This window comes from Dicentrarchus labrax, unplaced genomic scaffold (assembly GCF_905237075.1).
Source record: "Dicentrarchus labrax unplaced genomic scaffold, dlabrax2021, whole genome shotgun sequence".
NCBI lineage: Eukaryota > Metazoa > Chordata > Actinopteri > Moronidae > Dicentrarchus > Dicentrarchus labrax.
In genome coordinates, this window is record NW_026136707.1 from 5,057,749 (window position 1) to 5,301,339 (window position 243,591).

At 39.2% G+C, this 243,591-nt stretch overlaps 20 protein-coding genes and 2 long non-coding RNA genes across 33 annotated transcripts; 12 read left to right on the forward strand and 10 right to left on the reverse strand.

Moving 5' to 3' along the window:
• The first annotated feature begins 3,118 nt into the window (after positions 1-3,118).
• On the forward strand, positions 3,119-9,805 carry LOC127367333 (uncharacterized). Of its 2 annotated transcripts, XM_051407095.1 has the most exons (7): positions 3,119-3,136; positions 4,042-4,085; positions 6,027-6,150; positions 6,935-6,974; positions 7,114-7,146; positions 7,273-7,302; positions 8,847-9,805. In XM_051407095.1, the coding sequence occupies exons 2-7, from the start codon at positions 4,051-4,053 to the stop codon at positions 9,212-9,214; spliced, it is 630 nt and encodes a 209-aa protein (XP_051263055.1). In that variant the 5' UTR covers positions 3,119-3,136; positions 4,042-4,050; the 3' UTR covers positions 9,215-9,805. The 2 variants fall into 2 exon arrangements, with proteins under 2 accessions (XP_051263055.1, XP_051263054.1); XM_051407094.1 differs by lacking the exon at positions 3,119-3,136 and having other exon boundaries at positions 4,007-4,085.
• Positions 9,806-19,626: 9,821 nt separating this feature from the next.
• tnfb (tumor necrosis factor b (TNF superfamily, member 2)) lies at positions 19,627-21,519 on the forward strand. The gene is made up of 4 exons (XM_051407093.1): positions 19,627-19,981; positions 20,088-20,142; positions 20,263-20,322; positions 20,594-21,519. Exons 1-4 carry the CDS (start codon positions 19,793-19,795, stop codon positions 21,046-21,048), a joined length of 759 nt encoding a protein of 252 aa, XP_051263053.1. The 5' UTR covers positions 19,627-19,792; the 3' UTR covers positions 21,049-21,519.
• Positions 21,520-23,373: 1,854 nt separating this feature from the next.
• gabbr1a (gamma-aminobutyric acid (GABA) B receptor, 1a) lies at positions 23,374-90,974 on the reverse strand. Its single transcript, XM_051407084.1, has 24 exons — positions 90,393-90,974; positions 87,543-87,629; positions 87,199-87,263; positions 85,138-85,276; positions 81,055-81,240; positions 79,206-79,223; positions 70,494-70,654; positions 62,576-62,710; positions 56,113-56,283; positions 55,275-55,376; positions 54,919-54,984; positions 54,486-54,677; positions 50,586-50,831; positions 49,644-49,707; positions 48,659-48,736; positions 42,287-42,437; positions 38,874-39,006; positions 35,756-35,872; positions 34,248-34,358; positions 32,671-32,764; positions 30,402-30,529; positions 28,099-28,227; positions 27,142-27,285; positions 23,374-25,524 (listed from the first exon to the last, which is right to left on the reverse strand). Exons 2-24 carry the CDS (start codon positions 87,619-87,621, stop codon positions 25,240-25,242), a joined length of 2,994 nt encoding a protein of 997 aa, XP_051263044.1. The 5' UTR covers positions 87,622-87,629; positions 90,393-90,974; the 3' UTR covers positions 23,374-25,239.
• On the forward strand, positions 70,648-93,391 carry LOC127367336 (uncharacterized). Its single transcript, XR_007885461.1, has 5 exons — positions 70,648-70,777; positions 81,125-81,295; positions 86,217-86,305; positions 87,214-87,343; positions 93,305-93,391. It is a non-coding gene; the product is annotated as an uncharacterized LOC127367336 (long non-coding RNA).
• On the reverse strand, positions 91,415-98,699 carry sh3bp5la (SH3-binding domain protein 5-like, a). 2 transcript variants are annotated; one of them, XM_051407088.1, is made up of 7 exons: positions 98,578-98,699; positions 97,972-98,280; positions 97,166-97,228; positions 96,617-96,745; positions 95,244-95,408; positions 93,834-94,007; positions 91,415-93,568 (listed from the first exon to the last, which is right to left on the reverse strand). In XM_051407088.1, the coding sequence occupies exons 2-7, from the start codon at positions 98,206-98,208 to the stop codon at positions 93,026-93,028; spliced, it is 1,311 nt and encodes a 436-aa protein (XP_051263048.1). In that variant the 5' UTR covers positions 98,209-98,280; positions 98,578-98,699; the 3' UTR covers positions 91,415-93,025. The 2 variants fall into 2 exon arrangements, with proteins under 2 accessions (XP_051263048.1, XP_051263047.1); XM_051407087.1 differs by having other exon boundaries at positions 97,972-98,699.
• Positions 98,700-99,844: 1,145 nt separating this feature from the next.
• On the reverse strand, positions 99,845-102,927 carry mgat1a (alpha-1,3-mannosyl-glycoprotein 2-beta-N-acetylglucosaminyltransferase a). 2 transcript variants are annotated; one of them, XM_051406998.1, is made up of 3 exons: positions 102,718-102,927; positions 101,401-102,339; positions 99,845-101,181 (listed from the first exon to the last, which is right to left on the reverse strand). In XM_051406998.1, the coding sequence occupies exons 2-3, from the start codon at positions 102,034-102,036 to the stop codon at positions 100,483-100,485; spliced, it is 1,335 nt and encodes a 444-aa protein (XP_051262958.1). In that variant the 5' UTR covers positions 102,037-102,339; positions 102,718-102,927; the 3' UTR covers positions 99,845-100,482. The 2 variants fall into 2 exon arrangements, with proteins under 2 accessions (XP_051262958.1, XP_051262959.1); XM_051406999.1 differs by having other exon boundaries at positions 102,632-102,927.
• A 1,576-nt stretch (positions 102,928-104,503) lies between these two features.
• On the reverse strand, positions 104,504-105,357 carry LOC127367307 (RING finger protein 225-like). The gene is made up of 2 exons (XM_051407063.1): positions 105,312-105,357; positions 104,504-104,956 (listed from the first exon to the last, which is right to left on the reverse strand). Exons 1-2 carry the CDS (start codon positions 105,355-105,357, stop codon positions 104,544-104,546), a joined length of 459 nt encoding a protein of 152 aa, XP_051263023.1. The 3' UTR covers positions 104,504-104,543.
• A 207-nt stretch (positions 105,358-105,564) lies between these two features.
• Positions 105,565-106,932, reverse strand: LOC127366935 (uncharacterized). The gene is made up of 2 exons (XM_051406389.1): positions 105,965-106,932; positions 105,565-105,869 (listed from the first exon to the last, which is right to left on the reverse strand). The coding sequence occupies exons 1-2, from the start codon at positions 106,742-106,744 to the stop codon at positions 105,777-105,779; spliced, it is 873 nt and encodes a 290-aa protein (XP_051262349.1). The 5' UTR covers positions 106,745-106,932; the 3' UTR covers positions 105,565-105,776.
• A 930-nt stretch (positions 106,933-107,862) lies between these two features.
• On the reverse strand, positions 107,863-109,425 carry LOC127366934 (E3 ubiquitin-protein ligase RNF183). The gene has a single exon (XM_051406388.1). It carries the CDS (start codon positions 109,423-109,425, stop codon positions 108,451-108,453), a length of 975 nt encoding a protein of 324 aa, XP_051262348.1. The 3' UTR covers positions 107,863-108,450.
• Positions 109,426-111,654: 2,229 nt separating this feature from the next.
• Positions 111,655-126,061, reverse strand: dhx16 (DEAH (Asp-Glu-Ala-His) box polypeptide 16). 2 transcript variants are annotated; one of them, XM_051406386.1, is made up of 21 exons: positions 125,779-126,061; positions 125,090-125,292; positions 124,699-124,937; positions 124,036-124,216; positions 123,865-123,921; positions 123,488-123,742; positions 123,142-123,375; positions 122,820-123,011; positions 121,964-122,074; positions 121,645-121,760; positions 121,148-121,358; positions 120,680-120,778; positions 119,941-120,093; positions 119,324-119,464; positions 118,881-119,043; positions 118,642-118,760; positions 117,763-117,830; positions 116,408-116,570; positions 115,537-115,698; positions 112,753-112,926; positions 111,655-112,468 (listed from the first exon to the last, which is right to left on the reverse strand). In XM_051406386.1, exons 2-21 carry the CDS (start codon positions 125,285-125,287, stop codon positions 112,340-112,342), a joined length of 3,165 nt encoding a protein of 1,054 aa, XP_051262346.1. In that variant the 5' UTR covers positions 125,288-125,292; positions 125,779-126,061; the 3' UTR covers positions 111,655-112,339. The 2 variants fall into 2 exon arrangements, with proteins under 2 accessions (XP_051262346.1, XP_051262347.1); XM_051406387.1 differs by having other exon boundaries at positions 126,012-126,035.
• A 755-nt stretch (positions 126,062-126,816) lies between these two features.
• Positions 126,817-132,765, forward strand: LOC127367139 (lysosomal thioesterase PPT2). The gene is made up of 8 exons (XM_051406720.1): positions 126,817-127,196; positions 128,003-128,156; positions 129,355-129,450; positions 129,607-129,714; positions 130,354-130,437; positions 130,546-130,630; positions 131,486-131,540; positions 131,749-132,765. Exons 1-8 carry the CDS (start codon positions 126,882-126,884, stop codon positions 131,890-131,892), a joined length of 1,041 nt encoding a protein of 346 aa, XP_051262680.1. The 5' UTR covers positions 126,817-126,881; the 3' UTR covers positions 131,893-132,765.
• A 1,360-nt stretch (positions 132,766-134,125) lies between these two features.
• si:ch73-95l15.5 (uncharacterized) lies at positions 134,126-146,610 on the forward strand. Of its 2 annotated transcripts, none has more exons than XM_051406718.1 (11): positions 134,126-134,425; positions 135,813-136,040; positions 136,128-137,140; positions 137,580-137,726; positions 139,876-139,953; positions 141,125-141,229; positions 142,018-142,167; positions 142,327-142,494; positions 143,278-143,430; positions 143,720-143,911; positions 145,676-146,610. In XM_051406718.1, the coding sequence occupies exons 2-11, from the start codon at positions 135,869-135,871 to the stop codon at positions 145,778-145,780; spliced, it is 2,283 nt and encodes a 760-aa protein (XP_051262678.1). In that variant the 5' UTR covers positions 134,126-134,425; positions 135,813-135,868; the 3' UTR covers positions 145,781-146,610. The 2 variants fall into 2 exon arrangements, with proteins under 2 accessions (XP_051262678.1, XP_051262679.1); XM_051406719.1 differs by having other exon boundaries at positions 134,126-134,346.
• A 771-nt stretch (positions 146,611-147,381) lies between these two features.
• On the forward strand, positions 147,382-153,747 carry ccdc105 (coiled-coil domain containing 105). The gene is made up of 8 exons (XM_051406458.1): positions 147,382-147,842; positions 148,315-148,599; positions 149,330-149,434; positions 150,572-150,722; positions 151,323-151,489; positions 151,610-151,705; positions 151,798-151,911; positions 152,568-153,747. The coding sequence occupies exons 1-8, from the start codon at positions 147,549-147,551 to the stop codon at positions 152,793-152,795; spliced, it is 1,440 nt and encodes a 479-aa protein (XP_051262418.1). The 5' UTR covers positions 147,382-147,548; the 3' UTR covers positions 152,796-153,747.
• Positions 151,988-157,779, reverse strand: LOC127366976 (uncharacterized). 2 transcript variants are annotated; one of them, XR_007885417.1, is made up of 4 exons: positions 157,631-157,779; positions 155,444-155,506; positions 154,457-154,570; positions 151,988-152,797 (listed from the first exon to the last, which is right to left on the reverse strand). It is a non-coding gene; the product is annotated as an uncharacterized LOC127366976 (long non-coding RNA). The 2 variants fall into 2 exon arrangements; XR_007885418.1 differs by having other exon boundaries at positions 155,421-155,506.
• LOC127366975 (sperm acrosome membrane-associated protein 4) lies at positions 154,537-157,352 on the forward strand. The gene is made up of 3 exons (XM_051406459.1): positions 154,537-154,712; positions 155,402-155,521; positions 155,693-157,352. Exons 1-3 carry the CDS (start codon positions 154,661-154,663, stop codon positions 155,896-155,898), a joined length of 378 nt encoding a protein of 125 aa, XP_051262419.1. The 5' UTR covers positions 154,537-154,660; the 3' UTR covers positions 155,899-157,352.
• zp3d.2 (zona pellucida glycoprotein 3d tandem duplicate 2) lies at positions 157,453-162,914 on the forward strand. Its single transcript, XM_051406453.1, has 8 exons — positions 157,453-158,083; positions 158,858-158,973; positions 159,082-159,185; positions 160,400-160,574; positions 160,687-160,792; positions 160,959-161,047; positions 161,157-161,230; positions 161,686-162,914. Exons 1-8 carry the CDS (start codon positions 157,622-157,624, stop codon positions 162,270-162,272), a joined length of 1,713 nt encoding a protein of 570 aa, XP_051262413.1. The 5' UTR covers positions 157,453-157,621; the 3' UTR covers positions 162,273-162,914.
• On the reverse strand, positions 162,908-181,137 carry fli1rs (Fli-1 proto-oncogene, ETS transcription factor-related sequence). 3 transcript variants are annotated; one of them, XM_051406454.1, is made up of 10 exons: positions 180,970-181,137; positions 173,812-174,017; positions 172,945-173,111; positions 168,186-168,389; positions 167,017-167,094; positions 165,333-165,401; positions 165,108-165,170; positions 164,699-164,746; positions 164,380-164,466; positions 162,908-164,004 (listed from the first exon to the last, which is right to left on the reverse strand). In XM_051406454.1, the coding sequence occupies exons 1-10, from the start codon at positions 180,985-180,987 to the stop codon at positions 163,481-163,483; spliced, it is 1,464 nt and encodes a 487-aa protein (XP_051262414.1). In that variant the 5' UTR covers positions 180,988-181,137; the 3' UTR covers positions 162,908-163,480. The 3 variants fall into 3 exon arrangements, with proteins under 3 accessions (XP_051262414.1, XP_051262415.1, XP_051262417.1); XM_051406455.1 differs by lacking the exon at positions 180,970-181,137 and adding an exon at positions 180,405-180,767; XM_051406457.1 differs by lacking the exon at positions 164,380-164,466.
• A 4,446-nt stretch (positions 181,138-185,583) lies between these two features.
• On the forward strand, positions 185,584-190,639 carry etsrp (ETS1-related protein). 3 transcript variants are annotated; one of them, XM_051407448.1, is made up of 8 exons: positions 185,584-185,753; positions 186,170-186,251; positions 187,809-187,895; positions 188,007-188,081; positions 188,163-188,315; positions 188,403-188,663; positions 189,323-189,441; positions 189,772-190,639. In XM_051407448.1, the coding sequence occupies exons 1-8, from the start codon at positions 185,700-185,702 to the stop codon at positions 190,054-190,056; spliced, it is 1,116 nt and encodes a 371-aa protein (XP_051263408.1). In that variant the 5' UTR covers positions 185,584-185,699; the 3' UTR covers positions 190,057-190,639. The 3 variants fall into 3 exon arrangements, with proteins under 3 accessions (XP_051263408.1, XP_051263406.1, XP_051263407.1); XM_051407446.1 differs by having other exon boundaries at positions 185,585-185,753; positions 187,776-187,895; XM_051407447.1 differs by having other exon boundaries at positions 185,585-185,753; positions 187,776-187,895; positions 188,166-188,315.
• Positions 190,640-191,882: 1,243 nt separating this feature from the next.
• Positions 191,883-208,319, forward strand: pycard (PYD and CARD domain containing). 2 transcript variants are annotated; one of them, XM_051405772.1, is made up of 5 exons: positions 191,883-192,055; positions 192,151-192,413; positions 206,147-206,191; positions 206,972-207,019; positions 207,543-208,319. In XM_051405772.1, the coding sequence occupies exons 2-5, from the start codon at positions 192,161-192,163 to the stop codon at positions 207,800-207,802; spliced, it is 606 nt and encodes a 201-aa protein (XP_051261732.1). In that variant the 5' UTR covers positions 191,883-192,055; positions 192,151-192,160; the 3' UTR covers positions 207,803-208,319. The 2 variants fall into 2 exon arrangements, with proteins under 2 accessions (XP_051261732.1, XP_051261730.1); XM_051405770.1 differs by lacking the exons at positions 191,883-192,055; positions 192,151-192,413 and adding an exon at positions 205,097-205,480.
• LOC127366634 (uncharacterized) lies at positions 195,129-202,233 on the reverse strand. Its single transcript, XM_051405769.1, has 7 exons — positions 201,819-202,233; positions 200,541-200,566; positions 200,064-200,423; positions 199,521-199,687; positions 199,315-199,428; positions 196,449-196,508; positions 195,129-195,611 (listed from the first exon to the last, which is right to left on the reverse strand). The coding sequence occupies exons 1-7, from the start codon at positions 202,066-202,068 to the stop codon at positions 195,569-195,571; spliced, it is 1,020 nt and encodes a 339-aa protein (XP_051261729.1). The 5' UTR covers positions 202,069-202,233; the 3' UTR covers positions 195,129-195,568.
• Positions 208,320-213,534: 5,215 nt separating the features above from the next.
• LOC127366632 (uncharacterized) lies at positions 213,535-225,971 on the forward strand. The gene is made up of 22 exons (XM_051405762.1): positions 213,535-213,597; positions 213,707-213,735; positions 214,123-214,438; positions 214,631-214,674; positions 215,218-215,506; positions 216,068-216,115; positions 216,388-216,431; positions 216,601-216,877; positions 217,507-217,550; positions 218,281-218,557; positions 218,815-218,858; positions 219,678-219,972; positions 221,395-221,423; positions 221,914-222,199; positions 222,983-223,029; positions 223,136-223,209; positions 223,477-223,691; positions 223,771-224,021; positions 224,133-224,261; positions 224,879-225,014; positions 225,121-225,150; positions 225,366-225,971. Exons 1-22 carry the CDS (start codon positions 213,573-213,575, stop codon positions 225,629-225,631), a joined length of 3,195 nt encoding a protein of 1,064 aa, XP_051261722.1. The 5' UTR covers positions 213,535-213,572; the 3' UTR covers positions 225,632-225,971.
• A 1,714-nt stretch (positions 225,972-227,685) lies between these two features.
• LOC127366631 (NACHT, LRR and PYD domains-containing protein 1 homolog) lies at positions 227,686-243,387 on the forward strand. Its single transcript, XM_051405759.1, has 24 exons — positions 227,686-228,023; positions 229,126-229,399; positions 229,826-229,854; positions 230,128-230,413; positions 230,514-230,557; positions 231,425-231,713; positions 231,977-232,024; positions 232,969-233,012; positions 233,263-233,551; positions 233,685-233,728; positions 234,069-234,345; positions 234,615-234,658; positions 235,658-235,937; positions 236,296-236,324; positions 237,322-237,607; positions 238,127-238,173; positions 238,286-238,359; positions 238,623-238,837; positions 238,955-239,205; positions 239,325-239,453; positions 240,264-240,399; positions 240,527-240,556; positions 241,207-241,272; positions 242,116-243,387. The coding sequence occupies exons 2-24, from the start codon at positions 229,135-229,137 to the stop codon at positions 242,379-242,381; spliced, it is 3,468 nt and encodes a 1,155-aa protein (XP_051261719.1). The 5' UTR covers positions 227,686-228,023; positions 229,126-229,134; the 3' UTR covers positions 242,382-243,387.
• The last annotated feature ends 204 nt before the right edge of the window (positions 243,388-243,591 follow it).

Genomic DNA, 243,591 nt, shown 5'->3' on the forward strand with positions numbered 1-243,591 from the left:
ATGAAATATGAAAGTATATCATAAAAATAAACGTAGACAATAAACAGTTTAAAGATTTTTTGCTGTATGTATGTTTTACTTGTTGCATTGGCTTGCCTCCTGTTGCTGCCTCTTGGCCCGGTCATCATTGTAAATGAGAATTGGTTCGCAACTGACTTATCTGGTTAAATATAAAAAATTATAGGACTGTACACATACACAAAGCTTTTGCAGCTCTTTAAAGTCACATTAACAACAAGTTTAAGTCTGAATTGGAGTGTGCTCTTGGTCAGAGAGGAGGTAGGGAGGGATAAAAGGTAGGTACGATGTGGGTTAATGTTTATAAGTTCAATATATTTGTACATGTGAGTGTATGTCTATCCAGCAGTGTAAAAATTACAAGTAAAAGTACCAAAACCATATGTAGAAAACTAATTTAAAATCCTACTTAAGTAAAGGCATAGAAGTATTTTCAGCAAAATTTTGAAGTATCAAAAGTAAAAAATACTCCTTCTGCAGAACAAGAACAATACAAAACATCAGAAACAAGAAAACCCAAGACCATAAACAGACACCAGAACTAGGAAGTTTAGAAATTCTAATGGTGTATGTTTCAAAAGTGAAAGTCTTGATGTCATGTTTACCTCATTATGTCATTATATAATAAAATACAAAGCGGCTTCATGCAAAAATATTTGTATATTTTCAAAAAGTACTATCTTATAAGGCCTGTCAGGGAAGATTTGAAACTGGAGGGTAACTTCAGTTCCATCTGCATTCTTAGATGCATGAAACACACATGTACACAGAAGCTATGGGTTGGATTTGGTTATGTAACTAGGCAGATTTTCTGGATTTATATCCTCCAAGCTCTTCTTACTGGTTTGAGTGGACAGGGCTCAGTTGGAAAAACAACATCACGTACTTCCCTGCGCTAATCAGGATTAGCAACATTTGAACCTGATGACAGTTGTAGGGTTGTTTACGTTACCAGGCTACTGTCAATCTATTTTGATCAAACCACACCCACACAGTCCCGATGAAGCATATTAGAGATATGAGTCTTTGACTGTTAAACTCTGAATAAAATTATACCGTAAGATGTTTTTAAACTCTAGCTTTGATTGTTGCTTTTTTTTTTTTTTTTTTTTATATTAAATATTACTGAGAAATATTTAAACCTAAAGTTTGTATGGTCTTAGTATTCTTAGTATTAGCATTCTTAGTATTCTACTTTGGTTCTTCTAATAAACCACATGATTGTACCAGCAGTTTTCTTGAAAAGCAGAACTGTCAGCTCTTGTTCAAATAAACGAAGAACTATGGGACTAAACAAAGTAATAAAATGTTATCATTTGGCTACAGAGCCTTGTTTTCCCGCCATTCATATTTACTGACTACTTGAACCTTGTGGGAAATGATGTGAGTTTGGTAAGAACCCATGCAACCCTTCACTATAGGTAAGCTACACTGGAGACTGAATAGTGAACTGTTTGTCCCATTTGTTTGTTTTGAGTGGGGACAGCACCCAACCGCCCACATCCAGTCTGCCTGTCTTTCATGTGCATGTAGGTGTGTGTGTTAGTTTGTGCATGTGTGCTTGACAGAGCAAAAGTAGGAGAAAGTTGGTGACATTTACAGAATCCAGAAGAACATAGACCTGTTGGTTGGGGACGTCCCATGGAGCATGAAACCAAAGAAAGTAAGGTGAAATGGAAATTGACCCTCACATTCATCAAAACCCGAGTGCAACTTTCACTACTGTTTCATACCAAGATTTTTCATCTTCCTTTTCCCTCTTCCGATCAATCCATTCCACACTTGCAATAAAGTCTAAAAGGCAGCTTCTTCAGTGCAGCTTGGTCCACTTTTAAGGATAGGTTCACAAGTTTTCAAGCTTGTCTTAAAGTAGTTGTCAGGTGCCCTTACATACATTAAAACTGTTTTTACTTGCTGTAATCATTCATCTTGTCCATACTGACCAAACAAACCTGTCTTGGAGAAATAAGTACTACATTTCACAAAAGAGTCAGGGGTTTGCGTGCAGACCCGGATCTTTAGGTTCAAGCACTACACAAATGCACGTTGGTTAAGGTTAGAACAGGTTGTGGTTTTGGTTAAATGTTAAAGGACACCATGTGTCTCAAGTCACTTTGGGCTTTTTTGTTTATAGGCCAGACCACAATCTTTCCCTAACCTTAACCAAGTGTTGATAAAAAAGTTCAATGATGCTGTAGCCTTTACAAGTCGATATGTATTGCAAGTTTAGATATTTGTCAGACCAATCAGGGAATAAAGTCTTAGTACAAAATGTCCTTCTATGGAGGGATCTTTTATGTTATAATATGCAAAGTTGGACCCAAATGCAGATACTGACTCAGGTTTAAGGTAAACTAAAAGGATTTATTGCAATGGTAGCGGGGAATGGAGGTGGAAAAAGCGGGGAGGTAGCTGGTTGAAGTAGAGGGCTAGAGGATGAAGAGGAACGGCGTGGCTTACTGGGTGGAGACACAGCGGAGGGGGAAACGCAGGAGAACACAAGGAAAATGCTAGAGTACAGCTATGGCAGGAGGAATGATTATAGCAAGTGAAAAATGTTTGTATGGGCATTGAACCTATTCTTTAATAACTGCTACAACAGTTGGACACCAGAACTCTGACCCAACCTAAACAGTTACTGACACCTAATCAAAACCTTAACTTCAAAATAAGCACATTTTATAAACACATGTAAAATGACCATTTATTAAATTATGTCAATCTTCCCCATACAAATGAGCAAAATAAGGTAATCTACAAACTAAATCTAAATCATCTTACATTATCTTAGCTTAATATGTGCCTCACACAGATTACATTATGGCAAATATCCAATGACCAACAATAAAAAGCCACGACAAAACTAGAAAGCGAGAAGATCAAAACAAATGGAGATGAAATTAATGGGAGGGAATTTACACTCTGCGCTGACTTGGTACATGTGTGACATATCTTACTCACACTGTCCTCTTAGTAGTTTAAAATAACCTAAAAAAAATCCTGTGAGTTCACTTTTTCAATGTGTGAAGTTGTCCCATAATTAGTTCATCAAGCAATAAGAAGGAAGTGATTGAATTTAACTTCGGATTTTCGCAACGTATTTCAGCATCAAGGTGGGGTATGTACAAGCACTTCATGAAGCTGGAGATTACTCCGAGCTTTTCTTAACCATTTATTATTCAAATCCTGAACTGTTACTTTTTATACTGAGACTTACAGTCAGAAAATATGTGGTAGTTCTTACTCATACTCTCATCTTTGTAGTTTAAAGAAGGAACAGGAAGAAAGTGGATGAATTTAACCTTTGTGTGATTTTCAAAGAAACCCCCAAATGTATTTAAACATCTTAATTTGAAACTCTTCATGAAGGTGAAACTAACACTTTTGGAGCTTTCTCAAAACTTTAAGTGTAAAGTAAACTAGAAACTTACATAGAAGGCTATAATTATATAATATAAGAGACCAGCTTTGAATTTCCTCATTTCACATCAGGTTGCATCAAATGCATGGTGTGAAGAAAAAGCCCCCGTCATATTTGTTTGGGTGTTAAACTCAGTGACAGTGACCTATAAAACGTGGGAAATCACAAACCACCCACAACCAACATTAATGTGTTTCGTGAGGGACCGCACCACAGACTTACTCCTCTTTAAACAATTAAACACCACACGTCTTCACGTCTTATTCAGCATATTCAAACTTCATAAGAATGCGCTGTTAAGTATTTTACTCCAACTCTCATTTGAGGATGAATTGAGGGTGAACATTTCTCCCTCAAATTTGAACAATATGAAACTGCATTTAGGTTTCATGAATCCAAGTTCCACAGCAGCTCTCATGATGGAGTTTTGCCCCATAAGCAATACACTTTACCTTCCACAAGTGGAGCCACCTACACCACAGCCTCCTTCCTCCTCTGTAAAACCACAACTCTCTCTACAGAGAGAAAAAAAAAAAACTCATCTTCACTACAGGGCCATGTAAAAGGGAAAACCCTGTCACCCTGTCATGTCTCTCACACAGAAGCAGCAGATGAATTTGGACACTGAGAGTGCAGCACACACTGGGTGAGTCAAGATTTAGTGAGTGAATTCAGTTCCTCTCTTGAATTTGTGTCAAAATATTGTTTTATATTCCTGTGATATCTCTTAGAATATTTGACTTTCTTGTGTTTTAAGTCAGTGGTCTGTGGATTATTGCTGTTCAGAACAAACAGTTTAGATGCTTAAATTCTAAAACTATTTAAGAATGTGTGACAGGCAGGCAAAAAGTTTTTTTATGTTATGTGTTTTGGAACAATTGAACAAAACACATAATCAAATTTTGAATTCACAAAAACATACATTGTTGAGCATAAAATGTCCTCCGTTTCCATAGTCAGTGGTCCAAAGTCAAATGTACTATTCATATAAGTGCAGAAAAACAGATTTATTAAGACTTGTTGGGATATAGTTTATTAGGATTTTGAGTAATTAACCTATTAGCGCCTTTACGGAACACTGTACAATTGAGGGTGTGATGTAGAATCAGGTACTTGATGAATCCAATAAACACAGTTACATTGAAGATGTTGCAGTCCATTACTATTACAGATTTACATTACATACATTTCAAATGAGAACTGGTTTAGCAGTTGTCCCTCTGCAGACCCCAGAGACAGACATAGTTTTGCAGTTCAGAGAAGGGACCAAAAAACACTCAGTCATTTGAGCTTATTTTCTAGCTGGTCCCAACTATCCAACTCTGTACTTACTTGCTGTAACACGTGTAAATGCTTTGCAGAATACATTCATCATATACATTGGAATGTAAAGCAGAGACACCAGTATGCTTACATTTCACCTGGATATGATCGTTTCAGTCCTGTATATAGGTTTGGAGTTTGATTTACAACCACCTGACACAGAATTCAGAGTTAGTGTTTTTCTTGACTGACCACAGACTTTCAGTCTTTGTCATTACAAATAAACAACCAAACCACAAACTATATATTGACGTGACACTCTGTGCAGGACCCAGAAAAAAAAACTCCCACTGAGGTAAAATCCCAGAGAAGCATCTGCATGGTGAGGGTACATATACCCACAATGCAGTGTGTGTAATACAGCCAATCTGTGTGTTAAGGCTGATTTTAAAGTTAGTGGTTAAAGGACATTAATTTATTTTCCAACCCGAGTTTTATTTCATGAGTTTTGTTCTTATTCGTTCGTTAACATTTAAATCGAGATGATAGATATACAAATGTCACAGCAACTCTGGAATTAATTAGGAAGAGCAACATGAGCAGTCACAAGTACCAATTATCAAGTAGTACAATGCAAAAATACTCACTTACATTTTTATGTCCTGCATTCAAAATAAAAAGCATACAAAAAATACCAGAAACATATACTTAGAATATCAAAAAGTACTAGAGTTGATCAGACATTATTCGATTTATAATACTGACGTGTAAGTAGCATTTTATTGTTGTAGGTGATCAAGGGGGAGCCATTTTTAACTACTTTACATACAGTTAGGTAGTTGAGTCCAGTGGGTCCTAACCTAGGGGTCTGGCACCCTCCAAAGGGTCACACAGAAAAAGAAGAAAAACCAAGTTCTACTTTACAAATTGGTTCTAATCTTGCTGTGATAAACGTTGGATAATATTACATCTTTGGTCCTCATAAACAGTAATAAACAGTTATTTAAATTAAACCGTGTGACAAGTTTAGAGGGTAACAGCTACTCATTTGAAATGTGACAAGGGGCCCAAAGTACACACAGATTTATTTGTAAGGGCTACTGGTTTAAAATTTAATAGTGCATTGTAAGTATCTCATATGTAAAATCCCAATCTGAAAAGTAACTAGTATTTGTAGCTGTCAGATAAAGCCAAAGTACAATATTTCATTCTAAAAATGCAGTGGAGTAGGAGTATAAAGTATCATAAAATGAAAATACTTAAAATCAGTACAATCTCCTCAAATATGTGACAAAATGAATGTGTCTGTGTGTTTATTTGACAGAATGGAGTGCCAGTCAAGGTCCTCTCATAAGTACCTGCTGCTGCAGGTGTGGTGTGGTCTCCTCACCGTGACCATGGTGGTTATGGCCGTATTTCTCACTTCAATCAAGACAAAGTCAACTCAGGTCAGCACATCAGCCATAAGAAGAGAAAGAGTGAATGAGTAATGCAGGTGGAACAGTTTTGGACTAGTATGTTATGCTCCATATTTCATGCATGGCGCTTTTGTGTAGGCGATGAATGAACAGTATAATTTTGGAAATGCCAACACCTGAACTCTCATGTGTGTTTGTGAAATGATACTGCAATTCTCAGAATGGGACATCAAAAGAGTTTGATGTTACCACAAAGCAGTTCCAGTATATTCTCTCTTTACAAGTATAAAGTACAAGTAAAGTACAAGTAAGTTGGTTGCCATAGGTCAAGAGAGTGCCTCTAGGTGGCGGCAGTATCATGACATTGTGTTTACTCATACAATAACAGATCACTTATACAATAAACTGCAATTCAATACAGACTTCCCCACAAACTGCAACCTCAGAAAACACCACAGAGTCGAATCAAACACCTGATTATATTGTACATGTGTTCCTGTAACTGTGTCCATTTGCTGCATTGTATAAGATGAGTGGTTCCCCATTTTACACCTGACAGTAAATAATTTGTGTATTTCCATTTAAACCCCCCCAAAACCCAATGAATCATCTATAAAATGCTAATTTCCCACCAAATATAAAACAAACAAAACAAAAACAAGCTGCACTGGAAAGTTGATATTATGGAGACAAATGGTTCTCTGGACACGGACAACATTTACCCTGTAGCAGTGAGACGACAAAGTAGTGGAAGGGATGAAGGAGATGATGATACTGCAGCAGACAATGATGGTTTGTTTTCTATCTTTTTAAGGATGAAGTCTCTACACTGAAGCCAGATGTCAGTACAACAGGTGCATTGATTTGATGTAAAATCTCACTGTGTGCAGGAAACAATTCATTTTAAAATTAAGGGTTTATAAGTATTTTGATAAAAACATGCTACATTTAACATGAATGAAGTTGAATATCACTGCTATTTTTCTTTTACAGGCAACACTATTGCGGGTCCCTTAAAGTCAATAGGTAAGTTCGAAAAACATTTTAACCTAATAACCCAAACAAACTGAAAGATACACACAAAGATAAAGTAGAATGTATTGTGATTTCCAGTTATTGCAATAGCAACTAATAGTAAATGATGTTTTCCAGGATCTTCTTTCTCATACATCCAGCTAATCTGTAAGTACACTTCCTCTTCTGGCTTATATTCATATTCTTGAATAGATTTGTGTGTGGTAAACTGATGTTTTTGAGTATATAAAAGAAATTATATAGTATATTTTTAAATTGCTGTAGAGAGCATGCGTCTAAGTAACGACTTTACTGCAGTTTGTGGTTGTATTTTTTATGAGCTCAATCTAAAATATAAATAATGAGAGCTTTGGTGATATACGTTGCATTTTTAAATCCTCCATTTTACATTTCTCAGTCAGTTGTTTGTTTATTTCTATGAAAAATTGGTCAAGCATAAATTATGGAGATGTTAAGTTTAGATATTTACAATGACAGCAGAAACATTTTTAACTTTCTGAAACATCAGCAGTCAGTTTTTGTTGTTGGTAATTTCAAAGAGCGAGCAGGTCTTTCTAGAGCTGTGATTTCACACTGACTTTCAAAAGTCACATGGAGTAAAGTTCCTTATAAAAAGAGGCAGAGGTGCCGCTTTCTTTCCCAAAGAAATCAAAGTAGTATCAGCTGACCAAAATACAAGATGTGTTTTGAGTACAAAGTATGACTTTCACTTTTTTGATGATCTCTCTTGCTGTCATTATGTTTCTACTGCATTAAAGACAGCAGCCATGCTTGACACCTACAGACACTGGGTGCAACAAGTTCTGACACGCGCTCACAGAGCCACTGAAAGTCATTCTGAGAAACGTAGGAAGTCTCTAAGTAAAGAAAGGGTTTAAAGGAAGTGGCTGCCCCAGAGAGTCAACAACAACAATAAAGTAACTCCTGATAAGAAGTATTTAATGGATATTTTTAAATGAGAAGTTCAGATTCACTGGAACAAATATCAGTTGGTCTAATTGGATCCTGTCAAGCGTAATCAATTTGGGTAAAAAGCCCTAATAACATATTTTCTGAAATCAGCTTCCTGCTTCTTGTGAAGGGGTGAACATGAACACACAATTTTCTGCCAGAATTATAACAATTAGAATATATTTACAACCATATTTCTGGTCAGGTCAGGTCAGTGGGATGTCACTGGAAAAAATTTGTTATATAAAATATTATATCTAAGAGATTAACGTATACTACATTCACACATAATTCTTTTGTGTGCACAGACAGTCAAGCTAAACCGCTGACTGAGACAGACAGTATAGCATTGTCATGTTTCCAGTCTCATTGTGTTCCTCCCACCACATTGCCTTTTTCCTGTGTGAAGTGGGTTCCTAAAACCTCATCAAACCCAGAAGCAAAGCTCTAATGTGGGCTGCACTGACTTAAAGTATAATTACAGCCCACAGCAACAGACATCCGTTTGTCAGGGGATGCTTAGTCTGTCAAATGGAAGGAAATTAGCCATTAACTGAAAGATCAACTGTATTTAGCTGATGTCTTTATTCAACTTGAGATGCAAATTTAAGTGTGGATGTTTCAAAGGGGCTTGGTAGACTATGCAGTAGAACTATAATCTGAGCCAAAGTCCCATGGGTGAGGCAAAACATTTTTTTATAACTGAGCAACTAATGAAAGTTTTCCAAATCTACCCACAGCTCCGGACATGCACTCCTGGCAAAATGACATACAAACACCCAAATGTCAATCCTGCCACCTAGACCTGCGTGACAACTTCATCTTCTGCATGAAGGACAGCCTCTACTTTATCTACGCCCAGGTCACCTTCAGCAAGCACGCTAATAAAAGTCAGAGCAAATCAGTGATTTTGAAAAAAAATGCCTCGTTCGGTAGACGTGAAAGAATACTGGTTGAGGGAACCTTACCACACACAACAGAGGGCTCCGTGTGGGTGGCCAAGATTGTCAAACTTACAGAGGGAGACAGTGTCAGTATAAATATCACAGATTATTTTCGAACTTACAGCACATTCTGGGGTGCCTATGAGCTTCATTCAGGTGTCTAGAATTTGTTACTATACGAGAGAGAATAGTTTTGGGTAGAACTGGTATGTTATTAGTAATCTTATATACTAATATGTTTAAACAAAATTTATTTTGTTCCAATATTTTGTGATGGATATTTAAGAAAAAATACAAATAATACTCAAAAGAATTTAGTGATGCTCAACAATTATTGAATCTTATTTTTTGCAAGGTAGTAAAGTCTTTTAATAATCTTTGTGGCCAACTTGGAACACTAAAATGCTAAAAAGCTCCATCAGGCATGGTGAGGAAGGTTTTAATTACAGGTTTTAGTGACTGAAACCTTTTAATAGAAAGTCACATCTTCACACCTTGCTGACTTTGGACAAAAATATCTGGGCAAATTAACAGACAGCATCAACCCAACCTTAGCCAAGTGTCCACTTTTAAGTATGCCAGCTGGTTCTGACTCTTGTGGTGTTTGGTGGTCTTGCTAATTGAATTCTAAATGAATATAAACTGTGACTGTCTGGGGTATGTTTGTTTTCATTGCTATGTTCTTGTGTAATTTATGAAATGGAATATTATATTAGTGTGGTTTGAAATCAAGGGTGAAATGAAAATGCAATAAAAAAGATGTATTACTTAAAAGCCATTGAGTCAATTTACTGACTTTTTATTTGCACTGCGAGCTGTCAGCTGACCACACGGTGGTGCCACTTTCCTGAATGAATAGGAGGTGACACAAATGCAAATACTGTGTATCAAACACAGTACTATATTTCCATAGACAGCAGTACACAGTGAGAGAGAACACATTCTAATCATCTATGGAATAAAAAAAACCTCAAGTGAACTGTTAAAACCCCCGCCAACACAAAGCGTGGTGTTTCTCTTCTCACTATCCCTGCTGATACTGTAAACACATACAGTATGAAACACTGTACAACTTTAATGACACGTTGCCTTAAGCATGCAGGAGCAACAGGTGCAAAAACAGGAAGCCACATATTTGGTGCAATATCTGTCACACTGCTTCCCCTTTACAAAATCATCCACTGACACTTGAACTTAAAACGCCCTCAGATCAAACCCTTTGGAGGCAGTTTGGTTCCTTTCATGCACTGACTATAATGAATATTATTCTTAGACTGCCTATCTGGTAGTGATGATGTCAAATTATAATGATTGGTGTCTGAAATCTCAATTTTCTTTTGAGTAACTACTAAGTGTGTGTTTTCTATGGGGGGAATGAGTAAATGAGCAGTGATTTTTGACACGGCCATTGCTGATGTTTAGCAGGTAGAACGTTTAACATGTTCACCATCTTAGTTTATCGTGTTAGCATGCTAACATTTATTAATTTGCACTCAGAGTACATCTGGGGCTGATAGGAATGTCATTAGTTTTGTATTGCAGGTATTTGGTTATGAATCAAAGCGTTGGACAAATTCAAGTTTGGACCCGACTTTGAGCTGTATGAAAACTGTAAGGTCCAGTGTGTAAGCTTAAGGAGGCTCTATTGTCAGAAATTGAATATAATATTCATAGGTATGTTTTAATTAGTGTATTATCACCTGTAAATCCGAATTGTTTTTATCTACAGATGCCACAGGTCTCCATCTCCATCATGTTTCTGCCACCGTAGTTTCTCCCACACCCTTTACAGCCGGTTCCCATTCCAAGGTCATCAAATACATACAAGAGTGGGGTAAGGTTTGTATCAACTTCCCTGTAGTAGGATTCATTCTCTAGGAACAATGAATGTACAAAATGTCATAACAATCCAGATATTTCAGCAGTGTAATTGCAGTCAGTGCTCTGCCTGTAAACCACCAGAACGCTGTTACAAATATTGTCTAGAGATAAAGGTAAATTACAAAGCTACATTACAACTGACATACCTCCTGCTGACAATTATTCCTTTTTCAGTAGTCCAAAATCCTAAAATGAACATAGATAGATAGATAGATAGATAGATAGATAGATAGATAGATAGATAGATAGATAGATAGATAGATAGATAGATAGATAGATAGATAGATAGATAGATAGATGGCTCTCACCCGATTGGCCGCTCCCCTACAAGGGTTTGAGTATTCCTGTGCTACAATATATTCAGGTGATTATACACCAATGACCTTTAACATGCGTCGTGGATGATCCGATTACAAGTGGACAGCTCTAAGGTGTGAATGCACCAAAGACGAATAGAGGACGCATTGAGATTCGACAACGGATTCGGAGGTGGCCTGGGCCGTGTGTGACCTTATTCTTTTAGCAGTGACAGTGCAATGTGTTCTGGGCCACAATGAAGGACCGTCCACTCAACTGACATTGTGTAACAGCACACAAACCTGCTGTCTGTCTGTCTTTGGTTCAATGTAATGGAAAGTGTATGAACACACGCTCGTGTCTAACTTAATCTCTCAGAAAATGTTACACTATAATTGCTGTAAATTATTCATCCACTTTCTTACCAGCACTTTCTAAACAGGATTGTCTTTATGTGACGAGTCAAACATCCCCTTTGTGTGAGGCCCACTCTTCCCGTTCATCTTATCAGTGTTCACACAACTTGTGGACATATGGGCCCCTTTAAGATTAAGATTTAGAGAATGCAGGTAGCATGACATCACCTCTAGCAGGTATCATAGGCTGATGATTTCTCACACATTCTCTATAATACTTGTTCCTTTGTTCTCTCGTGCCTTTGTAGTTCTATGGGGATTGTTTCTCAGCCTTGTCATTTCTGTCGGCTTGTTCGTCCAGGCTATGATGACATTTTGGGTTTAACAGAGAAACAGATATGTTCTTTTCTACGTGTAGAGGTAAATTTGCCTGGGGCTTGAATCTGGTTCAGTTAAAAAACAAAACAAACAAAGATTAAAAAGACATAATCAAATACTTGAGGACATGAGAACAAGATAAGGAAACCATTTAAGGCAATTCTGGTAGAATAAGGGGAAGATAAGCATTAAGAATTCAATAAAATAATGGCATGTGGTGGCATTATGTTTTTCTTGCTGTCCTGAGCATTCAGGAGCTCTTTCTGATGGAGTGTTTTATTTTATTTAAGGGTTTGTAAACCATTATGCTTAATGAGCAGCATGCCTTTCGTGTGTATCAAATAATCACATTACCTCTATTAGTTTCCCATGTGTTGCTGTAATTTTTCCACTTTTTACAATTATTGCCAGTTTACTTTTATTCATGTTCCCAAAGTCTCCTTACCAAGCTGAAAAGCAACACTATTTTCAATTAAGCTTTTTTTTGCTGAAACTTTTTTTCTCACAGTAAAACAAAATATACTTTTTAGAAGTGTTGCATATAATGCAGGCATGGAAGACATACTGAGATCCGGTTCTTATATGAAAGTAGCAATATTTCAGTGTAAAAACAAATAAAGTTAACTAAATGTACTTAAAATGTACTATAAAAAGTAAAACTACTCATTCTGTCAGTTGCAGCTGATCAAGGTGGAGCAACTGACTGACTATATATATATATATATATATATATATATAGTGTCATTTCTTTACAACTGATAGTGTTTAATTAATCCCAAAGGGAAATCACAGTATTACAGCAGCCAAGTCACATTCAAATTATATACAAATAACTAAAACAGACAAAAAATTTTGAGAAAACAACTATGCAAGTCACCATTATGATTCAAATATAAAGCTTCCTTCTCTGCATCAAGCCATCTCATCTCATCACTTCATATGGAGGTAATGGTATTAGAAATAAATCAGCTTTCGTGTGAGAGTGTAAACATAGAAACATAATACTTCCTAATATGTGACTCACACTTCGCACGCCACCATTAGAGGTTATTAGCTGCTTTTAATATGTGTTATTATGTGTCTGTGTTACATCTAATTACACAAGAAAAGGGGGGAAAAACATCTATCTACACTTCCTCTGTCGTGCAGTGATGATATTCTCAAACGTCAATCACATGACTTTAAGTCATGTTGACTGAATTTACTTCCTGTATTCCCATCTTTTTTTTTTTTCTGTATATATATTTTGGTTTATTTCATTGTAACTTTAGTCACATGTGTATGTTTGTGTTGAACCAAATGTTTATCATGTGATAGTGTTAAGTGTGTAAGAGTGTAAGAGCAAATACTGACAGATGGCCCTGCGGGAAAAGTAAGGGGAAAAAAAGTTAAGTAAAAGTTTTTTTTATTGTTTGTTTTAGAATAATGTAGCATTTTTTGAGTTTCTAGTATGATGAAGAAGGAAGAAAATAAATTCACTGATTTCAGCCACTGGATCATTTACAGAATCAATAAACTCTGTCGTTGCTTTGCCACAACAAAGGTTAAACTGTGTGGCCACAAAAGTCAACAAGGAGAAATGTGTAGGAGGAATTGTCTGACCACTGTTACATTTTTGAAATAAATGAGTTGCTGCCCCAAAGATTAGGGAAGTGGACCTAGGACTGGAATGAAAAATTTGAATCCCCAGCAAGTGGGAAAATCTGAAAACAATGCTCTCCGCCTCCATCAGAAAATAACTGTAGCTATGCCCTTTAGCAAGACACTTACCTACCTCCAACTTCTGCTTAAAGGCCAACAGTAGATGTGAAACTGAGGAAGAGCGTGCATTGTCTGTGAGACCTCAAAGGTCAAAGGGAATAAAATCTACTTTAATAGAACTTTAGCCAGATTGCACATTTTGATAGCTTGAAGCTGCGATCAATATTTTTTTTACGAACAATAGATGAACAACATGGACGACATAATTCGTTTGTGCCTTTGAAAACAAATCATCCTGAAAAATAAATCCATTTTATAATCTGAATTCTGTGGTGAAGGTTCGGTTAGGTTTTGGCACAAAAACACCTTGGTAAGGTTTGGGGAAACATTGTGGCTTGGGTTAAAATTACTACTTCTGTAAAGTTAGGGGACCTTCATCATCATGGATACAAAAATAAACAGATGATTAAGCCTATGGAACAATAACCTTGGAGGGCTTTGTCACTTAAACATAAGCATATGTTGTTTTGAAGCATTTGCTGAAATGACTGATTCTGGTGCTCAACTTTACTGTTTTGATTGTTTTCACTGTTTTCCTCAGGCTTGTTTCCTGCTGCCTCAGGCAGCTGTTTTTAGCAACAAAGATGTGCTAAACCCCCTGTTCACTAACTGGCTAGTATTAAACAGTGAGAGACTCTCGACATACTGCTGTGGTCAAAATATGACATTATATTATATTATGATAGTTGATGAAAAACATAACTTCTGGTTAAGAAGACACTTAAAACCACATAAGGATCCCTTCAAAATAAGTTACTTTCTTTGTATTGCAGTTCTAGTAACACTGATTTTTCCCTCAAATTATTTGATGGATCACATGTGCTATGGTCACAAGGCAAAAAACTTCCACTAGCTCTGCTCACAATATCTGGAGTATACATCAGATACTTAGAATCAGAAGAATTTGCCTTGGTATTTTGGAGCCCCACAAATGTCACAAAAGTCAGACATGAATAATGAAAGGGGAACAGCTCAGTGCTAGTAAAAAGATAACAAACATAATTTGCAATAACAATTTCCTATTGAAATATGATTATGACACATTTTTGTCAAATAAATCTCATAAAATGATCATATAACACTAACACAGATAGTAGTGGTCACCTACTAGTAAACATATAGCAGGTAAGCTATAGCTTACCAACAATAGTGCTAGAACAACAACCCTGGTTCACAACAAGATGAGGCGGATTCAACTGTGCCTGTCACCGAGGTTAACTGAACCATTGGCCGTTCCGGATAATTGGTATCATGAAGCTGGTCATCGACTGGTTCTGTTAACTCTGGGTTTTCTTACCCGGCTTCATTCACATGAAATAGGCTGAGTTGTTGATCACATATCAAGCGACATCATCCGAACCATGAATGAAGTACTTAATATGGAATGAGATGAAACGTGATACCTGTGGGGGAATTCTAATATAGCTACAGCACAAAGTGATATTCAACAAAGTGAAATGTAACCAATATAATCACATAACTAAAATTATCATTCAATGTAGGGTTAATGTACTATATTCCTCCCCGTGTGTCATAACTTGTTTTCATGTTGATAACATTGTACTCACGAAAGCTGAGATCACACCGGTTACATCACCAAGTGCAATTGGACGATCAAGTTGTAAACAAGCCAACAGATAAATCAAATTATCTTCGCACAAACTGAAAGTAAGAGCACTAAAAATATTTGTGTTGCTGCCTCCATGCACAGGAAAACAATTTTTTGCTCGTCTACAACAAGCAATACATAATTACTGTACAATTATTGTACAATTTATCTTAATATTGTCTTCCAAATAAGTCTGACTAACTGTGTTGTTGTTGTCTTTTGGACCCACTGGAATTAAGAATGATGGCCAAACCCATAAAAATAGGACCCAAGTTGTTAAACACAGATTTGTCCTTTAAAAATACACTGAATATTTGTGTCTGGTTTTTACTGTATCACAAATACTGTTGTGTCCTTTTAATTTAAAATGTATTCATTCCCCTAAGTCAAATTCCTATATAGTTTTTGCATTTGAATTAGGGTACATTTTGATCATAAATTAGTAAATTCTGCCACTGAAACTTCAAAACACTACCAATGTGAAAGTTCAGCTTTTAAACAGCTAATTAGTCTCAAAGGACTGCAAGAACTGGCCTCATAAGGCTACATTTTTTGTGCTATTTGTTTTGGAAGCAAACACACTCATAACATTTAAAACATATTTTACATTTATGTATCTAACAACTTTCTAATTTTTTATAACTTTTATTATCACAAAGACATTTTCCTATTAAACCCAACACATTTAGTTCTAATCACTTAGTTAAATTCATTTTTTGATCCTATAAACATGCCCCCTGCAAGAGTTTGGAATTAGTCATGATTATGGCTAAACGATAGTGTAAAATCCCAGATTCGGATAGTCACATAACCTAATCTATTGGTAATTTAAATAATCTCCTGACAGATACTGGTAAGAGAACAAGGAGGTAAAACACCTAATAGGTACAGTGTAACTTCTTGGAGGCATGGCGGGGGTTTGTAGGCCACCAGACTATACAGTCTAGTGGCAGCGGAAGCCACCTTGCACTTGTGGTTATACCTCATTTTGGCCTGGTTTATTCCCTTACACATCAACAGCTCCCTCTGAGCCCACACACGGCAACACTGAAGAGGGAATGATGAGACAGAAACCAAAATCTTGTGATGTGGATTTTATGTTTCTTGAAAAGGTTGCACCTGTGATTGTGTCACCAGACAAATCTGAAAATGGAGCTCATGCATAAATTCAGCATCTTGTTTGCTTACAACAACTTCCTTCCTCCAGTTCCTCCCCCCTTGGCCTCCCACCTTCCTTTAGCTCTTTCCTTCCTGCCCTGAGGTAATCTCTGTCGGCGCTGTGATTAAGCTCCACTGCGTGATGACCGCACAATACTGGGATTTCATGATGCATTCCATGAGCAAAATCAGCAAAGAACAAAAGAAGGCTTCTGCAAAGTGCTCCAGATATCACAGGGGAAGTTACATGTGGGAGATATGTCACGATAGGTGAAGACTGATGATGATTCAGTCACACAGGGAAATGAAAAGGTCACCCAGATATGAAGGCTCAAACTGGGGAGGCTCAGTTTCCTGCTCCATGAAAAGAGGTACTTGTTTCTTGGAGGAATCCAGAGGGAGTTACATATTACAGATGACCTCTTACTGGGAAAACATGTTTTTTTGTCAAACCTTTGAAAAGTTCAACAGATTGCACAGAATGATAAAAAAAAAAAAAAAAAAAGTACATTATATGAGGTGGCGGGTTATGCACTTTTTTTGTAACAATTTTAGTATATGTTACAAAATAAAATGAGAGAAAACATCCACAGAGGATGAAAACCAAGTGGGGTACATTTCTTGATCCACTGAATTGTACTGAATGTATATTTTGTTTTATGAGTCATTCACAGCCAGACATGACCGACGTGTCCTCACTGTGAATCAGCAAATCTGATCAATTCTTACCCATTCACTTCCCATTCAATGTCAGTTTTTCCATTACACATCACACATATTCTTTACTGTACATCCGTTGATTAAAACTGAGAGGTTCCTTTTTTCTACCAGCAGACGCAGAAATAGATCACTTAACACAGTTACTCTCTCTTATCAATCCAAGGTTCATTATCTTACTCTCCATCGATATTTCATGACCTAAAAGGTTAAAGATATATTCTCTCAGGATGGTAATCTTTTCACATGACCAGTGAGGGAATGAATGAGCCATTTATGCGCCCACATAATCTCCTCACACTGCCCTTGGGTACTGAGTTGTTCATTTTTAATGTCAGGTATCATGAAAAAGGGGATAAAATTCTTCTGACCAAATTCCCTCCATTTCCTGGAGTTTGAAGATGTGTGATGTGTTACGCACATTGAATGCCAATCTTTCTGATATTTCATGTAGTTCTGACTCTTGTTTTGCTTTTAGAGAACTAATGTCTTTATGCATCTTTAAAATCATGGTTATTTTTAAAGCCGGGATAGTACCATGTATGTGAACTTCCTGTACAGTCACCGGATATCATAACTAACAGCTTCTTTTAGTGAATCGTCTTATGAATAAGACGAGAGGTTGTGGGTGAGTGAGCAGGAGGAACTGCAAAGAAGCAATATATGTATTTGTTTGTTTGTGTGTCATGTGGGTGCATATGATGATGGTGACGATGGTATCATCCTGTAACATCTTGCGGTCTCAAAGTATTTGCATGTTGGAATGAAACTGTCATGGCCAGATACTCACCGAAACACGCACACACATACATACACATACACACTTAAAACTACAGTGTAAATATTCAGTGTTGCAGCACTTGAGACCTGATCGGTTTCCAAGATACAGAAAGACACAATTCACTCACAAGTAGAGCAAATAGAAGGGAAAGTGAGTGATAGAGATTGTTGCTAAAAAAAGCTCTGACAAATGAAAACAGAAGGTACCGGACATTTCAGGCATGTGTGAAGAAAAGCCCACACGCTTTAAAGTTCTTTCTCAAAAGCAAAAAGTCAGTTGAGAAAGTGAAACAGGGAAACTGAGGCAGAGACAGTGAAATAAGGAGAAGTGTAAAAACCAGTTTGTCAAGGGGTTTGGACTGAGTTGCATCACCTCCCAGTTCTGAAACAGAAAGACGAGGGCAGCCAAGTTTTGGTTTAACATTTCTCCTTTGAGACTGAGGTATAGTTTTCAAAAAAATTGGTGTTTTTATGTAAGGATGTCACAAGGAAAAGGAAAAAGTCTCCTAAATAAACAATATGGTACTCCTGGGGCATTTTAATATAATAAATTCCAGTGTTTTAAAAGAGTTAGTTATTGATCTTTTACATCTTATAATGCTTTGCTTTTGTTTTAGCACATAATTTAAAGTACATCTTTTGTGTTTAGTTATACATGACATTAAAAAAGCTTTTATATAATTTTAGGTAATATGTTATATATCACCTGTGTAAAGCAGATGACTATCAGTGAGTAGGTATTTCGCAATGCTACTAAACCTCTGCTGATAGGGTAAATATAAATATTAGAATAGTCTAACCTGTCCCTGTTTAGCCTTTAACACACTACTGTGTAGTTATTAGCAGATATATGTCTTTATTAATGTGCTCATTAACAACTATAACTTCTCCTGGGGGCACCTGTGAATGGTGGGTGGTGTATAAGCAGATAATGAACGATAATATTATTAAACACAGTTGTAATAATATAAAATGTGTCTTCATAGGAGACATTATAGTTGTTGACAAATACTACACATTAATAAACACTTCGAAACGACCTTATATCTACTTACAACTACATTCTTGCATGTTTTAAACCATTTATTAATCTTTAATGTGGCATTTATAAATGTTAAACCACAAACGCTTACCAAAGCAACTGATGAACAGGTGGATTGTTTACACACTGACATTTTTGTGGTCTTTCAAAACATCTGGTCCGATGTGACCTCAAAATGTTGGTGAGCAGTGGATTTATGCGTAAACCTCAATGGAGCTTACATTCTGTGGGTGGCTCAAGTCAGTAATGAGCTCAATATGTTTTATGTGTTTATGACTTTGTGTCTGTCTCAGTATGTGAACAGTATTTGTGTTTGTGCATGAATGTCTGTTTGTGTGTTATAACACTGTGACTTTTCTAAAACCCAAAAGTAGCAACCAACCACTTTCCCATCTTGAAACCGCAACTCCTGTTGGGTTCCACACTCTGGTAAAACTCCACTAAAAATTCTGTGACTTCTCTTTCTTTCCCAGCCGCGGCTCATTTCTCTCCGTGGCCCAGGTTGCTCTACTGCTGCCTTCTGCACTGTCTCCGCTTACAGAGTGACATCACTGGAGTTTCCCTTCTGCAGAAGCAGCTGCCCCTGCATAAATACTACAAGCTCCCTGGCAGAAGTTCATTCTAACACAATAGCAACACAAAGAGAGAAGTATCACCACAGAGCACTGGAAGCACCTGAAGACACAGCATACAGCCAAGTGTTCAGCTGGCAGATATTTCTAAACAGCAAGCAGTAAAGACTGACATCCAAGTTGTGCACAGTATGGTGGCGTACACAACTGCACCAGGTGATGTGGAGATCGGTCTTGAGGAGAGGACAGTGGTTATGGTAGAAAAGAAGTCCTCAACACAGCGGATATGGACGGTGTCCGGGGCCATTCTCATTGTGGCCCTGTGTTTTGGAGGTGTCCTGCTGTTTGCTTGGCACTGGAGTGGAAAGCCAGAAATTATGGTAAGGAGTAGCTTCAATAAGAAATCTTTTAAAACCCAATTTTTCTTGTAAGAAATGACATTTCTGTGTTTATATGGCTAATCTGTTTTTTGCCCCCTCCACACAGACGCAATCAGGCCAAACCGAAGCACTAATCGAGAAGGACACTGCTGAGAAAACAGGTGATTATATGCGTGGGCGCTCATTTACAAAAAATACTGAGCGGTTTTGTGAGATATATTCTTTGATATAGTCTTTGTGGATTATTTGAGACAAGCTCACATTTGTCTTCCTCTTCTCAGATCCCCACTACACACTGAAGCGCATCAGCAGCAAAGCCAAAGCAGCCATCCATTTAGAAGGTGAGTCATAGCTTACCTTGATTTGGTCTCCAGCAAACAATGGGCTCATGATCTTGGCTTTCAAAGGAGCCTTTCAGACTCTTTCTTCTACCTGTGTGATGCTTTTTTTGTTTTAGAAGTATATTAGTCAGGAGCACTATAAGGAAGTTGTTTCATAGGTTATTCATTCAACTCTCTCCTTTTAACATAGCTGTTAATCATTTACCTCTGTGGAGAGAAGAATCAAGGTGTTTCAAGGCTTTAACAGCGCTTCTTCTTGCTCTTTTTCCAGGTAGCTACGACGACGAGAGTTTGACTGCCAAGCTGGAGTGGAAGGACGGTCAAGGCCAAGCGTTCGCTCAGGGCGGCTTCCGACTGGCGAACAACCAGATTGTCATCCCACAAACCGGCCTCTACTTCGTCTACAGCCAGGCGTCGTTCAGAGTCTCCTGCGACGATGGTGAAGAGGAAAGTGCGGGAAAACGCCTCACACCTCTCAGCCACAGGATCTGGAGCTACTCAGACTCCATAGGCAACAAAGCCTCTCTGATGAGCGCGGTGAGATCAGCGTGCCAAAACACCGCTCAGGAGGACAGCTACAGAAGCGGACAGGGCTGGTACAACGCCATTTATCTAGGCGCAGTGTTTCAGCTTAATAGAGGAGACAAACTGTGGACAGAAACTAACCAGCCATCACAGCTGGAGACCGACGAGGGCAAGACTTTCTTTGGTGTGTTTGCACTTTAAAATGACTCTTTGCTGTTAAACTAAAAGAGAAGATACACAGCTCTGCACAGTGCCATACGTTTTTTTGGTTTTTTCGGTTATTCATCTTTATGGTGATGTAGATATTTTTAAATCTCAATGGAGATAAAGCTTGTAGCTGAACAGGCAGTGCTGATTTTTAAAAATCCTATAAACTGTAACAGTTTGTAACATTATTTCTATTTTAGGCACTTTTTGTACATTATTTATGATGACCTGAGATTGTAGTAGGCTAGACTTTCTCTGCTGTATCAGATGACGACACAGCTCTTCACCGGAGAGTTTAGGTTCAAGGATTATGAGAATTATGTACAGAACTATTATCATGTACTATGACATCCTGTATGTATTTATTTGTATTTATTTATATTTAAATTGTTGGGATTAGGAGAAGATTATATTTATATTTACTTCATGTGCACATAAACTTAAAATAAAAAAAAATAAAAAACATGTTGTGTCACTACAGACGATGAACTCATTTCATTGCTGAGATACCAAATAGAAATTTGCAGCTGAGTTGGCAAACAGCTCCAGCCAGCCAGGGCAGTGGCTGTCGCTCTTACAACACACACACACACACACACACACACACACTGCAGTGGGCTTGGCCTATTATTTGGCAAATGTTGCTATGAAATTCCTCCAAAGCCAGCAAATACTTCCTTTGTTAGATCAGACAAGACGAGGGGAATTTCCTACTTTTTGTGTCTTGTTGAGTGCTGTGTCAGGTGGAGGCCCACAGAAGCCTCAGCCCAGAGCGGGTTTTCCCCAATGACACTCCCCCCCCCACACACACACACACACCCTCTCTCCCACACATACACACACCCTACAACCTCCCTCCTCCTCCACACCACGAACCCCTTCCCTCTATTACCACATACCTCCTCTTCAGTCAGCTGGAAAGTGACATTACAGGACATGGGAGGGAGCGTGTGTGTGTGTATGTGACTGCAGTCTGCATGTGCTTACATTCAGTCTGTATGTGTGTTTGTGTACCGAGGGATTGCAGCACAGCTGGTTTTGGCACATTGTCGTCATCTTAAAAACAAACATTATACAAATATCGGAAGTACTTGGCAGCAATTTGTCTCCTCTAGCTTCTTTTTTATCTACAGACATCCACTTATTGTCTCAGTAACATGGTTCCCACTGGCCTCTGCAGCTGGTCATTGTGCTGACAACCACTTCTCATTTTCATTTAATGATCTCTTCTTCTGGATTTATGTGCTCTGTGACTCCCGTAGGCCAACCTGGAGAACAATATCAAGCTTCACTGACAAATATAGAGTTAATTGCTCAAAAAGTCATTGTGAGTCAGAAAAGCAATAAATAACTGGTGACATCTAGTGGATGATGTAAACATCCTTGGTTGTGTAATCCTCACGGTATTGAGACTCAACATAAAGATAAAATGCTAAAAAACAAATCATGGAATTGTGGTTTTATTGTAACCTGAGATGAAAAATTCACCAATACATTTTAGACTTAATTTTAGACAGAATTAGAGTTTCAGTTTGGTTTAAATATGCATTGCTTTAGAAATCAACCCTGTAATTCTCTATTGCACTGGTTAACATTAACCTTTTCAGCAATTTGAGCTACAGTAGCTCGTCTGTAGGATCGGACCACACAGGCCAGCCTTTGCCCCCCCACGTACATCAATGAGCCTGGGTCACCCATGACCCTGTCGCCAATTCAGCGCTATTCCTTTCTTGGACCCCTTTTGATGGTACTGACCACTGCAGACCGGGAACACCCCACAAGAGCTGCAGTTTTGGAGATGCTGTGACCCAGTCGTCTAGCCATCTCAATTTTGCCCTTGTCAAAGTCCCTCAAATCCTCACGCTGCCCATTTTTTCTGCTTCTAACACATCAACTCTGAGGACAAAATGTTCACTTGCTGCCTAATATATCCCACCCACTGACAGGTGCCATGATAACAGATAATCAGTGTTATTTACTTCACCTGTCTCACCCTCTTGTGGTAAGTTCAACATCAGCCTGCTACGTATTCACATAAATGAAAGTAGCATGCATCTATGATTAGTTACGAGCTAAAGTGTGATGGTAAGATAGTAAGCAGAGGAGTACCCCCTTTTCCACCAAATTAGTTAATATTATTAGTTAAATTAATTGATAATCTTCTTATTAGGAATAAAGTTGCCTCCTGCGTGAACTGTCTGTAGCTGAACAGGGTTGTAGGTCATAATGGTCTATTATTTCTGAGGTGTAAAAAGATGTAGAAAGAAACACTGCCTCATTGTATATTAATGAGAAAGGTATGACTGAAACACAAAAATACTCAATGAAAAACAATTATTTTATTCATGATACCCATATATTTGCATACACATACTCTGAAATATATTAACATTTAAGATCTTAGATATAGTGAATACAAATATCCCCAAACCCATGTATATTGTCATATATATGCAAGATAATAGAGCATTTCCTAAATTATTTCTGCATTCATATGTTAAATGTCTGACCCAGGTACTGTACAGTTAATAAATATGGCCTATTTCATTCATTTATGTCCTTCTCCATACCCTGAGCTAAAATGTATTAGATTATAGCAACATAAAGTGGAATAACCATAGTTTGTTCAGTTTAAAGTGCACACTGAAATATATATATATTTAAAAATATTTGACAAAGTATTGTTTTACCTGCTGATAAAGCTGTTCAGGTATCATTGCTTTATAAAATCTGGAAATAGCTCATGAATGAAATAGTACATCCAGATTAACTGCTGAATAAATACAGTATGTCACATTACTTTACACGTATCCCTCTTTGATTCATTTACAACTTATCCAAAGGCAAAATGGGAAAGAAAAATAAAAAAAGAGCATCCATCCAGATTGTCTGTTATGGAAAAACATTTAAAAAAAACCCCATCTTCTTAAAATTAAAAGGCTTACAAGAATGAGGTGTAACACATTCTCATGTATAAAATCTTGAGGAAAAAACGGTGCTTTCTCTGAATATCCACAGAAATAGCCATCTTGGAAACCCCAAATCGCACCGGACTGCTGCTGTAGAAATAGAAATTGGCTTTCATTCTCAGGAGGCAGAAAGTACGAAGTATTATGGAAGTTAGAGTTTTCCAAGTTTGGATTCTAAAGTCTTTGTTACTACCTGCAAAATGTGAGAATCAGCTGCAGTGAGTGTGGCGGTATCTGCAACATAGATTAGATACAGGATGAGGGATTCGTTTGATGGCTATTACTGTACTATACTGCTAAATAGATACAACACAAATCTCAAAAAATACCTTGTAAAATGTTATTTCAAATGGCAAAACTATCAAAATCGTCCTTACACACGTGCAGGCTTGGATCATCTTCTCCTTTAAAATGGGTCTAATATTCGTACATCAGCGAAGGACTGGATTTTTAAGATCTGTTGTACTTTAATACACAGTCCTGACAACAGACATCCATACATGCCAAACTCCTGGGTCCTTCTTTATTATGGCTATTTAATAATGCACATTATCACTTTTTAGTGAAACCAGTATTCCACACAACTGAGCTCAGCTGCTCTTCAGAAGAAACATTTGAGGGAAAAAAAAACTGTACATTGCTTTGTCCCTTTGTAAATTTCAGTTTTCACAACTTTCCTGAAAAGTAAACAAATAATTTAACAACAACTCCATGACAAAACAGATCAGATATTACATAACAATATAAATCACTACTGTATGTGCTTGCCTAGTCAACAAACTCGAGACAAAGGGTGGAGACGATATAGCAAAGACACAAACACAAACGTTTCCTTTTGAGATCATTGACGCGGTGTCTCCACAACAGAACGAGATAACGAATGAGGGAGAGGAATGATTAAGAGATCTATGACCTTTGAAAAGACCACAAGTGCTGCTAGTCTGAGATGTGCTTGTCGCCACGTCGTTGCTGGGTTGAACACAGTGAGATCAAAACTGTGAGGACGGGTGTTACCTGCGTGACTCTCCCCGAAGCTGCCAAGTGTAAAGCACTCCTGTGTACTCATTTGAGCTTCCACGCCGTATTTTAAAACAGTGTCACTACACTGCTGTGCTCTTCGCCGATACAAGTGAAAGTCACAGTGTCTCGTTGTGTTTTGTGTCCCCTGTGTGCATTGTGCGACTGCTTCCCCTCCCCCCCCTCCTCTGTGCCTTGCCTACTTATACAGTAGTGGGATCTGGCTGTTGTGACAGTGGTTGCGGCTCATCTTGCTGTCAGCCGGGTAGAGGTTGGAGGAGTTGGAGAAGGAAGGCGGGAGGGAGTGATTGTCCGTCGTGGGGTTGGGGTAGCCGGGCGGGGGAAGCAGAGACTTGGGATCTGGCTGGGATGAGGGTAGCGGGGCGTTGTGGTTCTGATTCTGGCCTGTGGAGGGTCGGCGGCGGTTGCGTAGAGCCTGTCGCTCAGCCAGCTGGTTGCGGAGCGCCGATACCCTCTCTTCTTTCTGCAGAGACAACAAGAGGAGAGTTAGATATAGCATTTATACGCTTTTATGCGCATCTATAATTGACAACTGTCTAACAGTCATTCGAAAGAAGATTAATTGGCAACTATTTTGATATAATTGGTTCAGTCACTGAAGCACAAATGCCAATTTGCTGGTTCCAGCTTCTCAAATGAGGATCTGCTTGCCAACTATGACAGTAAATGAAATATATTTTGGAATGTTGGTTGGACAAAGCAAGACATTTGAAAACGTCACTTAAGGCTCTGGGAAATGTATTTGGCATTTTATAGATTAAACAATTAGTTGATTTATCATGAAAATAATTGGCAGGTTAATCGATTACAAAAATAACCTCTGATTGCATATATATATAATGTAGTATGTAGTATGTAGTAGTAAGTAGTAAGCAGATATAAGTGTTTATCAATGTATCTGTCAGCAACTATATCTCTATCTATAACCAGATAATGAAGGATAATATAGTAAAGTTGTAACAACACAAAATATGTCCTCACCGGAGAAGTTATAGGAGATACATATATATATATATATATATAAGATATGAATATCCGTGTGCCATTTTCACAGAGTGTCAAAACAGTCCAGACAATCACGACAAATATCTCTGTTTTCACACTGGATTCACTTGTTTGAGTCTGAAGTTTTCTTGCCTCCCTGACCCCTAATCCTGCTCTGCTTTCACACCGTTGTTACAATGTATGTGTGAACACACGAACACAACTGAGGCACAACTATCTTTACAAAAAACAACGAAGTAAAAAACAAGCACCCTGCTTCTACTACCCTTGTAGGAAGAAAATACTGCATTGTATTCTTTTCATATGCGGCAACTCTGGTAGCCAGTCTGTAAATTATGGTCCATACACAGAACCTCCTGCCAAGCATAACCGCCATATGAAGCCATTCACAGTTTTACAGCAGAAGGATCACCTCGAGCAAACAGGTGAAGGCAATAGGCGACCTCCAGATCAACAATATCTAATACATTTATGAATCAATGGCCAGATTTTCAGGACTTGAGTACAATTCTGTGCATCTCCAGCAAGGAGGATCCAAAAAACTCATTATATAAGCTTTAAGTTGCTGAATGCAACTTAAGTAGATGAATGCTTCTTGGCTCTTTCCTATATCTGTCAGTGTGAAAGCAACCGTAGAAAAAAGGTTACATTATCAAAGAAAACTTACAAAGAATGGCAAAGCAATAATTGGAACTGAAACATGATAACATAAACCCACGTCTCTTTTCATATCTCACAATGTTGTGTATTATTATTATTATTATTATTCTGTATTTTATCATATTTTGCAGCATTCTCTGTTGCCAAATATTTACATTCAAACCACACATATACACACATAAAAACATATAGAAGACTATACATGTTATCTATATAATGAATGCAAATAAATACATAAATATGTATTACCTATATATCCATAAATATATGCATTATAAAACGTCGGCCTCCAGGATGAACTAAAATGTTAACTGATATGGAAATGTATATTATGTGACTGGCATTTGGATGTTTGGTGTTACATATTAATATATGTGTGTGTGTCTGTTTAATGTAAAGTATCTAGTGTCTTCACCTCCTGGATGATCTTTTGCAGTTCCCTGTTCTCTCTCTCCAGCTGCCTGGATTTCTCCTCGTCGTTGTTGTTGGTGGACGAACCGGTCTTCAGAGTGTCCTGCTGCTCCGACTGCCACTCGCCGCGGGTGATGAGACGCCGCATCTGGACCGCCACAGGAACAGGAAGTCAATAAAGAATACAATCAGGCCTGACAGTGCAGCCAGTGTTTCATTACTGAATGAATAATGCATCTACTGAGAACACCTGATGAGAACACATTTTTAATATTTGCAGCTTTTAGCCACATCTCAAATACTTTGATTTTCTTTTCATCTTGGTGCTCGCTGCTGGGCAGTTTCTGCACTGCGCTTCTAGAAATAGCCAGACAATCAAACAGTGGTGACGATACTGTGATGGGTTTCTTTTTTTTTCAGTTAATAAGTTTGAATTTCTGTAGGTGGCACTCTTTCCTCTGCACAGTCTGCAGCAGCGCTCATGTGCTCTACCCAGCTCTTCTATTTATTCCAAACAAATTATTATAGCTGCTGCCAGACATGTGAAATGTCTCACTTTTATTGTGCCAGAGGATTCTTTCCGTAACACCAAATGTTTACAGCAGCTACCCATCTAGAGGCCTGTTATATTACAGTAACTATTTATATTGAAACTTTACAGACTATTAATGTAATGGTGCATTCACAAATGGATTAAAGATTTGATCAGTTTAGTTAACTTCCTATTTGATGTCACAGTCAGTCCAAACACCAAAGCCTGTTTTGATGATTTTTAAATGCAAAGCTATCAGACTGAACAATATGAAGTTTCTGAAGTTTGTTATTTTCATGCACAAAGCAGTACAGTCTGTACTTTTCTTCCTAAAACCACTGAGACCTACATGTTGGACCTTTGGTTATACGATTGTACATTTCAATGTGTGCAGTAGTTCGTAAGGATGTCAGTAACGAGTCAGAGCACCTTGGGTACAAAAAGCACCACCAGAGTAATGTAGGCAGAGAAGACGATTGCTAGAGAGGCAAAGGCAAAGGAGGCATCCTGCTGCGAAGACAGGATCATAGTCACTGGAGCCGTGATCAGGCACAACACCTGCAGGAAGACACAGACAGAAGTGAAAAGAAAGAGAGGTTGGAACAAAGGAAGAGGAAGAGTGAGGTTTAAAATAAAGAGAAAGAAGGAGGCGGCAAGGGGGGTTAGGAGGAGGTGGGGAATAGAGTGTGAGAGCGAGAGTGAGAGTATGAGAGGGGAGGAAAATCACATCCATAAAAGCATTAGGCATCTGTTTATCATTCCGGGGAGGGCTCCCATGTGAAAACAGCATTAAAAAGTCATGACTGAAGTGGCAACAGCACGCTGACAATCACCACATTGTCATCTCATCAGGGCCTGGAGCTCACAGCTTAGCAAAGAAGAAGGAGGTCCCTTTACAGACACCATTAACTATTGACATCATCATAAAATTGAGATGTGTATATCATAACATAAAATAATAACATTAGACTCACATTATGGAGCCATGTGATGAAATGAGCACGCAAGCTGCATTTAATGCTCTTATAAATAACCATGAACGATGATCAATGATAAATCCTCTTCATGACGGAGGAGGCGAGATCAATCCATTTACTAATTACATATCCACAAAGTATAAGCTGATGAATGTTTGGGTGCTCATTAAAAATGCTTCCTCTTTTATTCATTAATGGGAATCCAGGCAGGCACAGGAAATTCTGGCAAAATGGCTGTTAAAAGACTTGCAGAAAGAAAAAAAAAGAAGTTGGCTGCTTTTGATCAAAACAGAAATCGTGATGTGACAGAAACCACTTTTTCCAGACATTTTACATCAATTACAAAGTTACCCTGTGTCAAGAGTGTCAGGAAATGCCATTGACTATTTGTCTAAAGTGGCTAAAGTGAACATAATGGCAGCTATTTCAGTATAAAGTGCATCCGAGGTGCCTCGGTTTGAGATGATTCACTTGCTATTAACAGCCAGTGAAAAATGTTTATAGCGGACAGAAGCGTTTACCACTGTACTTTAGTGCCTAAATGGGTACATTTTTAAACCTATTCCTGCCATAGGGCAAGGTAACAGCTCCATACAAAGCACTGCTATGTACTGCTATCTCTGTGCACAGATTTCTTCCCATATATATATATGTATGCTACACTAAAGCTAAAGTACAGAGCACTCAGCTACAAAATGAAGGTATGCTTCAGTTGCATGAGATTGCGGTACAATAAAAGTTTGTGATGCACCCTTTCATATTTTATAGATTTTATTTAACATTTATTTCACCAGGAAGTCCCATTGAGAACAATTTCATTTTATAAAGGAGACCTGAGATATAACTGTTGGTATCATAGCACCACAGGCACCATAAGCATCAAAATGTATGATTCATACAAGACAGCAGCTTGTGCTGGCAGTGTACTGATTTGGACAGAAATACATCTAGGGATCTGCATATTAGAGAATGAACTCTCAAGATATACTTGTGGAGAGATTTGAATATTTTATATACAAGTCAGTTTTGGTGTCTCGTGATGCTCCAACAAGTCATTATATCAACATGCAGTTTTCAGTATTTTATACAAAATCATCAATTTGTGATGTTTAGCACATCCCAAGGGTTGTTTTGAGAGGAAAAGTTGTCATTTATATTCAGTTGTGCCCACAATGGACTTTTTCCTGTATGATTTTTGAAGATCAATGCAAAATGGTGAACCTACAAACCTTGGAACAATATAATTTATACACTCTATTGGAGCCGCACAGGAAGTATTCAAATGTGATGTTCTGCCAAATATCTCCTCAAATAAGGAAAATACACCACAGAGGCATTAAGGGAGAATCAAGTTATCTATGAACTCCATTAACTTTTATAAACTGCAAAGAGTAACCCCTTGAGGATGCAGCTTTTAAGCCCTTGCAGCTGAAATGTCTTGACACGCTGGTCAGTTGCTTGGTTTGCACTTAAATCAGCAGAAAAGTGGCTTCTGGAAACCAGAAATCTGAGAATCGGACAAAGTAATCATGGAGGCACTGACACTGATTAACCCCACCAACAGATATACTGCGCCCATTTTGTGCTATGGGGCAATAAAAATCGTACTTATTACCACTTGAATGTTATTCAGCGTGCTACAGAATGGTCTTTGCAGAGAACGCAAAGCAGAGAAAGCAAAACAGCAGAAAGCAGACAGTGGCACCCAGAAACAGGAGTTCAGGCATGACCGTGTTGTTTCTTTTTTGGACTCACAGCAACGTTGTAAATAGCCATCCCTACAGCCCGATGGTCATTGATCTTTTCTGTTGAGACAGACTTGGTCTCGTAAGCCAGAAATATGCCCAGCAGCAGCAGCAGACCCTTGTAGCCATAAACCACACCTACAGACAGAGAGAAACAGTGAGAGAATGAGTGAGCAGCAGCCATGAACATGAAAATTATATGATGTGCATAATGCAAATAATTCAAGTAGAGCTGAGCTTATGTATACAGTGTTATATCAAAACAAATGGAGGCCAAATGTTTTGTCATTTTATAAGACAAAATCATAGCTTAAAAGCTACAATTTGAAACTGAAAGCATAAACCGGATCCCTGATTTTTAAAATATAATATAAATAAGTCTATGTTTGGTTATGTTTTTATTCTAGATTTCAGTATTCGGTTTTAGATTTTTCATTAACAATTTTGTCTTTTAAATTGACTAAATATTTAGCCCATGGGTCTCCATATTGGTAAACTAGATAGTGTGACTGTATTAAAACAGTTACAGTAAGATCTTAATTGAGGTAGGCAAATAGTTAAACAGCAGAGCTACTTCAATCTTCCCAAACACCTGTTACGTTTTCTTAATAATATTTTGGACCAAGATATTACCCAGCAGAGGTACTTGAAGCAACACAAAGAGTGGCTCTCTCACTTGCACACACCCATTTACTATGACCTCCTTGATGAATTTCAGGGTCACGCCATTGATTTTAAATGTCAAATTCAATTTACAAGTAACAGGGAGAACTACACATCCTGTGAAAACAGATTCTGCAGAGGCTTTGGAGGGAGCTTTTTAAAGGCTCAGAAAATGAGACTGTGACCCCATCTGGATTGGACTTAGAGACTACAAATTCATAACAGAAAGCCTGCACTTCAAACTGGGAGCGTTAAATTTGAAAGATGTGGGCGTTTATCAGACAGGGTCAGTTGCATTATAGGAATAGTAGGCTCTAGACTCATTCTAGGGACTAAAAGTCAGAATAGATTGGCCTCTGCTGCATACATTTTTACCATCCATTTTTTTAAAGGAAGGCAATGTCAGTCCACCACTTTGGTCTAGACTGAAATATCTGAACAACTACAGGATGGATAGCCAGGAAAATGTCCATCTCAAGATGAACTGTAATAACTTTGGTGACTTTTCATCTAGTGCCCTCATAAGGTCAAACTTTCAATATGATTTATGACTAAATACCTGCAAAACATGTGATAATCCCATCAGAATCAGTTGTACTTTGTGTTTAATGCTAATTTGCAATTATTAGTATGCTAACATGCTAGTTGCAATCTGCAACTTCACTGCTAGGTGAAAGGAGTAAATCCTACACACTGGTCCTTTAACAAAGCACCACTGTGTACCTAAGTACAGTGACACAGAGCTGCTAGCATCGCTGTAGACTCTTTGTCTTGTTATCAACGAAACATCCCTCTTTCAAGTGCCACAAGTATGCAACTTTAATTTATTTCTTTAGCTTCAAGACCTATAAAACATACTCATTATGGGAATTTGCCAATTTATGGGATCATGTAAATGGCTATTGCTTGCTTCTAGTGTACGAGATAGTAACACTGTGAACATTTCAATGTGGCCACTGAGGGAGTAAATGAGTATGGCCAAGTTGTGCAGAAGGAAAAAACCAAAAATGTAGATACAATAGATGGTTGAATATGTTGAATGCCAGTCAGAGTCAGGCTGACTGACAGAGAAAAGAGAATAGAACCGTGAAAGAGAGAGAGAGAGAGAGGCAGGGAAGAAAGAAAGAAAGGAGAATCTGTGGCTGAGTAAGTCCGACACTTCTTCAGAGTGTCCATTGTTTCTTTATACCGCCTGATATTAAAGCACCATCTTTTCTTCTGTGAGAAAGGAAATGCTATGGGGCAATGGCCCAGTTTGTGACCCACATTATTTGAATTTCAGCACCATTATACTTTCATAAGAGCTGCCACACTAAGAAAGACAGCAGAGAGACAGACAGGGAGAGAGAGGGACTGCGTGGGCCGACAAAGAGAGACGCAAAGAGGGAAAAAAGCGAAAGAGAAAAAAGGAATCAAACGTAAGGGGTGGCGGGGGCTGAGGGAGGAGGCTGTGATATGAGACCTGTTTAATTCAGAGTGAATGGCAGAGATGTGAGTGTGTGTGTGTGTGTGTGTGTGTGTGTGTATGCATATGTCCATGTGTGACAAAGATAGTCAAAACTAGTGCAGGGCAAAGGGTGATGAAGAGACAGATTGAGATGTGAGAGGACCAATACCGAGCCACGTGTTCATCTTCTCTGAGTTGCAGTGCTCCAACAAGGGCTGAATCAGGACATCCAAATCTTCTTTAGGGGCCTCCTTAGTGAACTTCTACTCACACGGCAGACGAGAGAAAAGGGGAGAGGAATGGAAGGATAAAGAGATAGAGGAAAAGAGAGAGAGAAGGGGGAGATAATAAGAAACGATGAGACAGCAGCACACTGGAGAAGGAGGCAAAAATGCACAGTAAGCAGAAGCCCTAGAGACTTGCATGGTTGATCCCCTCGGGTAAAATGTGTCTTTCCTGTAAGTCAGATATAGATGAGCGATTTTAAAGAGTATCAGATATTCAATAAATATAAAATATAGCTATTAAAATATTCCATCTAAGGTAGTTAAAGTCAGTGCTGTGCAGATTAGAGCTCTTGATCCTACAGAGGTTTAATGCACTTAATGAGGACAGAGTACAGCTTAATGAGTGCAGGCTACATGTACATCAGTATCTCGGTTTTGTGTCTTAACCAGGTTTTGATCATACTTGTGAATAAATAATATAACAGTATCAATGCTTGCGCACATGGAAACTAGAGATGTTCCAATACCATTTATTCCTTACGATACCGATTCCAATACCTGAACTTTGCGTATCTGATATGAGTACCAATCCAATACATGTGCAAACAGATACATTATTTTTGTGTATACTACTAGGCCTGAATGATTTCTATCTTTGTTGTATGGCCTGGCTCAGGTTAAACCCTTTGTCAAAGAAGGTAGAGCCAGTTATAATTTTGCTATCTTTGGAAAAAAGTGGCAAAGTAGCAGTCCCCGAAACGCGTACTCGCTAATACCCAGTACTGCATTTTAGGCAGATTTGGAAGAATTTCTGATACTGGTGTCGGAATTGGAACAACTCTCAATTTTACACATATTAAAGGTACCCTTGGGAGTTTTTGCCCACTAGTGACAGTGAGCACAAACGGAAAATGCAATTTTCAGATCATTAAAGCAGCTATATATGATTTTTTTTTCATGTTAACAAAAGACTTCATGTGTCACTTGTAGTGTTAAACCCACAGAGAATTATCACCTGTGCAGTTCTCATGAGCTCCCAGTGTTTTTTTCTTTGTTTTTTTTAACGACTGAATATGAATATGAATAAGAGCAGCTCCCACTGAACCAGACTCTATCTGTTGTCTCTATCTTTTCTGTGTGTGCCAACAGTGAGCATGTGAGTCCCTTGATTCAGTGCTAATATTGAAAATATGGATATGTTAATGGCAGTAAATGCCACAGGGTACCTTTAACTGTGCTTATAGTGCTTACACTATCAAACACAAATAAATATAATTATTTAAGTCATAAATGTCATTGTTACAGTACTGTTTTTCTGCTGTGCTTTGTGAAATGATAAGATATTTATCCTTGTTTTAAATTGCACTTTACGAGGGTAAGATGAATCAAACTGAAAGAACATTTCTACAAACGAGGCCCGGTGTCTCATTACTGCGTTATTGACTGATGACAGCGGCTGCACGGTCTCTGCAAATGGGCGATGACACACAAATTATCTCATCTGTCTTTCGTACTCTACCTCAACCGTAATGTGCAGAGGATCCACAATCTGCCAGATCATGAGTGACAGGAAGTCGATAGCCAGCAGCACTCCAACTGTTGCGTAGAGTTTCCATGGCTCCAAGTGTTGCTGTGTGAGTTTGAGCAAAGACACACACACACAAACAAACACACAAACACATACACAACAGTCATCACTATCCAAGGGCATCACGAGCCAGTCCACAAACAAAGACAAACAACCAGGACAAATAATACGACAGGCGTCCTTGTGATTTCTGGATGACTGGGCGCGAATTGTCTTTCTGAATGTGTGTGAGTGTGTGTACAAATGTGTGTGTCCAAGTATATTTTAGGAGCAGTGGGAGTTTGAGTGTGTGTGTGTGTGTGTGTGTGTGTCTGCAGGCGACTCACAGAGAGCTGCAGTAACTATATTTGTGCTGCCACCTGAAATCATCATTTATACACACTGAGACACTGCTTCTGTGTGGACAGTTTTTGAAGCAGCTGATATCTACTTTATTATTCTTAACTTAAGCTATAATGGAAACAATACAGCCGTAACCAAAAACAAGCAACCAAAATGAGCTCTCCTACTGTGCTCCCCCTCTCTCTTTCCACACTTTTTTTTTTTATTCGACCATGCTGGCTTACTCCCAGCACCTCCAACATAGTAACAGCTATTCAAGCGTGCAATATCTAAAACTGAAAAATAAAATAAAGAAGAAAACACATTACACAGTCTTGAGAGCCTCTTCACTTGAGTTGCATGAAAAATGACTTGAAAAGCACTCATTCTCTCCTCGATTTGGGAAAGTTTCTTTAAATACTCACGCAGAGCTCTCTGGCAAAATGCCCTTCTGTGGACATGAAGAGAGTTGAAAGTCAACCTGATTCGTTGTGCTTTGGCTCAAATAATAAACCCCCCGAAGGTTGGATTTCTGCATAGAACTTTAATACTCATCCATATTCATAAATATTCCATAAATGGCTTAATCTCTTATTCTTCTGATTAGGTCTTAGAAATTCCCACAACACATCGCAGACTGGCAGTATCTAGCTGGCTCCAGGATACACTATCTTCAAGGGGAGGCACACACACACATAAAAACACACACCCCCGCTCTTCAACACACCAGCATGCAAATAAAGCTGATGACGAAGCAATCAGGGTCCTGCTTATGTGTGTTTGTGTCCCCAAAATCTGCCTGTTTCTATGCATAAATGTTGCATGTGGGTGTACTGGTGCATGTGCTTTGTGTGTGCATGTGTAAAGTACAGTATCTATGTCAGTGTGTGTCCAACACCCTTATCCCTGCACCCTCGCCACGTCCCCGCCACAGCGAATGATGCCGAGTTGGCCTCTTAGAAGCTTATGTTACTAGGAAGCCTGCAAAGTTTTTAACGGAACTTTTTTATCAGCCAGCACCACACATGCTGCGTGGCCTGGCCTCTCTCTCCCATCCTTTCTGTACTCCCCTGAGACCGCTGAGAGGCTTATCCCTCCCTCCCATTCTGCCTCCCTACCTTCTTCTTCTCCTTCTTTTCCTCCTTCTTCGTGAAGAGGGTGTGCACCCACCAGATCTTGGTGAACATGCTGCCGTATGCCAAGCTGAAGCCGAGGCCGAGGAGCCACAGGCGGAACTGGAGGGGGGGGGGTTTGAGAGAGAGAGAGAGACAGAGAGAGAGAGCAAAAAGGTGAGATGAGAAAGAAGAGAGACGAGGATCATTTTAATTAGCAATACCTTTATTCAAGAGTATAGGCTTGGTTTCAGAAGTGGGGGATAAATAAAAAATATAATCTATCAACCCTACTTTCTCAGTAAATAAAAATATAATTTAACCTGTATTTTTAGTTACAGTTACACTTGCAGTAAATCCATCTAGCACAAATTATGATGACAATGGTTGTTCGGTTTTCCATAATATTAGTAGTATATAAAAATATATGTGTCTCTGTTGTACTATTGCAGTAACCATATTGTTTTAAGTTTCCTTGACAGAAATAACAATGTTGTATTTGCCTTTTTTTTTTCGGCCTTGAATAGCGTCTGCAGGTATTCCCTTTAGGTTATGTACATCTCAACAACCTCTACTAGCAAGGTAGGGCAGTGTGTAAGTAGCCTGACAAGCAAAACCTGAGGTTCACAAACCATTTGCTGCAACACCCACTGCAGCTTCTTAAGCTTATTGCTCTGAGTGCACAGTAATAACTGGAGGTGACTGAGATGTAAATGTCAACATTTTTTTTATCTCCTCTCTTTCTTTATTTGCACTATGTTGGCTGGACAGAACAAGCTGAAAGTAGCTCTTGTAAGAAAATCAACATGAAACTGTAACTGTGGAAATTCACCCCATGTATTAAACTACAACAAACACAGAAAAAAGACTAAAAGAATATCTATTTGTAGGTACTCCAAGATAGATAGATAGATAGATAGATAGATAGATAGATAGATAGATAGATAGACAGACAAACAGACAGACAGACAGACAGATAGATAGATAGATAGATAGATAGATAGATAGATAGATAGATAGATAGATAGATAGATAGATAGATAGATAGATAGATAGATAGATAGATAGATAGATAGATAGATAGATAGATAGATAGATAGATAGATAGATAGATAGATAGAAGTTTGAGGAGATGGAAAAGAACAGAAAAAACTATCCAGAGTAGTAGAAGGTCAGAGGCGGAGCGCAAGAGAGAGGCAGAACAAAGTACGAGAGAGAATAACTGGACAGCGACAAAGAGCAGAAAAGCGACAGAAATGGAAATCTCCCTCTCGCCTCCACAACAAAAAGACTCAACATGGGTGACAGAGAAGTACTCCCACTCCTCATTAGTGCTAGGATCCCATCGTCTGTGCTATTCTGGCACCCAGCGAATCATAGCTGTGGCACCAAATACCAAAATACATTCAAATACTTAATGAATTATGTCAGCATTTAAACTTTCATCATCTTTCATCCATTAAGAGTGCGTGATCAAAATCCTGAAATGACTGATTGGTTTTCAGGTGTCTGCTTGCCACAGGCAGGAACATCAAGACTGTCAGGGCTTCACAACACCTAAAAGTAGGTTTGCTTAAAGTAGGTACACAATTTCACACTTGGTTAGAGCTTTACTCAAACTGGCAGCTGTAACTGCAAAGTGCAATATGTGTGGCAAACAATAACCGCAAAGTCCAGTAACACCATATAAATCAAATACAATGGATCTGTGTTAATCAAAGCAAACTTCCATGGACTGTGGACATAAATATTAAACTTTTGGAAACTACATCGTAACCCTCTGTGACCTGCAGGTAGACCAGTCCTCACAAATTCATGCTGTGCTGCCAAACATTGTTTAAACCACAGAACTTCATTTTAAAGATGCCAAATATGTCGGCCTGAATTTTGGGGAAATGTATAAAAAAGATTAAATTAAATTGCATGTTTTATTTCTGCTACTACTTTTGGTTTCATGATTGCAACCCCAAGTTCTCCATCTATGTTCAGTAGATGGAGGACCACTTTGTATCAAATCACTATCACAAATATCATCATAGGCAGAGCAGACGGTCACATTGAGCTAGACAGCAGCCTGCTACACAACACGAGACTTTGAACAACAACCCACATTAGCTTTGCTGCACTAAAATCTCCTTATCTAGCTAACCTACACAAAAGAACACACGTCTTGTCCTGCACCTTGAACAAGCAACCACACAAACAATCACCGGGGAAAAGTTGCAGATAAGGTCCGTTTTCTGGCTAGTTAGCTAATTAGCTGGTCAGCTGCAGCACATTAAACGGTTCATAAACTGACCTGCAAATGGAAGGATGCAGCGATTGTGAAATTCTGGGCCGATACCGATGTTTAAAATAACAACTTGGCCGATAGCTGGTGCAGATGTTTTTTTGTTGTCATTTATTTGCTTTTGTGCCAGGAAACAAAGAAATCTGCAAAGATAAGTATCTATCTATCTGATTCTCCAGTCAGTGCCCTTGACCAAGGTACTGGCTCAGATTTAGAGTTGGTCCCTGGGCGCCGCACGGTGGCTTCCCACTGCTCCTAGTACGTATGCAGAGAATTAATTTCCTTACGGGGATCAATAAATATAACTTAACTTGTTTCTCCAATATCCGAAATAATCAACAGCGCATCCAGTGCATCCGTAGGCAAATGTCAGCTCGGTTGTTTAGATGCTTGCGTCATCCTCACTGTCTCCAACAACACACTGTCCGCCCATGCCTTGTTAGCTACACATTAAGTTTTTTTTACTTTGTCTCTAGTTCTCCTGCCTGTCAGTTGGTGTCAATCAATCAAAACTCCCTTTCAACAATAAAATACTATTAACAATACTTTTTTTTTTCTTCAAACCAATTTGAAATATATTTACTACTTTATACTTTCTCTACAACTTGCAGGAACAAATGCATGAAATGATCAAAAATCTGATTTTAATTTCTCATGAAATAAGCTTCTTTTCAACTCATATTGTAAAAAAATACTGTTCTGGCACCATTATCAAATCAGTGAAACCAAATATTAGCAGACAATACCCCGACCCACTCTTAATCCTGCCCTTCGGCTCTTTTCTGCTTTTTCTTTTCTGTCTCTCTCCCTGTGTCTGTCTCTTTCTCTTGTTACCTGGCAGACGACGGGAAACTGTGATCTGTGGACGTGGTGACCATCAATCCCCAGCGGGAACACCGCAGCCAGGGCCATCATGCAGCCCACCGCCGTCATGTTGTTCAGGTAGGGCTGAGAGTTCTGGATGTAGCTGAAACAGAGACAGATTCACACAGGGACAAACATAAAGACAATGAACAAACACATTTAGAAAAACACTGGTAATTATTTATTTAAGCTTAAAGGTACAACTTGTAGGTAAATAAGCATTAACTCTGTTGTGGGTTTGCTATTACCTCTTAGAAATGTCATCAACTGTTATTGCTCTCCTGTTGTTTTTTTAATTTAAATTTTATCAACTTTATTTTCTGCTTCACACAGTCTGGCAGTGTTTTAATTAGTGTGAAGCGCTTAACAAGGACTATTAAAAGTGAATCGTAAAGTTTTTACCATGAAAATCCCAAGTGATTAAAAAAAACAACAACATTGCGGCAGGACTGAATACAAAACAAACTTAGCTGCAATACATCTGGCATAGAAGCAGTTTTCTTCTACGCTGAAATGTTGACATTGACACTGAGGTCTGTTTATTATTGAAAGGAACGAGATGCTGTGTGGAAAGACAAGTTGCTGTTAAAATATGCACGAGTCCTTTCTCCTCTGTAAGAGAGTGGTGGGTGAGATCTCAAAAATGGATAATATAAAAACCTGGACAGACAAAACTTAAAACTACCTGCATGGCTAGATTACAATGAAGAGGTATTCAATGTCAATGTGCTTCAAGTGACTGTAAAAGCTCCAGCGGACTCTTTGTGTTTCCAGCGTGGACACTGCTCATTAGCTCTGACTAACAGCTCACTGTTTCTGCTACACTGCTGTGGTCAGTTTGTTAATCGCTCGGCGTCGGTCAGTATTTTTCTCCATAAAATATGATCTAGAGTCCTGGTCGTAGCCACTGTAAATCACCACGGTACAACAATGGTGTAAAAATGAATGACCCTGTAGTGGCGCCAAATTTCACAAAATTCCACTCTTACATGACACATACTGTATCATTTTTCCGTGGCAGAAACTGGTAATTGTGGGTGTCTTAAGCTCCGTATCCACGTTTCTCTGCCATCAAATGTAAGTTTTGAAATCTCGTCACTGCACTAAAGCGTGGGTGTGTACAACACCGTATTGTATGCGTAAGTAAAGACAGCAGCTTAAAGGATAATAAAGAAAAAAGTAATTACCATAACAAGAAAAACTAAGCACAGTGATTTCTATCCAGTTGACACAATGTGCTTATATAAAATCTACATTAGAGACAATCTGAGTATTAAAATATTCTCAGAAACTCCAGATTTAAGACTCGTGTGTTTAACATAATCAGCACTGTACCATGAAACCCACCCACCCTGCGCAGCTGCTTTCCACTGCTCTCGAGCTGCAGATATAGGTGTGTCTTTTATTCTTTCATTCTGTTGACCTGCCCTTGTGTTTCCCTAAAGCCACACTGCTTATTTACTGTACAGCCACACACTTGCAGCCTGCATACAAACACACATTAACACACTTGCAGATGCACACTGGCCCCAATCCAACCTTTGAAAAACCTTTAATGCTATTACATACCATGAATATATGATGTTCAATGTGCCGCAGGAGTTATTTTCTGATGTGAAGAGCTGCTTTCTTCCCATATTATGTGCTATGTCTTGAGGTTGCTTTGATTTATGGTCAATTGAGGGTTCTATTAGAAGAAAAACTGGCATCTTTTTCTCTTGTATGTGGATTTCTCCCTGAATTATTGTTGAATATATTTGGATAAAATAAGTTATGTGATCTGATTTTCAAAGTTTTTTTAAAATAATTTTTTAGATCACTCGAAGATACTCTGTGATCAAACGTTACTGTAGCGTCACTGGAGACATCAATTGATCACATCACTGGCCAGACATAACAATAGCTGATACTTAAACCTTAACCGTGATTTTGAGAATGTTATGAGAACAGCGAGAGTGAAGTAAAACAGTAAAGTTGTGAGTTGAAACTCGCTATAAAGCTTCATACAGCTGCAGATTCTATGATAAATTAATTACTACATTGTTTCCACATTGTTATTATACAAACACTGATTATAACTGCTTCAGACAGTGTCATAGTGTTTCCAAACTATTGCTCCTTTAAGACTGTAATTGCGTTTGACTTTTTCTTGTTTTTAAAGTGGACTGTTTATGTATTTTTGTCTTCTAACAAGGCAGTTGGTGGCAAACTTGTTTTGTAAAAACAGCTTACTGAATAAATTTGATTTGATTTGATCTGACTCATAGTGTTTTGGCTGCTGAGAGCAGCCCTCGGTGAAACTGTGTTTGAAATATAATCAAAGCTAGAAGAAGGTCTGACACTGGAGCCAGCCAGAGGTCCCCAAAGGAACAAACCTCTCTAGCTTTCCGAAAAACTCCTGATAAGCTCATGGATTTATGGGACTTTAAATCACTTTGACCCAGGTCAAACACAAAAATACTATGTTAAAAAGACATCAGAGATATGCTGCGCCAGGTTCACAGACATGTATTAAGCTTCAAAATCCAAGATCAAAAGGCATTTTTTAGAGGAAGTCTATTTGCATTTGGTCCAGGGCTATGCTTAAACTGTGACAATGAAACCAGCTGCTAGATTGAGAGAAGCCACACCCAAATCACTAACTTTGTAGTCCCTAAGCTCGAGAAGCAGCATTCACATTAACCTCGAAAGAGGGAAGGATCTCTGCTGAACAAATGAATTATTTTTTCCAAACATTTTCACACTTGGAGTGCAACCACAGCTGGAGGTTGTTAAGGGAGGTTATTTCCATTCACTACTCAGAGCAGCTCCTCAAACAGGTGACCTTCATGTAAAAGAAACATGTCTTTAACCTCCAAAGCCCCATTTAATTCATCTATCAATTCTCATTATTTTCAGCTTTTTAAAAAATCCTTTTAACACTGACCTTCCTCTTTGGAGGACGACTTTATTTTCACAATTATCCAAGATATCACTTGTTCACTCAATGCCTCTTTGAAGGACAACATGAAGAGTAAAAGCAGGAAAACTACAATCAAGCAACCAATGTGTTGAGAATATACACTAAAAAGTAAAATACAATAAATAACGATTATTTTCATTTTCACTTAATCTGCTAATTATTTTCTGGATTAATTATGGTGAATTAAGAAGAAAACAGTGAAAAATACTAATAAAAAACAATAATCACAGATTCATAGAGCCCGAGATTGTGTCATTAAATAATAATGTAAAAACCGAAAAATGGACTTAAATGATTGTACTTGACAAAATAATTGTCGATTAATTTTCTGCCAATCGACTAATTGATTGATGGCCTAACTGTTGCCACTCTAATGACTTAAATGTTAGCGCGTGCGTTCATTCAGTGTTAGCAAACTCACCGGACGTTGCCATTGTAGATGTTGAAGGTCAGACACACAATGCCGAGCAGAATGCCGAGGCCGGCGAAAACGGACACAGCTGCAAAAAGCTTTTGAGATAAGAACCTGTACTCTTCGATCACCACTGTCCGATCAGCAGGAGGTCCAGCGCCTGAACAGAGTGAATAATAGAAAGAAATGTGAAGAGAGAAAATGCTTCTGGTGCCATTTTGCATAAATTATGATACCGAGGACACATCTCACTAAATTAATGAGATGCTACAAAAATTACCTTTACTAAGAGGTCATATATGGATGGATACAATGGTATGTTAATCTACTTAGTAAAAAAAAATCTCAATTTCGTAAAACAGCGTTTTTAGCGAACATTACTTAAACAGGAGTGAATGGTGCTTTCGTGGGGGCAGACAGTGTGTGTGGGAAACAGTATGTGTGTTTGTGGTAAGGAAGGAACAGGAGCAACAGTGTGGCTCATGGATTGTTTTTGGAGAACAATGGAGCTCTGTGGCACAGAGGAATAAGATATACCAGTCTTTGGCAACACAGACAATACTTGTTAATGGGGTCTGGGTTTTCTAGGGTGAGGGTTAGTTTCATAAATCAAAATTAAATTAGACTGGAACAGGAGGTGCACTGTCTTTTTGAGCTGCAATAATTAGTTGATTAATAGATTGAAAGAAAATTAATAGGCTATTCTGATGTTGCTGTTTTTTTTATGTATGAGAGCAAATGATATATCTTGGCTGAACAAAATAATACAATATGGCTCTGGATTTTCATTGTATAGACTAAATGATTATTCAGTAAATAGAAAAAAATAATCTAATCTCTATTTATAATGGAAATAACTGTAATAAACTGTCTTCCCTTCATCAATTCCCCAAACAAGAATGCTACAAAGCCAATCAATACTAGCCAAGAGCAGTGTTGGGCAGTAACTCATTACTAGTAAAAATATAATGTTTAATTGTCGTAAGTCTGGTCTTTTTGGAGTAATTAGTCCAACACTGGCCAAAAGTACCTGTATGTTTTGCAGGCAGCTGAAAAATTTTATTCAACCAGGGACGTATCGCTGAGAGGTAGGCTCTCTTTTTCCTTGCAGGTACACAAATTCACTCCACTGGCCACTGAGCAGCTTCAATTGAGCAGTTAGGGGTTAAGGGCCTTGCTCAAGGGCAACCCAGTGGTGGTAATGAAGAAGGGGTTGTTTTCACTTTCCCCATCAAAATGTATGCTTCCAGTCTGGGGATTGAGCCAACAATTAACTTCTCTAAAATGACTGAAAGAATCACTCTGCATGACTGCACAGTCTGAACAGGAGTAAGTAAGGAAGGAATAAGCATCTAACTATAAATATCAGAATACCAATTACGGTAATTAAGTAGAAGCCTCAGACCTCCTCATAACCTTTCATAATGATTGATTTATTGAGTCTTCTGAATGCAATATCTACATTCAATATCTGTTAATCACTGTTCGCAGAGACTCAAGCCTGCCACTGTAATATAATATACATCCGTTTTTAACCACAGAATTACATTAGATACTCTATCAAATAAAGTTAAGCATCAATTTTCTCGGTGCACTTGTGTTCTCTTTTTCTTTTGCTACTCTTTTTTTAAAAGTCTGGGAGTCGGTTAAACGGTGTTTAAACATCAATATCATTAAATGAAATTAAAGTCAAGAAATGCCTGTTCACCAAAGCTGAGTGTCTGACAGGCATTCAACCAGGGTCAAACGGAGGGTTATGAAGCCAAGATGACCCATTAAAGTCACAAGTTAAATGGCCTGAAAGTGATTCAGGTTACAAACAAATATCCTTGAATGAACCTGTGAAAACTGCTCCGTACATGTTTTACAAGTTTTTTAAATACCTGCTGGAAATCAAAAAACATTTAGGCTGCCAGCATGCTTCTATGATTGAATAGCCTCAGGACGCCAGACCTTTGTGTCTGACCATTTCTGTAATTTTCCGAAACTATCTCGCATTCACACTCACTTCAATTTCTTTCAAGCTATTGATTTTCATTTTTGACCCAAACTTTTTCTGTAACTTTTTATGTGAATAACCTATTGCAGTAGTACGAATATGCAATGTTATTATTATATTTAAAAAATGTCACGCACACTCCACTGTATCTATGATGGATGGCTTTACACCACGCCTTCCAGTGTGGCCATTTGGAACAATTATAAACACATTTGATTTCAGACGTCACTTGAACTATTCACAATGAATTCAAATTGCAGTCCCCAGCAGTCAACAGCTCTACATGCTGCGTTTTATGAATAACTAAATCATGGAAAAATGATGGCACAGGGGTCCAGAGTTGTTTCTCATATTGAGTACATATAGTAGTTCATTTGAACAGGTTTTCATCAGTGTATGAGCTCCACGACCTCCATTAAATATTAATAATGCTGAGGTGCAGAGAATTACAACCATGAACTGTTACAGATAATCCATATATAAATGTCAATTTCAGTAGTTATTATATTTTTATGTAACGCAGACAACTTTGGTGTTAATTAAGAGTTGAAGCTTTAGGGTTTTACAAAGTGTGTGTGTTTATACTAACTACCCAATTATTCATGCTTGTGTAGCTTTAAACTAGAAGAATTCCTCAGTGAGGAGGGTTCAAAGAGGGGCAGATGGACAGGGAGCCTCATTTTACCCTCAACAGCCTCTGACTATCTGTCTGCCTAAATAGGGGTCTGCTTGCAGATTTGTGCGTCCGTGTGTGCACTCCCGAGTATGCATATGCCAGTGTGGACTGTATATATACTGCATGATAAGCATGTAGACCTACATACACCTATCACTATCAGCCCCATACGCAACAAACTGCGATGCACTGTGTGTTCTGACATCTTTCTATCAGAAACATGCATCAATGAGCCTTGGCCACCCATGACCCTGTCTCCGGTTCACTGCTTTTCCTTCCGTGGACCCCTTTTGATAGGTACTGACCACTGCAGACCAGGAACACCCCACAAGAGCTGCAGTTTTGGAGATGCTCTGACCCAGTCGTCTAGCCATCACAATTTGTCCCTTGTAAAAGTTGTTCAAACCCCCCTCTGCCCATTTTTCCTGATTCTAACACATCAACTCTGAAGACAAAATGTTCACTTGCTGCCTAATATATCCCACCCACTGACAGTTGCCATCATAACGAGATAATCAGTGTTATTTACTTCACCAGTCAGTGCTCATAATGTTATGGCTGATCGGTGTAGCAAGAGTGAATGTGCTCAAGAGGGTGTATATGAGTGCAGGAGAGCATTAATGCGTGCATACAGTTTGTGTTCAGTGCGTGTGTGCGTTTGTGAGATAGAGGGAGACAGAGTGTGTGTGTGCATGTCAGAGGGGAAGCAGAGCTGAAGTGTCAGCGCCGCGTGAAGCTGATGTGTCAGATGTCAGAGGAAGGTGTCAGAGTTGTCGCGCCCTCGAGGGTCACAGGGTGTCGAGATGCCCATCATGCTCTGTTTAGATGCTTGTCACCACTGTCACACAACCGATGTGTATTTGGTGTCATCTGACTGAGGAATTACGATATAAGACGGATTCTCCAAGTTAAAGTTAGGATTTTTTAATACCACATGGAGTGCAATTCATCACAACGGGCAAAGTATGAATCAGAAACCAGGAGGGATGGTATGGCCTAGAATTATTTCTTACTATATTAAAAACCTGTGCTGCATGGCAGTATATAACAGTAATTCCTATTGATATAATTTGTTAAATTAATGCAACCTGGACCCAGATAAGCAGCTTCCCACTATAGCTGCAGCAGTGACAGTTTTACAGGTCTGACGGCGCTGACTGAAACCCCACAAAAGAAGCTTCCTGCAGCACAATCCACAGTCGCAACAATCCCATTTTTAGTTCATAGGTGTATAACTCCCAACAGCCCGCAATTGGATACATAATCATGTTATAACTAACATCACTGTCTATGGCAGGCAAGGCTTTTTAACACCTACTGCCTTTTCAATAAAACTGAATACAATGCTTTTTTAGACTTACAGATACCCTAAATACGTTTAAGCTATCCACATTATTCATCTGTTATAAAAGAAAATGGTTGTTTATGAGAGTGTTTGTCCATCTGTTTAATTTACAGCATATCTACTATATGAAATGAGTCTTGGCAGCGAGCACAACACATGTTGATGTGTTGAATAGTAGCACAAATGTGTTTAAAAGTTTTAAAAGAAACAAGTAAAAGGGAGTGCATAGAGAGCTGAAGTGAAATTGGAACTAGAGAAAACCTTATTAGAACCCCATTGGCAGAACCTTCGTCAACAGTATGCTGCGTGGCTTTCTTTATATGTTTAGAAAAGGACGGTAGTTCTTAAAAGCAATCTTGTTGCATTATGGGTAATATAGCCACCATGTTTTGACAAGGAAGAAGAATGAATGGAATTAAAAACACAAAGCACTGCTCAGTGAAGTACTCTTTTAAGAAACATCTTACATTTTCAATCTTGCCTTTACAAAGTCAGCATCCTTGCTTTCACTGAATATGACTTAAAGTTTTATTATTATTTAATTTCTTCTTATTTAAAATTATTCTGTTTTACTGTATTTCAGGGCTTTATTTATAACCTTTTGATTTAATTGTTTATATGTACGTTATATACAGTTTGACCTGAAGCCTGTATGAAATGTGCGATAAAAATTAAGTTTATTACAATTGCTATTATATAATACATAAAAGAAAAATACTAGATACTGTTTATTTGTATAATAGTAGTACCTAATGCTTAATGTGTGTGCGCGTGTGTCAACTGTCCATTCAGTCAGCTTGTTCGAACCATTTAAACACTCCTCCGTCCTTGATCAAGGAATCAGGACAGGGTGTTGCCATGGAGACCCAGCTCTATAACAGTTGCCACAGCGATTAGAAGAAGAGCTGAGCTGAAGAGGTTGTTAGGGCGACTGTGAAGAGAGTGAGAAAGTGAGGCAGGGAGGCGCCTGGTAAACACACAGGAAAACAAGCGGAGAGGTTAAGTTGAGAACCCCCGCGTGTGCTCCACCCTGTCAGCACGGAGAAAATCAAACGTGCCCACCCCCCTTGTCAAAAAAAACTTCCCCGAACTGAGTCAGCTCCAGAGAGCAGGAAATTACTCATTTCCTCACAACAAGTAGATGTCAGATAGATGCGTCTTTATTTGGTAAACAGTTAAAAAAAAACTAAATCGAGCCTCAAAAGAGGAAACAAGGCAAAAAACGGAGTAAACAAAACTCACCTCTGACAAGTTGGAAAGCAAGTCAGTCTCAACCCAGCAGGTTTTAACTGGGCTAACACAGAGGCTGTCACGTTGCAACAAGCCAAACTAAAGAGCTGGCAGCTGGCCCTCTTGAAGGACATGTTGCCTACATGCATACAGGTCACCCGTCCCTCGCCACTGCTGCTGACCTGGAATCACTACCTCTTCTGGGTTCAGTTAAGCCTTGGCAACTGATCATTTCCTTAAAAGCCTAAAAAAAGGCAGCTCTCTACGGGCCACCGAGGCGTGCAGGATTGATTAGTGGCACACTCTGTCCAGGCACAAGTATGTCACCTCTCCAGGGAGGGATGGGCCAGTAAACAACCACAGAATTGGTCTTGGTGTCTGAAGCAAATCAGCAGTAATAGGTTTTCACAGCAAACTAGAATATGGGCAGCAGGACTGGGAGAGTTGGTTCTGGTTTGTGTAACGTGAGCTCGTGCTTCTTCATGTAGCAGAATGATGTAAAACAAACTCATAGATTGGTTGGTTGAGTTAGCCCGGAGGTTTTCGAGGTGCAGAGGGAGAAACGTGAGCAAGTTGAAGGAGACAGCTGCAAAACAACCGGAAGTTGTTGTATTTGGCGCATTGATTCTGCCCTTGTACCAACACGGTCAGCGGTTGGAGCTGCAGCAGTGGCTGGGACACATGGAGGGTACTTTCACATCCTTATTTGCTTCAATAACCACTGACTTAGGTTTGAAAAAACACTCCTTATATTGCAGAATGTTCCTGAGAATCATTGCGTTCACAATCACTCGCACACTGAAAACTCCTAGGTTAGCTGCCGCCCCATTTGACTACTGTGCATCTGCTGCGCCAACATTTTAACACATGTTAGACGGTGAGTGTGCAGGCAGTTAATTTTGGGGCAAGCGTCAGCAACAAAATAACTAGCTTCACCCAAACTAGTGGTTAGAGAAAATCCAGCATGATTATATATAATTTCGACAGCAACAAAGTCTAAATTAAGCCACGCTGAAGAGGTCTAATGTCACAGCACCAAGATGTGACCCCGTTGACTCACAGCATGACAGACAGGACACAAATACAGACACAGGAAGCTGAGTGAAGAGAGTGTCATGAACTCCATCTTACCTATCCAAACATCATTGCCAAACCAGGAGAGGTTCTTCTGAGAGCTGTCATAGTAACCGATCTTCTTGTAACTGCCTCCTTTATGGTTGAGAAAGAGAAGCAGAAATAGAGTGAGAGAGTGAAATAAAAGCATAAAAGTCAGAAAGATAAAGCTTAATTAGTATTGCCTGTGAAATTCATTTCCTCCGCTGTTGTGTTGTGGGGGGGATCAGGTTTTCAAACAACACAACAAAACTCAACAGAACTGATAAATATTTATATTCATGCAAACCCTGTAAAGATATTTTTCTATCATTCCTGTGATTTCATATTAATGGAATGCGTGAGTACAGAAATATACGCACAATGAACAGATAAAAGAAATGAGGAATGAAAAGGTGCATAAAGAAGGACAAACAAAGAAGTACCAAGGGGAAGAGAAGGAGAAAAGGAAGAAGAAAAAAAAGGAGCTTATGTGGCGGTCTTGACCAGGAATACTGATGAGGTCGCACAGTGATTCAGGGATGCAAGTCAGGTCGTCTCATTGTGGATGTCAAATTACCTCGACACCACAACAGGAAATATGAGACAGAGCGTGAGGGGAAAGAGGCAGGATTATAAATTTCTCATCTTTTAGGACGCCAAAGAGAACAGAGGTAGAAAATAATCCTCAACCTTATCCTGTGCAGGGAAACTCATTAAGTCACTGGTGACAAATAGGATGCCATTTCCAGAAACGGCTCAAAACGAAGGCTTGTGCCCAATTAGAGCAGAGCCTAGAGTCAACACATTCCTGCATCAAGCCCATTCGCTTGTTCAATTGTAAGACACTGAGACCAATCGCAGTGAGGGCCACCACAATCCCCCACCCCCCCAATGAGCTGAAAGCAACAATCGACACATGATGAATACAGTTAGCGTAGGCTGTTTTTGATGAATAAGTGAAATTTAGTGTTCAGACGAGATTCTGCAATATCTGCGGAAGGACAGTGTGGGAGTGTTTTACCTTGCAGTTGCTCGATAAGAGTCATTGCCATCCTGGAACCCTGGGCGTCAAACACCACTTGGCCCTGAGACACAGACAGGAGGAGAAGTGTTTTAACCGTAAATGATTAACTCCTTTCTTAAAGGAAAAGTTTGACATTTTGATAAATACATTTATTTGCTTTGCTTGCCAAGGGCTTGATAAGAAGATACTACTCTCATGCCTGTAAGCTCATTATAAAGGTAAGTCCAGCTAGGACAGACAGTTAAGCTTAGCACACAGACAGGAAACAGGGGAAACAGTTAGCCTGGCTCTGCCAAAAGTATAGTAAGATTGTACTGAGCACGGTAACTGCTGAGATCGGGGAACGTGGCGGGTGACTCTAATGTAGTCTAGATACTAGTAAGTTTCATGTACAGAAGTAAAGTCAGGGGCTGGACCATAGCAGTAGCAGGTTGTGGCTATCTAGAGCCAGTGTTTAGTTTGTCCGTTCTGGGCTACTGAAGAAACATGGCAACTGGTTCAACATAGAAAATGATTCTTAATTTCAGATTATTATACACTAATAAAAACATACTTATCAATATTATATTCCATTTCTGCCATATACAAGAGATCTCCCTAAATCTAACACACTGGACCTTTAAAAGAAAAAATTAAGTGAAGTGCTACATCACTGACGGTGATATCAAACACATTTTGTTATTTGTTCATTCTCTTTACACAGACAATTCACATGTCAGGGACCTGAAATGAGGGTGTCTCAGTATGATCATGATGAAAAGCAACAACAGGAATTATATGGATCAAAAAAACAGCAGTCAAAACACCTGTTAAAAAAACACTGCATATTCATATATGATAAATAACTATAAAATACCAAAATTAGAGCATAAACAGCTGTTTTTATTATCTAGTCTTCTTTCCCATCTTTTTTCTCATCCTCATCTCTCATCCACTTACCGAAACTCCTTCAAAAGAGCTTGTGTTGAGGGCCCTGTAGATCTCAGAGGTAATATCATGGTTGTTATAGTTGAAATCCTCCAGTCGTCGGCCCTTGGCTTTCAGTGGTGCCACGGTCTTATTGAGGGCAAGGGCCAGAGCCCACACTGCATCGTAGGCTAAAGGGGCCTCCTGAAACCCACCAGTCTCCTCTGGGTTCATCCCACCCAGACGAGACATCAAGGCAGCGATAAACTCCTGCGATGTCTGATAGAAACAGGACAGAGAGGATATCAAAGAGGAGCCCTTCTGAAGATAATGTTAAGGAGATTTTATATTTATATTTCTAGACATAATATATCTATTTCACAATGGCTGTAAAAGACTGTAAAAGCAATGCAGTGGTGAATTGTCTCAAACACTTACAGTCCTACATGAACACACAATGCACCGCGACAGTTTGGAGTCATTTCTTTAAACTTAAAGTTAAAATCTGAAACCACATTTTCAAGGTATGAAAGGAAACGCTGTTGGTAAGATGTGTGACAATTTTTTTAACCCCCATGATGAAATCGAGCTGATGGACTAGAGCGACCCCAGTCTGTCCACCTATCATGAACAGTATTTTATATGCCAAAATATATACAAATCTATACAAAGCAAAATATGTCACCATTTCTAAATGCAGAGTTAGGGTTAGGTTTTGCCTTATGATAACACCAGATTAGCATTTTGTACTAGCCAGGGCTACAGGAGCTGGGCTGACTAGAGGGCACTTAATCCTTAATAGCCCCTATTGAGGGGTAGTGGAGCTGACCAGTGGCCACCACTTGGACCTCTTAAGTGCCCGACATGTGGGCAGAATGCGCTATTATTTACAAAATGAAACAGAAGAGGCGTCTTGGCATTCAGAGCAATGCCGCAGCTGCAGCTTGACATTTGTAAAGGAATATTTTGACATTTTGTAAAATACGCTCTTGCTTTCTTTGTGAGAGCTCATACAACTCACATGCCTGTACACTAAATGTGAATTAACTCAGCCAGCGTTAACAAAATCCACCCAGCAAACAACAAGTTGCGGTTTTACAAGGTTTATGGTGCTGGGTATCATGACCTGGAGCAGTGGCTTCCTGAAATAATCCAGTTAATAACTCCCCGAAAAACCAAAACTCTGCATGTGTACATTTTGTTTTTATCTGGATTAAACAGACAAAATATTTGTTAATTAATTATTGAGCTTTAGGTTTGAGGGTAGGCCTATTTTTACCAGGCCAGAGAGCAAGACTAGCTGTTTCCCCTTGCTGCCAGCCTTTATGTTAAGCGAAGCTAATCAATACCTGGCTGTAGTTTCATATTTAGTGTACATCAATCTTATCATCTAACTCTTGGCAAGAAAGCAAATAAGCATCTACCCAAAAATGTTGAACTTCTTCTAATTAAAATATGCTGCATTGACCTAAGGAGGGAGCTAAAATATTTAGGTTTGTTACATACAGAGGCAGTTTTCTTCTAATATTACGTCTCTGAATTAGATTATTTTTTACTTGCTTTTAACTTGACATTTAATACCAATATAATACACCCACATCTGGGTGCAGCCGGGAATTATCATCCGGGTCAATAATGGGAAATTTCTGTTATTAATACAATTATTTTAATATAATTATTATATTAGCCAACTAATTATTGGTCTATAATAATAATAATAATAAAAATAATAATAATAATAATAAACCGAACAATTTTTTGTTATTCTTGTATGAACAACAGTGTTTTCAGTTAGACTGGTCAGAACTGATAGGATATATGCTATGAAATGCTAAATCATCCATCTTTGCTCACTAAATCTTAGCCTTTCTTGCCATCAGGCGTGTAAAACCTACAGGTCATCAACTTCTTTTTAAAACACAAAATTGTGAAACTATCTAATAACGGCCATGAGAAGCAGGTAATTATCATTTAATGTGTCTGCTGAAAAGAAAATCCATACTTTACATCCCTAATTCAATTATTAAAAATGAAGGATTTTTACACATTGCAAATATTACTGATTCTGTGAACTTAAAATGTTTATACAAACTTTATAACAAGGTATTCCTTTTTCTTGCGAGTGCACAATTAAACTGTTTAGACGTGTTTCTGTAATTAAACACCAATAAAAATGTTCTCCCTCTGAAATCGGGGATACATGTGTGGAAATTATTGCTACCAATCATCATGGTGTCCCTGTGGATTGTCTGAGGCCAATTAGGCCTACACACCCCCAATTCACTTATGTCAAATTCATCTCATTGAAATTCCACCTTGGCATTTGGCATTTAAATCTGCCACTACCTACTGAAAACTAGCTGACAATGTGCTATTGCAGACCCTGCGGTATCTGCACACTAGCTTCATCTGAGTGCTCCATCTAGAAGAAATATGCCAATTTCAAACTTGGAAATTGAATTTGAATAGATTGACTATGAGCAGGAGTTCTGGCTGTAATTCTTATCACCCGTCGAGCAGCACGTCAACAGCTAAATCAGCAGGTAGTGGCAGGTGCTGTATGAATATAAACAACAGCTGCTGATGAAGTGCAAGAGAGGGAAGGGGGGATAGAGGAGGGGGGAGGGGGAGGGGGAGAGAGAGAAGGGGGATGGTGGGAAAGGTGGGGATGAGGAAATGAAAAGGAGAAGGGAAAAGAGAGGTGGGTAAACAAGCAGAATAAAAGGATGATCCACCATAGACCGGCAGAGTCAGAGAAGGTCAAACAATAGGAGAGATGGAGAGAGGAAGAGACAGTTTAAGAGGATTAGAGAAGGTGAACAGAAGAGAGCGACGGGCGAAAGAGAAGCAGAGAACGACAGTTACCTGGGAAGCTAAACGAGGGTAAAAACTATAAAGGAAGATCTTCAGAAAGAGTGTGACAGCAGTAAACATCTGTGTTTCTACCCTCTGTCTGTGGATTAGGAAATATAATAGTGATTCAGGTCATACGCAGTTCATTGAAGCTATGACATTATCAGTCTTTCCTGGAAAAAAAAAACTGTGTCTCTGTGGGAATTGACCCGTTTTACATAGATGGCAGAAGACATTTGTTAGGGATAAGGATAAGAAGAGCTCAGTGGTTAGAAAGAGCAGTGTTAGCCACGCTGGATGTACAAACAAAGAGCTCAAACTACATTAACAAACTTCTAAGGAGGAAGACATGGAAGGCAGGAGGAAAGTCAGAAAGAAATGAAAAACTAACTAAAACAAAAATCACAATTTTACTGTATTTTGGGGCTTTTTTTGCAGCCATATGCAAGTGCAAACACTGTAGTTTATTTTTATTTTGTTTAATTAGTGAGACTGGTACATAATCAGCATCACATTTGCACTTAATCCCCATTTTTCTTTTCACCTTTAGAGTGCAAAATACAGGTGATAATTGGTGTAAACCAGTCTGTTCTTTTTCTAAGCATCTAAATTGAATCAATGTTTGAAGGTTGCATGTACTTCATGATGGATGTTCCTGCAGCATTTTCTTCCCTTTCATTACTTCTCATATATCATTATTCTGATTTAGCGATTGCTTTTTGTATTGATTCTTCTCACGTTTTTTGTGATATGATGTATTTGTGGCAGGTTCCCATTTATTTGGACATTGGGAAATTCAACTGGGAACTCCATCTCCCAGGTGTACTGTCTGACAAAGCACAGGGGTGCTCTGTTTGATGTCAATATAAGCTCATTAAACACTTGTATTGGACCTAAGTGCTTTAAATATTTTGCATTGAGAAGTATAGCTCTCACTTCACTCTATAACACAAACGGGACAATTTCAAGCTGTTGATGTCACAATTCCATGTCACTAATTTAACATCAAATGTGACTTAATATCCATTTAATATAATCATTACAGTAGTGGGAGAGAAAAATTTTTTTGTGTGTTCTCACCATGTTGGAGACGCCGCGGACAGTCTCAGGATTCAACATGACGATCTCGGTGGTCACGTGTCCCTCCACGGCTTCCGTCATGTTCTCCACTGTGCAGTTGATAGCTGGGTCTTTGATCTTAAACCAGTTGTCTGCGTACCAGCCTATCAGGAACCACACATACTTCTTCCCATAGAGCTTCTCCTTGAACACCTGCAGCAGCCAGGGAAGGCAGGAGGGAGAGAGGCAGATATGGAGGGTGGAGGAAGGGAGGGAGAGAATGATAAATAAGCATGAGGAGAATTGTTCCCAGAGATGTGTTGAGGATGTTGTATCACTGCCAAACAAGAAAATACATTCAGACATTCAAACAGCTCATTACAGAGCTCAATTTCTGCTAATAGCCAGTCAGGTTCAGTCTACTGGGATCAGTCGAGTGGGAAAAGGTACTAACCTCACAAAACACCTTCCTGGCTTCAGTCTCATAAAAGAGCCCCACGATGATCCTTGCATCCTGGCGCTGCATCAAAACATGGAACAAACAAAACATTGCTTAGTTACATCAGCAGCAGCAATAAAACTTCACTATAGCACAGCTTGATGTGGCAGCGCTGTGTGCCAAAGTTCCTGCTGCTTCGCAGGACGGCACGTACTGCTGTTCAGGAGTTGCTAATTAGCATGGCGCATTAATTTCCTCTATCAAATCTCCTCTATGCTAATGGTATCGTGTGCAGCTGTGAACCAGAGAAGGAAGGAGAAGGGGAGATAGAGAGACAACCAGCAGCTGAGGTGAATTTTTAATCAAAGCACCTTGAGGTTCTTGACAGCGACAGCCGGGTCGGTGAGGAAACTCTGGCGAACGCTGATCTCGATGCCTGCCTCCTTCGTCCTCTGCTCCAGATCATCCAAAGTCTGCAAGATGAAAGGGAGGGACAGAGGGGGGCAGACAAGGAGAGGTTGGGGGGGAGAGGGGGAGAAAGATGAGGTTAGAAAGACAGCTGAACAGAAAGGGACAGAGAGAGGTGGCGTGTTGAGATTGGATAGACAAAAGAAAAGCAAGTCCAAAGAGACAAAAAAAAATAAATAGAAAAAAGAAATTCTGAAGTGTATATGAGAAATGTCAAGAAAGGGATAGATAGTGTGGGGATATATGGCAATCAAGAGAGGCAGCATGGGAGAGAATAGATTTTTAGACAAAGAACAAAAGTGGAAAGAAGAAAAGAAGAATGTGAAAAGAGAGAGGAAAGAATGTGAGAGAGGAATCATTAACCTCCATTACAGGAACCAACCCAAGTGTCATGGCATCGACCGCCGAGCCTGGGAGAGATGTATTGCCTGATCAATATTTCTCACAACCAATACTCCAACAACAAATTACTTCAAAAATCCTCCATCAATCGCCAGGAGAGATTGCTTGAAGGAGCATCGCATAGCCTGAGAACACAACGGCTCTCATAAACAAACATACAGAGGCAGGCGGGCGATCAGGCAACCAACACTTTACCAAAAATGATGTGGCTGAAGTGAGGACATGGAGAAAGTGATGAAAAGCATTGCAGGAGATAAAGGAAAAGGAGAGCCAAGAGTTAGAGATAAAACAAAAGGTGTAAAAACTGAAGGTGAGATGAAGTAGATTAAAGTCACTGACCGAGGTGAAGACTTCGGTGGTCTGCTGGATGGTGGCGATGCGCGTCCACTTCCACTTCTGGAAGAGCTGCACCCTGGTGGGGTTGTGAAGGGTGGCCGACGGGTGCGTGCGGAAGAAGGTGGGGAAGCGCTGGCGGTTGGAAAGAGCCGGAGAGCTGGAGCCGTAAGACAGCTGAGAAACACAGGACATGACAAATGAGAGAAAAATAAGAGGAAACACAGTCACTAAGGCAGGAAGGAGTAAAGCATACAGCGGTTTAGTGGGAAAGGAAACAGAAACAGAAAAATATACTTCTGAAGGTCCTTCAAGGCATCAGTAGTAAACAGACTTCAATCAAAATGTATTCAAATCAGGCCTCTCTTGTTCTCCCCCTGTACACAGTGTTCTTTGATGATGACTGGTTCAAACAGAGAACAACAGAGAGGAAAGCCAGCGAAAACACAGAGAACCACAGAAACAATCCCCGCTCCCATTTTCTCATTTTCATCCACACAACCTCCCTCCCGCCCTCCTTTTAGCTTCCCTCCGGCTTATCAGGTGTGCTGATAAACTCTGTAATTTCAATAAAAAAAATAACACACTTCACGCAGGATTTCCCATGCATACATTGCCATGAAATTAGGATGACACATTCTACTATTACAAACAAAGCAAATACAAAAAATTATCTAATTATTGTTGTGGCAAACAGTAGCCCCAGTGATCATCTGTTTCTTTCATTTGGACCCATATAATTTGAATTCGCAGGCACAATTCCCACAAGAGGCAGACTGCTAAGATATGCGTCCAAATCAGGGGGGAAGATGGATGGTGGGTAATGCCAACCGAAACAGCGAGAAGACTGTTCCTCGAACAATTAGTTTCACAGTGGCAACTCAAGATAAAATCCTTGACAGGTCTCCTTTAAAATGAGGAACCTGGCGTTTAGGGAACCATTACAGACACAGACAGCCTATCCTGCTCCCCAGCTCTCATCTGCGCCCCATTACCGATACAGCTCTGGGATTTTCACCACTGGGAGTGAAAGGTTGGCTTGATGACAGATGTGAAATGTCATGTACAATGTGGACACTGCACAATAACAAATCCCAGTGGGCACAGACAGGTTGACGGAGGCATCAAAACAAAAGAAGGGAAACTATACAGGAAGTGGCAGCTGATCTGGGTGTGGCAGTGAAAGATCTAGAGAAACCAGCAGCAGATTTGCTCAATAATAAACATGAAAGGTGATACACGTCAGCACATGTTGGTGACGGGATCAAATTACAGAAAAACATATTTGGCTGGCTATATTCTATACTTTATTTCTTGTTAACAAACCACATGAAACTACCAAACACAACAATAGACGTAACTGACTAACAAGTGCTGCTTGTATGAACCAAAAAGAACTTCAATAGCTTATTTCTGCTGCTGTGCTCCAGCACTCCTGTAATGGTTCTACACACACAGAGATGTGGACTCACAAGCAGGATTTAATCAATCAATCGTTTACTTAGTAAGAGTTCAATGCAGAGTTTGGCAACAGATAATGTGTCAGCGAGGGCAAACTAAGCAGGCAACGCTTAGCCTGGGTGGTACGGTGCATTAGATAACTGGGGAAAAAGGGCTGGTATACAGGGCAGATAATGAGGGAATCGGGAACATGTGTGCTGGTGGCTGAGGGGATCAGGTGAATGGGATTGGTGTAAATACACTGAGGGCAACTATAGGGCAGGTGGGGGCAGGTATCTGTGACAGCTCCAATGGGGTGACGTGTTCCTTCATTACAGCCATTGCAGTTCATCTTAAGTTTATCCACAGCCATGCTTTGTGGCTTTGTGAGGCTGTATGTACACACAGCATGCTAACATCCTCACAATAACAATGCTGTTGTTGAGCAGATTCCCTTTCTTAGTTTACCTGTTGTCATGCTAACACTTGCTAGCAATAAACAAAAAGTACAGCTGTGGCTGATGGGAATGTCATTAGTTTTGTAGGCAGGCCTATTTAATCATAAATCAACAAATTAAATTTTGACCTGATGATGGCACTAGATGAATCAGGGTATAAGCTAGGACCATGGATGTCTGTGCTATTTTTAAATACTTAAAACTGAATGGGTCAGATTTGACCTGGTGGTGGTGCTAAAGGAAAAGTCAGGATCATCAGAGTGTGGATAAAAAATACAGTTATACTATTTATCTAATGTAATAATATTTACTTATTCTAGCGTAATTAATCTGGATAATCCACAGAACACTACAGAGTTACTGTTCTTTATTCTATTTGAGTGTCAGTATTCAGAGTGAGAAATGTTTGGTCTAAAATACCTCCAAAAATGTCCATTACATTAGTAAAGGGTCTATCTAACATAAAAAGTATTGAATATATATTTTATAATTTTGGACACAGACATCCTTTGACATGTTGCTGTTAGTAATTATAAATGTCAATTTTCAGTGCTGTGAGCACCACAAGTTAAATTCGAATAAACTCAATTGTAGGAGGAGGCTGAATCATTCTCAGGGGCCAATATCTTAAAGCCTAGACAAATAATAAAACAGCAACAAGCTACCATGGCTAAATACGACTAGAGGTAAGTGACAAAGCATTATTTATTTTTGTAATTTGAGTTAATAGACCCTTTAAAGTCACCTACTCGCCAACAAAACTGAGGTGCTTTCAGCTTGGCCTTGACACATTTTATAGTTTTTAAAATCTAGTTCTTGCAATAGTTTCATTAGCTACATGCCTGGTAGAGTGTAATAATTTAACTGAAGTCAAAAATTTAAAATCAAACTAAGAGCTGCAAGCTTCGGTAACACTCAAATAAACCCTCACCAGACACGAAAGCAGTGACAAAACTGAAATGGAGCAAAAAGCTGTGCTGTGGCAGAAATAGACAGATGTAGCAGCACTCTGCAACAGACAGGCGAAGTTCCACATCGAAGCTTCCCAAAAACCACAAACAATATCTCTTGATTCTCAGTTCCTCAGATGTCCCGTAGCCTTGTAGTAGATCAATGCCCGTCTATGGCTTACAGTGCTTTTAGAAAAGGAGATGGTAGATCAAATTAGCACTGTGCCAAGAAGAACCGATCGAGTGCCCCTCCTTGATCAGCGTCCAGAAATGGAGGTTGCTTTTGCCTCCCCGGCGCTCTGATGAGGCTGTTTGACATGCGAGGAGGTTCTTGCAGGCAGGCAGCGTACAGAAATAATTGAGTGTGGCGGTTAGGAGGTTGTGCCAGTGGTGGCGTGTAGTAAAGAGAGACAGATCCCTTTGTGTGTGGGGAGAATCGACTGCTCGAGTTGAGGGAGCAAGGCGGAAATGAAGAGTGGGAGAGAAAGACGGTAGAGATGGAAAGGAGGAAGGAAGGAAGGAATGAAAAAGAGGCTGAAATAGAGCAGACCAGCTCCAGGCAGCGACAGCAGACAGAGAAAAGAGGAAGGCAAAGAGTCAAAAAGTGGAAAATAGTTTTTAATGATGAGGAAAGACAGGGTGACAAAGAGAGAAAGACCAGAAATGAGAAAGAGGGGTAGATGCCAACCACTAGAACTGATTGTTCTCGATGACTAATCTCTGGATGAAACTTCAATTATGGGACAAAGCTAATAAGCAGAGCACTGTGAGTGACAGAGAGGCAGATCAAGAGAAGACGGATAATGAGATAAACAAAATAACTGATGAAAGCATAAAAGGCTGAAATATTTCCAAAAAATAACAGCAGCAGAGCTCTTGCTGATTTAGAGATCTGGGATGTGTTTGTACTTACGGTATTATCATGCAGCATGTGAGGTGAAGCAATATGTTTGGTCTTGTACTTAGTGTTGCTGTCAATGCAGTATTGTTAAAATGTCTTGTAAAATGCCATCACTGATTAAAAGCGTGCTGTGTGAAGTATTCTATAATCAATAAACAACTACAGCATTGATTTTGGGAACTTAGTATAATTACCGCAAGTCCAAAAGATCATCCTTTTGTCCAACAGCGTCTGCAGTACATTTTACATTGTTTACAATCTTACAGCACAAACTGAGCTAAAGTTTTTGCAGTCAGTGTCAAGGTTTCTTATCAGCTCATATCTCTCTCTCACTCTCTATCTCTATGCTATATGGAACAAAGGTCCACAAGAGACAGAGATATGGGACAAGTAGCAACATTGCTTTCTTCCCTGTTTGTCTGGAATCTAGCTCTTGTTCCCTACAGAGGATCAGTGCAGATATATATAAGTCACTCTGGACAACAGGGTCTCCAAAATGAATGTAACGTCTTTGTGAGAGAAAGAAACAGGTTTTATAGCTAATGTGGTCCTGATTTTAAAGACAGACTTTCTAAATTGTTTCAACTATGGTCCCCTTAGGGTCAGGTTATGGGGAAGAAATACCAAATAACCACCTCTGAAGATAAAAGTGTAGTAGTTCCAAAAGGCCAGAATGTGGGAGGGTGAAAAGCCGGCCATAATGAAAACATGCTACAATCATTTAAATATGGGGGTAGCTGTAAACATGTGTAGTAGACAGTAGAAATGTAAAGATATATCGTGATACAAATATGCGAAGATTAAAATCAGTGAGATGAAAAATTAAAATATGGACTATTTTGCAGTTTATACCCTACCCAAATAAAAACTGATTCTATAATATGATAAAGAAAACAATAGAAAACATATTTTGCAGATTTATTTTTTATTGTGAAATAATTTGTCTTGAATCTCGTTCTGTTAAAAGAAATCGACTACAAGGGATGTAAATCCCTAGTAGTCTTAATTGGTAGCGATGCAATTTGTTGTGCACACAAAAAATGACATTTGTGGAATGAAAAAAAGGGCGGTTTAGAGAGAAATTCAGACCTTGTTTACTATCTCACCTCCCCACACCTGGGCAATCGCTGTATGGAGCAAAAATGTACCCAACAATTATTGAGGTGTTTTTAAAGTTTGTAATTTTGCAATTGCAGCCACAAAAGACAATTACCATTATCTTAAACTATGGCAAAGATTCAAGTCAGCAAAGGACTTGTGTCTTTCTTCAATTGTTCCCAATGAGGAGGGAGCGTATGTGGCAGCATGCGTCTGTCTAGAGAAGAGGCGTTGCACCAGCGCTCCGCCTTTTTTGTGCGGCCTTAGCGCTTCTAGTTGAAAATCTGTTAACTTTTCAAAGAGGCACTTGTGTCATCACTGTCACTCTTTTTCAGGCAACCAATCATTAGATAGGGGACTTGTCACCCGGGTAGGCAAGAAAATGGAGGAGCAGCTTGTTCTGACCGTGTCTTTCTATCCTGAGCTTTATGCTATGTCAGACAGATATATCATAACAGAGAAAGAAAAGAAACAAATTAAAAGAGAAAAAACTATGTTGAGAGTTTTCTACCACATTTGGCTGTCATTTATGGTCACGTTAGCTGTCTGTCTTTCTCCTCTGCTTGTTTGGCGGAGGGCGGGGGACTCAGCTCCTACACACACATACACAGAGCGGACAGATCCCCGCAGTGGAGACCGGGAGTGGGTGACCCGGGTGAAGTGAACGATAACTTGAGTAAAACATAAAAAATCCGAGTATAGAGAATTAAGCTTGCATTGTATTGTTTATGGCTTTAATTTTTCATTTGTAGAAGTTATATAGTGTTTCTTTAAGACTGTAAAATATGTCACATTACCAAGTCAAACTAGTTTGTTCACTCTGTTATATCTGTGTCCTTCGCTACTTTAATGAATCTTATTTGACTTAACAGTTTACCCAAATTACTGTATACACATTTTCTCACTAATCCCTGGTGATGTCCAGCCGTGGAGATTTGTAGTAAGGTTTTATGTGCAGTAAGAGTAAGAGTAAGAGATTTCTGCCCCCTCCTAATCCACCTGGAGGTGAGTCCACATATCTCTCTGTGAACTATTGTCATTGTCAATTTTCTACCAAATAAATAGTCCCTATAAAAACTGTTGACAGTGTGCTCTGCGAATTTTCACTGGAAAGGGATGTTGCTGTTGAATTTCATTTTTCATACCGTGAATCAAACAAACTTCATTAATTTCCATTGTCTTGGGAGTGAGCAGAAATCTCAGGGACAAATATCTCAGAACCAGAACCCATAAAATTATCTGCATAACTGGATATTACTAGAAGTAAGTGAGAAAAAAGTTGTCTTTCTTTTGCAATCAAGGTTAACTGACCCTTTAAGCTAATGCATTATTAGGCAATAAGTTAGATAGCTGGCTGTAGGCTACAACTTTAACTGCCTGATATTTCTAAGCCTCAATTTGTATATGTGTTGCCAAATTGGCATTCATGTTTACAATTTATCCATGTATGTACAGAGCAATCATTGGATTACTTCTATATTGCAGAAAACATACAAACATGATCATTCTTAGGCAAGTTCTGGAGTTTTAAGGAGCCTCTTTTTAGTATGGTTTGGGTTCAAATGGAATCAAAACATGGGTTTAAAGTGTGTACTTCGATACAAACAATAAAAGAAACCCACCACTATGAGGTTCCACATGCGAGCCGCTTCGGCCACCAATGTGGAGACGCCACTGCACCCAGGCATCAGGACGATCTTGATGGGCTCGGTGTACAGAAGGTCATACAGCAACTTGGTGGCTTCTCCTGGGTCACACTGGAAGGACAAAATGACAAATTGTTAAATGGATGGACAGATGAATAGATGGATGAGTGGATCAATAATAAGGAAGACAAATGAATGGAATTGATCGAAAGAGAGAGAAAAGGGGAAGAGACGGACATGGAGGAGTCAGAGGGAGGAAAATAGGAATGATAAGGGTGAGGGAGGCAGATGGAATGAAAACAGACTGGGTGAGGAAAAGGAAGAAATAAATAAGCAATAAAGTATGGGAGATGGAGGCGACTGTAGACAGAAACTGAAGATAAAGAAAAGGGAAATGACAGAAGTAGCAAGGAGTGACAAAAGGACCAATGCAAATGTGAAGAGAAAAGACAAGTAGGAGAAAGAAAAGGACAAGTAAGGGAAATGGAAAGAACAAAACAGACAAGGTCAAGATAAAGTAAAGGAAGATGGCACAAAAGTAGCAGGAAGCAGCAGAAAAGTAGATGCAAATATAGAGAGAAAAGACGAGCTGGAGGAAGAAAAGAAAAAAAATTATCCGCACAGGGTTTATGTCCAAACACAGCCAGTGCATATCATGCATCATCATCACCACGGCGTCCACAGATCAAGACATAAAAACAGAAAGACAGGCCGAAAACCAAACAAAAGTGAGTCCGATGACCAAAACAACAGCCATCACAAGTCATTACAACCCTCCAATAAAGTCATTTGCAGCATGTCTAGGTTGGCGAGAGGGTGGCTGGAACGATCCATCACCGCTCTGTCAGCCAGATTACCGACAGGCCATCACCACTGCAGTGTTCATCAGAGTCACAGATAAACTGGCCTGACACATCTAATGATTCAGCATGGAAGAGCAGATATGGCTCGCAAACACAAATACACACATGCACATTTTAAAAAATACACTCCAGATGAGTGTCACAAACAATCACACCGCAGCCGGTGACGGCGACAGCCGATGTGGCTCCTAATTGGGGTGTTTGTCTCAACGGCTGAATTGTCTCTTTGAGGCAGCCCTGTGAGTTTTCTGAAGAGGTAATCACCACTCAAGATCAAGGAATATGTGGAATAGCCAGGCTTCTTATTGAGTGACGTGTTTTCCATTAACTCTAGATTCAGTGGAATTATAGAGGTGTCATGTCATTGCAGAAAAAGTCAGGCTGTTTACATGCACTAGATAATTCAATCTGAACCTTATTAAAGTAGAGCTCTGACTGCTGACTTCTTCACATTAAGGTCTCTATATGGTTTGCTTTATTGGTCCTAATCAAGCTTTGATTTATTGAGTATGGAGCCCCTAAAGGGAGATGGAAAAAAAAAAAATGAAATGTTTCTAGTGCACACTAGATACTATCTTGTGCTCACTAGATAGGATCTAGTGGCGAATCAACACATGGCCCATTTGAATATTAAAATTAGCCATGTGTTGATAGGTCACCAAACGAAAATGTGACCAATGAAATTACTTATTTTGACACACATTTTAAGCCAATAAGTATTAAACTAACAAGGTAATGTGTCAAAAGGCGGACAGTTTTTGTTATTTTCTCAAAAGGAGGACAAATGAGTGTCCGGCTGCAGGAGAGGGCATTTAAATGCGGCCTGTAACAAAAAAGGATTTATTACAGATTAATTTACATTTATTTTTAGTTACAGACAAATTAGTTTAATACTCATGTGAATATTAAAATTAGCCATGTGTTGATTCGCCACAACAAGGGATCCATATCTAGTGCGCACTAGATAGTACTAGATAGTATCTAGTGCGCACAAGATAGTATCTACTGCGCACTAGAAACGTTTCATTTTTTTTTTCCCCATGTCCTTTTAGGGGCTCCGTAATTGAGCCACACTAAACTTTATTATTATTTAAACTCAAGGTGATCGTTGTAGACTGCAGAAAATAAGAGTATCTGTAATGTCTCTGGCATAGGCGCCGATTCAGTGGGTGCTCAGGAGCTTGGGCACCCACAGGGAATTTATACTGTGAGTGACCATATCGTTAGAAAGGGCATAGCAGAGAATAGGCACAACAAAGTTTCAACTCGGTGCAAAACCAGTGTCCATTCCTATATTTGTCATTGTTTGCACTTTGCATCAACTTGTGAACCTCTGCTGTCTGACCTTATTAGCTCTAACAATAATATTCTAACCCAAGGCCGTTAACACAGACTGTCCACTGGCTTCCCACTGAAACCCTTGTTTGTGCCAAAAGATGGCATTGATTTATGTCCAAATTTGGGCTGTAGTGTGAAGTTCGGGTGGAGTTAAGGTGAGGCAAGAAACTGTCAATCAGACCTTCATATCTTCTTAAAGTTGGGACTGGGATTGGAGTCTTGATTGGGAGTCTGATTATTGTTCGTATCCATCGACATGAACGACATGACAGCTCTCCAAAAGTGATGCCAAGATATCGCAATCACCCTCTGGTGGCTGACTGCAGTATAGGTCATAAAGCCTGCTGCCTTTAGCAGATGGGACATGGGCCAAACTAAAATATCAACGTACACTTCAAATAAAATTTTCCCAAAGATGGTTTTCTGTCATTTTATCTAGATCTTATCACTGCCAGCTGGGCAGCAGGACGTATGGGAGGGACTTCAATACAACCCCAATCTGGGATATGATTAGTGGAACCGCCTCCAATGTGCTAGAGCCTTCACAGGGTATGGCGGCTTTGGTGTTCATGTTGGTGAGCTGCTTACTAGAAAAACTCACAGAGATTCCATTCACTTAAAAGAGTACTTCACCGATTTAGCATTGCACTCCTAATATCACTGCTGGACTCATATATCGCCATAGCTGTGCATAGCGCAAACAACAGCTTTAACTCATCTGTTTCTTACTTGTGCAGCAGAACACATGACAAATATCTCTTTGAATATTTAAATACTTTGAGAATTGTATAGTGTTTATACAACTATTTTTTAATCTTAAAGTTCTGTTTTTACTACGTTGCAGTTTGAAAAATAAAAATTGTTCACATTCGGAATTCTTCATATATTGTATCATGTTGTGGGGCCAAGAACATTAAAACAATTCTATGTACTTTCTCTACTAGTACTACTTTCTACTCTCAATATAAAGAATATAAACCTATATAAAGACAAAAAAACAACAACAAAACAATGGTCGTACCATCCAGCACTAATTATTAGTATGTAACAGTATACATATCAATAGATTAAAGTCTCGCCTTGTGATAATTTTCAAAAAGTCTCTTCAAAAAAATTCTCCAGGTACACTTACAGCAGATTATACAACTGAAACCATAGAAATATGTTATCTCTCTACCTTCAAAGCTGTCTGGCAGTCCAACAATGTAATAAGTCCTTGAAAACTGTGTCCAAATTCAACGCAAGGGTCCAGAGATCAAAGATAGGTAATTTGTTTTAATTTAATACACCACCACAAAGAGCAGGGTGGCTTGATCACCAAAACCTGCAGCATAGAAAGTACAAGAATAGCTGGCTTTTATGGATTTGAACTCACTGACCAACTACAAAACAAATCTGGACAGGAATCCCATTACTTGTTGACATTAAAATACTGTCCTAAGCTGACTACTTAAAATAATTAAGTGCATGCCTGTAAAATTACTCAATGAGCACTCCATGCACTGCTGACCAATTTCAATTCACTGGGTTAATATCATTAATATTGACCGAGAAAGCAGCTTCACAATATTGATGTCGTATAGGCAACCTTGTGCAATGCAGGGCCGAGAGGCTGCAGGTTTTTCTTCCAATCATTCTCTGCACCAGCTGATTTCACAGATCACTTCCTCCTCTCTGGTGTTCCTGGTGTAAAATCAGCTGCTGCAGTTGGGCTGGATTCAAACCTGCAGCCTGTTGTGCATCCAAAGCACACGGTTGCTTAGTCCTCATACAACAAACTGCTGTGTTATCGCCGTTTGATGGAGATGCAGATTGACACACAGACCTTTCTAAATACTCTCTTTCCCGAAGGTTGTTTGTGTTCTCTGTCACTGTGGCTGTGGGCTGGTGGCATGCTGAGAAGAAGCTTGTTAGCTTTCTGGTGTTAACAGTGTTTTAACTATACTCTGATGAGCAGTAATTCAGTGCCTACGCTGATTAATTAATTATTTAATCAATGTATGATTACCATCAAACATCACAGCTTATAATGATAGGTTGTTTCCATACATCTTACATATTGCGTGTGTGGGAATTAGAATTAAATCAGAAAGTACAGATTCTGACCTTGTAGAGGTTATTTAAGTATTGACATCTTCACTTTAAAAAAAGAAGAATTATAACTGAATGTTTTCTGGTAAAATATAATAAAATGCATTAGTGAGTTATACAGCTTGAATTGGGTGGGAAATCAATGGCAATCTCCAGTGAGACACTTAAAAAGCTTTTAAACCCCACACTCAACACATATAAAATAAGTCTCCCCTATATCTTTGAATGTAAGACGTCAACATTTCCCTCAGTTTACAAGATTATATGTAATCTCAAATAAAGACTTAAATTTAGCAAATAGAGGAGCAGAAGCAACAGCTTGAACTCAGCTTGAATACATTCATTTGTTTTACCTCTTACAGTTACTTCAGGTGTATAATGAAGGGGGTCTATTGAATGCAGGTGCAAAACAGCATCAGCCTCCATAGTTGAAACTTACTTTCATTCAAGTGTTTCTGTGAGCGTAAGAAATGAAACCCATGGTAACAAAATGCGAACACGGCGCATTAAGAGGTGAAAAAAGCACACAGTGTCCCTTATGAAAAAAAAATAGTGAGAGAAAACAGGGGTGTTGGCAGGTATGCAATAAAGGCTGAGGAATCTTTGCTATTCTTGGAGGTCTGTCTTCTACAACCCTCTGGGGTCATCACCATTTCCACTTTCATTTCTAGCCCTCCTTGGCTCATGAGAGAGCCTGGGTTGACGGCCCCCAATGCCATTCACATATACACACATTTACCAACAGACACACTCACAGATTGTGTGTTTACGCAGCCATAAAAACGCACTCGTACAGCCACACATATATGACACAGTATAACACCTCTGTCGCTGTCCTCTGTGCTGAAATTCCCTGAGCCAATATCAGTGTCGCCGTTAACATGCCCATGTTGCCTTTCCAATCAGTCAAATTCAGCTTGCGAGAACCTATGAAAGAAAATGGAGGTTCTCGGGGCTGGGAAGACTGGAAGAAGATACTGGCTCGTCATAATACACTCTCTAATTACACTCCAGATTGAATAATATAAAAACAGAGCGAAGAGGGGATAAGATAAGGGCCTGGGGACAGCCTATATATCGAATCTCAAAGCACGCTCAGCTACATCTCCTAATTTCCTCATAATTACGTCTGGCACCCCACTCCGGGCTTGTATGCCAGTGGACATGCATGAGGACCAGTGATGAATACTGGTTATGCCACAGTGGATGAGAAATTGTGTCATGGCTGCCAATTAAAATAAAGGGCGGAAGTGAGGGAAGCACCTTGTTTCACCATTTCTCTGTATCTCCACTGTCTCACTCCATCACTGTTAATAATTGATCAAAGTTTGCAGTCTCGGCTTTGATATATCCATGGCAACGGCCTGCGCGGAGAGTGTGTGTCTGCACGTAGCGTGTGTGTTTCTGTGTGTACGCGTCTGTCCATGTGTGTGTAGATCTCAGAAGGCTGTAAATAGTCTGATGCTGTCGCCAGAATAGCCAGAGAAACAAGCCGTTCTGCTACCACAGGGTATCTGCATCCATTAAAAGGACAGGCTGGGATTAAGTGTTGAGCTTCATGAATATTGTATGATGTTGAACAAGCTGAGGACATCGCTTGATACTCCAAACCTTAATGGTCACAGACTGGTGTATGTGTGTGTGCGTGTGTGTGTGTTTAGGCACCTGTTTGCCAACTTTAATGCACGTCTTGTTTTCAGTACCGCTGTTAGACTTTAAAGACGCAATAAAAGTTCCTCATCACGATAAATTCAGGTGAAGAGAGTCTGATGCATAATTATGCTTCTCCAGCCTTGATCTTGAGATCCAAGCAAACAAAGGGCCAGTTACACCCCTTGTCTTAATCTCTCAGTTAAACAAAGAGTTCACAAGCTGGAGATTTGTTCTCTGACCAAACGAGAATGAGGATGTAATAAATGGATGTAAATATGATAGCTAATTAATCCCTTTCTTATAATTGCTTTTTCTGCCTTTCTGAGGGTAAGATCCTCATTACTATTCCAGCCAGGTAAAAAATGTTTGCAATCAGAAGGTTAAAAAAAAAAAACTAATTCCAAACACACTGTACCCAGAGCAGGAGCAATAAAATCCCCCCTTGACTTAATTCAAGGAATTAACCAGCATCACTCAGACAATGTTATACCAGCCTCTTTGAGCTGTTCTATTCAAAGGATCTGCATCTATTTCTTGAGCCCGAGGCACCAGCGACTCCTGAAGCACGAGGAGTGATGTTTTCCAATCCCTATGAAATCTGTTCATGCAATTGCTTTATCTTTATGTTTATGGCAGCTACATCTGCAGCTGCCTGCTTCACTACACTTGTAATCAGAGGATACACACACACACACACACACACACACACAATGGATCTGTTTAGCATTGGATTGCAAAGAACAAGGTGTATGCATAACAGAATGCGAATAAGCATGCACTGTACTATCAGCTCTGCATACATCCAGCAGCATATGAATTTGCACACATATTTTCACAGAGCTGAAACCTTATTTGTTTCTGTGGTTTGCTTCAAGAGTAACTGTGTTGCCATGCCAACTCTCCCTCTCTCGCTCTATCTCTCTCTCTCACACACACACAAACACACACACACACACACACACACACACACACACACACACACGCTCTCTCTCTCCCTGCTATTCTGTTTAACAGGATTCCAATGCAGAGCCGTGTACACCAATCAGAATAAAGCTCGTAGCAAATTTCTAACCAGTCCCAGTACAGTTAACTGTTTGGTGCCACCGCCACTCTCCAGGCATCTGTCCTGCAGCATGATTGATAATAACCCTCGGGAGGGGAGACAGAGGGGATATCAGTAATTGTTTTCATTTGTCTCCACTCATCCCATTGTTGAGTTAAATAAAAGGTTCCTTTTGGGGAAAAACTTTCAGAATAGCAATTAGGGCATGTAGCAACAAGGCCCAAATAGAACAGTTTTTACAAAAATAAATAATGTGCTCTTTGATTAAAGTCTGTCAGGGTAGTGGGTGGTAAACTGGGGCAGCGAGGGGAAATGAAAGCGGTCGGGGGGCGGATATTGGATTTATAGTGGTTGATAATGCTGACATTTTAAAATACCACCATGATTAATGATTGATGAGCAACAAGCAGGAGGTGTGTTTGTTCATTTTACGACAAACCAGCTCTGTACAGGGCATGGCAGCACCCTTTGTTAGGCAGAGTGAGGACTTGAGAATTGGTTATCAGCAGGGTGACCTTTGGTGAAAGCTTGAGATCTGTGACTTGGGGAAAAGGCAGGGTGTTCTTAAAAAGGCAGCCTGTACTGTTGTTATGGCGAAGTAAAATGTATAATAATGTCACATATACCTGCCATGACTCTTGAGAAAACCAGAGTGGAAAATAAAATAAGCTCCATAAAGTCAGAAAACATTGGTTGATTGCAAGAGGAAACATACAAATGTAACACAGCAGTGATGACATAGGCTGTTCAGCACACTTAAAACGACACAACGGGGTCAGTTACTCCTCGTGATAATTTGAGAGGCAGATCAGTAGATCCCTCACTGACTGACACCACACATCACTTAAGTGCGCACCTCCTCTGACTCTCCTCCACATGCACTCACCATGCTGTCGTAGTGGATGAGCTCCAGTTCGTAGTCAGGCAGGATGTCGCTCCTGTTGTTCACCAGGTCCAGGGCCATCTGAGCGGAGGGCATACACGCCTGTCCGCCCGGCCAGCCTCCGCTCATGGGGAACAACGCTCCGATGTACAGCTTCTTCTTGCCTGCGGACGGCCGTGGCCAGAGGAGGAGAAGGACGATGAGAGTTGAACGGAGGAACATCGCATGCCCGCGGGCTGCGCGAGTTGCCCGCGGAGGACTTCTGCAAATGACCAGCATGGTTCAAGGTGAGCTGAACCGAAGCAAGGTGGCCTCGGTGCTGCAGTGGAATCGAGCCGGGCAAAGGTTGTTATTTTTACGTGTGAATTCTGCAACTAAATATTTAAGTGAAGTCAACACGTGTCCTTTTGAGCGGGTTTTGGATTTTATGTTGAGCTTTTACAGGTATCCTGTCACCAAACTGTTTTACTTTTTAATTGCAAGTGTTTAGCGAAAGGAGTAAATAATTTAGACAGCGTATAATTTAGCATAATGCATGGTTAATTATAGATGGCATGCTGGATATTTTCGGGACAAAGTCAAGCACAGTTCAGCCTTTTACTTCGCAGAGCTCGCAGCGATCATGTGAGGACACGGTGCCGCTCGCCTCGAGATGCTCATCAGTCAAGTTTCAAACGAACCTCCATCCTGCAGTCCAACTCGTTTCTATGCAATTCCACACCAGCTAAACTAACGCGTCGCTATTTTTTTGCTCGCAATCAATCATAAACATTGGACCGCGCGTCTCTTACTCACGACTTTTACGCACAGGAAAAAAAAGGACGCGCGAATCAGATCAGACGCCGGAGTCCGCGGAGAACACGTCAAACGGGTCAAATGATTGTGGATTGGGAGCTGCGGGTAAAAAAAAAAAAACGAGTGGAGTGTGAACTAAGAGCTGAAGCAGCGGAAATAAGCAGGCTACATCTCTCCCACCAACCCCCCCACCTATAACGCAGCCGTATTCCAGCAGATGAAACGATTTGCCGCGGAAAAGCAGGCGCGCCAGAGCTCTGCGTCTGATCCACTGCAGCACCGACTGGCTGAGTGTGAGTGAGAGAGGGAGAGAGAGGAGAGAGTGAGCCAATCTGAAATGTATGCTGATAGAGAGAGAGAGAGAGAGAGAGAGAGAGAGAGAGAGGGATGAATGGTTGGGAGGGGGCTCTGGGCAAAATTCTCCTCAAAGATTTTCTAATGAGTTACACGCTTAGCTTAACTTAAACAGTACATCCATCCCACAACAGTCCCACACAACCTAATTTTGTCACATTTTTCTTTGCATTTTGGCTCCTTACTCCCACCACTTGCTGCAGCTGCTGGGTGACACTGTGGGCTAGAGCATCCATAATCAATTTCTGATCAATGAATCAGCACAAGTGGGTAAATATTGACAGTAGCTGGGTTAAAGGCCAACTTAAAAAAAAAAGAATATGCAGGGAGTCAGCTTTGTTTTCTCCAAGTAAATATTTGGGCTGTGCGAAACGGTTAAAATCGATATCACAACATCAGTGATGAAGAATTTTCTGATATTGATTAATATTAGGATAACTATGACAGTCAACTTCACACAAGAAAAGCAAAAAAATATTTGATTAGTTTTCAATTAATATCCAACAATGTGATCATATATTGTCACAATTTGATTCCACTAAAAGTTGCTTAACAATAATATTTAAGTATGGCTACACAGGTTGCATTTCACTGGCTACATTTTCGATTGGCAGCTGGTTAACATTTTCATAATTAAATCCTCTGCTCATTCCTTTTTCTATCAGCTTAATTGTTTAGTCTATTAAATGTCAGGAAATAACGAAAAAAGCTGCTATCACAATATCCTAAATTGCTGGACCAACAGTTTTTAAATATTCTGTTTACATATAAGACAAAGAAAAGCTACAAGTACTCAAAGTTTAGAAGCTCAAATATGATAATGTTGGTTAATTATTTTGCTTGTAAATGAACTCAAACAATGAATCGACTCAAATCAGTCATCAAGAAAAACTTCCAAAGGAAAAGAAAAAGAGACTGGAGTACACTGATTGATTTGCAGCCTTTAATAGTGCAAACAAACCACCATTTCTACTGTGGTCACATATCAACTCACTCCTCCATATTGGATTGGAGCCCTTTGGCCTTAATGAAGAACTAAATTTGTCATATTTCCTCTAATTGATTACACTTGATGAATGTAGTACTTCTTGTACTCCATTGTAACTCTAACATACATCTGTGTTTTTTTGTTTCTGATTTGATTATACTGCATGGAGGGGGGTGGCACTTGCCGTGCATTGATTACTCAATAGATTTTAAATTCTCTTCAACCAATTATCCAATTATACGCTATTGTATGTGGTTTTTCTGTGAACACACAGTAGCGTTGAGGTGTTTGTACTATTAAAGTCTGCAGATCAATCAGTGTGTTCCAGTTCCTTTTTTCCCTTTGGAAGTTTGCTGTCCTCGAGCTGAGGAGCACCTGATTCAGCTGCATATTACTGGAAGATGTGTGGAGAAACCTTTTAAAGTTGCTGATAAATTAAATGAATATCTAAATATTGACAAATTGATTCATTGACTTGTTTGTAGTGGTAGTAGATCCGATTGAACGAATGCATCGTAGCCATTGAGCACAGAACAACACAATGCTGTTTAGCATGTAATTAGATCAGTGCAAGCAAGTGCATATAGATATATATTTTATATAAAGATGAATCAATGTGTCCAATGAACCAGTGGGGTAGTAGTAAGTAGGGATATATAACTGTGATATGAATGCAGCAATGAGGTTAAACATCAAACTACATTAAGCCATGATGTAATATGTAATGAATAAAACAAAACCTTTATGTAGAGTTGGATATGGTCAGAGTTAAATGCAGGTCATAGGAAGAACAAATGCAGAAGGCATCGGGCGCTATGTAGCAGCAGCGGCGGTAGTGCAGAAAAAGTAGAGCAACATTAAGAGTCTACAGCCATGCTAGCAGTTCTGTGAGGATGCACTCAGGAACAGCGGTGCTTTGAAAATAAATGCTAATGTCAGCCATGCTAATACGCTCACAGTGACAATGTTAATGCTGACATTCACTATCTTAGTTTAGCACTTCAGCATGCTAATGCTAATTATCACTAAACCCAAGGTACAGCTGAAGCTGATGGGAATGTCTTTAGATCTTGTCACTCCATCCTACACACTGGTCCTTTAAATCAATGCTTACTGGGCTAGCACTATGATTTGAATAAAGAAGTGGACATAGCTTCCAGGCAGTCTGTGTTAAATACTTCTAATGGCTGGCAAAGGGGGGGACCTAATATATTTCTATGAGAAAATTAGCCTTCATCTCACTTGATTTATTAACTCAGTAAACCTTTTCCAAATGAGTTTATGGTGGTCTCAATCAAAGTGGTTTTATGTCTTCTCAAATACAGCGTGATGTTCATTTTGTAAGTTATGGTCCCATTTAGAGTAAAATAGACAATAAAGCAGTGTGTGCTTTAGGGGCGTCGTTACTTTGTGATTTGCCAAGTCGCTACCGCTGCTTGTCCTTGGGTTCTCAGTCAGATCCATCCCTCGCTCCTCCCCCAGCTCCACCCTCTCATCCAAATACAGTCACTACTGGCTACCAAAAAAGCAACATGGCGATCCCCATAACGCCAAACTCAAAGCTTCAGAGCGGTTGTCCGCAAACCAACCAGTGACGTCACAGTGGCTACTCACGCTTCCAGTGTGTAACTCTGCTCTGTAACCACTTCTGCTAATCCATAGACCATTTCATTTCTACCTCGCCTCCACGGCCAAGTCTATAAAATGCTACAGAAGCTGCTTTGAGAAATCAGCAAAAAAATGGGGTAGGCGGTATCAATCATAGCTGATTTTATTTGCTTTCATTTCAAGAGTGGGAGCAGTGATGTAGTTAGCGTAGATAAGAGAGTGACTGGACTCCCTGCGCACCTTTTTGAACCCTCTGTTCACATCCGACACAGTCCCTACAGTATCTCTGACACACAATGACATGCGACCATGCACACAAACACATACACACACTCTGACACATCGACATGTACACACATCCATTCACACACAATGGCCTTTAAGCCTCTATAGTTAAAACTGAATGATCATTCAGCTGGTTTTCACTTGTGTCCTTCTCTAAAATGAACCTTTAATGTGTTTGGAGATACATCTGCCAACATCATTTGATACTGATGAATCCTTTGAGGAATGTTATAACTAAAGGTTAACAGCTTGTTATCTAAGAAGAAAAAAATAAAAAAGTCATTGTGGTGCCAACAATACTTTCTTCCATTTTCAGTGCAGCCTATTTAGATGATTGACAACGCTTTTATTCCTTTTTATGCTCATGTTTTTCCAGTTCGTGTGTAAGCGCTCTAATTGCAATGTAATGTTAGTGTTAAAGTTCCCTTTGAAAATTACTTATTGCAGCAATTGAGAAGAAGACCATTATTTCTCCAGTCTAAATTAAAAACCCTCTGTAGTTAGGCAATGGAATATGACTATTATATAACCCTGGTTCATTACCCAAATCTCATTATCTGGATATCTCCATGTAGCAGAGAGCTATTCAGATCCAGCTGCTAACAAGCCCTCACAGGCTGAGGTGAGTGTAGTGATCATCTGCTGGCATTTGCCTTCCACTTCCACCTCCTCATCCTCGCTGCCACCCCATGACCCATCCAACGCACTATCAATTATTCAGCCGTGAACTTTATGTGCAGTTTCACTCCATAAGCCTGCAGCCAACACAAGCAAGACGCACCAGCATCGGGTAGTACAGTGTTAACAACCCCCATGGTGGCAAATGCCACATTCAGAAGAGACATTAGCTGTGGCACAGCCTGGAAAATATGCAATAGAGACATGAGCGCTGTAACATGTTGCTGAGCCGCTTTAATGAGGGCCTTGTACTGTACATTTGTGTGTCTGCGGTTTGCGCACTGGGCATCCTTCAGGATAATGGCCTGTTTCTCTTTTGGCAGATGTGTTAGTGGGAAAATACTTCTTACAATGTTGCCTTTTTAACACAATCGGCAGACTACATTGTCCTCCACCTGCAGAGCAGATTTTATTCAGAATGCAAACCAAATCATTGTGAAAATGCTCTGACAAAATATATTGTGTAAAATCAATCAGAGTGTTTCAATGCCCAAGATGCTGATATTTTGTAGACGCAGGGTTTTTTCCACAATGCTGACGGTACAAGTCATATTCTTAGTGCAGAGATCAAACTTTGGTCAAGGAGTATTTCAAAGTCCATTCTTTATGTCTGCTTAGTACCAGATGGGCAAAATCAAGCAGCATTTATACGTTACAGGAACAGTATTTTTGGAGTTACAACCCTTTATAGGAGTATAACGTGTTGAAAAATATAATTCATCATGCAGTAAAAAGCTAGCTTCGATACAGTATCATCATTACATAATTTGTCCAGCAGCAGCACAATGTACACTACCTTGTTTCCAATACTCTGCAGCGCTGCAGTTATTAGAGTAATATATCATGCCTGAGTATCAGGGTGGAGGGACATTAAGAAAAATAAGTTCATTGTTCAACTGAGTATATCCTGTCTCTAGGGCCTAACTTTGTTGCAAAATTTGGTAACCATTAGTGTATTATTATGAATATAGCTGTGAAAAAATGAATAGGCTACCTTCTGCTTTATCAGAAACAATGTTTTTTTTAAATAATTTTTTGACAGGTAAAATATTAGTAGGCAGCAGATTTTAAAATCAATTGCTGCCACGTGCAAGGCTCAAATTAATACACAACTTAACCTCTTGGGGCAATCTTGACTGGTTGCATAATTTGACATCATATGATACTGTACAGATAACTAATTTATAATCTTATTTTCAACAAATCCCAAGGAAAGACTAAAACCAACAAAGAACTGGCCCAATTATACTTCTACACTTAATGTCTGTGTTGCCAAAGTCTTGTTCCCCTGTGCCATAGAACTCAATTAGTGTCAAAAACAACTGAAAACACATGAATGAGCCTTCGTGCGCCTTGATGAGTCAATCCCACATAGACTGTCCTGCAGCTCTAAATACTCCCTAGTGCACCAAATGTGTATTAATCCACCACCAGAATTAGTCTCCACCAAATGCAATTTTTATTCCTGTTTGAGTAAAAATTTGCCAATAACTACCTGTTTTTTATTACATTGTTCTCTTAGCAATTAAACTTTGGAGGCACTGCATTTTCCAAAAAAGGTGCTGGGTAACAATAACCTGCACAAACAGGCGGAAACATAATTTTATCTCATTGAATTCTTTTTTTCATTTTACATGGACATAATAGTTTTTGGGGGCTTTTATTGCCTTTATGATAGAAACAGCTGAGGATAAGCAGGAAGGGGGGACAGAGAGGGGATGACATGCAGCAAAGGGCCACAGGTCGGATTTGAGCCCTGGGCCGCTGCAGCAAGGACTCAGCCTTGGTACATGAGTCGCCAGCTCTACCCACTGAGCTAACCGGACGCCCCATGGACATAATATTTTGACTAATGTATTGTTGGGTTTTGACAGAAAGATAAGAACAATTTAGAATAGTGGCACCTGTTTGATTTAATGCCTGTTCTACCTTCTAATTTACAATAAGATTAAAAGATTATAAATATAATACAGAGTGCATACAGATGTTATGTTATATGTACATCTATACAGAGTTTGGGTAGAAAGTTTGTTAGCTTGTTATGTCCCGGCTTTGTTTGTGTTCACTCTATACCTGTGGTTTTGTTATACTGTACTTGGAGAAAACAGAAATTAGAGATGCAAACCTACTGCATATGTGTGCGCACACACACACACACACACACACACGCACACACACACACACTCACAGGGTAGAGCAGACACAGACAGGAGCAGGGTATTAACCTTTCTCCCGCTGAGGAGGCAGTAAGTGGGTGGTGATGGCACATGGAGTGGAGAGAGAGAGAGCAGAGCCAGAAGGAGGTCAGTATTGTGACAGTAGATGGAAATTTCTATTTGAGGAAACAGTGTTCTCTGCCGCTTTGTTAATTATGTGTTTGTCAAGTCTGTCCGTGACATTTGGAAAGTTTTTATCTGCAACCGATGGGATTACTTGCATAAAACTATATATCCAGTTTAGTGCAGTGTCTATGTGCGTATGAACAGTGGCTTATGAAAGGCTATAACAGGTCTATGCCTAATTCAATACAGTAACGGTGCAGTGTTGTGAGCCTTCTAAGGGTTGTAGCAAGCGTATGATTCAATATCTGGCCAATTCCTAATGTGGTGACATAACTGTGCAAGAGGGTGAGCCATCCTGCAACAGTAACAAATGTATTCATCATCCTTGCCAGGGATCAGATAAAATGGTTGTACTAGTAGATGTTTTGACCCTTTATTTTTCCAGGGAAGGCTGTCTAAGCACATTAACTCATTTTCAGAAATGACCTGCTGCAAACTCGTACAGTTTTAACCTCACAGAGATAAGACCCACAGTTGTAATAGCTCTATATGTAAGGCTGGGGTAGCAGAATATTCCACTCTTCATTGTATTTTTACCTGCATGATGACAAACCCACAGCTACACTTCTTATTGCCATTAACCCTCTCCTTTTTCAAAATCCCTTGTAGTCTTAGTGGAGAGCAAAAAACGATTAGCAAAAAACTATTTCCGTAAAAACTTTGTAATTAAAATTAGCTAAAGACTGAAGGGGGTTAGTTGAATGAGCTGAGCTGAAAATGCTACCTCACTAATAATGCTTACGAGCAAATTAAATAGTCTTAATCTTCTCTCTCAGTGCTTTGATTCATAAAAGAAGGATTTGCTCAATACTCAGGGACAGAATAATAATGTTTTTCATGTTATGGACTGGTGAAGAACTGTGGGAAATGCTGTCAGCCCTGTAATATGTATGTGTTCAAACATTAGATATGAAAACTAATTTATTTAACCCAGTTTACAACTTTAAATACAATTAAAACTATAATCTTGTTTGTCACAGCAGAAAAAATATTTAATTGGACAAGTTAAAAAGTTCTTATCCCCAAGAAGGTTTTCCCAGCTAGTGTGTGGGTTTCAACGTCCAGTTACAGACAGTTGTGTCTCTGCTTCAAGCTACTGCTGCCCTCTTGTGGCAACAGTGCACATTGCCTCTGCAGCACAGTATTGCAAAGCATTATATATGAAGCAGGATTTAATTAAAAGATCAAATATCTCTGTGTGCACAGTTACACAGAGACAGACAGGTTTAATGATCCCCCTAAAAATAAAAGAGTGTTTGTTATGTGATCTAGATAAGATTGATCTAGATGAGACATTTGCTGTTTTATTATTATGATTTTATGATTTATTATGATGATTTAAGAGCTACACATCTCAGTTAAATTACCTTCATTTCTGATTTTGTTTTATCTGGAGGGATAATTTTAAAAAACTTAAAAAGAAGGGTACCTGTTTTGTGGCAGATTTTATTTGTTGAGCTTGGGACAGAAGATAAAGTTCTTTGTTTTGGAATATGATGCTATAAAGATGTCTGATAAATGTTTCACCACACACTTTAACTGTCAGATAAGTCCATATAAGCAGGCACTTTTATGTCCATGACACAATAATTAATATGACTAAATATAGCAGTGTAATAGGATTTGGTTAGCGTGGACGGGATAATAACAATGAAATATTCCTACCTGTGTAGTTTCTGTCATCTTTGGCCGGGAAACACAAGAAGAAGGAAAAAGAACATTTGATTAAAAACTACCATTCAGGTGAAAACAGAACAGTTTACAGTTAGTGCATCATTCTTCTGCTGCATAAAAAAAAGCTTTGATGAAAACTCCTGATGTTTTTCAAGTAAATTACTCACCTTTGAAATGTATAATTTGTACAGATTTGGTGCAGTGAAGATCAAAATTCTAATTATTTCCCTCCACTAGATGGCAGTAACACAACATTGTAGTTGTAGTCAGTTCCTGACAAATGCACCGTTGGTTGGATGCTGAGCAGTAACTGTGATTATGTAATCCTATGATATGTTACAGACGTGCCAGAAAAATAGATAGAAAAAACAATTAAATCTCTTATAGTTATATAGTGTAGGCATCACAGAAAATCTTGTAGTAACAACACAGGAGTTTTAAGCCATATCAGAGTATATTATAAATAATTATCTACAAATAATGAGTCAACCATAAAGCATTTACACATCAAGATCAAGATTTTTTATTATACAATAAATAACCTACTTTTAGTTGCCCAGTCCAACTGTGCTGATAATTTCCTCTTTCATCCATTTTAATACCATCATTCCCATAGCAACTTTATTGGTTGCCATGCCAACCCCTCTGATAACCAGTTGGCAATCTGACTTCCTTCAGCTCTTTGTTTCATCTATGTGTTTTTTTCCCTTAAATCCTCATTTACTTGCTCTTATTTGGACAAATCTTTCCAGGCAGTAAACATGCCAACTGCGAGCCGAGAACACTCCTGTGACATCACGAACATCCACCAACGCATTATAATTATTTATCCTGTGTTTAGTCTAATGCACGGGACATCAGGTTTTCACTCGTGTTCAACATTTGTTTTACCTGCCTGTGCCAGCGGTACAGGCTGCCCTCTGTGGATTACACTCTGATTGGTTGGATCATTTATTGCCTAGCAACCGTGCTTCACCGTTGGGAGAGCAGGTGTTTGTAATTATCTGTCATCTTTAAGGCCTTATGTCCCCATTTTTGTGAGGTAGGCTGCAAAAGCTAAGTAAGTCACATGTATGTGATCAAAAGGCCCAGGAGGTGTTGTACATGTACATTTCCTTAATTTTTAATGCGGCTGCAAATAACAGTGCTTTTCTTTATAGATTAATCCAGATTATTTTCTTGATTTATCAGTTTTGACTATGTTTACCAGAGGCTAATGTTATGCCTTTAACTTGTTTTGTTTAGCTCATCCAGTCCAGCCCAGTTTAGTATCATATATAAAAGCATCTTATCCTCACATTTGAGAAGCTGGACCCATTTTTCCAAGACAAATTGACACAATAGTTGAAACAATTAATCAATTATCAAAATAGTTTATATATATTATTATTGTTAGTATTAATTGTCTGCCTATTAATGCTTTAATTGACTAATCATTTCACCTTTAAAGTAAACAGTAAATGTGGAAACAGTAAACTAAAAAGTGAGTAAATTATCCTCCAGTCAGTCACAATGAATCACCAATATCAGTTTCAAAAACATCTTTGCTACTTGTTGTGATGGATATTATGAACTTTTATCAGAAACATTTATGCCGAGATGGTTAAATGTTCGCTGTCACTGACTATGCACCACATTTTCTTTGCTAGCGTATCTTCTTCTAGTCTGGCTGCAATGATGATGTAAATGTCATCAATTACTGTGTCTGTGTTGTCAGTGAGCCTGCTTAGCCTACCAGATCTCCCCTGAGTAAATGGAATCCCACCATACAGTATTTCCTTACTTCTACTGTAATTGAAAGCTTAATATAAACTTCAGACACACTGGCATAGATACTCACAGAGGCAGGTGGGTTTAGGCGCGTCCCACTTTCCCAGTTTAGTGCAATGGCTGATGTTTCTGCCCTCCAGGATGAAGCCGGCATGGCAGCTGTAATGGAGCACTGTCCCTTCCACTGGTGGCCCGGGTGGCTTCACCGTCACTCGGCCGTTCTCCAGGGAAGTCCACACCCGCGGGCACAGCAGCACTGGAAACCAGAAGGACCGCGAAACAGAAGGAGACAGAGACACAGTTATAGAAAGGTAAATGCAAAAAAAAAAAAAAAAGGGGGATGGCACAAACATTTTCTCAGAGGCAAATCTCTTGGGGACCGCAGAACGGGCTATAAACACTGACATAATCACCTCATAAAGCTGTTATGGTAAACATGATCACAAGCAGATCCCAATTTAAGTTATAGCACACATCCAGCAGAGCAGGCAACATTAGCATTGATTTGGAGTCCTGTTTTATGTATGATATTCACTCCCCTTGAGCTATGTCTTTTGTCTCCACCAACTCCTAAGGGAAAAATGGCTCCTTTGTTGTTAAATGCTCCAGTTTTCACCAGGTGAAACCGGCTGCTGTGGCTGGAAACAAGGGTGATGAGAGCGGTTAGACTGAATCAAAAAGCTGTGAACTGTAAAACCAAAGCAATGAGCTAAACAACTTTGCAGTAGAGCTGTCACAACAAGTGACATCTTTCAAATAATCATATCAAATTGACATTAGAATTGGGGGGAAACTAGCTTTACTGAAGGATAACGAGACTAAAAGAGTCTGCAGCCGTGCTAGCAGCTCTATGAGGCTGTATGAGGCACAGTAGTGCTTTGAGCCTAATGCAGCATGATAATGTGCTCGCAGTGACAATGCTTGCATGCTGATGGTACGTTATGTTTACCTGTTAGCGTCTTAAAATCTGCTAATTGGCTGATGGTAATGTTATTAGTTTTTCTTCATTGTCGAGCATCGGTGATATCAGTGGAGTGAGGAGCCTGTGCAGAGCCTAAAGGATACTGAAAGACAACCACAGCAACACCCTGCTGCCCTCTGCCCTCTGCCCTCTGGCAAGCAGTGCAGAAGTATCCGCTGCCATACCACCTGAATTCAGAGCAGCTTCTGCCCTCAGGCTGTGAGACTCCTTAATTCATCCTTAGCACTCCGCCGCCATGGAAAATAGTTTTATTTCTATTATTAATTTATCTATTGTACATATTTTTTGTATGTTTGTATTTCTGAGTAGCATTAATGGAACTACAACCTAATCTTGTTATACAACCCTGTGTTGTAAAATCATAAATAAATGAACCTTGAAACATGAACTTTGACTATAGTTTGAATAAGCGCTGTTAGCAAAGCAATCACAAACTCAAGCCTCAGGGACAAAGGCAACATTGGCTAACTGAAAAATACAGAGCTTTTCTACAGCGTACAAATGAATGGACTGTGTTGGCTTAACATGTATCTAACACATGAACAAGCATGAGGTAAAAAAAAAACAGGATACAAATGAGCAACAGGGTAAAGATGTTGATTTTGGAAACGTCAGAGGCTTAGGAGATTATTTATGCCTCCTGAGCAGCTTTTCCTCTGAGATATGTTAACGTACTATTTTCAGGTACAATCTTACATGTCCATTTAACACAAATACTATGAGGATTGATGTTCATCTCTGTAATGTAACCTTAACTGCCCTGGGAGCCCTTTTGATCCAAATAAAGAATAGGTTTTGTCTTAGTTACCAGCAAGAAATGTATTAGCTTGCTGTGCCACAGCCTCCATATGATTTACCGTTCATCCTCTTGGTATGATTTCCTGACAAAATGGCCAAGCTCTTGAATATAATTTGTTGAGCTGCCGAGTTTGTTGAATCTTCTTTCCAGCATGTGAGCACATAATAAAACTCCAATCTGCACATTGCAGCTTGCGCTCTTACATAAGCCAGAGAAAACAAAAAAGAGAATGTACTCTTGGGAAAAATAAATTCCACTGATGTTTAAATGTGAATTGAAAGAACAAAAACAGAGATATAACTGGGATTTGATTGGATCGCAGGCCTTATTCTCAGTATTTGCAGAGGCACTGTAGATGTGATCTGAGTAGAAATTACATTCAGGCCAAACTGTCCAGTAAAAAAAATATGTAGCAAGAATGCAGTTCAAGCATGTAGAAGCAGTAAAATAACCTAAATACTATACAAATATATATAGATAGATACACACAGATACTAGATTACTACTTGTGGATGCTAAACAAACTAGATCATGAATTATTTAACCATAATCTAGATATAACCAAGCATCAGCCCAAGCTACTCTCTATGGGGGTATCACAGATGAGTTCACATTTACATTTATTTATTTATTCACATAGTCCTACATCGTTTACACATATCTGTATGCAGACCAAAAGAAAAAGGTAATAAGCAAGCCTCCTCAGGCTCAGCAACATAACAAACCTATTCATAATCATCAAAATTCAACTAAAGCAAGTATGTTTACAAGCTCTGGTTGGGGACACATTACATGTACGGTAAGAGAGGAATGTCACTGATTATTTGTGGTGAAAAATAATTCCAGCTCAAAGGTATAATGTCTAGCTTTATCAAAGCTTCAAACTGCATTAAATAGTCTTCATCAAGAAATGGCTCGGGTGGAAACAAGTAGTCATATATAAAAGGAAAATCGTAACACTGCTTCCTGGTTCCTGGCTTTGACACCCTCCCAGTCAATGTTGGGACTAGTTTTGATGTTAATTCTGTTTATTTCAGGGACCATTAGCTCCAAATAAGCTAGCTAGGGAATCTTTGAGTTTAGATTATTCTGTCACCATATTTAACTGTTCAGATTCGACAATGGGCGCTGGAAGTAGGGGTACTGAGGGGGTTGCATCTGGCAGTATTAAAACCATTCATTAAAATGTTCAAACTGATAATGACTTGCAGGAAAGAGGTTTTGCCTTGTTTTTTATCTGTTTTATCCATAAAAAAGTCAAAAATAATTGTAAAATGTTGTTAATACACTATATTATCCTGGCCAGTCACGCTGATGCAAAACCCATTAATGTCATGCATTCAGCATTTAGTAAGACAGCATTATATAGACAGAATTTCTCTCAGCACCCCCAACTCTGATTGTCTTCCAGCATCCCTGAATTCAACCAATAGATTTCGGTAACATCTTCTAAATTGTAACCGTTTTTTGATTGATCAGATAGATTGATAAAGACAGGAGCTTCCCTCTACCTTGCGTACCTTTGAAATTAGTTTCAGCTTATTGTTTAGCTGCCTGACTCTCAACTTTACTGTCTTGGTTCACTCTCACCACTCTCACTGAGCAGTTTTTGGCAACAGCAGGCAGCAGTTTTCAACAAAAAAGCTCTAAAAACCCACTGTACACTACCTGTTCAGCACCAAATGACACAGACACAGTTAACGACTATCTGGTAAACATAGTGTAGCATTTAGAGCCTGATATCTTCTTCAGGACACAAACAACAGACTTTAAGCAGAGTGAATATTGGATTTACATTTGCAATATGACCAGAAACATGACTTCAAATGAATGATAATGTTGTTCAGTAACTGCTTGATGAATAAATATGCAACTGTTTGCTAACAATTTTACCAAATTAACTTAAAAAGTGTGTTCCCAAAGGGCAGAAATCAAATAATAAGTTATTGCAGGTTTAAAAATGATGGGAGGTAATGTAGGAAACTACAACAATAAAAAGCTATGGTTTAATTTCATGTAAGTTTAATTTAAGATTGCATCACGTTTCTTTGCTGTGGATATTTATATTAGTCATATTAGATGATAAAAATGACTTCAGTGCTTAAAAGAGTGAGAGTGAAGGTTGTAGAATATTTCACACTTTCCTCTGTGTGTAGTGTAAACAGTAAAGGCAGTAATGTGCTGTCAAAACAACTGAGATGTCATTATATTGTAACTGTGGCTTTATTTCGATGTTGATTGACCAGACAGAACACATAACAACTAATTATTATACACAAGAATTATCTGGAAAAGGGAAATGTGTGATAAGATAAGGGAAATGTGGAGGACAGGATAAAGAGAGGATGAGGATTTGACCAAAAATTACTTACAACATCTGCTGTGCTGCGCAATGTCCGTCCATGTGCCGTTGGGTAAGCACTTCCTGACCTTGGGTCCCACAATCACCCGGTTTCCTCTGCAGATGTACTCTATCTCATAATCCACAGGCAGGATCTGCACACTGCGGATCTGTAAGAGAAACACGGATGGAGAGACTGTCATTTAAGTGTGATTGATGCTCTCTTGTACCAGTTTTCCTCTTTCACTTTGAGACCCTCTTCATGCTGTCTCTGTGCAGTAGACTCTGGTGCCATATGGCTGTGACAATTAAGCTCTAATAGGAAGAACATTTTATGGCAATTCTGTCTGATTTGATGGGTTCTCACACTCTAAATTACACCATCTCTCTGGTTGGGAGAGAAATCTGTTGTGTGTATACTGTATGTGTGTTTGAGTCGTGTGTGCATACATCCAGAGCGGTGCAATCAGATTTCATTTTTAATGGCTCACTTTTAGAGGTTTTGGTCCTTTTTACACTTTGAAATTGCACCAATCTCTCTTCTAATTTGAGTTTTGCTGCAGTATAAAATTAAATACAACCCCTATGAGCTGTAGAGTCCCCCTCCACTCAAAAATGTATTCTGCTTATTGATACTGCGCCTGGATGTTTCATGATGTATGTGCAGAGTTTGACACTAGAAGACTGCAGTGATGCAGCAGTATATAAATGATTTTAGACAAGGTGGAATGAGATGATTTTTCCACCCTTCCACCCTTTTTCTGGCACTGCACCTCATTGTCTTCACCAGTGGAATGAAGCTCATATCTGTTGATGAAGACTGTGACTGTGCAGTTAAAATGTCAGGGAAAATCTAATAATTAAACCTAAAGGTTAAGAACTTTTTGTCAAACTGTTATTTCTGAGGTCAAGAATTACCCTTCATTATCAATGTATGCAAGCAGATTTATATATGTATATATATATCAAACTACAAAACACCTGAATCTCGTATTTCCCATTATGCAACTAGATAGTGTCTCTTCATTAGTCTATCTATGCCTGGGAAACACCCATTTCTTTCAAACCCTGTTTTAAGATTTTGTTTGACCTATCTGCTTTACTGAACAGTTCACTGCTGAATGAGACATGGAAGGATCAGAGCTGGATGTCATGTGACAAAGGTCAAAGGTTGCAGCTGATCCTGTGACGTGGCTTTGGTAAGCACATGAGCCATCAGAGAGAGGCGATTTCTCTGCAGCAACTGATTGTGTATAACATTCAAAATGTAATAAAATGGGTTAATTAACACAATAGGTCAATATTTTGGAAGATTGATACCACTCTCTGTCTGTCTGGTAAATATAAGGCTACAGCCAGCAGCCTGTTAGCTTAGCTTAGCATAAACACTGTAAACAACAGTAAACATTAGCCTGGCTCTGCCCAAGGGTAACGAAATCTCCCTACCACCACCTCTAAAGCACTTGACACATTACATCTCCTTTTTTTAATCCATACAAAACTCAAGTGTAAAAAAGATAATTTGTGGTTTTACAGGGGTTTATGGGGTGGACTACTTGTTTACTGCCCATAAAACCACAAGTAATGTGGTAATTAGTGAGCTTTAGAGGTGCTGATTTTCTCCCCTTTGGACAGAGACAGGCTGGCAGCTCCCATTTCCAGCCTTCATCTTAAACTAAAATAACCGGCTTAGCTGTAGCTTCATATTTAATGCTGTAGACACGAGAGGGTTATCAATTCTGTCGTCTCAGCAAGAAAGCAAATATGCGTACTTGCCAAAATGTCAAACTTTACTATTAAGGTTTAAATGCACAAAAAGTTACTTTAGACTGGTGGTGTAATAATAAAGCCAGTAGTCAGCTACAATATACCTCATCATATAATAAATCAGTTAATTTTAATGTAATGTCACCTCTCAATTCACTTAGGAAGAAATTACATTGCAGTTAGCAAATACAATGTTAGGTGCTTAATACTTAATTCTGTGTGTTTTTTATTTGGAAAATCTTAAAGCAAACTGCGTATTTTGTGCTTGATCTGACAGCCGAGGTTCTGTAATTTAGATCCAGCAAAGTAACTGCATTCTCTGTACCTGCTCTTGTGTCAGGCCTCTGTAGCGGATCCCCCCATCCCTGGGAGGCCGGATGATGGCACAGCCTGAGAAAAAGAGAAGAGGAAGAAGAATGAAGGAAGAAACACGACAAGAGCAGAGAGGGAAAGCTCTGTCTCCAGATAATGTAGATATATTACAGCAACATGATATATTGTCAGTTTAACTGATGCCTTCCTCACTGCACAAATGACAGTGCTTCATTTAAGTCACTTAGCAGACTCTGCAGGATTACTTCTGTCCATTAATGCATATTATAAACACACGAGAAGCAAACACACAAACAGATTCCCGCACGTATTCAATCACAAACACACACAAATTACCTCCAGTTGATGAATTATGTATGGGCACAACAGGAGATGGAAGAGCATAGAGAATAATCAGAAACAATAGCCGTGCCATCTCTCGATCTGAAAGAGAAGGAAGACGGAGGTTTTAAGGAAGTGTGACGGAGAAATTGAGGGTTTTGACAGACAGAAGAGGAAACAAGAGACAAAAAGAAAATGGTTACTGAGGAAATATTCTTACAGTATTAATGCTACAGGCTCTGTCATCAGATACAGTCATTTTCAGTCCACTGCTGCCTGTCCTTCTAAAAGGGTTTTTGGCAAATACCTCCCTTTTCAGCCTGCCTGACTGTGCACATAGAGGATGGGCTGCAAGATGAGTCCACTTTTCTCTCTGTGCTTCTATTTGTATTTACAGTGCAGACAGCCCATGCTCAGTTGAGAGCCAGATTGGCTTAATTTCAAAGGGCTTGTATACACGGCTTCAGCTGAGGTTCTGATGGCTGATACTGGTATTTTTGTAAAGTGGCTGCCCATGGAAACATTTCACACCAAGGTACAGCTCAAAAGACTTGTGGGGTAGAAAAGCATTTGGAACAGCTTGTGGTTACAAAAGCTCTCCATTGCACAGCATAAAGGTGTTTTTAGGTGTGTTACAAGGACCAACCCCATTTATTCACTGACAAGGAAACTCAGGCATACATTAAAATAGTAATCCACTAAGCATTAAGCATTGCACTCCTATAACCGATGCAGCAGAACCAGAGCTATCGTCTTTTTAATGCAATGCATGCTTTTACATTCACCTACAGTGGACAGTTGGGTTGGAGATTTTGGTGTGTTATGATAGTAGCTGTTAATGTAGCCTCAAGCCACTAGCCTCAAGCAAAGATGAGAAGCAGGCTACAGAGGTCTGGTAAACTCACTTCTTTTTTATTCCACACCCACAGATTTTCTTCATGTTCAAACTTGTAGTCTTCAACAGCAACCGAGGTCAAGTGACGTCACTTAATTTGTCAGACTTCACACAGACAGAAAAAGCTTTATACAACTTCTTTTCGCAACAGCGCTCCATCTGTAAACAGACTTTGATGTGTAAAACCTGAAGATTTACCCTCTGAATAATATCAAGTCATATAGCAACACAAATAGAGAAAATAATTACATTAACTAAACCCAGCAAGACTTTCTTCAGCATTACAAGGATGGTGAAACAACAGGCCGATTAACCGCCACACTGACTGCCTAATGTGCCGAATTCATGAGCACAGAATGAGTGTGCTATGGTAACCAGCAAAAAAGTCAAAAGACCCTTGAGTCCCGTGAGCCACAGCGCCTCGAGTGCTGGCAGGAAGGGAAACACAAACACATACACAACTGACTGTACCAATGATAAACACACTATATATAGCTGCTCATTTGCAGTTTTGAATAATAATTCTTGCTTTATGAGGTTGTCACACATGCACAAACATAAACACATCCATACACTCTCACACTTAACAAGACAGTAAAAGAGGGTGGCGTGTGTGTGTGTATGTGTGTTTTGAAGTGGGTGGGTAGGTGGGTTGGTGGGGAGGAGGGCAGGTGGGGCATAACAAAGCTAAGCACCACAGTGAGGGAGACAGATGGCACCAAGGCTTGCTTGTGGAAGACAGACAAACTCTGCTGGATACTTCATTAGCATTATCCAGTGTATTTTTAGAGTTCACTGACAAGAAGTATGCAGGAGGTAGACACCACCGGAGAGTGTGTGTGTGTGTATGTGTGTGTGTGTGTTGGCAGCGTACAGTGTGTGCTTTTGTCCTGTGTGGGAAGGAGGGAGGGGAGGCAGTGTAGAGAGAGAGAAAAGGGGGAGAAAGAAGGACAGCCCAGCAGGAGTCATTAATATCAGCGATCGCACACTGAGTCGGATGAAAGCAAACTATGTGAGTGAGTGTAGCACAGATGAGGCAGTCTAACCAGCACAAAGCCAGCTAACTCCATCAGCGCTGTGGCTGCAGTAGCACTGAGCAGACATGGGGGAGAAGGAGGAGGGGGGGGCGTCAACTGGCCTCAAGCTTTAAATGCAATTAAGGCTTCAGCACCACGGACAGCGCCTTCACTGCTCCAAAAAACGTTGCAGCCTTGTGAAACACCTACAGCCCCATCCACATTTCACTCCCACCTCCAGTGTCACTGATGCACAGACACTGCCGACTTCCTTGTGTGTTAATAATGCCGGAAGCTGCAATGGAAAGGGATGATCCGGTCCATTCCTGCACCAAAGGACAGCTCACGCTCAACGTTCAAAAAGCATGTAGTGGCTATTTTAAAAAGCTCCGGGCAGGTCCACACGGGGCACAAGCACATAGGCTCAGAGGCTGTATTTTGTGCATGGCCGAGCATGAACTATGGAGACGTGAGGGTCACAGTAAGGGTGCCACCAACCGTATGCTGCCGGTAGTTACTTGTCGGCTGTTGACAAGGGAATCCGTGATGGCCTGTAGAGGAAGGCCGACCATATTAACAAGCCCGTATAGTCCTCTCATGGATGGGACTCTAGAATAAGATGTCATCTGTCTAGACCGGCTGCATGTTGTTTTTAAAGAGGTGTAAAATATCATCCTGTTATCCTCTCTTTTACAAACGCATCAATATGTAAATGCAGACAGGATGGTGGTGGTTTTTCTTGGAAGAGGGAACTCACAACATATCTGGCCTGTTACCATCGAAAATGTATGGCCTTTGCATACAAAATGAGGAACGAATTTAGCATTTGTCTAGATTATCTACATGGGAGAGGAAATGGAGCATTTTCTGAATAAATGTAGTCTTAATATTGCGACCCACAGTAATAGTAGCATCTAGCCCCCCTGAAGCAAAAGCTGTAGCATGTGTACTTACTATTAGTTTCGATGCGCTCAGTCAAGATAACAGTGCGTCCTCCGGATGGGACCCGCCAGAGAAAGCCCAGTGTCGGATTATTTGGTAGAAATATGCATCTTTGCAAACGATTCTTTATGGCTGTATTGATATGGCTATAAATGTGCAAGCTGCTCCGTTCGTACACAGAATGTTACAAAAACAAAACGTTATCTTATTCGGGTTTTCTCCACGTATTGCAGTTACGCATGGCAAAGGTAAGAAATGACAAAAACCCATACAAAAAAAAAATATACATGCACTATATACAAACGCAACCCCATAAACGACGAAACACCGATTCACCACACTCCCCTCCTTTTTTTTCCTCCCTCTCCCTCTACGATCTTGAGCTAATTCACGACGTCATGATGGAGACGCACCGTGCGTAACAGTCCCTCTCTCTCACGCATTTATCTGATCCCCCTTTCCTCCTCCTCCTACTCCTCTCTAAGATGAAACACGTTAAGGTCTAGGCCCACAAAAGCAAAAAATATATCATAATGAATCTAACGAGGAGGATTTGGGTTTATGATAAGCTTGCGGATTTATCCCACCGTGTATAATTATATCGGCGGGAGGACTAGACACGGATGGAGGTGCAGATATGGCGCTGTGGTATTAACAGTGACTACTTTGTTAAGCCCTTTTTCTAAAGCCCTTTGGAGTTAAGTCAACGGAGCAGCAGTCAGTCATTTCTACAACACTGGTCACCTATTAAATCAAAGCCCATCGCATCTCCCTCTTCTCTGTATTTCCCTCCATTCTCTGCTCCTCTTCTGCCATCTATTCTGAGATCAGCATCCTGCTTCATATTTATACATCTGCTGAATAATTGAAGGAAGGCTGGGGAAGACATAACCTCTCCCTGTATCTCTCACCATCCCCTCTTACTGTATCTGTAGAACAGGAATTCACATCCTATCCTGCCTCTTGCCATACAATTATTCATTAAGTCCATCAAGACATCAAGTAACTATGAAAATATGGGAATCACGAGCCCAAGAGGTATGATCTGGTTTATTGATTATACATATGACAATGCATAAATTGGAAACAGTGAGTTGACATTTTGACTAATTCACAAATGCCGTTAAAAGGGTGAAGACTATTTGATAAGACGGGGGTGAAGGTTAGGTGTTTCAGATAAACGGCAACGATAAGGATTTAAATACATACCTGTAAGTATCCAGAACATCTGTACAACAAACTTGTCAAATATTCAAATCAGCAACACATGTAACTGTACATGTCAATATTTCCCAGCTTTGTAATAATTACATACATTTACAAGTCATTTCTTGACTTCATTGTTTTGCATCATACACTTTGACAATCAAAGTACAACATCATAAAAGAAAATACAGAAAACCAAAATAAAAATCGAAACTCTTCAAGTCTCATCGGAAACTGTGCCTGCATGATGATTAAAATGTTTTTAAAACTCATACAAGGGCACACACTTTTAATGGTTCTTAACAGAACTACAGATGAGTTTACGACAAGTACTACTCATGCTAAATGTGTTAATTGTTCTGTGTCAAGGCACACTTCAAATTACAACAAGGGCTTTTTTTTTTTTTTCAAAAAGGCAAACAAAAAAAGGAAATGCATTTGCTGCCAAATAAATCCACTTATAAAAATGTAAACAATATTAAAACAAAAGTTTGGGAAAGGCCTTTGAATCATAAGACTACAGCATAACAAAAAAAAAAGAAAAGAAAACATGGCTGAGCTTCATCATCTTAGCTTTAATGGTGTCAGTGTTTGTTTCAGCATATAGCCCTGAATACATGTCATAAATGTCAGTTTAAATAGCCAACGAGGAGTGCATGCTGTCGGAGTGGAAAGAGTTAAACTCATTCATTCTGTTCATCATTTCAGGAATTTTCAAAAAACGCATTCTCTCGTGCCAAAAATAGCAAAGCACTACTTGCAGCATGTTACTGGAAATAAATATGAAATGTGAATTCAAACATGCTTTCACTCTGTGCTGACAGAGAACCGTTTTTGTCATTTTTCCCCTACAAACTAACTCGATGAGGGCAGATATGATTGTGGATCTCAGTGTGTAATGGAGAGACCCTGCCACCCTCTTACCTTGAAGCAATCGCTGATAAGACTCGCCACGACTGGAGGGGGAAACAATGGAGAGATTTGTTTCCACCAGTCTCTCCGAATTAGATCAACGATTAGCCTGGGAAAGTTAGAAATGATGCCTTTCTAAATATGTCTGTTTGAACGGGGCTTTTGATCTTTCTTCGCTGTATCTTCATGCTCAAGGAAAAAATTCTACCCAGAAGCCCCCACAGTGAGTGAACATACAGTCTACTTGTTCTGGAGGGTTGAAAAGCTCTTTAGATTTCAATAGTGTTCTATCTAGGCTGCAATGTTAACTATTGATCAGTGTCAGCTTTAGAATAATGTCAGTCATGTGCTTATTTACACCCGAGTATCATACACCTACAACTGCACCGCTGCAGTCTCACATTTGCAGCTAATTCACTGTCATATGCTTTGGTTGGTACCTATGTTTTAGGGATGTTTACCCTAATTTGTACTTTTTTTTTTTTATAACTCACATTTTACTTGCAGCGTTCACACCTATGACAGCCTCACAAACTGAAGCTTCGGTGGTGCTGCTTGTAGAACTGCTGCTGACGCTCTTTGGCAGATGTTTCCGTCAGCTTGTCTCTTCTATCGATCACTCCGCCTCTCTCTTTCTCCACCTCATCCCCAGTCACGCTCCCAACATCGCTGAGGTCCCCGAGGTGCTCAATGGAGTCATATTTCTCCAAGTCGGAAGCGATGGTCTGCAGGCTGAACACAGAAAGGGAATCTGACCCCGCCCGCTCCCTCTCCTTTTCATTCTCCTTCTCCTTGTATTTCTCCAGGTCTATGGCTGCATCCACCCGATCTGTCCCCATCGTGCCACCGCTGCAGGCTCCGCCTTCTTTCTTAACTCTGATGTCAGACTCCGCTCCAACGGGGGGACTCCGCCCACCGCAGACAGTGGGGCATCCGCCCTCGGCCTGGTCCCTCCCCCTCTGAGCGTGGATCTGCTCGCTGATTTGCTCCAAGTTCCGCAGGGCGATGGAATAGCGAGTCTTGACTTTAGCTACTTGCTGTTCCAGCTGCAGCACTTTGGCCTTGTTCTCCTGGAGTCATAAAGAGGGCACAGCAACTTTCATCATTAATTTCAACATTGATTTTATGTCACAACCTACCAGTGACCTCCAGTAAATCCATAAGATACAGAACATATTACAGCAATTTGTTTTGCAAACTCAGCAGCATATTTACAACTCAGCAAACAGAACTAAATCAGAAACTAGGAGGATAATGTACACTGCACAGAGTATCTTGAATGTGCTTCAGGTTTCACAAACAGAGGTATTACTTGGCTCTGTATGTGTGGATTACCTCCAGTATGTGGTTGAACTGGGCCTTGAGCTCAAAGTAAGGTTTGGATTTCACAATAACTCTTTTGAGGGACTTTTGCAGCATCTGAACACGAGCCTCAGCCTCCTGACAGGCGTGTGTGACACGCATGTGCTCCCTCTCACTGCGGAGTCGCTCCTCCTCGGCTTCATTCACCTGTGGGAGACACAGCGGGGCAGGGTGATTACAAAGGCCACTGCGTTAATAAGTACAAGGCATGGTAATCTCTCTTCATACAATTATTGACTCAGCTGAACTACTGAAGGGGAACTCAATTTGTACACATCAAAAAAAGTCTGTTTACAGGTCTTGGGGAGTACCACTGCATATGTGAACAAGACTAGGTCAAAACACAGAATTTGACAGTGTATGATCAGTGGTAGTGTCTGTGTCAACGTCAATTCCTAGATATTGAATGTTCACCTGTCATTTTCTGTAGTAGTCCCAGTAATATTTGCTATTAAGGCGTACTGAAGCAGATTACGTGACATAGTAAGCCAACTTTGAGACTAAATGCAGTTGGAAACTTCCCAATCTATCTTAAGACGTTCTGAAAGAGAACTTATTCTAATTATAACGATTCTAATTATATTTTAACTCCCCCTGCTCGTTCATTTGTTTCTATCTTTTTCTATGACTCACTCTGTATGGAGTGTTTTCTCAGTGTGGTTGTCATTTAGGGCACTTTAACTGTGCTTTAACTGTGCACTCTCTCTCGTGCCCCTTGGCGCACGAGGAGCTGTTTGGAGGCGGAAGTGCCGCGAAGCACTGCCTGCTTTATGTTAATCATTTGGACGCTTCTATATGAATAGCCTGGCTCGGTCACACCTATTCATTTTTAAAGAGCAACAGCCAAACAGGAAATTCAAACACTCGAACGGACCAATGGTTTAACTCATGTAAGTCATAGACTATCGCGTTAGTAGGGCGTGGCCTGCTTGCTGCGATCCAGCCAAAAAAGGCTAAAGTAGGAAATCACACCCAAATCTCCAACGGAACTGACAGCCAGTTGCATTGTGGGTAATGTAGACTGAAGGTTTTGACAAGGAAGAAGATTGTGTGGAAGACAGCATCTATGCTTCGATGTCATTTATTTTTATCCTTTCTAAACTGTCCATTGTGAGTCTGACAGTGTTATAGGAGTGCAATGTTAAATCAAGGAAGTACTCCTTTAACGAGACTGTTGCTCGTTCATCTAGTACATGTAAAAATGATTGAATAAACAACAAGTATTGGACCAGCACTGATTAAGATTCTTGTTTTATTCCTGTGTCACTATCCACCATATATATATATATATATATATATATATATATATATATATATATATAAAAATAATACTAATCCACTCAAGCCAGGCCTGGTATCATTTAACACTATTTGTTTTGTTACCTTGGAGGTAGCATGGTTGAGCATCTCCTGCCAAGTTGGATCCAGGGTGTTCTTCCCATCAGCCATCAGGCCCTGCTCTGCCACATAGACCATCTCCCTGGCAGCTGTGTGCATAGAAACTGCTCTTTCATAGCTCAAAGCTGCCTTCTGGGTCTCCTGCTGGGCCTAAAAAGAGCAAACAAAACTTTAACAGCCTACATAAGTGGAAGGACATGACACCCTGTCCTCTTAAGTCCAATTAAAAGATCTCTGCATTGGAAGTCATAGGCCGATTTAAAATGGTTGGGGTTTATTGAAATGAAGTCCACCAGGCCAGTAAATGGAGGAAAAGGTAAGGTAAATAGAGGGAAAAAAATCAATTGTCTTTCAACTACCTCTTTAAATGTTTATATTTAACTGTTAACAATTCCCCATCAGGCAAATCAAACACAGGTAGTGCTCCTGTAGGAATAAAACAAGTATCCCGTGTCCAGACTGTGTGTAGGGCTACATCCAGTTAAAATGGATCACACTTCACAGGCATACTGAATGAGTTCTCTTCCCTGCTCTCGTGTGTAGGGGATCTGTAAGCCTATATGCACATTGGCAAGGAGTGTAAACACTCCTTCACTGCAGCCAGGAATCATATTTGTAGTAACACAACACTACATATGTAGACAAATGCATCCCTGACCAACTCCGAATGCTGTCCAAACAATCACAGCTCACATTTTTCAACACCGTATTTGGGAGCTTTCCTCCTACTAAAGAGAAACAGGACTAAAGGGTGAGGTTTCTTTTACAGGCTGATTCATGCTGATTCACATTGGCCAATTATAAAAAAAAAAACAGGTAAAACTGTTTTTCTCTCTCTTTCTCTCGCACTCCTGGATCTGCTAGGGACAAAGTGTCTAAGGACGCTAAAGAAGGCCTTGCTTACATTGATGCTCGGTGTGTCTAAGCACTAGAAAGAAAGTCTTTTTATTGTCATATTCACAGTATATATACACACACACCATTTACAGCACTTTTACAAACATGAAATGAAACTTGGCCTCTGCATTTGACCCATCCTACATAGATTATCATATACACAGGAGCAGTGGGCAGCCTAGGCGTCGGGGGGCAGTTAGGGGTTAGGTGCCTTGCTCAAGGGCAACTCGGCAGAGCACAGGAGGTGAAACTGGCAACTCTCCAGCTACCAGTCCACACTCCATACTGTGGTCTGTGGGGCTTGAGCCGGCGACCCTCAGGTCAACACTGAGCAACTGCCGCCCCATATTTATGTTGTAAATTCTTGCATCTTAACTGTAGATTTGTGCAAAGATGTAGATACTACAGGTTCCCTTATAAACACGTTAACGTTTTTAAACACACATATCGCTCGAGTGTACCTCTTTCGCAAGGCGACGAGCTTCATAGTAGGGTCTCGCTTTCTCTATACAGCCACCGAGCTGAGAGCTCTGAGCATTCAGCTTCCTGGCAGACTCTGTGAGGATCTTCCGGTACCCTGATCTGGCGTCCTGGATGGTTAATGCATGAAAATGACAAGATTAGATTTGCTTGTAATGGAACGACTGATTGGATTTCCGCAGGAGTGTGCCTGCAAGTGAGCAATCGGTTCACAGAGTATCAAGCTATCAGCACCGATACATTTTCCATTTTAGTTCCAGCTTTTCCACACTTTATGCTTAGAGATACTGAAAACAAAACTGTCATATTGATTAGCACATTCTGGGTAGACTACTAAAATATTTAACAACAGAGACAGACTCTCAAGCGATTCCCTGGGTGGTCGTAAATGTTCTTTTTTACATTTCTCATGAGTTTTGTTTTGTCAAAATCAAAGCGTTTTTCTTCAGTGTTTTATATACTTTAAGTCACGTGTAGGAATACAGAACAAAAGCCCCTAATTGGGTGAAAACTGTTTTTTTTTTACTTACATCCAACTGCAGTTCTAGTCTGTTGATTTCTGCACTGGCTTCATTGAGATGCTCCAACTCTTCCTGTGGGGAAAGAAAAATAATGTACTTCTTTAGGCCCTTAACACTGAATTATTCTAACGCATACGGTGAAGTTGCAATTGTGCGTCAACTGACAAGATAATCACTTTTGATCTGACAAACAGATATGCAAAGATTATAGACACAAAGCTACCTTTCAACCAAAAGTAATTCAGTGTTACCCAACCAAATATATAGTAATAATTACAGCCTGGCTGATTCTATTCAATTTAAATTACTGAGTGTTACTGGCATGAATAGACAATACGTAAAAAAAAACTTATATTAAGAGTTATAAAAGAAATTACATCAATAATAACAATAATAAATGTATGAATGTGTACATATTTGTACAACCACAAACCCTATTAAACAGGGCATTATAACACAAATATGTATATATATAACAACAACAGTCAATTTCAACACAAAAAACAAGAAGCAGTATTGCTTGTGGTTGTGGCAATTGCTCAAATATTCAGCTGCCAATATACAGCCAATGTATTGATCTCCTCACAGATGTTTGAGTTTGTCCTTTTCTGACTGTGATACAATGTATGTAGATTAATAAATAAGAATAAAGCTCTAACTTCTGCATATTTGTCGCAGTGTGCATGTGTCTCCACTGCCTGTCCTCCCCGGGCAGCCAGGTCTGTGTCCACTGAGTCTGCACCTCGATCAATATGTCCACCTGGCTTTATTGAGGTTAGACGACAACAACACAGAGCAAACATCCACTCTCATACCTGGATTCTGGGGTCCAGTTCCTCCTCGTAGGGGCTGTGCAATTGCTCTCCCACGCATTTTTGTTTGTCACTGTCGCTCTCCTCGCAGGCGTCCCTGAGCGCCGACTCTAGGGAGTTTCCATTAGTTTCTGCGGCTTTGACCTCCTCATCATCCCCACCGGGAATAACCTCCCTCCAATCCCCCCCATCTGACTCCCCGGACCCGGCGGGGCTCTCTCTCAAGCCGCCTGGCTCCATTCCAGGCCAGGCGGTTCCGCTAGCTGCAGCGTTAGCTCAGACGCGGTGGCTACTTAACCCAGAAGCCCGGTGCTATTATTAACAAACAAACAAACAAACAAACAAACAAACAAACGAGTATGACACAGCAGGTGTTAACTTATAAATTAACCCCAGTGGTTAGCGACTGTTGTTGGGTTGTGCCACATCAAGTCACACCGAAACACGAACCCACTGAAGCCCGCCTAGCACGCTATCAGGCTAACAGGCTAACGGCTGCTTTTCCGGCAAACAGGTGAGAACAAACATCTAAACAAGAGGCGAAGCGTAAAAGGACGCCATTGTCTGTGTTCTCCCCCCATCACAGGCGTTTCCCCCTCCATGTCTTACCGGTTCCTCGTTACTTTAGCTAGGCTAGCTAGCTAGCGGTTTCGGTCTCACATCATCGTTACAAATGAGGTAAACAGACGAGGATGGTTTGTAAGCTGGCGTTTGGGCCAGGGCGGCTACCGTAGAAGACACAGCCGACGTGCAGTAAAAAAAAAAAAAGTTCATGTCATGGCCGAGTGGTGCAAAACGTGTACAGGTTTGTTTGCAACAGAGAAAATATTGTGATAACCTGGTTTTAAATATCGTTTTTTAATGCAAAATAAAGATGTTTAATTTGTATGTAATAATAATATTCTCTATTATTTTTATAAATGACTTGAAGATTTGCTTTAAGTGCCTTCAGTCCCTCTAAACTGTACTATAAATACATTTTAAGTTAACTTAACTTACATAAGTTATATTTTAGATGTTTGTTTGTTTTGGTTCATTTTGTAATGGTAACATATGCTGCTTATTGTTAGGTATGCTTCCACTTGTAATGCCTGTTTGTTACTTCAAGAAGCTTTTAAAAAGAATAATTGTAAAACCTGTCTGTTATCACTATCACTATCTTTCTAGAAATTTAATCTTTCAATAGTACTGTTGTTTTCCCCATTTTGTTTCCCCTTACGTGGCATTCAGATAGTGTGATTCCACACTGTCCGACAGTATCATATTTATTCTGTATCTGCTATTTCCAACCCTTTACTGAACTCATATCATGAACACACACACAGAAATGTTCTAGATGTTTCAGTCTCACAGATTTGGTATGATTGGAAACACTGGGAGCTCTACTAGAATTTAAAGCTCCCCTATATACATGTATTAAGACATATAAACATACAATACTCTGCTTGGAACAATAGAGTTTCCAAGATATTATACTTTTTATTTCCACATTAAAATCCTTAAAAAGGCATCTACTCCTTCTACTTTATTAAAAATACCACAATGTATTAATATGCATTTTTTGTTCTTTTCTAAAGTTTTCCTGCTTGACACAAGTTGTATGTAATGTAAAGTCCCTTCTCAGTGTGTGTGTGTGTGTGTGTGTGTGTGTGTGTTGGCTTCAAGTTTCTACAGCACAGAGAAACTTTCCACTCTAAACAGATGAATGTGAAACATCCATCCAGTGTCAAACTCTGCACATAAATCATTCTGTACAGTGATATTATCCCCTGGTAATACTGTAACGTATCTATCTATCTATCTATCTTGTGAACAGAGAGCACGGTGTTCTCTCTTTAACAACTGAACTGAATTAAGCAACTCACTAAAAAGCAAACAAGTGTATTGTTTTTTTATTCCAAAAAAATACAAACACACAAATGCTGTAGTTTGCAAGGTTACAAACCTGCAAGGAGTACATGTGGAAAATCATTAAACAAAATTATTTGACATTAAAATGTAAGCAGGAAGAACTGATTTTTATAGAGGACAAACACTGATAATCAAATGACAGATTATACTGCAGTTATGACCAGTCACCACAAGCAACCATACCACAGATTATGTTTTCATATTTATACCAGACAAACATTTCACATAGGATACCAGAAATTGCAAATAATTTAAACAAAAGTGGCAAACTAACGTTAGGTAATTGCATTAAATGCATTAATGAATGTCATGTGCACAATTAGCATTTTATAAAAAATAGATCTCTGGTGAATAACAGCAGTTTTGTCTAACGAACTGTTTAGGCTGTATCCTACACTGTAAGAAACATTTTGGAATAATGAAAAAGACCTGAGTGGCATTGGCAATAAACCCTACACCAGAAGAGAGACAATCCATTCTGCATTATCAAGGACAACAAACTAGTTCATTCAAAGACAAACTTTAAAGGACATCAGTCTTTGGTCTGGAATGCTTTGCTTTCCACAGCTGACTTTAACAAAAAAGACTCGATTATCTGGATCATCAGCTCCAGGTGGGATCATACTTGGTCCATCCTGGAGGAGGGGCTAAGTAGATTCTATGTCCTCTTGAAATGAAACTGACAACCCCTCTGTATCCTGCCCTTGGGACTCCAGACTTCAAGTCTTCCATGATTCCCAGGTTCTTGGCCATCACTTTGAAACTGTCCTTACTTGAGTATTGAAGGCGGAAGGGCCCAGGTCCTTTTAGCTTCCCCTGCTTAACATCTTCATATGTAACCACGGGGGCACTGTAAACTTCCTTCTCAAAAACATTTCTGTACGTCTCCTCCTTCAAGTAACTCAGGTCTAACTTGGTGAAAGGCACAAATTCGGTATTCAGTTTAATGTAACGCAGATACTTGTCATAAAACTGACCCAGACTCACACCTTGCCGGCCAAAGGTCAAAGTTCGTGAGATCTCTGGGCGTATACAGGCACGGTTGCGGCGCTGGTCCGGGTGGCGCATCCAGTCGTCCCAGAATGAAGCGGGCCACTTGGGCTCCAGCTCCTCCCACACCTCCTTGAGGAGCATCCACCCCAGACCAGGGAAGAAGTCTGTCCGGTAGAGCAGGTTCGCTTTACCTGGATCCACGTAGCCATCCCTGCCATTGTCATTCCAGGCTGACACACACCACAGACTGGGGTCAGATTTCAGGAGTGGCAGCGAGGCTCGGAAGTACTCGAAGAAGTCTGGCGCCACCTAGAGTAGGAGATAAATACATAAATTTCAGTTTACATGCCCCCTGTCAACAAGTTAAATCAACAGTTTTAAGGCTACAATAACTTAAAAGCTGTAACATGTGGATCCAGTACAAAATAATGAACATTTACATTTATCCATGGGCTTTTTAATTGTATGTAATACTTATAAAAGCATTAACTGGAGCAATTTAATGGCACTAATTGATGATGTGATTACCTCCAGGTCATCCTCTACAATCACAACAGAGGAATGAGACAGGGTCTTGAACACCTGGTTGAGAGCCCAGCGGTAATGCCTGGAGATTTTGTAGTAACCCTGAAACTTCTTGTGCTGCGGTTGCACGGCGATATCCGACAAGTCCGGCTGTTTCAGATGAGTTACTTTACTTCCATAAGAACGAATAACCTCAGCAGTCTCAGCGTGTCCACAGTCCTGACTCACTATGATTGGGTGAAGCTCTGCTGAAGGACGATGCTGCAGGAGTTTGTCCAAGCAGCGTCTCACTGTGACTCTGTTACAGGCGATTACCAGGATAGGAATGACAGGTTGACGGGGGGGGACAACAACCTTCGGCTCGTCTTTGTTTGGCGTCTCCCACAGTGACTGATGATTCTGGATCTGCAGCAGGATTTGTTTCTGCCTTTCAAGTTCTGCTTCGAATGTGTCTGCCATTCGGAGCACATCCCCCACCACATCATTAGTAGGCCTTTCACCCACTTCTCCCTGCCCTCGGCCAGGCTCGCCCGGCTGGCCAGGTGGGGGTCTTCCCCACAGCAGTAGCACCAGTATGGCGTTCCAGGTGATAAACAGGAACGTACCACAAAGAATGAGAGAGCCTCTCTTGCGGATCATGGCACAGAAAATCCAAGGGAGGGAGGTGGGTTCGAGAGGACAGGGTCTGAATAGAAAGACGTGTCCTTGTCACAGACAATAGGAATGGGATATGGGAAGGGCAGCCTGTCTATCATCACAAGTGCATGACCGGAGATCTGGGAGTCACACCTAGTTGGCTCACTGCGCAGTAACTAAAGTTATAAACACACAACGCAGTGTCGGCGAAGGCGAAGATGGACAAAATATGACGAAGGACAGGACACATCTTGGAAGTGAAGTGGTGATTCTGAGAGAGCCTCAACTTCCAATATCATCTTCCATCTGAAATCAGAAGAACATAATGTACAGTAAGCACACATAAAGGGTTGCAATAAACGTGAAAGTCAAAGAGGAAATGACACATGAGAAACACACAACAACAACAAAAACCAGGAAATAAGGCAAATTCATGTAAATCTAAAGAGGAAGTTGCCTCATATGAACCGGAGTGACGATTCACGCAAATGTCTGATCGATTTCCTCTGATCACCTGTGGCTGTCACGCCAAATAGGCCAAGCGGTGTGTTATTGACACTAAAAAAAATAAATAAACATAAAAACACGGACTTCTGACCTCGCTGTCCACAGACAGACAGCCTCCACTCGTCACACTGTAAATACTGTAGCTTGAGGAGGAGCGTGTTGAAATTAGCCCATTACCCTGACAGCGCGTCCACTTCTTCCTCTTCGGGCCATTTTCTCCGCCGCTTCTTCGATGACAACCGGCAAAAGTTAAACGACTGCAGCCGAGAGGCCGTGTGGAGCCGACGTAAAACTGCTCTCTCGCTAGTTTCCCGGCTGTAAAAGCAACTTAACGCCCCTTAGTTTGCCTCGGTTCTCGCAAGACTGGAAGAGGAGGAGGAGGAGGAGGAGGAGAAAAAGTAACACGACGACTTCCTGGGTAAGCGGGCAGTCACGGGAAGTCCCGCCCTAACTGTCACCTTGAGAAATTACACAATACTTTGCCGTCTGAGCTGCTCTCTGCGGAGCTAATTAAGAGGCATTTTGATGTCTTTGTAAAGATGTGTGTGTCTTTTTTTTCACATACAGAGGCTTCTGTATATTAAAAGACGATTTTTCAGCTCAGTTTTCACTGGATTTTAATGTTCTTAAGTATCTTACCTAATGTGTTTTCTGCATGAGCTGCAGAGAAGTGCATGTAATGTGCAATTAAATAATAAAATGGATATTCCTTCCCTTCTGTCTACCTGATTACAAACATACTCAGTTATGCAGTTTTTACGACCCCCCCCCCTGTAATATCTATTGGGTGTTTGAGTAGCAGTGGTTGACTGTAATTAGCTATTAACTCAAGAACTGTACTTAAAGTGTCCAGTGTGGAGGATTTAGTGCCATCTACTGGTGTAGTTGCAGATTGCAACCATTTGAAGATCACTGAGTCTTTACAAAGGTGTAGGATAAACTACAAAACCATGACACACTCTTATCTAGTGCCAGTGGTTGGTTTGTCTTATCTGGGCTACTGTAGAAATATGGTGATGGTGATAATAGATCCCTCTAAAGGTTACATACTGGACCTTATACGCTTATATATGTATATATATATATGCCTATTTTTAGATAGCTCCGCTCCAAACATAACAAAACATGCCTTACACTCAACAATTAACATCTAATGTATCTCGTTTGTTTAAATCATAAAAGTGTAAAAAGCACAATTAGCCGTTTTATGGTGGTTTATGTGCTCATCTATTTCTGTTTGTGTTTTTTACAACGAGATAAAAAGGGGTTAATTAGTGATGTTTAGAACTGCAGGCAGGTGGATTTTATATGACAGAGCCAGATTGGCTAGCTGTTTCCCTCTGTTTCCAGTCTTTATGCTAAGCTATTCTAACTTGCTGGTTGCAGTTATGTCACACAGTAATTACCATACAGATATGGTAGCAGTTCAAAGATAAACAGGTGCTCTTCAGTGTTGACCAGCCAGTTAACACAAAAGATGGTATTTGTCCTGCATTTTCCATCACACGTGAAGACAGTATGGACACTTTAAAAACAGCAGCTGGGAATTCACTTGTTACTGATACAAATATTAGGCCTATAGGTAAGAATTTAGTGTAATTCAATATTTACAGCTTCTAATCATTATGGACAGTTTATTCACACATATATTGTGTGAATAAAATAAAATAAATAGTGTTTGTGGCCTTTCACAGTAATCACAAACATGTTCAGAAAAGAACGCAAAACAAGTTTGTCCTGTTTCCCTTAATGCAGCTTTGAGTCTGTGTGTTTTCACAAATGTTGCTTTCCTTGTTTTCCTTCATTTCTTCACTTCACTGCATGCAAACCAGCTTGAATGTGTACCCGTGCTTAGTTTTATCTTCACCATTACTCAACAAGAGGAGAGATCACTCTTCCTCCACTTTAGTATCAAATCTAAAGCCCATCCACTCCTACCCCCTTCAGGAGTTTGTTCCCTTGATGAACAAGCCTACAGTGAATGATCACATTTGGTACAACCTTCAACCTCGGACCCTGCTTGGAGGCCTGCCTACATCCACCACCGTGGTGGGGACTATTCCCTGCTCCATTGCACTCAAGTGGAGGTCACCGCCCGCTGTCACCTGGCCTTCTGGACTCAGGATGAGGATATTAGGCTTGATCGGGCTGCTAGGAGGAGGGTTCTTCAGGACCAGTTTGCCTTTATTGTGCTTGAAGCGGATGGACAGGGCCCTCTGCATGTCTGGTGGGAGTTTCCCTATGATGTCCGGATTGCTGCCCAGGCGGGGCAGGTCCTGTCCGTGGGGGCAGGACAGGGTCTTGAGCTCAGGAGAGGTCACTTTGATGCGAGCAAGGCACTCCAGCAGCTTTGGGGTCTTGAATACGTTATCGTATGTACAGAAACACACAGCGCACTCAGTGTCCTCCACATCATCTTGAGGGGGCTTCACCTTCCTCCGGTCGCTCTCTCCGTCCTTCCTGTCTCCTCACTCCTCCCTGCTGCCTCTTTTCACCCTCTCTGAGTCAGTGCTCCTCGATCTCTTCACTTTTGCAGGTTTCCTCTTCCACTGGTCCTACTTGCTGTTCCTTTCTTTTGGGGTTTGGGTTTGACATTAGGGGGCCTGTCTGGCTCGAAGGCTCTGACTTCAGCTCTCTTCAGGTCTGTTTCCAGTCTTTGTACTAAACTAAACTGGTTGCAGTTGTGTCATACAGTAATTTCCATACAGATATGAAAGTGGTAGAGTCTCATCTAACTCTGTAAAGAAAGAAATAACTGTATTTCCACAAACTTGTACTGTAGTAGTTGTAGATGTGAGTAGGCGGTTTCCATTTCATGCTACATTTTTAAACTTTTCTATAATTCAGAAGGCGATATTGCATTTTTCACTCTACATTTATTTTAATTGCATTCAAAATACAAAATAAGCTTTTGTGAAAAACACACAGGGTAAGGTTAAAAATGTCCTGCCATATGATATTTCTTATTTTAACTATCCACCAGGAGAGCTAAAATAAAATGTAGGACTCCAAAGAAGGCATGTGTTTGTTTTACAGTTATTTATTGTTACAGTATTGCTTAGTACTTGAGTACCAAAGCAAAAGAAAGTGCTCTAAAACAACCAGTTGTTTTCTTATATCACTGGGTTGAAGTCCAGATGTGATTTGTGTTTTGTGAAAGCCAAGTAGAAGTCAATAAATAAGGTTAGATCACAGTGTGTATTTTTGGTGCTGAGGCCTTGGATCTGGACTCTCTCTCAGGCAGGTCTGTGCTTTGTGATCCTTTGTCTAGAGCCGGAGTTGTCCTGGGTGGAGATGGGGCCAATAGAACTGTCGATTTGTCCATTTTCCTGAAAGAGGGTGTATAAAATTATTTCATACAGTAACTACAGCAACACAAACGATGTGGTCTCGTTGGTATCAAATTAAGTCTTGTGACACTCACCTGCAGGGCATTGTCTTTTATGTTTTCCTCATCCTGTTGGCTCAGCAGGTGCTGTGGCGCATCTTTAGGGCTGCTGCTGGACCTACACAACAGCCCCAGCTTCAAAAACATCAGTTCTGACACCAGAGCAGTCAAAGATAAACAGGTGCTCTTCAGTGTTGACCAGCCAGTTAACACGAAAGACGGTATTTGTCCTGCATCTTCCATCACGCAAGGGGACGGTATGGACACTTTTAAAACGCCAGCTGGGGATTCACTTATTTCCTGAACAAATACCAAACCTATCTTACAGATCTGCATATGTGTGTGCATATATGTGGCATATGTTTTATATTTAATCATTTGAATTATTTTAGAGCATTCATCAACTCCAGGCAGGTTAAACGTTAATCCGCGTGCCAGTTGACGCACCAGCGCGTTTTGGACACCAGGCACAGCTGAGTGCGCGTCCCCCGGGGATTGCGAAAGTTTTGGATGACATAATTTATTACTTTCCCTGGATTTTTTTTGCCTGCGCACTTTACCATCCACGCAGGGTGACTTAAACGCCAGAGTCAGTTTTCTCCACACCACAACACGCTCTCCCTGGAGAAAAGCCTCCCACGCTGACGCCTGATCTGGCAGGGTGCGCTCAGCCGGCGAGTCGCGCACCACGCCGCCGGCTAGTCCGAGGCTGTAAACCGAGGTGGCAGGCCGCTTGGTCGGCGGATTCCTGGTCCAGAGATTCCCCCGACACCGGAGAACAGCAGACAAGGCAGAGGCGGAGGGAGTGGAAGCCATAGTGGTCGATAGTATCCACAACAGTCCGTCTCTGTTTCAGGATTCTGGCGTTTAACCTCTATCCAAGCGGGCACATAACGTATAAAGGTTAATTTGCGTAAGAAGTGGAATAGAGGAGGGGGGTCTTTTCTGCTCTGGACCATGCGACCATATTTGCCTCGATAGCCGAGGGGAGGGGTGGGGGTTTGGGGGTCAGGTAGGTGTGTCTTTAGGCAGTGGTGGAAAAAGCAGAGTCCTGTATTCGAGTACAGAAGTATGAAAGTATTATCAGCAAAATGTACTCAAGTATCAAGAGTAAAAGTAGTTATCACACAGAATCCCCCTCTTCAAAGGAGCATACAATGGAAATACTCAAGTAAAGTGCAAGTACCAGAGGATTAATCTTGAGTAAATATACTTAGTTACTTTTCTCCACTGTCGTTAGAGAGAGCATGCAAGTGTAATAAGTGTAAAAGTCTATATTTATCTGTTTTACAAACTAAAGTTACAAGTTAAGAGTACATTACTCTCATAATACACAGGGCAATCCTGTTATTTCTAACTTGTCTATACGTTTAAAGACAGCCACTGAACACTGTATGTATGTATCATAAAGCCCGAGTTCAATTTCTCTTATGTCATTCCTGCAGTTGTTTCATCATGATTCACATGTCACATGTTTTGTGCACACCAAGCCGGAGTCGGATGGCATGTTACAAGCGATCGCATATCTTGTCTCATTGTCAAAACAGACAGCTGAACTCCTGAGTAAGCCAGAAGAAATGTTTTGAAGGTAATAGGTGACACTCATGCTGTCCAACGGGTTTGTCAGTCACAAGAAGCCAGAGGCACAGCTGAGGAGAAGTTCAGTATCCAAAGACTGTTAAGTGGTCTGTGTACACCACTAGAGGGCATCATGTGTCTAAAGAAGCCCTGCAGGTTTCTAAAAAGGCAATAGGCAATAAATCTGTTTTGACTCAGTAGAGGGCAGGGGTCAGGGAAATAAACAGGGAGTCCCCCACCACACCATTAAAAGCAAGCTGATCATTATTTAATTTCAAAATAATATGAAAAAAGATCCAGAATAGTTTAGAGAAATAAAATTGTCTTTATGTGTTTTTGAAATACTGAGCAATACGTTTTCAATGCCTCAAGAATGCTTTATTTGAATACGATGGGAAATAAAGTCCATTAATATCAGTGAAAAGAAAAAATACTTACAAATATATATCATCTATGGTTATGTACAATGTGTTGGTCTATAAACAAAATTTGTAAGATCTAGAAATCCTGAACTGTTGGAAAATCAGCCTGATGAAATCAAAACATACATAAGTCTTTCCACCACAGAATTTAGTGCATTTCAATATTTTACAGCTTCTTAATCATTATGGACAGTTTATTTACACATACAGTGTTTCTGGCTTTTCACAGTAATCACAAACATGTTCAGAAAAGAACATATAGATCGTTTAAGAAACATGCACACGTTTGTCCTCTTTCCTTCATGTACAACTTTGAGTCTGCGTGTCGTTTGTTTACAAAAATGTTGCTGTCCTCGTTTCCCTTCATTTCTTCGCTTCACTGCATGCCAATCAGCTTGAATGTGTCCCAGTGTTTTGTTTTATTTTCACCATTACTCACCAAGAGAAGACATCACTGAGAATACAACAAGTTTAGTGTCATATACTCTCCCTCAACCCACAGCCTGTCCACCCCTGCCCCCTTCAGGGAGGGGATCCACTTCCTGGGGGACCGAATGATGTTTGGTTGCCTTGATGAACAGGCCTACGGTGAATAACCACATTCGGTATAATCACAAAGGCCAGAATCCCCACCAGCATGAGCGTCACCGTGATGGTGATGATGGACGCCACCACTGCATAGTAGCACTGGTCCGAGCGGAACAACCTGCGCAGGCGACCTCTGACCCTGCTTGGAGGCCTGCCTACATCCACCACTGTGGTTGGGACTATTCCCTGCTCCATTGTACTCAAGTGGAGGTCACCGCCCGCTGTCACCTGGCCTTCTGGACTCTTTTTAGGCAGGGTGAGGATATTAGGCTTGATCGGGCTGCTAGGAGGAGGGTTCTTCAGGACCAGTTTGCCTTTATTGCGCTTGAAGCGGATGGACAGGGCCCTCTGCATGTCTGGTGGGAGTTTCCCTATGATGTCCTGATTGTTGCCCAGGCGGGGAAGGTCCTGTCCGTGGGGGAGGTCAGTCAGCTCACGACATACAGGGCAGGACAGGGTCTTGAGCTCAGGAGAGGTCACGTTTATGCGAGCAAGGCACTCCAGGCAGAAGGTGTGTCCACACACCAGCAGCTTCGGGGTCTTGAATACGTTATCGTATGTGCAGAAACACACAGCGCACTCAGTGTCCTCCACATCATCCTGAGGGGGCTTCACCTTCCTCCGGTCGCTCTCTCCTTCCCTTCTGTCTCGTCTCCGGGCCTCCTCACTCCTCCCCCGCTGCCTCCTCTCTTCCTGGTGCCTATCTCGTTCTCTCCTCCTGCCTCTCTCCACCCTCTCCGAGTCGGTGCTCCTCGATCTCCTCACTTTTGCAGGCTTCTTCTTCAACTGGTCCTCCCTGCTGTTCCTTTCTCTCTGGCTGAGCTTGGGTTTGACGTTGGGGGCCTGTCTGGCTCCATGGCTCTGGCTCCTGCTCCCTTCGGATCTGTGTCTCTCCTCATCATCGCTCATGTTGGAAGAATGTTGTTGGAGGTAGTGTGCTGGCTGGAATCTGATCCACAGTTTTCCAACAGGAGCTGTGGAAAATGAGAGCTTGGGTGAGTCAACTAACTTACAGAAACAGGTAGAGCAGGAAACAAACTGTTGGAATTTACCTGCACAGTCACCATTGCTGTCATGATGATAAAGCAATAATGTCTAATCTCTTCCTATCTAACATATCTATCGCATTCAAATGCTATCTGTTTATTTTTCACATTTATTGCACATGCGGTGCTTTTGCCTTGATAATGAGTTGCTGTATTTATTTAATAGGCTTTCCAGCCCAGAAATCATCAGCAAACACATATGCAGTAAGAGCTGCAGAAAAAGGGCTTCAAATAGGTTTTAGGTAATGGGTATTCTTATAATCCTGCTGTCTTAGTGGGTTGAAACCTAATAAGTAAAACTAAACCAAAGGTGACATTGCTGTGTGACAGGGCTTCATTGTTTTGGATCGTCATAGAAAACATTCCATCAGACACATCCATCGTACATAGTCAGTCATTAACTCAAAGTTTTTAACCAGCAGGAGCAACAGAATTCATATTCTAGCAGCTGATTTCCTTCAACTGTAGACATGTTTACATTTGGAACAAGTTTAAGTTAAGTTTCTCTTCATTAAGAATTTAGGGGCTTTAAAACAAGAGGAGTTTGCCAGCTAAAAGCAGCAGAGGAAACCTTTTTATGACAAAGAACAAGACAGTTTGCACACACTCTCTCTCTCTCACACACACACACACACACACACAAACACTGACCTGCTGAGGTAGATGAATGTTGGAATCACGTCGTCATCAAACTTCATTACAAAAAACAAACAAACAGAAAATGAACTCTAGAAGTCTTTTGGTGCTTCTGTAATCCCAGTTCTCCTCTTCTGTTTGTATCTTTCCTCTCATATCTGGGCTTTAATTGTAACACGGCACTGCCTCCTCTAAGCCCTCCTCCTGGCTGTCTCACGCCTTCCTTTTCTTTTCTAGTCAGACCAGTTGGACCAGCTGTCGTGAGGAGTGCTTTTAACTGTGTTGAAATATGTAGATAACCAGGTCATTTACTTAGATAACTCTAACGTCTCCTTACAGAGCAGAACCTACATCATGCTTGTATCATGGTATTGCATAAAGGCAGCTGTGCCAGTGATCCTAGCTCAATTTTCAGTCAATTATCATTATCAGTCAATTAAGAATCAAACAAATATTGCCTTCAGCTTTCGTTGTTGAATCGAGCATTCAATGTCAGATATATGGTGTCAGTGACATGAAGGGTCACATGCTTGAGAAGCACATGAATTTATTTTTGCTCTATGCGACTGTATGTGTGATATGAATCAAGAAAAACAAGTGACTGTTGGGAAAATTCCACTGTGGCTGCATAAAAAAAGACAAGGGTACTGTACTGTCAACACCGCATGTATCAGCACCTCATACCTGTCATACCTCCACCGCTCTTGTCACTTTGTGAGTTTACCACCCAAACAAGAACAGCTACCTATCAAAACCTCTTCTCACTGCACAGTCCTGGTTACTCCCTTTTCATCTGAGCTTCCTGAATATCTGAGGATACACCCTGAATGAGATGACAACTCATGAAATGGCCAAAACTGGGTTCAATATTTTACATTAAACAGAAGTTTCGTTTGCTTTGTCAAAGAGCTCTTCCTTAAACAAAGTGATGCGTCACTCTCTATGTAACAAAAACATGCAGCTATGAGGGCCTCTGAAGGGACTTAAAAGTTAGTATTCTTATGAGGGATGCATAATGGTGTAACATATTTTGTATTCAGTTACAAGTTAAATATTAACACACAAGTGCTATTCCAAATTAAATACATGTTTATTGTATTGTATTATTTCTCTCTGATGTTCCCTTTTATTTATATAGCACCAAGTTTTTCTTTCTCAGGACACTTCATACAGAGCACGCCTAGATGGTACTACTAATATTTTCATGCACCTACAGTGATTTTGTACAATATTCTAAAGCAAACTTAATTCCAAACTCACATAGTCCCTTTGTAGTAACAAGCCTGACAAGAAGATATTTAAATACAGCGTCTAAATATAACTTTATGAACAAAAGTAAACTTTACTGGTGCAACTGAAACAAGAAAAAAGCCTGAGTCAATCTTGACAGGTAGTAAATACTAAAGTAATAATGACTAATCACTGAGCTGCAAATCAACTGAAAAAAAAAACCAAGTGGTTGTAAAACTTTATTGTCGTAGAAAAATGAAAATAAACAAGATAAGGAGCTTCACACAAGAATGAAACTCATTATTTTGAAATAAGTCTTTCCAGTCAAAAATCAATTTGCACACTTTAACAGTGTGCTGTGTCCACAAATGCACACTTCGACAAAGCCCCTTTATTTAGGGGGAGAAGTAGGACAACAGTCTCGCGTTCATTAATGAGCTGAAAAAGCCACCCAGTGAGTCTGTACTGCTGCTGTTGATGCAGGAAACTCAGATCCAAGTGCATTAATGTTTCCTCGTTGTTGCCCAGATGACACGGCTGGTTTATGATTAAACCGGTCAGTAAGTTTGTGACCCACTTCTCACTGGACCCATCTCTCTGCTCCACGCATCTGTGTTCAGACTACTTTGTGCAGCCAGATTTAATATGTTGAATGCTGATACTGTTTGAGCACAATTAAAAATGGCGTATCAATCTACAGCAGAAAACAATTTCACATGTGAAGACAGGCGAGAACCATGTAGCTGTTTATGTACTGAACTAGTACCAAACAACTACATTTTCCACAGATTTCCTCTTTATTTTTATGCAATTTCTATACTTCCAAAGTCATATTTCTATTTTTACCCTGCCCTGAGAGAGGAAGAGAGTGTTTCCTTTTGCCATCTGTCCCCTGAGCCTTGGTCTCCTCTTCAGCCCAGCTCCTCTTTTGTTTTACCCTGCTTGCGGGGCATCTTCTTGCTGCTGCTGTCCTCCAGCTCTTTGCTCTTGTAGTAGTGAGGAGCCACTTCAAGCAGCCAGCCGCTCTCTATCTCAATCACCTGTGTGCATGGGGAGAGAGATTAATCAGTGTGTTTCTACAGGCAGGGCAGCAGTTAAATATTGTACAGGAACGAACGTCACACTTCCTCATTAGTGTGCTGTCTCATTCCCACCAGCAGTTACTCTGTGGAAGCTTTCATACTGGACTCAATGAAAGGTGTGATCGGGCCTTTTACTGTAATTAATGATTGTCTTCCACATTAGCATACAAGACAGACTACAGCTACTATGACTGCAAATATTTGCGATAGATTTAGATGTGTCACATCCCGAGCAGGCAGACCTGTCTCATGAACTCCTTGGTGGTGAAGACTAGCTCGTGGTAGATGAGCCAGCGGGGCTGCTCCTCGAACAGAGAGCTGTTGGGGTGGACGTAGACCGTCTGCTGGTGTTTCACCGTCTTGTAGCCGCCTTTGCTCAGGCGTGCTGTGTGATAGAAGTATCCTGCGGTTACCGCCTGTGAGAGGGACAAGAGAGAGGGGAGAGGGGTTAATGAACAGCTGATTAATTGTCATGCAGAATAGGAATTAAGATGACTACAGTTGAATAAAGACCAAATTATACCAGTAATTGGGTACTTTATTAGTCCCCATACATGGCTCAGTCAAGTTGCATTCATGGTAACAATGAGGCTTTCGATATGGACCTTTGAACCTGAATAAAAGTGGTGTTATTCATGAGATTAATACGATTATAAATCAGAAAATAGAATACTATAATCAGCCACTCAAAGCTGTGTATAAAGTAGACACCGTGAAAGTCCGGTTTGATCACATAATTCATATGTAATGCAGCACAGGTTAGTGCAGGATGAGTTGGATGAGATGTTTTTGTCTGTTAACAATCAAAGAGGAACTGAACAAAGGCCAACATGCTGCCACTGTCATGCAAGAACAATGCATCTCCAATGTCACCTTTTCATGTGAAGTGTTTTCAACTTTGTGACAACTGATTTTTCATTCTCAGTGATGCATTTATACACACAATCATAAGACTGTCCGAGTGTAGCGGTGGTAGGAAGTGTATTATTGAAGGGAACTACAGCACGGCATCAGAAAGCAAGAAAAGCAGATGATTCACACCGTGAGTTTTGTACTGAAGGTGGGTTTCGTGTGGGATTTGCAAAACAGATACCATCCAAATGCAACTTTCAGACCTTCTCTAATCTTGTTTTGACAGATGCACACAAACTGTTCACACCTGCTGTAATCTGGGTGGTGTTGGGTGTGTTCATGAAATTAATGCTCAAAGAAACAGCATGATACTGAAATACAGCAGAGAGACATCTGTCACATAACGACACTAGTCATGCGGCGGGAGAAGTGCATCTGCATTTGTCATTTGGCCTTAAACTAGGACAAACATTTTCAAATTCACTTCCCTTATGTTTGCATGTAAGTGTGGATATGTCAGTGCCCCCTGGTTTAAAACAAGGAATACACAGAATGCTACTAAAGCCACTTTATAGATTTTTTTTTTTTTTTTAATTCTTTATTTATTTTCCAATTACTATAACAGTACACAGGAAAACTGGTCACTTGTTGGGGGATTGTTTGCAATTTACTAATTTCTATATCCGATTAATTTTTTGAGATGGGTCGGTCAATTCATCGTTTAGTACTGTTCCCATGGAGGGAAGCTCTAACAATAACAAGTATTGTTTAATATTTTCTTTATTAACAATCGAGTGAGTATAAGGTTTCATAATAAATTAAGATTCTATGATTTTCTTCTGCTTCATAGGTTATTTTATTTTACATTTATAATGTAGTGTGCCCTGAGCCGTCTTGTTGCTGCTTCTGGGCCTGATTTATAAAAGGTTTGTTCTGTGAATCTCAGTTTTATTTTCCTATGCGTCATTCAAGATATTCTCCATTTGTTTTTTTTGTTATTTGATTTGATTTGTCCTCATCTTTCTTTGTTGTTTGGTTGTCTTCTAAAGCTAGTTTCCCTTACATCAGCTCTAAATAGTATCTGTTTTATTTTTAACTTTTAATTCATAATAACAAAACAAGTTGTGGGATTGCTTTTTGCCTATTTGGCTGCAGGATGTTTGACACAGGCAAAGGCAGCATATGATGAAAGAAGGTGTAACCCAACTAATAAAACAAACGCCCTTGCTTATCTCAAGTGGTTTAGGTGTGCGTTCACAACACACACAGACCCTGATATGAAAGGGCTATTCACAAAGCTTCTGTCCAGTAAGGATTTACATGTTTCCTTTTTGCATTTCCAATGTGCAAAACTATATAATTTTTCTAGAGACTAGTATTTTCATAAATCTCTCATGACAGAAAGCATTGACTCGCCTAAAGTGTTCCTGAGCAGAAACCCGTGGCTATATCAGAGTGTAACCTTTCACCTCCCTTTGGAGACACGCCGGCTAAAGGATGAAACTCAAAAATCTAATTAAACTGAAACCAGCTCTCCTTTATATGCGAGGACGCGCTTTTCTGAGAATGTGTGTGCATGTTTGTAGAGGGATTCTCAAACAGCATTATTTACTCATCTGGGAGGTGCACGTCAGGCTGCAGCGTAGGCTACGGGAGTACAAGGCTACACCGTACCTACCCACAACGTAACACCCACTAACATCTGGCTTTTGTCTTCCTAGGTCAAATGACTCTGCTGTAGTCGAGGGTATTTATTGGCTCGAGCTCCTGATGGAAATGGGCTAATTTTTGCTCTTTCTCCGGCTATGACCCGTGTTGAAGTTCCAGAAAAATAGCCAGGAACATTTTTTATTGTTTTTTTGTCTATTGGAACAAAAACAGCGATTTTGTCCCTTGTATGGTGCAAGATGTAACACTGGCAAGACAGTGAAGTGAGAGAGATTCTCGTGGTTCGTCAGTGTTGAGTTTGAAAGAGAGACTGAAGTAAAAGATAAAAGGAAAAGTAACCACCAGAAAATGTCCCTGACCTTCATGCTGCTTTCTATTCAAACATATACATGCTAATTTTGGTATAAACAGGGTATTTGACAGTTACAGCCCAACAGTAATATCTAGGCAACATACCAAAAACATAGACTAGTAAATTATAATTCATCAGGAGCAGTATCACTGACCTTGCGAATGGGCAAGCTGTCTCCCTGGGAGCTGACCACCTCCACCTCAATACGATCCATCAGACCCTCCAGCTGGTCCCTGACGTCCCGGGCTCTTCTCATGGAGCGGAACTGGATGAAGTTCTCATAGCACCACTGTGTGGAGTAGCCGCTCTCCAACCACTGAAAGAGAAAGACATCATGACTGCAGTTAACACAACACCTAAGTAGGCATATCTCAAGGCCAATGAGTTTTTACAGGCCATACTATGGCTTTCAACCTGTGGGTTGAGACTCCACAAGGGGTTGCGCGATAAATCTGAGGTTTCATGAGATGTGTAACGGGGAAAAAATATTTAATATGTTCATATAAGAAGGAGCAGTGCAGTAAAGTACATTTTCTTTTCAAGTAATTATTCATCAAATGAATATGAATTTCCATCCTGTCCTTTTATTGGTATTTTGTTAAAGGTTACAAACTGTTTAAATGTTGTAGCCGATCCCTGTTGAGCAGGTCTAAACTAGTTTTAAAAAAAACAGAGGTTAAGAACACAGTTGTAAAAATGTATTCACCAAATATTTGCATACCTGGTCACAGAAAACCTGAATATTTTGCTGTATTTGCTGTATTTAGACTGTTTTGGAGGGGTTGATTCGACTGTAATATTCTGTCCACCTTATGTCCAGGTACAACACATCAGAAAACACCTTTTAATAAAATGCAGTATAACACCAACACTAACTATGGCCTCAAAGATTTAAATAAATCTCAAAGAAAACCTCTCCGACACATTTAAACATCACAATCTTCATAAACCGGTTTTCTTTCAGGTGTACTGGATTGAACTGCATTAGCCTTAACAGTTGTGCCAACATATTGCTGTGTTTATACCTGTGTGTAGACGTTAAGCAGCACAAGGTGGTCTCCCCCTGGCACCACAAAGTTCATCCTGGCGTTGTCGGCGTGCACCACCTTGTCTTTAGGCCGGTAAAAAATAGAGTTGTTTACCGACAGCATGGCCGCTATTGTCAACACTTCTTCCGAACACTTGTACCTGGAAGGAGGCAAAAAAAAACAACATAGAAAAGAAATTTAGAAAAATGCAGAGAGAAGAGAAAGCAAAAAATATATAAATCATCCACCTCTTATTTAAACAAGGTTTTCTTCCTGAACTCTCACACGTTCACTAAATAATCGTTCTCACCTGTATCCTTTCTATCATTAAACAAAGGATTTAAGTTTACAATACAAAGAGAAGTAAAAACAAAAAGACAAAATGGTATTCATTTTCTACTTCAACCAGCAGATTCAACTTTCTTCTTCCAAAACACTGCACTGACCCATGTCAATATAAATACACCGTATTTCTTCGTTGGTTAACTCCAAATCTCCTTTACCCAGTTCCGTTTAACTTCATAAATCACTTTTTCTGTCTTCTCCGGTTTGAAGAATTGATGTTCAAACCCATTTTACAACACATAACATACAAGTTCCTTATCCAGGACCCATTGTGTTGTTTATATAATCTTGTTGCACCCCATATACCAAGTCCTTGCTGCAGTGGCTGTGGGTTTCGACTTCGACCTCTGGCCCTTTGACACGCATGTCATCCCCTCTCTCTTTCTTCCCCGCTTTTCCCTTCACTATCGATTAAAGGCAATAAAATAAATATTAAAGAATATGTATAATATTTTCTATAACCTGGCAATAAAAATCTTCCACCAAACCTTGCAGCTCTTCCACGCAGCTTTTCCTGTTACTGGCGGAGGCGGAGCTTATTGGACAGCATGAATATAAATAGCTTAATTCCTGGAGTAATTTATATGACCCCAGAACACCAGTTACATAAACACAAGCCTGGAAAAGTTTGGTACTTAAGAAATACAATGTCACACTGATTCAATACATCTTATGCTTCTTACAGTATTTAGGCAGGTAATGTGTCAATTCAAGTAAAATCAGGATAGGCTCTGATGAAAGATGGTCCTCACTTTCTAACTGTAATTAATTAAATGTTGCTAATGTTGTTGTAAAAGTAGCTTTAAACATCTCCAAACTGCGGTCGTTGCTTCTCCTCCCCCCCATCTGCTCAACTAACAAGAGGTCAAGCAACGTTGTAAAGCAGTATCAGGTGCAGTATCGGAGCCGATACCCAATACTTGTATCAGTATAGGCACATTCCTAAATGGGTCCCGTCAAATATACATATAGTGAAAGCTTATGCTAATATCAGACTGAAGACTTACTGCTCGGAGGCCAGGATCATCTTGCTCAGCATGGGGTCCACTGGTAGCTCAGCCATCCTGCGACCCAGCTGAACGACGACAAACAAGAACAAAGAGTTCAAGGCATTTAAACAATGAAAGACTTCATTCATTCATTTAATAAACAATAACCTGCACTACAGTAGTTACCAATAATGTAGTCAGCCAAACCCGCCTGAAAAATATTTATATTATATCAAAAGTTTTCAATTGTTAACACAATGAGTTATCTCTAGCATAAATCAGCAAGTTTGATCAAGGAAGCCATGACAGAGCATCACAAGCATCAGGTATGTACAGTGTGTCATGCAAATATGCAGCTGATCAGAGTGAAGATAATACATGTAAAGCAAAAGGTTAAGCATCTGTTTTCTGTGAGAAAGTTGTTTTAAACAAGGACTGTGGAGACTCCGGAGTTATTCTAAAAGCTCAAACCTTAATCTATTGGGTAAAATGTAACGGTGTTACCTTAACATTTATAACTTACTGTATGTCAGCTATTAAATTTCATTTACATTTGAATAATACAAATAATTGTTTTAGTCACTTTTAAGCAAAATTCCAAACAATAGAAACTGAACAATGAATATCTTTTGGACTGTTTGGACAAAACAGGAGATTTGAAGACTTTTGGCCTGTGAAAAAATATAACATTTTACCATTTTCTGATATTTTATAGATTAACTGATAAAATAATCCAGATTCAGGTGATAATTCTCACTTGTTCATCACAACAACATCTTTCACGTTGTTTTTACAATTCGAGATTTAAAACACTGTCACTATAAAAATACTGATTATAGCCTCTATACTACAAGCGTAATTTCGGGTTGAATAAAACCAAGATAAAGACGTTTGTACCTTAGTGAGCTCTCCCATGTGGTTGAGTGCTCCCAGGGCGTACAGCTGCTCCAGCGCTAAGACCAGAGTCTCATGAGGAGGTGGGTCCATAAAGTCAAAGTGAATGAGATCATTGATGCCTGCGGGCAAAAAGTATTAGCTTATTGCACGGTCACCAAATGGAGATCTAATCTGCTCCAACTTAATGACATCCGTTTAACAGTCATTTTATCCCACACGAGAGTGCTTCCTTCACTCACCTAAACTCTTCAGCAGCAGGACTACATTTCCCAAGTTGGTCCTCTGAATCTCAGGCACAGTTGTTTCCTCCATCTCATGTTTAAATGCCCAGGCTGTGTAAAGCCTGAAACACTTCCCAGCAGCCACTCTGCCTGCACGGCCTGCTCTCTGGTTGGCCGAAGCCTAAGAGTGAAACAGACACAAAGCAAGAGTTGGCAAAATGTTAAGAAACTAAAAAAAATAATAATAACAATGCACACACATAGTTTAATACTAACAGCAACACATCGAATGGACAAATAAAACACAGCACTTGGACCTTTATACAATATCATAGCTTATCACAATTTATCGCACCTGAGCAGGTGGATTTTGGGGTTTTCAAAACATGAGCATTCACTACACTCCTGGATAAAATTTACCTTCACTTCACTTAAACATTAAAAAAAAAGTGAACAGTTACCCGTGAGCAGGGCGTTACAATGAGTGACTCCATGCCAGTGCGGGCATTGTAACTCTTCTGTTTGCAGAAGCCTGGGTCAATGACGTAGATGATGCCATCTATGGTCAGTGAGGTTTCTGCTATATTGGTAGCCACCACCACCTAGGATTGATAGGGGAGAACACACAGTACCAAGATTGCTCAAGCAATGCGGAATGAGGATTTAATACAGCTGTTAAACAAAGACGTGATAAAAACATCAAAGCAAGGATTTCATCTGTCTAAATGTGTGTGTGTTTTTTTTTTAAAGAAACTAGGATGGTAAGTCTCTTCAGCAATCATTATCATTGTGCTACAGCAACCTCTATTGGTGAACAATAGCATGGACATTTAATCTGGGTCAATAGGAAAAGGCTCTTGCTTAATACAAGTGATACAGTAAACAGATAGCAGAGAGCTTTTGTCTTCATTTATAAGGCTCAAAGAAATAAACTTGTTGTCATAGTCTGCCGATCATTTTGAGTATGCCAAGTTGAAATACTAATCCTACAGTGACCTACTGCATCCAGGGCAATTGTATTAGGACACAATGACAGTTTTCCCCAAGTATGCTGCGCGGAAATAAGACATCGTCTCACCTTACGGGCTCCAGGTGGCGTGGGATTGAAGATCTTTGCCTGCATGTCTGATGGCAGGTTGGCGTAGATGGGAAGGACCAGCAGCTCTGCTATCTTAGATCCAAGGCGCCTGCATCTCTCCTGGAGCATCTCACAACAGGCTTCAATCTCCTCCTGCAAGATACACACAGGTAAATAGGTTAGAGAGTCAACCAACACACAAGGACAAATGATAAAAATGTGACCTTAGTGACCGTAATATCCCTCAGTGAATACTGGTGACGTAAATAAGGGAACTTAGGTCGCTGTCACACTTGTAGTTTGGTTCATTTGGTCCAGACCAAGGAAAAAACATTTAGAAACAATAAGATCTGTATATAAACACTGTATCTTGTTGTTCATTGTTGCTTGTATATGTTTATGTTGCTTTTTATGTTAGGTTTGCCTATGTTTTGCCCAGCTTTGTTGTCCTTGTGTTTTTTATTTCCATCTTCCTGATGAAAATGTCCTTGGAACTGTATATTTTAGTACATTGAGAACTAGAAACGTAGTTGGCCAATAAAGCTGATTCTGAAAATTAAACTGAACAGGCAAAGCACATCGGAGTTGTTTTTGAAAGCACTCTTAGACAACGTCGTGGTTAAAACCACTTCTTTAAGGGGATAAAGACGCACATATTACACACAATACATAAACCTGTTATAACTGTATCAAAAATATTGAACTATATTGAAAACTCCATGCTTGATATAAACAGTACCTGTCCAGTGAGGAAAACCAGAACGTCTCCAGGAGCCTGGGTGACATGGATCTGTAGTACTGACACCACACAAGCTTCCAGGTAGTCTGCCTCTGGAGCCTTGACAACACAACATATAGATAAATACATTAACAGTTAGATTTTTACTGGTGGGTTTTTCTAGTCTTATTTGACTCAGGGAACCTTTACAATCCTTTACAACATTTCTTTCTCTTCAAAATACAATGGGGGTTTGGTGACCCACACAGAGGCCTAACCCATATGTAGTTCATGGATAAACAACAACTCGTTTTATTTATTGTTCATTCATTCTTGTAAATATCCAAAAATGAGTGACAAAACAGATGAAGTAGTTCGGGAGTAATGTTCTTCTTGGTTACTGTATTGCTGTTCTTTTTCCATCAATCCATAAACCGAAGAATTCTCATTATTTAAAAAAATGTAATGTGTACTGTATTGTGTTCCTACTTTAGTGTAGAAGATATCGACGGGGAACCTCCTGCCTGGAATCCTGAAGACAGGTGCCTCGTCAAAGAAGCAGGAGAAGCGCTCGGTGTCCAGAGTGGCGCTGGCCACCAGCACCTTCAGGTCTGACCTAAACCTGGCGATGTCCTTAATCAGACCAAACAGGATGTCTGTGTGGAGCGTTCTCTCGTGGGCCTCATCTATGATGATCACACTGGGGGGAGAGAGAGGGACACAGAGTGTGGGGAGAGGGGATCATGGAGCACATACATAAACAGAATTACATACAGCTACATGGAAATGTTCATTTGAAATATGAAACTGCAGAAAGGAACTGTGGAAAGTTTATGGGCGACAAATGACATGTTGACATAAGGAATTGGGATGAACAAACAAAATATTACACCTGTGTATTTACTGCATAGTAACTTCATTTTCTGAACAGGTTAAAGTGCAACTCCCTGTGAGGACCAGTTGGTGATTTTCCTTCTTTGCATTACCTGTAGCTGGCCAGGTCGGGCTCTGTGAGAAACTCTCGGAGCAGCATGCCGTCTGTCATGTACTTGAGCACTGTTCTCTCTGACGTGCAGTCCTCAAAACGAATACTGTAACCCACCTGAATGAAGTAATAAAGTTAATATGAAACGAATTTTGAACCCCTTTAAAGTGTTTTAAAAATCATGATAAAATATAATACAGAATTCACTGATGTACAGATCTTAATGCATTTTCAACATTAATAAAATTGTGTCAAAATTGTGTCTGTAATGAAATTAAAGTTAAATGGGTTCAGCATTTTATATAATGTGCCATGCTCACCTCATTCCCAAGCTTGACGCCCATTTCCTGTGCCACTCTGGCTGCCACCGACATAGCTGCCACTCTGCGAGGCTGTGTACATCCGATCTTCATGCCTCCATTAGTGTAGCCCTAAGAGATGAACAATAGGTTGAAGAGTAGATTAATTTTTTTACTACTAGTGTCATCTTGTCGTGCAGATTATTTTAGTTTAGTCAGAGGTTTTGAGAGCGCTGTTGCCACCCTCACAGAGTGGTAACAAATGGAGTTTATTTTTAATGTTGAAAAGTTAGATTTCAAAGATTCAACAGGTAAAAGTCTTTCCAGAGGCTCCATGTCCTGGTCACTCAGTCCTTTATGTAATCCCGCCACTGTTTAAGAAACTACTTTGCATTTAGAAGTCCCCGGACGATTAGTAGGCGAGACTGACCTGGGTACAGTTTCACATTCAGAGTCGTATCAGTTTTCTCATCTGACCCGCCGCAAGAAAGCAAATAAGCATATTTCACAAAATGGAAAAACTATTCCTATCGCATCGTATTACCTTTGTGTCTGTAAGTATTGAATATGAATGAATATGAATCAGTTTCACGTGCAGACTTAAAAAATTGTCAACCAGTGATCAAAATTAACAACGGTTAAGTAAAGATGATGAGAAAAGAAGTGTTGATGGGGGCAGAAATGATCCAGGAACCTGTAATGCTGTTGACTTAAGATTATTTTTTAGCCTTTACTTTTCCTCATTAATATGCAGTCGTGCTCTCCTGCAGGAAATTCTGTTGTCTTTCAGTGGACTCTTGATATGTATACTCGTCATGGCTCTATAAGCGAGCATTATATGTTTAATATCTATATATCTATTACATTCTGCACTTACATCTTCCAAGAGGTACTGTGGGATCTGGGTGGTCTTTCCTGAGCCCGTCTCCCCCTCAATGACCAGGATCTGGTGCTCATTGATGGCAGCTAATAGGTCCTCCCTGTAGGGGAAGATGGGCAGGCTGCGCCGGACCTCCTGCATGGACTGTTTGTTCAGCTCTGCCTGGGACAGAGCCGGGGCGTCCTGATCCTGAACACAACCGAAGAAACACAAACTTCAGCTCACTGGCATTATTTTTTTCACTAGATTACACAAAGGTGAAATGCAAAGTGAGACACAAATAGTCATGAAGTAGTAGAAAGTAGAAAACGAATCCCACCTTTTCCGCCCGAGTTCCCTTCATGGTCATAGCAGTGCTGACAAACTCGATCATCTCATCTTCCTCCAGGAGCAGCTGGTACTTCTCCTGCTCGTACCTCATCCCTTGCTCTCGCTCCCTCTTGGCCCCGAAGCTGAGGGATGCTGTCTTCAGCCTCTCCTCCTCCCAGCGACCCTGCTCTCCACCCAGTTCCATAGGAGTTTCCTCCAGCTCCAGGTCCCTCTGGGGCAGCTCCTGGTCAGCGTGGAGAGAGAGGGAGGGAAAGAGTTGAACAATTGAATCTATGCGCACCATTACGTGACTGTCTCTGTACACTGTGTCAGTACGTGACATCCCTCGTTCCTACCTTGCTTCTCTTCTCTTCTGGCATATAGTATCTGTTCTTCCTCTCCTCCTGTTCCCTAGCACCAGCCTTTTTGTAATCTTTAGCTAGGTCCCGAAGGGTGCGTTTGTATTCCAACTCCTTTTTCTCCCTCTGAGTCAGCTCGTCTGTGGCGAAAAGATACTCGTCGTCATTGATCTCTGCCTCCAGGTCCTCCAGCTTCTCCGACTCTCTCTTCTTTAGATAGTCCCAGCGAGAGCGCTTCCTCAACTCTGGCAACTAAAGGGAGAAAGAGGAAGACCAGGGGTCTGGTTCTTAAGAAGTCTTATAGTGACAAGATATTCTGCTCATGAACATAATACACTTTATTTCAGCACAAACAAAAAACATGGAGCCCCCACCATGTTCTTCTGATCGTCTTCTGCCAGCTTCAGCCTCTTCTGAGCTTCCTCATAAGCCTGAAGAAACAAAACAAACCAACAAAAGGTGAAGGTGTTTAGCTGCATGTCATAGTGTGTGGGTCATCTTTGAAAGAATGCATGAGCTGTGTTGTGATTCCCCTCGTCTCCCACCTTTTTGTCCGTCCGCTCTGTTATGTTGCGCGTTTTGTCTTTGTCTTTCTGCTTCACTCGCTCTGCAAACGCATCTCTCTCTTCAATGTCTTGCTGTCGCTCTCTCTCTTCCTTCTCCCAGTCTTCCTCTTCCTCCTCCTCTTCCTTGGCAGACTTTTGGTCCTTGTTGCCTGAATTTCCACTGATGTTAGAATAAAAATGCATCAAACCGCAGCTTCTGTACAACATTCAAGCACACATTCAAACTTTTTATCACTAATTCAGTGTTTCCTCTATGTTGATTTTGGAGCGGCGGCCTGCCGCTGTTAAATTTCTGCCGCCACGGTATCAGAAATGGGGCAGACGCACAATGTAGTCCCGGTTGCCTTTTAAATGATCCTGCCGACATAATGCACCCCCGTTGGCTGCCGCACACATTGCAATTTAACAACAAGTAGAACTATTCAGAGGTTATTGGGGCTGTCCAGGGACGGGACGGAAAGAGGGGGTTGTTCGGACAGGGCTGCCCCCGCTGCTAAAAAAAATCCTAGAGGAAACACTGCTAATTAAAAGGTTTCGAATGGTTCAGCTCTTCCATACTTGAATACTATCATTCATTGGAACTAGCAAACCAAAGAAAAATGTACTCTACAGCACACAGTCCAAAATATCCTTTTAGATTACCTTTTAGCTGCTTCATCCTCACTCGACGACTCGCTCTCTTTCTTCTGTCTGATGTGCTTCCTCTTGTTTCCTCTGTCTTTGTCTTTGCTTTTCTTTTTCCCTTTCTGCTTCTCCCTCACAGACTCTCCATCACTCTCGCTGTCGTCCAGCAACGTGTACGTCCGATTCCTCCGGTCCATTTCAATGGCTTCCCGCTCCATCGCCCGGGCCGGTTTCTCAACAACCTGCTTACGAGGAATCTATAACACACAGCAGTAAAATGTTGTTAGAGGTTTCATTCAAACTTCCCATACTGAAAATGCGACGGTACTATTTGAGGCATTTAAGGTTCATGTAAATATGTTATTAAGTGTCCACAATAGATAAAAAAAAAGGAATTTGACAAACATACCTTGTCAAAGAGCTCTTGCGCAAAGGCAATCACACTCTGGTCGATGTCGATTGTGCCCGTCTGCTCAAGACGAGCCACAAAGTCTTGACAACTTGACGCTTTCCGTGCAGTGCCGATCATGAACTGGGACACATATCTGTCACTCAACCCGAGGATGTCATGGAGACGGTCATTCACCCACTGCTCTAGATTGGCCATGGTGCCTGTGGAGGGAGCAGTCACAACACAAGATCATGGTTGTTTCTAATCTAGGTGTAGATGTAAGACGTGTAGATACAGAAACTGCTGGCTGCAACCAAACATGCACCACAACACTGTGCAGACATCATAGCAACAGTCTAAGCTGTCTATAAGTAGCTATGTGCCTTTACTTATTTTGTTTTATATAGTTGTTTTGCTGCCTGTCTGTATCGGTATCATCCTGTAAATGTGTCCTCCTACATATTAAAACCTAAAAACTGTAAAAAAAAAACTGTAGTAAACACAACATTAGGCCAATAAATTAATGTAAACATATTATTTGGCGGTAAACTTTGTAGTCTGCTATCCGTTAACACACAGTTTAATTCATGTATCGCCTTTAAGTACGTTGTTAAATCTTCAATTTCAACACTACACTAGTTAACTCTTCTACTAAGATGTTGCCCTCTGAGTCTTACTTTACTTTAACCCTCGTAAACTTCACTTACCGCTTATTAAAACAACGTTGTTGTTGTTAATGTTGTTATGATGGTAGCTCGCTAACTTCAGCTACAAATGAGATGTTAGTCTGAGTTGTAGCTCACAGGTTTCCAGTAAGGACGCTTAATGGATACGTCCATCCCTCCGTAGTCCTGTCAAAATATTTATCTGTGGCTTTCTTTTCCACACACACACACACCATATAACGTTAAATAAAATAATCAAAACATGTTTTGCTCACTTAGCTTAACGCACGCTGAAGTCAAAGCGGAAACACGTCCGAAGAAGAGATCAGAGGCAGCGCTGCAGCGCTCACTCCCGCCTGCGGCCACAAGAGGAACAACAACAATCAGTTCACACAGCACACGTTGCAAATATATTATAATATATTGATGATTTTAAGGGTTCTGTGCCACTAAATATGAACTTTTCCACCTAAGTATTGATGATTCATTTGATTTGATTTTTATTTATTTATTTATTTATTTTTTAAAAAAAGAATAGCCCACAAACACACATGCCAATATATCATTGCTGCTTTATATCTAGCCTATATATACACCTTTTTGCATATGGGCTTATGTTTTTCTGTTTTTTTAACTGTCTTTGTTCAGCTTTGTTGTCCCCGTTTTTAGATATACGTATATTTCTATCTTTCTGTGAATTGTTCTTGAAACTATGTGAAGAGCAACTTAAAACCAGAGTTAAAACCGAAATCCTTCTGTGTGTGTAGGGCCTAACACATAACTTGGATGATAAAAGCTTATTCAGATGAACTGATAATAATAATAATAATAATAATAATAATAATAATAATAATAATAATAATAATAATAATAAACAGACCTAGTCATTTTTAATATTATTCATAGTGTTGTTATTATAAGTGGAATTATTAGCGTTATAATAAAATGTTAAATTACCCAATGAGTAATACACATTTTAAATGTCTGCTATAATAAAGATTCATGTAGTGGGTGGGTAAGCTGGGTGACTCAGTGCTACACCATACATAACTGAATGTTGAAAGCGGATGTGATCTTAAACAAGAAGAAAACCCCACAAACGACTCACTATCTGCAGGAGCAGTGATCAGGCAGGAAGCGGCCACATGTGCTTCAGTTCAAAACAAAAGTTGAAAGAGATCGATAATCACTCATCAGCACTGTTTAAGATCTCACACCCCTTGAGGCAAAGTCTCTCTGTGGTCACTTCTCTCGATCCTGCGTTCTGCTCTTCCAGAGGTCTCACCTGTGACCGGGTAGAGATGAAGACCCCGCAGATCAACCGAGGAGCGCCGGTATCGATGCTGCTGCTGCTGCTGCTGACAGGTGTTTGCATTAACGGATACAAGCCCGTCATCATCGTGCATGGCATTTTTGACGGACCGAAGCAGTTCGAAACACTGTCTTCGTTTATAACCAAGGTAGGACTTCTCTGAAGAAAACGTGCGTTTGGGAGAGACTTCTGAAGTTCATCGTTCCTTGTAGTCAGCCAGTATTAACATCAGTAGTGGAAGAAGTACTCAGATATTTTACTTAAGTAAAAGTTATGATACCACAGTGTAAAAAGTCCTGGTTTCAAAATGCTACTTTAGTAAAAGTACAAAAGTATTATCATCATGTGCATGTGTAAAGTACCAAATCTGGGGCTAATTTCAGCTGATAACTGGGTACCTTACAATAATCTATAATAAACCTACATCATAATTTATTAGTTAATTATATTGTGTATAAGTAATCAAATAAAGTAACTGGTGTCCTAAGTTATTAAATTAATGTGGTGGAGTAAAAATATAAAGTAAAATGGGCATACTCAAGTAAAGTGGAAGTTCCTTAAAATTGTACTTAAGTACAGTACTTGAGTAAATATACTTAGTTATATTCCACCACTGATAATAATACAATTTGGCAATGAATGATGTAAGTTTGGTCCACCTGTTTTTGCTGAACCTTAAAGCATTTTATTCAAAGAAACTCATGAAGTAAAAATCAGCCAGTGGTTTCAAGGTGAGGATTTCTGTTCCCCCGTCATTTTCTATTCCTCAAGATCAGTTTTGTTTTGGAGGAACTTCTCTGTATGAGTGATAACATGTTAAGGTGAGAAACTGATGATAACATCAGTCATCTAGCTGATAGTTCGCTGGCTGTTGATTGAATCAGTACGTCTGTGGTTCTGATAGTCTGTTCCTCCTCTGTTACTCAATTCCCTTTTCTTTTCTTCCCTTCCCAGGTGCATCCAGGCACTGAGGTGTCGGTGATTGACTTGTATGACAACATGGCCAGTCTGAAGCCATTGTGGAGGCAGGTCAGAGACTTCAGGAAAGCCGTCGACTCCATCATGCAGAAGGCTCCTGATGGCGTCCATCTTCTGTGTTTTTCACAAGGTCCTCTCTGTCGTTCACATAAACACTGTATGCACACACTTGCATACACTTTTAAACGTACATATACAAGCCTTAAAATATAATGAAACTGTTTCTGGACTCTTGAATTAGACTGCACATTAGTTGTATCCTGGTGTACCTGATAAACAGGCAACTGAGTGTATATTTTGAGAAATTATCTCTGAACAGTCATTTCTGAAGGCGTCAGTCAGTCTGCCAGAGACCAAGCTAAATTCTCATTGTGAGATAATTTACACAAACGTGGATGTTGTATAATTTGTACATGCTGCCTACGAGGACAACAGGAGATCACACGGAGCAAAAAGGGACAGAGTGTCTGTTTTCTGAAGGTCAATTTAACAAAATAACCACCATGAGTGTAGGAATATAGTAAACAGTGCAAATAAACAGTGCGGTTGAGGACATGATGTCTTATTTGCACATGGTCCCAATCTACATATACACACACACGTGTATTTACAAATGTATACATTCATTCATAAAGACATGAAACACAAATACATACCTGCACAATACAATGCAAATATAGACATGTAAAAGAATAGACACACACCCTCTCTCTCTCTCTCTCTCACACACACACACACACACACACACACAATCACATATATTAAAGTTGAGGGACAAACCACAGGCCTTCAACTTCCACTTCCACATTTCTATCGAGATAAGTACCTTTTTTTTTTTAACCCAGTGGCTCACAGTTCAGCTTCTGTTATGCACTTTCTTTTCTCAAACATTTAGAAGCAGAGAACACATTTACAAAACCCTATTGGGAAAAGATACTTTAAACAAGGAAAAGAACAAAGGTATTGAAAACATTTTGTACATTAACAAGGAAACTGTATTCAAGTCCAATTTTTAGCTTAAAATCCCAAATTTCCAGGACAGACATACAACTGTCACATTATTGTTCCCCTTGTCAGAAATATTACCAGCGACAGATCAACATTAAAGTTCCAGTGTGTGAGATTTATGAGGATCTATTGGCAGAAATTAATATTATATCCATAGGTTTGTTTTCATTAGTGTATGATCCCCTGAAATTAGCTGTTTTTATCTACAGAGGGAGCAGGTCCTCTACATCCACGCATCTAATTTGATGCAACATATGCATACAAGACAGGTTTGTCTGAGAAATGTTGTGACCCCTTAGTCCTCTCCTTTTTTTTCTAAGGTGGTCTAATTTGTCGAGCACTTCTTGCCACGCTTCCAGACCACAACGTCCACTCTTTCATTTCGTTGTCTTCACCACAGGCTGGACAGTATGGAGGTCAGTGAGCTTCATTTTATGTTGTAAGCGTGTCTGTATAACCCTTGACCTCCAGGGAATGACTGATGACTTTTTTTTAAATTCTGGTGAATTATGAGAATAGTTCTTTAGTATAAAAGTTGCAAGATGCTGTTTTTTCATGGTCTTACTCCACAGACACAGACTACCTGAAGTGGGTATTTCCAGACTGCATGAAGAAGACAGTGTTTCGTATTTGCTACAACAGATTTGGACAGAAAGTGTCAATTTGCGACTACTGGAATGGTGAGAATGACTCAACTCAACTTTATTTATATAGCACTTTACACACAACCAGTGTTGGACTCAAATAATTTAATTCATTACTCAATAATCATTTCTCTTTTCAAAACTAATATTATTTTACTAATTACTCCCTACCAACATTATTATACCCTACTAGTTATATTACTTTTCTGCTACACCCCCGCAGCATTGGTAATAACATCCTTTTTCCCCAAAATTCACACCTTTCATGTGCACCTGTGTAGCGTTTTTTGGTCTACAGCCTATGATTCCAGGGTTAGTTTGTAGATGATGCTTGATTTTACTACATGATTTTTTTTACATGTGAGTTAACAGATGAGATTTATTCTCATTGAACTGGAGAAAGTTTGCAGCCACCGTTGAATGATGGAGGAGGTCTTCCATGATTGGATTGAAGTGCAGAAAATATTAAAGGACCAGTATGTAGGATTTAGGGACCTCTAATGGTGTAGTTGTAAATTGCAACTCCATTGCTTCAGCCTCCCCTTTAAATCATGAAGTGGAAACTACAGTGGCTGTGAAATGTGTGTGAATGAAAACACACATATAAACATGGTTCCTTAAATTCTCCCCTTGAAGAGTTACAACAGCAGATATATGTTAATATTTTCTCCACAGACCCTCACCAAAGGTCCCGCTTCCTGCAGAGCAACAGCTTTCTGGTGATGCTTAATGGAGAAAGACCTCACAGTGACATGAAAGGTAATGGAATAAATTACTGGCATACTCTATACAGCACTGTACAGTACAAATGGGTTTGTTGTAAAAGAAAAGAAACTAAACATGCATTTCTCCAATTCACCTCCGCAGTATGGAGGGAAAACTTCCTGCGCATCAAGAAGCTTGTGCTGATTGGAGGACCAGATGATGGCGTCATCACACCATGGCAGTCCAGGTCATTACAGTTTTACAATTCATATACACACTGTTCAAGATGAAATAAGAGATAAGATAGACTTTATTGATCCCACACTGGGGAAATTCATTTGTTACAGCAGCTCCAGATATAACATAGCAGATAAGAAAAAAGAAATACACATTAAACACCAAAGTAAAATAGAAAAATACAAGATATCAAGAAAAAAATAGAATTAGGGTTGTATGTACACTATATACAATATACATATATGGGGAGGGGGCTATGAATATACAGTACAGGTCTAAGTGCATGTTTGAAATTATATTTATATATAAATAAGAACTCAACAGTACCAGTTTTTACATTTTTAATGTGTCTATGAGAAATGTATTGTTTAAAGAATAAGCATCATGTAAAGAAAAAGGATGTCATTCACATTGGCTTAGATCAAGGTTTGGTTTCAGAAAAAAACAATATCTGTGTTTATATATTTATATCAATCTAGCAAATAACATATTCTAATGGAATTGATTATCTGGCTTTACAGTAGACCCAATACTAATGAAAAACAGATTTTAGATACATATTTTATTTGCTTCTCTCCTTACCTTATCTTTAATTGATGTTAAATTGTGTTTTGTAGCCTGAAACATAACACTATTATCAATATCTCTCTTCTCCTCTCTGGATTGTGGGACAGCGGGACAAAAATAGGATTTTGAATGTCCCCCATCACCCCCAGTGTAAATAATGCCATCAGTCTCAGAAAGAGACCATGAAGCAGTTACAGGAGCTTTCAAAATGTACCTTGAGGGAACTGTTTGGTTAAAATAGCAGCAGACGTTTCAGAACCTTTTTACTTGGATTGACTGTTTCCTCTTTTCTACACAGCCACTTTGGATTCTATAACAACACCGAAAGCATTGTAGAAATGAGGAACCAGGATGTAAGTTGCAAACTAACAGTAGTATATATTTCCATTGAAACTCTGTCGAACCCTACACCTGTGGTAAATTGGATCACCTCTATGTTTACTGGAAACTCTTATCTTAACTTTTATTTTTACTTTAGGCCCTCCGTCAAATACACAATATCTACCTCTCTACTCCTATTTTTTAATAACCCGTCCATATCTGCTTCCCTCCCACTGAAAGTTTTACAGGAACGATATATTTGGGCTGAAGACGCTGGACGCTCGTGGGGACATGTCGGTGTGCGTTCACTCTGGAGTGAAGCACGTTCAGTGGCACTCGAACTTCACAGTGTTCAGGAGCTGCATAGAGAAGTGGCTCACATAAAAAAAATAACTCACCTACCGAATGTAAGAGAGATGTTGAGCAGGTTATACAGGGTGCTATTCAAGTGAAATAGACAATAGAAACTGTTCATGTTTGTACAGAGATGTGCAGATGATATTTTAGAAATATTTGACCCTCCCACAAACACACACACACACACACACAAAATCCTGTTGTTGCAATACATGTTTTATCACAAATTCTATTACATTAGCAGTATCTATAGTTTTGTTGATGATGAAATCAGATATATCATGTTTCCATATTGCAGGGTTTCTTTATAGATTATAGTGGATTTCTTGCTATGTGAAGCATCCCAGTGAGTTCAGTTATGTTTTTTTATCTTTCACACCAGTATCATATTCCTTTTTTTTGCTATAACCATGACAAATCAAATACATTTTGCCTCACACTTTACTAATAAGACTTTATGCTTTCTTCTGAACAAAAGGCTTTAATGTGCAATCAAAAATCTGTGGTCTTGTATTTTCTAGTGCTTTGAAATTCCCTTTATAGAAACATCCTTTAATGGCCCTATAATATTAGGGTTAATAGCCTAAAGAGACACAGTGAGTCATGCATAATGGCAATACAAGAGCAAAGACCGATCAATGACTGCCCTCTGGTGGACATTTGTGGTACTATAGAGTCTCGTAAAGGGGGAATTCGCGCTGCAGCACAGAACAATAAAGACTGCTTTATCTTCCACTCTTTGGGGTGAAACCTGTTGGCATCTTCTGCAACAAATACGCCATGATGGAGAGTTTAAACTAATTATATGTGACTGTTGTATCTGTTTCAGCCTTATGTAAGAATTTCAGAATATCTGAAATGTTGTAGGTTTTATATCTGTATTAAAGTGATTTGTAGAAACATCAGTCTCTAATTTTTCACGTTTTGATTGTGATTCAAGCATTATTTGACACTTTTGCCCCAACTATATAACTTATACTCTATTTTTCACCTGTTCCTTTCCAAAAATAATTCATATTGTTCCCAAAGGTATTTTGTATTTTTGTGGGACACTAACCTCTGAAATATGATATTAACTACAATACTGTGAAATGGTATTAGGATGTAACAGCTACATGTTACCCCTTTTAACATATTGTAATACAGTACATCATTTCTTTATCAATCATTGTTCTTGATATTGTCAGAAGTATTGATTCTACTTTTTTCTTGACAATGTAGCTTGTGTTGTTTTTGTATTGGACAGTCTGTTATGTAACTGCTCCTCAATTTAAGTACAGTAACATAAAATTAGAGGCACATTTAAATATAATGCAGACTAACACAAAAGTACCACAGAGTACATCCTCAAAACTGACCACAGAATTAAATTAATGTCATTAAAAACGTTTTAAATGATATAAAGTCATCTTAAGCGACTGTCTGTGTTTTATCTAATGTTTAAATGTCTTTTAACACTTTCAAATTCACTTATATATCTCACATTTCTTTTGTTGAGATGTTTATATAGCGTGTCCTGATAACTTGTATACATAATGTTAGCCACGACACGAGATGTCTCTTTTGCCCTTTACACATGATTAGATCACAGCAGCATAGGGGTAGTGGTCAATCAATTAAACTAATTGATTTTCCTTAATGAACTGATTCATAGGGGTTGTGATTTATATATTTCCCAATCAGTTCCAGTTATTCCGCTAGATAATTAGACTAGATGATTCTGAGGAAATATGTCATAATTATGAGATACTATCCTATAAGAAAAACTAAGTATTTCATAATTATTAAAAAAGACCAATGTTCTTGTTATTTTGAGATATTAAGTCATAAGATTAGATCCTTTCTGATTTCATTCTGGAGGACAAACTCAAAACAAAGAGCCAAAAGAGAGAGAAAAGACGCTTCAGAACTTGCCTGAAAATCATCACATTTCTACGTTTTCTTACGTATAAAAGTAATCTGGTGATAGTTGTGTGTACATCCATTGGTGCATTGCAGATAGGAACTGCTAATAGTGAATTCGGCACACCTGTAAGGGTGGCAATAAGCCAAAATGTACATAAATATAGGCTAAAACAATACAGTGAGGAGTGCCAACAGGACCCGGTCTCCCCTCCCTCCCCTCTGTACTGTGGATGAGCTGCGTGTCCACGGTCTCATCCGGTGTTGTGTGCAGACCAGCTCCCTGTCCTTTCCTCGCGCTCCACCAAACAGGTATGGCCGATGACGTCAGCAAGGTGACACCCACCTTCTCTTCTTCTGCTGCTGCTGCTGCTGCTGCTCCGGTGTGTTGCAACTCGACTCCAGCTCAGTTCCCGGTGGAGATTTTTCTGTCAGACAACTTGTTCCCGTCGGCTTACTTTTGTTCTGTGAGTCTGTGTTTCTGTGTTTCATTTAATATGAGACGAGGAATGAAGGTCTCTTCCTCTCCCGACGGGCTTTAACTTTTTTTTTTGTTTGCCACGTTCAGTGCGTAAAAACGTAAGTTGCGCTTTTTGAAACTCTCTGTATGAAAGCTCGCTGTGCGTTTGTGAATCCAGACGGAGCTGAACGGAGAGAGGTGAGTGTTCACAGTGATATTCCTGCATGTTGAAACACCGAAGCTCCTCTTTCACAGGCTGGCCTTACTCTCACATTGAATCGCTGCACCTCAGTGGCTTAAAATAGCATCATAGACGATAGTTGAACTATTTTCCACTGGATGTTGAAGAGATTCCCTTTGGAAACACGTCGCATGCTGTTTGTGTTTCCCGGAAAATGAGTACTGCCTTAAATTGTTGTATTCAAACAGACAGAGGTCGTGGATTATAACCACTTTTATGGTTCTAATTCACAGTTTGCGTGCACAGAAAGCATATTTTCATGTTAAATTAATGCACCACAATGTCTAACCGTGTCTTAAATGGGTTAAAATGATCCAAAGCTGTCTCATATTTGATTTAAACACATATGCGGACGGCCTGCGAGGGGCGAAAGGTTCACGGAGAGACTGAGTGTTGAAGAGAGAGTTTCATTCATCGACAGTCTGACTGAATTCACTGTCAGCGTGGCTCAAGGTCGACGTGTCCCGCCCTGTGGGAAGCTACTGTAAACATACAGCAGCTGTGAGCCGCAATAAACCGGCCAAAAACATCCATACAACACAATCATGAGTTAAAGCACCGGGGAGACACTTAATATGTCAAACTGATTGGATTAGATGGCTCAGTTAAACTTCCCCTGACCTGTTTTTTATGTGAAAATGAAGACTTGTATAACATAAACTCCAATAGGCTTTTTTAAAATCAAACTGCCAGCTGTTAGGTTACAAGCCATCTTGATTTTACTATAACGAATACTGTGACATAGGCTGCACACACAACTCTCAACCCACCAAAAGGGGGGTCACAAGATAAATGTGACTTTTCTAACTTCTCTGTAGTAATTCACCCCTTTCTTTTTGAACAAAGCAAATGATAAATCACTCTTGTTGAACTGCTTACAACTCGTAGACATATTAAACCTCTGCTGAGAGGTTAAAGTCACTTTGTTTTCACTTTGTCCTCGATGCCCTCCTATAAACCGTATGCCACTGTGGCCTTGGTGACCCGCTCTCTGCCTGTTTTGTAATTGTTTGTCCCCGTCCTGCCTTTGTGCCCTTTGTAACAGTAATATTAAAGATGGACGACAGGACAGCTCTCTGAAAGTGAAGCCAAAACATCTCGATCACTCTCTGGTGGCTGACTGCAGTGTTAGGTCATAAAGCCCTCTGCTAAAACAAAAAAAAGTCAGAATACACGTCAAATAATCCTTTTCCTGAAGGTAGTTTCTGTCATTTTTGGTAGTTCTTATCACGCTGATAAGATAGACTTTATTGATCCCACACTGGGGAAATTCACTTATTCCCAGGTTGGAAGCAGCTTCTGTAAATGCATCCACGCATGTTTCCTTTCTGTTTTAATCCACAGGGAATTTCCAAAATCCATCAGACACCAAGGTGGATAGTATCGGCCCTCAGTCCACGATGTCCTCCAGAGGTAAAAACGACTTGTGCAGAATATGTGGCGGAGCTCTCCTGGGAAACCAAAGGCGGTGGCTGTTTGGGGGCCAAAATAAGAAGACTGGTCAGCCTCAGACCCCGACAGAGTCCCTGAGAGGAGGAAGCCTATCCCGGTCCTCACAGAGCAGCCCCTGGGGTGAGTCTGGAGCATAAGGAAAAGAGAAAAGTATTTGAGCTGCCTGTTGAAAAGTCTGAAGTAAACTTTATTTTTTACTCTTAACAGGCAGTACATTATCTCTGGGTTCCTCGGGGTCTCTCTCCAAGTCTCAGTTATCCCTGAACTCCCCGTCCAAAGGAATGGATCTGCTCTCGGTGTTGACTCATATACTGGGGCAGTCTGTACAGCGGGGCAGCGGGCAGGGGGAGTTTGTGTGTGGCAAATGCATGTGCGTCCTCGAGCGGGTATTCAAGTTCGACACGGTGATAGCCAGGGTGCGGGTGCTTTCGTCCGAGAGGCTGCAGAAGCTGATGCAGGAGAGGGACAAGATCAGACAGTGGGTACGCCAAAACTACCACCAGAGAAACCCGCGGGAGTTCCAGAGCCGGGGCAGCACCAGCGAGGAGGATGGCGAGGCGGAGAAGGAGGGCTACAGGGAGATGCTCAAAGAGAATATGGCACTCTCGGAGTACGAGTGCTGGTCCGAGAAGTGGGACACGTGTCCGTATTTTATAAGAACGGGTAAAAGATGTAAAAAAGGCAAAGGGTGTGAAGGCTGTGATTCCTTAAGGGTGTCCGACTCGGATTATGAGTCCGTTTGTGGGGTCCCTCGCAACTTGCCTTTTCAACCCTTCTCCCCATTGGCATTATCACGGGACAAATCCCAGAGCATGCCCCTCCACTGGCAGAGGGTGCCATCCATCAGCTCCAGTCGGTCGTCACTGGCGGGGTCCTGTCTTTCCTTACAAGAGTCTTCCCGCACTGCGTCCATTCAGTCTCTGGACTCTCTTGACGGCAACGACCCGTTCGACTCACCAGGTGTTCAGTCAGTCAACTTTGTGCTGAAGGAGCTGAGAAGCATTGAAGGAAAGCCGGTCAGTTCGCCATCGGGGAGCAGGATCCCAGTTCTGGGCAGGAAGGAAGGGAGGTGCTCGGGAAAAGTTGGAGAGATGGCGTCGCCCTCGGTGAACAGGGTGCTGAATTTTGGGAATGTGGAGAACGGAGGGGATGAAATGGATGAAGAAGATGGGGATGTGCTAACAGAGCTGAGGGACGAGTTCATGCCTCTTCATCGAGAGGTGAGCATGACCAGTAGTTCTCCACCCCTAAACTTAGACAAATTAGACCACGGATCAGGCTGATAAGCTTTTGTCCCAGGGTCCTCCATCTGATAGGATTTTTGTTTTTAGACCAATATAGTGATACATTGTGTGATTATCGTGAAAGTAAATGATTTGCCCTTTTTGCTAGAAACCCACTCAAGGACCCCAGTTTGAGAACCACTTCCATAGACTATAAAAATGTACTGCATGTATATATGAATGAATGGGAGAACTCTGACCAGGTGCTGTGTGCGCTAGTGGCTGTAAATATTGACACAGTGGGCTGCAATACCTAATCTGGGAACAACTGAGGCCAATCCTGCGGTGCAACAAGATCAGAACTTTGCAAAACCACCTGTTTTTACTAAATAATACCAACATTTCATGTTAACTATGAACTCATTCCTCATTTCAGAGCTCAACTGGCAGGGTTCAACACGCCGTCAGGCACCTACGAGGCCAGCTGGACCAAGCTGTGTCCCGCATCAGGACCCTGGAAGCCGAGCTGAAACATGGGAGGAGCCAACCAACGGAAGTAAACGGATCAGAAGACTGGGCCCCTGTAAGTATTCAGTTTGTTCTCTCCCACACTCCATTTGACAAAGGGAATGGGTTTATTTGCTTTTCTTGCCAGCCAGTTAGCTTAGCTTAGCATAAAGACTGGAAACAGCTTGCCTGGCACAAGTTGCTCTTGTGTACATTGAAACAGGTTTTTCTTGCTGTAATCAGCAATTTAAGTGTCAGTGATGGAGGACAATATCCACAGTCCTAGTTCTGTGGATAAATACATTCCCAACTTCAGCTTTAAGCTTTAGGTTTTCCAGTTACAGCTACAGTTACTGTTCCTCCACCGCATCTTAACACAGAAACATTGTGTTTACTACTAAAATACACTTTAGGATGCATTTCAGAATCAGGACTGTGGAGTTCGTCCCCAAACACTTACATTGGAACCATGATGGGAAGGGATCTAAATTAATGGCCACTATGAACACGACAGGCGACATATATACGACAGACCTGAGGAAATGTACCTGAACCCGTACTTCAACACGTTAGAACTTGTTTAATCCTGTACATGAAATAGTCTGACGCATGACCCCTCATTAAAAAAAACATAAATTACACAATTAGATGTAATGTGTTCATAAGTGAGCTTTAGAGGGGCTGATTTTCTCCCTGTTTCCAGTTCTTATGCTAAGCTAGATGTAAGTCGGCAAGAAAGAAAATAAGTGTGTTTCAAAATGTCGAACTTCTCCATAACATGGTTTAACATTGTCAGTGGTATAAAAAATAAATAAAATGGATAATAATGCAAACATTAAGTATTTAAATAGATGAAAGATAAAAATTTAATATTGATTTTTAAAAAAAAGCTAATCATACATGTATAAACTTAATAATAATAAACTGAAATTAAATAAATAAAGTGGAGATTGAATTGGTTTTGGTGTGTACCCACAGTTAATATTTTTTTACCAGCTGTCATAAGAGATGATTGCCTCTAACCATTTTTTACACAACAAAAACAGGTTTATAGCACAGCAGCTTCCCAGTCGCACGTTCAAACAGCTCATTAAACCACTCTGTTAATGTTGACTGAGAACAAATATATAACATTGTGAAAGGAATGGAGGGTGGGTGTACTGTGTTGTATGCCTGTGGAAGGGTGTGTCCGTGTTTCCTCATTTACAGGTGCAGATAAAGACACACACACACACACACACACACACACAGAGAGCCTCTCTCTGGAATCTTCCCCGACCAGTGGAGTTTGCCCCAGGCTCAGTAGTCTTATGATAGAGGATATCATTAAAAGGTCTCTCAGCTGCTTTATAGAGACTGTGTCCACATAATCTAAAGGCGCTGTGTTCACAAGTTGAATATTAGTAAGAATTCATGTGAAATATGTGGGAGTAGCAGCAGGTTGTAACATTAGAGGCATTTAGTACGTGCACAAACAAATCTTTATCAACAAATTGTCAAAGTGAACCGACTATTCTGAATCACCATTGTTATTGACTCTATTGAATCAGTAGCTCAGTGATTCACATTACGTTACTTCTGATATCCGAATCTGATAACTGTAAATAAAAGGCTGATGAGATATTAACCTCATGTGGCAGTGCTTATATAGGCTAGTTTTTTGTTTTTTTTACTAAATGTAACTGACAGTGAATGCACTACTGAACTGGATACAGTCAGAATCGGTGCTGAACATCACAGCATATAAATGGTGATGCCTTCACTTACTGATTTTATATGCCAAAAGTACCTTGATCAGCGAAGCACTGACCTAAAAGATCTTGATTAGGGCTGAAAGCCATTGATTATTTTCATTATTTAAGGTCCGTATGTAACATGTAGGTGAACCTATTGTCAGAAGTAGAATATAATATTTATTGGTATGTTTTCATTAGTTTATAATCCCCTGGAAAAAATACCCTTTGTGTTTAATATTTTGGGGGATTGGACTTTTTATTGGACAAAACAAAACACTGATGTTGGCACCTTGTGAATTTGTACTGTTTTTATGGACTGAATGATCAATAGAGAACATTATCGTTAGATGCAGCCCTAAAACCCAACCCTGTCGGATCTGGAGTATATTTCACTCAGCCTTACCCAAGAGTCATGAAATGATTATCACAGTTTGATCTACTGCTCTGACTTTTAAAAGAAACTGTCCTTTGTTTTCCTCTTTCCTCCAGTTGGTCCAGGAAGAGGGTGGCAGTTCCCTGCTGCAGGGCCTCGGACACTCCCTCCACAGCCGGGAGCGTCTGATCCAGGTGGGTGAGGTGATGAGGGGAGACAGGACTCAGTCATGCACACAGCAGTTGGATCTTCTGCTCCTGCTGGGGCTCTGGCTCAAAGCTCACTGGAATGTTGTTTGTCTTTCAAGTTACTGTACGCCCTTAAAGTGGCAGTGCCAAAACTGCGTTCACTGGTGTCTATTTACCACATTGTACCAGTGAAGTATGTTTTCTTAAGCTTTGATCGTGACTTCCCTTATTTTAAGCTGCTTGTTACGTTGATGATTTACAGCAGGAATTGTATTGGATTGTTGTACATTACTCTGGATGAACGTGATAGTTAGGTGGCTGAAGCAAATAGGGCTGTCCTGTTGAAAAGATGATTTAAAAAAAAAAAAAAATTCCAGCCTGTTAAAGATTAACAATGAGTGATTGTATAACAAAGTCCCTGCTGTAGGAAAATGTTTTGGAGTAGTGGCTTTATTCACTAATAACCTTATAATACATAAAATAAGATTGTATTTATAAAGTATATGTTTTCATGATGAGACTTTAGAAGATTGATACCATACTATTTGTCTGTTAAATGTGAAGCTTAGCTTAGCTTAACTTAGCATGAAGACTGGAAGCAGCTTGCTTAAACTACTGACATGCAGCTGGCTATATATATATATATATATATATATCATACAGAAATGAGAATGGTGTTCATCTTCTCATCTAACTTTTGCCAAGGAAAGCCAATAAGTGTGTCAAACTACTCCTTTAACATATGAAAACCAATATTCTTAAATCCTTTTAATGACAACTCTGCCTATTTCCGAACTTGTGTAGTGAGTCTTATGGTTTTAAACAGATTTCAGAAGGTTTTAACAGATTTTAGTTTCAGGGTGAGTAGATAAGTAATGACTGTGGCTGCTTGTTTGGAGCTGTAGATTTATGACGACACTATCTGATGTTTGCAGTGGTTTTCATTTGCATACATATCGGCTCGGCTCTGGCCTCTACAGTATATGAAGACTTGGCTAAGAGTTATTATGGCCCTGTGTATTGATTCATCATGAAAATGGCTTCATAAACTTTAAATCTTACCAAAATCTGCCCTGTGATTAGCCTTTAATCTTTGAACTCAAGTAAAGTTAAAATGTTTTACCCTAACTGCACTGTTAGATGAGTGTGTTTCTAACAGATATTTCCTCTCTTCCAGGAGTGTATGGGTCTGATCAGAAGACTGTGTGTGGAGGAGGGAGCGGGGACTGAGCTGACCAACAAGCTGACCGAGAATCTGAAGCAAACTCTGTCTGACAACAAGGTTAGAGCTGACGCTGTCCTGATCATTGACGTTGAGTGCTAAATACCGGGTCTGCTTATGATGACACAAATTAACCACTCACTGAAGCGTAGACGTTATCAGCATGAGCAGGCAGACTTTTGCTGATAGTCATCAGACTCGATCCTCCTGCCCTTGGAGGCTTTTGTATGAGCCGTGCAGGTCTTGTGATGACTATTTTTTTCTACCTCAGGCCTGCAGGAAGTTTAACCAGTTTTGTTTTTTTACCTCATTTGATTCACATAGATATGTTTGATGAATTAATGCCCACAGACAGACTGTGTGCCTGCCTCTTTAATGCACCTGAAAGGACAACGTAGGACTGCAACATACAATTATTTGCATCATTGATTCATCTGCTGATTATTTTCATGATTTATCGTCAAGAATTTGGTTAATTTCCTTTAGCTCAAGGTGATGTCTATAAATGTCTTCTTTTGTCTAACCAACAGTCCAAAACCCAAAGATATTCAGTTTTAACTCATGTTTGAAAACAAAGAGCATCAAATCTTTGAGAAGCTAGAACCAGAGAATGTTTGGCATTTTGCTTAAAAAATGACAAAAACATTTAGAGCTGCAATAATTAATTGATTTATCACCAACTGTTTTGGTAATTGACTAATTGGTTTGAGTCATGTTATAAGGAAAAAAATGGGAAATAATTGGTATTTTTGCTTGAAAAATAACTTACATGGTCATTCAATTATAAAACAAAAAGTTGCCCATTGGATGTCTCAAATGCAGAGGTACCATGTTTTTGTGATCTGTAGGCTGCTCTGGAGACTTTGAGGTCTGATGTGACTGAGAGAGAGAAGGGCCTAGAGAAAGAGATTGATGCCCTGAGGAAGGCTGGAAGAGACAGAGAGAGAGACCTCGACACACTCAACACCGTGCTGCAGTGCAACCAGGATATTATCAATGTGAGAACACACACACACACACATTATAAACCAGGATTGAAATTGCATGCATTGTGGTTCAAAACATACACACACCCACATTCTTTGTTCCATACACAGTTCACTCTGTATGTACTTGAAATATTATTTAGTTGGGACTGCATGTTGTCGTTGATCCAGGACCTGCGAGTGGCTCTGGGGGAGAAGGAGCGACTGCTGAAGGAGGTGGAGAAAGAGAGGGAGGTGTGGAGACAGAGGGACCGGGCCCTCACTACGGTCCTGCAGGAGAAGGAGGCTCTGATCCACCGCCTCAAAGAGGAGCTGGAGAGCTGTCAGAAAGATGGACAGGTAATATACGAACACACCGTTGCAATTTCCACTTGGGGGACAGTTTGATCTTCCTCTTACTGTCCTGAAGAGAAGTTAAAAATGTTAGTAAGCTCATCTGAGTCGCAATTACCAACAGCACTCACAGCAGTAAACTTAACGAGCAATGCAGCGAGTGCTTTTCAGCCTTTTTTTTTTTTTTTGTGAGAGGAAGACTGCAGGCACTGCTTGGGGCTAAAAAAGGACTTCTACCTTTCTGTGCATACTTTCAGCCATGCTAGTATCATGGCAATGAATATCTCAACAACTACTTGATGCATTACCATGACTTTTTGTAGGAGTAGGAATCCTTTGGTGATCCCCATCTGCTTCAGCTTTTGTGTTCAGTGCTAATTAGCAAAGGTTAGCGTGCAAACACGCTAAACTAATATAAACATTATACCTCCTTGACATCAGCATGTTAGGATTGTCATTGTGAGCATGTTAATGTAGTAACTGTGGCAAGAATATTGTTGCAGATTTCTGGTGTTTGCTGTGATATAATGTTTAAATACTAGCTGCTTTCACTGTGCTGTGGTTCTGTATTTGATCCACAGACTTAACACTAAATATGAGCTTGGGAGAAGAGTTCCACATGGCTGCAATTAAAGTTAAAAAAGTTGCACAGCTTTCGTTCTCTCTGTATTATTGAATGAGGAGCCGGTTCTGCAGTCCTACTCCAGGCTTCCGATGAGCTTTGTCAGTAAATATTGACTTCAGTGACCACAGGGAAACTCTTGCTCACAACATGTCATTTTCCTCCAGGCTGTCTGTGACTCTGTGATTGGTAAGGGGTTGGCTGGGGGTGGGGATCAGCTGGCAGCCTTGTTGGAGGACAGAGAGGGAAACAACGCCACCTTGTGCAAGGAGGTCACCAAACTCACCACAGCCCTGCAGGAATACCAGGATATGGTGAAGGTGAGATTTCAGCACGAGGGGAGGAGGAGCTGTTATTTTAAGATAGAAAAGTTACATAATGGGGCTTTTAACTTGTCTTTATTTGGATAGTAGGCACACTATCCAAATAAAGTGTTACCAAATATCAAAGTCAGCAGCTGAGACTGGCAGGGAAACCATACTGCCAATTAAGTAATGATAAATAAACTATACATAAAATCAAAACATTAGCAGGAAGTGGCAGGTCTTACAACCACACATAACACAGCAACAACAAATGACAGCCTTTCACCTTTTGTTTTTTCACCAGAATCAGCAGGAGAGCCACAGTCAGACGTTGTCTTCTCTGACAGCCCAACTCAGAGACACTCGGCAGGAGCTGAGGGAGAAAGAGAAGGAGAAGAAGGAGGCCAATAGAGCCTGGCAGAACAACAGAGAGGACAGAGAGAGAGAGGAGAGGAAACTGAGGGACAGCCTGGAGAAGAGAGACAAACTCATAGAGGTAACGTGCAGGAATCTGCTGCTTATTGTTTGTTTTTTTTTTTTTATTGAAAATATTAAATAGTACTGTTTTCAGAAATGTGTGTATTATATCTCCCACCCTGTTCCCTTCTCCTGCTTCCAAATCCCCCCAAGTTGAGTACCAAGTAGCTTACATTTCATGAAATGTGTAAACACACAAAATACATTTAAATAAAACATAGACATAGAACTTTTTTTTTTAATTAAAGTATCAACATGGAATATCTTTAACATATCTGCAACAACTACGACAGTTGATCTGCAACTACTCTGTCCGTCATTTGAGTTGTCTTCCAAGCAAAAATGCCAAATAGTTAATGGTTAAAGCAACTATTACGATCATCAAATAATAATTTAAGCAATAAATCCCATTTAAAAAAAACACCAAACATTCCCTAATTTCACCTTTTTCCAATGTGAGGATTTTCTGCTTTTCTCAGTTTTTTTTAATCACTGTAAACTCAATATCTTGCGGTTTTAGACTGTAAATGTTGCCAAAGTGAAATAATTATCAAAAAAGGCAGAATTTTGTGATTAAACATGACTTATTTGGAGGCCAAACATTCCACATTCATGAATTAACAACAGTAAAACTGCACTGATGTTAACTTGCTTGATGGTTTTGTTGTAAAGGCAGAGGATATCTCAGTCCGGCATCTGTCACCGGTCCTAACCTGCAGTACAAATGTTGTCATGCCAGTTTGGTTTGGTCCATCTTTAATGATCCTGAAAGGAGCTGAGTACATCTTGAGATGATTCATCAAGTTACTATTGTTGTGCACAGTGTGACATTTCTCTCTTCCACATACCACACACTGACCGGCCCTGTTCGTGTTTACTGTAGGAAGACAACAAAAGGAGACAAAAGAGCAAGGAGTAGAAATACACCCTGAAAGACTTGAATACTTAAACTTGTTTCTGGTGATGTAGTTTCTATTTTTTACTTCAATAAGAACCTTGAACAACTCCAAACATCAGTGCCAGATTTTACTGTCAGATCCTCAGAGTCAACATTTGATGGCTTTTTATAGCCTCACAGTCATGCCAAGAAAAATATTTTGTAGAAACAGAGATTTTAATAAGCCTCCGTAGAACACAATGCAATGCAGCCACAGGATGTATTTTGATTTAAGTGAGAAGGCAAGTACATGAAATTAAATGCACAATATGTAATTTTTGCCACTAGGGGTCTCTCACATCAAAACAATAACAAAATGAGAGGTTTGATTATGTTTTGAAATAGTGTGGGATCTTGAGAGTTGTTGTTTTCACAGCCATTGCCATCGCAGTCCGATTCTCCCGGTTAGGATATTTTTTACCATTTTTTTTTAGTTAAAAAACGACCAAGATCTAAAAAGTTAAACGTAAAAATGTGGATTAAAACTGGATAATGTCAGTTCATGCTTCTGGACAGACAACCATCATGCTTGTGCAAAGGATAGGACTCCGTTGACCGGTGATCGGTGAAACGCGTAACCGTAGCCTGAATAAAATTACGTATTTTTCTCTGAGTTTGAACATTGTTGGAAACATTTAGGGTAATGTAAGTACAAAACTCAACAAAATTATAACATAGTTCTGTTTTAATGCGGAAATGTTGCATATTAAATCTTTTTAAAGGAAAAAAATCTACTTCTAAACGATAAAGAACAAGAGAAAGGTGGATTTAAAGAAGTGAAAATCTGAGCTTTCGTTATGAATACTTGTAATAGTGACTGAGATATTTTATTTTTCCTCAACGTAGCAAATCCTGTTGGATGCAGAGGAGCGGGACCATCTGTTTAGAGAGCTGCAGCAGAACCTGCAGAACAAACGTGAGCCTCTGACTGCCATCAAACACACACTGTGATAGAGGACAACTGAGCTGACAAGATGCAATCTAACTGCACAGAGACGAGATTACTTTTGCACTTTCTGCACCGACCTCTTCAGCATATTTATTATGGTGTACATTAAGTCTATTTATTTATTTCTACATTTTTTGGGGGGTTTGCGTTTGCACACCTGCCTTTTGTCCTGGCGTGGGCTGAAGGAAAGTTAATTTTTTTTCCGCAATTACTACTAAACTCTCTGGAGTGAATCAGTAATTTCAGACTTTAGAGAGTCAGACACAGCCTGATTGGTTTCAGTACATACAGATGTCGGGTCTAGCTTCTTATAGCTGGATGTTTAATACTTGATTTAAAAATCACCTGATTATTGTATTTTTGAATGTTATGGGTCTAATGGTTAGGCAGTGATTAGATTTCATTTCATGCTGCAGGATTTGTTGCTGATACAAACATTTCTGAATGGTATTGTTAGTGGATGATTTAATCAAACCTGTGTGAGTGAGTGAGTGAGTGATTTGGGTACAATATTAATTTAAATCTGAATTTGTCTGTTAACTCTTTGCCATGGTGTCTTTATTGTGTTTGACTTTCTCAGTACAGAACTGTCACTTTTGTTTACAGTGCTAGTTTAGCACTCGTGGAGGGGAATACTTTGGACCAAAATAATATTTTTAACTTAATTTTTCTGCTTTTATTTGTCTGTCTTTTTTTTATTTTTTTTCTCTCAATCTCAATGATCTTCAATGTGTTTACATGTCTTGTAGCCTGTTGTTAATCTGGGACTTATAACTGGAGACATTTTTTTTTTCTTTTAGCTCAAGAGAATTAAACACTCTGATCCAAATTACTAATGTCTACAGATGCCATTATTTATTTTTTGTTTTACCCATTCTGTATTTCTATGTCATTTTCATCAATATAAGTTAACATAGAAACACAAGACTTTCTCGGATAATGCAACTATCATATAGGTTTATGTTATGACCGCCAATACGAATTATTTCATCTTAATTTCTGGAAAATTCAGTTTTGTGTAGCACGGCGGATATGTCCAAATACTACAATACCCATGAGCCTCTGCTGCCGTTGCTATGGAATAGAAGCTAGAGGCGCGAGTCAGAGTGTAGTTTTAAATTCGGGAACAAAACACGGCGCCATAGTGTCAAAAAAAATAACAGAATAATAAAGAGATGTAAAGGACAGATACTATTGTCAGTTTTCTCACAAGGTCGCACCGCTAACTTTAGCTTTAACCCGCCGTTAACGGCACACATTACAGAATTTTAAGCGCTGTGGCGGAGCTTTCCTTGCCGAAATGCACTATGGGAGTCGTAGTTAACTTTTTCTTTCAAGTGTTTATGTACACAGGGTTATCTTTGGCCTTTTCATTAAAGAACCAGATATTTTCTATCACAGTTGTTAATATATTGTACTGTGAGAGTTTCGTACTAACCCAGCCTGTAGAGTCATGTAACTATGTAGAACCAGGGAGAAAATGAATGGTTATTCCTGAAACCTGAAATTAAATATAGCCCACTGTAATGCCTGTGTGTTGAATGACAGTGCCCCCTGTCTTCTCCTCACTTACCTATCACCAAACAGCTTTGAGTTTCTAGTTACTTCAGGAACGGTTGCTATGGAGCTGGTACCTCAACACCTCACACAAAGTTCACTCTGAATGCCTCACAGTGGACTAATAATACAGAGTAGAGGGGGGTTTGTCATATTCAGAGAGGTAACAGGTGATGTTAAACATTTTATTAGGAGGAGGGTGCATGTGAAGGAATGCAGGTCCAGTCGGTGCCCCTCGGCTCTGTCACCATCGGACCGCAGTCTTGGCGCGATGGGACGGTCCGCTCCATCCGCCGGGCGGAGCGCCTGGTGCGGCAGACTCGGGCCGGGCGGTCGGGGACTTTCAGCCGGGCCCGGAGCTGCAGCGCCGCAGCCGGTTTCACCCCAAAGCTCACAGACGGCACAACGGAAACAACCGAAGATAAGATCACAGGGGAGGAATGTGGAGAGAGTCGTGACTCCATCTGCAAGAATAAGATGTCGAGGCCCCAAACTACAGGAGCAATGGTGAGACACAACAACACAGACCTGCAGACAGATCAGCTAAATAGCCTACACAAAAATATCAAAAGTAAAAGTATTAATTATACACAATGTCTTCTCAGAGTGTTAAAGTATTACATTAAGTATATTACATTATTGGCTTATTATTACAGATGCAAAAATATAGCAACACTTCACTGTTGTTGTTAGAGGTGGTTCATTTGAACTACTTTATATACTGTTGGGCAGTTTTGTCTATAAATATTCATATTTTAGAGGCTGATCATGTGTTTTTTAATACATTCTTAATCTGTAAACTATTAAGCAAAGTTTACTAAAAATGCAATATTTCCCTCTGAAATAGTGGAGTAGAAGTGTAAAGTTGTGTAATACAAATACAAGTATCTCAGGTACAAGTATCTCAAACTTCAAATCACAGTATTTCAGTAAATGTATTTTCCACCACTGGAAACTGCAATCTAACTTTCTTCTAAAGTTCCCCAGTGGCTCCCAGAGGACGTCCGTGGCCCCGTTCCCGCCTACCAGCTTGCGTGAGCAGTGTGCTGGGGCCAGCGTTGCCGCGGCCGGGGAGTACATGCGAAGGGTGCGGGAGGTGGAGGGCCAGCTGCGCAGGCAGGCCGGCAGGGTGACCCAGGAGGGTATCAGGTTGGAGAGAGAGAAGGGTCACCTGGAGAGGATGCTGCGCAGCCTGAGGACTAATCTGACTATCAACAGGAGGAGCTCGGAGGGGAGGACCAGGAGGCCGTCTACTGCTGAGACGGTAAGTTTTCACCACTCCACCCCGCTAGAGGGTCCTGTATCTACTTCTGTGATCAAGTGAATGTACAAACATGTATGCATTTAATTCATTCTCACAATTCAACCCTGAATGTGACCCTGCTTGCTCCTGTCAGGATTGTCGTCTCCTACACTGTGCTTTGTCTGCTCTTTGGGCCGTAGTGTGATAAAAACAGTCACATAACGAAACCATCCATCAGCAAAACACTGAATCATTTATTGGCTCAGGGCTACCCTTTTGTTGCATTCTGACCTTTGACCTTCCCCTGGAGACAAAACACCATAAAGAGAATTTCTCCACAGGGATCAGCAGTGGTGTTATGCTTGATTCGAGCCTCAAACTGTCTGACATCTGCACTTCTCTAGACTTTAACCACTTAAAGATGTTAACTTTAAGACAGATAATTTAGCTAATTTGCTGTTTATTGTCTGCACGGCACCACAGTTAATCTTTTTAACTTAACCTGCAGAAAACCTGCATCTAATTGTTCTCAAACCTCACACACACCTCCTGCAGTATCCAGACAAAGTACAGCAAATATCAAATCACTTTTAAATCCTTTCAGTACTGACAAATAATAAATATGTTATCCAACACCAGACGTGGTGTAAGTGATACAACAGGCTACGGATTAATTCATTAAGTTCTGTATCTTGAACTCCATTTGTCAAGGAGTGGAGATGCGTTCACTGACAGCTCTGCTCTGCTGCAGGAGAGAGATGGTGCTGATTACTTGTTATTGTGTGAGAGAAGAGAGCTGGCCCAGCTGAAACAGGATCTGGAGGGAGCACTGCGAAACACCCTGACCCAGCTACAGGTGATTTACAACGTTACTGTTCTGTCTTCATCAGTTGACTCATTTTCCTTTAAAGCCCCCCCCCCCCACTCTGTCTCTGTTTTTTTCTCTCTTTTTCACTTACCCTGGCAGGAGTGATGGAAGAAAAAAAACACTACCAAAGCTTTCACGCACCAATAACCTCCACCCTTCTTTCTCATTGCCACTTAATGTCTCTTGTTTTTTGGCAAGTGTTGATGTATATAAAATAAGCAGCAACAAGAGTGCCTCTACAGCAGGAACCACTGCTGGTATTGTCATCTCACAAGGGGGGTGCTACATGAAGTACTACAAGAAAGAGTAATATATCATCATACTTAACAAAAACAATGCAAACAGCAGTTCCTACACATTTTTTTTATCATTTTATATAACTCCTCAAACAACTCCATAACCTGCTCTCTTCTTATCAACCGTTTGCATGCATTTGCGGGCACCTTTGATCTTATTTTGTGCCAAACAAACACCTTTTAAAATATAATTGTGTTTTTATTTTAATTGCATATGAAGTGGTAGTTTAAATTTATATGAAAAAAACCCCCAGAAATAAACAAATAAAATAATAATTTTGTGATGGGGGTCCCTGAATAGGGCCGAGGGCCAGCAGTTTGACATCTCTGGTCTACACTCATGCTATCGGGTCTGTGAGGCTGTACTTTGATGTAAATGCTAATGTCAGCATGCTCACATGCTCGTAATGACAATGTTAATGCTGATGTTAAGAAGATACAATGTTCACATCTTAGTTTAGACATTTGTCAATTAGCACTAAACACAAAGTACAGCTAAAACTGATGGGAATGCCATTAGTCATAAACCTGCCAAGACCCCGTATTATAAGGGTATTAACTCTTACTTACAGTGAATCTTATATAATTGTATTCGCTGAAACGATTTGTCAATTACTATACAGTATATATTAGTAATTAGTATTTATTGTCATTAATCGTTGATGTGGTTCCAGCTTTCCGGAATCTGCTGCTTTTCTTTGTTTGCATTATACTAAATTTAACCCGTTTGACATTTGAGAATGTCACTTTGGGCTTTAAGGAAATTGTAGTGAACATTTTATAAGTTTTATAGTTGTGGCCCCAATGTGTCCCCCTCTGTCTCTTCCAGGCCCTTGGTCAGAGCAGCAAACAGCTGCTGGACTGTGCCAGTGAGAGGGCTCGTGTCCTGGAGCTGCTGCCTCACAGCGGTTCTGCTGGAGGACACCGCAGCGCTGCTCAGACCTTCACCAAAACAGACCCCGTCAGCCCCTTTACACCAGGTACAGTCACGACACAAAGTGAAACTGTATCAATCCCTGCAGACAATCCTGCTGCAGCAGCAGGAAAAGCAGCTCAGAAAGACAAATCCCGCAAAGACAACACAAAAGAAAGAGCTTCATTTTACACACATCCAAACTAAATGTTGGGACATAAACAACAGACTCACAGCCTGTTTGGCAGTACTGTTTGAAAAGACAAACAACACATCATAACATTTGATAATTTGCACTAAACACAAAGTAAATCTGAGGCTAGTTTATTTTGTAATTTTGTTATTGGACAAATACATTTTTATCTGACCTTGTGCAGAGTGCAAAGATGTGTGCATTATTAGGACAGTATCTCTGTCAGGTTTAAAATGATCCACTGTGCACCAAGCAAATTTCACCAGACTGTCGAATAAATAAAGTCTAATCTTATCTTAAAACGGTTACATTATTGTAAATAGAGATGTAAGATTTCTTTTAACAATATGAGACTGTACAATGAGACTGACAATTTTTTATTATTTCTATGGTAGGGTTTAATCAGTATATTTCCTTATGAACTGAATGTAAATGCCATGGATCTTTCTTTATCGCTGATTTGTCTTCATGAAGAATGTAAACAGGTTTTAGAGTCGTCCACTTTGACAGTGAACCAGTCACAGCAACTGAGGGAAAACATCAGACAGATGCTAACCAGTGCCATCACCAGGCAGAAAGCTACTCACCGCACCGTCAATGACGGCCTGGTGAAGAAAATGGCAGAGACAATCAGTCTGCAGGTAGATTCAAATGCAACATGTTGAAAGTCTTTGTATGCAAATGAGAAATACTTATTGATCAGACATCATTGTGACAGCATAATAATAAAACATATTTCCCTTTCATTCTTTCATTTGTAGCAAAATCTGACTCTGATGTCTGCAGCCACCAGGCAGGCAATGTTTCGCAAGCAGAGGGAAATTAACTGTATTCGTCACAGCCATGACCGAGTACAGGTTGGTGTGTGTGTGGAACAGGATCTGTGGATTTGTTTGAGATTCACTGACAATGTGTACAATGTGTTTTCTCCGTGTTATTCTGTGTACAGGGTCCAGAGTACAGCGGTGACATATTGTCCAGAGAGAAACTCAACAGGCCTCTGGTGCAGGTTTATCAGAGACACCCAGGGACACAATTACCTGAGGCTGCTCATCTCATACAGGTGTTTACTGCTTCTAAAATACCTATTCATACACGTTCAAATACACTCATAAAGAATGATGGTGATTATACACAAATTAAAAGATTGTTATGCACATTTTATTCCATATATGCAGATAAGGCCCACCTAAACGCTACACACTGGATCATAAAAGTATGTCTCATTAGAAAGTGATACCAAATGTTGAAAACAATGCTAAATATATGCATGGTTAAAAAACAAACCTTTCTGAGGAATAAGGAAATATTATGTTAGCTTACACTTGCACATCTCAGACCACAGTCTGCATGACAAATGTAAAAACCAAACCAAAACTGTGCAGCAGAGGGAAGAGGAGACACAAAAACATACGATGACTTAAATATAGGGAATAACGGCAAACAAACAAGGTGGAGAATAGAGTTTAAAGATACAGGCGTAAGTGTTTCTTTTAAACTTAGAAAGGTAGATCTACAAAAAGATGCTTTATAATAATATATAAGATGCATAGAAGATCTGCTCATATGTGAAAACAACGACAACCCAGGAGATAGCAGATGTTCACACCACATATTAAAAAAGCATTCAGTGGTTTAACACTAACCTCCCCTCTCGTCACCTGCTGAGTGTCTCAACCCAACCAAATCAGCAAAGTGGGTTTCCTGTGTGTCTTTCAGGGCAGCGCAGTGCTGAGGCAATGTCTAATGTCCTCTGAAGGTGAGCTGGCGAGGCTGCAGCGTGCCTGTCTGCAGCTGCTGGATGACCAGCACGGCAAGAGAGCAGCAGCTCAGGTGGACGCAGCTGTCATCCGCATGAGGCGGCAGCAGGTCGACAAGAGAGCCATGCCTTCTTTTCTCCAGCAGGGGGCGTGCAGAAGCCAACTCCCCTTATCTTGTGTTCAGTAGAGCTGCAGCAGCAAGCATGCGAGTTGAGAGAGAGCATAGTGTTAAGTGTGTTGTGAGAGATAGGGATCAGTCATGTGTGAAATGGTTCAAGATGAATAAAATGGGATAAAGACTACACTATGTGACCAAAAGTATATGGATGCCTCTGTTTAAACACTTGTATACTTTTGGTTTTGGTTAGTCCCTTTAGTTCCAATTAAAGATTAAGGGGGAAAGTGTGCTTCCAGCTTTGTGGCAGCAGTTTAGGGAGGGCATTTTCCTGTTTTGATTACCTCTGTGCAGGAGGTTCATGAGGAAATGGTTTTCCCAGTTTAGTGTTGAAGAAGTTGACTGGTCTGTACAGATCCCCAACCCATCAAACAACTTAGGGATGAACTGAAATAATAACTGTGATCCAGGCCTTATCACCCAAGATCAGTGTTGGATCTGACACTCTTGTGGCTGATTGGGTGCAAATCCTGCAGCCAAGTTCCAAAATCTTGTGGAAAGCCTTCCTAGAAGAGTGGAGGCTGTTGCAGTGGCAGATTAATGCTCATAGTTTCAGAATTAAATCTTTAAACACCACATTGGGGTGTAATGTTCAGATGTCCACATACTTTTGGCCACATAGTGTATGTTTCTGCAATAAGCTGCACACATAGAATTGATCATTTTCTCTTTTTTTCTCTTTGTGCAATAACATTTTAAACACTGAAACTTAATAAAGGTTCAAACAAAGAGTTGCGATGTGCAAGACTCTACACTTCCTGGTCAGAAAGAAAGCACAGCCATGTTCTGAGGATTTGTGTTGGGTAATTTATGAAAGCTCAGACAAATCCAGTAAGTTTTGGAAAGTATTGGAAAATCCCTTTTAATGGCCTGTATGTATACGTGACTGACATAATCTTAATTTCCGTGATGCAGCAAACACCAGCCAACTGTTATTTCAGTGATAAAGAAATACCAAGATTAACTTATCGTAACCATTTCATTGTGGTCGAATTCTGTTATCTTTACTGCATTAAAAGATGGTTGTGATAGGAACAATGGCCTTCTATATGGCTGAAAAATAGATAGACTGAGTGGATAGAGATTAGTAGTGTCTACTATGTTTATCTATTATCTAACAAGATGATCCGATTTCTCACTGAAAATAATTTATTAACTCGATAAAGTCTCACAGTTTATTTTGAGATATAAACTGACAAGCTGCATTCTGAACTAAAACAACTTTAAAGACATGAATTTAACATATTTTCCATGAAGTTTAAAAGACTGTTCTTACGTCCTACTCAGATTTCTAGTCATGGGATTGCAGGTCACTTGACATTCCTCCCACCAAACTTAACGTCTTTCATTAGGAGATAAGACATGATTTAATAAACCCTGTTTTACCTAGTACACGCCACATGTCTTGTCATTCTGTCAAAAAAAAAAACAAGACATAAGTGGACATAAAATGACCCATTTCATATAAATTTGAACCTAAATTAGATTGTAGTTTCCTTTTTCGCAAAGCCCTATCGATTCTCTTAAATCTGAATGGGACTATTCTCTGCGGGACAGTGAGCCTGAGCAGTGCTGTAAAATCAAGGCTGTCACCGGGAAGCTAACAGCCTAATTGAATCATAAGTACTGGGGAGTGGAGATTCCTGAAGGTAATAAACAGAATATCAACAGACCTTCAGATCTCTGCAGCTGGGACTGGCTGAGGAAGCCGAGAAAGCCTAGATAAAGCTGAAACTGACCGACTTTAACAGGTTTCTTGCCTTCAAGATGAAGAAAGATGAGTGGTTCTAGAAAATAACAAGAAAGAGACGACGTTAAGAGCTGAAGAATCGAGCAGCAAGATTTTTTTTTTTCCTTGTTGACATAAATAGGCAGTAATGTCGAAGCTGGTTTGCCATCTGCTTCTCCTTTGTTTACTTCCAGCTGTGGGTAAGTGAACAAAACAGAAGTGCATGTGTGGGTGTGTTTGCTTGTGTGTATGAATGTACAAAACATGCAAACAGAAATACTGTTACTGGAAATTGCATGTGCAGCAATAACTAATAGTAGGACAGCAAATAATGTTTTTTGAAATTATATATATATATATATTTCCAATCAATTGATGAACCGCTTAGTGTATAAAACATTAGAATATAGTAAAAAAAATAAGTCAGTTTTGTCGTACTAAGAGTCAAAACGCCAAAGATATTCAATTTACTATAATGTAATACATAAACTCTCACATTTGGAAAGCTGGAACCAGCAAATGTTAGGCATTTTGGCTTAAACAATTATCAATAAAGTTGCCAATTAATCTAACTAAACTTATTCTTTCAGCTTTTTAGTCAACAATGAAGATTTATGTTATTAATTCATTGATTTACATCCATAATAACAATTATCCAATTTGCAATAGCAATTACTGCTAATAATAATCAATCAATTTGTAATCAGTTACAAAATGTTAACACTTGAGGCTGTCATTGTCTACTTTTAAAATGCAGAACAAAGGATGGTACAGTTTTTGTCAGTTTCATCATGTTTCAGATCATAATCCTGATGTCACTACAGCTTCTCTGAAAATGTAAAACCTTTAAAGAAATGTTGTGGTTTTAACCGACATGTCTGTGCTTCAGTTCCCCTCTTCTGTTATACCTGTGTGTTCCCGGCCATCTCACCTCTGGACTGTATCAGATACCCTATGAAGTGTCCACCCGGGCAGGTCTGTCTGTCCAGCAGAGCTGTGGGCGAGAAAGGTGAGGGTGCCTCAAATCACTGAACAAAATTTAAATGAATCAAAACTGAGAAAAAGAACTGAGAAAGACGGTTCCAAGCACTGAGCGAGAGATGCGTCAGTGTGGTTTCTTTTCTTTTTCCTCTGTAAGTCTCTCCCATACTGATGTTTCTAATGAACTCATGGTTTCCAGGAGACTTCCGTGTGGTGTTGTATGAGAAGAGCTGCATCCTGCCCTCCCTGTGTGGAGTCACGGGTGAAAAATACACCATGGGACTCAACTTCACCTTCACCAATGAATGCTGCAACACACACCTGTGCAATGGAGCTGCAAAACCTGCTACCCCCTACTGGACTGGCACACTACTCACACTACTTATTTCGTACTCTGTTTGGTGAAACATATTAAAGCAATTTGGAAGAGAAATAATTTGACCCATATGAAGCGGAGTTGCCTTTTCTGTCCTCTAGTGGACTGACATTTTATTCAACTTCCTTTTAGTAACTGCACTAATCTGTGCTTTGTTTTACCTCGAGTGTGAGATGGAAAAATTATATTTTTCTCTAATTATTGCTAACTTGCAGAGCTTGCTTTTTGGAGGAGGCATTGGGGATGATTGTTTAGTTTATGTTTCCATGATTTATACAAAGTTTGATCAAATAAACTACCTCCATTAATTTATCAGTGAAATTTGTCTGAGGGCTTTAGAGAGAAGAAACAAACTCTAGCAGCAGTTTCTAATGACATCAAAGCCTATTTTTAGCTGTATACATGCAATCAAAGTTGAAACAGTATCACGTAAGACTGTGTGGAGGATAATGTGTTCTTGAGACCCTCCTCGTGGCTGGAGTGAGGACCTCCAAGCCCAACCTGATATAACCTCTATATTACATGCAGAGCTTCAAGGTGGGGGAGCAGGTACAAGAAATATGTGAACTAAATCCTGAATTAAGGAGGGCTACTTTGTGTACTTGACAAACATCCATGTTTAATTGATATTTTTAATATAATAGCAAAGTGGTGGGTACTTTTACTACTTCATTTTCTTATATAGGGTTTAATCAATTAGATTTAATTGATAGACCTAAACACACAACTCGGCAAAGTCGGCAAAGGCTTAGACTACCATCTGGGACACAATGAACACAAAATGCAGAAGGGCACCATGGGGAAGCAGGGTTTCAACTCATCACAATATAGTTTCAATATATTTTATCATTATATACTTTAATTAAGAAAAAACAAGATCAGTAATGTATTTAAATGTTCTGACACAATTTGTACACTTCCTTGCAAGTCTAACGAACAGAAAATGTAACATTAAGATTGAGATTAAAGAACATGCTCTGTGGACTACTTGCAGGCTACCAGGTACCCTTGGAGACCCCTGCAAAGACCTTATATTAAATATCACTTATCACATAGGCTACATACAGAACCAGGGAGATGGAATTGTACACCACTTTAACAATGCTTGTTCTCCCTGGCCTACAGAATAAAAGACACATACTGTTGTGTCCTCAAACTCGTGATCTGTGTAAAATTTGAGCATAACTCAAATGAAGTTCATCATTTAGTTAGTTCATTATGTACAGGCACAGACAAGAGTCTTATTATGATGCATACTTGCCTGAAAATGTTGCAACATTACCATGCTGTTTATTAGTAATGTTATTAATGTGTTTACAGAATTGTAGAAGAAATATTGTTTGGTCTAAAGTTTTTATTTGAGCATGTAAACATTTTTTTGTGTGTGTTTCATTGTAATGTTTATGTCAAAAGTGAACTAACTAACTAACTAAAGCCAGGAACTGTTTTTAAATAATCAAATAAACCACAATAAATAACTGAATATGTGCAGTATACAATCTACACACAAGGTGAGGCACAGTAAACCCACTTCACATGAAACAAGTCAACTTGTTTTTCAAGAAACAGCCAGTGAGAGGCGCCATTTGTTTCTTTCTGCTTCCTTTACACCACCAGGTGTTGTTAATTTGGCTGAGGAGAATCAGTGACAATACACTTTAAGTTAAGCTTGAATTTATTTTAAGCGTAAACCTTAAAATAAATAAATAAACTAATAATTAAACTTGTTATTTTTGACCAAGACTTCAGGGCATGGTTTACCTTCCACTGTTTCTCATGCTGCCGTTGTGGTCCTCCACTAATGGTGGAGCAGTAAACCGAACAACCCAGGTGATGAGAAAGGTTTACCGGAGAGAAACACCGACTCTTCCGCCACCGTACCTGCACCTCCCCGTGTTCGTGGACTCCAGGCTGCCGCTGGTGGAGAAGGAGCACTTCTCTCCCGCCAGAGGAACCGGACTGGAGCCGCTACCTGCGCCCGTCCGGGAGCTCCTACTCCCGGTTCGGCCGAAGACCAGTCCGCCTGGCGCTTCGGGTGTTTCCGTGAAGACTTCGTGTCAGCTGCAAAAGATGCAGGTGCAGGTGCCGAGGAGCATCTTGGGCACAGGTGAACCACACTCCCAGGTCAAACTGGGCACCTGCCAGGCCAGTAAATCTACAACAGATCACCTGTATTTTGAATATGACCTCGGCATGTGTGGAACCAAACGCACGGTGAGCTTTAACAATAACTTTAGATTTCAACCCACCATTCTACCAGTTTTTAGCAATGCCAGCAGCGTGGCTCCAGGAGTGGTCCACCCCTTTGGTCCAAATAAAATATCTCAACATCTATTTGATGGATTGGTATTAAATTTGGCACAGACATTCCTGGTGCCCAGAGGATGAATCCCACTCACTTTTACATTTGTGTTTTTTTGTTTTGTTTTGTATTTATGTCTTAACTGGAGCTGCAGCAATTAGTTGATTGGTTTTTGTTGGAAAATGAATCAGCCGCTGTCATTTAAATCTTGAAGTCAATTTCTCAGATGTGAGATTTCTTGCACTTTTTGCTCTTATATTGTAGTCACTTGAATATCAGTGGGTTTTTGATTATTGGTTGGACAAAACTCTTGGAGTCAGGATGTTGTGATTTTGACCTTTTTTTTAAAATAATGTTTTATTGAGTGATTTAATTGAGAAAATAACTGGAGAAATAATGGTTAAAAAATATTAATTAGTTGCAGCCCTAGTCTCAATAGCTGTTGGATTGGCATGAAATTTGGCACACATTCATCATGGCATTCACAGCATTAGATGAAACATTATTGCAATTCATCCTCCTGACCATTTGTCTAATATCTAAGATAATGAACTACTAAACATCTGTATGTCAGCATTCCTATGTTATCAGCTGTGCCTATAGTAAGTACTGCCTCACAGAGCTGCTAGAATGGGTGTAGTCTTGTTAAAAGAAGATGTATAATTTAGCTAATTGTTGTTTTGCAGATAAATAATAACCAGGTGGCCTATTCAAACACACTACAGTATGACCCGCCAAGACTCCAAGGACCAATCAGGCGAGCTGTGCCCTTCACCCTGCCTGTCGCATGTTATTATAACAGGTAAGACTGGTATTGAGTCCACACCAGAAAGCATTCTGCACCATTCTTAATAACAGAAAAATCCGATATTAACAGTGTTCACAGTGGACTATGTGTTTAACTGTTTAGGTACCAATACTCCTACAAAATTGGCTACACAGCAAAGACACGGATGCGCAAGATCTTCAAACCAATGAAGAACAGAGTAAAATTCATTCTGACTCCACGAAATGGTAAAACCTGCAAAGAGGTTTATCTTATCTGTCTCCAACTCCTTTCTGTGGCTCTGAAAAGTCTAGAAAAGCATTAGTTTGAGACTTGACTTAAGAAACAATGCTTTCAGTATTGTTTAAAAATGGACTGATGAGCAAATGGTTGTCCATTTACCTTTTTACCATTTACCTATGTCCTTTTTACGGTGCACTTTCAACTGTGTATATTTGTCTTCAGTAAGTAAAACAGTTTTTTTCATTATTCTTCTCTTTTACGTATAACACTAAATAAAATGTTTCACATACAATAAACATGTAGCATTTAATGAACACAGCTGGTGTCTTGTATTTTAAGGTCGGGGAATGACAATGGGCTGTGAAGTGTGTAAGAGAATCTATGAAACTCACAAAAGGCCCTATCTAGGGCCAGTATTTGGTTTGTCCATTCTTGGCTACTGTAGAAACATGGTGGGTCATCATAGCGGCCGTCATGGAAGGCAACCTTCGGCATCTGTAGATATAAAAGGCTCATTCTAATGTTACCAAAACATAATGATTCCTATATTCAGGTGATTTATACACTAATGAACACATACCTATGAATATTATATTCCATTTTGACAATAGAGCCTCCTAAATGTTAAACACTGGACATTTTTTAACGTGATAAAATATAAGTTACATAATATACAGTGCAATATTGAGAGATGTTCCTTTTCTTGCAGTTCTTTACGAACCGTTGCTGACTTGTGCTCAGACACAAGAAAAGTAAATATCTTGTATACAGTTCAGTGTGCACACACTTTGTGCAGAAATTGCACCACCCTGGTGATCAAAGTGAAATCGTTAATGTCCACATTGTGCTTGAATTGAGTTTAGTTGAACCAGTATTACCGATATTAGTAGCATCATCTAAAGACACTGTATTGTCTTTAAAATGTTGAAGACCTCATACATATATTAATATGGTTTCATATAGGAGATTAATCTAATTATTATAATAATCAAATCTAGTGTGTGTGTGTGTGTGTGTGTGTGTGTGTGTGTGTGTGTGTGTGTGTGTGTGTGTGTGTGTGTGTGTGTGTGTGTGTGTGTGTGTGTGTGTGTGTGTGTGTGTGTGTGTGTGTGTGTGTGTGTGTGTGTGTGTGTGTGTAAAAATCCTTGTATCTGAGTTTTGGAAACTTGGATTTATCTGAATCGAACCGTTTGTCTAACTGCTTCCTTCTGTCTTTCAGCTCAGTGGGAACGGCTTTCTCCATTAGATCAGTATGTTTTAGGGAACCCCATGTACTTTGAGGCAGAGGCCCCCTCCATGTCCCAAGACAAAAGACTGTACGTCCACTTGTGTTACGCGACACCCAATATGTCCCATACCTCCACGCCTCAGTTTCCAGTCATAAACAACTTTGGGTAATGAACACCTCACTCACACAAACTGGAGATCTTGAGATGCACTGTTTATGCAATATGTATGAAAAGAATAGCACATGTTATGCTCAGGTTTTCTCTCCCTCTGGTACAGGTGTATGGTTGAAAGCAAGGACAGTCGCTCCAGATTCATCCCATACAGAACCACTTCTGTGAGATTCTCTGTGGATGCCTTCTTGTTTAAAGGAATGACAGGCCAGGTGAGTTTTTAAGTTATTACCCAAGAAGAATTGTTAACTTTTTCACTGTGTTTTCAATATATTGTTTCTCTGGAGGCTCTGCTAATTTCTTTGCTACAAATCTGCTTTCTATTTGAATACCGTGCTCAAAGACTGATGGGAAATCTTGTGATTTGCTCTCCTGTAGCAGCTCTACATGCACTGCAGCTTGTCTGTGGGCGGTTCTGCCCCAACAACTACAGCGAAGTCCTGTAACTACGACACAAAAGCAAGAAGGCTAGTTGTTGGGTTTTTTTCTTAAAGAAATTGAAGAATGAGAAGTTAAAAAGTGCTGCATAATTCTTGACACAAAAGGGAACACGTCTTCATCAATGTTTTTTCTCAGATGGGTTGAGCTGTATGGATCAGACTCGGTGTGCACCTGCTGTGACTCCAACTGCAGCTCTTCTGTGTCCACAGGTGGGTCTTTGCTTCCCTAATTTTCCACAATAAAACACATCCTATTACCATTAAAGGATAAAGCTGTACAAATTCTATATTGTCAACAAAACCAAAAATGACTTAATTCTACCAACAAGTTTTGTCTGTGTTGTTACAGGCTGATGTATCTTATTTTTCCACATGTTGTCCAAATATGATTACAGACACATAAATGAGTAACATGTCCCTTCATTTCATGGCCATTGTGACTCAATCCCACATACGCCATACCGTTGCTGTAAATACCCACTAGTGCACCAAAGGCAGTATCAATTCGTAACCATAAATAGTCCCCAATGAATGCAGCATTCACTCCTTGTGCAGTAATGTTTAGGGAGTTATTAGGAATTTATATATAGTTTGATTTTTTTTGTTGTTGTTATATTATATATTATTATTATATATTCTAAAATCAGAAATGTATCATTTTCTAGTGACCAAAATAATCAGCAGCAGGTCGTGGACAATAGAGCCTAAAGTGAAACCTACCACAACCCCAAAGAGGAAGATGGTTTCCACCACCAGAACAACAACAATAGCAGCAGCAGCAGCACCACAACCAGAGACTACCAGAGAGGTGACCAAAAGGAGGAGGACTTTTGACGTGAAGAAGGCGAGCCCGGTGAAGGAGTTGGAGTGGCCGTTTGGAGCTGGAGGACTGACATGGGTTGAAGTGGTAGGTGATGAGAAGCAGGGGAAGGGCTCTGCTGTTGTGGGGGAGGAGGAGGAAAAGGTCACAACAACAATAACAACAACAATAGCAGCAGCACAACAGCCAAAGACTACCAGAAAGGTGACCGAAAGGAGGACGACTTTACAACTTGGAGAGACAGCAGTGACTCCAGTGGGTAAGACGGCGAGCCCGGTGAAGGAGCTGGAGTGGCTGTTTGGAGCTGGAGGACTGACATGGGTTGAGGAGGAAGGTGAGGAGAGGCAGGTGAAGGGCTCTGCTGTTGTGGAGGAGGAGAAGGTCACAGAACCTCGAACAATATTTGAAGATATCTTTGAATTTGACAAATAAAGCTAAATTTGTCCAGTAATAAGTTCTATCCGGGTGGATCATTACAGGACTCCTTACAAGCAATAATCAAGAGAATCATTGTGAATATTTTTCTGCAGATGTTTTCTGTTATTACACACTGCATAGCTGAATTGATTTTTATCTCTTGAAACACGAAGTCTATATCGAAACATCCCTTTTAAAGGAACAATCTTTAAGAATCTTTTTTTTTTTTATATATATATATATAAAGTAAGCTCATTTACTTTATTGAGAGTTAGATGAGAAAATTCCCTCTCAGAGTTGCCTGTTAAATATTAGGCTACAGCTTAACTTAGCATAAATTAATATCCTATGTGAATTAAACAAGATATGTTTTAATTAGTGAGCTTTAGAGGTGCTGGTAGGTAGATTTGATAAAACTTTGTACAATCAGGATAGCTGTTTCCCCTGGTTTTAGCCTTTAGCTACAGCCAACAACTGGTTAGCTTAGCATACATATTGAGAGTGGTATCAGACTTCTTCGCCTTAATCAAACTATTCCTTTAACAGAGTTAAGTAATGCGTCCATTGACAAGAAGACACAAAAACCTCATAAAGCCAAGTTTCTATACAGAATCTGTTAAAAAAAAAAAAAAAAAACTTACAGGAGTCCATTTTCAGATACAAGCATCATTTATTAGCTTTACACCTTGAGTAAATGTTATATTGCTACATGACAGTCATTCTGTACAATTTCTGTTTTACAAATGTCAGGTCATTGAATGTGATAACTGCAGTTTTGACCTATGAAGTAAAATGAACAGTTACAAAACTGTTAACCTACTCAAAACAGTAAATGCTATGGTGAGCCTGGTCTTGAGTATGGTCTTTACAAAAGGTACTATCAAACAAAGTACTTACAAAATAAACTTGGTTTCATAACATCTGAATAACCGTTAATACATTTTGTCATCAGTATTCTTATGAAAATCTTGGGAAGAGTATAATACCAATCCTTTCCATTCATCACAGAGTTAATTTCCCCTCACACATTGTCCATTTTTTTTGAAGGAATGTGACAACAGACAACATCATAATGCCCTTATGAAAACAGACCGTAGCGTCATATCACCTTCATTTCAGACAGGGTTCAGCTCAGGTGCATCCTGGATGGAGTGTGCATGTGTTTTCTAGCACATTTGGGTTCCTCTCCCGTGTTATCCATTCAGGTGTGAAATGCATCGTCCTCAGTAGTACGAGCTCAGGTGGGAGTGAGTGCCGGGATGTCTCGTCATGGCTGACCCAGGATAGATGGGGCTGTTGGGGGAGTTCCAGTACGTGGATGGAGGGCTGAAATAGTTGCCTGGGGACACGGGCATGGGTGCAGGATGACCACCCATGAAGTTCATTTTGGGCTGGTGGCTGTGGTAGGCCTGGCCGTAAGACATCTCAGTCTGGTACTTAACAATCCCCCCTTCCGCTGAGTGATTCTGGTGTGCCTGTGAGATGCCTTGGAAGTCAAATTTGTAGGCGTAGCGCTTGCCGTGCACCTTTGTCATGATGTTCTTGTCATAGTAGTAGCGCAGAGCGCGGCTCAACTTGTCGTAGTTCATGTTGGGCTTGCTCTTGCGCTCACCCCAGCGCTTGGCCACCTCGTCCGGGTCGGTCATCTTGAACTCGCCGTTGGTGCCCTCCCAGGTGATAATGTTGGCATTGTTGCTGTCAGACAACAGCTCAAGCAGGAACTGCCACAGCTGGATCTGCCCCGAACCTGGGAGGAGAAAGGAAGAGGAGGAGTTAAGGAACTGAGCAATAACTTGGTTGGTCACACAAACAAAAACAGAAAATGCACAGAATTATCAGCAGTAGCTGTGTGAAACATTTGTGTCTAAGCATCTTTATTCTTTCACTTTTGGGGGGGGATGTAATGATCTGTTTGTAAATGTCAAGCCATGAGTACCACGTAGCCTTTAAAATTAGCATCAGTATTACATTTTAGTACTTAGGAGTTTTGTTGTGGACATGATTTTCCTTGTAGTATTATGACACACATCTAACATCTCATTCAGCTTATTTTTTTCCACCAAATGTGACCTTTTCACTGTGTGGCTTGGAGGAAGTGATAGACATCGGGGCAGAAACCTACCCACAGGCCTGTGAGCGCTGGGGTCAGGCAGCTTGTATGGACTTTGTTTGCCTGTTCGGTTCTTGGATGAGCTGAGGGCTTGGCCTTCTGTGAGGAAACAGCAGGGCAAACAGTCATTTTGGTGATAGGGAAGCCAGATTTCGTCTCAGTGTAAGCGTGATGCAATTCTGCTGACACAACAGGTGTTGCTTGATGATTACTCCATTTTGGAAAGTAAGTGCATGCCCTTGCTTGCTTTTCCATCATGTTACCAAAGCAGACAGTGTAAAGGCCTCATTTGTGTCTTTGTTGGTTTTCTTGGGGTGGTTTGGATGCTTACCTGGGTTGGCTAGTCGACTGCTTATGGGCCCTAATGTCTGATATGGGTCTGTAAAGAAGAAAAAGCATATTTACATATTTTATTTGCAGATGTTATGTCTTTTGAGCCTTAATTTTGTGAGTTGTGCTCATTGACAGCCATATCAGCCAGATGAAGAAACAGTCGACCTGTCAGAAATATTCAAAGATCTATTGTGCATTTTTTTTAGCCATGCTATTGGCAAGACTTTAAGGATGGCGAGTCAGCCAGTCGGGCCACCACTTTGGTTCAAACTGAAATATCTGTAACAACTATTGGATGGATTGCCTTGAAGTTTTGTAGAGAAATTAATGTGTAATTTCAAAGAAAGTTCCTAAGCTTTGAGCAATCCATTCCTTAAAGCTCTGTGTGTTATAAAAAATATTCATACCTTGAACAATTCTTGGAGCAGGCTCGGTAACTCTTGTGTTGTGTTGGTGCTCCATGGAGGGACCTTCAAATCAAAAAGAAAATTATTGTTTGATACTCATATGTGGTCTGGTTTTTTTTTTTTATTTCCAAAGAGTCAATTTCTGTCCAAAACTAGTAGTTGTTCATAGATGAAAAATTCATCATGATCACTGGTTTCATATCATCCTCAGTTTGGTTGTCATACCTTTTGGCACTGGAGCCATGGTGTTTGTCGGCCAGCTGTTCCTGCGGCTGATCTCATCAAAATTGCTCTCTGCACACGAAAAAAAAACAAGGATGAGACTAGACGTTGACAGGCACGTGGCATAAAAAGCCTTTGAAGTGGACAGTTCAGCCATAGTAAGAAGGAAGTCAGTAAATTGAGACAAAGACAATAAGAGTTTGGAGGTCTGAAGATGACCCACAGTTTCTTGGGCGAGCGTTCTTTTGTCCAGGCCACCCCTGTCGCCACAAGATTGTGAATTGTCTCCCAGGAGCAGGACCCATACCCCCCATTTCCTGCACCGGTGCAGCTGCTTCCTGTCTGAAACTGGCTGTTGACTTTTGGACTCGTCAAAGTTTTGTCAACTGAGGCCAGTGTTGTGCCAAGGAACCTTTTTAGACTTTTGAAACTATGTAACACAGTTCTGAAACTCAACGCATTATTTTTAAATCCCTAAACCATTCAAGTAGTTTAGTCTTTTCTGATGGGGTTGAAAATGTGATCCTGAATTCTGAGCTTTGATTTACACCTATAAACACTCTGGACATCTGGACAATATGACAAATGGGAAATGGTGGCAGTTAATCATGAAATACTGAAAGAAAAGTGTGTCTTTCAGAAAAATAAATTTATAGAAAATATATTGTATTATTGAGTACTTAATGCATCAAAAGTAAAAGTATTTGTGCTCCAGAAAACAGCAGTTGTATCAGCAATAGACACATCAATAGCAATAAGAATGTTCAGTAGAATATCCATGGTTTCACTTCGATACATTAAATGTAAACTGTCATGAAAGCACACAACAAATACGCCATGGCTCATAAATAGCCTATCATATCAATTGATGATAAAGCGTGCCATTAGTCAATCACCATAGCCACTTCCACCCTTTTGAAGTACGCAGCATGTCATCAGTCACAGCCTTCATCTGTTACATCTCAAGGAACGATACAGGCACTCCACAGTGCAGAGGTACATAGATACTGTTCTAACTTATCCAATACACTAAAGAATATCTGCTCACAGTCCACTAGCTTTCTGCTCTGTGTTTGGTTGTACCCAGCGCTGGCTCTTTAAATGGGAAACAAACAAAGTGGATTGGACCAAACGCACTAACTTATTCTAGCCAGAATTTGTGTGCCAGGTAATGTTAAATGACCTGCCCTACGGACATTCAGCTTACTTTCTAGTTATCCAAGATGATGTTGTGATGTTGGCTATAGTAGCAGGAGAGTTGTGAAGTCTGGAGGAGATGTGCTAGCTCTAGTAAACCGCCTCCTCCTTTCTGCAAGTTAGCTGCGTAGCAGGATGTTGTATGCAAACCCACAACATGGCTAAGGTTAATTACATAACCACCATTTCCAGGGTGTCTGTGGGGTATTAAAAAGTCTAAAATCTGATGTATCTTAATCAAATCAAATTATTGATCAGGTTGTAACTACAAAGCCAAACAGAAATGGAACCAATACTGATGTTCCTTTGTATCCAGTATGGATGTGAAATTGGTGATGAAAGAAGAAGAAGATATACTTTATTAATCCCCAATGGGAAATTGTTGTTTTCACTCTTTTTTTCTTTTTTTTTAACACACACACACAGGCTGAAATACATACTTTCATGCACTGGTGGACATGCAAACGGAAAGGAGAGTGGATGATCTCACCTGCTTTCACCTGTAGTCTGGGTTGTTGTGGTGGTGTGTTGTTGGTGGGAGTTGTGGAGTATGAGAACGTAGGGCTACCTGTAGCAAAGACAAAAAAAAAGTCAATATTACATTTTCTCAAAATAGGTGCAACATAAATAGGATATACCAGGGTAGAATTTGTGTGTCCTGAATTGTATTTTGAAATCAAGTATACACATCAAAGATATTAGATGTTGATTTGACCCTGTTGAGGACAGTTTATGGTGTTGCTGTAGTTACTGGATCGCGTAGTACTGTAAGATGTTGCTGTCATTTTGTCCACCCTTTCTATGGTGTAATGTTACCTTGAAACCAGACTAGGACATGGTGGCTGTCTTGTTTAGCTGAATTTCTAACAGTGATTTGCAGATGCTAAACTGTTGCTGCCACGTTAAAAAAATTAAGAAACAACAAACTGATGTAACACTGCTAGTATCAGAAATCATGACGACATATTGTATGCCAAAACCTGCTTTAGCCAATAGGGACAGTGGTTGCAACACCTACTGAAGACAGTAAATTCGGTTAATAACATGGCAAACTTCAGCCTAAACCGACATGTTCTTCCACGCTCAACAAAAAACATAACGAGGACCTCATTAGTACAAAGTGTAATTCTATTATATATAAAGTCTATTATTTTAAAAATAAAGGATAGTGGACATTAAAATGTGTGATGGAAAAGTGATTTCTAAAAATACAACAAAATTAATAACAAATTCAAACAAACAATCAGTTATTTTTCGGAGTCATAGATTAATAGTCAACTGTGTAAAATTTCAAAAAGTAGTGAAAATGCCCATCACAATTTCCGAGATGTCAAAATCCCAAAACATACAATTTTACAGTGAAAAAAAGAGAAAAAGCAGTAATTTGAAAAGCTTTTTTACTTAATCAGCTAACTCTTTTAGTAATTTATTATCAAAAATGTTTAGAATTTTATATCCATCCACTAGTCAGTTAATTCTTGAATCATTCAGCGCTTCAAGTTTCCAGATTGTCTTGTCTTATTTTATTTCTGATCCTGCTTACATGCAGGTAAAATACTCAAAATACTACAGAACAATGAAAAGCTTTTACATTGTCGAAACCAAACGATGTTATCAGCTGAAGAGTGACAGATATGTGAGACACGAGGCGAGCCTTACTCTGTCGGAGGTAACTGAGGTGTGAGAGCAGGATGTCTGCGTTGTACGCCGACGTGAGACGCATCATGTCCTCCTTGGTCATCTTGCACAGGGCCTTGCCATCCAGCGCTTGGAAAAGCATGACGTCCACCTCCTCCAGGACGTACTCCTTGATGGCCCAGTCCAGCCACTGCCGCACATGGTCCTGTGTCCACACCTCAGGGTCTGTCATCAATAGGGTGGAGGGTGGAGAGAGGAGAGATGCGCAGAAATGATCAAAAAAGACTCCAGATCCATGTCTGCATAGAGGATTGGCATAATATCATATATAGCAAGGAAGTGCATGTTGCTCAACTGGACCAGGCAAAGTTTAATTTGTTCAAACAAATTCTGAAGGAAACACTACAACTGGAACAGCGCACTTATACTTAAAAAGTATATAAAATAAGGGGGGTATCTTTCTGAGAACATGGGAATCTCTGATGGACTTCTGGGAGTCCACCCAATCCGGCTTAATGTGCTTTGATTTTATTTAGAAAAGAGACATGCACATCGTTGAAAATTACCATAATTCTTTTATTTCTTATTTATTGTGTTTTTTCCTTTGTTCAGATGTTTGTTTGTTTGTTTTTTGATTCCCAATCATCTTCTATTTTATTTCACTTTAGATGCTACTATTACTTTTCTGTCTTACCCTTATTTGTCTGTACTTTGATTATGTTTGTTAATTGAGGAGAGAAATAATTGGGGGAAAAAAAGACTCTTGATACTCATTTCTAAAATGGTGTCTCCCTTTGTTTGGAGGACTGTGTTTTATAGGGTTAAATAATATTTTAGCTGCCTTACAGTTTGCATATGCGATCCGGGCTTAAAATAGATGCTTTCAAAAGGTCATAAACAGGAAGTTGTAGAAGTTACAGGAAGATGAGTCATACAGAAATCATCAATAACTCTTCAAACTGCAAATATTTGTCCCTCCTCCACTTAAAAAATCTGTTCTGCTTATTGTTACTTCACTTTAATGTCTGACCTTCACTGCGCAGAATGATGTATGTGCAGAGATTGATCAGATTCATCTTCTGAAGGGGGAAAGTTTCTCTGTGCTCACCTTAAATCTCAGTTCAAGATGTGTACAAAGTTAATTTTTGAAGCAGATCATGATCCATTATGCAACTGGAAACATTGACTGAGAATGGACTTTTCAGTCAAGTACAAGACATCTTGTGTCCTGCAGTTAAAACATTTGTATATTCATACATTCTGGATGGTCTTTATACACTGGGTGTGGCTGGCTGTGATACAACTTGTGAAAGCTTTCTAGTGTTTGGACATATAATCAAGTCTTTTACATGGTGAAGGATCCTGTTCGTTGGGTTTCAGTTTCTTTGATACAAATGCTCTTAAAAGAAGAAAAAAGACTAGAGGATGGCAGGAGGTGTCTCATACAGAAACAGTCTGAAGAGTGTTGGGGAAAACATGATTTGTTTGTAGAACAAAGTGCTGAGTAACACCGGAAACTAGTTAGATAGCAAAGTACCAGTTGTGATACTTGATACGGATTGGGTGGTGGGTGGTGGGTTGCAAATAACCACTCTGTGAAAACAGATGCCTGTTTAGTCAAACTCCAAACATGGCTACCAGTTCAGATACCTGTGCTGGTCATATTTGTAGCTTTAAAAACATCTTTAAAGACTGAAACTGCCTTGTTTGTTGAACTGTGGCACTATGGAAATTTAAGACCATAAAATGTCTAAAAAGTCTTCAGCCTTACATTTTGAAGCACATGATTTTAAGTTGCTGTTCTAGTTTTACTCATTTTAATGAAACTTACTGTGTGTTGGGCCCAGTTCTCCACAGGCCACCACCTGCTCTTTTTGATTTCCCTGAAGGTTGCAGGATTCAGGAAGTAAACAAATAATTACCAATAATGCTAAGCTGGAGACGGCCCCAGGGGTCTTTAGGGAAAATGTGATATTTGTTTTTTGTGGTCGTTTTGACAACCTTGTCAGTGTTTCTGTGCACCAGAACTGGGCAATAATATTATAATGTATTACTGTTTAACAAACTAAAGATTTCAAGGCAATTTCAATTAAAAGCTGAAATAATGAGTTTAGTTTTAGACAGTTCTTGTTTCATGTCAACGCATTAAACATTTTGATTGTATTTTGATATACATCTTATAATATATATATTTTTTATATGTGGTTTTGCATTTGTTTGCTGTATGGAGGAAACTAGCTATCGTCTAGCCTGAATATGCTTTTGTTCTGCTGTGGAAAGGGTATTAAATTTACTTTGTCTAGGTCTTAAAAATCATTAAAAGTCATTTTAAAAATGTGCAGGTACCCTGGTTTGAAAGAGCAGTTAACCGTCTTGTTTCATTACTGCTTTCGTCGTTAATTAAGCATTTTTCATAGTGCATTTGCAAGAAGCTGTTTGCAGTAACATATTGTACATCCCATGTCTGCAAATAAATAACTGAGTATACATTTAATATCCTATATCAGGGGTTCCCAAACTTTTTACATGTCAACGACCCTGACAATAGATTGACATTAGACCACAGACCCCGAATTTGAGAAGATGTTGAGTATTTGTTTTTATTTTTAGGTTTCAAGATTACAGTCCTGATGGTTAATCAGTGGTCAAACTATCAATAAAAATGGCCAATGCTATTCCTTCCTTTGCTCCAACTTCCAAAAAAATGTGATAAAAGTTAAAATATTCTAATTGTCCTTTTGCTGGGGACCCCCTATAACCAACTCGGACTGCAGTTTGTAAACCACTATCCTTTATCAGACCGTACCAACCACTAAAGTATTGCCAGCCCCGGATATATACATTCAGATAATCAAGGGCCTGTCATGAACCAGCCAGCAATTCTATGTGGCTGCATCTGTAGATACATTCTTTTATCAATGCTGTTTCTAACCAATATGTTTGGTTAGAAACGTACTGTTTTCTATACAATTTTTACATTTTCTTTGCTTGCAATACAATATATGTACATTTCAAAAGCATTTTTGTTAAGGCAACTCATAAGGGAAAGATCCTATTAGTAGTGTATACATAATAAGAATTTCTAGGAGACAGGGTTGATATTGAATATTTTTACATTTCTACACCTTTTAAATTACTGTATTATAATTAATCTATTATGAAGAAAAGAAGAAGAAAACTCATTTTACTTATAACTTACTTAGTTATAGGCATTGTACTTTTTAAATCTTGTTTTCAGTAGTTGTGTCTCACCCTAAGAATTGTTCATACTTGTGCACTTTTAATAACAGGTTGAAATTTTAAATTCTCAGTATGTTGGAAAAGTACGAAAATATGTCTGATTCAGGAAGGCAAGCTCACTTCCAGTAGCAAACAATGACTGTGAATTGCCCGTAATATTAGGCATGAGCTTTAATTGCCACACCCTCAGGTCCTGATTGTCCTTGGTTAACACATGCTACTGTGATGCAACATCCGTGTATTATGAAGCAGAATGCCTTGGTGCTGATGACTCATTGACGGATCTCGTCACATGCACAGCGCTTGATTTCAAATGGTCCACAGCACGTCTCTGGATCACCGTCTGAAGTGTGATTGCTCCGAAGTTTGACTCACTGAAACGTGCCCACGAACACACTGCTCTGATCTGCTTATGTTATGAGTTGCAAAGGATGATAACAGTATAGGAACTGTGCAAGACCGAGAATGTAAAGTACGTCATCAGGTTGGATCATTGACTCATAGCAAGGATGAAATGGACTAAATGTGGTAGATATTACTACTTGTTTTATAATGAAACATCACATCACTGTCTTTACTCCACTCCACTACTTAACTACTTCTAAAATGAAAGATTAATAACTTTGACAACACTTGAACTGTTGGGTAATTTGTGACAAATCTTTACCTGAAATGGCTATAAAGCAATGCCACATCCTTCCTGTTTGTTTTGTCAGGTTCATGTTCAACTGAAGGATATGGCTGTTGTTATTCCATACATTTCATACTGTCAACAAACCCCAAGAGAAGACCAAAACCAGCAGTCCCGCAATACTTCAATACTCTGGCCTCCCTATCCGGTCTCTTGGTAGAAATGTATTGTTTCATGTTTTAAAAAGGCTTTATAACTCCCCCAAAACAGCTGTACATTGTAGTCTTTAACAGTTACTCTAATAATTAACAGTGCATTTGTTGGGGACTATTATAATCATTATAATGATTTGATAATAAACATTAGTGAGTATTTACAGCAGCAGTACAGTGTGTGTGGGATTGAGTCAAAATAAACTACAGTGGCCATGTTCATGTAATATCTCAATGTCTAGATATGCTCATGAAAACTCTTTTCAAAGCCTGAAAAAACACCCTCTAACAATAGTGTGATTTCAGATGTAGCTACAGGAAGATGGATGATACAAAATTAAAAAGTCCACACCAGCTTATCACACATCTATATCGGCTCTCTTCCTTGTTAACGTCAAAGTTAAATTTACACTTCAGACTTCACACTTTTTAAATAGCGTTCACTTCTAACTCTTATATCATGCTCAATTACGCAACCAGAAACCTGTTTTTGTTTACTTTTGTTTACATGTTTCACTGGAGAATAGTAGTTGGTAGTAGTAGTTTGGGGAAGAAGGGTTAGATGCACAAACATACACTGTGCCCATCTCTGATTCGGTTATTCATATTGCACAAGGCAAGTGTGTGCCAGCTCTTGGGAAACGGTCTTATGACGGTCTTGTGCGAGGATAGAGGATGATTGAGTGACTCAGCTCACCTGCCGGCACGATGACCCTCTTCTCCTCTGTGGCGCTGCTGGGTGGAGTGGCCGTCTGGGGGCTGACACGAGGCTCCGGGAATGAGGCCGGGTATGACATTGGGGCCCCGTCACTGCTCATGTGTCTGGAGCGCTTGGTGACACTGCAGTCCACAGGGGACTCGCGGCTAGAGGAAGAGAAAGCGTTAGGTCAAGGCTAAAAAAGTGTAGAGGGGTAAATAGATCACTAAAATATTTTACAAAGCTTGTAAGTGTTATTCAGTGTCAGCATGCTTCATTTTATTTAGCTCTAAGTCCTGCTATCATTTCAAATAATGAGATGTTGACTGTGGCTGTTAATCTCTGGCAATAGACGATAGAGTTTTGGCTCTGTGCAAGTTTATTTCCTCTTGCAGTGTTTGCTTATATCTTAAGCTGAGAGGAGATAAATTTACACCCAAACTCTTTTGTAGCAACACGATTCCAGGGAAAATGTCTGAAACCGGTCACACAAACTGAATAAGTTCAAACTTAGCCTTGTTAAAAAAATAGGTGCAGATAGTTGAATGTAGTGTGGAAAATATTACTAGTAACTACAGCTGTCATATAAAAACAGTGACATAAAAATATTTCCCCCTGAAAAAATAAAAGTCTAAATTAACAGAAAATGGAAATACTGATCCTTAAGTTAAACACCAAAATTACCATATTTGGGATTTAAATATTTTCAGTGGTCAGTGCTGGTAAACAGGATTACATTTGGTAAGTGAACAAGAAACATTTTAGGGTCTGGAAAAACCCAGATTGTTGACATTGATTGTAACAGAGCTACAGTCAGATTATCCGAGAACCTGTGCTCCCCTGTGGCCTCGGCCAGTCCTGACTCACCTGGTTCCATTGACGTGCTCTGCTCTTTTCCCAGGATTTTGCGCCGCTGACCCCACCCACTCTGGCTCAGTGGCCTCGGGACTCGGCTTGGAGGCCTGGCTAAACGCACCGGGTGACGTCATCTCAGTCTTCATGTGCATGGCCGGGGCTGCGGTGTAGGTCGGCTCGAATATGGGCTGATCCTCACTCACCACGGACAGCGCTTCCTGTTCAACAGAGTCACAGCGGTCAGTGTCTGCCATTAATGTGCCTGGTCACAACCTGTGGAAACTGTCTTTTTCCACATACAGACTCAGTTTATTCCACATAAGATACTCCACTGAACAGAAGCAAAACCTCAGAGCTGTAGGAGTAACAATAAAAGTGCAAAAAGGCTTTAAAGAGTACAGTATTGAACTGAAATGAAAATGTTTTTTATTGCAGGGCCACTAACGTAACCAGATTTCCATTTTTAATGTCCACTCTTAGTTGAGAAGGTAAATTTTATCAGAATTAATAACCACAGTTTGCAGATATACCAAAAGTAATTACAGGAAATCATATCTCCTATATCAGTATCAGGCAACCTGTGGCTCTGGAGCGCACGCCTTGACAAAAATGTTTATGGAAATGAATAAGGTTTATTTTTTTAACACTTTTATTTGTTATTGTTTTAGGCCTGAAGTGATTCTTACATTTTCCAATTGTAAAAATGTGCAGCCATTACACGCCAAAAGTTTTTACTTTTCATCATCTGAAATGTGTGTTACATGTTACGTCCTGACCTGGCGCCTATTTGCTGAACCTTAATAGTAGTGGTTACTAGTCTTGAGTCCCCCGAGCTAGACTAGATTTGTTTGTTTTTATCACCAAAGCTGCTGGCTTACTGATACCTGTTAAGATGGCTATAGCATTCTAATTAAGGCTCAAATAGGTTTTCCAGCTCCAAACAGATGTGTTGTTGTTTTACTCTTTTAAAAGTAAAGGTTGCTGACTCCTGTCCTATATCATATCTGCAACAGCAAAAACCTAAACATTTTGCTACAGAATGAATCACCAAAACACATAATTGGCTTGAAATTGTTAAAAAGATCCATTAAAGATCGAATAATACTTAGTAGGATTGGCTGTTCCAAGTTATGTGGCTATTAATGTTTGTTTGATGGATGTAATTGTTGTTGGATGCACTGACTTCTTTTAAGCAATGCTTCCTACCTCTGTCAAGATTCAAACTGCCACATGCTTTCTTTATGCTCTACTGAGGTGCTTAACATCCTGTAGTATTTCCCTGTGATTGATTAAAAGTTTAAGAGTAAGTTTAAACAAACAGAGAGATACTACTATACTAAATACTCTGCAGTGAAATGACAAGTAAACTGTTCATAAACACTTTACAGGCAGTCTTGAGGGTGTCTAATCTTAGAAAACATCAGTAACCTTAACCACAGTTTTATTTTGTCGTTAGGATTGGGGTTGCGGGGGGGGGGAGGGGTGTTAGCTCAAGGTGGAGTTTAATCGAGATTTAAGTCCGTCTTCCTGTGTTCAGCACCTACAGCGAGGCCTCAAGATGGCACATTCATCCCACGCACTTGGGAGGGCAAACACTGGACTAGTTGTTCTGTCTGCTGCTCAAATTAAGTGTGTGCATGTGTGATGCGACCACGGCAGTCTAAGTGAGTGCAAGTGCGTGTTTGTTTAGAGGAGTTGAGCATTGTCTTTGGGCCTTGTACGTCAGTGCCGTGCTTTTTCAGTGGCCTACAGGAAACCTGGCCGCCATGTGCAGAGGAACCTTTTGGCACAGGCCAAGGGAGAGGAAATGGTGGAGGAGGGGGGCATAGTGTAAAAATGTGGGTCATTTTAAAGTTGGAAAACAACCCCAAAGGCCTGTGGTCAAGGGAGGAGAGGCAGTCGGGTTCATTGGACAGCAAGAAGAGTATAGGCTTGATTGAAGTGCCGCCCTTCTCATTGTGTTTTTCTTCTTTTTGTTTTGCCTGTGTGTGTGTTTTTTATAGCTCAATTGTTGCCTGGGTATTGTACACAGCATCTTAATGCATGGCACACAGTGTGGCATTTCCTGGAGGCTGCAGACAAACTGATACAGAAGTCGGTGTGTGGGATTTCAGCAACCTGCGGCTGCTGTTGCTGCTGCATGGAGCATTTGCTGCTGTGTAATGAATACGCCCTTTTTTTCAGCAAGCACAGGCTAAAGGTTTACAAAAATCCACATTGTTTGATTTCACATGAAACAAATATTACCTGGTACTAGTTGGTCAAGATTTAAAGATTGATAAAAACATATATAGAATGTAAATACAATTTGTATTGTACTCTTATAACATTGCTAGAGATATGGTCTTTTTTAATCCATGCATTCTTCTTACTTTTTAAAATCTGGCACCTACATTACCCAGAACGCAACTCGTTCGCCGACAGGTCAGTTGGACAGTGGTATTGTGCCTCCAGACCATCAACATATAAAAGCTAAACGCTGCGTCTTCATTTCCTCCCCCTGTAAAAACAATTAAGCCAAAATATCCCAGATAATATTTCGCCATTCGGGGGCCAGAGTCTGCGCAGTAGTGATTGTAGCTGGCACCGAGGTATCGAGATCCTGCCCCGTGAAACACCTTTTCATAGCTTCAAATAACTACTTAATTTAATTTTAACATACGTCAGCGTGATAGGATCTATCTAAAATTCCAGTAAATTATCTAAAAACCATCAATGGGAAACATTTATTTGACGTGTACTTTGATTATTTTAGATGGCCCATGTCCCATCTGCTAACATGGAGCCAACGACTTTATGATCTGTACTGCAGTCAGCCACCAGAGGGCGATTGAGATGTTTTGGCTTCACTTTTGGAGCGCTGTCATGTCGTCCATCTTTATAAATGTTGACGCTCCAGAACTCCCACCACCAGATTTTGGTCATTATCAAACTTGCAGCCGCTACTAATGCTGACTCAAGTGACATTACCGCAGTGGCCCGGGTTTGATTCTGACCTATTTTGCTTCATGTCATCCCCCTCTCTTTCTCTCCCCACTTTCCTGTCTCTCTACAGCTGATAAAATAAATAAAAAATATTATCTTGTAAATAAAGTAGGTGTGACATTTAATAATTGTTCCATGCTACCTGGAAGCTAAAATATATTTTAAAAAATGTAAAAATACATGTAGTGTTGCATGTGACAGACCAGGCCTCCATATTGTCCTGCTCAGCTTTCTTTTGACCACACTCCTGTTTTCCTCTTCAGCTGATTGCTTTGTTTTACTTCTGTTGCGTTGTCCTCTTTCCCCCAGTCTTCCTCTCACACACTAAGTAACTTCAGAGGCCCTTTTCTCTGTGCAGAAGTGAAACAGTTGGCCAAAAGGCCGCTGACAGCAAATTCTCATGAGAAGACATGATAGTAAAAAGTTGTATGCCGTTGGTTAAAGATGACTTTTTTAATGTTTTTTGGTGCTCAACACTCAAACTCTTGATATTATCGTGACTTGAAGCCGCTCATCACATTGAGTTTCCAGCACAGTACATGCAGTGAGAAGCTCATGCTTTCACAACCACAAACTCACACTCCCGCTCTTTCTTTATCTTCCCCCTGCGCTCTCTCCCTCTCTTTCTCTCTCTCCTCTGCACACTGATACAAATATACCAAAATGTGGCCTGACCGCTAATGCCACAACTGACTTCCTGTTGAGTTTTAGCCTGTTGCTCAGTGACACAAAACAACTTTAAAAAAAAACATGACCTTCTTGGGGTTGATGCTGCCGTGTGCCACGATGTCCTAAACTTTACACCGGTTGTGTTCACAGTTTGATAGTAAACACTTTTCACTTGCTGTGTGAGAGCACAAACATGAAGTCCTGCATGGAAACTTTTGACATGGCTTGAAGTCAGCAGCTTTGCAGGTTGCATCATGCAGTCTTGCCCAAACTACGAGCTTAGAGCGTGATCACAGGCTGTTTACGACATTGGGGTTCATACTTCTTTTTATGAAATAACATTTTTGATTAACGGTTTAACTGCAGGAAGAGGCTAAACCTAACTACAACACCATGTTTCCCTTACCTAAGATGTACCTAATTTTCTATCTTTTTATTTTTTGGGATAATATCAAAAAGGAATATTGCAACACAGCCTGAGGGAGCTATTAGGTCATAATCATGTTATGAATCAGATATAGTGGGTGTTGGTCCTGTTTTAATGACCAGGAACTCTTTAATTTTAACAATATAAATGGAATAAAACTCTGGAAAACTCCTGAGTGACTCAATCAGTTCATCAGTAATTAAACATTCAGTATTTCCAGGTTGAAGCCTACTTTGGGAAACACATCTGATAACTAGGGCTCCAACCATTGGCTGCAACTAAAGATTATTTTCATAATCGATTCATCTGCCAATCTTTTCGACTGACTAATCGATCGATCAACTAACCGTTTCAGCTCTACTGGTGACCTAAAACCAGCGGCCGCAGGATAAATTTAAGAGATATAATCATAAAATAATATTCAACATTTGAAAGCAGAAATAAAAAAAACATGTTTCTGCTGCACCAAATTTTCTTTCTTTGCTTTATTTCTTATGAATTCATGAATAATTTTTAATCTCTAGACCTGGGTTATTCAAATAAAACAAGGGGAGTGTGTGTGGGGGGGGGACAAGGGGCCCTTTGGTTGAACTGGCCACAAATACATGCAAGAGGCTGCTTCGTTTAAAGGGGTCACAAAACTGCAACCAAGGATGTGGTTAAAAAATACTTTCTTGCAAGCACCAATTATCTGATTCATATTTAAAGTCAGGTTTTTTGTTTTGCTGTTTTGTTGTTTTATGACCTGTTTTAGGAACTACTTAATCACCTCTTCATGTTTGGAAACACCAATGAATTCTGATTTAGTGACATACTTTGGCACCACTATCATCATCCACAGTCGAGCCTGATAAATAATCCTCATTTATTTATCCTGTTTTGGTCCATCCTAAAACCTTTTCTTTGCACTGGACTCATGGAGATGTGATGTGATCTTACAGATTTTAAACTTTAGAGACTGATACTAAACGTATCTGACCTAATAATAGCAGCACCATTAACACAGGATTTATACTTATAGTGATGTGTGTGCCTGTTCTTTCTTTCCACGCCTTCACTGTGTGTTTCTAGACATTAAAAGTATTTTAAGGTGTTTTTAAGCTCCTGTTTATATTTGGGTCTACCACAAATCACCTCCAGATACTTTAGATTTTAATAAACATATAAAATGGGTGTCAACTCGAGGCTATGGGAGAATATTGATTTGTATTAAAAAACACTACACTCACAAAAACAAGGAGTAGCCTCCACCAACAGGCCAGAGATCGAGTTGTGCAAAGGCACAGCCCTGTGTGTTCGCCATTTCTGAGGCAAGTGGCAGAAAGCAGAAGTAAAAGTTAAGGCAAGTTGATTTTGCAAAGGCCTGAGCAGCTGCGCTTTCTGCACACAAACAACGATGCGGTTTTCACATCTCGGAGGCTGGCAGAACGCAGGCCTCTGCAGGCCGCAAACGCCAGAGCATGGTCCGGTTCTCCTTCACCTCCCAGCCTGTGTGAGCGGACAATGTGGGGTTGAAAACAATGCAACGCCTCGATATGTCCACTTCGTTGCTTTCTGGCGAAGCTTTGTTGATTTTTCGACATTTTTTCTAGTCCACGGAGCGGAAATGTGTGCGGAAAGTCTGGGGTTTGAGACAGGAAGCCTGCTGAGTTCAGATAACGACACCTGACAAGTGCTCCCGTTTGCAGCTATAAATTATACTTAAAATAACCTCAAACGCACAATCTGCTGTGGCAGACTACAAGAGAATAATTATCTGAAAAATAATAATTACTTTGCTTTTTTATCAACGAAGAATCCTGTTTGTGTGCCTGCATATGAACAGCCATCAATATACGAAAATAAAGATTTTAACGGACAATATTAATGATTGAAGCTTTCGTTACAGGATGTCCTCGTTCTCCTTCACTGGCCCTTGAATGATAACTTCATATGTCAGAACGAAAATACCTTTACCGTCCAAAATACATCAGCATTCATATAGATATTTGTTTTAGGAACGAAACAAAAGATAAAGGAGTGCAATCTTTAGTTCCTCAATCTACTGAGGCTCATTTTTTAAAGTGTTTTTCTGGTTTTACAATTGGCCGAATAAAACGTTAATTGTGGTTAAAATATCGATTTATTCGTTATAATAAACCGTTTATAACCAATTAGGAACGTCGGTAATAATATTGCATCGCATTTAATGGATTATTCTGCGGGTTGCACGGATATTTTACTGAAGAAAGAAAAAGTTAAAAAGCCTACAGGCCAGTGACGTACATTCGTAAAAAGATAACATGAATGTGGATATTTGTGGCCTATTATGAGATAAGAACTACTTTGTTTCTTCTCTCGTTGCGCAATAATCAGTTTTCAGCGTTACTTTCACCAAAAAGTGCTTTTCGGTTTGAATTCCTGACACGAAGGCCTTTATTTCTGCATTTCTTTCGGAGATAGGCCCAAGACAATGAAACAATTACACGGTGGTCTCCGGATGAGATAAACAGGTGTATCTGTAATAGTGTGAAATGTGAAATACCAGCCATCTGATGGAAATGGATCCTCCTGCTCTTTAAAAGGGGGCTCTCACTGTATCCAAGTCGGTCCATGGCGCTTTCAGGGACACCTGCCTTGTGGGCACCAATAAAGTCCTGCATCCCTTCATTAACTTATTCTTCGTTAAAAGAGAAAGAAAGCAGTTTGTCAACCCCCCCGTTAGATGCTCAGTAATTTCACTCTCCGTGGGTTATTTTTGCGGTCCGTGGAAAGTGCGGGATGAGCTCGATTAAACGCAGCAATTAAAAGAAAGAAAAAAAACCCGAAACGCGTGCGTTTTGGAAATCCTCTTTTACGCGCATAACCGGCCTCCAATTAGTGTTTTTATCTGACTGTAAAGATGTAGTGGTTAGTTGTGTTATTATAGAGCCGACATACAACCACGAACGGGAAGGAAGAGGAAATTTTGTACAAGAAGGAAAGAGTGGGGAGCTCGCATCACCGCCTTGACTCTCTCACTCAGCAGACTCAGAGGCTGGTGTGGGTGTCCGTCTGTCATGTTCACCACCAACAGCAGCAGCGTTTTAAAAAACAATTCAAACACATACCTTTATCGTACAGTCCATTGCAGCAGCCTCGCAGTCTTTGTCATTTAGTCGTTTTTTTTTTGTAAATGTTACAGCTAATTTAGCCTTCTAACCTCACTTCAATGCATGCAGGGGTGCATTGGCTCTATGTCGCAAACCATTGCAGTTACAATTTTTTGCTCACAGACCATAACCGGATGGCAAGTTTTTTTCTCTCCCCCCCTTCTCTCTCTCTCTCTCTCTCTCTCTCTCTCTCTCTCTCTCTCTCTCTCGCTCTCTAAATTGGGAAGTGAAGTCACTCTTAACACTGAAAGCGCTGAAGCTGCTTCTCATAAAACCAGCACTTGCTGTTCAGAAGCGAAAACAAAAGGCTCTCTATATTTATTTGTGTGTGTGTGTGTGTGTTTATATGAGACATGTGTAGTAACATATTGGATAACATGAGCACTCAACTCAACAATTATTTCGTTTAAAACAACAGATTTGTAGCGTTTTGCAACAACAACAACAACAACAACAACAACAACAACAACAATAAACCACAGTGGAAACGAAAGGAGTCACTGACTGAATACCTGTCAAGTGTCAGAACAAAAATAGCTTTTGTGGTTAAAACAACAACAACAAAAAAGTATAAAAATCTCTTTTTCTGCTTTTAGAGCCATGCCATAAAATTGCCTAAATGTCTGTGGAACCAGACTATTTATATGAGCTTTAGACACCAGCACACCAGTAAAAAGGCACATTTTTATGAATATGATTTCTCTAGGATCTACTTCCTTTAAATTGAGGTCTTCTTAAAAACAGGTGTAAAAACTTTGCATTGGTAAATGTGCTATGATTTAATTTTAGTGCTGTTTTCTTAGCATTAAACTATGTGTTTACATGTGGGTTACACTGGTATTTAGGTGTACCTCACCATCATTGCGGTATGCAGGGTTTTAGAAGAAGTGAGGTTACTTACTAGAGGGGTTTTGGGTTCATTTTTAGGTAATTAATTTGTTTAACTTTTATTGTATACCCCTCAGAAAAACTACAGAGGTCTGGGCCCTTCGTGGTGAGTATGGCCATGCTCGCTGTATGCAGTAAGAAGTGATGGTAGTCAATCTGGAACAAACAGGAATGAAGTTTATTCAAATTGTTCCTCTGCAGACAAAATTGAAAAAAGAAAGAAACATCAATCAGTGTATTCTTATACTGTATGAAAGATATTTTGTGTAATCGATGTACTATCTGGGTCAGAGGTTCCCAAACTGCAGCTCAGGCTCCTCATTGGGTGCTTATAGGCTTGTCAGGGAGGGTCTGAGCAAAATCTGTTTCATTTCCTTGTTATCTGTATAACCCAGCCCACGTTTTTTATCACCTCAGTCAAAATCATCCTCAAACAGCAAATTAATCAGGCTATAGCTCGGTCTAGTCTAAAGTCTGGCCTAAAACAGCTGTCAGGTGCACGTATGTGTATTCAGCTCATATTGGAGGTTAAAAGACCCATTGGTGGAATAAGTAGCTACACTGTAAAACCAAATAAGTTAATTTAACTAAAAACACTGTTGAAACTGATCACATCAAAATCAAGTAACACAAACGAAATGTTTTAGGTTAAAAAAGATTCTCGATTAAGCCGATTTACTGGTAACTTTAAGTGGCACTAACATTAACATTGTAAGTTACAGAAGCATTCCTGATTAATAACCTTTTACGTGGTATTTTGTTTTCACAGTAGAAATAAAAACCAAAACATTATTCTTACTTAAAAAATTAATTAAGAATGTTACTTTTAACTTACTAAATTTAGTTAGTTTTACTCAAAAGTGTTTAAAATAAAATTTTAGTTAAATGAACTTATCTGGTTTTACAGTGTACTCAAGTAAAACTAGTAATACTACAGCATAGAAATATTCATGTTACAAATAAAAGTCCTGCATTCAAACTTTTACTTAAGTACTATCATCAAAATGTACCTAAAGACTAAAAGTTAATAATAATGTTGCAGCTGGTAAAAGTTGATCTAATTTTAACTACTTTATACACTGCTGGGTAGTTGAATGTATTATAATCCATCACCATTTATTAAATGGGCCTATTTTGTTTTATTAATTTGAATATTTTGAATCTGCAAAGTAACTCGTAACTAAAGCTGTCAGAGAAAGGTAGTTAATTGACTGAAGCCTCACAAGCTTTAGATGAACATTTGAACACATTTGTCCACAAAACTGTCAATTTGTGTCCCCGATCACCACCCTAATGTATTATGACTGTATCTCTTAATAACCTGTATGAACAGGAAGGTTGATTACAGCAAGTAAACTCTGTTTCTGGCATTTATAAGCAGGTAACTTAACTAATTAACTATTTAATTAACTTAAAATGAACAAAAGTAGTAGTAGTCATAATTGGATCCTTTTTATAGTTTTCAGCCACAGTTAGTAAGAACCCTGTTTCATTCAGTGCTTATATATCAGTATAGAGAGAATAGTCAGTGTGGCTCTTATTGTTAATTTTACAAGTTTGGAAGTTTGGGAAGAGCCACTGGTCTTTGAGAAGTAAAGGGACACACAACTTAATACAGAAATTACCAAAAAAAAGTTGTAGATTGAGATTAATTATCATTAGACACTTCCAACATGTGCGAACTATAGCATATTTAAGTGTTTTTATGAAACATCCCCCCCAGACTGCCATTAAAACTTCCATTATTTGAATTTTCTGCATATTTGGTGCTGTTCGCGTTGCTTCATGACGGTTCACTGTGTAAATATCCCAGTGGATTCCTGATAGTTGACTGCAGACGGTTGTTAATCACTTCGTGTTGTGTAACTTTAACCCGGTTGTGTCCTTGTCTTGAGGTGGGGCTCCCAATCACGACTCCTGTCTCCCCACCGACGCGCACGATTTCACCAGCTCCATTTTTCCAGATGGAGCTGACCCTCTGTGTGTGTGTGTGTGTGTGTGTGTGTGTGTGTGTGTGTGTGTGTGTCGGAGGAGAATAGCAGAGATGTTTGTTTATACAAGGCCCTGGGCTCGGCCTTATCTGCTGCAGCCACTCACGCCGTGATTTCAGACTTTCTTCAGCGACCACTTGTGTGTTTTTTTACGGGCCATTGTTTTGTCGAATGGTTTCTAAAGATACACAGATTTTTTTTTTTCTTCCTCCCACCTCATTAGAAAACCGACTGCTCTGATTTCAAAAGGCTGCACTTCATCCCCACCCAAACTATGGCTCAGTTATTTAGTCAGACAATCAGAGTGACCGCAGCTTTGAAATATGTGAAGGTCATTCAGTGATAGAATAAAGATACACTCCTTGTAGTCTCGGCTCATTATTATAAATCCAATTTTTATTGGATTATTTAAATGTTATCCTCAATAGGCTTAAAGATGTAGGACATTTAAAATGTATGCTTTATACATGTAAAAACCGTCCTCTTTAAATACATAATAGATAAATAATATTTTAAAAAGTGGTTTCAAAAAGTTATATAATGTATTATAGCTATCTACCATGTGTTATACTGTCTTTTACAAGGATTTTCTTTTTTTAATTTGATCTGATATTAATTCATTGATTGTTTGGTCTCTAAAAAGTCAGAAAATAGTGAGAAATGTCTTCAAATCTCTTGTTTTGTCCGACTAGCAGTCCAATTTCCGCCTAAAGAAATAACTTTAACTTTAAACACTCTTCAACACAAACTGACTAGATAGAATAAAAAGATAATCACAAATGTTATTAACGTTTTGTTTGTGGGACTCATAGACTGTGATTCAGTGACATTATTGTGCTGTTAATAGTTGTTCCTATCCTAAGAGATACTGTTGTAATCAATATTTTATGCCTTAGATGGTGTATTTTATCTCTTGTTTTTATTATAGGGTAATATATGGAACCTTCAAAAGTGAGTAGATATATTTTTCATTAATCTCTATTTCTATTATTAATAAATAATCCTACAGTTTCTTAGTGAATAGTGTCTTAAAATAAACTATATATATTTAAGGTATCTTTGTTACACTCCTAATGATAATCAGTTTACTCAAGAAGGCTACTATAGACCTACTCAAGTATACTTTTGATGTATTTTCATTTTAAGCTACTACTCCACTACATTTCTATGTATAAATATATATTGTAATAAAATAAATATTGTACTTTTAACATTTATCTGACAGCTTTAGTTTTATTTTTATTTTATGTTATATTCTACCAACGAGAACACAACAACGATTGCAATATTATAGTCAGAAAACACAGTATATATGATACAGTAGCATTACAATGACAGGGACCATTCTGCTGCCTAATAAGTACTTTTACTTTTAATAATTTTATATTATTTTAAATAACAAAAAAGAAAGAAAGCATAACTTTTTTTAAAAACTTTTTTACAGAGTGATGTTCCTACTTTTACTTAAATAAAATAACTAGATACTTCTTCCGCCTAACAGTGGCGGAAGAAGTATAGCGCTTTGTGATATTTTACGTTGTCTTTTATGAATGAATGTTTAGTTGCTTGTTGCTGGGTGGGTAAGGGGTGGGGGGGTGGGGAGGGGCGTCGTCTGACGTCACAGCCTAACAAACCTGGTCACGACGCACAGCGGGCACGCCCCTCCCACCTCCGCTGCGTTTATAACGGGACCGTTTCGGCCGGAGACTGACCACTCGTTGTTGTACGGTAGATACGGTAAATAAGTAAGTGTGTGTGAGTGAAAGTCTGGGAAACAGCGACAAATAAAGAGAGCAGGAAAGGAAAGAGATGTACTGGGACACTATCATCAAATCCGGAGACAGCAAAGACTCGAAGATAAAGGTAAGGTTTTCACTATAATTCTTAATTTTTCATTTTTTTTTTTTTCTACAGAATACAGGATATGATGTGATTCATTCATAACATCCAGCCTGTAGCATATGGTATCTCTGATAATGTGTCCCACTGGATGAGGGTAAATGTGTTCATATGACATAAAAACAGAAGGAAGGCTTGGAAATATGAGAGGCTTTTTCACTATTTTTTCTACACTTTTACAAACTAAATGATGAATTTAATCAGAAAAATAATAATCTATTATGGAAATAAGTTGCATTCCTGCTCTTATAATATCTGTGGCTGTAAAATATATATATTGTGTTGGAAAATAATGTAAAGTTGGGTGTCATTGTTGCCTCTGATCAACAATCTGAGTTGCAATGATGATGAAAGTTGTAATCACAAGTCTTTCACCACAGATGGAGGTTTGCCAGACTGGATATTACACAGAAGACTTCAGGACACAGGAAGTGCCAGCTGGCTTTGACTTTGCATCTTATGGTGAGTTCAGAGAATCACTTGACTGATGCCCTGCACCATCACAAGTTACACATAATGACTTTTGATGGTACAAGGTTTAAACTCTCAGTGATGAGCTGCCCAGACAGACACGAGCACAAAGTTTTGAATGTTTGCGTGATCTGTTTCCTCTGGAACCTGAGCAGCTGAAGGACAGAGGAAATATTTGTGCAGACTGTATCATCACATCTGTCAGAGCTTTCTCTATGAGACCTTGACAACCGGGGGCTCTCGTTCAAACCCAGGGGCTTGGTCAGGAGAATGGGGGGCTGCTGTGCATGTATGTGTGTGTGTGTGTGTGTGTGTGTGTGTGTGTGTGTGTGTGTGTGTGTGTGTGTGTGTGTGTGAATTATGCTTGAATGGGCTGAGGTAGGCAAAGACAGAGAGAAACAGGGTGGTCAGGTTAAAGACACTCCCCTCTCTGTCTTCCCTAATCCTTTCCTCCAGACTTCCTCCTCCAGCAGATTTAGAGTCCCCCCCCCTCCCCATCCCTCCATCACTACTCTGTCACACTCCCTCCACTGGCGTTTCCTCCTCTCTTTTCCTCCCCCTCCCTCCCTTGTTTCCTCCTAGCTGCCTCCATCCATTGAGCTGAAAACAAAAATCTGAGGTGCATGGGCTTGAGTGCCTGGTGCTGATTCGACAGTAAAGAAAAGGCTTTTTTCTTGTGTCAACATCCACCGTCAAAGATAAAAACCCAAAACTTACAAATTCACCCAATCTTTCTTCACTCTTTTGCTGAGCTGAGCTGCAATTAACCTCCTGCTTAAAAGGACCATACCAATGATTTTGCATTTTTGAACCACATTTACTGATATTTAGATTCTTTTTTTATCTTTAAGGCAGCCTTTGGTTGTCATTATATTTCAGCATGGTAAGAAAATCAAAGTACAGAGGATTAAAACAAGCTTGACACGCTGTAGATAGTGGATTTTGTCGGTAAAGTTATGTTAATATTGTAATTTATTAGTGATTAGGAGCTGGTTGGAAAGGTATTCCTTGGTGGTGCATTCAGTGTATGTTCCAACATGTACAATTTAACACTCCAAATACCAAAAAGCAATGCACTTAAGTTCAGTTCTAAGAAAAATCTAATAAAAAAGACAAATGGTAAGCAAATAAGGACATCCTTAAGAATATCACGTAAATGTATTTCATTAAGCAGGTTGCTCTCTGATGTCTGACTTTCCCCATAGCACCTAAAGGCATCAAAGATAAAGCCCTTTCAAAATAGGCCCTCCTCACAGCTGTACTACAGGAGGATGAGTGGTCAATGCCATGCGTTATTTATTTAATTACTCATTTAAATTTCAAGTGAATTTTCACACAGTGCTGAAATAAATGGAAACCAGAAGCTGCCCAGTAGGAATGAAATCTTAAAAAAAATGTTTAAACCATTAGTTAAACCATTAGTGTGGTCCTTTTTTATAAGCATGAACTAAGCCTCTATCCTGCCTCCATCATCATTTACTGACTCCATCTGTCTGTACTGTGTTTAACCTCCAGACTACCCTGGTGAAGACCTGTCTTTTCTGTTAGACAGTAAAGCACCCGGACAGCAGCAGTACGGCACAGAAGGCAGCTATCCAGAGCCACCAAAAGCTTCTCACCCTTACGACACTAAAGGTGAAACCTCAAAAAAACCACACCCATATGGTTGTTAACATAGGTCAAACTGTATGTTGGTGTTTTTGACTTATCTCACATTTTTTGGCTCTTTTTTTTTTTACCCCTCAGTGAGCACCAGCGACACAGCCCTCTTCAACCTCGACTCATACCAGGAGTTCAACTGGTGGACCTCATATCCACATGGTGAGCCTCTGACTCTATAGTCTTACTCATTCCTCTATGTAAAGAATTTTCTTTTACGTGACTAATTTTCTTTTTCATTAGCAGATGGGCTGACAGTAGACCAGCCCCAAACTGGATACCAGGAGTCTCCACAGACATACCAGAGCCTGGTGCCCCAAAACGGACAGTTCAGCCCAGCCATGGAGGGCAGCCACAGCCCTTTTCTAACTGGAAAAGGAGCAAATACATTACAAAGTAAGACAATCTACCTGTGGATATTAAAAACACCCTCCCAGTGGTCTTGTTTTACCGTTCAGTATGTAATTCTTGTCTTTGTTGCAGGTGAGACAGATCAGACCTACTCGTGTCACTCGGCTGAACTGTACGACTCTGACGGACAGAGGCAGTCGTCCTCTTTCTGGCCTGAATATTCCTCTCCTAGCTTCACTGCCCCCCAACCACACCCGCCTGCGGCCTCCTGCCCCTCGAACCACGGCCCTCAGTCCTCAGAGCAGTACTGCCCCCGTGTGGTCAAACGCAAAAGCACACACTCCCAGAGGCCAGACAGAGAGGGGCAGATCATGGGAATGTCGGCTTATCCAGGTTAGAATTTGCTTACTTACAAAAACATATTAAAGTCATAATTATATAATTTTTATAAACGCATGGTGGTCAAGCTAAAGAAAAGGATGTTTCTCTCTCACAGTCCCCTGAACTTAAACATAATTGAACATCTATGGGTAGATCTTAAAAGAGCTATGCATGCAAGATGACCCAAACATATTGCAGAACTAGAAGCCTTTTTTTTAGCCTACAAGTGATGTCTTTACTTCTTTATTTTTGCTCAATTTATGACATAAAACGTAACTATGCATTAATGTATGCCATTAAAGTAAAGTGATGATGTATAACTTGAGTCGGAGAGAAGGAACTTAATAAAATCAAAAGTCTTTGGACAGAATGAAAACCTGTGAAGTCAAGTTCCTCATGCTGATCCAAAAGTTCCACTGCAGACATCTGAAATGATTCATTATTATTACCAGACCTGCACTTCTACAATGTAGTATTTCCATTTGATGCCACTTTATATTTTGACTTGAGTACAGTTCAGAGAGAAATCTACTTTTTACTCCACTACAGAGACTACATCAGATCTGAGTCCTTCTTCAACCGCAGATTATTGCAGGTTTATAAAAGGTTGCCAGTTCCAGTTGCCTTCTGTAACCAAATTAATCAATTTATTTATTCATTCATTCATTCAGGTTCTGGTCCAATCCAGCTGTGGCAGTTTTTACTGGAGTTACTTCTGGACTCTGCCTGCCGAACCTTCATCTGCTGGACGGGAGACGGCTGGGAGTTTAAGATGTCCGACCCCACAGAGGTGAGGAAATATCTTGTTTTGGATTAGGGGTGCATGCTGAATACGACATGGCAGTAGTGGAAAGTACTAAGTACATTTGCTCAGGTGCTATATTTAAGTACAGCTTTGAAAGACATTGCTTAGGTGTTATGTTATGTTATTTAATCTTTCACTGATGGTCTTGTTTGTGTTGGTCATTTAGAGGCTTCAGTTAATTGTAATTGTACATTGCCGTTTTGGTAGTTTTACTAAAATAAAGTGTATTTCTTCCTCTATCGCTACATGGAGGGTTTATTCTGAGGCGTAAACGCAGTTAAGTTTAACTCTTTGTGGTTTTTGTTGATATCACAGGTAGCAAAGCGCTGGGGACAGTGCAAGAACAAACCCAAGATGAACTACGAGAAGTTGAGCCGTGGCCTGCGTTACTACTACCACAAAAACATCATCCACAAGACGGCGGGCAAACGCTACGTCTACCGCTTTGTCTGCGACGTGCAGGGCATGCTGGGAAAGACAGCACAGGAGGTCCTGACCAGTCTGAACGTTTTGCCAACAAACACAGAGTCGTGGCAGTGCTCCGGGGTACCAGCGGCAGCGACATCGGAGCACAGTAGTGAAACATGGGCTTCACAGTAGGGACAAGGTGTGAGGACTCTTGGTGCTGCTGGCTGAGAGTGACCAGCACAGTTTAACGGAGTACTACAGCCAACATGGTGAACACTGCATCCTCAAGCCCTGGCTGAACTACAGTATCCTCATGGGGTGATATTTTAATTTACAAATGGTGTATTTCAGGGGAAAAACTAACTCTCATAAATTCATCATGCAGTCAGTCTTAATATGTAGCTTTTTCTTGAATAGAAGTCTTCCAATACCTGACCTGTAAATACAAAGCTCCTAAACCTCAGAGCTGAATAACTGCTGCACAGGAACTAGCGAGGGGCATTTTAAGCACTCTAAATAGATAACCTTTGCAACATCTGGGGGCATATTTTCATGTGATGTGTTTCTAAGAAGGAATTGATTTGTAAATAGTGTTTATACAATTGTTATGTAGAGTTTTGTGCATTTATATTATTATTTTTTTTAAATACAAAACTCATGTCTACCTCTGTTGTTAATCAGAATGACATAAACTGAGATCATCTTCAGGCACTCACTGTGAAAGTTTCAGCCTATGTGATGATTGTTTTGTGTAAATAAATTTTATATAAACATAGATTTGTGTGAAGAGTCTCACTTCTTATGAGTTGTTCCTACTCAATTTGGATTCTGCCTTTAATTAGGAAAATATTAAAATGTTGTTTTACATAATTTTCATTACCTAAAGTGTTATTATAGGTTTTTTAGTTAATATTTCTTTTAGATATTGTCGCTGTCATATTGAAGTTTTATGTTGGATAATTATATTTAGCATTTGATAAAGAAAATTAATTAGGTGATACATAAGTGTCTCACTAGAAACAGAAAGGTGTACAGTAAAAATAAAATAAAACCAAAAATAATCTTGATTATTAACAAATGTATTATTAACTAAATGATTTCAGTAGATAAGTATTGTGGCCGAGCCAGTGGTAATATTGTATATAATCAAATCAAACTGAGATGATAAGCAATACAATCAATCAGCCTGATGGATTAACACTTATGATACATTTATTATCATTAATTTGGTTATTTTTATGCGTCCTCAAGTGTACTGTTTATCCTTTAATATAATGTAGGCTATACACGGCTACAGACCTGACTTCCCTATCTCATGCTGCCTACATGTGCTACTCGTAAATGTCGACATCAGAGGAAAAAAGATCCAGTTTTTCTGTGTGGAGAATATGGGTAAAAACTGAGCCGATATCTAAATATTTATGGTATGCATAACATTTTATTCTGAAATATTATTTATTATTATTAAAAATAGATTTTTGAAATGTGCTCCCAGACACATTGAGCATTGATTAAAGAGTCTGTGTGTTTTTTCAGGTTTCTCATTGGAGTATATGATTACCTGCATGTTTTTGTCCGTCTGTAAGATATTCAGCTGCAGATAGCGGCACTCAGCTCAAACAACAGCAATTATTATAATACTGCTCTTACTAGAATACACATTTGCACTTGTACTTGCTGTTGCAATTGACATCATGTGATCAGTGTTTCATTTACGACAGGTGGAGGACTATTAAACCAGATTCCTCACTTATTTCTAAAAGAAAAAAAAAATGTTGTATGTATGTATGTATGAAGTAACACACTGTACCCATTCACTGAAGTAACAAAGAGCAGAAACAAGAGAGATGTTTAATATTAACTTTGTAAAGCACATAACAGATAACAGAACAGTAATAACAGAGTTAGTAGAAATTTGTTACATTTATTTTTGGGGGCTTTTTATTGCCTTTGTGATAGTGGCAGCTGAAGAGCGGGTCGGCACGTTTGACGCTAGTTTCCTTATCACGTGACACGGGCCAGCTCAATATGCCCCCAATATTATCTTATGTTACATTCACATCTGTGCGCGCCGAAGCGTAAATACATCCATTTCTGGCCTATTTGCTGTGTTATATAACTTTGTTGGAGGCGGGTGGAGCTCGTAATTTCGACATTTCAAAGACGCATTGAATTCATCATTCATCGAGAGGTGAACTTTGTAGCTCTTCCAGGCGAGGTGAAATAGGGAAATAAGACTAAATTCAAATTCAATTCAAACAATTTCTGATCTTTCACCTGTTTTAGAAAGAAGAAAATGCCCCCCAAAACTATCCGGACGGCTTTAGCGGAAATGCTGGAGGACCTGTCAAAGAAGGACTTGGAGAAGTTCTGCCATCAGCTTCTGGACCGCAGAGAGGAGCCGCGGGTCAGACGCAACAGGGTGGAGGGGAAAAGCTTCTTGGACATCGTGGACGTCCTGGTTTCAACCTTTACTGAGCGTGTAGCTCTCCAAGTGGCTGTGGACATACTGACACAGATTGACTGCAACGAGGCGGCACGGGCACTCGGTGAGATGGCTGTAGGCTATTTCCGCAGTTGATTAGACATTGGACTAATTAGGCCGCAGTATATTATCGTGCTAAGAGTGTTTGTGAACCACATAAGATCATAAGATGTAGTGGCTGACAAGTAAAAACTTATTTTTGTTCAGACACACTGATAAAGTACGGTACCTTTCTATTTTACTTTCAGTTTTGAAGTCCGCCAATATCTGAACCTTTAAGACATTACAGACTTACACTAACAGAGCCTGGCCAATACCAGTCTCATATGTGTCCATTGTAAGGATCCAAACAGGCTTGGGGAGTAACGGATTACATGTACTACTCACTAAGTTATGTAATGAGGATACAAAAAAAGCTGCACTGTAATGCAGTTACAGAAAAAAGACGTAATCAGATTACAGTTACATTTAGTAAAAAAAAAAGGGGGGGGATTATTTAGCAGAATTACAATTTTAAGATGCATCAGTTTTTCTTTAAAAATACACTTAGAGGACAATTTTTTTGTTTTACAGAATACACCTGCATTAATACTTCTTATTGGCATTTTTTTTCTCTTGTTTCATTTGCATATTCCGTATTGAGATCATCCAAAAGTAACGTAAAGTAATCAAGTTACGTCATGTTAATATTGTAAATAAGATTACTGGCACTTACATTTTTTAACAGGTAATTAGTAATTGTATCGGATTACATTTTCTAAAGTAACCCTCCTTATTTCCTGTTTAGGGAACGTTTTATACAATTCTGTCTATTTTATGTATGTTTTATAATTTTTTAACAATCATACATACCATATAGGCTGATTTTTGACTAATTCAGTGTCCCTGGCGCTTGGCCATTGTTCTATTAGACAATTTACATTTACTTTTTTCCACAAAGGTGAATCAAATGCTAAGATATAGGCCTACTGTGTAAGTTTTCTTACACACCTTAAGTTCAAGAAGGCCTCATGACCCCCTGTCAAGCTTTGGCAACCCATAGTGGGGGTCCCGAGCCCCAGGTTGGGAACCACTGCCTTAAACAATGTAGGTTATTTTGATTTAAACATATCACGATTAAAACAGTAGCAGCAGCAACAACTTCTAATTCTACTTAATTATTTGGCATCATTAACACTGATGCTACGATAAAATGAAATTATGTGGCAACACAGCTGTTTATGAATCACAGTATATATATATATATATATATATATATATATATATACAACATATCTCACCTGTCCAGTTGTAATATAAAACCACACCCCAGCTCAGACTAATGTGTAATCAAGAGTAAACTGTGTGCAGGAAATGTGTCAGTGCTTTTCAACATATGTTTCTGTTTTTACAGTCCAGGAGACAACCGGAGGAATGTAGACATCTTGTTTTGACGGTAAGTTGACCTACGGAGAATTGCTTTTCCTGCATGCATTGAAGTTGTTGACATGTAAAGCAATGTGTAAAGTGAAGAGTTGCTCTACAGAATTTCTTTTTTGTATTAAATCTTACAGCTGCAAGGTTGGAGAAAGTACATTGATTGATTATGAACCCTCTCAGAATGTATTTCACTGGCTGTTGACTATTACTTTCCTCATAAATAATACATATATCAAAAGCTTCCCTCTAAATTTACATATTCTCTGGCATCAAAGTAATTCTTCTTCATAACTCTTGTCAAAACTCTGAGTCATTAGTCATTAAACTGGTGCTGATAATGTGCAATACGTCAATTAAGTGCAATACCCAGGTCAACGTGCAATTCACTTAATTATTATGTCATTCTTCGTAATTCACAATCTTAAAACTCATTACTATTTATTTAATTTCTGTCAGCAATACTGTGGAATATGTTTGCACTTATGTTTAGATTTACATGTACTTTGTTTATTATCTTATTATCTCTTAGGCTCGTATTATATTTATATTTTCCATTTTATTTTTACTATATGTATATACCGATACATTCATTTCTATTCTGCATATTGTGTTAGATATTGTATATAAGTACTATTCTTTAATTATCCCCCCATCATTAAAGTATTTCTGATTCTGAAATTAGTATTAATGTAATATAACTGTTAATTTTGTCACATTAAAACTATAATCCTTCAGATTTTCATGAAATCAGACATGTTGATGCTATTTATGCTCTGTATTTTTCTGCAACTGCCATTTTATGTATTTACATTCAGTAATTACCTCTCTGGAGTTCTTTCCTTGTTCGTTGTGGGGTCCACCATTTCCGCGCTGGATTCAAATAGCCTTTGTATGCACAAGTGATTCATAAGAACTATACAGCATGTAATCCATCCTGTCCGTGTTACAATTTCAGCGGTTCAATTATCGGTTTTGACATCGTTAATGTTTCAAAAAGCAAGAATTTTAGATAAAGAAAATTGCTGTTTAACCTTTTGCAATAAAAGCTTAAAAAACAATCAATGTCATTCTTTCTCCTCAGGGAAACACTCGATGGATCGCCACACGTGTGCTCTCACTCAGGAAGAGAACATTGTTGCACCATATTGGATCAACTGTCCAGCCAGAATATTGTCATACAAGATTGTGTACAGAAATCAATCTGAAAGACGTTAAAGTTGTGTATTTTGTCATAATATCATCAATAATCACAATAAAAAGTCTTTCTTCGGTCGCTTTTACTGTGTGCCTTAACAGGTCTTTGATAAGTGAATATTTATTAATACCAGTCTTGGCAGGTATTTTAAACAATACACAGGTATTGTATATTTCCACATTACATTTGTACGTTTTATTGACTTTCAACTGTATCCAGGCTAGAATGAGGCCCTGACACATAAATCTGTTTGAACTGTTGTTCATTTTTACATAATATTTTCCGTGGAAGAGGCCTGGTTCGCAAATTCCCATAGAACATGTACCTGTTCATACGTTAAGCAATAAGACATCATTTACAGTGTAAGAATTGTAATAAAAAAGGTCAGTCTCATTTATATATCTCAAAATCCCAAATTTGCTGCTGAATTTAAGATGTTTTGATACAAACAATTTGAGTGTTAAACATCATCTTTTTTTTAAAAAACGTTCACACAATAGAAGCTTATTGAATTGGTTTGGGTGGAGTTCAGCTACATAAATTAATGCTACCAGTACCCGTTCCTTAGACCCCTGATTCAGTCACTAATGGGACAGATGGGTGAATCATGTCCTCTTCCAGTTGTATTTAGGCTTCTTCCGTATGGGCCTGGAGGGGAGGCAGAGGAAACTTGAGTGAGCCAGGACATCCAAGGCATCAGAGAAAAAAAAACACAAAGCATTTTCCCACCACCAGATTATCTCCAAGGGACACTTTTAAAAGGGGCACTCAACTGATTGGACACATTCACTCAAGTGTACTCGTAATGAGCAGTACTTTAAAAAACAGTATACTGTCTACTGTGGCTGTGGAGCTGTAAAGTCTGAGAAAACTATAACCATTATAATGTGAGGTTTTTTTTGCATTTGCATTAGTGCATTTGGTCCCCCATCATTTACACTGAAGGGAGATTAGGAAGGGAGCTTTTAATGGCTGGTATTAACTCATAAGAGCCAGCAAAACCTGTTCATAGGAGCACCTAACTAATGGAAAAACCTTTTTATCTACCTTCTCTTCTACCTTCTCTCAGTTGCTGAGTAAAAGTGTTTCTCAGCAGCTTTGTGAATAGCTCTTAAGAGAAAACTCTTATTTGCTACCTTGAAGCACCATTTAGGAGGATTCCCACTGGTAAAATGTGGCCCCTGGTGTAAAGATGATTTAACATTGGAATGGTTTAATTTTTGATTCATTCATTCATTCAGTAAATTGATGGAGTGCCCCTTTAAAAGAAGAAAATAGTGGATAAATCTGGATCAGTATCTTGAAATAAAGGTGCTATTTGGGGAATTTAGAAGAAAAGACAAAAGGCCAAAGCAATTCAAGAGACATGTATTTATAATAAAATGTGCAGGACAAAGGGGTCTTCAACAACATACACTGTACTACATACAGGAATATTAGTCATTGAGACAGCGCAACTGAACTTTTTCCAAACCCAATACATACCATGAGACACTGGTGGGCTGACCTCTGGTGCTTTGGACCTGTTTCCTTTTGATCGGTCTCTTTCCAATCCAATCCAATCCACTTTATTTATATAGCACGAATTTAACAAACACAAGGTTTCCAAAGTGCTGCACAAAAAGATATACAGAATAAATAAATAACACAATCGAAGATACACAATAAAAGATAAAAGCAATAAAATAAAATAAAATAAAATAAGTAAAATAAATAACAGAAATAAATAAAAAGCACTGCCCACACAAGATAAAAATATGCATGTGTACACATAGAATCAACGCTCTACATGGCATCAAAAGCCGAAGAGAAGAGGTGGGTTTTAAGAAGAGTTTTAAAATGAGACAGAGAGGTGGCCTGTCTAATGTGCAGCGGCAATCCATTCCAAAGTTTTGGAGCTGCAACGGCAAACGCTCGTTCCCCTCTGAGCTTAAGCCTAGCTTTAGGCACTGTCAGGAGCAGCTGGTCAGCTGACCTGAGAGAACGGCTGGGAGTGTAGGGGTGCAGCAGCTCAGAGAGGTAAGAAGGGGCAAGGCCATTCAAAGCTTTAAAAGCAAATAAAAGAATTTTAAAATGAATCCTAAAATGGATGGGCAACCAGTGGAGTGAAGCTAAAATAGGTGAAATGTGCTCATACTTGCGTGTGCCAGTTAAAAGACGTGCAGCAGCATTTTGTACCAGTTGAAGACGAGAAATGGAGGACCCACTAACCCCATATAAAGTGCATTACAGTAATCCAGCCGAGTGGTCACAAAGGCGTGGATTACTGTCTCAAAGTGCTGTCTCTGAAGGACTGATTTGATTTTTGCCAGCTGCCTTAACTGGAAAAAGCTAGACTTTACCACAGCTTTAATTTGGCTGTCAAATTTAAGGTCTGTGTCAACTTTTACCCCAAGATTTTTTGCAATTGGTTTGCGATATTGCGCTAAAGAACCCAGATCAACTGGGGGGTCACAGAAGTGCCACCAAAGACCATTACTTCTGTCTTTTTTCATTAAAATTCAGAAAATTCAAAGACATCCAAGTTTTAAGGTCGTGTAAGCACTTTAGCAGTGGGTCAACAGAGTAGGATTCTGATTTTTTGAGGGGGATATAGATCTGGCTGTCATCCGCATAACAGTGAAAAGAAATGCCATGTTTCCTGAGAATGGAACCAAGTGGGAGTAGATAAAGAGAAAATAAAAGAGGGCCAAGCACAGAGCCCTGTGGGACCCCACATGAGAGAGGAGCAGTGGAGGACACAGAGTCATCAAGGCTGACACAGAAAGTCCGATGTGACAGGTAGGACCTGAACCATTCCAGTGCTGAGCCACTGATGCCCACCCACTGCTCCAAACGAGCGATCAGGATTTCATGATCCACTGTATCAAATGCTGCAGTCAAATCTAAAAGTACAAGGACAACACAGTGTCCAGAGTCAGTAGCTAAAAAGATATCATTAAAAACTCTTAAAAGCGCTGATTCTGTGCTGTGCAATGTTTTAAAACCGGATTGGAAAGTCTCAAGAATATTGTGTTCATTTAAAAAGTCCATGAGCTGGGAATAAACAATCTTCTCTAAGATTTTAGAGAAGAAAGGCAATTTGGATATAGGCCTGAAATTTGCCAAAACATTAGGATCCAGCCCAGGTTTTTTTAATGAAGGCTGCACAACTGCATGTTTAAGATTTACAGGGACTACTCCAGAGGACAGACTGCTATTAATAACTGTGAGACATGATGGCCCAATAGTGGGAAAAACCTCCTTGAATAACCGGGCGGGACAGTATCATTCGGAGACCCTGAGGGCTTCAAATGACCCACAATCTCATGCACAAACAGCAGGGTCACAGGTTCAAAGGTGTCAAACACAGCAGAGCAGGGGACAAACACTGAAGGATCAGAAGCAGGAGGTGAAATAAGTGCTCTGGTAGAAGTGACTTTATCAATGAAGTAGTGAAGAAAGTTCTCACACACAGCGGGGGAGGCCTCAATTCCAGTCTGTGGAGCATTCAGCGCAGAGTTGATAACTTTAAACAACACACGAGGGTTACGACAGTTTAAAAGAACAATATCAGAAAAATATTTTCTTTTAGCCTCTTTCACAGTCGATTGGTAAAAACGCCAACAATCCCTCAGTAATTGAAAAGATATTTGCAATTTGTCCTTTTTCCACTTTCGCTCAGCTCTTCGACAATCCTGTCTGACAGTGCGGGTTGTTTCATTCAGCCAAGGCTCTGATTTAGCTTTCTGCTGCCTGGTCTTTAATGGAGCCGCAATGTCTATGGCAGTTTGACAGGTGTCGAGAAACCATGAGTTAAGAGCCTCTGTATCCTCACACAGAGACTGGGGAAAGACGCAGTTCTGACTGAAGACTGCGGAGAAGTGAGCAGCAGTGGAAGGGTTAATAACTCGACATCTGCGAGCAGCAGCGCGAGGTTTAACTGTGTGACAGCGAACAGCAGCTTCAAAAAGTACAGGCATATGATCCGAGAAAAAAGCGTCACAGACCTCCAGGTTAAGAACAGGCAAACCAGAAGATAAAACAAGATCAAGTGTGTGACCACGTTCATGTGTAGGCCCAAGTACAGACTGCACGAGATTAAAAGAGTCAATAATGTTTAAAAAGTCTCGCGCCAAAGGGTTTTCAGGGCAACACACATGAATATTAAAATCTCCAACAATAAGGACCCGGTCATATTTGGGCATAATATCTGCCAAGAACACAGAAAAGTCTGTTAAAAAGTCTCTGTTGTATTTGGGAGGCCGGTAAACCACAGCACACAGCACCGTGTGAGAAAGCCCCAGCTCAAACAAACTGAGTTCAAAGCTGGTGAAGGAGGATGACAGCGATAACTGTTTACATTTAACATTTTCCAGGAGCTGTGCCCCAATGTTTGTCACGATGCAAAACGTATGCAACAGCGACCTCCATTTTGGACCCTGGGTTGCAGGTTGACTTCATGGTCCGGAGGAAGTCAACATAGCTGTGAAGAGAAGGGTAGAGTAGTGGTCTTTAATATCTGCTGGCTTACTTACACCAAGCTTCACCACAATTCACTTATGCATGCTATTATACCTGACTTTTCTCGGCTCCTTTGACTCGTACAGATCCTGCAGTTTCTCCGAGGGGTATTTACCAAAGCCAGCAAGAGCCTTTCCCTCTTCGGCTTTCTCATACGCACGTTTAAATCTGACTTCTTCCAAAACCTCAGGGTAATGACTCACGTATCGAGTCAAGGAATCCTTCAAATAAGAAAAAAAATTATTATTATTTGAGCTCTTTCTACAGGATTCATATTTGATTCCATTATATTTAAATACTCTGGTGCATGGTACCTGGGAATGGATTAACTGGAGTGCATACAACCAAAGCTGTTTTCTTGAAGAAATATATATATATAATAAGATGGACAGGGGTGTGTGGTTTAAGTCTAGAAATACTATTTATTGCCATTTGTGAAAAAAATCCTGAATAACTGAGCTGACTCCGTGTAGTGACCTGTACTCCAATTGGGTACAGGTGCAGGATAAAAACCAGTAAACTAAGACATGTGTGTGTAATAGTTTTTTTCCAGATCAATAACAGGAGACTTTTTGCATCATCTTTTCTTTGCAGTACCTTGTTGGCCATTAATGGGTCCTGACGCATTGTTCCTTTTCCCTCTCGCTCCTTCTGGTGGTCAGCCACCAGATATACAGCGTAGCCCACATCATTCTCCAGCAGCCATTTGAAGGTTTTACCTTTGTACTGACCAAACTGAATCATAAACCTGCTCAGAACAAGCCAGTCATTACAAAGGTCCCCGCCTTCAGAGCGAACAAGAGCCTTTGCTTCAGCCTCCACCTCCTGAGGGCTTTTTGCCATCACAGGTTGAGCAGCTTGTAAAGGCCCGCGGACAACCACATGGTTCCGAGCCTCCTGTGAGGGCCTTGTCTCCAACTCCCCGTTGGAAGTCCTAGGTAAGGTAGGGTCACCTTTCTAAAGAAGAAGAACAGACATAAAACCAATAGAAAACCCCAATATGAGTATCATTTCTAACAGCCAGCCATATGTTTAAAAGAATTTTAGAATTTCATTGTGTGAAGTTGAACTTACATCCACACAGGCTTTGGTTCTTGATTCTGTAGAGAAAGATAATAGGATGGTGAAAGGGCGATATAAGAAGAAACTGTAATAGAATAATAAAATAAATAAAAACTACTGCCCTGGTGTGGTGACTCACAGGAGCCTCCTCAGTTACATAAATACAGTGGAGACATTTAACTTTTAAGTTTTCTAACTATTTTGAAGTGTAATCTTGAGTATTAATTTTCATTCATTCAGTATTATCGAGCCTATTTATGTAGTAGGTAGTTAAGTATATATTAACGTAGGCTACTCATTGGATTATTTGCTATTTGATACTTATTCATTTCCCACTTCCTCACGTCTTTAAAAGTACAGTAAAGTGAAAATAACTCCGCCTTCAGAAATACTGACAGATGCTACTGAGTCTAATAAAACATTGATGACTCTAAACATTCATCAACCAGACTTCAGATCATTTATCTGCAGCTGCCACGCCACAAGTAAATATTGATATACGTCATTGTTTGCGATTTCAAACAATCAGCATACATTTGTGCCATCCTTTACAGTCTCCATGCCTTCCTATGGCCACCCTGTGAATATTTCTCTAGATCCGCCCCTGAGGGAAGAAACATATATGTTGTATTTATAGCTAAGTGGATGATTTGTAATGGTGAGCATTTTACTTTGACTCACCATGAGCCCTGTGGTATGCTTATGATCATCTATTTGGAGAGCAGCAGCAAAATAAATGAATGTGCACATTTGAGGAAAAGACATTTTTTCATCAAAGGTCATGTGATTCATTCATTTTCCATAGGGCTGCAGGATGTGGTAAAAACATTATATTGCGATTATAAGATTCATGATTAGTGTGGGAATAAATATTTTTGAATCACAAATTTGATTTTCAATTAAAAAAAAACCAAACATGATTAAAATCATGATGATGGACATTTTTGGTATCAAACAAACATATTTTCTTATATCTGGAGACCAGGAAACCTCTGCAGCACTACAATACTCCATTTTCCTACTGCACTCGGCCATATTGCGATTTTGATAATATTTTAAATAACTGTGCAGGTCTATACTTTACATGCATCTGCTATAGGCTTTAACAGAACTAGCACCAAACAATATCATGATAAAAACATTGGTATTAAGATGTACTGACACTTCCCTCGCAGTGTAGTAGTAACTAGTACAGTTACATTGTGGATACACAGACATGCCTCCTGCAGGAAGCCTGACGGTCTCTATTGGACATTTTATGATGAAACTCAGTCATCAGCGTTTACTCACCCAGTGCCTTTGCTTCCTCGTTGCAGTTGATCTGCTTCAGTATATCCAGGGTCACTTGCAGAGCTGTGTGCTCGGTGAAAGTTGAAACCAAAAGGTCCGCCACCTCCAGGATAGTTTTACCGTCCACAGCTCTGCGTCTGACCCGCGGCTCTTCCCTGCGGTCCCGCAGCCGGTGACAAAACGTATCCAAGTCAGTCTGAGTCAGATCGTCCAGCGACTTCACTATTTCCCATTTAATTGTTGTAACCATTTCTCATCACATACAGCGTCGTCTACTTAGACAGGCTAGACCATTCACTGTGTATATATAACGTATGTATATATGTGGACTAGAAGGCTATGCGCAATACGTCTTGTTTTGGTGTATGGCGCGAACTGTGCTTAAATTTCGTGCCTGAACCCTCTTCTTCAACCATGAGATATAAAGTGCATACCGCCACCTACTGTACCGGAGTATGAAGCATGAGTTATGGTTACATAGGACTACTTTACATCATAATAAACACTGTACAACAGCTTTCTGCCTAAAACTTCTTCAGACTATTTCTGCCCTACAGGTCATTTGTTGAACAGCATGGGATTACTTAAATCCTTATATAGAGTTCCCCCCCCAAAGAGGTGATTTTCTATCATGTAGTACACATATTATATTCAGTGCATAACAATACCAGTACTGTACACCTGATCAACTGTACAATGAACCCAAATAGAGAGTGCCATAACTGCAGGAGGTTTGTGTAAAATGAGCGATTTGGATGAATTTTGAGCAGATAATGTCCTGTGAATATTACATAAGAGATTAGTTTTCCTGATATTTTTAGGACATTTTAACAATTCTCTTTTTTCATCATGTGTTCAACAATCGTACGTACTATCTAAGCAAAAATCCATTTAGTTTTCTTCACATAAATAAATGTATTGACCATTTTTTTTATATTTAACTACGTTTTGTACGTTGTGGCAACATGCAAAAGTCTCACCACGCTTGGGATCTTAATGCTTTTACCAAAGTGAGACATCTCTGGATTGTATTTAACAAAGACACTATAGGATCATCCTATTATTCTGTGTTATATTCATTTATAATAAAATAAAAGGAAGATAGACAATCGCCTCTCAAACGGGACCCGGTTCTGATGGTTTACTAGTCTGCTCGTTCACTGCCATGGAAGGCCTGTGAAGCTTATATGTCTACATGTTGACGCAGTGTGTCAGCAGTTAGGATTTAAAGAGTTTGGAGGGATGTGTCTGTTTTCCTTTCCATGAGCTGCCTCCTGCAGGTGAAGTCTGGAGAGCTTGTCCTGTAGCAGAGCCGGGGATGATGGTATTAAAAACAGAGCTGAAAGCCACAAACAGGATCCTTATTGTGTTATTGTCAGTTATATTTGTTCCTTGTTTTGTGTTATGCATCAATATACCAAGGCAAATTTCTGGAATGTGAAATCCTTCAGACTGAACTTATAGACAACACAGCAGTGTTGCCAGATTTGATTAAAGTTGCCAAATCAGAGCCTTAAACCCCCATACTCATCATAAAAGTAGTCCTTTTTAATTTTACCTTCTTTTTTTTGAAAGAACAAAGCCACAATGAAAAGGTAATATAAAATGTAAACCATAGCCTGCTGTTGTTTACATAGTGTTTCATTAAACTCTTTTACTTTTTTTCTGAACAAAATGAACCAAACACTGATATGGAGGAAGATTTTGGGCCAATAATATATAATAAATATAATATAATATGAATACAAATATGAAACAAAACTTAAACAGTATTACTATGCTAATCTCCAGTACCACTAAATGATCATGTTTTACAGTGCTGTAAAGCACTTATTCTACAGCATAAATAATTAAATAGCCTACAGTAATTCTACAGGAGCATACTGCTAAATTACAGTAATATGCTGGCATAACTACTGATGATGCCGTAACTTACTGTCAAAGTTATCTACCCAGTTACCAGTAATTTACTGTGAATGTACGGTCAAAAATGGAGAATTGTGTTTTAAGTAATACTGAAATAAAAAGCAGAAGAGGGCAGTTATGCAGTTACTTCTCGAGAACACAAGAAAACGCCACACAGTGCATCGTCAGGTCAAATTTGTGCAAACTGTGTATAAAAGCAATAGTGAATGCAGGAACACATATTGTGTGGATAGTGTAATAAGTTACTTTCAGACCTTCGTGCAGTGGAGTCTGGCAGGGCTGTTTTTCCAACTTAGTGTCATTCCAGTCTTACAGGTTTTACAGTTTCTGGGAGCAGGTTGACAGATGAACCTGACAATGATCAGATTATTACAGTGTAGTCGTGGTTGTTGTTTCATGTTATTGTGGTGCTCTGTGGGTTGGATACATCAGCATTAAAAAAAAGTCACTTCCACGTTTTCGGAGATTTGATTTGAGATTAAATAAGACAGTAGTCAGACACCCTCTCTTGAGCTTCATCTCTTTATCTCCAGTGGGAAATAATTATTGAAGATTAGGTTCTGTTTTTGTTCCAGCAGCAACACCAGTCCAAAAACAACTGCCTCTTTTATAAAAGACAAGGCGTGCCAAGTCCTGTGCACCTTTCCTCCATACATCCTAATCAACTTGACACTGACTGCACTTGAATGAGCCACTTGCCTCCTCCCATAAATTACCAGGCAAATGACTTCAGATACGCCCCTGCTGTCATCTTCTGACCAAAACTAGATATAGACATATAACAGTAACTGGAGTGGAAACTTTATTTAGAAACCATTTCTAAATGGGACATTGGTTGTAGTTTTGCATCTTTTTCAGTTTAGGTTGTGACTCATATACAGGAGGCCGGTCTTTTCCCTGCCCAGGTCAGAGTCCCATTATGCAACCATGCAGCTGACCTACCTACCTACACACACACACACACATGTTTGTATCTATACATAAAATTAATCGCAATTTTATCGAAATTGCAATATAGCCAAGTACAATATGCAAATCGCAGAAGCTGCATTTATTTTTTTTTATTTTACAAATGTAAAATATGTGACAAAACAGCATTTTAATGACATATTGTATTTCTGGAGAGATGCCTTGTTTTTACAAATGTTGTGCTCCAGATTTAAGAAAATATGTTTGTTTGCTAATGACCCCAAGAAACATTTCACATCATCATGATTTTTTTTTCAGAGAAAATTAAATTTGTAATAGTAAAAATGGTCATTCCCTAAATCATATCGCAATCGCAGTGTAGCAAGATTTCCGACAGCATAGCAAGATTTCCGACAGGATTTGAATGCACCTTTTTGCAAGTTTTTTCATCATCTTCCCCTTCCTTCTCTGGCGGCTGGAGCAGTTGTGTGTTTCCGAGAGAAAGAAGTGATCTCTGGGGGTTGACTTAAAGGGCTTTTGACATCTACGACTTTGGGGCATCTCTTGGTGAAAAATGCCTCCCAAAACCATAAAAAGACTTTTAGCAGACACGCTGGAGGACCTATCAGTCGAAGACTTAGACAAATTCCGCCACCAGCTTGTGGACCGCAGGGAAGAGCCGAGGGTCCGGCGGGGAAAGGTGCAGGGTAAAAACTACTTGGATATCACAGACGTCCTGGTTTCTACCTTTACCGAGACCGGTGCTGTTGCAGTGGCCGTGGAGTTATTGAAACAGATCGACTGCCACGAAGACGCAAGAAGACTCGGTAAATTACGGCACCAGGTTTTAATGGCCACTTTATACACGGTTTACACAACATTTAAAGTATGCTTGCAGATAAACTCGTAATAATAGACCAATAGACTATTTGTATTTATTTTTTAGTACCTTCAAGTACCTTGTAAGTCAAAGCGAAAACATTTGTACGAGCCCGCTTCCCTTTTACTTTCACTTTCGAGCACACTTTGGACTACTGCCCATTATACATCTTGTTCCTATATGCCTATTTGTTTCATTTATTATACTGTAGGCCTACACACAGAGACCCTATTGCTGTAAGAATAAAAGCAAAATCGTCCTTTTTATGTAGTTTATGAATACAAATCCCGTGCATCCGTGTTAGAGCACGACCGAAAAGGTTTTTTGAGACAGCTACCGATTTTAGAGAGGGAAAAATCACCAATTACTATACAGTCGTACTCAGAAGGCTTTCTTTAAAATCATGTTAAATAAACTCCCATAGCATACAGGAAGAGCTCTTTCAATGGCCTGAATGAACAGCCAATCACAGTATGTCTGCCAGGTGGGACTTTAACTCTTAGTTGTCATGGTGTGCCTCATTCCTTACAACATCACACTAATTAGGTTACATGTCACCGAGTGCTACCACTGCTGTTCTCCACTCTAACACTGCGTCTTCCTGTTTTTGCAGGTGAAGAAACAGCTGAGTATTTGCCAAAACCTGGTTCCTGTCATAGTGAGTTGTTTTAGCCTTCTTCTTTTTTTTTAAAACACAAGACATCACAGATTAGCTGTTGTAGAAAATAGGTTGCATTGATTTTAGAATTTCCCATTGTCCTCCTGTACTCTTGAAGGTGTCATACAGTATTTTTGTAGCGTTACAGCACAATGTCAAATCTGAGTTTTATTAATTGACTCATTCTTTAAACATATTTTACAAGAGTAATCCACCAAGGGCAGAATCTGAGAGTCTGTTATTTTTAAGAAATCCCATGAAAAGAAAACCAACAGTGAATCTATTCTTCTAACAAGTATTGCCTGTGTGGTTACAGCCTAGTATTAGTTATTCCTCTGTGCCATTGAGCTCCATTCTTGTATAGAAATTATTAAACATAATTCACCCTGCTCAACTGTACAACCAACACCATTGTGCTACCTTCAAGTACTCACTGGTACTTTTATAGTTGCTTGTTAGTTTCTTTTAAAAAGGAAACTATATATTTGATTTAGACTCCAGTAGGAACAAATGGACTTCAGGCTGAATGCCACAGACAGGCTGGGGAACTTGTAAAGTATTGAGAGACAGACTGACACATTGTTGGTTTTGATATTTTTGTTTTGTTGACAATAACAAAGAAATAAAATATAACCATAAGTCTGTACCTATTTTAGTGATAGATTTTCATAATGAAAGAAAGCATTTTGTTTGCTGTGTTCATGGGAGAAACAGTAATATGCATAAACACTAAGACAATTCATTGTACAGCTATTTTAATTTTCCATAAATTTGTTTCAGCTACAGGACCTTCAGCTGGAGGAGCTGGTGTAAGCAACATGGCAGATGGTAGGTGCAATGGTAGTATGATGTCTTGTACAACAAGAAAAAATAAATTAAAATTTAGTCCTAGTTGTGAATATTCTCATGTGCAGTCCAATGGTCACTGTCTGTACGCTGGCTGTCATCAATCTACAGCTGCTGTAAAACAGCGTTCACGTTCAAGTGTCATGGCTAAAAAAGTACCACCTGGAAGCTGCTAGTTGTCACATTTGCTGAACAAAACTCAAGAGAAGCAGTACAATTAGAGAGTATTTCCATCTGTGCTGAGCTTTGTGCTAAAGGATTTAAACGCCTGTCCCCAATAAAGGCAGGGGGAGTTCACGCCTGGGCTATTATTAGAAGTTTTCTGGTAGTTGCACTATAGAAATCACTGTTGCAGAATCTTAATGCATGTACTGTTTTTAATAATTGATGAGTTTCAGTCATTTACACTTTGAATATAAAAGGTAGCCTTTTCAAAAGAAATGTCTCAAGTTCAGTCAAATCATCAATCAGTCATTGTAGAGTAATTTTTTCCCTCTTTCCTCAGGCGTGCACTTTGTGGATAAACATCGAGTCGATCTGATCAACAGAGCGAGCAACATTTCACCTATTCTGGACGAGCTCCTCTACAGGAAAGTCATCTCGGCAGAGATTTATGATACAATTAGGGCTCTGCGTACCACTCAGGAGAAGATGAGGGCACTCCTCTCTGGTCCCCTGAAAGCCAGCACAGCCTGCAAAGATGTCTTCTACAAAGTCCTTGAGGAAAATGAGCCATATCTTATTGATGACCTCAAGAAAAAGTAAATGTTGTGAAATCCATATTGTGACCAAACATACAGTCTACCTGAACACAACATGTTTTAATACAGTTATTGCTTTGTTTTTGTTTTTTCTAAAAATAGTTTTTGATTATTGGCTTTCGTTTATCAGAGATTCGTCAGCTCTTAAATTAGTTTAAATGTGTACTATGGTGTGTAGTGCCTTCGCTGCCCTGATCTGTGAGGCTCATGTAATTGTTTAATTTTTTAAAACCAGATTTATCAAACAATCCTGTAAGAAGTGAATGATCTCACCAGACATGTAATGTTTTTATCCAACAAATAACAAATGGAATGAGAGCCTTTTTTTTTAACCCTATTGTCTTATGTAAACTAAAACAGAAGAATCCAAATGATTATCCATCATGTAAATGCTCAAATTTGTTTGTGCTTGTTTTATGACGTTAATTCTCTCCAAGAAAAATATACATTTATATTGAGGGGTCTTTCAAAAATGTTTTCTATTTTGAAATTTCTAATAAAATCTTTTTTGTGGTTCTTAATGTTTGAGTGAATGAAGTGTCTTAAAAATAGTATATGAAGCAATTATTATAATGTAATAGAGTTTAGAAATCACGTACGGGTTTTTGCACACTGATCTTAACGTTTATTTGTGTCTGCAATTGTTCAGAAGGATTCAAGTCCTTACTGATATGATGTTGAGGTTGATATTGTCGGTAAGGAAGTTAAAGATGTAAATCTATATGAAGGCTGCAGGTGTGATGGTGTTATTTTCTATTTTAAGAAATATAATCACATCTACAGCGTCTGTCAGAAAGGAGACAGTTTAATATATATTCTCATTTGAGTTTCATGTACGAGTTAAACCTGTTGTGTGTGCTATTCCCCTTTGAAGGGAGGAAGGGATAAAAGACACAATCCACAATAACCACATGTGATCTTGAACCAATCCCTCCATCCTAACCACTGCGCCCAGATCTTGTGGAAATACTGATAATTTTCAACCAAATTATTACTTAATCTGACACAGAGCTTTTCATTTTGTTCAAAACAAGCAGATTTTACTTAATCACACCCAAAATGAAACAGTAGTTCCTTTAACCTTAATGCTCCATCCAATGCTGTAAAGCCTAAATATATTTTATAATTTATGTATTTATTGATGTACTAGATATTCACAGTTATCTTGCAGTGTGTATAACCTGTACAGGGACTTTGTGCAGTGTAATGGGCGTTGGTCTGAGCAGTAAAGAGGGAGGTATCTGACTGTAGACTGGATTTTAAACTTCTCTGGTTTCCAATCTTCAAAGATACTGAAACTGACTAACTGACGAGAGAAGAGATATTCACGGTAAGTTTCCGCTTCCAGCGTGAAGACTTCACATTAATACCGGACAGCAGAGAACTGCTTCACGGTTAAAACTCGTTTAATAACAACGATGAACTATTTCTGCAATTATTAAACATAAGTGGGCGATTTCAGCTCTAAAAACTGAAGCTACTAGTTAAAACGGTAGTAAGTCATAACTTTCAGTTTCATAACTCCCTCTTCCTCTTCATCAGAATCTGCTCTATTGAGGTACAATCGTAGAAAAATATGTAGGCTGTAACTAATGATATAAACCAAACTAAAGTTAATGAAGTAGCACTTTGTTAACATTTGTATGCCTGAAAGAGGTCGCTAACCAAAGTACTTTATTTGATCATTTGGTGCTCATAGTTTCTGTAAAATTAAAGATTGAATTGTGGAGAATCTAACCAATATAAAGGTGCACTGAAAAAACTGACTTTTTGGTAGGCTATAGTAACATATTAAATTAACAGTCAGTTCAGTGAAGATTCAGAACTAGAATTTCTTAACTAAATATTTGAATTGTATTCATGTAAAAGATGAACTGGGTAAGAATAGTTAGCCTACTTTTATTAAAGATTTACTCATGCTATTTTAAATGATTAATCGTTACTGCACATAAACCTGAAAACACTGAGTAACATTTAATCTAAAAGTAGCGTGTGTTTGAATCTGCACATGCGCATTTGGACGGACGGGATACCCTTTACTTTCAGCTAATCAGCACAAAGGTAAACAAACGAGCCAGAGAGGACGGTTAACGTGAAGATCCACGTAGACGCTGCATGCTCGGGTTACCTCAGGTACAACGTCAATGTAAGTTTTAGATTTTCTGTTTTGCATTTGTGATAATATATATATAGATACACCGCGTGCATTTTGATAGTTTGGTTCTTGTTTGCTTGATGCTATATTTACTTTAATTGTTATTGTTTTAATCTGGGTTATTTCTGTACAGTAAGGTTTAACTTTTAGATAGCTAAAGCTACTATATTAGGAAAAAATCGCGTCAAAATGTGGAGGAAAGCTACATTTATTTCAGTGGCTAAGTTAAGTTATTTTAAAAGCACAAAAATGAATGTAAAACATACTGGCTTTGTCTGTGTGTATGCTGACTGTGAAAAAAACGGCGACCTTACTGAATACAACACAGCAAGTAAATTAGATACATGTTACCTTGTGCTTCTCACATATATCAGAATCATCAGAGTAAAGTAGAATTGAAAGTCTGAACTCACACTTGGTACCATATGCCCCTTCACACTCCATCTTTCTACACATGCTATGTGTACTTGAATTATTGCTCCTTCCTTGCAAATGCATGCTCTCATTTGACAATTCGTTGTGTATGAATAATGGTTCAGTATTAACACAATATTAATCTGCTCACAGAACCAAAGCATCGGGATGAGACGTGAAGCTGTTACTCTACCTTGGTGAGAAAGAAGAGGAACTTTTTGAAGATTGCCTGGTAAAGCATGATTTTTAATTTTTCTGTAAATGTTTTCTGTAATGACAAGGATTAAAATTTTAATGTGTTATCATTCAAGTGCAAGCTAAAGTAAGTGAGAAAGTCAGACTACAGTGTGGATATATCCTGTTCAGCAATGGCCCAAATGGTATATTGAAGTATAGATATAATATATTATATCTGGAAGAACTAACTAGCCTACATGGATATTTTTCAGTGATTCAAATTAAGTAGCCTTCAATCACAAAAGTTTAAAGTCACAGGTCTTTTCTGGTACTGTTAAGGTGCAGAGGCAAACAATTTATGTTGACATTGTAATGATTACATTCGAGTAACATTTATTTGGGGGGTAAAATCTCTGCAGCCATCTTGTGTCTGTGTTAGCTAATATTGGCTCACTATAAAATAGATTTGACTAAATTTAACATAATCTGAGCTCTCCTTAATGATGTTCGTTTTTAGCATCTTCATCCTGCCCAGATAATGAAGTCACTTTTTGTTTCTCAATAGAATTGTCTTCATTTTTTTGTATGCAGGAGGACACCCGCAGTGATGCCACTCAGCACATCAGCAAGATCCTGGTCGTCCATGGTGTTGATGGAGAGCACCAAGTGGATGCTAAAGCTTGCACACTGCTAATGGGGCTCATTTATGCCCTCAACCTTTTTCACCCCCTGACACTACACTTTTGAGGTGTTTCAGAAACTTTTCCTGGAACTGGGTGGGATTAAGCTGTCTCCAAAAGTACAAGCCTTAAAGTTAAAGCTGCTGTCTTAAATTCTATACAGTTCAACTTGTCCTTGGTCCACTATTTGTGGGAAGTTGACCGTCTTGAATGTTTACCATTTTGACTACGGCACCTGTTCTTCCTGTCATTGATGTTTATTACAGATGAAGGGTAATGAAAAAGTTAATGTTTTATTCTTTATATTAACCTTAAGCTGTTGATCAAAATGTTTTAATGCCTAGTTTTAATGGCATACTTAAAGTGCACTAGTCCAGAGTTCTGGTTTGAATGTTACAGTTGCACTGTTGTAAGGTTTTAACTGAATATTTAAAAAAGCACCTTATTTTTGTCATGTGATATGGCCTTTTATTTTTTGATTTAAGTAACTGAGTGTTTAGTTCAGGCTCAATTAGTTCAAAATATTACTTTTTTACTACCACACACTGCTTTGTGCCTTTATAGTGGATCAATGGTGTGCATAAGAAGCTAATTAGAGTGCTATCTACTTGTACTGCACTGCACTGTAGCTTATATTTGACACAATGTTTCTGACACATTGCTTTGTGGAACTGCTTTAAATTATTTATTGAACATTTCTAGCCTGACAATGTATGTGTATGGAGTATACCTGTATAATATTTTGTTTACCTGTTAAATGTTTACGACACAAGAGAGTTATACATAAAGTCTGAAGTCTAAATTTTTCCTACATTTTTTACAGCTGCTTGATCGTCAGCGGCAGCGACTGATTAAACTGATTATTAAAATGGCCAGTGACGACTGGTGGTGATTTTGGGTGGGTGGGCTAACAAATGCATTACAGTCACGTCACACAGCAACAACAGTAGCATCACATCACGTTACAGCAACAACATTGTATACTTTGTTAAAGCAAGGGCTCTACGGCAACACTGGGGAGACATACCCGAAAGAATGACCTGATGCCAAAAAATCTCTCTCTCTCTCTCTCTCTCTCTCTCTCTCTCTCTCTCTCTCTGTCTCTCTCCTCTTTCCACATCAGCACATGCCAATTGCACTACAACAACATAATAGAAAAGTACCAGCAGCAATTTGCAACACCATGTACCAAAAATAAATCTACAAAACCAAAGCAAGAATAACAGTATTTGTAGAGGAGAGAGTTGTTTGAGAGCTTGGGCATACCTTATTTAAAAAGCAGCTCACATCGATGGCCTTTCTGTGATGCAAACAGGTTAATCGCCACGTCATTAAAGTCTGCTGATTTTGGGATGAAGTCTGGCTCATGGACAGCATAGCCAGTGTGTTTAGCCTGTCCTGTCCAATTGTACTTCTAAGAAAGGATCCTCTTCAGTGTACTGAAACACCTCTCTGACTCTGCAGATGTCATGGGGGTTGTGGTGGCTATTTGCGTTACTTTCAGTGTTTCAGAAAAAGTGCTCTGTAGATTGTTCTCAGTCACCATCCTCAAAAGTGACATTGCGGACGTTAGGTCAGCAAACTCCACACTGCTGTAAATCACCATCAGCTCACCTTTCAGTTACTCCCTGCAGTTCATTGGGTAATGTTCACATGTAATGTCCAGCTGCTTCTGCGGGAAAGTGTTCTTAAACAGCGGAAAGAGTTCAGGGTCAATAAGTTCCTCCTACCTTCCACCATTATTAATGGCAGATTAAGTGTTACTGAGTTCTGGTAATGTAAACACAGAATCTGACTGCAAAACCTATTATCACGGCTGTCATTTATTTTGAGCCAATCCTGAGTGAACCCTTCTGATGCCTTTAAGTACGGCTATAAAACAGTCCATAACAGTGTAATTATTACTTGTTTCACTGAGGTTGGCTAAAATAAATGCCAGGCTGTTTAAGGTTGTTTATTTTAGCCTGTAAAAAAAATTTAAATTAACGATTAAATTAACTATATTTAATTTGCATCTCCAGTAGGAACAAATGGACTTGAGGCTGAATGCCACAGACAGGCTGGGAATTCAGAAAGTATTGAGAGACAGACTGACACATTGTTGGTGTGGGTCTTTTTGTTTTGTTGACGATAACACAAAATTAAAATATAACAGTTTGATCCTTTAAAGTCTCTTCCTAAACTGGAACCAAATGAAGGCAATTTGAAAATATATTACCTGTGTGTATGGAAAAATATTTATGTGCATAAACACTACATTGAGACCAATCCATTGTTGAGCAGTTTTAATTTTCCCTAAATTTGTTTCAGCTGCAGGACCCTCAGCTGGAGCAGCTGGTGTAAACACCATGGAAGACAGTAGGTGCAATGCTAGTATGACATCCTCTCTGTACATGTCCTCATGTTTGTGTGTTATTTTATCCCCATTAGCTAAACAGCACTTAAGTACTAAGATGTCTTTTCTCATTTATTTTCCCCTCAGAAAAACAGCAGCCTTCACTGACCCAGAGAGTGAGTATATCACATCACACTGACTTTACACAGTGCAGCTTTTTATCAGTAGATGAATAACTGATGATACAATATTTTTAATTTTTAAGTTTTAGACAAAGAGAATAAATCTATTAAAGAAATATTAAGAAATTAATTAATTTGCTTCTTTTTTATATTAGACGGAAGATAGAACCAGTTAAACAGATAAACTGTTGTAAAGCCATGAACACAAAAATTTAATTGGACAAATATTATTAATTGTATCATTTCCTTGTGCAATAGGGCTGATGTACTCTTACCAGATCCATATTTATAAAACACAATGATGATAACATAAAAATCTTTAATCTTCCTTGCTGAGAAATTTTACATTTTCCCCATGAACATTTTCTTTGAATTTAACAGGTGAAAACGATGGCGTCTGTGATAGAGCTGCTTTTGGAAACACTGAAAGATTTGAGTTCCGAGGAGTTTGAGGAGTTCCCGAGCAAGTTGCATCTATTTAAATTCTCCAGACCTCGCTTATTTGCGAGAACAGACTCCCAATTAACGATGCAGGAAATACCAGACCTGCAGGACACAGTGTTTTCAATGGTGCAGACTTTTGGCCAGAAGTCTGTGGAGAAGACCAAGAAAGTTTTAAAGAAGATGAAGAGGACCGACCTGGTGCAGAGGTTGTCTGACAGCAGCTCAGGAAACAAAAGAAGGACAAGAACTAAAAGTAAAAAAATAAGTTTATGTCTTCTTTTCTTTACATGATAAATAATAGGATTTATAATATGGAGAAAAGAATACACATCATCTGGTGTACAAATATATACTTTATTGCTAATGTGAAATAGTACAATAGTATAATGCAGTATTGCCTGATGTCACTCATTCTCTTTCCTTTATTTTCTTTCTTTCTCTTCAGAAAAACACTCAGTGGATGAACACCTGTCTGCACTGATCCACAAAGTGAGTAATGTCATATCGGTCTGACCAAGCAGAGTACAGCTTTTAGTCAATATTATATTCAAGATTCAGGGTTAAACTCATATCACCATTAATGCTGATACGTGAAGATAAATTAAATCAATTTCTCTGAAACTGAGATGAGGTTGAGCTCAATAATGTTATTATTTTCATCAAGTCATTGTCATAGTGAAACAATTTTTCAAAGAATTTATCAAAATACAAAACATGGCATTGAGAAATTCATTTAATTGTGCTGACACCTGTTTCTACAGGTCTCATGTCAGAATCTGAATGTAAATGCATTTGTATGTAAAATGTTAAGATCAGGTGGGTCAGTTTTGTGTTTGGAAACACACTGAAAGAGTTACAGGCTCGAATTTAAAAACACCCATTAATCAGGTTACAGATATTAAAGTGTAGAAGGAAATAAGATTCATCCTCTGTCCTAACAAACAGATAATTACTTAATGTATCAGTAGTTTAGGTGATCTTGTTGAAAAGGTTTTTAGTGAACAAATAACATATATACTTGGAATTTTTCAGGTTGCAACAATGGCGTCTGTTAAAGAGCTTCTTTTAGAGACACTCAGTGATTTGAGTTCTGAAGAATTTAAGTCCTTCAAGTGGCTGCTGCAGTTCACGTTGTTCAAGAGGAACCTTCCACAACTCTCATGGGAACAACTGAAGTGCGCAGGCAGGGTAAACCTACTGGTGAATATGATGGTGAAGAAATATGGTCAACAGTCTGTGGAGGTGACGAAGGAAGTTTTCATGGACATGAACAGGATGGATCTGGTGCAGAGGCTGTCAGAGACCAGCTCAGGATTCAAAGGTAAGATAAAGAAGAACTGTCACATTAATGTATGATAAAAGACTATACATTTTTTATCTTTGGGGCAAGATATTTAGTGTAGCTTATAGTATAAAGCAACACAACAACACTATATAGGACTGCCATGACAGAAAAATAGAGAGAATCAACAATCTCTCAAACACAACAACAACTTACTCAGATTATGACTTTTAAAGAAACAACGTGGTTACCTTTTTCTTAAAAAAAGCATATTTTTCTATCTTGGGCCACATGTTCATGTTGGGTTTTTGGTCCATTGAATTTGTGCATTTTGAGCTCATTATTACCAGTCCTTTACTATATATGACCAATAGGAATTTGGCTAATGTGAATCTATTGAATTGTGTTTTTGTGGAGCTTTAATTTGACTTAAACTACGTTCTAGTATAGAGACAGATAGACCTCCACCTGAAAGACCTGAAATTGAAATATTAATACATTATTCTCAGGACTAAATAGTGTACTCAGGACAAGGACACATAAAGTTTACACACAGTTTATTTATCATTATAACTAAAATTTGTATTAAATGTGTTGCAGCTGCAGGATCATCGACTAAGGCATTTGATGTGTACACCACAGAGAGAGGTAGGAGCCATTTACAAAAAATAAAGACAAAATAAAAACTAATCAATAAGTTTCCTACAGTTATTTTAATTAACATTTCAGTATATGAACCATTAACAGAGTCTAACAGCGAATAGGATCCATCAGGTTGGTTATTGATTTTTACTATTAAGTAGTATTTTTTTTTTTTTTTGTTAATTTTGCAATGAATCTCTAATATTAGAATTCTTATAGTCTGGCTGTCTGATTGAATAAATCATTCATGAGTTCTTTTATATTTCCTTTGTCCTCAGAGAAACACTCTGTGGATGAACATTGGCCAGCACTGACCCAGAAAGTGAGTGATGTCACATCTGTCGGACTTTAAACTCAGACTGAAACAATTAATAGATCAGTTAATTCACAGAAAATAAATCTGCTGCTCTTTTGATGATTGATCTGATTGGAAATCTGTAATAGTCCTAGCTGAGATATTGCACTTTGAACATTTTCTCTGAATTTACCAGGTGGAAATGATGGCGTCTATGATAGAGCTGCTTTTGGAAACATTGAAAGATTTGAGTTACGGGAAGTTCAAGGAGTTCAAACTGGTCCTGAGGCAAATTCACTTTCCTTCATTTAAGAAATGGGGGGTGCTGGAGACAATGGGCCTGCAGGACACAGTGTTTTTATTGGTGCAGACTTTTGGCCAACGGTCTGTGGAGACGACTAAGGAGATTTTAAAGAAGATGAAGAGGACTGACCTGGACCAGAAGTTGTCTGAGAGCAGCTCTGGATCCAAAAGTAAGACAAAAAACCTTAAAATCATGAAACTGGTGCAGAACATGATTCTTATAAGAAATGTGTTTTTCTCTTTATGGTAATACAATTTATAATATATGCACTCATGTATTCATGTACAATACATGTTTTATTAATAACATGAACTATGAAAAATATTGTGAGAGGAGCTTATATACTGAACAGGTTTTGGGTTAGCCTTCACTCTCTACCTGCATCAATGAGCCTTGGCCGGTTCAGCGCTTTTTCTTCCTCAGACCACTTTTGATGGTACTGACCACTGCAGACCGGGAACACCTTACAAGAGCTGCAGTTTTACGAGGTGCTCTGACCCAGTCGTCTTAGAATTTGGCCCTTTTCAGAGTCCCTAAAATCCTCACACTGCCCATTTTTCTGCTTATAACTGATCAGCTTTGAGGACAAAATGTTCACTTTCTAAAATATTCCACTCATAATCAGTGTTATTCACTTCACCTGTCAGTGCTCATAATGTTATGGCTGATTGGTGTATGTCACTGTTATGGAGATTTAAGTGTGATTTTTTGTATTGTACAATATTGCCTGATAACAATGTTTATTGTCAGATGTTAGATCAGTTGCTTATGAGTGACTTTTACCCCTTTTCTCCTCAGAGAAACCCTCTACAGATGAACAACGCTCTGCACTGATCCAGAAAGTGAGTAACATCTGTCTGACTTTATACAACACAGCTTTCATTCAACAGCTGCAGGTTAAAAAATATTATATTATTATATTGAACTTATTTTTAAAATAATGATTGACCCAAACCCATGACTTACTTCTTTATATATTTATTTTTCATAGAACTGAAGCTGCATTGAGTTATTTTGCATTAATTGTATCTAATAATAATAATAATAATGATATTTATAATAATAGTTTCTTTTAGTCACTGTGACTCATTTTAGTGTTTGTGAAAAGAGTTGTAGTCTGTAAATAAGAGAAAAGTAACCACATTCTATCAACTGATGGGACAAGGACAGTTTCTTCAAAAATGAATAGTAATAATAATAATAATAATAATAATAATAATAATGACAATAATGTGTCCTTGCCGCAGCCGTCTGGTTTTAATTTCAACCTGTGGCCATCATCCCTTCTCTCTCTCTGTTCCCTCCTTTCTTATCTATCACCACATTTCCTTATCAAATAAAGGTATAAACAAATAAAAATAAATTAAGCAAACATACTAAAAAAGTGAACACACTGCAATCAATACAGCAGCAGTTGTCAAATGAATCAATACCTTTTGTGATTTAGTAGAAAACCCCACAGCTATACTAACTCATACTTGATGAGATGTAAAGATACACATTTGCAATTGTCCCAATGAATAAAATAAATTTTTATATATTTTTATAAATAAAATGTATTTATTATTTCAGGTTGCAACAAAAGCAGCTGTTAAACAACTGCTTTTGGAAACCCTGAAGGATTTGAGTAACAAGGAGCTCCAAGAATTAAAGAGGCGCCTGAAGATTATTTTCTCCCAGAAGGACCTCCAAATGGGTTTGAGAGACACAGCAGACAGAGCAGAAATAGTGGATCTGATGGTGGAAACCTACAGCCAGCAGTCTGTGGAGTTAACCAGGGAGATTTTCATGGACCTGAGCAGGGCTGATCTGGTTCAGAGGCTGTCAAAGCCCAGCTCAGGACTCGAAGGTAAGAGAAAGAGGACATAAATCTGTTACATTACGTAGTCACAGTTTTAATCATGAATGACTAATAAATATAATATGATTCATGCTGCTTCTGTCCAAACTCTGTGTCCTCAGGTGATAATGTCTGCTGTTTTGCAGTGAATTAGTTTTATTTTGTTTTGTTTTAAAATATCTGAGCCTTATTAAAGTGGATTATACTCTCTATGTGTGATTAGATTATAATCCTCTGAGTATGTTTACATTTTCTTTTCTCTTCAGAGAAACCCTCTGTGGATGATCATCGACCTGCACTGCTGGAGAGAGTGAGTCTGACTTTACACATCACAGCTTTCATCATTCAGAAGATACAGGTTATATATAGAGGGTGGAGGGGTAAAGAGACAAGGAAAGAGACAGAGACAAAGGTGCACAACAACAACATTATAACATTATGACCACCTGGGCACCCTGGTGGTCATAATGTTATGCTGCCCCATACGCAACAAACTGTGATGTGTGTTCTGACACCTTTCTATCAGAACCAGCATTAACTTTTTCAACAATTTGAGCTACAGTAGCTCGTCTGTTGGAACAGACCACACAACATCAATGAGCCTTGGCCAATCATGACCCTGTCTCCGGTTCACTGCTTTTCTCTTTTGATGGTACTGACCACTGCAGACTGGGAACACCCCACATGAGCTGCAGTTTTGGAGATGCTCTGATCCAGTCATCTAGCCATCACAATTGGTCCCTTGTCAAAACTTTGAGAACAAAATGTTTACTTGCTGCCCTAATATATCCCACCCACTGACAGGTGCCATGACAACCAGATAATCAGTGTTATTCACACTGTCAGTGGTCATAATGTTATGGCTGATCATTGTGTATGTATATACATACTAATATCTATATCTAAGTATCACAATATTAAAGTAACACAACCTGATTACAGTTGCCTTTTTTATTATCCTCATTACAAAACTCACTTACATGTAATCTGTTACTCTCCCAAGCCTGATTAGTAGTAGTAGACTTTTTAGTCTTTTTTATTACTTACGAAATAAATCGAAGACATAAATCTTTAACTATCGCAGTCAAGAAATTACACAATTGCTTAACATGTCCTTTGAATTTTTCAGGTATCAGCGAGGGCAGCTGTAAGAAAGCTTCTTTTTGAGACACTCAATGGTTTGAGTTTTAAAGAGCTTGAGAAATTTAAGTTTTTGCTGCAGTTCACGTACTTCCAAAAGAGCCTCCCACAAATCTCAAAGAGTCAAATGAAGAGGACACACAGTGCAGAACAACTAGTGGATCTGATGGTGGAGAACCTGGTGGAGAACCAGCAGTATGTGGAGGTGACCAAGGAGGTTTTCATGGAAATGAACAGGACTGATCTGGTGCAGAGGCTGTCAGAGACCAGCTCAGTACTCAAAGGTCAGAGAACAAAACAAAAACTGACACATTACACAATAATGTGTGTCTCATGAATATATTTTATAATTCATAGTAAAAACATCTGCTTGGGTTCAAACTTTGTAGAACTAGAAATATTTTAAAAAAACACCACATTCATTACTTTGACTACAGAAATCAATCAATAGAGCAGCCTGTTTGATTTTCACCTGAGCTTTATTTAGGTGGAACAAAATGTTAGTACAGTTTACGGCAGCGTTTCACTGGTGGGCCCCAGTGCGCCATCCAGTGGGCTTTAAAATGTTTTTGGATCATTTATAAAACTAGTTATTGTTATATCTATATCTAGATAGACAATAGGCAAGAATTGAAATACATAATTTCAATGACCAGTGACATTAATAACAGAAGTTATCTCAGGACACTTTCCAAATAGAGCAGGTGTAGACCGAACTCCTTACCTAACATATACCTAACAGAGACCCAACAGTAACACCATGAGCAAGCACTTGGCGATGGGGACAAGGAAAAACTGCCTGTTAAGAGGCAGAAACCTAGGACAGATCCTTCAGCTCTGGGTGGGTGGTCGTCTGCCTTGACCAGTTGGGGTGAGAGAGAGAGAGAGTGAGAGAGAGAGAGAGAGAGAGAAGTGAGAGAGAGAGAGAGAGAGAGAGAGAGAGAGAGACAGACAGGTACACAGCAACAACAGTAGCAACAACTACACTACTAGTAGTGACTGATGATGATGAACATGAAGAATTAGAATATCACCACACAACCACGACACATGATCAGGTAGAGATGAACATGTTTTGCCACTGATAGCTAACTAATGCTCCCTTTAATTCAGTGACACAAAATGGATTGGTTTATGCAATGAAAAAGTCATGTGAGAGACAACCGTGCTGCAGTAAAAGCTCCGAAGCGTGTGGTGAGGAAATATGAAATGATGATATAAATTTGGATTTATGGCAGGCAGTGATGCTGAGCAGAAAGCACTGTGTGTTGAATGTGGGTCAGAAGTGGGCCTTAAGTTACAAAATGTAGAGAACCCATGGTTTACATTATATTGCATCATAGCCGAATACTGAGACACTGAATATTATAATATATTATAATAATTTCCCCCTGGGATTATTAAAGTATTTCTGATTATATAATTTAATTTGACAGCATTGTTAATGATACATTTTGACTCAGTTTGAACATTATATTTTTTTACAAAGGTAGTAGTGATAGTAGGGCTTTTGTATTTCAGTCCTTCAGATTTAATAGGTGTAATTGATATGGTGTCCTCTGTCTCTCTCATAGTTTTACATGATGTCAGAAACAAGTAGATTTTGTCATATTATGTTTATTCAAAAGCAACTTAATCTGACTAAAGTTGTTTATAGTTTGATTTTGAATCAGTCCTGAGTCAGTTTCTATTTTCTTTCTCCTCAGAGAAACATCAGTCTGAACCACCCCAGAAAGTGAGTAATTACACACTTTACACAACAGCATTTAATAGTTTAATAATGAAAGGTTGAAAATGGCAGTCATCTAAACAACGGGGAACCCTATAGCCAACCTAGGCCTCCTGAGTCTTTACTGCAGTTGCCATGGGTTCAACTCTGACCTGTGGCCCTCTGCTGCATCTCAAACTGCCTGAATAAATGCAAAAACAAAAATAGAAGCGATAAAAGCATGTGATCAGGTGGCTCATTCCTGCTTTTGATAGCACAGTGTCAGGGAGTAGAGCAAATTTAATAAAAGCACAATTACTAGTAACCAGTTTATAGAAATGAATTAAATGAATTATACTGTGTTGTGATGATCTTAAAATCTAATTTTATAAATGAAGTTGTTATAATACTCTCACGACTTAAATGTTTACATTAATGTAAGGAAATGATTGTTTCATCATTACAGAGACATTAGAGATATTACATAAATGCCCTCTGATCACTTTGAATCCATCAGGAAGTAACCATAACATCACTTTTTGAGAAGCTTTTGGAAACACTGGAAGATTTAAGTTCTGGGGATCTCGAGCAATTCAGGCATGTCCTGCAATACATGAAAATGAAGGAAGGTCTCCCAAGAATCCCAAGACACCAAATGGAGATGGCAGGCAGAGCTGAAATAGTGGAGCTAATGGTGAAGACCTACGGCCAGCAGTCTGTGGAGGTAACCAGGGAGGCTTTAAATAAACTGAACAGAACTGATCTGGTGCAGACGTTGTCAGACATCAGCTCAGGATCCAAAGGTAAGCTGTGGGAAAAAACTATATAGGAATATCAAAAATTTGGTATGCAGAAAGTGGTCTGAATTTTTCCTCACTCTAGACCAATCACTGTTTTAGTCGTGCTAGTTGCTCTATGGATCACAATGTCAGTGTGTCTGTTCATCACTTTGGTCCGGACTGAAATATCTTAACAACTACTGGATGGATAGCCATTCAATTTCATACAGACATTGATGGTCTCCAGAGAATAAATCCTACAGTCTGTGATGATCCCTGGATGTTTCCTCTACCTACACAAGTAGGTCAGATAGATGATCAGGACATTTGGTACACCCATACGGGATGCTCAGAGGATTAAACAGTAATCAAACATTTCATCTGGGGCATCCATCAGGTCATGTAGTATGTCCAATTTCTGAGTCTCTAATACAGACACACACAAATAAAAAGTCAGGATCAACACAGCATCTTCTATCACTACTATGGAGAAATCTGATTACTGATCTTCTGCATCTGTACACGGCTTTACTGTAACTAGATTGCTACAGTCAGTGCATGTAAACATGTTCTGTTTACCTGAGAACACTGGTTACTCAAGTGCATTAAAACGCACTGTATATAGCAGGACTGCAACATCGACGACCATTACTTTACCTTTTTTAATTTGTATTACTTTATATGTAATAATACTACCTACTGTTACATATTAGAGCAGAACTTTGCAGCACAAATGGAAAGTTACCATATAATTTTCTGTGTCAACATACTGTAGCATAATTTTTTTACAATCCCATGTGTCTTCAGAAGGGCCTTCAAGAAGCTTGGTGCTTAAGGGTGGTGGCAGCAGTATGGTAATTTCTCATATTCATTTATTTTTGTCATTCATGTATTTGTTCATTTATATGATCATGCAAAAAGACATTTCTACACTTTTGCAAAACTAATTGTCCTCTGCAGCAGGACTCCAGTGACTGGACTAAACTTGAACCTGAAGTGAACAGTACAGATGCTGATGAGGCTCCAGCTTACAGGTAAAAATAACATCCTGAATACTGCGTCACAGCAAACTGGAACTATAGGAAAAAGTTGAGGTTGGTTCTTTTCACAGAAGGAAAACAAAATCTCTCTCTGTGCCATTACAAATCCATTATGACTATTATGATGGCAATACATTTTGCACCAAATTAACTGAAGGAACATGGTCTCAAAATGGACATTATTCCATTGTGCCCTCTAAAACAGTATTTTTTTTGTATAAACAAACAACAAATTTACCTGTTTTCTTTTCCACGATTTAGCCTACAGACTGAAGCAGGAAAGTTTGAATGCAGTGTCTCTGGATTGCGCTGGTTCTGTAAGGAGAAGGTCAACTTTAAGTACCAGTTTTGCTCTTGGGAGGAACACATAGAGAGGATGGAAAGCATCCAATACATGCCTGCAGGTCCCCTAATTGACATCACAGTCAGGTCTGGAAAGTTGGATGAAGTGTACCTGCCACACTGGATCTGCATAGGTAAGTGGACATGAAGACTTGTATAAAAACAGATACAATCCCTTTCTCCTCACTAATTGTGTGCTTGTATTTTGTGCAGATGACAACCCTAAAATATCCAACAAGTTTGCAGTCTTACACATCAATGACTGTGGAGATGAAGTGGAAAAAGTGTCCGAGGTTACACAATCTCATGTCAAGTTATCTGAACCAGTTTTTTCTCCAAGAGCGGTCCTGATGAAAGCCGGCATTCCTGTGAAAGTAAACTGTAATGTGCTAATATACAAGACCAACACAGCATTCCTGACACTCCATGTTTATCTGATCCCACGGGATCCTGGTCTACAACAGGTTATTGAATATCTTATTGCAACAGCAGTTATTATAAAATATAGACTAGCACTTCAAATATATGGATAAACACTCAATGTCTCCAACTCTAATCCCATTTCTTCTCTCCAGGCAATGGACAAGAGGGAATTGTCCTATGGATACAAAGTAATCCGAAAGCCACACCCAGAGAAGTCCCTGAAAATGCGCGATCGTTTCATCTTAACTGCAGATTTGGATGGTGCAGAAATTTATCCTGAAGTATGGTTTGAACTGCTTTTAAATCTGTGGAGTGAACTGTGGTTCAGAAATGACTTATATACTGATACCAACTTTACTTTCAAGTACGAGTCTCATGCAGAGGTCTCTGAAACAGTCTAGTTAAATCACATTTTCTTCAAACATTAGGGGAAGGGTTCAAGGCCTGTAAAAACCACCCTCCCATTACATATACACAAACTCTGTCGCACTATAGGTAACTATTGTTATTTCTGTGTGTTTGACATGCAGCTGTCAAAGCCTCATAGCAGCTGAGGTTCTTTAAGGATAGGTTTTTTTCAAGCATGCCTTAAACAATAATAACATGATCTAAGTGTTCATCCAGTCCATCCATACTGGCCACAGAGAGAGGTCCTGCTTAATTTCAGTGTAACTGGAGGACAAAATCCACGATTTTCTTTCTGTGCAGAACGGAAGCACAGTTTGTAAAAGTTCAGCCAAAGCAGATAATATTCATCTTTTTGTCCCTGTTCATGTCTCTGATTTAAATAACAATACCTCTTAATTTTAAAACGTGAATTGTTGCAGTTGAAAAATTCTGGTGCTCAAAGTCTAACTTTCCTCTCATTCCCTTTATTATTATTTAATTTCTTTCACAGGAACTAAAGCTCAGATATGAAAGCAGAACCCCAAATTTCTACGAAGTGTTCATTGAAAATCCAGACAGAAACTTTGCGCTCAAGCTCGCAGAAAGAAATGGTCAACAAGCAGTATGGACCTGTGCAATTCGAAAAGGTCAGTTACCACAAGAATGTATCTACACTGCCTGTGTACCACTTTAATTTTATTGAGTTAAATATCCATCATTAGAGAATAACATGTCTATTGTTATTTTTTTCAGACGAATACCAAAGTACTCCTCATAAACAAGGTAAGACATTTCAAATATTTGGAAGAATTTGACTTTGGTCCGCTCTGCTGTCAGCCAGTATCAAGACAGACACACCTAAAAGAGTCAGGACCAACACAACATCTTCTATCTACAGTGCATGTAAACATGTTTTCTGAGTGTGTGTGGTAACATTTTTTTTTCTTTTTACTAAACTGATGCCAGAACTAATTATTTTCCACCCCCTCTGCCCTCAGGGGAGCACTTTGTGGATAAACACCAGTGTGATCTGATTAAGAGAGTGAGCAATATTGGACCAATCTTGGATAATCTCCTGAAAGAACAAATAATTCAACGAGAAGATTATGATACAATCAGGGCTATCCCAACCACTCAGGAGAAGATGAGGACACTCTATAGTGGTCCCCTTAATGCTGGTGGACATGCATGCAAAGACATCTTCTACAAAATCCTTGAGGAGGACGAGTCATTTCTTGTTGCTGATCTGAAGAGGACGGAGTGATAAACACTGCGACCATTGGATAAATTGGCAGTAGTGGTAGAATGAATGAAGAGGGAGGGAGCCATGATGGCTAGAACAAAGCAGTTAATTGTAATAATGAAGAAGAATTTCGTTTTCCACTTGGAAGCTGCGATACAAGTCAAAGCAGAAAGTCAAGTGTGATTTATTTCCAACTGTAAATTAAGTTTATAACTTTGCACCAGGCTGTACATACAGAACAGAAAGAGTGTATTTAGAGTATTATAGTCACTTTTTAAAAATACATTTTTGTTTCTGATTTTGCACAAATATAATTGTGACTATATATATATATATATATATATATATATATATATATATATATATATATATATATATATTTTATTTATTTATTTATTTATTTTTTTACATTTTTAAATATAGATTTTTTTACATTTTGTCTTTTTTATATAGCATTTGTTTCTTTAAAATCAGGGCTCTGCCTTCTTCTCAGCAAAGAAGAAGGGCACTCTACCCTGGTGTCCTGAAGGCTGGCACAGCATACAAAGACATCTTAAATCAAGCTTATTGATCAAGCATTTAGACCAAACACACAGTCCTACCTGAACAAAAGATATTTTTATAATAGAGAACTATTAATGTTTTATCTCTGTGGGTGTTTTCTAATGAATGTTATTTGATGCTCTATGTTTAATCAGAGCTGCTGACCTTAATTTGACTCTTAATTTAATTGAAATGTGCCTTCCCTGCCCTGATTAGTGAGGCTCATGTGTTGGAGGATCTATTGTCAGAAATGGAATATAATATTCATGCCTTTCGTGTTTCCTGTGAGTTTTGCAGCCACCACAGTTTCTCCTACACATCACATAAATTAGTCCTTAATTGATCAAATGCAAACATGTTTGATTATGAATGGTTATCCATAATTTTTGTGTTTACATTTTGTTTATGCCAAATGTGTTATTTTCTTGTTTTCATCACTTTTAATCTAATAAGAATATATATTTTTCAAGGGTCATTCAACATATTTTATACTTTGAAATGTAGAATAAAATCTTCTGCTTGTTATGTGTGGTTCTTGCATTTGGGCTGAATTTGAGTTTAGAAATCATGTGTATGCTCATCTTTTCCCTATAAAAGGGCTAAAACATACTCCAGTAACCACATGGGGCTCATTTCACCTGACACAGAGCTTTTCAGAGTTTGTTGAAAACAAGCAGGTGACAAAGAGTTTAATTAATTATAGCCAAAGTAGTGATACCACTGCCTGGATTCATTGATTTCAAGGGAAATCTGAAATGAATTAAGTTGCAGACATTAAGAATAATGACACAGAAATAACCCGTCTTCTTGCTGTTGGTCTTGTGTGCTTATGTAGGTCATATAGAGGCATCACTATTACCTCATACAGACAACAAAAAATATAGACATTGTAGTCAGAGTACACAACAAATAAATAAGACCTGGAATGATCACATCTAAAGTGTAAAATAGGATTGATGCTGGACCTTCTGAGTCACTGAGGCATCACTAGTCGCTCACTGAATGAGTTTCTGAGTGTTTAAAAACAATTTTAGCTCTCTTTCTGTTTTCTATCGTGGCCAATCACTGAGCCAGCCCTTCTGATCATCTTAGTTTTTAATCCTCTGCAGAGCACATTATAAAAGGGGACACTATATTCCCTGATAGAAAACATGAACAAGCTTGTTGTTAATATTAAAGGAGCTCATCTTCATCAAGAAGAATATTAACTGAGGCTTCTTGGATGCAACCTCAGTATTCTTCATACAGTTTAATTTACTGTCGAGGTAGACGTAAAGATATGTGTAAAATTGGACGATCTTTATCTGCTGCCCTTGATTGTCACAGGCAAGAGCTTTTCCTTCTTCCTTTTGAAATTAAAGATCAGAACATATCAGTTCAAATTAAATTTAAAAAGTTTATAATAAATATTGCGGATGCTTGGTGTAATATGCAGTTTGTGAAATAAAAATCATCACATTATGTTTTAATTCAAGGCCATATATAGAACAATTATCTTGTAGTGTGTATAACCTGTACAGGGACTTTGTGCAGTGTAATGGGCGTTGGTCTGAGCAGTAAAGAGGGAGGTATCTGACTGTAGACTGAACACTGCCTCAGACTAAAGGAAACTAGTTTATCTTCGGATTCAGAGGAACGAGTCAAAGGTAGAAATGTGGCTGGATTTTAAACTTCTCGGGTTTCCAATCTTCAAAGATACTGAAACTGACTAACTGACGAGAGAGAGAGAGAGAGAGAGAGAGACACACACACACACACACACACACACACACACACACACACACCAGGTGAGTTTCCGCTTCCAGCGTGAACACTTCACGTTGATACCGGACAACAGAGCACTGCTGAACCGTTTCTGCAATTATTGAACGTAAGTGGACGAATCAAGCTGTTTATAAAACGGTAGTAAACCATGACATTTGCCTTTTTTCCATACTACTTCCTCTTCATAGCAGTCACTAGTGATACATTATAGTTGAGTGGGGAAACGCTTGACTTGTAAAAGAGGTCGCTTGCTTACTGCTGGTTTCCACACAACAATTAAAACTGAATATAGGACCACGATAGCTAGACGTCAGGATACATGAAGAGATACAGTGTATTTGTCATGATGCTCGTTCATAAGATAGTAAATCAGTAGTTGAGTTGTGAGTTGAAGTACTGCAAGTAAACAATGGGAAGACGTCACTTTGGGCTTTATTAAGCAACAGGGCTGCACGATATGGTAAAAACATTATATTACGGTTTCTTTGACAGATATTGGGACATGATGCACAGTTAGTGTGGGATTTAATTTTTGCATCACGAATTATAATATTACTGAAAATATGTTTTCTTAGACCTGGAGAACAATATTTGTAGTTCAGGGTATCTATTCAGGGTACTACAGTACTTCCATATAACGCTATATATTTATATATTTTACCTTTATCAAAATATTTCATCTTCTGCAATTTGCACACTGCACTTGGCCATATTGCAATTTTGATCATATTCTTATTAATTGTGCAGCCCTACTAAACATTTAAAACATTTAATTGATCAATACCTTATTTTATCACATAATGCTTTTTACATTTTGTGGTATTATTTACTTTATTATTTATTATATTTTGTGATAAAAGGTGTGCATCAGACGCTCATGATAAAATACAATAAAATCTCCACTCCAAACTTATATTGACGCAGCTTCTTTACAGGGACGTGTTCAGACTTTTTAACTGGGGTGGCACAAGCGGGACACTGATTTAAGCAGGGGTGGGATGAAGAATGTGTGTCAGCTTTCCCTTCATTTCCAATTTCTGCAATTGTCTTGCGTCAATGAAAAGCAAGAGATAAGTTTCCAATCATGGAAAGAAATAATACATTTCACTATAATTGCATTGTACACTAAACTTAAAATTAGAAGATATCAGTAGATCACAAACATCTATCCTGCATGTACTGTATGACATGTCCTTTTAATTTTCCAGGTAGAAACAATGTCGGCTAAGAAGATGCTTTTTGAAACATTGAGTGATTTGAGTTCTGAGGAACTTAAAGAATTCAAGTCACTCATTGAAGTGGATAGAGGTTTCCCACCTTTCTCAAGACCCCGACTCAAGGTGGCAAACACAGAGATCCTAGTGGAGCTGATGGTGGAGACGTACAGGCAAACGTGCATGGAGACGACCAAAAACATTTTGAAGAAGATGAACAGGACTGATCTGGCACAGAGATTGTTAGACATCATTCCAGGAACCAAAGGTAAGGCAAAGAAAACACAAATATATATAAATATACAAATTTCTTCATCAGGGAGTCAAACAAATCTCATAGAACTAAAGGCCCCTTTGTAGTGGTATTCCACCAATAGGAATCTTCCACTTGGCTTGTGGCCTAAAAAAGGTTGTGGTGACACTCCAGCAGATGGCACTGTTTTTCCCAATATGCCTCAAAACTGAGTTACAGAACATCATGAACTTATTTATGCTTCAGTGTTTAATAACCTGTAGTTTGCAGATCCAAAAAGCTTCCTGCTGGTTAAGTTTCCTTAGCCAACTTGTCGTATAGGAGATGGGATGCGGTCAGTGTCAAAAGCTTGTTATTTGGATGGCATCCTTTGTATTATAAACCTTCATAAAGCCTGATGATCACTCACTAAGATGTCTTCTTTAATTTATTTTCCCTCAGACAAACAGCGGCCTTCACTGACCCAGAGAGTGAGTATGTCACATCACACTGACTCAACACAATGCAGCTTTTATTCAGTAGATGAAGATTGAAAATCATCTTCATCTTAAACATTATAATTGATGATATATTTAATATATATTAAATTATATATTAATATATCAGATCCTCGGATATATCCCTTGTTCTTAAGTCAAGTCATTAGCTTGTTTATGAAAATAAAAAACTTGCACAAGAGTAAATAACCCTGATGTTACTACAGAAGCCGTTTGTAAAATAGAAATTTTCTCTGAATTGACCAGGTGGAAACAATGATGTCTGATATAGAGCTGCTTTTGGAAACACTGAGAGATTTGAGTGACAGGGAGTTTGAGGAGTTCAAGAAGATCCTGAGGCAAATTCACTCCGAAAGACGTTACTCAAACATCCCATGGACACAGCTGGAGATAACAGACATGCAGGACACAGTGTTTTTAATGGTGCAGTCTGACGGCCAAAAGTCTGTGGAGACAGCAAATGAAGTTTTAAAGAAAATGGAGAGGACTGATCTGATCCAGAGGTTGTCTGACAGCAGCTCGGGATCCAAAAGTAAGACAATGAAGACAAAAAGGTGAAAATATGTTTTAAGACCAATGTGTAATACAAAGTTTTTTGTTTTATTTCTGTTATTTTGTTTCTTCCTCCTCAGAAAAACCCTTTGTGGATGAATATCTGTCTGCACTGATCCACAAAGTGAGTAGTGTCATATTCTGTCATCTGGGATACTACAGCAGTACCATCCTAAAATAAACAGATGTTCCTGTGATTTAATTGGAGGATACATATCAAAAGAATGCTGAAATACCTACATCATGTTGCTGATTTGTAAAAAGTCATTGTTGGGTCTGTCCGCAAGACGACAAGCAAACAACTTGTGTTTGTTTTGTGAACGTAGTTTGGAACGATCAGGGCTATGCTAACTTAGTTTATAGCATATTTTCAGGACAAGTTAGTCCAACTTTCTCTCTTACATCTCTCCAAGCAATCGCCTTTTTTCTAGTCTCTGTATAAATACGAAGTGGTATCAGAGATCTGAGTACACACAGACAGCTACAAGTGATGATAAATTGACTTTTTAATCCCAAAGGTTTTAAAAATAAACAGAGCTCTTTTCCTGCCGACTACAAATCACAGTGAAATCCAGTGTGACTATGAGGTTTTATTCCTCCAGAAGCTCAGAATAAAAAACATTAATCAGGTTACAGATAATAAAGTTCAATTGTGTAATATTTAGGAGGATCTATTAGCAGAGAAATATAATAGTCATAGGTATGTTTTCATTAGTGTATAATCTCCTGAAAATAAGATGTGTTTTCGATAGAATGAGCCATTTTTATCTATGCATGGAGCAGGTCCATAGAATTAGCCATGACCTGCCGTATTTTCACAGTAGTCCAAACACAACAATGGCTCTAGATGGGACCTTTCACGTTTTTTGTGAGTTTCACAACCACTGTAGTTCTCCTCCACATTTAGAGGGTGAGGCAAGTTGGTTGCACTAATTTTTATAGTGAAGAAATAATATATTTTCTTTATAAAAACATATTTGGAATTTTTCAGGTGGCAACATTGGCGTCTGGTAAAGATCTGCTTTTTGAAACACTCAATGATTTGAGTTACGAGGAGCTCAAGACCTTCAAGTGGTTGCTGCAGTTCACGTTGTTCAAGAGGAACCTTCCACACATGTCATGGGGACAACTTAAGTGGGCATACAGGGCAGAACTACTGGTGAATGTGATGGTGAGGAAATATGGTCAAAAGTCTGTGGACGTGACAAAAGAGGTTTTCATGGACATGAACAGGATGGATCTGGTGCAGAGGCTGTCAGAGACCAGCTCAGGACCCAAAGGTAAGAGAAAGAGGTGTTGTGTGTGTCTCATAAATGTCTGAGAAATGACAAAAACAACAGTTGCCCTCCGTGTGAAAAAGCCTTAAGGGAAGTTTTCTCATTGATTCTCTCTGTGATCTCTATGAGCACAGTTTCATCCTGCCTTAAAATATTGAAGGCTTTTTATTCTAAAGACTCAATATTGTACTCACGACAAGTACATAAATGTCATACACACTTTACTAATTATTATGATTACATTTTTTTCATTATATGTGTTACAGCTGCAGGATCATCAGCTGAGGCATTTGATGTGAATACCATGGAGAGAGGTAGGAGCCCTCAAAATAAATAACAAAGCAAAACATAATAACAAATATTAATTGAAGTAAGAATAAAACATTTTACAAACAAACAGTTATTTTTAATATGCATTAAAATACATTTCAGTGTATGGACCTTTTAACACAAGAGTTTAATAGCAAATAAGATAGTGAAGAAGATAGTGTTCATCGGGTGAAACTGGTTATCGATTTTTATGATCTTACTATTAAGAAGATTTTTGTACAATTAGGCTGTGGTCGACCAAAGAAAATCTTGGTTGACCACTTACTCTTCAACTAATCGATTGATAAATGGGGAAAAAAATAACTGCATGTTATTTCTAGGTAAACTAAGTGTACCACAGTACCTGGTAGCTTCAGTTTTGCCATTTCTTTTTCACACATAGTGTAGCTACATTGTTACCTTGAATTTCCCTCGGGATAAATAAAGTATCTATCTATCTACCCTCACAGCATGTGCATATATACCGGCGAGGTTTGCGGAGCAAAACGGGCTGCTGCACAACAACAAAGCTAATGCAGTGCCAGAAAAAGCAACATGAAAAAACATTTACCATCATCCAACCTACTATTGTCATTACTAGCCACTTACTAAAGCAAAGTTCAGTAGGGTAAATACTTATAAATACTATTTGACATTGTTTCAATTACTGTTGAGCTGAGTAAATGGTGCCCTGCAGTCTCCAGGCTGCCAGTTGGGTGTGTTTACTTCCTAAATTACGAATATTAAAATAGCCTATAACTCAAACATAAAATAGGTCTGCATATTTCCCTCCCACCCCTGAAAATAAGAGCTTTTTTCCTCATGAAAGTACAGTTGTGGGACAAGAGCATTATCGGCCAACCAATCGACCAACAGAGAGAAGGTGTCAGCCCTATAGTCTCATTATAAAGGCTGATGTTAAATCTTTTTCTGTTTTCTTTATTCTCAGAGAAATACTCTGTGGATGAACGTTGGCCGGCACTGATCCAGAAAGTGAGTAATGTCACATCTTTCTGACTTTAAACTACGGTTTAAACAATTGAGCGATCAGTTGATCGACAGAAAGTAAATTTGAACAAGCATATGTGACCAATTGGACAAATATAATCAATTGTATTACTTTGAGCGACATGGCTGACCACATTCCTCAAACACATACACTGATGAGATGCAAACAGAGAATTATGTAATCAACCTAGCTGAGAAACTGCACTTCTCCTTTTTTTTTCTCTGAATTTACCAGGTGGAAATGATATTGTCTGTTATAGAGCTGCTTTTGGAAACACTGACAGATTTGAATGACGAGGAGCTCAAGAAGTTCAAGTATATTCTCCTGATGCAAACTCACTTCCGGGAATGTTACTTAAACATCCCATGGAGGCCAGAAGAGATAACAAACATCGAGGACATAGTGTTTTTAATAGTTCAGAATGACAGCCAACCATCTGTGGAGACGACTAAGGGGGTTTTAAAGACGATGAAGAAGACCGACCTGGTGCAGAGGTTGTCTGACAGCAGCTCGGGACCCAAAGGTAAGACAATAAAATCATGGTTCTTGTGTCTAATAAGTTTATAATCTGTGTCTTTACATTATAAATAATCAGACTGATAGGATTTGTGTTAGAGCAGTTGCTCATGAGTGACTTTTACCACTTTTCTCCTCAGAGAAAACCTCTACAGATGAACCCCACTCTGCAGTGATCCAGAGTGTGAGTAATGTCACATCTGTCCGACTCTATACAACAGATTTCATTCAACAGCTGCAGGTTAAAAATGATCTCCATATTGAACATGATACAAGCCATAATTTACTTATTTATATATTTATTTTCCACTGAACTGAAGCTGCATTCAGGTCGAGCTCTTTAGCAGTTATTTTATTCACTAATGATAATGATATGATATCTTAACCATTGAGGATGAAATGAGGAAATGACTTTTTTATTCACCAGAATCATCTATGTATTGTATTTTAAGCAGTTTTCCAAGGCATTAAACGAAAGTACCAGTGAATAAATGAACGTCTTATGAATGCATTGATTATTTTAGATTGCAACAATGGTAGCTGTTAAACAGCTGATTTTGGAAACCCTGAATGATTTGAGTAACAAGGAGCTGGAGACATTCAAGGAGTTCCTGCAGTTGATTTTCTATCGGAAGGACCTCCCAAGGGTTTTGAGAGACACAGCAGACAGAGCACAATTAGTGGAACAAATGGTGGAGACTTATGGCCAACAGACTGTGGAGTTAATCAGGGAGGTTTTCATGGACATGAACAGGACTGATCTGGCTCAGAAGTTGTCAAAGCCCAGCTCAGGGCTCGAAGGTAAGAGAAAGATGGCAAAAAAAAGTGTTGTGTGTGTCTCATACATGTCTGAGAAATACATTTTATAATTCATAATAAAAAAAGTGAATCTGCTTGAGTTTAAACTATGTGTCACCTCTAATGTGTAATATAAGAAAAAAAGGGGTAGGGATCAATAAATCATGAATTAAATAATCAAATAAATCAACTCACAGTCTAAAAAAAACCTGAAAGTTTAATGACTGTGTAATTGGATTGTAATCTTCTGTGTCAATTTCTTGTCTCCTCAGAGAAACATTCTGTGGATGAACATCGATCTGCACTGCTGGAGAGAGTGAGTCTGACTTTTCACAACGCGGCTTCTGTTCAGTGGTTGCAGGTTGATAACTATGGAATGAGATTTTGTCAGTATAATCAAACAAAACTTCTTAAACCTGCAGTGTAAACCTTTTTTCTACGCTTTCTGACAGTGAGAGTGGCTACACAAACTGAAACGCATCACTGCCGCAGACTGTAGTTTTAATAACACCGGTATTGCAAAATTCAGAGAGATTTACCTGGCAGTGATAGGCTTTATCAGCATTGTGTGAACTTGTAGATGGAATGGACATTCATTTATATGTAAAAGTCCCACACTGTAACTTTAAATGTCAAACAAAATTTGAGAATTTGGGAGATATACAACAGCTTCAACACAACACCAAACATTGAAGTGAACTATGACATTGCCGTAACCAGAGTCTTAAATGACCTCAACGGATGCGCAAATATTTATTGCTGTTACAGTTATGTTTGCAGTGACTGAGGAAACTATTGGCACACACCATGGTCATTTAACGTTATGTTAAAAGTTCTTAACAACTAACCTACAGCTAAGCTTGATAATGTAATATTAACACAACTTGGCTTTCCTGGAAGCAGCAGCCTGAAGACACAGCCCTAAAAAAACCTACTCACACAAGAAGTTTGTGTCAGAACTGCAAACAAAAAGTCAGGCAGCGCAAATGAGTGTGTGTTTCAGCACTTTTTAAATATTTTCCTCATATTTTAACAATACTGCGATAATACTGATAACCATGATAATTTTAGGTCACTATAATTAAATTTTTGAATAACTTCACATACCGTAGAAATAATTTGTTTGCAAGTTATATGATTTACTTATTAGAGGAAATGAGTTCAGCTTTATTCTCTCTCAAATTCTCATCTTTGTTTGATATTTAAGAAGTATTATTTGATTATATCAAATCTTATTCCATAGAGAAAAAATAAGTCCAACTATCTCATATGTTAGTTACAACTTATTGCTTAACGTGTCTTTTGAATATTACAGACCGCAGCAATCGCAGCTGTTCTTTCGGAAACACTCAGTAATTTGAGTGACAACGAGTTCAAGAAATTCAAGTGTTTGCTGCAGTTCATGCACTTCCAGAAGAGTCTCCCACAATTCTCATGGAGCCAAATGGAGTGGGCAGACAGTGCAGAAAAACTAGTGGATCTGATGGTGGTGACCTATCGCCAGCAGTCTGTGGAGGTGACCAAGGAGGTTTTAATGGACATGAGCAGGACTGATCTGGTGCAGAGGCTGTCAGAGAGCAGCTCAGGACTCAAAGGTCAGAGAATTTATAAAAAAATGTATGAATCACAGTAAAACCTGTGCTTGGGTTAAAACTTAATTACCTGTGAGAAATATGAACAGTTTCACATCTGAGCTTTATTTAAGGGGAGCAACAGATTAAGCATATTCACAGTATAATAGTGCATTAAGGCCAAATACCTTGATCTCAACCATTGTCCTTCAGATTTAATGTGTGCTAATGATATGGTGTCCAGTCTCTCTGTGTTATGTTTTTTTTTTTCAATTAATCTTTCTTATCATGTTTTATTCAAAAGCTACTAAATCGGACTAAAGTGGTTTATAGTTTGATTTTGAATCAGTCATTAGTAATTTTCAATTGTTTTTCTCCTCAGAGAAACATGAGTCTGAACCACTCAAGAAAGTGAGTAATGTCACATTACACAACAACACAGCTTTCATTTAATGGTTACAGGTTGTAAATTATTCTAATCTTATCTACTATAAATAATAATACAAAACATTAGCATACTTTTAATTAGTTGGGGCTAATCCCAGAGTAGAGTACACTCTACCTGGTAGCTGCTGGATTAATTACAACATTAGTCCACAAAGCTTGAGACAGTAGCCACTTACCAACATACTAAAGCAAAGTTCTGCAGACTGAACAACACAATTAACACTAAAACAACATAAAATAGATAAAACAGGGCAAAACTTAAGTTTGAAGTCAGGTCACAGCTGGTAATGTTACTGATCCATCATTGAGCTTTAACGCCATCAACGTTATCCACTGAGGCTAGGGGACCATATAGAGCTGAGTAAATGCTGTAAGTTCCGCCCTGCAGTCTCCAGGCTGCCAGTTGAAGCTGTGAATATGGGAACTTCCTGACTTATAGATCGTTATCATGTTATTTTTAACAAAATAACATATCACTCTCACTAAAAGCAGGTCTGCATATGTCCCTCCCGACCAATGAGAATTTGGTCGGAACATATTGACCGACTGACCAGAATTTGTCAGCCCTACTTTTTTATTCAACTTTGAAAGATGTTTCAAAACCACAACTTCCCATCTGCTGTACAAGCCAAGAGAACACATGATCAGGTAGCTCATTCCTACTTTTGGTAGCGCAGTGTAAGTGTTAGAGGAAGTCAATAAGGAACAATTAATTGTAACCAGTTAATATAAATAAATGAAATCAATGATACTGTGTTGTGATGGTAATGCAAAAATGAACACACGTAGAAGTACTTTTTATAGTTATCTTAACTTTAAGATTTTATTAAATGCATGATTGTGTCTAATGTGGTTAATATGCGTACTTACAATACTCAACAATAAATGTTTACATTGATGCAAAGAAATGAATGCTTGATCACTACAGTGGAGATATTAAATAAATGCTCTATTATTTCAGGAAGCAACCATGACATCACTGAAGGAGAAGCTTTTGGAAACACTGGAAGGTTTAATTTACACGGAGCTCGAGCAATTCAAGTGGCTCCTGCAGGACACGGAAACAAAGAAAGGCCTCCTAAGAATCCCCAGACACCGAGTGGAGATTGCAGGCAGGGTTGAAATAGTGGAGCTGATGGTGGAGATCTACGGCCAGCAGTCTGTGGAGGTGATGAGGGAAGTTTTAGAGAAGATGAGCAGGAATGATCTGTTACAGAGGTTGTCAGACATCAACCCAGGATCCAAAGGTAAGTTGTGGGATAAAAAAACAAGCAACAATTAGGTATGCAGAGTGTACATACACTTAATATGCAATCTGCATGGTAAAGTAAGATGGTAAACGCAGTGATCATTGTAATAATAATCTTCTAAACATCACACGTGAGCCTCGGACACAATAAATATCAAGATCATATTTTTTGTGTTGGATTCGAGAATTACTTAATAATAGTTAATTTTCCAATGTTTTATATTACACTGAGTATAAAAGAACAAATCAGTTGTTTACTTTAATCTATATGTAGTCATACAAATAAAGTTATGTGACTGCCTGATGATTTTTCATGATTATTAAACAGCTACATGGAGCTAGTCTGCACTTTAACAGAGTAGACTTCACTCAACAGTATGTCCTGAATGATATACTGCTCTCATATCAGTGCAGAATTAAATGGCACATACTTCTAAAGCAGCAAAACATATGGGAAGGTACCATATGATGTTATATATTAACATAAAAGCATTTAAAAAATCCCATGTGTCTCCAGAAGAGCCTCCAAGAAGTGTGGAGCTTGAGGGTTGTGGAAGCATTATGGTAATCTCTTACACTAATTCATTTGTTCAGTTCAGTCATTCATTGATATGTTCATTTACGTGATACAAAAGACACATTTCTAATTATTTGCAACAATGATTGTCCTCTGCAGCAGGACTCTAGTGACTGGACTAAACTTGAACCTGAAGTGAACAGTACAGACGCTGATGAGGCTCCAGCTTACAGGTAAAAATGACATCCTGAATACTGCGTCACAGCAAAGTGGAACTATAGGAAAAAGTTGAGGTTGGTTCTTTTCACAGAAGGAAAACGGAATCTCTCTCTGTGCTGTTACTTATTATATCAATGCAATATGATTATTATAGAGGAAATACATTTTGCCCCAAATAAACTGGAGGAACATACTCTCAAAATGTGCATTATTCTATTGCCCCCCCCTTTTGCATCAAGAAACAACAATCTCACCTCTTTTCTTTTCCACGATTTAGCCTACAGACTAAAGCAGGAAAGTTTGAATGCAGTGTCTCTGGATTGCGCTGGTTCTGTAAGGAGAAGGTCAACTTTAAGTACCAGTTTTGCTCTTGGGAGGAACACATAGAGAGGATGGAAAGCATCCAATACATGCCTGCAGGTCCCTTAATTGACATCACAGTCATTGCTGGAAGGTTGGATGAAGTGTACCTGCCACACTGGATCTGCATCGGTAAGTTGACATGGAGACAATAATAAAATAAAATGTACTTTTAAAATGTTTTATAATGTGTACAAAAACAATCCTTTTCTCCTCACTACTTATGTGTGCTTGTGTTTTGTGATACAGATGACAACCCTGCAATATTAGATAAGTTTGCAGTCTTACACATCAATGACTGTGGAGATGAAGTGGAAAAAGTGTCTGAGGTCACACCGTCCCATGTCAAGTTATCTGAACCAGTTTTTTCTCCACGAGCGGTCCTGATGAAAACCGGCATTCCTGTGAAAGTAAACTGTAATGTGCTAATATACAAGACCAACACAGCATTCCTGACACTCCATGTTTATCTGATCCCACGTGATCCTGGTCTACAACAGGTTATTGAATATCTTATTGCAACAGCACTTATTATAAAATATAAAATAGCACTACAAATACATGGATTAAAAACACAACACACAATGTCTGCTACTCTAATCCCATTTCTTCTGTCCAGGTAATGGACAAGAGGGAATTGTCCTATGGATACAAAGTAATCCGAAAGCCACCTCCAGAGAAGTCCTTGAAAGTGCGCAATCGTTTCATCTTAACTGCAGATTTGGATGGTGCAGAAATTTATCCTGAAGTATGGTTTGAACTGCTTTTAAATCTGTAGAGTGCACTGCGGTTCAGAAATGAGTTAGATATTATAGGACCAGCTCAATGGAACAATTGTTTTTGTTTTTTCATATTTTGAACAAGAAAATATGACAAAATGTTTACTCTCTTTACTTTCACCATCATGTGTTGGTAACATACTTTAAGCCTCATGCAAATGTATTAGGCCACTCTGAAACAGTCTAGTTAAAGGCATCAGAATTTCCAAAACTATTTGTGGAAGACTATAAAGCCGGTAAAAAGAACACCCTCCACTTACCCATACACATGCTTTTGGCACTATAGGCTTATTACTTTCTCCAGCAACTTTAGCGATAAAGTCTTTAAGACCGCTCAAGACCTGTTACAACTTCAAAGATAGCTTCTGTTCCACTGACCTCCATTCAGTGTGGTATGGTAATAGTGTACATCTAACTTAATTTTCCCATGTGTGTTTGAATGGGTGAAGAACCTCATGGTAGTAGTTTCATAATGAAGAGAGTTTTTTTTCAATAATACCAGTATTTATAATTGCCACAAAATGTGATTTGATTTATTTTAGAAACTTTTATTGTGCTTCAAACCCCCCCAAAAAATAGCTATGGTTACAGGCAATAAATAACTAAAAACATAATATATCTGATCCCTCATTTCCTCAAATTTTTACAAATAGCTGGCAATATACAGCAGATATAGTCATATTTTTTGTCCCTTTCTCTATATGTCTTTGATATAATTAAACATTTTCTTAACCTCATTTGAAAAAAACATGAAAAATTATAATTTATTTCTTTCACAGAAATTAAAGTTCAGAAATAAAGGTGCAGACTCACATTTCTTTGAAGTGTTCATTGACAATCCGGACACAAACTTCAAGCTCCAACTCAAACAAGAAAAGGATCTTCAACCAGTATGGACTGGTGCAATTCGAAAAGGTCAGCTTTCTATACTGCCAATGTACCACTTTCATTTTATTGGATCTGCATCATTATTGAAACAGACGTCCACTGTTAAAGGCAGTAAATCAGCTACAAATCCATATATTAATGATTTTCTTTTCAGATGAATACAAAAGCACAGGCCATGTACAAGGTAAGACATTTCGAAGGATTCCTATTTCGAAGATTGTGGACTGTGGAAAAACTCCAATGTGCTGTCAGTGTGAACAGACACCAACAAAAAAAAAGGACCCACAGCATCTTATAACACTATAGCAGCTAAAATAAGAAAGCCGTGCTTTCAGAAATAAGGTCAGTGGTTGGAGAGAAATCATTACTGACCTGCTCCTGATGCATGTATGTGCAGATCTATTTTGTATAGGTTTTCACCCTGTACGGCTCTCACTTGCGGATTAATCCTCACTCGTGTAGCACTGTAGACATTTAGTCCATGCTCGGCATGTCTGTAGAGAACCCGCCTGGTGCTGTTTGTACAAAATCAAAGTCAAACTGAAAACCAAAATCAGGGTGCCAGAAACAGAAAAATGCTGAAAGGGACAACAAAGGGTGAAAGTTTTTCTCCAAGAAAGAAAAGTGCCCATGAAAACCTACACAGCCACATTAGCATTTTGTTAATAATGTTCTTAATGTAATGTTGAAGCCAGTCACAAGCTAATTATAATACAACAATATCCTACTTACTCTCCACTTACTTACAGTTATTATATTTAGTTTATTTAGCCAATTGAATCAATACTTATATACTATATTTAATCAAGAATCAGTTCTGCCTTTTTCCTGCAGATGCAGCTCCAGTGAACCCACCATCAGTCCTGCCCAGTCCTACCCAGCTCTCAGCTGAAAGAGAAGGTGAGCAGTATTTTCTTGATAGTAGCTAGCTAGTTTTACCTAGAGCAATCCATGAAGCTGATGATGGAAAATGCCATTCTTCTGCTTCTCCCAGAGCCGAGATTATTATATTATAAAATATATATTTTATCACATCATGAATTATTATCATAAATTAATAATAACAATAATAATGTATTTAAGGTAGTTAAAGTAAGGTACTTTTAAATGTAACCTCTGAGTGGATAGTCACATTCCTGTGAATACATTGTGGTAGGTTACCCTTGAATCAAATAGTCAGAATGACAGTGGCATCAAATGACATAAAGTATTTCCTAAGATATTACATATATTACTATATTGTACTATACCATGCAGGGTTCACTTCACTTGTCACTTGGCAAGTCGGTTAGAAATCTGCTTGGCCAAAGTACATTTTAACCACTATACATAATAAATATGTTTTATTAATTAGCAGTTCAGGATTCAGAGGGAAAACTAATCCCTGAATATCTGAATACAGCAAGGCAGCAAATGGTAGAGAAAAGATAAAATGGGACTGAGTAGTTCATAATTCTAGTGCAAAAGCACTGTATTGCATCCAATGTGTTATTTTTTCCTGTGAATCAAAGAGACCCTCTCTTCAGTGCACTGAATATTGACTAACTGCTTTCACTTAACTACAGAAACCTAAATAAGGTGGTAGCTGGCCGTAGGGGGATTGTCAGGAAGCTTGTATTTGGCTATATTGTATGTCATTTCCATTAAATAAACATCTAAATATCACAACACACAAATGTAGGAAGATATTATCTGATATAATCAGATATTATAAATATAATTCCCCCCCCCTTCTGCCCTCAGGGGAGCACTTTGTGGATAAACACCAGTGTGATCTGATCGAGAGAGTGAGCAATATAGGACCAATCTTGGATAATCTTCTGAAAGAACGTGTAATCCAACAGCAAGATTATGATACAATCAGGGCTATCCCAATCACTCAGGAGAAGATGAGGACACTCTATAGTGGTCCCCTGAAAGCTGGAGGACATGCAGCCAAAGACATATTCTACAGCATCCTCAAGGAGAAGGAGTTATATCTTGTGAATGATCTGATGAAGCTGTCATAAACATTCACAATCTGCTTTCTTGACCAAAGACTACCTGAAACTGAAATGTGTTGCACATTAACTAGTTTACAGCCTGCATTTATGAAAATGTTCATTCTGGTGCTTTATCTATCTGGTATTTTTTCTGTGTATTTTGTTGAGCTTTGTTCATTCTGTTAAAATGTAAATAGGAAAAAGAATAACGTATATAAGGGGGTCTAATAGCAAATAGATTGCATATTAAGTTACAAAATCACACAAATTTAAGATTTTCATAATTTGGCCTCGTGTGACTAAACTTCTTGAGTATTTTAAAGCCCCTTTCAGACATTACGATGCAATGTAACACATCGGCCTCATGCCTGAACAGGTGCCCATTTCAGCAGTTGAGGAGATTCTTCTGATATCAGATGAGTCTATAAAAACTATTTTCCCACTTGTTGTCGATCATAGACGTTTTCGCATTTTCCTTAAATGCTTGTAAAGTCCTACACACATTTTCCAAAGCAACACTTAAGAGTGAATGCATCCACATGCTGTTTAAAGCTTCTAAGCTCAATTCTGAATACAGCATAAAGTAACTTTGCATATTTACCTGTATGTAAGCCATGGTATTTATTACAGAACAACAAATGTAAGCAAAAACAAAGAAATGTTTTACACTTGGACTTGTTTGGTATGAAAACTTAGATTAATGTACAGCATTGCAGCAGTTGAGCATATTCATCACAATAGATTCATCTATTTTTAAGACAATGTTGTTTACCACCTGCAAGCTGCAATACCAACAAGCAAAGTATATTTGAAATATAAATCCATGTTTTAATTTAAAGTCTGCACATGCATAGCAGAAAGAGAGATTTCATGTGACTGTGGAATCCTACAAACCCCAAGATCCATTTTTAAAGACCTGTGTTGTTACGTATTTCTAGACAAATATAATTGTGACTATGCACTTTGAATTCATATTGTATTTTGTATATTTGTCTGACATTTGTGGCTTTTAAATGAATTGTGTTTGACTTAATTCTCATGCATTGTGTCCTCTGTAACTCATTGCTCACTTACAGTAGTAACACTATTTGACTCATTTTACAGAAATGACTATAACCAATGTTCTTAAACCTGCGATAACAATTTTTTTTTATCCTGAACACATTACCATTCATGTTTCCAGCCACCAGATGAATGCAAGTCCAATATTCACTCTCTTTTAGCCGTTTTTGGTCTC

What these genes read in the sequence shown, in the direction of transcription:
- LOC127367333 (XM_051407094.1), top strand. Translation starts at nt 4,027, where the DNA reads ATGTCTCTCACACAGAAGCAGCAGATGAATTTGGACACTGAGAGTGCA. An exon ending in GAGAGTGCAGCACACACTGG is followed by an intron (nt 4,086 to 6,026) that starts GTGAGTCAAGAT and finishes TTTATTTGACAG; the next exon opens with AATGGAGTGCCAGTCAAGGT. An exon ending in TCAAGACAAAGTCAACTCAG is followed by an intron (nt 6,151 to 6,934) that starts GTCAGCACATCA and finishes TATCTTTTTAAG; the next exon opens with GATGAAGTCTCTACACTGAA.
- tnfb (XM_051407093.1), top strand. Translation starts at nt 19,793, where the DNA reads ATGGTGGCGTACACAACTGCACCAGGTGATGTGGAGATCGGTCTTGAG. An exon ending in GTGGAAAGCCAGAAATTATG is followed by an intron (nt 19,982 to 20,087) that starts GTAAGGAGTAGC and finishes CCCTCCACACAG; the next exon opens with ACGCAATCAGGCCAAACCGA. An exon ending in GGACACTGCTGAGAAAACAG is followed by an intron (nt 20,143 to 20,262) that starts GTGATTATATGC and finishes TCCTCTTCTCAG; the next exon opens with ATCCCCACTACACACTGAAG.
- gabbr1a (XM_051407084.1), bottom strand. Translation starts at nt 87,621, where the DNA reads ATGGCACGGCTATTGTTTCTGATTATTCTCTATGCTCTTCCATCTCCT. An exon ending in TCGCTGTCAAGAACCTCAAG is followed by an intron (nt 54,985 to 55,274) that starts GTGCTTTGATTA and finishes GTTTTGATGCAG; the next exon opens with CGCCAGGATGCAAGGATCAT. An exon ending in CCAGGAAGGTGTTTTGTGAG is followed by an intron (nt 54,678 to 54,918) that starts GTTAGTACCTTT and finishes TGGCTGCTGCAG; the next exon opens with GTGTTCAAGGAGAAGCTCTA.
- sh3bp5la (XM_051407088.1), bottom strand. Translation starts at nt 98,208, where the DNA reads ATGGAGCCAGGCGGCTTGAGAGAGAGCCCCGCCGGGTCCGGGGAGTCA. An exon ending in GACTAGAACTGCAGTTGGAT is followed by an intron (nt 96,746 to 97,165) that starts GTAAGTAAAAAA and finishes TTAACCATCCAG; the next exon opens with GACGCCAGATCAGGGTACCG. An exon ending in TCAACCATGCTACCTCCAAG is followed by an intron (nt 94,008 to 95,243) that starts GTAACAAAACAA and finishes TGTCTCCCACAG; the next exon opens with GTGAATGAAGCCGAGGAGGA.
- mgat1a (XM_051406998.1), bottom strand. Translation starts at nt 102,036, where the DNA reads ATGATCCGCAAGAGAGGCTCTCTCATTCTTTGTGGTACGTTCCTGTTT. An exon ending in TTGTAGAGGATGACCTGGAG is followed by an intron (nt 101,182 to 101,400) that starts GTAATCACATCA and finishes CTCCTACTCTAG; the next exon opens with GTGGCGCCAGACTTCTTCGA.
- LOC127367307 (XM_051407063.1), bottom strand. Translation starts at nt 105,357, where the DNA reads ATGAAATGGAAACCGCCTACTCACATCTACAACTACTACAGTACAA. An exon ending in CTACAACTACTACAGTACAA is followed by an intron (nt 104,957 to 105,311) that starts GTTTGTGGAAAT and finishes AGCCCCCTCAAG; the next exon opens with ATGATGTGGAGGACACTGAG.
- LOC127366935 (XM_051406389.1), bottom strand. Translation starts at nt 106,744, where the DNA reads ATGGCTTCCACTCCCTCCGCCTCTGCCTTGTCTGCTGTTCTCCGGTGT. An exon ending in TAAAAGACAATGCCCTGCAG is followed by an intron (nt 105,870 to 105,964) that starts GTGAGTGTCACA and finishes ACCCTCTTTCAG; the next exon opens with GAAAATGGACAAATCGACAG.
- LOC127366934 (XM_051406388.1), bottom strand. Translation starts at nt 109,425, where the DNA reads ATGAGCGATGATGAGGAGAGACACAGATCCGAAGGGAGCAGGAGCCAG.
- dhx16 (XM_051406386.1), bottom strand. Translation starts at nt 125,287, where the DNA reads ATGGCCAATCTAGAGCAGTGGGTGAATGACCGTCTCCATGACATCCTC. An exon ending in CAGAGCGGACGGACAAAAAG is followed by an intron (nt 123,922 to 124,035) that starts GTGGGAGACGAG and finishes TTGTTTCTTCAG; the next exon opens with GCTTATGAGGAAGCTCAGAA. An exon ending in AGGGAACTCGGGCGGAAAAG is followed by an intron (nt 123,012 to 123,141) that starts GTGGGATTCGTT and finishes GGTTGTGTTCAG; the next exon opens with GATCAGGACGCCCCGGCTCT.
- LOC127367139 (XM_051406720.1), top strand. Translation starts at nt 126,882, where the DNA reads ATGTGCTTCAGTTCAAAACAAAAGTTGAAAGAGATCGATAATCACTCA. An exon ending in TGTCTTCGTTTATAACCAAG is followed by an intron (nt 127,197 to 128,002) that starts GTAGGACTTCTC and finishes TTCCCTTCCCAG; the next exon opens with GTGCATCCAGGCACTGAGGT. An exon ending in ATCACACCATGGCAGTCCAG is followed by an intron (nt 130,631 to 131,485) that starts GTCATTACAGTT and finishes TTTTCTACACAG; the next exon opens with CCACTTTGGATTCTATAACA.
- si:ch73-95l15.5 (XM_051406718.1), top strand. Translation starts at nt 135,869, where the DNA reads ATGTCCTCCAGAGGTAAAAACGACTTGTGCAGAATATGTGGCGGAGCT. An exon ending in CTCACAGAGCAGCCCCTGGG is followed by an intron (nt 136,041 to 136,127) that starts GTGAGTCTGGAG and finishes TACTCTTAACAG; the next exon opens with GCAGTACATTATCTCTGGGT. An exon ending in AGAGAGACAAACTCATAGAG is followed by an intron (nt 143,912 to 145,675) that starts GTAACGTGCAGG and finishes TCCTCAACGTAG; the next exon opens with CAAATCCTGTTGGATGCAGA.
- ccdc105 (XM_051406458.1), top strand. Translation starts at nt 147,549, where the DNA reads ATGCAGGTCCAGTCGGTGCCCCTCGGCTCTGTCACCATCGGACCGCAG. An exon ending in CAGAGACAATCAGTCTGCAG is followed by an intron (nt 151,490 to 151,609) that starts GTAGATTCAAAT and finishes TTTCATTTGTAG; the next exon opens with CAAAATCTGACTCTGATGTC. An exon ending in ACAGCCATGACCGAGTACAG is followed by an intron (nt 151,706 to 151,797) that starts GTTGGTGTGTGT and finishes TTCTGTGTACAG; the next exon opens with GGTCCAGAGTACAGCGGTGA.
- LOC127366975 (XM_051406459.1), top strand. Translation starts at nt 154,661, where the DNA reads ATGTCGAAGCTGGTTTGCCATCTGCTTCTCCTTTGTTTACTTCCAGCT. An exon ending in TTGTTTACTTCCAGCTGTGG is followed by an intron (nt 154,713 to 155,401) that starts GTAAGTGAACAA and finishes TCTGTGCTTCAG; the next exon opens with TTCCCCTCTTCTGTTATACC. An exon ending in CAGAGCTGTGGGCGAGAAAG is followed by an intron (nt 155,522 to 155,692) that starts GTGAGGGTGCCT and finishes CATGGTTTCCAG; the next exon opens with GAGACTTCCGTGTGGTGTTG.
- zp3d.2 (XM_051406453.1), top strand. Translation starts at nt 157,622, where the DNA reads ATGGTTTACCTTCCACTGTTTCTCATGCTGCCGTTGTGGTCCTCCACT. An exon ending in GTCGCATGTTATTATAACAG is followed by an intron (nt 158,974 to 159,081) that starts GTAAGACTGGTA and finishes TTAACTGTTTAG; the next exon opens with GTACCAATACTCCTACAAAA. An exon ending in TACGACACAAAAGCAAGAAG is followed by an intron (nt 161,048 to 161,156) that starts GCTAGTTGTTGG and finishes GTTTTTTCTCAG; the next exon opens with ATGGGTTGAGCTGTATGGAT.
- fli1rs (XM_051406454.1), bottom strand. An exon ending in GAGCACGTCAATGGAACCAG is followed by an intron (nt 173,112 to 173,811) that starts GTGAGTCAGGAC and finishes CTCTTCCTCTAG; the next exon opens with CCGCGAGTCCCCTGTGGACT. An exon ending in CAGACTACAGGTGAAAGCAG is followed by an intron (nt 165,402 to 167,016) that starts GTGAGATCATCC and finishes TTTCGTGTGCAG; the next exon opens with AGAGCAATTTTGATGAGATC.
- etsrp (XM_051407446.1), top strand. Translation starts at nt 185,700, where the DNA reads ATGTACTGGGACACTATCATCAAATCCGGAGACAGCAAAGACTCGAAG. An exon ending in GCAAAGACTCGAAGATAAAG is followed by an intron (nt 185,754 to 186,169) that starts GTAAGGTTTTCA and finishes CTTTCACCACAG; the next exon opens with ATGGAGGTTTGCCAGACTGG. An exon ending in GTGGACCTCATATCCACATG is followed by an intron (nt 188,082 to 188,162) that starts GTGAGCCTCTGA and finishes CTTTTTCATTAG; the next exon opens with CAGATGGGCTGACAGTAGAC.
- pycard (XM_051405772.1), top strand. Translation starts at nt 192,161, where the DNA reads ATGCCCCCCAAAACTATCCGGACGGCTTTAGCGGAAATGCTGGAGGAC. An exon ending in CGAGGCGGCACGGGCACTCG is followed by an intron (nt 192,414 to 206,146) that starts GTGAGATGGCTG and finishes CTGTTTTTGCAG; the next exon opens with GTGAAGAAACAGCTGAGTAT. An exon ending in AAAACCTGGTTCCTGTCATA is followed by an intron (nt 206,192 to 206,971) that starts GTGAGTTGTTTT and finishes AATTTGTTTCAG; the next exon opens with CTACAGGACCTTCAGCTGGA.
- LOC127366634 (XM_051405769.1), bottom strand. Translation starts at nt 202,068, where the DNA reads ATGGTTACAACAATTAAATGGGAAATAGTGAAGTCGCTGGACGATCTG. An exon ending in GAACCAAAGCCTGTGTGGAT is followed by an intron (nt 200,424 to 200,540) that starts GTAAGTTCAACT and finishes CTTCTTCTTTAG; the next exon opens with AAAGGTGACCCTACCTTACC. An exon ending in ACCCATTAATGGCCAACAAG is followed by an intron (nt 199,688 to 200,063) that starts GTACTGCAAAGA and finishes TCTTATTTGAAG; the next exon opens with GATTCCTTGACTCGATACGT.
- LOC127366632 (XM_051405762.1), top strand. Translation starts at nt 213,573, where the DNA reads ATGGAAGACAGTAGGTGCAATGCTA. An exon ending in GGCCAGCACTGACCCAGAAA is followed by an intron (nt 216,432 to 216,600) that starts GTGAGTGATGTC and finishes TGAATTTACCAG; the next exon opens with GTGGAAATGATGGCGTCTAT. An exon ending in GAGCAGCTCTGGATCCAAAA is followed by an intron (nt 216,878 to 217,506) that starts GTAAGACAAAAA and finishes TTTTCTCCTCAG; the next exon opens with AGAAACCCTCTACAGATGAA.
- LOC127366631 (XM_051405759.1), top strand. Translation starts at nt 229,135, where the DNA reads ATGTCGGCTAAGAAGATGCTTTTTGAAACATTGAGTGATTTGAGTTCT. An exon ending in GATCTGCACTGCTGGAGAGA is followed by an intron (nt 234,659 to 235,657) that starts GTGAGTCTGACT and finishes TGAATATTACAG; the next exon opens with ACCGCAGCAATCGCAGCTGT. An exon ending in AAGCACAGGCCATGTACAAG is followed by an intron (nt 240,557 to 241,206) that starts GTAAGACATTTC and finishes TTTTTCCTGCAG; the next exon opens with ATGCAGCTCCAGTGAACCCA.